Genomic DNA, 288,358 nt, shown 5'->3' with positions numbered 1-288,358 from the left:
TATGCAAATCCTTTCTCGTGCTATCACTTTCGGAACTCCGATAAACGAGATAAGTCGGAGATCCCGTCGATGAAATGTAGATCAGCTGGCAGATGCACGACGGACGGCTAAATTACGGACAGATCGATTACAAGTTCCTGGTTGTTACGTGCACGTAATCCACCTCCAGTTAGTCGTTAATTCGCCGATATCTCCTCGGGCTCTTCCTTCCACGCGATGGATCTGGATTCTGGCTGAGAAGCGCCGTCCCAACTTGCCTCGTAACTACTCAAGCAATTTTAGCTGGGAAACTCTGATAGTGAAAATATTTTCAAATAAAAATCATTTGAACGTGAAAAACTTAATTTGGGGATCTTGATAAAACCTTCAGGCAATAACTATATTCGCAGCGTTTTCGCCTCTTAAATTGGAAACATTTTTTAATTGTTATTAAACAATTAAAATTACGTGCTTAACTACCTTTTTTAATATTGAAATAGGTCAGTAGATTCAATGTAAGTCATACTTCTTTTAATATTCGATTCTACGGTGTAACATTCAAAACATAAGAGAATCATGTTTAACCTTTATTTTCTTCATATTTATTAAAAACGAAATAAAGATCTAATAAATCTAAACTTTTTAACTATTTTACCTTTTCAATCTTTGCAAATTTATAAAATATAAACATTAAATATCGAACAATATTTTTGTTTAACGATCTCGACTATTGTTTCCTCTAAGAAAAGATCAACATAGAATATTCTAAAGTTCGTATAATCATGAGGAATAATAATGTTTTCTTGTAAGCGAATTATTTCAATCAACCGGGTGTATAAATGTCATCGATATCACGCGAGACATAATTGCCCGACGTCTGGAGACGCGATCATGTCCCCTCCGTAATGTATTCACCGCTCCGTCCGCGAGCAAGAAACTTTCTTGCGCACACGCTCATTCGATTTAATTCGATCGTGACTTTACCGGATGCTTCGAGGGTCCTTTAATGATCCTTAACGACGCTGCCTACTGTACGCAAGTGCTGTCGACAGTTCAAGTAACTCACACTTGCCCGGTTAGCACCGTTCATTGTCTGCGGATTACATTTTTCCCTTTGCGATACGCCGCCGTGACGGAGATTAACGCGCGATTCGCGTTAGATAGCGTCTTTCAGAAACTGAAAAACGCTCGTCGATTCTTGTCAGACTGTACCAAGAAGCCATTAATTTCAAGCAACGAGACTGCGACTTTCATGCGTTCCTTCTTTCGGCGATTACGAAATTACTTGAAATTTGAGGATTCATTGTAAGGGAGTATTAGAGAACTCATTGCAAAATTTCAGATGAATTTTTTTCGTTTTCTGCGTGTTAGTGGATCACAATACAATAGTAGGACTACGTAATAGGGTTGACCGATGCGAATCGGATTAGTTCAGATTTAACAGCGAAAAACTAATAATTAAAACTGCGAATGAAAATTTGTTCAATTTTGTTATTACCGCACATTGAGCTTCAACATCAGTAAAAAAATTTTGAAAACTAAAAATCTTCATTTTACAAGTAAAAAAACTGAAAAGTGAAAATTATCAGATTCGCCCCAAATTCCTACTTACATTAGAACTTTGGTTAATCATTTTTTTATCGCCCATGAGAAACTGTTATTGAACCGAACTAAAATTTCATTTCATATATTGAAGTTCTATGTTCTAGTGAACAAAGACACTATTTCTAAAAATAGTCTCCACCTCTTATTTCAAAACTCATGGAACAAGTATTAATTAAAAAACATAGATGAAAAGCTACATACAAGATCCAAATATTTTTGTAATCTCTGGAACTTTAGAACATTTACCTTTAATAAGAAAATTAATATTTCCATCGACAATGAAGTAAAAAAACGAAAAATACTTGTTTTCAGGGGCTCTTTGGTGATGTACGACAGCGCTAGCTGTTCGTACGCAGGTGCGCTCGAGTTAAAGGGAGCCTCCGGAGCCGGAGCCGCGGCCGCGGCCGCAGGTGTTACCGCGGCCGGCGTCAAGCAGGAAAACTGGCCGTACCGCGGTCTAACCTGCGGTAGCACCTTTCAGAGGCTCAAGGAAAGCGTCGACAAGGCGAAACAGGCTCTGGCCGATCGCGGAGGCTACCTTTCCGGAGCTTTCTCGCCCCCACCACGTGCCAATCCATCCGCCATTTCGCCAACCGCCTCCATCACAGGTGGGTAATTTTATATTTTACATATCCGCATGAATCTTTAGCAATTTTGTCGTTTAACTGCGTCACCGTATGATCTATCTTTTGATTTGATTCTTAAGGATTACTTTATTATCTAATAATTTAATTATTAATTTACTGCCTTTTTGAGACTGAAAAGTCATACATAACCTTGCAAGTGACCAAGGTTTTAAATTATTTTCAATGATTTTATTTCACCTTTGAAACTAGAATAGAAAGGTGTGAAATAGTAAGAAAATATTTATATTTGTAATGTAATTATGAAAGAAAAAGATATTGTTGAGATGAATGTAGTCTTTGACCAAGGCGCAAAAATTTACTTATATAAAAGAGTGTGTTTAAATACATAAGCATAAAACAGAAGTTACCTTAAGGATACATGGTAATTACAGTGGGAAATTAACGAAAATGGCACTTTAAAGTACCATTATCAGGCACAAGATGTTCAGAATGAAAATATATAATGTGTACACTGTTCAAGGTTTCAAACAGCATTTCACTCGAAAATCAGCACTGATTATTCTTCACGTTACCAGCATTTAATTCAGTTTGCGTGCGACGAACGTAACGTTGTTGTAATTATTATAAACGCGGAATACCCGCAGCCCGATAATTACAGGCCAATTCGAAACCCGTTCCCTCGGTTAACGGAGGACGTTCCATGAACGAGCCTCGACGCTCCTGTCGATACGTCGATGAAATTGCGATAATCAGAGCCTGCCTGAAATAATGATCCGCGAACCGTGCACGATCACGAGACCCTATTTTTTCCTCGACATTCTTGCGTTGCCAATCAAAGATATAATTCTTTTCAACAAAATTGAAAGGTCACAATTAGAAACTTTTAATCAACACTGCGGCAATCTTTAGGAAATCTAAACATTTGAAATATTATCGAAAAATAGGAACGTATGAAATAGTAATATGATGATAGTAACAATATTAACATGGAATAGTAACAATAGTAACATAAAATAATAAGTTTAACATAAATAATAAGCAAATCTTATGCCTTTATCAAATTTGAAAGTATGTTCGGGGAAAATAGAATTAAATGGAACTAAATGGAAGAAGATTAAATAAAATAAATAAAATATAATAACCGTTAAAAGATTAAGATACCGGAAGAAAATTGAAACAATGTTTTGTTTTTTCAATAACCTAATTACTTGTTGTGTGACGCTACGAGATTCCGCAGACAGAAAGTGAAACGTTAAAGAGGTGAAGCGCGACGTTACGGAGGGTAGAAGGTAGTAGTTGAATATCGCTGTGGAAAAGAATGATTTCTTTTTTCCTGGTGGCAGGGCAGCAAGCTGCCGTTGGACACGCATCGAAGTCGGACAAGTTAACCTGGCCAGAACGACGTTTCCGATGGTAACAGTGGGTGTCACGCGAACACGCGTGGAAAAGCACACGCGACTCGATTACGCGCAAGCTCGTGTCGGCCTGGAATGGTACAGAGCCCAGCTAGAGATAAACTTCTGTTCTAATGATTATTCAAATTGAAACTTTTATCTGATTCTCTTGCAGCTTTCTCCTTGCGTTTTATTTTGAAGCGTGATTGATGTATACGAAGTGTTCTGGAAAAAGGAAGGAACCTAGATACTTTATTTTTAACGCTGGATCTAGTAAAAAATTGAAGTCACTAATTTATATTATATAAATTGGAAGTGCATATTTGTCGATATTTTGATTGATTTGTGTCTTAATTGTATTTTACTGTGGTAAGATCTGTTTTACAATGACTGAATTACAATTTTTGTTTGCAGTGTTAATATTTTTAATTCTGTTCACTATTCGAAATTATTAGAAATAAACAAAAAGTTTAATAGTAATTTTAAATAATTTTACGCAATTTAATAGTAAATAAAGTAATCACTAGAACGTGTATCTTTATTTTATCTATTTTTTTCATATAATATTATATTGTTTAAAGGTCTACATTTTTTATGTACTTTTTGTTTTGTTTTCGATACGTAGAAGTAAACATGTGTTCATGAAAGGATTCATGTGACTCAAATCGACCGCAATCGAAAGGTTAACACGATTGACCGACACAATTGCCCTAAGTCACTCCTTTTCTCACGGCTTTAACGAATTCAGGGATCTAATCAAACGTTTCCATCTTGACGTTTCTCGTGATCGCACGTAGCAATTTTAGCACTTTTCTCACGTTGTTGCTTATTACCTGAACGTGGCTCGATCGTGTCACGGCAAATAAGCTTGACATTACAAAAAGTATCTCAACAGAACTATAAGTGTTCTACCCGTGACTTAGATTTGGCTCATTATAAACTAATTTAGCCAGGAACAGTGTTACACGATAAAAACGTTTATGTAAATTAAATTACATTCGAGTTAATCGCTTTTCCCATATCTTGAGTCCCTAAACGTTCTATACTACTCAGGAAATAATGACGTTGACATCTTAATATTTTATAATTCTTACGATTCTAAATTATTTTTAGTTTTCAGCTTTTTCAAATTAATCAACAAGCTGAATGATAGAATTTATCCTCACAAAATCAATAAACATTCACGTTCTTTTTAACCATTTATCAGCTTCCAGTTTTATAAAAATTTCAAGGTGTAGATTTCCAGGAAACAGCAGTAAAAATAACTGTCTCCATTGATATAAATAATCTTTAACTCTTAAACAAACTTCTCTCAAAGGACAAATCAATCCCAATATTTTTGACTACCTTTTATTATCACATTAACAACAAACTACCCCTTCATTATTTGTATATTTATACATACACCCTTAAAAAAATAACAAGCTACCTTTTTCTAAAGCAACAATCTCGAAAAACAAACCACGAAAGTGATACTCAAAACTAAATTCACCCCAAAAAGAAAAATTCAAAAAATATCTAAAAAACATCACCAACAAAAAAAAACACCCTATCCTCTTACTCTCACTATTCCTCCTCCAAAAAATAAATCAACCTCTAAGAAGAGTCCCAAAAATGTCTAAATCCCTTTCGAAGAATCTCTTTTCAACCCGGAGGTTGCCCAGGCGCAGCACCAGTGGATTCTAAGATGCATGCCATCGACCGGCCTCGATAAAACGGGAAGAGAAGGGAAAAGAGGAAGAGCGAATCGCGGGCAGGGGTGAGGAAAATCTCGGGGCGCGATAATTTGTCAGCCGGTGCCGGCCGCGATACCGGGCGGCCTGACTGTTGCTCTTCGTTGTCGCCGATTTCCGATTGTTTTTTTAAAACGGCGCTCGCCGGGGACATTAATTACCCGGCCGGTGTAAATCACGTTATCTGCCGCCCACGCCCCCGGCGCGGCTCGGCGCGGCGCGATGGCCGGGAGCAACGTTGCGCGAGGGTTGCACCGCTGCCAACCGAGCAAAACGGTCGTCGACTGCTTTCCACGACCACACCAATATCCTGCTCGTTCCTCGGAAATTTATCGGCCACGGGCTCTCTGCGAACCTTTCCGCACCACGCTCTACGGGTTTCCGTCTTTTTGACGATCTTAAAGGAAGGAGAATGATTTTCGTATTTCGAGGAAATAATATTTAGTAATTGCTTTCGATTCATATTCGTATGCAAATTATGTTGATGCTGTATGATCTGTTTTGGTTTAGTTAGATTTGGACGTGACTGTTATTAAAGTTGTTTTTGGTTTATGTTGCTTTGGTTATGTTTGTTAATGGCTTGGTATTTGAAGAAATGGTTTTTGATTAAGGTTGCGCTTACTGTTGTATAATATCTTGTTGTTGCATATGAATAAGATGGTAGAAATATAATTATATTCCTCGTAGTTGATGAAACAGTTCTTTCGATTGTTAAATCTGATAAAAAGTGTCAAAATGCAAATCGCGATAAACTAAACACCTACGCTACACTGAAGCTTTTAAAATTGAATAAAACCCAAAGTACAGCAAAAATGAACAAAATTTCATTTTAGTTTCTCATTTCGCAAAACCTTTATCGAAGAAAATAACAGTTCACATAATTACTGCTTGTTCAAATTCCTTTCTAAAAATCTAAATTCATACACTCCGGCAACCGTCACACATGAACATAGCACGAATCTAATACCCGAAAATATCCTACCCGTCGAAAATACGAAAAACTTCTTAATTAAAAAGACGAAAAGCAAGACGTCCTTCCCTTTCGCCACCTCGTCAGCAAAGAAGAGAAAAAATATTAATCGATCGCGAGATTATCACGGGGTCTCGGGGTAACGCGGAGGCGTCTTGGGTAGCCGAAAACTTTTTTTCACCGGGGAAGGTTAGGGGTAGGACTGGGGCTGTATGGTGAATCGTCTGTCCTCGTGCAAGATGGTGGGTCGATGATGGCGGCGTAGTCGCGAAAATGTTGGATGACAAGGGAGGAGGAGCGGTTAGGGGTTAGCCGGGAACGTATCCATGACGACCGACCGCCCCGCGAATCGCCACCCTCGGAGAATCCCGGATGCACCCCTCGGCATCCCAGCATCCCTCCTGACGGCGGCTCTCTACCCTCTGCAACCCTCAACGGCTTGAGGCTCGGCTCTATCTGACCCTGCACGCGGCCCTCCGCATGCTTCACGCTCGGCTACTTTGATTTTAGTCTGCGATCGTTCCGTGGCAATGATCTACAGGGTGTTCCGTTTAGAAGGTTCAGAGTGGTTTTTTTTAACACCAATCATACCGACACTTTTCGCATCAGAACCAGTCAAATAACTGGATACAAAATAAACTTAAAGAAAGTAGATGATAAATGTTTTTTAGTGGACACAAACGAAAGGAAAGAGGCAAATTGGAGAACTGATTAAGCACGCAAGATAGGAATTGATAGAAAGTTCGATGAATAATGGAAATCGCGGAATTTTAAATCCGGTCTTTTGACCCGTTCTCGGTACGGTTAATGTTAAAAAAGTATGATCATTTTAACTGAGTTCTTATTGACTTCTGAATTATTGAATCGTTGACATTTCTGTGTTGAAAAAGTGTACATTTGTTTGTGTGTATTGAGTGAGCACGTGTTATGAAATACCCTATAGAGTATCGTTGCGCTTTCTTATTTTACGCTTTCTCCTCGCTCAATTATTTTCATTTTATGTGAATACATTTCGTGGCAGTGTTCTACAGGGCGTTTCATTTGTAAAGATGAAAATTGAAGATTTAACGATATACAAAAGTGGGATTTGATTATGTTCTTACTAGAAGTATGGACACTTCTGTAGTAAAAAAAAATGTATAATTATTTATGTATTTTGAAAGAGACCGCATGTTATGAAACAGCCTATAGAATATCGTTATATTTCTTCGTTCCTCGTTGAGAATTCATATCTATCGGAATTAGAATCGGTATTCAATGTTTATATATATATTCCCTACATGGCCACGTTAAAAAGCACTTCTCCCTCGATCCACGTGCCCTTTATCAATTTAATGCAGACATTCGAAGGCGAAAACATAGAAATTCCATCGATTGGACATTGAAGCACGCCGCAAATAACCGTAGAAAAGTAGTTTCCCGTTAAGCGGATTCGTTTCGTGCTCGATCGGTCCATTATAACATGTCGGATATTGTGTCAGTGTGTCCGAAGGCGGTGCATGTATTTAATGTTCGCCGGTCGAGCACCATCCCGCCTTGTTTGCGCTGGTAATTGATGTTTGACAAAATGAGGTGACGCGCATGCCGGCGACGCGCTGTTTGCCCGGCCGCAAACGGCCGCGGGTTAGCCCTTTTAAGGCTTGCAGGACTTAACGCCGCTCGCTGTTCGATCGCTCCACGCTTGACTGAACTAGGACTGAAACCATGGGACACTTATATAGAGTGGTACAAAATTAAGAGACATTTAATTAAGATCAACACTGGCGTGATTTCAAATATACATTAAAACATACATCATGATATTGGTGCAGATATAACAATAAAAAAAGTATTTCAATTTGCAAGTATTTTTGTGGAGGATATACAGGTCATTTCGAGATTTCAGATTATAATATGAAATTTTTCGTATATAAGTCTTATTAAATGAAAGATTCTTTCTTGCATTGAGAGATTATTCTTATGTGGAATTATGTGAATATTTTAACGTAATAAATATACAGACTGTTTAAAAGTTGAAGTTCTATGCAGAACTACCTAATAACGTCCCAAAACGACGGTATACGATTTGTTGTATTTTTAAAATTAGAAGACCTTAGCACATTATATACTTTTTTATAAAAAATGTGCAGAAGAATATCAGTAAACATATATGCTAAAAGGAGACAATAGAGAAATATAATAACCGCAGAAACAATTACGGTCTTCGGTATTATGTCCATCGATGGTTGCGCGACACTTGACACGGGGCAAGGAAGACGAGTCTTCCGGCGACAGGGAACAACCGGGCAATTAAAGCTCAGAAAAGTATCGCTGCTGACACTTTCGTGCCCTCGACCGGAAAACGTCAGAACGCCTACACTTTATGTGACCGAGGGTAATGTTACCTCTCATCTGTCTAATTGCACGGAATGGGGTACCACCCGGGACAAACGATGCAGCATAAAAGAGAGGCCCGCCTCTCGCACCCTTTACACCAATTTCACCTACACACAGCGTGGGTGGAAAGATGCACAGGATGCAGCGTGTCCGTATTGTACATGCCGAAAAGTGGAGCAGTATTCCATGCGTCGTTAATACTCGCTAGATATCGAACCGTTATAAAACTTTCTGACAGAAACAACTGTCTGTGCTACTCGTTTCCTGAGTTTAATAAAAGACATAATCAAATATTTCTTGCATATTTATTACTGTTCTAACATCGATTATCAAAAAATATAGATAACTTTATAAGAAATTAAATAAGTCGATTTGGTAATATCTAAACTAAAATACAACCGAGTCGAAATCTTGATGAATCAACCAACTTATTTTATACAAATAAACTGCTCGTTCAATCGCTACAATCGACCATAAATTGTTTTTTTGTTTTCCTCTAACTTTCTTAAAACATAACCTGTACTCTTCTAGATTCTGATCAAACAATTATTAAATACTACTATGTATCAATTTCACACCCAGCAATATGTACCAAAAAATACAAAATGATTAATACGAATAGTAGGTTCAGCGTCACTCGCTCGCAAAGATTTGCCCCTTAGGTCGCGCAGTTTTCATCCGTGAAGGGAGGACCCGACAGTGACCAAGACGCGTTGATAATTGCCGGTATCGGTTAACCCGGGGTGACGGGGACTTGGGGGTAGTGGTTACGGGGTCTCGAGCAGCCCTTGCCGATCCCCGGCTGGTTCGGCCGTTCCCCTGACGGTGTGATCCCTTTTCGCCCTTCATCCGGGGAACCTTTGCGCGCCCCTTCGTTTCCGGCACCGGCAACTACGGCTGGTTCGACCCTCATTCCCAGCCTCAAGGGGTGACTAAGGTTCAGAGGATCGTAACTGTCTTCTCGGCCCTCGAGGAGGAAAAAAATGGAAAGAATACATTAAAGAAAATTCGGGGACGCTGGCGTGTCCGCATGACCCCGGACATCCGTCGAGGCTCACCCTTGAGGAGGGAATCTCCGAGTAACAACTCCTTACGCGGATTATCGAATTTTTGTCGGCGAATCGCTGTGAATATTCTTTCAATGATACAGACAGTGCGAAATATTTGGCGATTGGTTTAAACTTGTGTTAATCCTTTAAAGACTCACTGAATTTCAAAAACAGATAGAAAGAAATACCTGAACTTATATTAAATAATATTGTTCTTTTTAAACTACTATATAATAATTCTATATAATAATTTCTTTCCCCGAAATGTTAAATCAATTTTCAAGTTTGTAGTGAAATGCGCGTAATATGATTCATATAAAATTGGGGCGGAAAATATTAGCAATAACCAATGACATACACAATCCATCAAGTATAATTAATATCGAATCAATTCGTATGATGTCCAAACTGTATCTAATTTCAAAATTTCAACCACAACTACCCCCTGTAATTTTAATAATCCTAAAACAAAGATCTCTTCAACGGTCCCTTCAATTACCAGATAACTTCATTATCAAAATTCTCGCATTAAAAAATACTACACCAACGAAAACATCAATCTTCCAGCACAAGAAACGATTCAAACCCCTTCAAACTCCACTCAAACTTCCAATCGCCAAAGTAAACATCTCCCGAATCTTCTCACTAATTCACATTACATTCCATCCCGGAATCCCATCACCAAGTCACCAAACAGAAAAACCCGAGCAATTAAGAGATGCCCCGGCTAGAGGTCTCGAATAAGCCGATGATCGATCGCGTTCTCTCTGGCTGCCGTTCAGCTCGATCGCGCTCGAGCGAGTCTCAGGCACCGCACCCCCGTTTCGGGGGTGGTTTCTGTCTTTTAGTTCTCCTGCGGCTCGTTGCAAGGCCCCGTGACTAATCATGATAGTTCCGCCCGGGAACGCCGGGGACACACGACTCTCGGTTCCGTTTCCGGCGCGTGCTGCTCCACCCCGTGCACCCTCATCCCCCTGCCAACCCCCTGCGGCTCGCAGGCCACCCTCCCGCGCAATTATTGCGCTTTGCAACAAAGACCGGTGGCGCGGGATCGAAGGGGCCGCGTCGCTGGTACCGTTGCCGCCTTATCTTCCTGATACATCTTCCTCTTCGCCGGTCCGTTCATTCTCGCTCCTTTTCCTCCCCCGCGTCACCACCGCTACTCCTTTTCTTCTCCCGTCAGGCCGTCTAGGTACACCGTGCCACCTTAGCTTTTACCGCCATTTTCTCATCGTAGTGGATGCTTTCTCTAGATTTTTCTCTTTTTGTTTCCTCTTTTGTGATTCCTCCGAGTCATTGTGCTCGTTCGAAGCAGAGGTTCTCGCTTGGATGTACGGTTCTCTATGGCCTTAAGGTTTACTCAGCAGTATTGAAGGTTTTTTTTAAATATGTTATAGCAGAGTACATTTGCATAATGTTCATCCGTTGCTATTTCTGTGTATATGAACTTTTAAATTTCTTCTTTTGTGGAACGTTATTCATATTAGATAGAAACTGCAATCTAAGGTGTATCGACCGCACGATTTCGAACAGACAGTTTCGGTTTGAGAAATTTTACGTTTCCTGGGTGAAGTATTGATTGTTTCTTGCTTCGTCTTCAACGGTTTATGGTTCTTGAAGAGAGTTTCTGTTTATAGCTTGTTCGCTGGAGGAAAACGGGCGAACTAGTTGATGGCGCTGTTTAATGCATCCTCCTCGAGCGTTCGGTCTTCTTGTTGCATGTTTCTTATGCCTGTACAATCTTCCGAAGATGTAAATCCCCTAACTGAAACCTCTGCAACTCCAGTCAATACGACAACCTCGTTAACATATTGAAAAATCTTCGAAATCGAACTTACTTCTTGTCAAAGCTCACTAAAACTAGCTACCACTAACGCAGTACTTCAATTTCAAACGTCGTCAGAAACAATTCCACTGATCCTCTAGATTTACCATGCATCCTAAATGCAACAATTCACCCCGGGACACACAAACATTGAGATAGAGAGAGACAGAGAGTCGGTAGACTGTCATCGGCCGGTCGAGCGACCGTCCACCAATCTTCCGAATTTCCTTGAATCATATATCTCCGTGGCTTATCCAAAGGGATCCCCGAGTTTTACACGTGTCCCGCGTGACCGGCCGCTTATGCAACGGCGATCGTACGTGCCACGGCTGGCCGGTCGTTCGGCCAACCCTTGCGAATCATTATTCATCCTCGCGCGACCTGTGGCCCACCCAGCCCCGACGTCGTGAAATAACCTCGTTAAGCCGCTAACTCGCCACGGTTGTGTGCGGGCCGCCGGGCTACGGTAAAAATAGCTAGGAAAGGAGGAAAAAAGAGATCGAGGGTGGCGGCGACGCTGGTGGATGGAAAGGGCGAGGAAAAGGAGAACGAACGCGCACACGTGACGCGATGGAAGCTCGAGCGAGAACGTTAGCCTGTTCCTGGCCCGTTGTTACAGTGAATCTTGTATTTTATTGGATGAGGGTAGAAGTTGGTTCTTAAATTCACTTTTGGAGGTTCTTAGCAGAAATTGTGTTAGTGCAAAAGATTTTGAATAGACTTTCTTGGATTGACATGTTTGTTAATAGATATCTTTTATGCATTATTTTTTATGATTACGATCCTTGTGTTTTTTTTAAACGAACGTCGATCAGCTCTTTTCTGGGGAGACTTTTTACTTAAAAGTTACGTCAGTGTGGCTTGTAGTTTTATCTACTGAAATTGAGTAAATTGTTGAGGGTTAATGATCGACGTCTAAGGATTCCTTAGTAATCTTTCGCCAGTAATAAGAATTAGATTTTGAACCGATGAATTATTTTGCATATTTCTGTATATATATCTTCTATATATAATCTTTAACATATTGTAAAGATTTTTTATTGGGATTATTATTTGAAGACAGTGGAGTATATTTTATAATATTCTAAATATGTGAATGATTTAATATGTTCAAATAATTATTTACTTTCTATATACTTGTGCTGTACTTATATCTCCGTAATATAGAAATAACAATTTACTTTGTAGGTTACTTAAATTTTTTACAGTCGGCTCAGCTTAAAAAACAATGTTGTTTAGTTATTTGCGATTGCTACAACTGATATTTATGGCTTTACCTTGTCAGAGTAATAAAAGTGAACTGTTAACGATGATCGGTTAAGAAGATCACTTAAGGGTAGCTACCCTCATGGCTCCGGCCCTTTATGCGCCGGCATTTCTCGGCGAAGTGGTTCAGATCAATACCGAGACCGACGACCAGCTACTAACTACCCCTAAATTCGAAGAATCTTCGGCTAGATGGCAGTATCTTCCGAAATCATCCCCTGTTTTAGTCACCTCATGCCACGACAGATGTCTCAGTATTCGTAGCCATCCTTGCTAGTTTCTGCGACACTAAACCCGGTGTTCAATTCGCACATCTATTTCTCTCGATGATCGTATAGTGATTTTAAGATTATTGTCAAGGTTGTTAATACAGTGAGAAAGGATTTAACAAATACTTCTCTCAAAGTTTCCACGATGTACATCCAAGAATGTTATAGTTAACGAATACAATAATACAATGGGAAAAAAATATTAATATAAAATTTATATACGAAAAGTTAAGAAGTTTATTTAGAATGTGTTTTTTTTAAATCAAAAACAGAAGAAAAAAGAGAGTTACTATTACAAAAACTTATTTATTGATTACAAAGATTGAACAAGAAATATAACGCAACCAGATACCAACATTCACTACGAAATGCAAATATCTTTGTCATGTACTACCAACACAAAAATATTCCATTCCAGTATTCAACATACAATAAAACCAAAAGTTACCCTCAAAATCAAAAACGAATTAAAGTGAATTCTCCGATAGCTAAAGATCATTCTTAAAATATTCCCGTAAAACCACCATTATCCTCAAAATTTCACCTTGTCTTCAGAACACCGCATTAACTTACACAGTTACAAAAACCATAGTTGCAATAAGATCAAAAAGGTGTTTCCTACTAATATTTCACAAGACACATCGTGTACAGCGTGGCGTGTCGTTTGAATAGGGCCATTAAGAATCATAGAGGGCCCAAAAAGAGGAATATTTGTCAACGACAAATTACCCGACCGATTAACGGCGAAAAACGTCTGTCACTTATCGAGAAAACGGATCCGCGAGGGGTTTGGGGGTGGGTGGCACCCTCGCAGCGATGATTCTGCAGAAGCCGAATCCTCTCCCCGAGGAGCGCGCCGCGGGAGATCGTCATGGGGGAAAGTCATTAGCCAGTTAATCATGCGTTATCGTGTGTGCTTAATGTTCCGTCGACGGAGGAGTGAGCGTCGGGGGTGGAAAAGGGAGGCTGCCCCTTTTTCAGGGTTTCCTTGGCTCCCAGTCAATATTGTCGGCGTGCATCGCACCGTGAGCAACAGATCACCGCCGCGCCGACCTCAACCCTCCTCTCGACCGTCATCCATCGAATCCTCGACGGGAATCGAGATGATAGTGTTATTTTCTTGTCGAACAGGGGACCCCGACAAGGACTGCTTTATTATTCTTAGAGGATTCTTGTGTTGCAGCGAGCGGTCGGTTGAACAATTATTTTAATAGTCGTTTGGTCATTTGAATGCTTGAAACTAGGAATGTAGACTATCTTAGTAATATTAGTAATCCTTCTAGTGTTGTTTCGTGCAAGTTTATTACTTCACTAACCTTTTTAGTTATGGCGGGACTAGCTGCGAAACTATACCTCAGTATGGCAAGGTTTGACGCGGTTTGTATATCATAAATGTAATATCATTATAATTTCAGACTGATAGAATTTTCCACTGTGCAATCATGTTAAATTAAACTATAATGTACACAACTATTGATGACAGAGAAAGAATTGTGCCGCTATAGTGACATAAGTATGGAAGAATCATTTTTATCTTAATGAAAATAAATCGTATATTCCTTATAGAAATTAACTGACTATAAAAATGAATATTCGCAAACTGAAAGCAATATTTCCCTTCAATTAAATTTAAATGTTCGTATTAACCCTTCGCGATTTTTTGCTCAAGAAATTTGCGTCAATATTATTTAAAACAACTGTAGGTTAATACAATGTTTTATTAATCTATTTCAGAACATAATGTTAGGAATATTTTGTAGCAAACATCTGTAGAATACGTAGGTATTAGACGTTGATCACAAAGGGTTAAATTCGGTATAAAATGTTCACCACGATTCCGACTCGATATGTAATAAGCCAGAAGGTTATCTATACCTCTAATTTACATGAAAGAAGTGCAGCCAATACGAAGTTGCCGAAAGAAAAGGGCATCGAGACCTGGCTAATGGTATTACGTTCCCCCCTGATCGGTTCACGGAATACGTAACCGAGCACGTAAATACAGGGAACCGGCATCGCCGTGTTCCAGAGTATACAAAATCTTGCCACTTAAGTACCTCTGTCACGAACGGAAGCAAACGATCTTCCGCGCCAAATGATAGCGGCGAGGAACTTTGGCTGGTTCCAATGTTTCGGACCGTAACAACATTTACAATGCGGGAGACGATTTTCCAAAGATTTCGATCCTCCTATTTAAGATTTAATTCGGCTACTATGTGTACGTGTAAGTGTATCGAAATACCGTTCCGTTGCCAAACACGAGGCAAAAAGAACTAGTTCGAATATGGGTTACCATTTCATTTCTTTCTGTTGAACGGAATGATTGTCGGAACGTTATGGCAACAAAGAAAATAGATTTTCTTGTTTCTGTTTTGTTTCTTTTGGCAGCATAGAATAATTTTGTTGTACTTTAATCGTGAGGAAGAAAAGAATAAACTTTATCTTGAGGAAACTGTTACTTATGTAGGATTTTATTCGTTAATACCAACATAATTCAAATTAGCTTATTCTCTGTTTAACTGAAAGTTTGAGCATTTGAATTTAAATTTGAATATACATTCTTTTACATTTTTGTACTTACACCCGCGTTCTATTCAAATTTCAATCCAAATATAAGTTCTTTTAAAATGTTTCTACTTAACTCGAACACTCCAAATTTAAACACATGTCATTTAATTTTCTTCAACTTCTAAATCTTTCGCAATTTCTCTATTTTAATACAAACATAAATAATAGCACGCCAGCAACTTTAATAAATCAATTTCATCACACTTCTATACATTTAAATCTAATTATAAATCACAATGTCCCATTAATTCCCTTCAAATTTCCTTTCGCATATAGCTTAAAAAACATCTCAGGCCATTTTTCTCAACAATAACGCATATTAGAATTTTTTCTGCGCCAAAAAAATGTCCCCTAATAAGACCATTTTCCTATGTATGAAGGTCGACCCGCATTAGCACCTTTCTCTCTATCAAAAAAAAGGGGGGAAAGGGGAGAAGCGAGAAAACGAGCGGTCTCGCCATTTTTTTCCGAAGGCAGTGTCACCCTGCTGGAACATCGCCTCATTGTTTTCGCGCGGCGCTCGCGAAAATGGCCCGGAATTAACGCGTAACAAGCTACGAAACACCCTATTCACGGGTACAGGCAAAGAACTGCGACTTCGTGGAGTCGCACCGCCCGGTGATTAATTTCCCTCAACGATGGCGGTGGTGGAGAAGGGATGAGGGACGGGGGTGCAACTAATTATCGCGCCTTTTATTGCTGCCGGCTAGCAAATGTCCTCCCCAAGAGCCACTCGATAAGGAAACGACGAAATTGCCGGTCGTAGCTTATACATAAGTCATGAGAGAACTTTCGACAATTCCAAAAATTTGGAACATTATCGATGTCATTTCGTTTCTTCGCTATGGTAACGGCCGTAACGCGAACTTTAATCTCATTGAAAGTACGTAGTATGACTCTGTATTAAACAATAGAAAAATTACTTTATAAAATGAGTACAAAATTGTTTGATTGTAAGAGTATATAAGACTCGTACAAATGTATTTATGATTACGATTTCTATTGGCTTTCGTAATAGTACGTGCCCTAATCGGAGAATTTATTAGTTGAGTTCCTAAAGAAATCAATTTTAGTAATTATAAAATGAACTATAATACAAATCATTCTGATACGCAATATAAAGAAAGTCGCCAACCCTCTTTTCTTACACTTCATTAATATTCCATAGAGAAAATATCGTATCCCATAGGCTAATCCACCAACAAAGGTCCTCATTAAAATAAACTCACAGCATTGAACGAAATATTCAATCCTTCCAATCCCAGTCATCTATGTACAACTGCATAACGAATCGGTCCAACCAAATGACTCCAAAAAACAACAATACAAGGAAGAAAAGAAACCAAAAATCCAAAACTACAATACATAATTTCGGTCCCTCTCACCTACGAATGCCAAATTCATGTTAACCAAACGATTAAAAAACGAAACCAAGGAAAATAAAAAGGAAACAAGAAAACCTTCCAAGACTCTAGAAAAAACGGCTTTAAAGCCGCCCCGGTCCTCGAACGAGTCGAAAGGGAACACCTGACACGGAGACGGGCCACTATCTGGGTCTCTTAAAGAAAAGGTGTACCGGTTGCCGTTCGACTGCCACAGTTCAGCAGCTTCCGGTGGGCAGCCGGAACGGGTGTTACGTCGAAGCGGGGTGCTGCCGGTGGTCGATCGATCCTCCAGGGCTCGCCTTCCAGAGGAGAGTCGCGAGAGCGCGACCGTCCTCCTCCTCTTCGTCGTCGTCGTCGTCGTCGTCGTCGCCGTCGTTCCGACAACCCGCGGTCCCCTGGCCTTCCCAGCTCCCAGCTCGGACTGAATACCACTGATTGTCCTTCGCTTTCTCGCTCTATCGCCCTCTTTTCCCTTTCCTTCGCGCGATCCGCCGTCTCGGTTCCGCTCGCGCGAAAAAGCTTCGGCTCTTCTCTCTACCACCAGTAAACCACCCAACACACACACACACACACACACACATACATACGCACACATACACGTACACTCAGAGTTCTCGACTGGCACTCCAACAACCCGAAACCCACCCCCGGGGTGGCACCCTATCCTCTACCGGTGCCGTGCTACTCCTACCCACTCCACGATAATGATGGCAATCAGACCCTCAGAAAGGATTTCAGGAAATTCTCTCGCCTTTTTGTCGGCAGCCAGGACGGAGGCGGACGCCACAAACACCGGTCGTCCTCCTCCGTCCCTCCTGACGGCTGTTATAGTCGACGACGACGACGTCGACGTCGACGCTCGTTCCGCTTTCCGTTTTCTGCCGCTATCGCTGCGGGATCCTGATGCATTTGTGTCGCTTTTTTGATCGGTTCTTGGGGGTTCTCTGATGATTGGGTGTCTTGTTTCGGGTGCCACTGGATGATGGGGGATTCGAGAGGGAGATTTTCATTTTTACTTGCTTAAGTGAATTTCTGCGTATGTCGAACTTTATTTTTTTCATAGATTAACTTCTTTCGTTTGCATCTAGTGTAGTAATGTTATCACTTAATGAGGGGAATCGAAGAAATTTATGAAGCTAAGGCTTAGTGTTAAAGGTTAAATTAAACATAAATCGGAATGAAATTAAATATAATCAAGCAACTTAAGGTAACTACAAGGATTCGCGAATTTTAATGAAATCCTTGAAAATTTTGATAAACGTACAGCTATCTATCACTGATACATAATGGTTGGATATGATATACTAGCCAAGGAAATGTTTGATGTACAGACGAATTTCTCCTTGAAACTCGTGCACGTAATAGAAATTCGATTATGGGTCGAGATAGCCATCTGCATTTGAGGGCTAATTCACGAAATAATCGGTGTCCGGTCGATCGAGTGGGAAAGAGGCCCGAGGAAAATCTTGGTCGGCTGGTCGAGGTCAGGGTTCCCTTTCAAGGAGTCGGTGAATGAGCGCTGCGTGAGCCGGGGACGTTCATTTCCTCGTGACATTACACCGTGTCACCGGTAACAGCCGCCGCGATTACTTCCTCGCTTTCGGCCCCCGTGGAACACGGAATACCGCGGGTCACTGTCGAAAGAATAAACGGGCGCGCGCCGTGGCGATCACTTTGGATAATCCGTTTCGCAGAGTCCCGCGAACTTCGTTTCCCTAAACGAATGAGGAGAATCATAAAGTAAGACTGGATAGATCAAAATCCTCAAAACAAGATGTACACGAGAATTTCCCTAAAAACCAAGGATTAACAGTTAGGAACCTTGTATCAAATTTTATAATATCCATTGTAAGTTAATTATGAACTACCGAGTCATTGTGAGTAAGAAAATCTAACCCTTTCAGTGTTACTGTTCAAAAGAAAGTTACTAATCTCCGTTCCGATATAGAACAATCATCGAGTAATTTAGTAACTATTTTTACTAATTCATTTATTAACACTGAAGAAACATAAAAATTCTCCTTATAAGCTGGAAAAATAAGTTAATATATTTTCATTTAACTAATGGCAAATCTACTTCTAACACTATAAAGCATAAACCATTCGATTTTCTAAACAATCCTATCAATTAAAATGCATCGCAACAGGCAGCCCGGATACACGTTCACCCTTGTGAACGCAGCTTTAAGGCTCGCGGCGGAGTCTCGTGGTTCGCAATCAGTCTCTCTAAGGTTAAGGCGGTCCCCGTTCGAGCACGGAACGTTGCGGGATGCGTTCACGGTGTCCGCTCGACCCTGTCTGCGTGCGCCACAGTGTCCGCTTCTTCATCCGTGTCTCATATACACGTATCCCTGTATACGTGCATCCACATATACGCGTGTGTTGGTACGCGGGGGCAATGTGACGGGCACCAGTGTATGATGTGGCCTCGGCTCGACTCGATTCGCGTGGCGGTGGCTGATCGATGCGTCGCCATGACGACGCTTCCGCCGCCAGTCATCCAGCTACCTCCACCCCCAACCCCTTACCGCCGCGGCACCCGCCATTCCGACCACCCACACCACCTAACCTAGCGCTCATCGTCGTTTGTTACCATCACCGAGTCCCTCTTTCTCTATCTGGATGATAGTCACCTATGATTCTCCGGTGGTGACGAGATCTTTCTCCGTCAGATGGATCGCGATCCGTGATCCCACCGAGCGTCAAACGTTATCCAAGGCCATCTTCGGAATGGCACGGGGTGCAAGGCTGGTAGCGGGGTGGGTTCTTAGGCGACAGAAGGGATGGGAGTCTAAATGAGAAGGGTGTTTAGACTTCGTTTCATTTGAAGAGATAAAGTTGTTGATGGTTTGTTTGGTGCTTAAGGGAGTGGTTTCTAATTAACGCCTTTTGGTGTAATAGGAACACTGATACAAGAAGTGGTAGGTTTAATTTGGACTATGCTATCTGCGCATTTTTTGCACATCATTGAACCACCTTTGATACCTTACGATTTCTTGTCAGATGCGTGGTGGGTATTTCGAATGAAATTTTTATTAACCCTAAAGTTTTAACTTTAAATGGATGATTGCTACCCATCATTTAGTAATTTTATTTAATAACGTTTAGCTCTACCTTTGTAACTACTACTTATAAAAAATTATACAAATGGAGGACATCGTTGAAATGTAGATCTTCGTTATTTCATTAATAGATTATAATAAATTTGTGTTATTATCGTTTTCGCGTTGCAGTAAGAGTATGCTGCTTCCACACTAAATTTCGTCGCATAAGTTACACCCGTTGGGAATTCCTGAACGTATTTTGCACGTATACTGGCCTCCTGTCTGCACAGGAACAGGGCTGGTATAATTTCGAGGATGTACGAGGGTGTCTACAAGGGAATATGAATTCAGCATATGCATATCCCTATTCCGAACATCCAGCTATACAGTTATACAGGGGGTACTTTGCAACACATTTAGGGCAAAATCGTAGAATGAAACATGAAACGAATTAACAGAGAATTACTGTTAACAAATATTGTTGTGTCTTTAAGTCAATCCAAAATTACGAATTAGAATTTCCATCCACCTATCGAAGCTTAAGTACAAAAAGTAATAATCAAAACTATGAAAAAATTTCTAAAGAAGATTGCATAGAATCTTAGACCGAAAACAATAAAGAAACGTTAATAGAATCTCAGATTAGATCGTCATCATCCATTCAGTTCACATTGATTTCTTTGGATTTTGTTTGACATAAGAAAAAAAGGATGATATAGTATTCGTTCATGAATCTCACTCTTCGTGAACTTACCCCGAATCGGTTCAATTCTTATTTCACATCCGGCGATTTAAGTGTCCAGTGGCTTACGAACGCCAGTGTACGGTTGATCGATGGACTCATCGTCAAGTTCGGCTCGTCGTCGCTCGTTTTACGGGTCACAGGTAACTAGCCAGCGCGTACCGGGCCGGCGAGTCACCTCCAAATGGTGATTGAATGTAAAATCCGCGAGTATGTCATTTAGATTATGAAGCAGATATGAAACGGTGATCGGCATATGCAACGCGTGCAACGGGATCGATACTAGTAATTTCTACATAGTCACCCGCCCTGCCCACCCTCCGTCCCTCTTCAGCAATTCAACCCCCCCCCCTCACCTACCCCCTTGCTACTGGCAAAGGGTTCTACTATTATTATCATCGCGCGATGAATAACAAGGTTAAATCGGGTTTATTGGGAGATTAGTGCCCATTTGAAAAATCAGTGCTCCTAAGTTGAATCATATAAGGTTCTAATTATTAGCACTAAAAAATAGATAAAAACAAAACGGGTATCGAATTTTATTGTTTCTCATATTTTAAACCATATTAGAATACTTCGGTAAACAATGGTCTTTTTATCTGAGTGCAAGGTTAATATAAATCTCCATCAATTTCCACAGCTTTTGTTTCTGAACTCAATTACTCAAGCAATGAAATACTTCACACATATCAAAGGTAATCGAGCTAGACAAAGATTATCTCAGTTAAATCAAGAAAAAGGAAACCAATCTGAAATCGAACTCCTAATCCCACCCAAAGCCACCATCCTGCTAAACCACCACAGAGGATTAACCAATGGTATCACCTGCCCGCGGCCACCTAATCGAATCGATCATTCTTACAACAAAACCCACCACCCTCATACCGCGTTACTAGACATTCATCAATCGGCGAGCAATACTCCGCCGTTATCGGTCCACGCATTCGTTATTTCTCTCGCAGAAACGAAAATCTGGCCGCCACGCCGCACCGCGGGAGTGCCAAACGCGGGCGTCCCGCTCGCGGGCCACGCGATGTAAATAATCGTTTATTGATTAACTGTTTGACTGCGCAAGTCGAGTTAACTATGGCTAATCTCTGATTTGTAACGCCTCCCGCCGGCTCTTCCACCGTGCGGCTACCGACGGCGAGGGGCATGCGGGACGAAGCGGCTGGAACGGGGGTGAGAGTTGCGCCGGAATCGTGCAGGGGTGGCAGACTCGAGGCTGATGCGACGTTGTGTCGGCGGGGGGAATGGTGGAATGCTGCTGGATAGATAGAGAAAGAGGGATGAGCCGAGAGAAAGGGAAACAGTGGTAGAGGAACAGGGAGAAAGATGAGCAGAGAGGAAGAGAAGAAGAGAGAGAGAGAGGGATGCTAGCGAAACGAGGGTTGAGAGGGACGAGAGATGCTGGAGGGCTCCGACCACCCCCGTCGGCACGTAGTTTTCGCCCCCGTGCAACCCTCCTAGCGCTAACACGGAATTAATATCTCGCGAGTTAGCGCCCCCCTTTCACCCCCGTCACCCCTCGGTCCTCGTCCCCCTCGACGGCACCGAAACGGAAATGAGCGCGCGGATGCCTCTGCTCTCTCGGTTCTCCGCTCTCCTATCGTCTTCTCCACCCTCTGCCAGTTCCTCTATCCTCTTCTCCGACTTCTCCTGTTCCTCTCCTCATTCTAACCTCTCGCTCTTCACGGTTTTACCGTGATTTCTCGGATCGTCTCTGTTTCCATCGTTTTCGCTCGATGCTCCTTGTTTTTGAGAACATTCCCTAGGCACACAGCGGTGTGAGTTTATATTCTGTGTCCGGGACCCTCATGTACCACTGGTGCAATCGTTATTTTTCTGGCAGGTAGACAGGCGACCGGCTCACAGAATCTGCGGGTTGAGACACCGGTAACTTGGTACGGAGCAGGTGTAATAGGTAATTGCGGGATCGAGGATTTGAGGAGGAATGTAGTTCGAGAGGAGATTGAGTTTGAGAGAATGGCGTCTTGAAGTTTGCGTGTTTCGGGGGTTGATGGTGATTGCGGATTTTGGGGATTGTGGAGTTTTTGGTAGAGAGTGGAGTGTAAAATTTTGGAAAATCGGTAGAGAGCAAATTATTAGTAATAAATTTTGTTTAGATTTTCCTGGAATGTTTTCTTATTGAAACGTTTGGAGCTTGTTGTATCTACATATGTTAGGTTATATTCAAAGAAATGTTAAACAATCACCAAGCTACAAATTATTGCACATTCGTAACCCATAAAGTATTAAAATCAATAAAATGTAATTCAGTAATACATTATTAATAATGTATTATTAGTAATTTGCTTTTAATTTTATATTATTATTTCATAATAACATGCCATTACTGTATTCTAATTATTAAGTGTAATGCTATATAGATCAGTATCATCTATTTGCAGAATGTCACCGATCTACCAAAGCTCTGAATACAGGAAACAATATTGTATACAATTTCCGTTAGTTGAAAATTCCCCAACGAAAACGAAAATTCGCGATAAACATCCGCGGTCTAGTTACCAACAGTCCGCCATCTCGAATTTCCCGAGGCTGTTCCCGCGTCCCAGATACGGCGGGGCCGCGCAAAAATCTCGGATTGTCATGGCTCCTCGGACCGAGCAACCTTCTTCTCTGGAAAACAATGCGCGCGCGAAAAGCACTCGCGTTTCCGTCCCCATTATTCATTTATCCTCGCCTCATTGAACGTGTCTCGCGTTCCGCGTCCTCGTATTTTCGTTTCTTGCCGTCCATTTACCTGGGGTCGGGGACAAAATTCTTAGCTATTCCTCTTCCGATCTATCTGCCGCCGTTTTCTCTTCTCCCTAGTATTTCTTTATTGATATCCCAGTCTTGAGAAAATTCGGAAACCTGCTTGGCGAAGCTCTCATATTAACACATTGACTTTCACGAAAAACTTCAGGGCTTTATATATCACTTATTCTTTTGTAGCAAAAGTAAAAGAGAACAATTATTAATTATTTGGTACCACAATTCTTAGGTTACACTATTGTCCAGTTATTTACGCTATTAAACATTTTTATTCGACATCAGTTATCTTATAAATTATAATTGTTTACAAGTAATTTGGAAGCCCTGGTCATCGGTGACTAGTCAATGTGTTAAGCTTTTATATTAAGCGGAACATTATAGAAAAATCATAAATGGTGAAGAGAAATAAAGTTGTAATTATTACAAAAATATTGTTATTTAAACTTAGTTGTTCCGTTACAGGTTCGTTTAAACGAAATTTTATTGTAATCCTGTATTAACAGCTTTTAAACGCAGCAATTAATTGGTCAGGCCAGGAACAGATTCTTGCCTCTTTTTGTTCTCATTTATAGATTATCATTTTCTTTTTTCTGGTGTTTTTTATCTCGTATTTAGAGTTTCTAGAAGAGCTGAGAACTAGCTGGTAAGGACAAACCACACATTTCTATTAAAATAACCTTTTAATCCCAGTCTAAACTGACACGTTCTAACAGTTAATCCACTGATAACAGGACTCAAAATTCAAGTCCAGAGACAACCTATGAACAAACATTGTTCTGTCTTTTGTTTTCCGCTATAATGAGAAACTGTCAACAGTCGATATATGTAAACTGTCTACAGACAATATCTATCAGCCTGGACTAGGCTTTAGCAACCGCTTCCAGCGGCTCCAATCGACCAGTTAAAACTAGTACCAGAATACTGCCTCCTTGTCTCCTCATCTATCCACCGACATTTTCTTCTTTCTATCATTTTTGTCGGTCGATATCCAACTTTCTAAGAGACCCAAAAATTGGCTTGGTGAGACGAACCGCGCGTTTCCATCGGAATAATCTCTTAGCGGTCGCTTCCGAGGGCAACAACCGACCGGATAGGACCGGATGTCCTGTTGGCAGGAACAAAAGCTCGAAGTTGTTCGGTCCAGCGCGACTGGAGATATGCAAATCCGCGCGTAATTAGGCTGGATATATGAAGCGTGCAACGAACGAGAGGAGCGCAGACTTCGGGGGCTGCGAGCCGGCTACCCCCCGAAGGGGGGTGGTTTCGGGCCGACTCTCCTTTGTTTGAGCCAACGTCTGCGTTCTTCCATGACGTAATTAATGGGGTTTCGGTACCGCCGCTGCGCGCCCCGGCTCTTACGGAACTTCCGGCCGCGACGATCCGGCCGGGATCTCTCGTTCGAATAAAAAATGACGATTAAATCCAGCCCCCCTTCCATGCCCCGTTAGGTATTTATCTGTTTTTCTTTTCTGTCCTTCTTCCTTTCGGTATTGTAGACGACCCGCGGACTCCGAGCGAATATTTTTTCTGTTGTTTTTGCTTTATTATGAAACGGGAATGAGCGTGTTTGGAATAATTTCAGTGCGGATGCTTATGGAAATTAATAATTTTGAAAAGTAATCTACGAAGAATAGGATTATGCATATTTCGTTCTTTGTATTGGCTTCAATGTTCCCTGTATTAAAATTTTATTATGTTGTTTGCCTTCGTTTGGAAATTATTGTCTATGGGAAGTGATACAATTGCAAGATCGAGATCTCTGAACTTTCGATACAAAGAATGTGACTTTTCTTTTAAATTTGTCAGGAATTTTTTTATCATTTTACTACAAATGGTTAGAAGTAGCTTTTGGTTGGAAAGCTAAAAATATACTAATACTAAAGATTTAACATCCATAAACATTTCAATTGTCTACATCAGAGGTAATAAAAGAAATAGAATTTTGAATTGAGAAGTAGGACTTTCGTGGTGTCCCTCCATGAATTTTGAAGAGGGTGCGTCGGTAGCCGTCATTATCTCGTTCAAGCAGTGCGGGATTCAATCGGAACAGGGGGTTTCTGTAAACGTAAACGTTCAGCTTTGTGTCAGTGCCGGTTGCAGGTCGACAAACATGCCACCGGTACGCGCTTACGGATGCTCGCGACTTTAAAATGCTGTGCAAAGATACTCGAGAAAAGGTTTCATAAATTCAAACGCGTGCCTCGACGTCGCCCTACCCCCGAACCTGACAGAACGTCTAGGAAAATCCCAACGGAATAAAATAGATTATATGTAAAATTCGGTGACTCTTCTACATCTAATGTATCTCATATACTGGTCATCTTAGACACTAGATTATAAAATCCGAAACAATCGTTGTTACACAAAGATGATACAAAACAGAAATCAAAAATATTAAACAGATATTTTTAATATCCAATCAAACCTATACATCTTTGATATATCAATGACGAAACAGTGCATATTTGTGCACTTACGTAGTGCGGTCCATAAGTTCGTGACCTAAGATATTTCCGTCACAAATTTTACCGAATGTTCATTATGTCAAGGAACTTCTACATCTTATTAATATACATACGTAGTTTAGTTGCGATGCGAACATCAGTTTCCGAGCAACAGACGAAAAAGCAAGTGCAAGTTGACGAGGTGAGGAAAGAAATGGAAAAACTTGAACATCGTGCGGTAATTAAATTTTTAACTATAGAAGGATTAACGCCAAACCAGATCAAGGAAAGGATAGATAATGTTCATGGCGACTCTGCACCGTCGTATAGTATGATCAAAAATTGGTCGAAGTTATTTCGTTGCGGAAGAGGGTCAATCGAAGATGACCCACGCAGTAGTCGACCGGTCAGCGAGGTCACACTAGAAAGCGTGAAGTTAGTGGAGCAAATGGTTCTGAGTGATCGTCGATTAAAGACGAAGGAAATCGCAACGCTTTCCAAAACAACTGTTCTTCGTATCCTTCATGACTATCTAGGAATGTCAAAAATTAGCCGCGGTGTGCGGCTGCTGCACGATAAAGCACCAGTCCACGTTGTTGCCCTAACAAAAGCTATCGTTCGCAAATTACGCTTCACTGAAATAAACCATCCACCGTACAATCCAAATTTAGCTCCTAGCGATTATTTTTTATTTTCAAAATTAAAAGCGGATCTCAGAGGAGGGAAATTTGGCACCGATGAAGAGGTGAAGGAAGTCGTGAACGAACATTTTAGAAACAAAACTTCAGAGTACTTGTACAGTGGTATAGATGCAATTATCCAAAGGTGTAAAAAATGTATTGAAATAAAGGGTGACTATATTGAGAAATAAGATAAGTGTTTTTCTTTACCAATCTTTTCTTCTATGTTAGGTCTCGAAATTATGGACCGCACTACGTACATTTGAAAATTTCCCAAATCCAAAATGAACATTGGCATATTATCTTTACACGTTGAATACCGTGGGAGTCACCGGTGACCCCCAACCAAAGCGAATTACTATGGTTCACTCAATTAAACAAGGATCATTTGAAAACATTTCTATATTATAAATAATGCTACCTAACGCGGTGACATTCAGCTAGACGAACGTGCAATAACGATAATGCAATGTAATCAAATGATTCAATATTTGATTTTTTCCATTCCATGTATTTGCTCTATGAAATCATACGGCACTCAACGTGTTAATAATTCACCAACAAAGAAAAATCCCCAATTAATCTATACCTTTCACTCCAGAACGCATCAAGTAATACTAATAAAATAGTATTCAATTTGGACCCTAAATGTTACTCAATTAACACTTCATTTTTGTATCCTTCACTTAAGAACTTCCTCACGAATCCGACTCGATATCGTCTACACCAAGGGGTTAATCGACTACCCCAAAGTCAACCGCATCCCACGAAAAAGGCAGAACAGGTACCCCCTGAAATCAGGCCGCAGCACCGTGAACGAAAGCCATTTCCGTGACCCTTATCTAGCGGCTCTCCCGATCCGATTCGGTTTCACTCGGGGCGTGCCGCGTATCTGACATCGGATTCAGCATATTGTACAAATTGAATGCGAAGAATTATCTGCCGGTGGGTATCTATCATCGCTAGCGTTTAGCCATCAGCCCTCCCCCCTTTAGCCATCCCCCACCACCTAGCACCCCAGCGAAACGTAACGAACGTGACACGCTTCTTATCATGTTACGGGGCCCGGAGAGAAGAACTTCGAATGGTGCAGGGGTGCGCGTTTCGTGGCAGTCGGCAGCGGACGGAAGCGGAGCTGAACAGGGCGAGGGGCAGGGTTGAGGGGTGGGTGGTGGTAACTGGCTACCCCCGTCGTCGTTCCGTTCGCCGCCTCGTAGCTATGCGTCTCCCAGTACAATAGCCGGCCCTGTCATGTTTCATGCCGTACAATGATACTCTCTCATCGCCCCAGCGGCCGATACCGAGGGCTGCGCAGCCTGGCGACCGAAGGCAGCCTCGCTCTACCGCGCTATCTCAAGATAATGCACGGGAAATCCCCACAGCGCACACTGCCCGGAGAACCCGAAGTGACCTCCAAGATGATTGCCTGCCACTTTTTTGTTCGGATTTTGTATTGGGGCGTGGAAATCGATGATAAAGTAGTGCAATATGTTATGTTTATTAAGGCACAATAGGAACGCGGAAGGAGATTGATTAGAAAGGCGAAGTTTCGAAGTAAAATTTAAGTTTAATTATGGGGAATTGATTAGTCCAAGTTTATTATAAAATTGTAGCTTATAAGTAATTATTAAAATTACCACGAGCGGCTAAAACCAACACCACTGATATATGTATCCAAATTTTAGAACAAAATTACTAAGCGGAAGCATCGACCTTTGACTCAAGCATAGCTCTTTGTTCAACTGACTCTTGTCAGTATTAAGCAACCATCTGTAGGATTGAAAAAAGAAGGAAGGGGGGGGGGGGGGGGGGAGAACGAAAGAAACTATAATATTAAAAATGAAAATGTTCATAAAAACTTGTTTTAATTTCGAACAAAATAATAGGGAAATATTGCATAGCATGCCCTAGACAATCTATCTAAAATTAACAACATATTCCTTCGTCCACTGCCTCTAAATTAATTTTGCGACAACAAGAAAGATTTCCGAGGATAATGCACGGAGAATCCCAGCACTCTGCTATTCAGCAACCCTGTCACCGGCTTCCCGAAGTGACCCCGAGGAGTCCCGACGATTGCGCTCAGGATGGCACTCGTATAGTCGCAACGGCCGCTATTGGGGTAATCGGGCTCCCCGGACAGGCGAAGAGGGAGAGAAAGACGCTCGGTCTTTCCCCGGGTGGTGAACGTGTAACGGGGTTTATCGTCGCGAGGTATGGGAGCTATTTTACGGACGACGCCACGGTAAAATTTTCAGCGCTGAAGTGGCGGGGTGTGCGGAGATTCACTGGGAAGTGAGTTATTTGGGGTTGATTAGGAGGATAATCGGTCTCATCGTATCTTTCCTGCATTGAATTGTAGTTAGTGATTATACATTTGATTTATTTACATTTAATGGCGGTTTAATGCACAATAATTTAACGTATTGTTGATTAATTATGAGTATACCCTTGTTTCCTTATGCGTCAAGTAATTATTAGAGTAATTTTTATAATTACGAGTAAATAGTGTTTTCGCAATCTCTTTTTTACTTTCGATAAATGATTTGCAAATAAAAATTTGTTCGTTCCTTAACAGACCGATGAAGTTTTTACACGAAAAGAGTCGCGTAACAACCGGAAACGTGCTAATATATTCATTATTCAAATTCTCTGTGACGATGTATGATACATACTGGCCTGGTCAATACAGGTCGCGCACGCCACCCTCCACCTCCCTTGCCGAAGCACGCCACTATCTCAATAACAAAGGGCCTCTGCAATCAAGCAGCCTATTCCAAAATGAAAGTTATAGTGATGGAAAAAAGGTAATCGCATCGTGTGAAAGTTGTACATTATTCCGTCATTTTTTATCTGATTCCCGCCATACTAATTTTTCCAAGTACGTACAACTTATTTGTAATCGTCGCGTTTCGATTTCAGTCGTCCCATTAAATAACAGTTCAATATTGAAATTAACGTAGCAAAAGAAAGGTACAACTTGACTACAGATTTTACTCATTTCTATTACAAAAACTCATTTTGTAAGAGATGAATCTCGGATTCGCTGGTATTGCTATGAAGTAGAATCAGTGAATCCTAAACAGATACTCGCTATATATCTCCAGTATACTTCTATAATTCAAATAAAACGAAACACCTCTCACATATTTTCCAAGAATTTTCTAAAATTACACACATAGAACATCCACAAAACCAATCAAACATTTTACCACCAAAATCTGAAAGCATTCAGAAACTAAAGTTACAACAGAAGCGTCAAACCCATGAACAATTCAAACAACCCTCAAACCCAATAATACCTCCAACAAAATCGATAGACACTAAGTTCCAAAGATCCTAATCCTCAATCTCAAACCTCAGACAACACATTACGTAAGATCTTCGCGATCCAAATCAGTCGTGTTGATCGTTATCGTCCAGAATCGGAATCCCAGAAACCGAATCTCTCCCTTGAACCCTGCCCCCGCTGTCGCGGCAATAAATCCCGAACCCCATGAGCCCTGAAATCGACTCCCAGCCGAAGGATGATCCCGCGCATCCGGGCCCGCGGAGCGAAGGTACGCGCGACGTGTGCCGCGAGAAGCAAAACGAAAGCGAGAATTGCGCTACGAGGGGCAGGAGGGGGATGACGGAACGAGGAAGAGGGGTGCAACCCCCTCTGAGCGTACTTCAATCCCCGATCGTGCACGCGGCGGACACTCGAGAGCGATCGCGCGTTAAATGCGCCGCCGGCCGTACGCGGTCGCGTGGCGCGCGCGTGTCCTTCCTCTCTCTCGAATTCAGGGGGTTCCCCGTTCGAAAGGTTGCCCGAGAGGTGAACATGGCGGCCACAGCGCAAGGACGGCCTGGCTACGTGTGACGTGGTTCAATGGAAGTTAAGGTGTGAAAATATCGATGTTCTTCTTGTTTTATGTAGGCACGCCTGTGCTCTTCGCGATGAGTCCAACTCCAGTTAGAATATTTTGTTGACTTGATAATTTGCTGACTGTTGGGCATTTTTGAAATGATTGGAAATCTTTTGTATAGATAGATGCATTGAGGAGTGACTTTCTAAGTAGTGCAGAATAAATTCTATGAGTGCAACTTTAGATTGGAATACTTGATGCGATTAGTATAGCAACATTTGTTTTTAAAGGGTCAATTTTGAATAGATACAACTTTCATAGTTCGACCGTTATGTCGTTTGGGTGACAGCTTTTTGTATAGATTTGAAGATTCATTTTCTGGGCGATGTATCGAGTAAAAGAAAGTTTATTCTATCTGTGATATTGCGAAGGCTGCAAAGAAGCTATTGTTAAATTTAAATGTAGAGTGTTTGTAAAGACGCTTCTATTATATAAGTTGCAGTAAGTAAAGTAATGTTAATTGTAATGATATTAAAATGACTCTGAAAATACTTATTCTGTGTAATAAACTGTACAGTATTAATTATAATGAACCATATAATTAACTATTATAATAAACTAGCAAGTATTTAATATCTAATATTTAATGTTTAATATTCAATAATAGTACTTTTATTTGCAAAAGGGGCAGTATAGATTTCTAATCACCGGGTCGCTTTATTACCCTAGTTCGCCTCTGTCCGAACGCGTGTGCGCGCAACACAGCTCGGTCACGAGGACCGGAACGACACGGTTCCGATTCTAACGCGATGTGTGTTGCATGGTCTTACCTATGTTGCTGGAGTCCTGGGGTTCTAAAAGCGAGTTAGGGGGTCTAAATGGCTAATGGGGGGGGGGCTAAGTGTATGGGTTAGGTAGTTGGCCATTTGACGCCGTCGACGGCTGTCGATGACGGGGCAGGATACAGAAGTAGATTAACTTTTCACCTGGAACTTTTTTGTAAGGTGCTACTTAAGAATTATGTATATAAAAAATGGTACTCACTCATTTTGTTGATATTAGTATACATGTTATGGATATCAACATTCTGGATACTTCCGTTTATACCTTTAATAACAATACTTGATATCAAATATTGTATTATTATTAACAAAAGCTGAAAAAATGTCAATAATTTTATAAATAAACTGCAACTATTTTAATATCAAAGTCATAACAATTATATAGCTGAATTATAGTTTCAATTGCAACAGATGTCCTGTCGAACATTAAATTTATTAATAGTACCGAATTACTTTTAACTGAATAATAAAGAGAACAAAATACACGAAGAAAAAATAATGCAAAATTAACTGGTTTAATTTTCAGACAGTAAAAATGTTAAACCATTTTTTGTTTTTTTCAAACTAACCAAAGAGAAGGAATGCAATAGATTAAAAGAGATCAAACATTTAGAAAGTTTCCACGATATAAACTCGCCCGCTACGATAACAGTTATCATGGCATTGAGCGTAAACCGTGGAGGTTTAGATTGAAAATTCTGACGTGATAAATGCGGCCGATACGAGAAGTCGCGCGCGAGGCGAGTACCATTTTCCAAGGAAGGTGTCCCAGGGCTCACACCCTTCGACTAGAAAATATTTATCATGATTTCGCCGTGGGTGTCCCGATAGCGTGAATCACGGTTATAAACCCTTTAATGGCCGCTGACGACGTATGCGTATGCGTTAGCCACTTTCAGCCTTCGACGTTCGTCGATCGCGTTAACTTAGGGGAAGCTATAATTTAGTTACAATAATAATGCTATTAATAATCAATATAGTAGTAATTGTATCTACTTAATATTATTAATATTTAATTGATCATCATTATTTGTAATTGATGATAATTGTAGATAGTATAATAAACTATTCATTAAATAGATCAATAATATAGATTATTTGACTTTACTTAACGATAGCTGTTTGATAGAAAGTATCAAGTATATAATAAAAGTACTCGAAAGAAAGAAAAATTTCAAGAAAAAAGAAAGATATAATATAAAGCAAAAAAGAATTATACAGAGATACAAAAATATAAATAAAGCTCACATTAAAATAAAAAGAAAAATAGATAAACAAATATCATCTATTAAAATCAAAAAAAGAAAGAAAAAGTGAGAATAATTCTTCTAAAGCATATAACAGAAGATCAATAAAAAATGTAACCGAAGTTTGCAATACATAAAGTTATGAAGCAATTGTGAGTCGACGAGCTAGAATCGACACTGGAAAACAAGAAACGTATAAAAATAAACTTATTTAAATACTGATGAATGGTGCTGGACAGCCGAGTGCTCGATATTTCACGTATTTCACGTGGCCTTTCCATTTTATCGGGAGAAGGGTCGAGCCAGAATAACGCAACAGAAGAGGAGAGCAGCACGCCGAACGAGTTAGATTGACGTAACCAGCACGGTCACGACTGATATTCTTTGCCCGGCTCCTCCGGTTGTACAGGATATCCTGGTGGCGTGAATCACGAACATAAGCGGCAAACGAGAGTTATCGATACCGCCGTTGTGCGCGCCGCACTTGCCGCCAACTTTATCGTTCTATGCTCTTAATCGCTGTTTCGATGTTTTCGCTTTATTTAATTTATTTATTTATTCGATGCAACGGTAGTTTTCGGCTGTTGCAGCTGTTTCGTTACAGTTTATAAAAATACATTATTCGGTTAACGCAGATTACAGTCAGAGAAATAGACATCTCTTTCGTAGCTTAATGACAGTTGAATATTTAATAGCTTTCATTATTTTTAGGTTTACTCTTTAAAACGGATTTTTTTAATCAGTTAAGAATCTACAAATAGTATGGTCTCTGTATCGAATGATACTAAACAATTTCAATACAGAAGAAAAGGGTAATCTTTGTTACTTCAGATCTATTTCTGAAAAAGAAGAATTTATCAAGCAATCGAGCCATGAAACGCAAAAAAGACTTTTTCTATTTTATGTACATCATTCCAATGTATGAACATTGCAAACAGCGACTACGCTTAACAATTTTCATGAGAACAGGCAAATGCAAGAACATTCGTTATTCATTTCCCATTTCCTCCCCGCAGCGAAGAACAAACCGAAACAAATTCGTCGGTCGTGGAATCATGTTTTCGTCACTAACAAACACATCCGCGGAAACCATTTGTTGCAGGGACATGGACGCGTACGATTATCGCGGCAAAAAACACACCGAAACGATCGTAATTACCGATCGCAATATTGGAAGTCGGTGGCATGGCGGCAGAAGGGGCGCACCGGTGATATTTAACCGACGGCGGAATTACGTTTTAATTTGCCGCATTGGCCACCGATCAACACCGGCTCCAGATTTCCCCTGTCAATGAATATCATTTAATGGCCGCGGTATTTTCGGACCCGAGCAAATTATAATAATTATTACGGCCGCGCGGCGACCGCGTGCGTTCGCGTTACGGAGAATTACGCGATGACCCGGTTATTAACGCGATTTGCATTTCGTTGCAATTACTCGGCCGGCCTCTGCCCGCCCGCCACTCCCCTCTTCGCGAACGATGTGCAGCGTCCGGCCGGTTTATTTCCAATAAAATCTGCTTTGTCCCGCGAAAACATGGGCCTGTCTTAATTAATTGATTGTACAATCGTGCGGCACCGGGAACGGCGAAGAAAGTTTACGGCACGGTTGTTTACGCGAACGAAACCGCGTTGCGCTCGGATGTTGTATGGAATAGTAGATTGTAACGCAAAAATTCCATTTTCAATGATTCTTTCAGGGTGAAGTTTGGACATTACGATTTTATAGTATTACATTAAAATATTATTTTATTTAGTATTTTATGAATTAAAATAGTGGGTTGTAGCGTGTTTTTTGAAGTTATTGTGAGATGTTATTTTCAATATTACTGTATTGTAGGATTATATTAAAGTAAGTTATACTTACTACGTTTTGTGTATATTAGTTGTATTCACGGCCTGCGAGTTATGAGAAGTGATTCTACTAAGATGGTCCTTTAAGCTGTAAATTGTAAGAGAGAATAGATTATTAATCTTGATTAATTTTGATTGAGAGAGAATACTTTATTGTTTTTCATAATATTGGTTGCTGTTTTGATGAGTATGTTTGTTTAAATATGTCGTTTATTTATTTTGTTCTGTAAAAATTAGAAAATTTATTCTAGAAGAGGTTTACTGTAACCTTCTCGAGTTCAAGCATAAAAAAAGAATCATATTTTCTGATACTAAAGAGGAAGAAATTTGGAACAGGACCAAAATAAAATATGTATCTGGAAGACTGTCTGTCGTAAAAAAGTATGAAAACATTTTTACGAATTAAAATACGTAATGAAATTCTTTCAAAATTCCATCCTGTCATTAAATTGAACACAGAGAACTTGACCAGTTCCACTTGCTCAACAAGAGAATCACAAAGAATAATAGAAGAATTTCAGCCTGCTACATCCAAAATTCTCCAGAAACAATGCAACTCTTAACTCATCAATCCGAAGATTCCCTCACAAAGAAAAGACAAGTAGCACTCGACAGCAGAAAGCCTTGTCTATTCCAAAAGAATAATGGAAACACCTCAGTCGTATCCTAAATTCCACAGAAACAACGAAACTCTCAAACCGCCAAGAAATCGCCTTGGAAAGAGCAGAAACAGTAAGAAGAAAAAGCAAATAAACATTCTAAGGAAAAGATAACCAACAGCTAGAAAGTGCCCCCGAAGAATAACGGAAACACCTTAGCCTGCTCCATCCAAAATTCCTCAGAAACAACGAAACTCTCGAGCCATCAACCCCAAGACTCCTCGAAAAGAAAAGAAGCCAGAAAACCAAAGAAACAAACATTCCAAAGCAAAAGATAAGTAACGCCCAGCAAGAAAGTACCCCGTCCATTCCCGAAGAATAATGGAAACACCTTGGCCCGTCACAGCCGAAATTCCCTGACCATTCTCTCTAAATGGGCGCCGTTACCACAGAGGGTTTGTTCCGGAAGGGAACCGGTGGCACGTCGTTACCGGGGCAAACTACGTCGTCGACAACGCCGGTCGGTAAGTGCAGTAGGTCCGGTAGGTCGGTGGCCAGCCACCTAGCAACCTGCCGTTCGCGCGTGCACTCCTATATACACACCTATCCGTCCCTCGAGGGCCTCTCTCATCGACTCACCCCTCATCCTCCGACTCCTCTCTCACCCCCGTTGAACCTGGTGCGTCCAGGGCGCAAGCGTTTAACCGCCCCCTCCAATCGTGTGGGTGGCAAAAGCGGATCCTCTTTGCTCCGCCCACTTTGGGCCACAGTTCCAGCGAACCAACCCCCCAGCGGGCAGCTTCCAGCTATGGTAGCGACGCGTGGGGCGGGAACAGAGGGTGTCCTATGCGTAACAACCCCCGGGGGCTAGGATCCGCGGCAGTGTCACTCAGAGCGGGTCGCCAAGATGATCGGCTGCCTTGCCGCGGCATCGGCCACGTATCGCAGCAGATCAGCAGCAACGAACGCGATCATCCGCCGTGCCGAGACCGTCGCCGAGGAACCACGATTGTCCCGTTCGTCGACCGACACGTTAGCGCGACCGTGAAACAGGTTGTTCGTTGATCCATCAATTCAGGGCTGATATGTCCTGGCCGTTCACGCGGTTTACTCACCTGCCGACGATACGGACCACGTTCATCGTACCTTGAACGCGAACGCTCGTCGCGACAGGGCCGTCCAGGGGACGCTATCCCGTGTAGGCTGCTGCCGGGTGACCAGCAGCCGCCGCCACGCGGGACCAACGGACCGCGCGATGCTCGACCTAAAGAGCAGCGGGACCACCGCCGCGGAACTGCCACGAACCACCGCGTTCACCAATCTATCGATGCTGTTCGCCGGTACGTTCGATTTACGCCGATACCCAGTGTACAGGAAAGGATGCTTTTCAAATGTTCCTCTGAAGGAATCATCCTGGACGCTTCGGCGACTACGTGGTGACTGCGTGGATTGTTGAATCGTGCGCGTTGGTTTTTGTTGATTGTACAGTAGTGCTCGGTTGAGTTCTGGTATAATGTGCACGGTTAAATTCGCAGGATTCATGAGCATTCTTTTTTTTCCGACGCCCAGTGCTTCGAGATTAATGATACGGTATGGTAGAGGACGAGGAAAGCTAGCGAGATTTTTGGAGGAAATGAGACACTGCGAGAGTTGTTAATTGGGTGCTGAACTTAATCCTGCTGCGGGGTTTAGCTTATCTGTATATCTGATGTGTTGTTGAAAAAGTCGAGACATCGTGGTCTAGTAACGGTTTTTTATATTATTTTTAAATTCAGTATGATCTTTGGCAAAATAAGAAACCGCTGAAATCTGCACAGGTTAAAAAAATAATATGATGGTAAGAGGATAAGCTGAATTATCCGACTGAGTCTTTATCTGAATAAAGACCAGAGTTAAGTTAACACGGGCACTACTGTAGTTTCTTTTTTGGTGAAATGGAAGCAGTTTAGAAATTAGAAAGACTAGTGCAGGACTGGTTTAGGTGTAGAAGATCTCAAGAGGGAATTGTTGTTGTTGGAGGGAAGGGTTGTTTTCTTCATGAAAGGATGCAGGAGAACTTGCATAGATAGAAAATGGATCTATGGAGGCTTGTTTGATGTTTGTAGGTCTTTTTTGTGTTATAGTCGTGGTTATTTGTATTGGATGTGATTTGGTTTGAAATATTTTTATTTTCATTTGGCATGTAGTTTGGTTAAGCTGTTTTATTCTTCATTTATGTGAGTCTCGTGTTTTAATTTCAATTTACCTTGTGTACTTAACGACAAGGGGATAATGAAATGGTAAACCCAGCGGGACCATAAAAAGAGGATTAGGTCTAAGGAAAGGTGCCATAACAGTAGAGAAGGAACACATTGGTCAGCCTCTTTTTAAATCTGTTTCTTTCTGAGACAGGTTTTATACGTTTTCAACTATTTTCTTCGTAATTAAATTAATAATAAATAATCTATTTAATTAATTAATTTCTATAAATCAGTGCTCCTACGATAAATTCTCATGGTTTATCCGTTAGTAATCTGTATTAGATATATTTATTAAAATTAAATGTATACTATTTTTATTAGAAAATATTTATTTTACTATAAATAGAATGGAAGTTTTGAAAGCTCCGCTGACCACTGTGTTAAACTTAACATTTTTCTATATCACTAGTTCTACGTATACGATCGGTTTTTTACAATAAATGCAATTACCAACTTGTAAATTTACAAGTATGACACATTAATTTGTATAAAACCTTACAAGGAATTAGAATCTGTGAAAACATTCGACTTGTACGTTTACAGTACTTGTCGTGTACTTCTAGTGTCGTGTACTAGCTGCCTACATTCTTGTAAAGGGAGTAAAACCACTCTTAAGTCTTTTGAAATCTCTTCAGAAATGTAATAAAAATAGAAAAGAAAGTATTATTATTAGGTTGGCGACTAAATTTGCGACTTGCATGTTTCTTAAACATAATTATTTCTTGAAGTTACACGATTAGCAGTGTTCATTTTTTAATCAAAACGTGCATGGATTGGCACGTTTCAACGTTCTCAACTTTACAGTAACGGTCTGCAGCTAACAAGCGGTAATCGCTTAAACCATCATCTGAACTATACAGTAAGCGAATTAGACGTCCTATTTCAGAATAATTTTCATTGGAGTAAACTGATTTTTTCTACATTTCACCTAAACATAATCAGATTAAAACTTACATATCAGCACCACAACAATTTCCAACCATATCCCTCTAATCACTGCCCTTATCCTCCAACTAATAACAGAGAAAAAACCCGAAAAAGCAAAAATTCACGAATTCAGTTGCCAACCTGATAGAATCATAAACATGCTTCTTACCAGCAATCTCCAACACGGATTTTCGATTCCATATAATCTAAAAGATAAATGTACAAATAAATCATTCCTGGATTCACTAGCGTATGGTTAAACGATTGAAGCAATGTAATGAAAGAACGATGACCACTCAACTAATAAGAGATGAACAAAAATCACCAAAAGCAAAAGGTGTCAAATCCAGTTGTCAGCCTAATAGAAACCCAAATTTGCTTCTTACCGGTGATCTCCGACGCGGATTTCCGATTCCACGGAATCTGGGAAACAGATATAAAAGTAGATAATTCGTGGGTCGGCTAGCGATTGAAGCGGAGCATTCGAGGAACGTGAAATTCGAGGCGTCCATTAATGGACTCGGCACGTCCAGATCAAAGGGTGCCAGGGAAAGGCGAAAGGTCAGGAAAGCCGGGTTCTACGCGCCTAAAGTCGTTGTTTGCACAGAAAGACGGAGGAGTTTCTGCGGCAGCATGACGTACTGCCGCGCATATGTACACAGCAGGGCCGACCCTCGTGCCAATAACTGCCAAATGAAAATATATCTGTCTGCAAACAGAGCCGGCGGCTGCGAAGCCAGCGCCCACGGAACCGCGTGAACCGGTGTCGGGGCTTGCCGATTTTGTTGTCCAATCGGTGCAAACTTTCTAGGCTATTGTCAGGAGTATCGGGTTCTTACGTAAATAAGGTCGTTTGCGCGGGGTATAAACGTGTTTGAAGAATTTAGACGCGAATACGCTGAACTATGATCGGCGAAAAGCGTTTCATACAAGGTTAACCCTTGACGGTTGGCCATTTTCTATTAACTCTTTGCGGACGAGACTGTCTTAACTCTTTGCACTCGAGGGCTTCAAAACGAAGTCATTTCAAATTTGTTATTGCAAACTGCAAAAATTTGTCATTAAATATATTATAATATTTATATCTATAATCGATGAAAAACAGTAAAATACATCTATGACTTTCCTTTTCATGCGCGTATCATTTATTTATATATTAATATGCTTTTTCTATTAAAACTGCTTCGAGTTGCTGGTAATGTCAGTAAAAAAGAGCTTCGAGAGCAAGGGGTCAAACTTCTAACATTTCTTTTCGTAAAAGACTGAATTATGCATCGAAGTCTTAAATAATAAAAGAAAAACAACCACATGTCAGCCTGTCGTTAAGTGAATAATTCAAGTATTCAGTTGCAGTTTTCGGTTTTAGATATCGAAGCGTCATTATGGTGACATTCGATCGCAAAGGGTTAATTAACACTAGAACTACCGTAGCCTTTAAAAGTGATGGATTTTACTTTCCTTATTTTGCAATGATTGATATTTTTAAAGTCTAAAAAAATCTTTATAAGAATTGTATGTCAATTGTAATAAATGCTCGGTGGTTTTAGTGCTAAATGTGTTGAATGTTGCGCGATTTCACAGGGCAAAATGATAAAAATATAATATCGAATAGTTTAATTGAACTGTATTATTGTTGTTGCATGTTTATCTTATCGAATGTCACCGCATTATTTTTATTTGTAATGTAGAAATGTTTTGAAATAATCAACGTTCAATTGAGTGAATTATTGTAATTCAATTTGATTGGCATTCCACGTGTTAATTCTTGGATGACACGTAGAAATGATATTTTTTGTTTTATTTTTTATATTATGTAAGTATTATCTTTTTTTATTATGGTAACGTGTTTGTAAAGAAAAGAGTTTAAAACGAGAGCTTTGAGTGTTCCTTACTGTCTAGGTGAATTAATTAAGTGCTTGATAATACTACATAGCAACGTAACATTCCCTCGTGGCAATAAAAGATTAAAGAAAATCTGAACGAATATATTGAAGCGCTTAACTGAAAGTAACTGGTCGATAAAAATAATTATTGGAGTTGTTTAGATTATTTACTATAATTTGAAATCTTTCAACATCGAATTCTATTAAACCGAAAAGAATTAATATTTTTGTAAAGATATTAATCGTCAACTGAATCCAAATCCATAAAATTGTTTTAGCAACAGTGACAAAAATATTGTTGCAAAATCTTGTTGAGCAATTTGATAGAAAGTAACACGAGAAAAATATTCTATTCGAAGTTGAAACACGTCGGACACGCGAGTAGCACGACGCAGAGTGTGTTCGAACTGACTTTTTAATGAGCCTTTGATAAACTGTGGTACTCGTCGAGCCAAGTACGTCAGTATCCCCTCTTAGGGATCAGTGGCTAATAGTTTTCAGGATATTAACAATTAAAGTTGTACTGCACTTGCTGCATTCTTGATCATGAGCTCACGATTCCCATTAGGCGGAGTTAAACACGAATATATTTCATTCTTTGAGTATTTTATTGTGACACATAATCAAATTAATCCTGCGATTTAAGTAGACTGCGGATTTTGTGAAAAATTCCTTATGGTAGTCGTTCTGTTCTTGAGAACACTTCCTTGTGTTTTAAAGTTTAAAAATGTTATAATTAGGCACATTCTATAATCTAATGTTTTTGAACCTACGAGTTGAGTAAGAATTTCGAGCTTATTAAATTTAAGAGTTTTTTATGTTTTCATATTATTTGGAACGTATTTGAAATTACTTTCTATTCGATGTCATTTTTTGAAAAATAATTTTAGGAAATTAAGAATAAGACAAACGTTTTAATTCTACACATGAGCATAAAACACAGATTTTATATTTTCAAATCAAAAGTTCTTAAGTCTAAATTTTCCATCTTACTTTTTGCATAAAATGGATTGTTTTTAGAATCTCTACTAAGTTTTGTTTATTAATCCTTTCTGTGAATATTACACGCAACTAAAGAGCATTATGCTTCTTTTTCAAGTTCCATTAGTTTATTTCCAATGTAAGAACAAAGAAATCACAGTCTGTTCATTAACTATTGCGATAATTTGAACTTTTAACCTTAAACAAAGTTCGACTGAAGGCCATCATTTTTGAACTTTTACTAAGGGTTTCGTGTCCTGAAGAATCGAAATTACGAGAACTATCGAGCACGGTGGCGCAAAGGGCAGATTTATTCGCTGGGGGAAAAGTTTAACCGTGCAGTCCGCTCTAAATTATATTTTGAAGCCACATCACGCAGACCCGGTGTCATTAAGGTGTCGTAAAGATTTTCCCGGAGGATTGTTTTTCAACCTGCCGTCCGGGACCGGCCGATCAGATATATTTTATGACCACTTGCGATTCCTGGAACTGATTAACTTGCAATTGCAAACGGTATACGTCTTCTAACAACGTGACCTAAAAAAAAAAAAATAAAGGAAGAAGGAAAGAAGGGGAGAAAAAAAATGAGAAGAGATGTGTAATCTTCGCATGTGAGGTATGACGAAGTAGGCATAACACGTGCTTTGTACTTCGCGTGTTCGATCAATGGCGATTTTCTGCCATTTTGTTGTCGTTGCGGTCTTCTTCCTTGATTGGCGGGAAATTTGAATTACAGAAAGAATTTTTTTATGAATTAATTGGAAATCAAAGCAACTAACTCCATTTTTAGGTCTTTTCAAATTTGAATTAGAATTAAAATAATCATTAAACGTTTTAACGTAACATAGCCAATTTGTTATTACTTACCTTAGAAAATGAATAATTCATGTGTTATACGAATGTTGTGTCGATTAACTCAGTAACATTTGAATCGATTCGACATAATGCAATCCGAAGTGTCATGAGTCACACGGAAATCGTTGAAAACTGAATAAAATGTTCGATTGTTTCAACGACACGTCGCCGAATATGAAACGAACAATTTTTATTTACTTGAATGTCGTCGCTTTTTATTACAGATGCCAGCAGCTCGTACAAAGGAGGCTGGAGCCACGCCACGTCGCCGGCTCCTGGACAGGGTAAGTTCCGTCATCTTTTGTTACGTCATGAAAACTCCGTTATTATATTTATGATATAGTATCTTAGGTGTAATGCACATTTCATCGATATTTAATATCTCGAAATCAATCCCAGAAATGTGTAAATACACAAAGTTCTTTATCACCTCAGAATAGTGTGATAATTTTTTACTATCATCTGAAAGTAATTCACTATATCCCTCGATGTGATACAAGGAATTAGAACGTATAATATATAGAACCAGTAGAAGCTAAAACATCCACGTGATAAGAATACTATTCAAACAGCCGAAATTCTTCCCTTACAGTCGACTGTCCAATAACACTTCATCTATAAAACAACATAATATTGCCCAAATGTAAAGAGAACATTAATAGACCTTTTAACACAATAAACCAGTAAAAATATCTCAATTCTGCACCTACAATAATGAGAAAGAAAAACAACATTTTTTACGTTAGTAGAATCCTCCTGTTAATTGTCAAAATCCTAAAACTCGTTCCAAAACTGACGCCGGTCACGCCACCGCGCTCGACTCGATAACTTGAGAAAATAGAGGAGAAAAGGAAAAGAGTAGCGGGTGGTTCTCGTCGGGATTTTCCTTCCGCGTCTCGTTCTCGATTCGCCGCGTGTTACCTAAAGGGCTAAAGGGGGTGGGTGGCGGTGGGCGTCGTTGGTCGCAAGTTCACGCGTCGCAACTCCGGGGCGCTCGAATGGGACCCGGCCTCTTTGTGTGCATCCTCAGCACGAACGTGTACGTGCGTTCACTAGGGTGTCGGTGTATGCATGTGTACGTGTAGAGTGTGCGCGCGTATGTGTGTGTGGGTGGGCGTCCCGGCGCTTTGTGGCGCGTTGAACCGCGGCCCCTTTGTCGTCGGCAGAGCAAGCCCCGGGGGCTGTGTAGAGACGCTTGGCCGCGCGGCAACACCGAACCGCCCGCCGCCGCGACCCCACCCTGCGGAAAGGACGCGGACGCGGACGCGCACAATCATCTCGCGGAGATCAGAGGAGAGACCCAGCCGCCCGCAGGCAGGTTGTTATAAACGGCTCCTGGCCTCGATCGAGACGGTCTCGCGGGTTTGCACCCCCCCCCCCCCTAGGTGATCATGGATCACCTAGCAAAGGGCGAATTAACGTGACGATCTCGTCGCCTCTGGGACTGATCATGATGGTTTTGAGGATGGTGGGTTCTTTGGGAGAGGTATATTGTATTTTGGGAGTTTGAAAGTGATTATATTGTTTAGGTGTTCGGATTTTTTGGGTGGCGATTGAGTTTTGAGATTGGCTTCAAGTGGCGATTTTGAAGTTAGTTGATTCTTGGAGAAAGGGTTTTGTGGGTTTGTAAATGTAAAAATTATTTTAATTGAAGTGTGAATATTAGTCTTTTAAAGATTTTGCAGCAAACAATCCCTTTAAGGAAGAGATTTATAGGTTTGCAAATATGAAATTCGTTTTCTTTTAAGACGTTTGAACATTATCGATATAACGTTTGTGATATATTATTAAAAAAGAATAATACGAAATAAAGAATAAGGGAGACAACAAAGTTCATTAATAATTAAAAAAGATACTAAAAATAAGAGGTACTGAACTATATTATTGCCTTTTTTCTTTTCTTAAATAAATTGTACGTAGATCAAAAAGCGATTAGAAATTTTTGTACGGTAGTATAACTTCCTTTTAATACGTGTGTTTATTAAGTGCCTCTATTATATCGGGTGCCATCCCCACAGAGAAGGTTAACACGTACTGACACAATCATTTCGCAGAGATCACAGCCCCGCCCTGAGGGTAGCTTGATGTAAACGGCTTGCGGTTTCGATGCCTCGTTAGATTACAATCGCCGCGGATCGACTATCAAAGAGGGTACCGACGGCACTGTTCAAGTGTACACGTTCCAGTATTTTCGAATCAAATTTCCGGAACAGAATGTTGCTGAAATTTTTACCGTGATACACGAAAACAAATTTTCCTGCTCAGGGTTCACGCGAATCTTTCGTTTCACCCTTTGAGTGTAATTAAAGTAACGATTTAAATATATTGATAAATATGCAAAAAATATGTTTTCTAATCCAAATCCAGGAACAACTTATATTGTTACTAATAATTTGCATATTTGCAGATAAGTTTATAAAAAAAATTCATTTCGTTTCTCTCATTTAACGTATTAATACTTTATGTATATAAAATTAACTTATTCACGGTAAGTTGCCAAAATTTAACTATAAACATTAAACAAGACAGAAAACTTTCAGTGAAAAAAAAAACAAAATTTAATCTTAGTTGATAGCGAGAAAAGGAATTTCTCACAGTTAAATTCCGTTGCAAAAAATTAAATATATATGTTGGAAATACGAATGGTAGTTGAAAGGGGAATAAAAATATCGTTTCACAGACGTTGTTCAAGGAAAATCATTATCTCGTTATTGCACGCTCTGCTCTCACCGCAAATTCAAATACATAGTGTTTGATCTGAGCTGAGCCGTGTCTCTGACTTATCGTTAGTTTACAGTTTGCGGGATAACACAAAAGGGAGCCGGTCGCTGTCACGAAGTTCATGAAATTACAGGGGGTGGGTGAGTGAGACGCGTGTTGTCCCCCGAGGCGCTTTGCGGCTCTCCCGCGCCGTGAAATTGAAATTACAAACTGCTCGAACGCTGCTCGGGCCGCTGAATTAATTCTCTCGTACCTGTGGACCAGTCACAGTTCGTAATTGCTATAAATATCGTTTGAAATTGGACTCGGTGAAACTCTGAACATGATTTAGCTCTTCAAAAACAATGTCTGTGCATGGTATTGGTTTTCATACGTTTCTGCAATTATCATTTGTTCCATATCTTCTTAGACTTGAAGATAGTCATGAAAATGATAAAAAGGTCTAAATTATTTGTAGTCTATGGTAACATTTGTAACAGGGTACGAAATAACAAATAACACTAGAATATAGAGTGTGATTTTTCACCAAAAAATAATTGAAAATAAAAACTGAAACATTGTTGATTTAATTGATGCATTTATTCAATTTTCGTTGAAAATTGAACGTATACTCGTCCACGAATATCTCAACTTTAAATCAAATTAATTGACTTGGTCCGTTTCCGATTTTTTTGAGTCAATCTCTATGGGAATTCAGGAAACATTGGAGAGATAGTACCGCGAGCGCGCCTCCGCGGGAGGCCATTTTGCGATGTTCCGTACGGTTGATTCGTGTACTTCGAAACAAGACCGAATTCACGGTATCGAGCAAACGAGCGAGGCGAGACCAATCCTTCTCCCGATACGCCAGCGTTACTGTCACAATGGGGACAATGACAAACCGACGTTCGGCCCGACTATGAATTAACACGTTCGGGATGTATCTGCTGCCCGGTAATTCGAGCACGGCCATTAATGTTGTTCGCGTGTCCGCCCCGACCGAAACCTGCCGCAGCTTTTGGACAACTGCGATCTCGAACGCTTTGTTCTCGTCTTTGTTCACGCGACGCTGCAAAAACTTGGATAGAAACGAGAACTGATCGAATACTTTCGGTGTTCTTGGTCGTAACTTTAGTTTTAATTGCGCAGTCAAAATGAAACCGATGAATTTAGCATATTTTAATGATACTCCTAAAAGAAAAGGTAAAGATTAACCCTTTGCACTTAAAAGTTTTTCGTTAGCAATATTCAGTGTTTCCGGACGAGATAACTTCACTTAGTAAGAAATCATACCTCAATTAAGAAACAAAGTATTTCAGTAATTTTACAAATCGATGCGTTATACAAACCTTAATATTATATATTAAACCTAACAATTGCCCTATATCAAATTACTAATGATAATTAAGAGTCACCTCTCGAGTGCAAAGGGTTAAATTAAAAAAATTAAATTAAATCTCTTAAACATTGGTAAAACTTATAGTTAACAACTATCACAAAAAAAAATTTTAAAAACTCTTACTAACAGCTGCAAACGGAAGTTCGAACTGTGCCAATATTTCCATTTAAACAGCTTGATTTACAATGTATTCACCCGTGAACGATTTCTCAACCCACCCCCGGACCATAAATCCGACATATTCCATTTTCAAGATCCTCCCTGAAGTTTCCCGAATAAATTTTCATTCGCCGAACGCCGCTACAAGGGCCAGTTCCGTGAAGTGGTCTATCGACCCCCGTTTTCAACGACTCTGCCCAGTGGCCAGGAAAAGCGACTCTAAGACAACTGGTAGAACAATAAAAGTACTCTTCCTCCCTCTTTTCACGTCCGGCCGCGGGTCCGCCTCGCGTGACTTCCTGACCCGAGTCGACCGACCCCCAACCTCGCCCCCTCCCGCAACCCTCGTGCTATGTCTGAGGGCGACCCTAACTTCCCTATGATAATTACGTGCTCCGGCACGGCGCGTGCCTTGGCAGTTTGCTCACGCGTCCCGATCACGTATACGCCGTGACTATCATACACCTCGACACCGTAGGTAATGACCCACACACACTTGAGGATATACAGGGTGAAATGAACTTTCGAAAATAAAATAATGTACAATCTTACGGACCTGGATACCGTAATTAATCGGAGAATCGGCATTGCGAAGGACTGAAAGGGTTAGAAGCTGAAATGGGTTTAACCCTTTGCCCTATGATTTCTTTCCAAATTGCGCTCAGTATAGATACTTAATTGTTCACAATTCATTAGAGAAAGAGAATTGTTTCGTATGTTATACCATGTAATAGTTGTGCATAAATATCTCGAAAACACGAATCTAATAGATATATACAAGAAGATTGCTCAATTTTTTAAATGCATTTAAAAATTGTTGAAATCCGCGAAGAAATAATTTTTTGGCTAGTAAATTCAACATTTTACTCAAATAATTCCGTCTAATCGAGGTGTCGGGACGAATAAAATAAAATGGCCGGCGCGGAATGGTTTACGCGGAACTGGATCTCGCAGCAAAGGAGGAAGGAGTTTCGTGTCGGTACTTAATTGAACCGAGGCCCGATAAGCATTGCCCGCGGCCGTATCGAAGCGGTTTTCGCGATTCCGTGCTAAAGGAAATCCTTGGCGCGTTAAGATTTCCAGTAGCGACAAGAATCCTTTTCTCCCCTCCTCCACTCTGCAGGTACGTGTGTCGCGTTCACGCTATACGATAATTAGGAAACGATTAATTTTCCTCCGCGTAACACGTCGTTACAAACGGGATTTGCTACAGCTGTTTCTTATCTGACGAACAAAGGCATATTGCTTCGAGCACGAACCACGTGAGGTCCGTTGCTGCGCCGAAGCTGCCCGCGAAAATTAATTGCAAATCGCCTCGTGGATTTCTTCTATTATTAGCAAATGGTTTTTGGTTCGATTTGAGTTCCTTTTGTAAGAGAAAATGGACGGAAACGTGATTTGTGTACTCAAAGCTAACTACAATCCAAAATTGCAAATGAATAATTTAATTATTCGACTAACGAGAAATTTGGTTTTTTTCTTTTAGTATTTAAGAATTCGATATATAATTCAGTTCTTTATGAAAAGAAATATTAAAAGTTTAGAACAGTCTCATCCGCAAAGAGTTAATAGAAAATTGTCAACAGATAAAGGTTAAAATGGTAATAAAATTATAAATCATAATGGCCACCATTAACATACTCGTTACCAGTGTTACATACCTGTGATAGGTTTAACTTTATGTCTCATTATAAAAAAATCAAATTAATTTTGCACGAACTCAAATTTGAAGCTGCAATGAAATGATAGTCATGACTAGTCAACCATTCCTTGTTACAATTTTTAAGTATTTCATGGGTGTTCATGTTTTCTGTTATTGTGATAACTTCTGTTACTTTTAGTTTATTATACCTAACTCAGTATCGCGACCCATTTTTTAGATAACCCAGCCTGGTAACGAGACCTGCTTAACACCAGATTTCATTTAAATCCTGGAAATGAAAGGTTTAAACATACGCAATTAGTATATGTAAACATGCAATTGCATCAATCAAAATCAACGTAAACATTTACCAAGCAACGTTTATAAAATTCAATGCGCGTCGAATCGACGCTTTCCGTAACATTAACACATTGACGACCGAGAATAAGATTTCTCGTTTCCATATGACATACTTTGGTGATCGGAAACGAGTTTTCCTGTTTTAGAGTGTGTGATGTGCATGATTTCCCGATTGTTTTCAGATAACGAAAATCTTTTGCTTTCGACCATTACCAATCTTACTTACTTATCTCTAAACAAAAAGGGTTCCTTCAAATATATATTAACATTAAAGCTACTGAGTAATCAAACTAACTTTTTAAAATTTTCCTATAGAAATGTTAGAGTACATCTATTGAGACTCCTATTAACACATTGAGCGCTGGCCCCGCAATAATGCGGATTTCTGGATTTCCATTTCTGGATATGACGAATATGCAATTAAAATGTACTATTTTACGAAAATGTATAATGTTTTGAATATTTTTTCTAGCTACTCATTGATCAGATACAAGCGAATGAAGCCGGCGTTTGGGCTAAGTGGCCGATACGTTGCCGGCGCGCAGACTTTAAATGTCTCTTAAGTCGCCGGCGCTCAATGTTATCTTTTTAATAATTGTAAAATGAAAAAATCAAGAATGACTCGTGTTGACCTGTTTGGTAGTTCTAGCATTAATTTAAAAATATTATCGCAGTTTTATTACGCGCCTGCAAAAATAATTCTGTATGTCTAATATCGCCAATCCCATGGAAAATTTGAGCAAAGCATCAGCACTTGGCAACATGTTAAAAATGCCTCCGGAATACGTTAAAAATTGAAGAAAAGAGCATTCCGTTACAAATGAAACAGAATGGGTGTATCCGCGTCAACGGCCGAGCAACGTCGGTTAATATCGTCGGGCGAAAGAAAATAATCCCGGCCGACAAGTTTATCAAACGGTCGAACCCCGGTCTCAGATTAAGTAGCATGCCGCTCGTGTACCCATTGATAGACGTTCAACGACGCACGGTTAAAGTGGAAACGCAATCCGTGCACACCCCAACAAGGAATCAGTGATGAATACGGGCCGATATAGTCGAGGGGTGGGCGGAGAGGGTGGGGACTGCCGGCGATGCGTGAACGTGTCACGCATAGGCCGCCACGTGGCCCTGTATGTACTACCGAAAGACATAATACGGAGCTGCGACAACCGACTTCCCGGGGAAACGTGTCCTCGACGACCCCAGCCAATATGCTACGGACGTTTTTCCCTTTCCTTCCGCGGAGCAGCCCATTCTACGCGACGCTGCCTGTATCGGTCAGAGGAATAATATTGCGGGAAAGATACATTGCCACCCCCGGGGGCACACGTATACAGCTACTTTCGCCGAATCAACTCTTCGACTAAAGGTCGGATCGAAATCCGGATGTCGTTGTGAAACAATCTGACAGGAAGTAGTAGACACTTCTTTTTTGGGGTGATTTATTGTTAACTCTTTGTTGGATGATTTTGTTTTTGGATTTGATTGTTAGACTTGCTTGGGTATGTTAGGAGGAGTGAAAAGTATGATTGTTTAGGAAATTCATGAATAATTTTCTTAATTATTATTGTAATTGTTTATTAGTCATAGTGTTCCTATTGGTGAAATTACGAGGGTACGTGATTCGCCTAGTCCGATTAACGGAAGAAGTAACTATTATTTCTCAACAGTATCGATAAAGGAAAAAAACGCGTTTCTTTTTAAAATATTCTTCCAATCTTTCGTAAGCCGCATATTAACAAATATCTTTTTAAAACACGAGTTTCTCAGTGACACATCGAAGCAACCGAACATTATTTAATATATAAAATACAAAACACACAAACTTAAATCAAAAGCTATGCAAATTCTTAACATCTCAATTCCTGTTTCACTAAAAAAATTTCTTTCACCTGCACCACAACACGCAAAAGCATTAAAAAACGCAACCCATTCATCCCCGTTCAAAAACAGATTCGATAATTCATTGGAATTAATCGTTATCCTTCCGAAATGCACAATACTCGTGAAACGAACCGGTTCCCAGCGTTCGACGTGAACAATGGTGCAGTCCAAGGAAGCCGTTGCATCGATGAAAATCGAAGGAGGTCATAATTCAATCGGCGGCATTGTTTACCGGCGAAAAGAGGAATCGTCCGCGCGCACCCCATTTTTATTGCCGCGAACCCGCCGGTCACGCGTCGTTTCCCGCTGACTTGTTGCCCACGATCCGTGTCCCCCAGCGCTCTTGGGGGATGGGATTTCGTGGCCGTCGAGACTGTTGCCAGAATCCTCCCCCTCCCACAGCCCTTCGTCGCCGGATCCGCTTGGTTTTCCGCGTTTCCTGCACGCCCCCGCGACCACTGCGTCCGTCGGTCGCCGAAAAACCAGTGGCTCCGTGACATTGTTGCCGCGAAACCGAATATACTATCTTTGGCTCTTTACGATCTCTATTATCTCGCGGGATGAAAGAATCTTTCGATCGAGCGGATGGCGAGCCGAAAGTCACAGCGGGATAGATCCAATCGGTCGAGTTAACCAATGAATAATTTTCGTGATTTTTGTTCGTTTGTCATTTTGTAGAGTTTTGGATAAATGTTTGTGAAAATGCAGCAAACCCTGATAAAACCGATGCTTTTGTAGTATTCTGTGGAAGTTTTAGGTGTATTGCGAAAGCTTTAAATGGAGTTGAATGGATTTTATTAGAAGATTATTGTTTGATTGAGTTTCTGCTTGAGAAGGTAGAAAAGATATTTGAAATGATGTTCCGGATTATGAAATATTCTATGAAGAAGATTAAAAAATATTTATACTAAATAAATAAATAAAATAAAACGATCTTTATCTATTATTAATGATTTTAATAAAATTCTAAATAATCTATTGTATGCAATTACTATTTTACGGATAGTCAATTGTGCAATGAATATTAAAAATAAGTTCCGTCAAGACGTGACGAAATTTTACTAAACCTCCTATTATTTCTAAACGGGAGTGTACATTCTAGGATGTGAAATGGTTGAAAAATCTTCAAGAACAAGGAAGCGAACTACGGAAGAAAATCAATACCCAGTTACACCGGACGTAGAAACGCGAGGGTTAAATCCCGCGATTAAAATTGGTAGATGTCTACCGCTGAAGTGTACCAACTAGAAAATCACTCTCACGCGGAGACGTGACGCAAAGGATCTCGGCCGGGGGTGGGAATGCACGACGGCACGCAACTCGCTCTTTAAACTCGCGAGCCGCGTAATCGCCTGGCGCGTTACGCCGCGATCTTTTCCCGGTAGAACCGCGATTAATCATAATTAAGTGATCGTGGTTACGTGTCGCGTCGCAGAATAGTTCTGCGTAGTCTACCGACTGACGTGGATGCAATTAAAACGTGTGTCTTCACTGGAATCAACTGAGGAATTAACGAAATCGTTAGAATTCGAATACTTGTTTTCAAAAAGATTCGTCCTTTTGAAAAAAGCTTTTTCTGCTACTAGTTTTTCTATTTGCTAGTTAGTAGTAAAAATGGTGACTGCAAAAATTCAAATTTGCATGGGTCTCAAACGAAAACCCCAAAAAGAGTAACCAGCAATCAAGACTGTCCCCTTTGCGGTCGAGTGTCACTGTAGCAGTAACTCCAAGCTTTGATATATGAAATCCAAAGCTGCAAATGAATAAATTTAATTATTCGACAAACGGGAGACTGTTACCTATTTACGCGATCTCTTCCTTTCCTAGTGTTCAGGACTTTCATGCATAATTCGATCTTTCATGGAAAGAGTTTTTAGAAGTTTGAAAAATTCTCGACCGCGAGGCGTTCAATGATTTCGAATCTTGTCTCTTGATCTTTCATAAAAAAAAATCTTGCTCTTGAATGAGTTAATCGAGGTTCCACTGCATCACCGAACGAGCGAATGGAATAATTCAATCACAAGGGCACGCGGGTCGAAGCGATCGGGCCTAATCGGGGTCTGAAATAACGAGGCAGAAATGACCGGCACCCGCCGGTCTTTATTTACCGGCCGGCAATAAGTCAATTCGTCGCTCCGCGGTTCGGCCTTAAGTGGCGGTATCACTGACTCATATGCGCTACGTGCGCGAGCGGCATCGTCTAGACGGCCGTGCCTGTTTCGGGCATAAATCACGGCGCGCGCCGCGCAATAATGAGCCGGGAGGGCCGCGGTAGCACGCGACCCTTTAAACCCGCGTGGACGAGGTGAAACGACGAGTGCTTTCGCGAGGTGGTAGGGATTAGCATGCTTGCACGGCGTGTACAATCCGCACTTGATACTCAAAGCGCGAGTACCCCGCAGCAATCCTTCAGGGAACCCGCTTTGACGCCGCGCGAGAAGCTTCTCTTTGATTTCCATCTTTTCACGCGTGCCGCGAAACTGAGTTTCTTTTCCCTTGACGACTTTCGTCGCCGAGCCGCTCGCTGGAATGGGAAGAGAAGTTTCAACGCTGCGCTGATGGATATTCGGTGTTTGAACTATGATTCGGGGGTGGAACTGATTCATTGGTTTGTTGGTAGCAGATAACATTATAAAGAAAAAGATTAGCTTGCAGTGATGTACAGTTTGATTGAATAGTTTGAGTATGTTGCCTGTTTATAATATTATAGTAGGTGGAGTGTTTTAAGGTTCATTGATTGAGCTTGGTCTTGAGGTTCAGAGATAAGACTCCCTAGATTCTATTGCGCTCATGTCTGTCCTTAAACTCAATGGAGATCCACGATCTTGGACATAAATCTCTTAGACTTGTCTCAAGCTTAGTACTCGCTAAAGGACTTTGGACTTCTATATTCCACTATTAGACTTATCCTCAGTCCTGGCAATAAAAAGCTGTAAAAATGATCGACCAATTTCTAATGACAATTGAATCAAATCTATAAAAAACTTCATAACCTTCTTCGCAACAAGATCTGTATCCTCTTGCGGTAAAATAACGAGTCTAGCTCGTCATTATTTTTTCATGCCAAACCGTACAGTGATGAGCTACTCGCCATGTGACTAATGTTACAGGTAACATGTTTTCACATACACAAAATTTGTGCAGTTCCTAATTGAGAATAAATTGGCCTAATATTTAATAGTACCTTACTAAATTAAGCGTAAACATCTGTACATAATCTACTTTTAATTAACGAAATCTGTGAATTATAAAATAAAACATGCTTTCTTTATTAAAAATAAAATCCTTCTTTCATGCAAAATTTTTCATGATTAAATCTTACCGCGAAGGGTTAAGTATTCTAAATTATTAGCTTCGTAGAAAAGCTACAAGCTTCCGCAACTACGAAAACCAAGGAACATACTTAACTACCTCTAGCAGTGGACTACCAGATCGCTGCAAAATCGCGTGTCCCATCCGTCGGAACGAAACACCGCGAACCGAACCGCGCATTTGGAAGTTGCCCAAAAGTTTCAGCCCGAGTCGCGGAAGCGCGAGAAACTCGGGCCCTACCCATCGCCTCACCGCCCCTTTGTCGAACCCCGTCGCGCACGGCATTGTACTCAGCTTGGAACGGCCAAAGAGTGCAGCAGCTTGGAATGGCGGGTCCTTTGATCCAGCCACCCCCGCTCTCGGCCGCGGAGGAAACTGCGCGCTGCCTAACGGGATTACCCCGCCCCCGAGTAATTGCTCGTGAATGCGCAGATATACGATGTGACAATGGGAACACGTCGATTCGAGGTGACGCGACGTCTGACGTATGTACCCCGTGTGTATCTATCCGTTCGCGAAGAGGAAGGAGAGAGAGAGAGAGAGAGAGAGGAAGATCCTTGATGCTCACCCGGTGACCTTCAGAACTTCGCTGCGACAGAGACTCGTCCTGGCGGAGGATCGCTTCTGAATATGATTACGGCCACGATTATAGTCGACCGAGCGGAAAGCACTCGCGGAAAATGGAACGTCTATGAGGATGATAGATAGGACTGAGGTATGGAAAGGAATTGCCTGGGAATTCCGATGCTCCGATTGCTGATCGGATTTCTTGTGTTTGGTTGTTGGGGTTAGAATACGTGTATATGATACGTGTGACTTTGCAGAATGCAGGGAAACGCGAGTTTTGAGATTGGTAGTATTGTTGTTTAATATTAGATCTACCGAGCAATTAAAGTGATTTTTCTATAATGTCTTAGAAAAATGGAAAGTTTCTCAAGATTTGAAGCGCCTGATACTCTGATATGTTCATACAAATACACAGATCTGCTTTATAATTTTTCACAATATCATCTTCACAGTTTTGATAATTGTGAAATAAGAAATTCTAGATGGTTCATTTTGAAATTAGTTTCAGTGTTAAGTGTGTGTACGACAGTTGAAGAAAATGGAAAATAGATATAAAATGAAGATCATAGGGTTCATATGTAATTAATGAAGGACTATCAAAATCATTTCAATGAACTTATCAGTATTAATATTAGTATCAATATTAGCCAATATTCCAGTATCTCATATTTAACTATTAATCACCTACAAATTATTACAGAAGCTAACTTTCGCTGATGATTCAAATGGGTCAAATAAATTTCTCCATTATTACATTTTCCGCGAGTCCCAGCGTGTAAAAAATAAATATTTGCACTGTCGTTGACGTGTTTCTGTGATGTTTCGAAGAACGACGCTATTCTTACAATACAATTGCGACTGGACATCGGAGTTCGCCTTCTAAACATGAAACGAACGAAAGACGTGTAGTCGCAGCCCCGCGGCTACGCTGATTGCGGACAAAGACCCCACGACCCGGACCCGAGGCGTTCTCTCGCCCTCATCCGAGGACGCCCTGCGTCCCAATCAGAGACGAAATCAAATTGTTTAACACAGCGGACACCAACTGCTATTTAGAGGTGGCATCTGCCTCGCACAATACGGGACCGGGATGCCTGGGATGCCTGCGGAGCGACCGGCAGCGAAAGAAACACGGACTCCATTTATTTACGTAATTGGGCCACCGCGAAAGGCTCGAAAATAAAATTTCCTTTTAACTATCCACTTCGGTGACTTGTTTTTGTGGATTGCTTTCTATGTTGATACGATAGTTTCAAATTGTATAACTCTTGTATTAAGGTGTTATAATTGTATAACATTTTGTTGACCGGTATTTTTGGTCGAAAATTATTCCCTTAAATTGCAATATACACATGTACTTTATTTACATATATGTTGAAAGGATTGAAACAATTTAATCTAGCAGATGCAATCTATAACGCTTTTATAAATACCTATAGTACCTTTAGATAAAAATCAGTAAAGCAAAATATAACTTAATTTGTGAACGATTCTAAACTCGTGACCAATCAGCAAGGTGTTAGTATTATGACCTTGGTATAAAATAACTTTCATTTATTTTAGCTGATAAATACGAAATACCTGTTTCTGCTGTCCTCATTTGTGTACGTTAATTTTATATTTCTTTTCTTAGCTATTTGTTTGTGATTTTCGGAGAATTTGATCAAAATAGAATTCGGCATTAAGTGAATGACAATCGTAATAGATAAGCAAAATGAGTCAACCGGGAATAATCACGAAGAAACTTGCGCAGCAAGAGATTAAACACCTCAACGCAAGGAAACATGAATATGCCACATATTCATAATGAAAAATACAAGAATTAACCAATTCCGTCAATCTTCTCAGCCCCGGATCTCAATATCCTTTCAATTTCAAAGCAATTACAGTTGTTTTCTTTCCCGACGATAGATCGAAAGACCACGGTCAAGCGATACCGGTCGTTAGATCGCGACAGACGGGATTTCCCGTAACGAGAGCGTGTAACGAGGCGAAATTAAGAGGCATTGTACCTTAAACAGATTGCACAGCGCACGAACGTGACCGGCGGACAGCGTTTTCCCCGCACGTATACGCAAGAGGAAGATTCGGTTTTGGCCGTGCCCAGCCGGACCCTGATAAGGCGGAGGAGACCGAAACGAGACGCTGCGCCGTCGGAACGGGAAAACGGGGGAGAGAAAACGTATACGGAGCACTCAACCCTGTGTTTGCCTACACGGAAATCCTCTCTAACGGATTCTAACGCTCGACCGAGCTTCGCGCTTTTTCATCTTCGATCGGCCGACGATTTTCCCTTGTTACGCTACGAACGGAGTCGAACATTCCACGTCCACCGTCTTGAATTTCTTTTATCGGGGATTCTTCTTTATCTTTTTTCAGATTATTTTCGGTTATTTCGCAAGGGGGTTTCGTTGTGTATTGAATCTATGCGAATTTTTTTCTTTTTTATTTCACTACATTACATCTGCAACTAACCATGGAGCTAATCAGCAAGTCGAATGAATTAAAGTCTATCCGAATGAATGTACTGAATATTTATGAATATGTAATGAATTTTTTGATTGTTCTGAATGTATTATTACTTTTCGATAAGGGTGCCTGGGTTTATTTTGATTTAAATTTATCAAAGTATTTTGTTTAACTTAACATCTTTTTACAAATAGATCCCGGTAATTATCAGTTGATTGGATTGGATTTAGTGAAAATATATAGAGAAGAATTGATGAAGAATTGAAGCTTGGCCTTCGATGATTAATCCGTTTATTTAGAACTTTTTTCAAAGTATGCTCAATGGAGATAATTTTATCGTTGACGTTTGAAATGGGAATTCTGTGTTAATTTTTAACTATTTTCTAAAGCATTTAATTGTTTAAATAATTTACTTCCAATCTATAATTTGCCATTTGAAAACATACAAATCATATTTTGAATTTTTCATTTAATAAATAGATTTTTGTTTGGTAGCAAATAGAATGTAGAAGGTTAAATGATCTTCAAAATGGCCGCTCCGAAACTGATTTTCGACGAGCATGGTCCTACCGTGTTTGCTCGGCGGTGCAAATTAACGCGCCGCGAGCGGTCAATTAAAGCGGAGACGCTTTGATATGCGAGCGAAACGGTAATGGATAGTTTAGCGAACAGCGTTTGAATTGTGGAAACAGAATTTTACGGGGCTTGGCCAAATTAAACGATGTATTCGATGATGGAACGAATCGAAATCAACTTTCAAAGTTAGCCACAAACATGTGTAGTGCCGATTAGTAATGACGATATCTGTATAAAGGAGCATGTACTTATTACAATGATTATTAATCACCGATTAATCGCTGATTAATTTTACAAAACGAAAAGTAGAAAATGTTAATGAAATCATATACATAAAGAACTATGTTCAGATTTTAAAAATTAAAAAGAATTCAAAAACTAAAGTTAGTGACATTTAATCTGTGATATATTCAAATAAACAATTCGTAGTCTAATCGTAAGGAAATAAAGAAAATGTTATCTTAGTTAAAACCTTTGTCGGTTTTAAAATAAAATGAAATGAAGAAAAAAGTATGCAACATAATTAAGCTTCGACTATTCTGTTTCAGGATACGGAAGCAGCCTATCCAAATCAGCACTGGACACGCACACCCACCTCAGGCAGCCTGGTATGTAGTAGGTAGATATTCTTGAGAAGTTAAAGCTCTTCACTTTTTTCGTCTATCGCGAGGAGAAAGCAAATATAACCGATAGCTTGAAACAATTTGTAATCTGAATTTGTACATTAAAATTGTATATCTCAATAATAATATTTTCAATAATATTCTTCAATAATAATTTTAATTAATACCTCAATAATAATAACAACGATAATAGTAACCCAAAAATGAATTGAATGATATTATAATGCCTCAACAATAAAATATACGTAACGACCACTCATGTAAACCAAATCGAATGTAAGTACAATTGGGAGATGGCTTGATATTTAGCGAAACAGCAGAGCGGCCAAAGGTGTCTTTCTTTTGTTTATAGTTTGACAGTTTTGATCGGTTACGTGCAACCGTGTTGATAAATAGCAAATTAGTGATCGAAAATATCAGGAATTAAGAAATAAAACCAATAGAAAATTGAGTAAGAAAAAATGAAAACTGATTAATCAATCAAATTCCTCAGCCTAGCTATAAAGTGATCTAGCAGTACATATTTAATGGAAAAAATATGTTACTGTAAATTAACCCTTTGTATTCGAAAGTTTTTCACTAGAAACATTCGACATTTTTCAATGAGATATAAACGACAGTCTTTGAAACTAACTAAAGATAAAACGTACATAAATTAAAAAACAAAGCTGTTTTATTTCGATATTTCACATATCGATGTATTATACAAAGCATAATATAACACATCAAATTACAATTATTCTGTCTCAAATCTGGTGGTGACTAAGAGTCACCTCTCGAGCGCGAGGGGTTAATCAAATAATAATAGAAAAATTTAATAAAAGAGAAAGAAGAAACGATTCTCTAATGTCCAACAATCAGTTCCCGCGAATAAGAATCAAATATTCCACGCACGCGTCGCTAACGCGTTAATTGTCGCGCCATTAGGAGGATAATGAAGGGTATACAAGGGCACAAAGAAAAAAAAATGATGACGCGCTATAGAGCGGCGAGCAGTGACGCGTGAGCCAATCGACGGCGATTTTGCCAAAGCAATTGCACGGAATGACCTTCACGATTATTACGTTCGTCACTAATCACGCGAGAGCGGACCCCTCGACTTTTCACCGGCACGCCCAAAAATTATCCTCCCCCCACGGTCGATCGATAGCTTTAAATAAGTGGCTCTACGTGTCGGTCCCCGTCATTACCAACATTAAAAAATTAAATCGTGAAGTCCATAGATTAATTCGACCCAGCTACCTGGCGTGGTGCAGTGAATAAAACGGAAAACTTTTCGACGATGCTGTACCCGTGTTTCCATCATTTTGTAATGGCACCCTAAATATTAGGTCGTAAATTCAAGGCCATTGTTCTTATCAAATATCAGATTAAGGTTTCAAGAATTGAAAATAACTTCTTTACATAAAATCATTTTATTCGTGTTGATTACCTGATTGATTTAGAAAACTAATGACAACAAACGAACAAACGTATGGCGTTTAAACTTACGACATACAGAATTCTGATACAAATTATTTTTTAACCTCTTGCTCTACGTTCTATTTCTTAACTACGATCGATACAACTACTTTATCCTTAAGAATTTATTATGAAAAGAAAACATTTTGATGCTTATTCTATGCCTACGTTTACGCCGAAGGTTAACGATTAATAATAGCAAAGTATTATTTAATTTACATTTAAAACAAATAAGTAACACTTAGGTTTCTCAAGTTCAGTTTCAAATTCTCGTCAAGAGTCTGAGTTGATGTTGTAAATCAATGAAACTTCCATTTCATATGAAAAATTCTTATTGTATCTTTACAGTACAACAATTTATATTAAAACACATGTTTCACAAAATCATTGACAGAAAGAATAAACATTTATTCAACTTCGCTTTCCTCGAATAAAACCAACAAATTGAATTCATATAAAGATTCCTAATTATTCATAATAATTGACAAATTTTTCGCACAAGATAATTCCCCAATATCTACCTAAACATAGTACATTTTCATTCTCTCCAAAACGATCGAATGAATCGACTTATTCCCTCGATCCTCGACTAACCGAAAACCTAGACTCTCAGCTAGAGTTCCCAGAAAATAAAACCAAAGACTACGTATATCGTCGCGCCATGCAAATCGTGGTGAATTACTGGCATGATCGTTCCAAGACGTAGATAGAACAGAACACGAATGAGATTTTCGGTGAAGGAGGTCAACGAAAGTTTCCCGTTTTCTTCTTAGTGGCCAGCAGCGAAATGAAATCCGCTAGTCCGAACAACGGGACGAGCATTCTCTCCCGATCGTTCCGGTTCCCTCGTTCCCCGCAGATAAATGGACGGACCGCGCCCCTTCCCATTATTAACTTGTAAGTGAATTACCGTTCGATCGAAAGGCGATCGGTCCGCCACGCGTTTTCGGGGGATTCATCGGGCGAAACGACCTTTGAGGTCCGGCGATTCACTGGCTGCCCCTTGACCCCCGTCCCAACCCCCTAATAATCGGGGAAATGTATTTTTACGAGGACGTCTTGAGTTATCCGAGGTTAAAATTGTCCCCTATAGATACTTCGACTTCCCGTTTCCGCCGACGTCTTTCCTCGCGGATGCTAGCGCCTATTTCCGGTCAAGTTTCATTCCATTTACATGTAAAGGCGATGCAGGCATCGCTGCGAGCGGCAGATTTAAGCATTTTGCAGATTTTGTTTGAAAGCAACGTTCATCATGAAACTTTGGAAGACTCGAACTCATCGCTTGTAGCGATACCTGCAAGCAGGGATTGAAAAAGTTCGGAAAATGACTGTTTAAAACTGTCATATATCGGTTCTGAGTGAAATAGAGAATCCAAATAAGGTCATAACTGTTGTTCGGTATATCGGTGTCGATTTCGGATTTTCAGAAATATATCAGTTCTATATCCGTCATTCTTCGGTTCTATATTTCGGTCCTACATTTCTTTCAGAATCGAATAGTAACATTTATAGTATCAAGTTGTCTGCAAGTTTCAACGTGTATGGAGGCCTTTAGACAAGTATGGAATATGTATTCCTTGAATTTTATTTTTTTCTAAGTAAAAGTATTTGGAAGAGTGGTAAGAAGAATTCTCGGGAACTTCTTGGTTTTTCTATCGTCACATGGCATACAAGTGTACATAATTATTAAAGTTCAGTTGAAGATCGATACTTGGTTAATCACCTAACTATGAAATTGTACAAAAATACATGATTTGGAATAGAAAAAGTTTCGTCAAAGATTGCGTATATAAACTTGAAAACCAGAAAACGCTGAAAAATTTCCGTGATTCGGAATAGAAATAAATCAGCTTCGTCAAAGGTAGCGTATTTAAAATTAAAAATGAAAGAACACTGTCGAAAATTTCGTTCTGATCGAGCTCGCGTCGTCTGGAGTTGCACCGATGCCAACTCAACCCTTGTACAAGGTATTCTATAATCTAGAACAGTCGCGGTTGAAACGCCGAATCCGTCGGTGGTGTGTGTTTCGTTTCGCAAGCAACGGCCCGGCACTCTCGGAAGACATTCGTGCACGCCCTTTGAACCACTCCGTCGTTTCGTTCCTTCCAATTGGAATTATTATGATCCAAACGAACTCTATTCTATTGTAGGGTTGCGATTATATCCTTTTGTACGACTGTAGGGCACTCCAGGGCTGAGCAGTAGCGAAACGACGGTGATGACGCATTGTAAGGCTTTTAAAGGGCGATACAGGGAGGACTGGGAAACAACCGTGTAATGGATAGGTATATGCTCGTCAGGGAGGGGAAACGCGTAAAATAGAAAGAAAAGGAAGAGAAACAAAGAGCGGCGGGAGAGAAACAGAGAGAGAGAATTATATTCGACTCGAGCCAAGGAATAAAAATTTACGTCAACTCGTTTCTCGTTCTTTTTTCTCCGTTTTTTTTTTTGTTCGTGCTTCTCCTGTTTCTCGTTCGTTCCTCTCTTTCTACGCGAAAAATCCGCGTTCCCTTTTCATTTTCCTCGCTCATCACTCACACGAGACACGAGCCGTTTCGTGCCTCTGACATCATTTAATCTTTGAGCAATCTCTAAAGGGAAATAAGAACGAAGCTAAACATAAATTGCTACCGCCGACCGAAAATAAGAAGTTTCTTAAAGATTCCGAGCGATTTTTACGGCGATTGGTCTACATTAACGATTTAGGTGTGTTTCCTATTCGCATCTTTGTATTAGAGATTATTCTAATATGTAGACTATGAAGTTTTACGCGAAATTTATATTTTGTGGGAGGGAATCGAGAAAGTAAGACGAAACAGAGTTTTATTTGCTTTATTAGTGGTTATGATGATTTAAAGATAAGATAAAAAGTTGGAAGAGACTATTCATTAACTGTGCGATATATTCATAGAAAGAGTGAAAGAATAATCGAAGGAAGAAAATTTAACCCTTTGCATCTTGAAATATACTTGGTAAATTCTTATTTTTTACTTACAAATTCCAATATATTAAATACGAACACGTTAAATAGTTATTAAACTTTATACTTCATAAACTTGATTTATTGTAGTCTAAATTAAATCGAATCAAGTTAACCTCTTGCTCTACGATATCGTGTCAAACTCGTGACGAAGATTTCAAATAGAGTTTAACAAATATAAATCTCACTTAATTCTTTCAGGTTCGAATTGAATATTTTTTTCTATTATTAGAAATCCTCAAGTAAATGTAAACGTAGAACAAGCGTGAAGTTTGTTTCTTTTTCTAATGAATTATGAATATTAAAATAATTCTGTTAAGCGTAGTTGTGAAAGAAATCATAGTGATTAAGGGGTTAAACAAGAAAATTTATATATATTTGAAGAGATAATAATATTTTCACGGGAAACTGCACTTTAAAATATATATTCAGGAATCGAAGGGTTGAATAGAAGATTTACAATATAATATGGGAATGTTGATCGAGATCGATTTTCTGATGATTTTCTAGATCCATACCAAATGTTCGGAGCGACGAGCAGTCGCCTCGCCAGCTCCGGTTCAGGTCAGATACAGCTTTGGCAGTTTTTGCTCGAACTGCTCTCGGACTCGAGTAACGCAGCGTGCATCACGTGGGAAGGAACCAACGGGGAGTTCAAGTTGACTGACCCCGACGAGGTGGCGAGACGCTGGGGCGAAAGGAAGTCCAAGCCTAACATGAATTATGACAAATTGTCCAGGGCTTTGAGGTGAGTGACGCGAATCTGTCAGCCTTGAACCCTACCACAGTGCTTCATCCGATTGCTTACACAATGAAAGCGTACAATTTCTTAACTACATTACAACTACCAAATTTCAAATTTATATTTCTCGAATGTTATTTTTATTAAAATTTCTACACGCAATCGTCTAAACAATAATGATTACTAAAATTCTCAGCTGTTAACGCTAGAACTATCAAACCTCTCAAAACGATCCATTCCAGGTTTCCTCCTTACCAATCATTAAAAAGACGTACCTTTTACAAGAACAAAATAAATTTAACACTGTTTCGCAAAAGAAAAGAATAGAAATTAGACAATCCGACAGTTCCAGCGTTTGGTTTAAAAAGGCCATTAAATGATCATCGAGTAAGTAGATCTCAATATTCGATACCCGAGTAACATTCCAGAAGTACCTGCCCTAAAACCTCAGAAACTAAAAAAAAAGGAGAAACAAGGGGCGACAGGAAAAAAACAGGAAGGCGAGAGGAGAAATCCATCAAACGCCAACATTTAATGGATAAACGTCCGTATCGAAGATCCGGAGGGAAAGTAAATTCGTTCGACTGCCAACCGAGGAAGAGAGAGAAAGAGAGAACGAGAGGATAGAGGGGTGGCAACGACGGCGACCAGAGGGGGTGGGCGAGGGAGAGAGAAATTTCAATCACCGACAGTCAGACCGACGGCAGACGCGGCTATTATTTTTCGATCAGATCGACTGATTATATTACGTGGCTGCTCGCTCCTCGACTCTCCTTCTACCCTGTCCCCCTCTCCACCCTGCTGCCAGCCCTCTCACCCTGCGGCAGAACCAATCCCAGTCGAAAACGCGGTGCAGTAGTCGCGCGAAGTTTTTCCGTGAACGGGCGGTCGGGGGGGAGGCCTCGTATAACTCCAGGACGAAAAAACTCGGCGCGTTTCCGTCGTGGCGGAAGCGGCGTCGTTATCGACGCTGGCAAATAGAATTTATTAAATAAGACTCACCCCCATACCCGGACGCGGCCGCTTTTACGGCTCCGCGGCCATTTCGCGCGGCCGCCTTCGTAAATCGCGACTTTTATGGCGGGACACGTCCGCGGCTCGGTCTGGCTCGATCGTATCTCACGCGGAACCAGAAAGCGGGGATGACGGGGCGGTGAACGACGAAAAAAAGAAAGAAATGGTGATGGGTGGGGAATAAGGAAAGTCCAGGGGGAGGGTTTGTTCCACTGGTTCGAGTACGGGAACGAAACGAGACCTTTATCGCCGACGGATCGCCACGGCACAGTTTCCCTCCCCCGAGTCCTGCGAGACTCTCTCTCTCTCTCTCTCTCTCTCTCTCTCTCTCTCTCTCTCTCTCTCTCTCTCTCTCTCTCTCTCTCTCTCTCTCTCTCTCTCTCTCTCTCTCTCTCTCTCTCTCACACACACACACACACACACACACACGCACGCACGCGCGCGCGCGCGCGCGCGCGCGCGCACACGCACACTCTCGCGATCTGGAGTAGAAATATGACCGGCGAACGCTCGATGAAGCTTTTTATTCCTCGCGTTTCCGAGTAGGAAGCCTGAGGAAATCGATGGTAACTCGGATTTTCTGACCCTTTTTAAACCCGGAGTATTTTCCGAGAAAGTTCGCGGAGCAAGATAATGGGGCGGATCGTGGCATCTATTGAACAGATTGGGGATAGGATTGTGTTCTTTGTTTGTTGGCGATCGCGGTGTCTGCTCGGCGGGTTTGGAAGTTTGTGGAACGTCTTTGTTATTTTGGAATGAGACTTCTTTTCGGTTCGAAATTGACTGAGAATGGAGAATCGATTGGGTTCCGTAGAAACCTAGTAACCTTCGGAACAACAACGATTTAGTTGAACAGAGTTTGAGTCTTGTAGTTTTGTGATATTTTGTGTGAACTTGTGAACTCGTTGAAGCAACTCTCGCGTTATGTAATTGTTAAAGGTACTATAGTTCAAAATCCTCTGATTCGCGCTATTTACTATTAAAGAAGCTATTATGAAATAAATATAATTATTATTTTAATTTATAATTATTATTTTAATAGTTATTTTTTTAGAAAGCTGAAGCCTTCCAACTTGTATTCAATTCCAGATCATTTAATAACATTCACTGATCAATCCAATTTCTCCACAAAACCTTCTATATTTCATAAAACACTGTATATATTACAATATCCCTTATAAATCGAACAACTTGCAAAGAATCAAGAAAAGAACCCAAATTCAAAACATCCAACCAACCTAACTTCACATTTCACACCTAAAAGACCCCAAGGCAGTCGAGGCATTCGCAAGAAGAAAGAGGATGATCCTCTCTGATTGCAGGTACTACTATGACAAGAACATCATGACGAAGGTGCACGGGAAGAGGTACGCGTACAAGTTTGACTTCCAGGGATTGGCAGCGGCGACGCAGCCAGCGGCGGCGGACCCAGCCGCGTACAAATACCAGAGCGAGCTGTTCATGTCTGGTTACGGTCATGCGAAGCTGAACCTGATGCCGCCGCCAGCCGCCTCCGTGTCGGTCTCCGTCCCGGGCGGGCTGTTCCAGTCAGCGTCCAGCTACTGGTCGACGAGCCCCGGCGCGAACCTGTACGCGGGTCACCACACGGCCTCCGGTCATGTGCCGCCCCATCTGGGCACCTACCCCCACTACGCATGACCCACCGCCGAGCACTGGGGCGCCCTGGGTACGCCGCGTTAACGAGTTTCTTACCGAGAGAATTAAGAGGGCCTGTTCGGGGACCACCCGACCGGTCCGACGTGTACCGTCGGCCTGCGTTTATACCGTCTCCGCGTCGTTCGTTTAACGCCGGCGACTACCAACGATGAAAGAACTATGGTACGCAGCTTGGATGGACATTTTCCTCTTTTCTTTCTTAACATATTTACCAACGCACAAAAATTTTTAGCGTTTTGTATGATATAGCTTATTCTTTCGTGACAAGAGGTATTGGAATGATATTTGAAATAATTATTCGGAATTTGGTATCATCGTTTTACGTTACGGTGTTGTTTAGTTACTTAGGTAATTGAATGTTTTGATTTGACATCGGTCTACATTTTGTTATCAGTTTCAAGTAATTTGGAAGCTCATCGGCGATGCTAGGTGTACAGAAGTTTGATTTAAAAGGATCGTAAACAAATTTTATAGTTCTCCCATTACTTTTTAATTGTTTGGGGTATAGAGTTTTAAAATGAAGGAAACGAGGAGGAAATACAAAAATGTCGTTTAGAAGGAATATTATAACGTGGGTTTCCTTCATCTATTTTTACTTTCTAGGGCTGCTATCGAACAATCGACTTTCTTTCTTATTGCCTTTTTTTATTTATATGAACAACGGAGATGTGTAAGTGCTTCCAGTTATTCATTTACTACGTCTTTTATAATATACATTTTCTGTTTCGTTTAAATGCCAAGTCATTTTCTATCGTTGTTCAATCAGAGAAATCGAAGAGAATAATTGTATAAGAACGAGGGATCTATTCAATTCAATTCGCATGACTCAAATATTACTTCATGAACGTAAATTCGTGACTCGGAATTATTGAATGAACATAGTCAAAAAGCAGACGGATTGGAGAATGTATCTTCGATCATTGTTCAATGAAAATAACGTACACTCATGAAATTTACGATCACGCGTGGAGACTGTACCGGAAACATCCTTGTTCACGGCCGACGGTGCGCTCGAATTATTGTAAGAACGTTGTACATACAATATAATGGATTACGTAAGTGCAGGGTCGCACGTTCGCAGGTAAATTCTCGACAATCGATTTATTCTTGGTTCGAGACTAATAATAGGATTAAGTTCGTATCGTAGAATTTAAAATTCTTTAGTTTCATTTTTAGTTTGTTTCGCAATCTTATGGAAAATTTAATACCTTTTTCGAATTTTTTAATTTCGTTATCTTATAAATTTTATCTAAGATTGTGGAGCCTACAATGCATAATAAATGAACAATTGATTTTATTCGTTCCTTTGAAGTAACAAGATTACCAAATCTTCGAAGTTCGCAATACTGAATTATAAACTCCAGGATAAATCGTGTGCCGAGAATGATCCTGTCCAAGGGAACGTCGTCCTGTGCGGGAATAACAAACCGGCGGCTTCCGTAAAGCAACGCCGGCATTTCCGACTGGATGGAATCGAGCATGCACATTTTACGTGTCAACTAATCGATGAACGAACAAAAAGGTATCGAAGGTGTCCATTCAGAATCAATTCGTGATAGACTCGATTCGAAGGACTAGATGATGCTTTCGCGACTGGTGTTTCATCCCCGAAATCAGCAAGAAAATATGAAAAATTGGTATATTAATTGAATCACCTTATTTACTGAACATGAGAGCAATTTTCAATATTATTTCGTTACATGTACAAACAACGTGTTCATAATATGTACAAATGTGGAAAACAAACGTTTATCTTTCTGACATAAATTTGATTTGATTCATTTTACAAATATTAGAGGTTCCAAATTTTAAAGTAACAATATTTTCTTTAAACAAAGTGAAAATTTAAGTTTAAAATACCAATATAATTGATCAATTTGAAAAAAGGTAATACAACAACGGTCACGGAAAGCGTTGAAAACAAGACACAGCGATGCCACGACACCTCCGTCATCGATGAAATGTGCGCCATGTTCGATTCGGGCCAAGAGTAATGCGTGTATTATAAACTCTTTTAACTTATTTGTTACATAACGATGTATAGATAGAGGAACCGCATATCACCGTTCGTAAACAAAGAAAAAAAACGAAGAAAAAAGAAAAGGAAAACGAAAGAGAGAAAAAATCATCGCGAGGCATGCTTCTCGAGGTTGGCGCACGTTCAAGGGACGCGCGCTCGCATTGGTACCCTATTTTTTATTTCGGGAAGGGAGGGAGAGGTTTCTTCTACGACCCTTGTGACTTGTAACACTCTGACCAACCGGACAAGTATGATTTTACAACGAATTTTCGAGATTTAGTGGTTCGGTCGTAGCAACCTGACTCAATTACCAGCGACCAACGAAATTTTTACCATTATTGGGTGGTCCACGGACCAGTGAACGCTTTTCGTTTCGGATTAGCGACGGTCGAAGTATCCTTCACGACTTTTCTTTTCGTTAATACTAAAAACTAACCGTTCGTTAATAAAAATCGAAATTTATATATTTCTTACTGTATTTTAATTAGTTGCTTAGAATTTTGGATATTTATACAGTTTATGAAGTTTTATGAGAGGACAAAGAATTGTTTAGAATGGTTCAATAAAACAACTGCAATTAGAAGCATAATTCGAAGGATTTGGAGGCATTAAATGTTCCTATAAGTTCATGCCATAGTAGTTTTATGTATATTATGTTTTTAAGTTGACTCTCATTATGAATAAACAAATCAGAGTACAACGCCGCTGTAGTAGCAAGTGGTCCCAGAAAAGAGTTTCTTCATCAATGTTTAGTACTGACAAGATTCACTTAAATTATGATTTAAAGATTGACGAGTACGAATTTGTGGGAGAACTTATTACTAATAGCGAAAAAAGCGCTTGGCAAGTGGAGTAGAGCCTTCCGTATCCAAACTAATAAAAACATGTAAGCATTCGTCTCAGAAATCCAGTAATTAAAATTTGCATATATGAATATCCTTTTTATACTTTGAGATATTGCAACCCTTCTTCAATCTATCTACAAAAATACAGTGTACCCATGAACAACTAATACACTTCTCACGATAAAACAAAGGAAAATCACACCTCTATAAATTCCAGAAATGGCAGTGTATCACCATATTAATCTGTCCCGCGATTTTCGAAAGTAGCCTTTCCAATAAAAAAGATCATTTACACGATTCAGAAAAAAATACCTTGTAAATGTAGATGTAGTAGACTTTCTAAAACTTCTATGAATTTATTATTGAAAAATAAAATAAGTTAATAAAACAGCATTACTTGCTGAGAAACGCTACATTTGCAGTTTATAGAATCTTCGATTATCAAAGTTTTCGCGCACTTTCGGATACGGGAGGCTATGCGACTTCCTCTACCCGGGAGAATCGACCGATCGCCTATCCGAACGCGAAACCTGTATCACATCAATCGAAATTCCAAAAGTACAACATCGAGTCATATCAAAAGCCGAGCGTAAGATCCCCGTAGCCGCGTTCTCACCGTCGTTCATCGTCGATCAGCCGCGAGTGATGCGGTCGCTCTATCTATGTGGGAAGAAACGGTGGGACAGGGTCACCAGGAGATGCCGGACGGCCAGGAAATCCCCGTCCACCGGGCCAGCCGAATGGCGACCCAGCCCGCCGCGCGAAAAGGTGTACCTCTGTCGAAGAAGCGTAACTCCTTAAGTCGTATACTGTATCATACCATTCGTAAGACCCCCAAAAAAGCATCCCTAGAATTACTCTAACGATTAGCGTAACAGGCCCGTCGGGCGTTCCCCGGAATCATCCACCGACGGACGTTCGACCGGGAATGGCGGAACCGGCGGTGGTCGTTTATAAACGATATTCTGGAGGATTTTGAGAATTGATCGAAAAATATTTGAATAATTGAGAACATTTTTTGGAGAGGTTATCAGGATGCTCGCTAACTCTTTTACGCAGATTGACCACTTGCTTCAATATTTCATTTGTGGTTTTCCGAAGATACTTTGTTCTTAATGATTAGGTAGAAGAATGTGAAATTCTATGTTTACTGCAGACTTATGTTTATTTTAACTACTAATAAGTTAATTAGAAAAAGATAATGTTTCATTTCGGTTAAAAAAAGACGGACAATATCTAGATCTAAACTCAGTTTGGAAGCTTTATGAATCTGAATCGATACTAGAAGGCAAGGGGTTAAAATGATGTTTTGTTGGACACATTTGTAAATGATCAATAGAGCATCTTGTGTCTGTAAACTACAAACAACAGGCGATGGACTACAACAGCGGTGGTTAAAGGGTTAACGAGATGTCAAGTTAAAAAGAAACTTGAACGACCTTCATTTAGAAGAAGGAAGGCAGCGTCGATCAAAATATTTTCAAACCGAGCAGTGTATCTATGATATGCAGCCGTTCGAAATACCAGTTCAACGCGCGGCCAGGCCAACGCCGAGCGAAGCTAAGCCCGTCCGAGCCTCATTTTCCAAGCTGGTTTCGTGGAGCGTCGAGGGGCTCTAATGTAGATAGGGTGTTTTCATGTGTAGCGTAGGCGTGTAGAGGACATAGTCATAGCGCGAGAATGTATTAACGTGTGCGCGATCGAACGAGATCGATAATCTGTGCGCGTGAATGCAAAATGGTACGTGTGTGTCGTGTGGTGCGCGTGTGAGCACGAACGGGCGTGATTTTCGAAACCTGTACGAGAATGATAATAATAATAAAGATGATGATGACGATGACAATGACGGATGAGTGGTACGAGAGAACGAGATCGAGAGAGCGAGCGAGCGAGCGAGAGAAAGAGAGAGAGAGAAAGAGCGGACGACGGGTTGTTTGGCACTAGTATAGACCGCGTTAGGCTAGGTAGATAAGCGACCCCTTCGAATCGGTGAAGAGGAGTTTCGGTCGGAGGTCGGGAAGACTGTGCCGACAACCGCCATCATCGCAGAGAAACCGGGGGGAAAGGAATGGAAAAAAAAGAAAAGAAACGATACGGAAAGGATCAAGGGACGCGTGGACGTTGAAGGGACACAGCAGTCGGTCGGGCGAGTAGGGGTGCGGGGGAAGGGGCGCTGTTGTTGTTCTTGTTGTCGTGCGCTTGTATTAAAGTCGCCATGTTCTAATTAAACGTGCCGACGGGGTTGTATCAGTCGTCGGCAAAATCAATGTGGCTCCTCTCTGTGTATCTCTCTGGTGTCTGTGGCACCGTCTGCACACGGAGAGATTGCGTAACACGCTGGTCCTCGCTAACGCGCGCGCGCGACCGCTCGAGCTTTGTGCGGGGAAGTCACTCCGCGGAGGAAGAGGTGAAAGTCTGGTGAAATACCTGGTTCCCCGTCGCCCGCCGCAGCAGCGTAAACGAAACCCAGAAAAATAGGAAACAAAGGGGAAAGGAGCGGCAACGACAAAGGGATGCCGCCTACGGGACGAGGATGAGGGACTCCTCTGGAGGGGTTGGAATAGAGGAAAGGGGAAAAAAGTGCACAGGTGGTGGGACGCAGGGTAGAGCGAGAGGGAGACGTAGGAAAAATAAGCAACACACGGGTAGGTCAGCCTCGGTTGTCGGCGGTTGGCGAATTGGTCGGGTTGCCATGGAGAACGCCGAGGTATTCCCTGGATTCGGGCCCGCCCCAACGGGAAACCCCCATTCGGGAAATTCGTGGCGTCGCCGAAGCCGACGCGGTGCCGAAGGTTTAGCCCGGCTCGGCTAATCGATTCTGCTACCAATCAGCGCTCGCGCCGTTCCTCCTCGTCCTCCACCAAGGCTGTTCACCCCCTTCATTCCCTCTGCCTCTCCCACGTTCGACCCGACTTCCTAGCCCTCTTCGACTACCTTCCATCCCCTAGTTCACCCCCCGTTCCCGTTACCTTGTCTCCACCTACACGTGTCCTTCGCCGCTACCACTTAGCTACCAGGCCAACCGGCCGACTGATCCTCTCCGTGTGTACGATTATTACCACCGGATAGTAGTCTAGGTCTTGATCATCAGAGGCGAGCGGGGCGAGTGGCACCCGCCAATTGACGCTTTAACCTCCTTCTCGGTGTTTCATTGGGGAAAGTAAAATCGTGCGGCTCATGGACAACGGAGGATAAGGAAGCCTTTTTTTTCGATGATAGTCGGCGGTAATTAGAAAAGATTGCCACCATACCCGACATCGTTTCGTTTTTTCTTCGCTTGTTACATAGACACTGGAAGATCTCATTCAGGAACAATATTTCGAGCCCTTGAGGTACGCTTTTTTAAATCATTATTATTCTTTAATGGAATCTGGGCGAGATATCAGGGAAGATTGCAAATGGAAAGAGGTGACTGAAGTAATCATAGATGTGGCTTGAAATTTAATTTGTTTATTTTTTCACCGTAATTTATGAAAAAATTGTACTTCTTTTCTTTTAATAAGCTTTTCTTTAATAAACATTTCAGGGCTAAATGTTTGGGAAATAGTGTTCAAGGAAAGAATACATCATGGAGGACATGTTTGATCTTCCGGTCACGTGGGCAATGGAGTATCGCTTACTTCAAAATATTCACCTCGATAAGTTATTAATTTTCTGTTTATATTAATTTAATTTTTTGTTTTAGTAATTCGGATTACATAAAACAATAATATTTATAAATAATTGTAATATAAACATAATTTAAAAAAACAATGGAACTTGTACATTGTGAATAATGGCTACTCCTAAAAGTTCTTGAGTTCTACGAGTATGTATTAATGGACAAACTTTACCTTGAGTATATGTTTTTGCTGGCACAAACGGTACATAAATCAATTTATGAAATTATCTACCATAAGAATGAAATATTTTTTCATACTTCAATAGATAAATAATTTAATATCAAGAATTCTTTCCTAATTTAATTATTCTAGTACCGCCATCTTTTAACTGTGTATACAATTACTAAGATTATTGGAAGTCAAGAATCCATATTTATTTTCAGCATTCAAGTATTTGAAATATATTGAATACAAATGCAGATATACGTATCGCTGCTTATTAATAGGTCATAATTATTTAAGTAACAATTTAGATGTAATTGAGAAAATGAATGTACGTACCAAAGTTCAATGTCGTACAACAATCACTCATAGACTAGGTTTTTCATTCGCCGCGAAAATTTAATAAATGTTTTCAATTTCATATCGATAACTGCTTCAGAAATAATACACCTTTAATATAAATTTTAAATTAGTTAAACAAAATAAAATGATAGAAACAATATCAAATTTAGTAAAAAACACTTACATGACAGCACTTGTGCGTATGTTTCAAAATTTCCAAAAATGATAACCAAGATAGCGGTACTGTCTAGTCTTTTAAGTCAAACATATAAACACAAAATATTCCTAGGTATACGGCACTGAAAGTTTTGCACTAAACATTAGACATTTCTTTCTCAAGTGTTAGCATGTATGAAAAATAATGTTTAACTTTCAAATGTGTCTAATAGAAAATTTTCCATTGTGGAAAAACACGAAATATCGTTAGCTCGTATTAAAGATTTAAATTTGAATTACATTCCAATGACTTTGAGAACGTTTTATAGCTGGGATAAAAATATATATGCCAGTTCTAGAGAGACGATTAACGATTAATAATCTGCGTCTCAAGTCCTCGATAAACAGCATCACTTATTAGTGTGGGTTACAAGGAAAGTAACATATCATTCGGAGTGAAAGGAAAATTACGCACTTCTAAGGAATCTTCGACAAATTTTCAATCAACAAATCAAACACAATGAGTTCAAAACATTTGTCTATCGGTAAGATCTTATCCTTATGAAATTCGAAATTAATGTTAATACAGAATAATCGTAATAAAACTGTCTTTCAGGATCTGTTGCTCCACCTACAATACCTGGAAAAATACGGTTATATAGCATGCGATTTTGTCCGTACGCACAAAGAATTCATTTAGTACTTGATGCGAAACAGATACCGTATGTAATTTAATCTAAAAATCAAACTCCAATTATGTTCCTTTCATTATATGTAAAAGTAAATCCTTAATGCACGTTTCATATTTATTTTAGCTTGTATGACTAATTACTAATCATATTTATTTTCCATATTATATAAATAAATATTATATTTCAATTTTATATCATATAATCACAGGTATGATGTTGTTTATATTAATTTGACAAATAAACCTGATTGGTTACTGGAAAAAAGTCCTTATGGTAAAGTTCCTTGTATAGAATTAGATGGAGGGGAAACATTATACGAGAGTCTTATAATTGCTGAATATTTGGATGAAGCATATCCACAAAATAAACTTTATCCACGTGATCCTCTAGCAAAAGCTAAGGATAAATTATTGATTGACAAATTCAATTCTGTTATAAGTATTATATATAAAGTACATATATATTAATACATATATATTAATGTTTGTATCATTTTTCATAACATATAATAAAAATTCATTTATTTTAGTTGTATTTGAATACAAGTGTAGGATGTGACGTCTTTGAGGAGGCACTAGCTGGTCTAGAACGGTTTGAAAAAGAACTTGCAAAGAGAGGAACAGCTTTCTATGGTGGAAATTCTCCTGGAATGTTGGATTTCATGATTTGGCCATGGTGGGAAAGGTCAGATATGATTAGAGTTTTACGTGGAGAACAATATGTTATACCTCAAGATCGTTTCAAAAGACTGGTATGTTTTATTTCAATAGACTGGTATAAAGTTGCTATGTATAAATAATACATAATTACAAACACATTTATTTACAATTTCAGTTGGAATGGAGATCTGCTATGAAAGAAAATGCAGCAGTAAAAAATAGTTACTTAGATACTGAAGTGCATGCTAAATACATGCAAAGTCGCCTTGCTGGAACACCGCAATATGATTTAGTTACTGCTTAATTTAATAATATCAATACTTGTATTAGGAATACACAATATTGTATTCAAAGAAAAACAGTAACTATAATGTTGGTAATAGTCTAATAGGTAACATTCATTTATTTACAGAAATGTTCTTTACAAGACTAACATAAAGAATGCATTTTTTTCTTTATCTTTAATGCAATTACTATTATGCTTTATAATAAAAAGACTATACTTATATGAAAAATGAAAAAAATATATTATTTTCATTATAAAAAATTATATTGTTACTTAATGAAATATAGCACCGTGTTACTCAGCTGTAAATCTAATATATAAAACTGTTCCATTAAATCTAAGACATTAAATTCTAATAAATGTTTGCAAAATGTAATTAATAAAAGTGTTGCATCATTAATTTTCTTCCTTTTCAAGCCAAACCTTCAAAACTATAATAAAGTGCAATATAATTATTAAATAACTATAATTGCATAGTGACAGATATTACATAAAAAATGTTTGATCCAAAAGAATGCCAAACCCTATTCTTATAGACTCCTTTGTTTTTATGGCAGTCAATGAGCATAGAATTATTAATACATATTTATATTACTTATTTAATAAAATTTTAATATTATACACATTAATACAAAATTTCTAGAAATATGCAGTAAAAAATTATAATTTTCCATAAATCATTAAATATAATCCATAAAGTAAAAAACATGCAAAAACCATGCTCGCTGCTACCATGTAAGTCTTTCTGTTCTGCTTTCTTAAGCTTAACAATTTTTCTTCATTCCTCTTAAGTACCTCCTTAACTTCTTCAAGCTCAGTCTCTAGCCGTTCACGATTTTCCATTGTCAACAATTTTGTTTTCAATCTGTTTTCAAGTATATGAACCCTATGCAAAGAATCTTGCAAAGCATCCTCCACTTTTTGCATCTGAAGCATATGAAATTAATGCGGTGAAAACAATAAAGAAAGGTTAAGATCATTTATATGTCGGATAAAAAAACGGTTAAAATACAATTTTTATATGTACCTTCCTCATAATTGATTCTGCTTCCATATCTATTTCTGAGTATTTCGACATCTTTTTGTTACATTAAATAAAAAAATCTAATAACATTTCAAATAAACGCATTGACGTTTCACAGTGTCAAATACATGTGTCTTCTTGAGCGGTGGCAAATACAAAATGGCGATCCAAACTTCATATGTAAAGATAACAAATATTTAATACCCCTTTCCTTTAATGGATGCACATTTCATTCTTGCATTAGGAGAATGAAATAAAACATTATTTATTCACTATTACATTTAATTGTTGAACAAACGAATGTTAACAATATAATTTCCCAATTATAATTTAGTCTTGATAACAACTACTGAGAAAAGGATTATCAACGGGAAGTTTCTATTAATTGACATAAACATTTTTTGTTAATATCAAATTTAATTTCAATAAGATTTTAATTTTATGAATTATATTATGGTTTTACAAAATTACATTTGTCATAAAATTATATGTATAATAAATTCAATACTTTTTTTGATAGAATTCATAACATAAAGTTAAAACGTTTCACAATTATACATATAAACGATAAGGTTTAACAATATATATATATACATCTTAGAGTAAATGTTGATTTAATCGTGCTATCGGTAAGCATACAGTGGAAAAATGACGTAAATACAAGGATTAGAGATTAAAAGTGCGAATGAATTGTATAAGTACTACTTAAAAAATGATTTAATTTTTAGTGCACGTCATATTATACATAGAACAGAAGTCTTTTTTTGCCGTTTCATTCGTCATCTCATACATACATGTATTTATAGTAGTTTCTGTTAACTTAAATAAAATTACTTCACTTTCTCACTTATGTTACTTTCTCTTTCACATATAGATAAAATTAAATCTGAAATCAAAAATATAGTGTAATTTAGGAAAAAGTAATATATCCATTACATAAATAGTACAGTACGTTTTAATTACCTGCAAAGTGACTGTGGTAAAGACGAAATGATAGGTCCGTAACCTTGCGAATTATCATACAATTCGAATAATGGTGCGGCGACTAGTTTATAATTTTTTGGTACTGCGAATAAAGCTGAAAGAAATTTATATTGCTAATCAATAAATTTGTTATTAAAGGAAAATATTTTCAAATGTAATAATTACCTTTTTCTTGTAACTGAACGAGGAACAACTTTTTATGTTCCTTTGGTTTGGTGATATGTGGTGGTATATAAGGATACTGAGGTGGTTCAAAGTTAGGTCTCCACCAGTTCCCAATGGTATCTTCTATTACCCATTCTTGTTTGACTCCATCTTGACGTCCGAATGTCTAAAAAATAATTAAAAATTAAAGTATATATTACCTTTATTATGTTACACTTCATAAATGTCTGATATACGCGTTTAAAATACATCCTTCTTCGTTCAGTCCACTAAGAACATGGTTACACAATTTTATTATATATTTAAAATATCTGCATAATATTATTCAGTTTGTTAACATTTAACCTCATTAACGATTCCCTAATATGTTCCTGTTACTTTTGTATATCAGTAATATAAGCTAAAAGTATTTTCTAAAATACTTTCAACTTTTTTTGCTTACAGATACCTAATTGAATGAAACAGCTGTTGTACATAAATGCGTTATTTTAATAAGAAACTTGTGAAATGCATAAAAACTTGAGAACTACCTATTGATAACACAAGGAAGTCATAGTCGTGCATGTTTCAATTAATAACGTATCACCAAGAATTTTTAGAACTATGTATAATTCCTTACAATTTTTCCTTTCATTATTCTTTTCACGGATCACAACAAAAAGTTAATAACAATTTGTACAATACAGTCTTCTTGATATAATATTACAATCTTCGTGGTTTGCGTCATTTACGTTTGGACTAACACCTACAACGAGCGAAATAAGAACAATGTTCTTAGCTAACCATGATTCTTATATAAAGTAATAAGTTACAATTTTTTTATGACTACGAACATTGAAGTGTCCGGGCATGCAGCACACTAAAGTATAAATCCTAATGTAATAAATTAAAAAGTCCCTATTTTGAGCTACAGGCCCGGTTACATAAGTTCTACAAACATTTTTAGGATTGGTATAGTAGGTTGATAAACAGTGTTACAATCTAACATATCAAAATGCCACTCCTAGCTACCTCGTAAGGTAGCATTAGGCGTCGTGCTAACTGTTACCTCTGTAAGGAGCCGTTTTAGGCCCTCTACCTCGTCTTCTCCTGCATTTAGTTCTCCACCAGGTCTAAAAAAAAAAGGAAATAAAAAAATTATCATATACCAATAAAGGTTCAAAGAATACTATACTTGAAAGAATAATACAACTTACAACTTGAAGAATGTTGTTCCTAATTGTAGAAGGAGGACGTGTGGTAATCCGTGTTCGTGTACCAGTAAGACTCCTTCTACACTGCGCCTCATTCCAATTTTGTCAAATTCATCTCTCATGCGCTGAAACCTTACTGGTACAGATGGATCTTTCTCGAAGAGTGGCTCTTTTGTTCCAAATGTATAGTTTGTCAAAGGATATCTATGATAAATGAGTTGTATTTTTGTGTTAGGTTCTTATATGTTTAACATAATCCTTCAGTAACTAAATCCAGTTTCTTCAACACTATTTCACAAGCAGTAATACAATATATAATCATAAAGATTGTGGAGATACTCACAATGCATTGGATATTTTGAGCATGTAACTTTCTCCCCAGTAACTTTATACAAACTTCCATATTTGATATAAAAAGGAAAATATTATTTCTCATGCAAGCAAGAAGAACAATATACAAATTCATAGTATAAAAACAATTGCTTTTATCTGACAATTTTCACATGTAAAAATGTGTATACATTAAATAAAAAACACATAATAAAATTGTAAACAGGTATTGATAAAACATTTACCCGTAAGATTTACAAAGCTTGTATATAAATACAATGTTCAACAAGGTTCAACAAAGTATCATATAACAAGTGAAACGGAACATCATTTTAAATAATTGAAAAGTTTAATATAGAAACCACATACAATGTGGTTACTTAACAGTATAGTACAAAATATCAATTGAAACTGATATATACACATTAGTGTAGTACTTATAGTATTACATGTTACATTAGCCATAAGCTTGTTTAACCAAACATGTTTATATCATTTCCTTTTAAAGTACTTAATACTTATGTTTATATTGCTATTATATTATAGTTTAATCATTTTTTTTCCACACATGTAATGTGATAATAAAACACAATACATTTTGCATACTCTATATCAATAGTAAATTCTGATATTTTTATTGCTACGCAATCATAAATATTTGCATGCCAAAATGTAAATACTTTGTTAATTTTCTTATATCTATATTGTTGATTCATTACACCACACAAATTAAGAAAATATTTTGTAATGTTTTCATAGGTACATAGTGTATCGGTTACATTCTTCAATTGCATATATGAAACATTACAAATGTCGCATGAATACAGGATGTAAATCCCAAAGTGTGATGTATATCTTTTTATATCAAGTCTTCATATCAGCTTTAAAACGATCAATTTCCATTTCATAAAAAATTGGTTAAAACCTTTTCTGACAATTATGTGTATGTTTTCTTAGATTTAAAAATAAGACACAATTATGAACTATCTAGCATGAGACAAATACATCCACAATAGTGTAAATACAAAATATTTCATATTGGAAGTTTCATTTTACATGATCTATGAATAGCCAATTTATGAATAAAAAAAATACAAACAGTTTTAATTAGAAGAATTACAGGTTGCATAATTCTTAGAACGCAACAATGTGACTTGCATAATTATTTTGTACATTTCTCGTTTTACATGGGCATGAAAGTAATTTATATCGTACAAGTAAAAGTAATGAACAGTGATAATTTAAGTACATACGCATTACAAAATAACAGTCACTGTTTAACAGCTATTACGATGATTATGAGAAATAACAAAAAGTATTTTGCACGCAAATATACATTCAATGTATAAAAGTGGCCAATGTGCTTAATACACAGTGGCTATTGCTTTCATAAATTCATTAATACTGAGTACGTACAAATGTAACGTTATAATAGAAATTAAATTTTCTTTAGATTCTTAATAATCAGAACTTAGTATAGTTCAAATATAACATACTCCATATAAATGGAGCACAGAGGGTATAATTTTTACCTATATTTGGAAATTTTAAGCAAACGTTAATGGTTTTTATTCAACAAATGGTATACATATATATTTATATATATGTATATATGAGAATATGAACATATACATTAATCGAAATATTCAAACAATAAAACAGTTGGTTATGTCGTATTATGGCGCGTGAAGATAAATCATTAAATCGAATTATTATTGTAGAAATTCGATTCAGATGGTGCTTAAAATTTCCATAGTTACTTAACAAAAAGGTGAACAGCCGTCTCATGGTTGTACCATGTAAGATGCATTGAAAGGTGTTAGGAACATAAGTTTAATTGCTAGCGTCTCTTAACCGGCCATAGTTGTGTTCTACAGGAGAGGCAGTCAAAACATTAACTCTAAAAAATAATGTAATTAAATCACATATTGATTATCACTTACAAATTAACTGTCCTGTTGATAGTTACAGACTGGTTCTGTACCACTTTCCCTTCGAACGAACTATTACTTGCTCTCCTCGGCCATCCACTTCCTTTAACTTGAGTTGTTGCCATCGCCATTTTTCTCTTCGTTACGCTCAGCAAACTCAACGATCCAACGTCTGCCCGCGCAACCGAACAACTTCCTACCTTCCTATACTACGACACTGTTTGCGAACTACACAGTGTTGCCAGATGGTAGACGATATAGTATAATACACACTACCAACAGTGACAATACACGCCATCTACAGATGACGCTCTATTCCCTAATTGTAAATTCTTAAAATTAGTGGAAATTGTCGTACAGTGTAAAAAACTTATTTATTATAGATTTGTACAAAAAAGTATTTAGAAAGCCATATTTTCTATCTACAATAAACCTATATAAACCTATATAAGGCTTGTACTAATATTATAAATATAAATTTTGTAATTCTTATAAACATTGTAAATTGCCCTTAATTTAATTGATATTATTTAATTATAACTGATAGTTTAAACATTTTCTGTTATATTTATTGATATGAAAAAATAAATATATGTTTTAGTTTAACACATTTTGTTTAACTAAATGATAATTATAACCATAATTATAATGAAACTTTAAAAACAAATTATATTTTACTATTGAACACTACTGTTTACATTTTACACAATTCATAAAAGGAACAATCTATAAATAATTTGTATTGTAAGCTTATAGCCTCTTTGTAATTTGGTTTCACGAATATTGGCAACAGTGAATAAACGCTGTGCGGGGTTTCCATAACCGAACGCACGGACAACGACAGCCATTCCGGGATACGCTTAGAAGAGAAAGCGTTTGGCGTTCTTTGGAAAAGAAAATTTCTTTTTACCGCGTTATAATTTGTTTACAACGTCTATAGTCAACATTCTTCTTATGAGATCTGCTGGGTTTACATAGTAAGTTCGGTAAGTTAAATATTTTGGTTTGTTTCTCAAATATTTCCACTCAACATTATAATGTCTCTCGAAAATGGCGAACTGGGTAATACAACGTAGAACGGAGTCGTTTCCTACTCTTCAGATTTTACCGACCTCGAAGTATAATATTTATTGTAAATAAAGTTTCGTAGATCATGTATACTTTTAAAGTTTTTTTTTTGTTTTCAACACATTTTTCATGTTTCAAAAGTATTGATAGATCGATACAGTTTTATTGTATATATCAGAACGCTCCGTGAGTCATTAGCCTTTACTGTATTGATTATCAACATTGTGAAATGAAATGTAAATATTAACGTTATTGTTCACGTTGTTTTTATGAAATATTATTGCTTTTTATTCATTAAACATTAAGAATTAAAATATAAGAAACATTTATCAGATAACATTCATCGTTATCACATAATTAATTCACTTTTAATTTGATATTATTTCTGTTTCTATTAAAATATCGTATTTACAATATATATTAAACAAATAATATAGATTTAATTTGTTGAACAAAAATTTAAAGCCGCATACATACAAAGCAATATAATTCTATGATTTAGATTAAATTATACTTCATTAAACTTTAATTAAATTGATGCTTAATGTTTTTTTTTATAGTTACAGTTTGCTATTGTTAATAAGAGGTTTTAGGTATAGTGTGGCAAAAATGGTGTGTGTTGCAGGATCTTAGGCAACTCAGTGTGTGTAGGTGTCAAGATCAGGCATCAACAATCATCAGTGGACTTTTGTACAATGACATGGTGCAGTTGACTCCTTTTCTGCTTCTCCATTTTATTGTCCTTTGCTGATGGACTGTTTGCTGCTTGGTCGTCTTTATTCTCGTCAACTTCTTATCTTTCATCGTACGTTTTAACTGAGGGTGAAGAAGGAAGAAATTTCTCGAGTGTCTAAAGCCGAAGGTAATACTTCATAAGTAATGTAATAAAACTTAGCTCATAATTCTGGAGGGAAGTGTTGTGATTTTACTGCAGGCTGATTTAGTTCTTCATTATATTGAAATGATGTTCCAAAGTGATCATCGAAGTCTAAGAACCGTCTCATATTTACATTTCATGCAAAATATCACATTTTTTTCATTATCTGTTCACATTATCAGGGACTGGTAAGTAATTAATAAAATTGCGCCAACAGGAATAATAAAGAAAATGGAAATGATATATAACATAGAAATGAAGAACATTCTTCATATTTTGCATGATTGTCTATTATGTTCTTCATTCTCTAGTATTAATCTTGAGTATACCCTGACAACGTAAACTTACCTTAACACGAGTGAAAACTAAATAACTTTTGCGAGATACGCATATCATAAAATTTAACAGTAGTGAATATCAGAATTCATATTTAAAAAGTAAGAGTTACTTTAAAGTATGACATTCTTCATGTAAACCTTCAAATCTTTACGTATCAATTAAAAATTTAATATTATTGTAGAAGATCATAATCATGGATTCTGCTTATGATTACATAAGAGATTATGTTCTAAGTATGTATTTGATATCTTCAAAATGTACCATAATCTGATTGTTTGTGTTGAACCTTTATTTTATGGTAAACAATACAACATGATCATACATTTAGAAGTCGTTTAGAATGCAGCAACTATGATTATTTGATTCATTTATTATGCACAAAATGAAGGTAAGTTTATTTATAGTCAAAGGAACTTTGTACAATTGAAAGATACAAATATTTTGCAAAGTTCAAACCATTATGAAACCATCTACTTCTTGTCTTTAAAAAATGACTTGGTTCTATAAATTAGAACATTTGTTAGGATATTAAAGCCATTTATAATAGTCCAGAGTCAGATAAAATCCGTTATTAGTTTATATTTATTAAATAAACCGAATTATTGATTGATCTTATTCTGTTATTAAGTATAAATTGATAAAAAGAGATAGTTAAAAGATACAAACTAAAAGAAACCAGCTAGTGTAGATGTAGTCTGTGGTTTTTGTTGGGCGTTCGGGTAAACAAGTTAAGAGCATTTAAAAAAAGAACTGAGGAATATTAAAGTGAGATATCTGCAGTCTCACAACTCTTCTTTGAGGTCCTTGAGAGCTGGGAGTCATCGCCTTCTCAATCGAGTGCCTTTCTGTTGCATGTTCTACGTGGACACAGTGGTCATCGAATAACTCAACAAAGTTCTCTGAACGCTCTATTCTTCCTGTTGCATACAGTGCACTAACTTGCAGAGTGCAATTACTTTTCCTTCCGTTTCCATGCGATAAGTCTAACGATACTAAAACGGTATAAAACATCAAAAACCATTGGTGCATTAATCTCGCGCATAAATCTCTATAAATGAAAGTTACTCTATTCGTCTGCTTATCTTAAAACAGTTAAACAAATTAATCATAAACCGACAAAAATATCTAAATACTATTTTGAATTTTTAAATGACAAAACATAAAGCATGCGTAAATACTTATCCTGAGATAATGTACTCAGGCTCCTGTTTCTAGTCACGTTACACGGTACCATGTCTTATATAACCATTTCCTTACATTACAAGAAGTGTTGAGATTGGTGCTGAACGACGGGGAAAACGAATGGATTGAACGTACATATGGACAACTGCAATCTATCAGTTACCTTCTGTCTACACAGTGTACACCCTGTTACGTACTTCCGCCATCGCACTCATCTATGCGGTCTCTGTCGGTGCATATCGGATTGATCGTGCAACACCAAGCGTTACCGCTATCGCTATATCTGGGAGTGGATATGATAACACGTTTCCATCTAATCATTTAATACTTCCTAGCCACGTACTTCTATCGACCAAGAACAAAGCCCCGAACGGACCCTTTGATAGGATCAAGTCCACGTGTTCGCGTCACTGTAAGCGGAAAGATGATTAAATTATAGCTAGACCAAAAGTCAATTGGTTGCCCAAGCTCGCTAAGAAACTCTTTAAAACTCCCCACCAAATTGTCGTTCGTCAACTTCTCAAAGGATGTCGCATAGAATTTGAACAATGTAGTGTATACTGCTAACGATTGCCGGAGGTAGAGGAGCGGAAACGAAATGTTTTCCAGTCGAAAATGGAAGTGGCAGCCCTATCAGTTGCTCAGTGCAAGCGGAGGTTTCTGAAACCGCTTTTCAGTCGTTCGAAACTTCTTTTGCTTTGCTGGTCCACGGAACGATACGCACGTTTCGTCACGGGAATCATCGAATCTGTTGTAGTCGACAACTGTGTCTCGCTGAAAACACCGGTTCGAAGACAAATTCAGTAGAAGATTGACGACTTGACTGCGGATGTTTTCCATTTGAATTGACAATTTTAAAATTATTTTAGAAAAACACAAGTCTAACAACTAATGTCGTTACCGTGAAAATACCATGAAAAACGTCTCGAATTCCATTTAAATGTATGACTCCATTGCGTAAAAATAATTGAATGCATACAATGCGCAATTAGCTAATGATCATTTCATGACTCCTGTGTATTCTTTGTCTCATCTTTGAAAACGACAAGTTCCGGGCTGATAATCAATATGAATCAATAATGTCTATTAGACATTGAAATATTAACACGTTCACGATCCGCAATCTATAACTACAGTAGTGCCTCGTTAACTGTCATGATAACCACCTTATTGATCACGTGGTTGCTTCCTACTGGCCAGGGTCAATTCTTACGCAGGCGATCGATTTGCAGTGGTGCTCGCTTACTGGTCGCATTTTGTCCTCATTATTATGTAGCAACATAAATCTGTTAAACATAAAACCTTAACAATTCTCACTAGCCTTCACTCAATGGCCAGAGCTGAATAAAAGAAATGAAACTATCAATAAGAAGGTTACAAACCAGCGACAAATAAGCGGGCACTGCTGTAGTCCTAAATTTTAAATCGAACGTAAAGAATTCTCTCTAAATCAACGAACAAATCGAGAACGGGGACCCATCTCCACGCTGGTTCAACGAACATTTTCCATGCTTCGCACTTGAGCATCCACCTGCCCCGGTAAATTGCTGCTGACCGGCCAGAAACAGGCGACAGTTAGCGAGGCGCTCGTGTTGATCCATGCCGTTCGTAACACACACCGTTCACGCGGAAACTGCACGAATTATTCGCGTGACTGACACCACGAGCCGTGATCAGCGCAATTCCGTCTTTGTTTTCTGAAGCAACGCAACGTTAGCCTCGGAAACGCTTTCAGGTCAACCGTACTGCCGACCATTGACTCGAATTCGTGGGTCAGCGGAATGTGAACGTGTTAAGAAAGGTGAGTGCAAAAGAAGTTTGGAACCCCAAGACTGTTTTGCGTATAGGAAAACAAAGGGAGAGAGTGAGCGAGCGAACGGGAGAAAGAATCTGTGAGCGTGTGCGAAAGAAAGATGACTATCGTGCAATGCGTCTCGGTCATCCAGAATGTTTGACCAGCCGCGGGTTCGGATCGGCCGCATAAAAGCCTGCCGATCAGAACCAATCGCCGCGTCCTCTTGTTCTTGCCTCTTTTGCGCTTGAGCTGAATGCGGCCGGCTATCTTTGGAATAATTTTTGGAAACAACGCGTCGACCACCACCTTTCATCCCCACTCCACCTCCCCTTTGCTTCGGTTAATCCGAAAAAGATGCGGAAAAATCTTGTATCTGAAGCTGGACCTTGCGCCATAAGGTCAAGGCGTTTGGAACCAATGATGCCCCGATATATATGCGTGTGTGTATACACATGGAATTCGAACGCGCGGACGCTGAAAAAGAGCTCCACCGTAGCCGGCAGTAAACCCTTTCGAAAGAAGAGAAACTTTAAGGAATTTGGATAGTTCGCGAACGAGCTGGTTGCTTGGATGTCGCTAGTTCGAGCATGTATGATGACTCTGCGATCCTAGTAGTCCCTTGGCTTCACGATCACCGCCGTGCCTCCTCAAAAGGGGACACGAGCGGTTGATCTCGATCGTAAACGCGCTTCGAGTTGGTCAGCTCTAATTTAGGCGCTAGTGCTGTTGGTGGTCACCTCTCGCCACCCTTTTTTTGCTCTCCGCTGCTACCCCAAACCCTCGACTAAACGTACTTGCTCTCGGCCTCGCTTCGATTTCACCAGTGCTGAGGAAGATATTTCATGTTCCGTGGCTTTCGGGAGGAATTTGGATACTGTTTATTTAATTTGATTTTTCTTTTATCATTTTACTGGAAGCTTAAACGGTCTTTTGGAAAATTAGGAAATATAGCTACGAGTCCAAAGATGGTTGCTGAGAGCGCTTGTCGTTAACAAAGTGATGCGAATTGTAAATATTTATTTTGGAAGAACATAATCAGAGGTATTTGTTATTTCGACGGAGAGATGTGCAAATAATTAGACCGTGTTTCCGAGATTGGACAATCCTTCCACGGTTTAAGAGATGGAAAACAAGTCAACGATCTTTAGGCTTAATTGATTAATTGAACGTGTACGCTCTATTAAAAACATTTATGATTTATCGCGAGGATTGTAAATCCTTGTATTTGGAAATATTCTATTTAAATAGGAGGCTGAATAAACAGGAGAACAATGTATTAGGCGAAAGTTCAGCTAAATAGGATATTTTCCTTTTTATTGCATTTAGGTTGATATTAATGAACAACTATGCATATAGTAAATAGTTCTTATTTTTTATTTTTTCGCGCATTAAATATACGTTCTACACATTTTATAAAAATCAATCATTTGAAAAATATGCCTACAATATTACATTGGTTTTTGTATATAAAAGAATCATTCGTTCTTACGGCTGATAATTGAACCTAGTGATATTGGATTAAATGAATGGTATTCGAATGAATATTAATTTATTCGCTAGGTGATAAACAGTCGCGTTAGGAAGAATTTCTATTTTGTTATACAATTCTGATAATACGTGCGCGCCCCAACCCTTTCGGAGTGTCGATCCACCCGGCTACATCCTGGACGCACCGCTTGGAACCTGAGGAAAACGGACTTACGTATCGTCCCGGCAATATCGCCGTCGTGGTTTTGTCAGTGGGACCGGAAATTACGTTTCGATCGAGTGGCGTTCGCAATAATCCGCCTTCTCGAGTCTCGAAATGTTTTTGTCGGTGGACTGTTGATTATGACTATGTGAAATCGCATCGTTACTTATTGATCTATAAAATAGGATGTGGAATTTTTAAATTTTCAGTTTTCGATTCATTAGGATCAAAAGTTACTATTATACTATTATTAACCGTTTAAGTTCCACGTGTCTTTGCTGTTTTCCCGTCCAAAGGCGCCAAGGAGCGCTTTTTCGTTTGTCTTATCCCCTCTCCAAAAGTGCCAAGCGGCGCGATAGCGCTTGTCTTATTCTCTGATTAATGATATTTGCATCCAAATGTTCGACTGAAATTAAAATTCGTTCTTTTACCAGCTGCCTCATTCTTTTACTTTTACCTAAAATGGAATGGTAACCGTAAAGTCGCGCATTGACGGAAACCGAGCGTGTCGCGGTTATCGGCTTCGCAGCCTAGAGCGCTGGCATTGTTCGAGCGACACAGAAGAAGCGCAAAATCGCTCCTTGGCACTCAAACGGTTAATATTATTATGAATATTAATATACTATTATTTGTATCATAATATTAGGATCAAAAAAGTTTCATCTCAATTTGCGTGAAAGTGCATTGGGAACTTTAAACATCCTCGCATACGATGGAATATATTTAATTGGAACCGTTTAGTTCACAAGTATCGGGAAAATTCATTACTTTCGTAGGTAACGTCCACTTCATAATACTCGAATATCATAATTCACTCGGAACGCTTTATCCTATCGTTTATCAGTGTTCAGCGTGTCGATAATACATATTTACTTTCGTTCTAAAGGGGTTACACTATGTTCGCGACATCAAATTCTTTTTTTTTTACTTTGATGAAGCGTCTTTACTCTTAAAATTGTTTATTTTTGCAATAATGGCTACTAATATCGTATCTAAAACTTCTTAGGATATTAAATTGGCTCAAAGTTTATTATAGAAAACGAAGCGTGTAATGTTTCTGCCTTTATAAATTTAAAGGTATTACATGAATGAGTCCAAATAAAAATTCATGCGAAGTGAACAAAGTGCATCGTGCACAGTATAAAAAAATGAATACATAAAATTTTAAACCTGTTTCTTATAATACTTTTTTATTCCAATATGAACCATCACTGAAAAACCGTTTAATTTTAATGAAGTTCTTATGGTATGATCTATGGTTCATCTTTTGTTTTTAATTGGCTCTAAAGATACTAAAAAACAACCGGTAACCAAACGCAACAATTATTTTCAATTTTATCAACCTTAATAAAATCCTCATATTTTCATGATTACCTATATATCACGTGATACTTTCAAAACTAACTCCCCAGATTTGCGAATACCGCGTGTCAAGCAAATCAGGCGCAATAAACATAAATTTTCGCCTCAGAAAAAAGAAGAATCACTTCTGTAAACCACGCAGGAAGCCCTATTACATAAAGAAACTCGCGTAAATACCGCACGTCTCGATCGATCCAAGGTCCCGCAACCTTTTAACACATTCGCAGTCGATGACGTAATAATACGCGTCTGAATAAATACCAAATAGACATTGTTGACGCACCACTACACTTTTTCCTGTTTCTCCTCTAATGGATATCTCAAACATTGACAGTTTTAACCTTACCCTCGGTTAGACCGCTGCCGAAATGAATTTCTTTCGGATTCAAGTCTCAAGCAGCCTGACCGACTTCCATTTTCATTTAATTAACGCGAACGTCGCGAAGTTCAGCCGTGAAGTATTGAATTTTATAAAATTATACTCATTAACGGCCACGAATTCGTTGATCAATGATGAACCATCGCACAGCGGAAGTCGCATGATTCGAGCGTGCGTTTCGTAAGAACGGAGGCCGTCGTTATCGTCGGCCAGAATCCTGCTCGCGATTGGATTGATTTACATTCGAAGAGGCGGGCTAACAATGGCGGTTTTATTGATAGCGATCGTCGCAACGTGGGAGGACGATGATCTGTGCGCTCGGCGAGATAGCCTGCGAGGTTACACGGGCGACAAGTTGCTAGTCTCGCCCCGCGAGGATCTGACACAAGAGACATCCGGATAATGAGCGGTCTTTCCGTGGAAGAATTTCATTTTGACCTGCGCACGCGATTCGATTCGTCTTTTTCTTCAAGTCAACGAATATTCTTGTGAATTTTTCAGAAATTACTGCACAAAACAGACATACCGATATTAGAACGATTATCGAATAGATAAACGCTGCGATAGATTGTGAAATTATTGAAAGTTTCGAATAAACATACCCTAAGGATAACTCAAATTTAACGAATCGTAGTTACGGTAGTAGGAGGCAACAACTGGTACGCTCGTTTCTTTATGAGAAATCGTTGATACTATAGGCTTATGAATTTTTTAACCATGCATTGAGGTTAGCGCGTTTGGGAATTAAATTTGCATGAATGTATTTATACCTCATGGATTAGGTAAATGAGAAGTTTCTTTTGTTTCGAAGTGTAGTCAACGGTTACCTGGAAATTCTCTTTTATTGCTTCGAATGATCTAGGTATAGCAATGTTTAAGACATTTTTTGTATCGATTGTTTTATTCGGTTGAGGAATCGATAATTTTTTCAGTGTAAAATCTGTTTCGCCTCTTTGTTTCCTATGAAGCTCAAAGATCCATGATTCGTTTAAAATCTGTCCGACGTGAATGGATCCGGCATATTTCGACTCATCGAAATAATTTACGAAATTCGCGTGATTTTACGACGGTTTTAATAGACGGACGAGAAGTTATAGTGCTGGTGTCGGCACGTTTGTTTTATTAAGCGATAAAGTTCATGGATTTATTGCCGTTAGATCAATGGAAGAATTCGGGGGATTGCGTTGAAATAATAAATAGTTATGCATGCTGTAGCTAGCCGTACCTGCTGACGGTATGAATTTTTGATCGATCATGGCGGCCGACTCGTTTTCGAGGGGAACAATTCACATCGAAAACGTGTGTAGTCTCATTAATCATTGGAAACCAGACGTTCTCGACGATTATGTTCCTGTCTGGTGATGTCTGGGTCGGCTAAGACCCTTGAGCATCAATCTTTCCGCATATAGTTTCTTTGATACACGTCGATCAATTTTTATACCTGATATAAACGATTGTCAACTGCAGTTAGGAAATGAATGAAGTTTCTTAAAAATTGAGTCAATGTGGACCCATGCGCCGCTGTTTTATTGATCATTATCGATATAGTGTTGAAAGCTGAAATTGTTCCATAAGAGTTTCAAACTTTTTATTTTACAATTACTGAAATTATGGAGGTATTTCTCTAGATAATAAATAAATTACTTTTATAATTTCTGCGAGAAATTTAATAAGCTGGTAATTTCAACCACTTGATGGCTTCAATAGTGAAAGGCTATTACATAAAACTTTCTTTTAACAATAATTTCATTAAATGCAACAATCTTAAACATGCCATTGATCACGATTAAACCAATAAACGATAATTGTTAATCGATAGATGATAAAGAAAATTCTTACAAATAGAATTTTTACTCGTCCATCCGACGTGTATCGACTAATCACCACCATCCAACCGGTTCGTCTTTTTAATTGCTCACATTAGAGCCGATTTGACGATAAGGAGAATTCTTAAAAATAGAATTTTTTCTCATCCGTCGTATCGACTTATTACCACCATCTAACCGCTCCGCCCTCTTAATTGCTTACATTAGAGCTGATTTGAGGATAAAGTCCTGCGGGATATCGTTGCGTCAGCGACGACCAGACACGCATCGCGAAGTATCTAGAAACAATTACACGATCGAGGTCGCGTTTACCGCGATTTACGCCGACAAGCATCTTTGTCGGAACGATCCTTTGGTTTCCGGTACGAATTACTCGTAACTGGGACGGCGTGCACCGCTTCGGGCCACGTCGGACCTGGAAATCTGTATGCGGTGCAATAAAAATCCACGCGCGAACGTTGCTAAGCCTGAAATACTGGTAAAACAATGCCGCGGTGGTAAATACGGCGCAGAGAACAAGCCTGGCCTCGTTACCGCTATTTCTGGAGGAAGTTGCTAAACGCCCAACGCGTCGGAGGCGTCCTTGAAACGCGAACAACGCGAGAGAAACTGAATAGAGAGCTGAAATTGTAGAAACGTCTGACGTGAATAAATAATATAAAATATTAATTCGAAGGCTCAATAAAATATAATCGAAAAGAATTCGCAGTTTGTTTGGTTCACCGTCTTTAGAGGATGTTTCTCGAAACTAAAATGGATATGTCGTTCAGGTGTAGAGGATGTGGAGTTTCAAATATAAAGGGTAGAAAAAATGAATGTTTGGTAGAAAGTGAAATAAAATGCTATAATAATGAGTATAATTTGAAAACGAATGTTCAAAAGAGCGGGCTTACTTAATAGTAAAGCAGTTAATTGGAGATGCTAATAATATAAGTGTTAATAGTATATAGTTTCGGGAAGACACTGTTATTCGGAAAATTGAACGATTGTCCGAAAAGGGTCGTTAGCGTACGACCAGTTCAATCATAAGTATGTAAGGAAATAGTATATAATAATATATACGTGAATATATAATAATTAACAATATAATATAGTATATTTATGCATTTTAAAGTAAATAAAGAAATGAAAACAGTACGATAAATGGCTTTTCTTCTTTATGGACCCCGATCCGAATCAATTCGGCTCAAGTTTTAAAACACTCTGGACCAGCGGAGATTTCCTCGATCCCCGGTGTTAATACGAATCGTTCGGCTCGGTTGCAGATCCCGTCGAGTAATCGTCGACAATGAGCGTCATAATCAGACTACAAAACTTGGCATGGTCCGCCAATGCGCTGGACATTCGCCAATTTTTCAGAGGGCTGAGCATACCAGAAGGAGGTGTCCACATCGTCGGCGGCGAGCTGGGTGACGCGTTCATAGCGTTCAGGTAATCAAACGAATCTACTAATAGTCGGCTGGGTCCGTACGCAAAACTACTATCGCGCCCCCTTTTCGCGTCGCTTCTCCGAAACCGCGCGTCCCGGCAATTTTCTTGCCCCATGTTCGATCGTTAAACGCGGATGGGAGACGTTCGGATCCCTTCTGCGCGGTTCGTTGCTCCATATCGTGGCGCAACAAGTGGTTATTCCTTTGATGTCGCGTTTGTATTGCTGAATCGCATTTCATTCGCGGAGAGCTCGCGCATCTTTATTATTTTAGGCAAACTTAATAATCGCAAAAGTAGAACGAAAACATAATAAATTTTAGAGGAATTGATTTTTCAAGATTTTTTAAAAGCACATAAACTTAGAATTCGAGTAGTCTTCATTTGCTGTGGTGTCTTGGGGGCTTTCCAACATTTTATTTACATTTTAGGGTAAATCAGTATCTGTACTGTGAAGCTATTCATTTATGAGATATTTGGTTGTTCGAATATCTAAGCTTTCCGAATGAATAAAATTTGTTTATCGAACGCCTTCAGTTTTAAACTATGACGCGCAAGTTAACGATTTTGGATACAATAACTGAACAGTGAGCCAAGAAACAGAAGCAGGAACTTGGATCCACCGTCACGCACTTAGCATCGTGTCTTGTATTCAACGTTGTTCCGCATACGAAGCGTTCCGCGGTAGTTAGCTTCCTGGAAGTCATGATTTTCCCATAATCACAACTGCGCGGAGTAATTTGTAGTCGCGAGGGCAACCGCGGGGTCATCGTCGAAGTTTTTAGCACCCAGCACAGGAATAACTCTGGCGAGAATCGTCTTCTCTCAGATCCTCTATCGAATAGCTAAATAATCTGACCCGGGAATCCTTGAAAAATCTGCAGATCCGATAGAATACTAACATACAATCTCTCACTCTTTTCAAACATTGTTCTTGCGTTTTATCTAACATAATTTTTAAATAAAGAAAAACAAATAGTACTCAAGCATCAGAAACCATACTTAAGCTATTTCGAGTTTCCCATGTCTAATTCCTCTGCAAATTGCAGTACCGACGAGGATGCCCGGCAGGCGATGATGCACGATGGCGGTAAGATCAAGGAAATGAAGATCAAGCTGCTATTGAGTTCTCGCACAGAGATGCAGAAGGTGATCGAGGCCGCGAGGCAGCAAACCCTAAGCCTACAGTCGTTCATGCAGACGGCGCCAGTTGCTGTGGCGCCGGTAGTGCCGAAACCCGGATCTCCGAGTGACAGAAGAGAAAAGGACAAAGACAACGATAGTGAATCGAGTAAGGACCGCAAGGACAGACGGGATAGGTCACGGTCGCGGGACAGATCACGGTCTCGGGACCGAGACAGGGATCGAGATAGGCGTGACAGAGATAGGGGTAGGGACCGTAGGCGTCGGGACAGGAGCAGATCGCGGGATAGAGAGCGGGATAGGCGGGACAGGCGTCGTAGACGCGACAGGTCGAGATCTAGGGACCGCACGCGATCCAGGGACAGAGATACGAAGCGCAATTCTACGGGAGAACGTCGCAAAGAAACAAATGACGATGACAATAACGACGTAGTGTGCGTAGGACAATTTCACAAAGACAAGCCAGTGACCGGTGCGAAGAAGTCGCTAGAAAATGGTATCTGGGAAGTCCCACCACAGACGCAGATGCAGGCGGCCATGTTGGCGCCTGGTATTTTAGGTGCTGGGGTCGCGGCTCTGGCACAAGATGGCGAGACGCGTGCTATGAGCTTCAGCAGCTCAGTGATCGGTCAACAATCGATGCTCCAACAGAATCAATTCTCGATGAATGGGATAAACGGGGTGAGCAGTCTAATGCAGTCGCACGTTCAGACCCTAAGTCACACGGTTGGCATGAACTCGATCGCGACGAACATTGGCAGCTCCAGTTTGCCTAGCCTAACCAGCGGTGTGACTACGCTTAATCGCACCAAGGAATCGTGGAGTCAGGGCGAGCAAGGCAGACTGGACCAAACCAGGTTTCCGGGCAGAACCGGACAATTCGGCACGGAGATTTACAGCGCGAACGGATCCATGAACTATCGGCCTGGGATCAGACCAAACAATCCGTTCTTAAGCAAGGTGCAGGAACTGGAGGGTCGTCGCAACCCACACGCGTTCCAGGCGAACAACGCTCAATACGGTTTCGATAACGAGAGACAGAGCAGCGGTCGCGGCTCGAACAATAGCTCCTCAAGATTCTCTGGAGAGAGCAAGAGTAGTAGTGGAAGCAGCGGTAGCGGCCATTGCGTAGAGGTACGCAATATGCCACTAAGCGCTACGTACAACGACGTGCGTCACGCTTTCCAAGGTATCTACATTAGGAAAGACGGTTTGAAGCTAATCAACGATAATCATGGGAACCGCGTCGGCATCGCGTACGTGAAGTTCAGCAAGGCTGAGGGCAAAGAACTAGCCCTCAGCACATCTAGATACGTTCGCGGGTCTGAGGTTGAGATACTCCATCTCGATGAAAGTTTATTTGACAAAGCAGTGGACTCGTACTCGCCGGAGAAGGATAGGGAGGACGGCATCGACGACGTAAGATCTTCCGCGTGCATCGTCTTGACCGATCTGCCATCCTTCACCAAGGAGATGGACATCGCGAAACTCTTTCATGACTGGAAGATCAACGACTTGTTCATCACCAGCACCAAGGAGACCGGCAACGTGCAGGCATACGTGCAGTTCGCTAGAATAGAGGATGCAAAAGCCTCGGTGAACACGCCCTTAAAGATTGGTAACAAGCCGGTCACAGCAACCGCTATCACGGAGGAGAAGTTTGCACAGGCGAAGCGTGATCACGAACAGAACAGCATGAGTCAGACCGCTGGCTCCGACTGTGTGATCATGCGCGGATTGCCCTTTCAGACCATCGATCGCGACATCCTCGATTTCTTTTCGGACATCGGCATCGTGCCCCATCGAATACACATGTTGCTAAACCAAAGCGGCAAACCGGCCGGTGAGTGTTTCTGCGAGTTCGACACAACCGACGAAGCACTTCGGGCCACCGCGAAAAACGGCTTACCTTTTGGTAAAAACGTACCGACCATAGAGTTAGTGCCCCGAGCGAAGATGCTGGAAACTCTTGGCATGGTCGACCCGCAGATTATGGAGACCCAACAACAGCATTTCCCGCCTCTTCAGGAACAACGACCACGCTTCGCTGGACCTATAAATCATCTGCCACGTTTCGGTAACACAGGTTTCGGACCTAGATGTCCTCCAGGTCTGATGGGTATACCGAGACACTTACTCGGTAGACATCCAGGTTCTATGGACTATGTTGAGGGTTTTGGTAAACCTGGCTGCGTACTGTCGTTGGAGAACGTTCCCTTTAAGGCAGACATCAACGAAATCATTGAATTCTTCGGTGACTTTGATGTGAAAAGGGAGAATGTGATTAGACGGTATAACGAGAGGGGAATGCCCACAGGGGATGCGAGGGTTGCGTTCGCATCGCCCAGCGAAGCACAGAGGGCACTTAGGGACCTAAAACACTGCAAGATGAGAGACCGCACTATATACATGAAGCTCGCGTGAGCAACCGATACAGACACAACTGAATCGCTTCCGAGGAAACACCGGACCAGCCGAGATACCGAAACAACGTGGCTGGAAAAGTGACTGATACACATCGATTATTTTATTACGGGAACAATATAAGAACGTTATAGTTCATCGAGCTGCAAGTTGAGGGATTTAGTACGTTTCGAGAAGAAAGGCAATCCCTCGTTGACAATGATGCTTGCACGACAAGACGCGTAACTCGATATATTTTTCTTCATTTCTTTTCTATTACTTTTTTATTTTTTTTTCCATTCTATAAAGTATGCTTCCCATAAATTAGCCGACTACTTACCTACAAGCTAAAACTTGTAACGAAAGAACGCAAAATAATGATAGAGAATGATATTAGTGTAAGATTCGATTCCGCGGTTTTTTCGAAAGGGATGAAGTGGAGTGAGCGGACAATTTCCTTTACTCCTGTGCAATTATAGTTTATAAGTAATCGGTTAACTTGTGAGAGGTGTATTGTAAACAGAGATCGCTTGTTTTCTCAAGACAATTTTGATTTCCCGGTCACTGATCTATTCTTATAGGCTGGACGATAAATTGAATTTGGGATTGATTCGGAACGAGCTTCTCGTGAAGCGTAATCACAGGTACCATTTTGCACTCGAGTTCGTTTCGATTTTGAACTCGAAGGTACCTTTGACCCTTGATTTTTTTTTATCACAGTTTAGGGTATATTTCAACAATAATGTTTATTTTTTCGTATCACGTGGCAATCGGAATAACTCTATGTTTTATCCCATCGATCATGAACTGAGTACGTTGTAATTATTCCCTCGTGTTCGTTAACTGATGCACGCGCAACACGAGCCGTTCTTTTCTACCGTAGATTTTCGTTCTAACACGTGACGCTCATTTGTTTCTTCATTCACGAGTTTTGCAATAAAAAGTACAATAAAACGCTCGTTGGATATCATTTTCGAGCGCTTTCACATCACTGACTCGATCGCAGGTAAAAACTTCAGCTGTTGTGCTCGTTTTCCGACATTTTCGCTAGAATATTGGCGTCTCGACAAGATGGCCGCGCTCACGAAACCATATCATGAAAGTGTTCAGCGTGTCGTTGTTTGAACATGGACGAAATATTACGGGTGTACATAGAAGAACAAAATCAACGAGTACCGACAGCAAAATTTCATCTGCGCTCGACTCGAAACAGCTCATTGGATGCGAAGATCGGCGGTAGAAAATTAAATACGGTGGGCGACAAGGGTGACGACACAGTCGCCATGTTTTCTACCAACAGTTATATATGTACATTACATATATCGCATCGGATCGATTTGTATATAGGTAATATGTATAGATAAAGACAAGTAACTATAGGCGATTATTGAATACAATACACTCCACGTTAAGTGTAAAATAATATTTATACGGTGAGTGTACGAATGGACTCCTAGGTGTACTTATTTGTTCATTTTACCGTAAGTTTCTGTTTAGCATAAGCACTTGAAGACTACAATAAATTTATATTTACATCGATCATTGAGTTATCCAGTTATTTCGTTATTTCCACGTGGCCTATTTTACAAACCGATGAAGTTACTTTTCATTTTATTCAAATTTATTTATTTTACATTTGTAATTAGAGATCTTTAACGATATTTGACTTTTTTTTTCTGCATATTGAAGAAGTGTAACTTTGCTTATTCATGTTTTTGAAATTATCTAGTAACCGCACTTCATATTTTATTTATACCATCAGTGTTTTGCTTCTATCTTGAGAAAACATGCAATGATGGAGAAGTTTAGAGTGCGATGAAAACTATTTTAAATTATGTTTCAACATTCGAAGATCCCTGAGTCCTACTTGCATGAAACTTGTATCAAGTCCTATGATTCTGACCTTGTCTATATTTGGTTTGACGTCGCCTGTATTCGGTCCCATGGGTCTGACCTCATCTATATCGTGTCCCACGAGTCTAAGGTCGTCTCTATTACGTCCCCTGGGTCTACAGTAGCTTGTATCGCGTTTTACGACACTGAAAGTCATTTGTAATGAGTCCCACAGATCTGAAGTCATCTACATTGTTTCCTATGACTGTAATATCCTCTATACGAAGTCCAGTGTACTCAGATCCAATACGCTTCTGTATAGCTCCATCTTTTTATTTCAAGCCTCATTAGTCGTTGGATTGTCCATTGTAAAAAGACATTGAAAAAGCATTTCCTTCCATTAGAGTATATTGTTTACATTAGACCTCTTTAAAAATAACTAAACAACACGTAATAATTAGATCTTCATAAAAACTAAATTGTCGCAAAATGATGCGTTTCATTAAAAAAATTGAAGTAATTTTCTTTTATTCGAGTGTATTATATTCCTTTTAAATGCATTATTAATTAAAATTAAGTGGAAGAAGATAATTATCGTGAGCTTCGTTATATAATAATCGTCAAAAGGATTAAATCGTGAGGCAGGATAAGTGAAAATTATGTCGCGGTTTAAATTGGCCCAATCCCGGCGCAATGTAATTCCATATCCGGCGTACGGTGGTCAAATTGAAGTCAAAATTATGCAAATGATCCGCGGCATTCCTTGAACTGGTTATTAGTGTCGCGTAACCCGTCAGGCGGGTTCTGTCGATTGCCGCAACGGTTAGATTGATCGCGGTTTTATTACCTGTCCAGATTTACATACAATAAATCTTCCGTGGAATTTAATCGAACCGCGACGAGCGCGATGGGAACGGAATCACGAATAAATTTGGTTACTCGTAATCCAAATTACTGTTCTCCTGTAGCAGCTTCCTGGCTCTTAGAGACAGGACCGTTCAGTTTGAATTACAGATCAGTCTGTGTCGCGAATACCATTTTTTATTCCCTGGATAGTTTCTTTTCGTCAGGGTTTTAATTGTCAATGGATTGTGGATTTTTATGCATCTATGGGAAATTTGGAAATGCTAATTGCAGGATACACGTGATTCGAAAAAATATATGAAGTATCCAAGACGAAATGATTTTTTCAGTGTTCATTGGGAAAAACAATTTTCCACTATAATTTGGTTTTTCTAATTATGTTCTTAACAATTTGAATTTGTATATTGATCTGCGATTTTTATAAATAATTGTTAATGGGATACTAACAAAATCCATAATATAATTTATTAATAAAGGATTTTCATCGTTGATCAAGCTTTAAATATGTAGATATTGAACCAATTTTGAAATAGCTCCGGCATTTCATCTCGCCCCATCGATAGCGCAAGGAATTTAGGAAATTCTAAACCCGCCGTCTAGTTATCTGCATTTCATCATCTGTCATTAAAGAACAGGTACACGATCACCGCACCGGTCCAAACGACAAAGTTGGATCTGGACCAGTGCATCGATCTGTCAGTTTCCTGGAAGTGACGAATGCAACAGAATTTACGTAGTGACTCGGTGCCAAGAATCTGTCTCAATGCAGACGGCGCCATCAGGAATCCTCGTGATATTTGATAAATACTCAAAGCTGTCTATTCTCATTCCTGTTCGTTTGGAATACTGAATCACAATTCCATTGAGTTTTAATTGTTGACCAGATATCATTAAAAGCTTAATAGTAATTTTTTACCTTCAAAAATATTGAAAAATCAAAGGGATTACGAGAGTAATGGGACGTACGGTCACCATTAACATCTTTTTGTAAAACTTACATAAAAATAAAAAAAGTGTTTGATTTATTAATCTATTATAACAAACTACGAAATATTTAAAAAAACTGCTAAAGTTGAAAATATTCCTTTCAACATTAAACTCAATGATGCACATATGTATCTAAAGTTTCAAAGCTATCGAAGATTAACCCCTTGCCCTACAATATCGTGTCAGACACGTGGTGAAGATTTTAAACAAAATTTAGCAAACATAAACATTACTCAACTCTTTCGAATCCAAATTAAATATTATTCTTCTGCTATGATTTATCATACTTTAGAGCAAACGTAGATATAGAATATGCCTACAATTTTTCTCCTTTCCCAATAAATTATTAATGATAAAATAATTGTATCGATCATGGTTATAATATAAATCATAAGGCAGGGGATTAACTTAATAACAAATTGATCAGGATGAGTAAAGAATTAAGAATTAAAACCTTGATTTTTTAAAGATATCTTATAAAAAAAGAATTTACATCTAATTTCTTATCTTCTGTTCCGTAATAGAAACTCTGTCAGCGTTTGATTGATATTCACTAAAAAGAGAGTAGAAAATGACACAACTTTCCTCGGGATCTGATAAAGTCTGTGTATCGTGCAATACGACAGGGCAGATCAAAGATATGAATCAAGCAAAGGAGCTTAAAGATGACAGGCCTCTGTCTTCATTACGTGGTCATTTTTTTCGCCGGTCGCCCGACTCGTTAACGACGTTGCCGCGTTCCTCGTGCCCACGAGTCGATCTTACTCGGTACAGACCGCGAAATCTCTCGCGCGAGGGAGTTACAACGATCCTAGGCGCGGACAACGGCTACAGAAATAGCCAGTGACTCAATATTTAGGCAGCACTGATTTGCCACAGTACATTTAGCGCGGGCATCCTCACGTGGGATCAAACCCACCTCCTCGCGATCGAAAATCGATAGCCCGTCGCTGGATCGATTTGGCTCCGAAGATCATTGGACCGTTGAACTCGAGGATAACGAAATAAAATCCAGAAATTATTAGGAATGAAAACGTGCATTAATTATTTTACTACTTTCCTAATCACCATACTTCTAACACTTATTTTATTGTGTCCTGAGATTTTGATATTAAGATATTTTCTAATGTAATACTCGAATATTAATTTAAACATTAATAGAAATATTAATTAGAATTCAGTAGTTCAGTACTTTAGAAATTTTATTGAGCTCTTCATTTTAATTAGGATCTGATACAATCCTTTTTAGACATTTTAAACTGATTTCAGTTTCTGTATAACTATATGGCACGTATAAATGTATATTTATATTTGTTTGTTGTTTATTTAATATTTAATTTGTAGCATTTTGTTTCCATTTGTAGCAAGTTTCCTTTGTTACACTACCGAAACACACGTTAAAAAACTTTGTATAATTGCTTTTGTTTGTTAATTGTAATTGTTAAAGATTTAAAATTTCAGCTGACAGGATAATTGCTAGATTGATAGTAATGTTATTTAGTGTTTTACTACCGTGTCTTCTGCGCAGTTCTACTAGCTTCCGCGGCAAACCCATGCAACGCGACCGCGGCGTCGACGGAATAATGATGGACGTCGAATGACCGTTACGTAAATGGCACTTATCGTGTCCTTTGTAGGACGGTCACGGTAAATTGTCCTGATACACACCCGACACGTGGATCGATACTGCCGCGATTAATAATTGGCTTGTTTCCTATTACCTTGTCATAGGTAATAGGATCAGATCGTTGATGATTTCACAGGCAAATAGAATGTCGGACGTTTTATTTACTTTAAATAATTTTCAAACTACTATAACATTTTGATAATTATTGTACGATAAAAACGACTTTGAAAGATATTCCAAAAAAATGCAACCATCACTAAATTAATTTCTATCAATCATATGTTCCACGTATATTTAAGCTTCTACTAAAAATTTTAGAATATTCTTCGCTCTTCAAACTTGTCTTACTATATCATATTATCGTTCAAAAACATAAATGGCTCACCAATTATAATTCCTTCTATCAAATATAATTAACCGCCATTTCACTATAAAAACCAAAAAAAGAACAAAATAATATATGTTCAACGAAACGTCCATTGGCTAACATTTACTTTAAGACTTTTACGTATCGATGCGCCACAGGTGCTCTAATACGCGTGATACGAATGGTGATCGACAGCCAATTTTCTCGGCAAGCAAACAGAGCCGAAGAAGCAGTCCTTAGCTCAATAGCTAGGGTTCAGCCGTTTAAACGGAACAAAGAGGCCGACGCGAAATCATCCCGCGGTACGGGCGCCGGGAATATCGGGATCAATTAAATCGCGTTCGATCCTTCACCCGCGAAACGATCGCTCATGATCGACGATCACCGGGCCTGAAGCTGTTCCATTACCGCCATGGTTTCCATCACGATTGCACCGTCCGCAGAGGAAGCCATTAACCTTGTTCGATTTACCTTCGCCGCAGGAAGCCTAAATTTAGCATTTCCGAAACGCGTTCCCATTGTTCCATCGTGTTTACATTTCCCTTCAGCGAATCGGACCGTGTCTCGATTCGGTTTGTTGCCGACTGGATCATCTGAATCGTGACCTCGCGAGTTCACGCGCGGCGTTTGTCGTTTGCAAAATTATGACGGAAGTCTCTTTTGTTGTTCGGACACGTCCTGTGTGTTATTATTTTTCATATGCACGAGGTCTTCCTTGCATAATTAACGAGCTCTTTGTCGTCGCGGCGAGAATTGACGCCATTTTTCGGGGAGTTGAATCAATCGCTGACAATTTTTGTGCGAGTTTTCTGATAGTTCTTGATTCTTATTGAACTATGGTAAATAACAGATGTGATATTGATAGGTAATGGGGGGATTATGAATTGAGAAAATTATTGAAGCTTTATTATTTACGTGCTATTAGGTGTTGTTTGTGTGATATTTGTATTATGTTGTCATTACCTATATACTAGTATTATTCAGAGTAAATATTACAATCGTATTATGAAGATTCAAAGTACTTTTCATAATTTTACTTTCTTTAAGTATATTCACCTTTATCTTAAAGAAGAATAATCTTTAGCTCTTATCTATTTAAACTGTGCAAGTATAACCGGATGTTCGATCAGAAAGTGAAGTGATTTCATTTTCAAGAGACTCATCCTTGAAGATGTAAAATAGCTTTAAGCCTCTCTTTTCAAGGATTAAATCGCGCTCGTGCATCAACACGTAAACAGATTTACCCCATTAATCCATTGTTCTAGTTTAGATGTCGAATACAAGCTTGATTTTAATGGGGACGACTAAATGTTGCGGGAGGAAAACCGGCTCTTCTAGCGTTGCCAGTAATCCTATCCCTTCCCCGCGAGCGTAAAACAAGGCTTATGGTATTCTTCGAGAATTAATGGGATGCTCGGTACCCGCGACGTCTGAATCTCTTGGGGTTCTATTAATAGCGTCGGTTCCATGGATTAAACCGTGATCAGAGATACATAAGCGGCAAAAGTGAATCTTGTGTGCGGTCCCGTACGCGAAAACCGTATGAGCTCATTTGTTGACTTTGATTCAACCGTCTAAGTTGGACTTTTAGTTACACTTGTTCTCCGAAAATGCGTATAAACGTAGATTGAGCTGACAGCACATTTGCATACTTAATTGTTTGTCAATTTTACTTCAACATTGTTCTATTCTATTTTGTATCTGCTTTGTATTTGATACTTCAAACATTCACTGTAATCATTCATAATTTTCCAATTCATTCGATGTAACTTTAGTTCAAAAAATTTTAAAAACTGAAGGAAGATCAATTAAAAACACTGAACATTGGATTATATCAACACAGTTGTTTTTTGGTATAGCGTAAGGCATACTTTCTAGCTCTCTGGTTACATGTGAATTAAAGTTTATTGGAAATATGATTTACATTGTGATACCTCAAAGTCAGAGATTTTAGAAACCTAAATATCTATGTTTCTTGGAATATGTTTACATATTTTAGCCAACTTCGCAAAAGAACATCCAAATCTCAACATTTTAGTTAAACCTTCACCATTACGCGTTCTGTCATTAATTTTCTCTATATCGTTACCACAAAATCATTAAAAAATCGTGCGAAAACAAGGAACAACACGTGTCAAGCTTAATTCGCGATTAGTCATGATTTAATCGCGTTGAACGAAGAAGACTCACAGGACACAAGCGATCTGCGTGATTCACTTGCGCAGATAAGTCACCGTGCATAATAAAAATGTTACTTCACATTTGAAAATATCATGTACATAAGTCCGTCGACGTGATACTCTTCTCCCTCCTCCGATGATTAATTTTGTACACACGTGATCCATCGTCGACCTTCATCCTACATCCGAGGCCTCTTTTTCTCATCGCGACGTATATGGCGCGCACATGGTGGACGTCTTGCATTCGAACTGTGAATCTCATGCTCCGAGCTCAAAAGTCAAAGTAAACAAACGCGAAAATTACGTCTGCCAAGCGGTTTCGCGATCCGACCATGTTAAACGGGTTAAACTGTTCAGCTCGAGCGAACGGCGAAATAGCAAAAAATTCATTTCGCAGAAGAGACGTTTCTATTTTTGTTTCGCTGCGACGATCTCCGATTTTAATTAACCCGCTCCTTTCAATAAATTTGTGGGCGAGTTTCTGTCGTCCTAAATTTGTTTACCTAAACATGAACCCGTATGAAAATCATCAGGTTTTTTATTGGACACGATGTTATTGGGGACGGAATTTAGTTCAGTACGAGAATTTCAGTTATTGATCATATATTCATATATTAATAATAATATCGCTTATTAACTCTCATTTCCTTAACAACGTCATCAACGTCATCAGAGAATTAAAAAAGGAATAATGTTAACTTACAGAAAATTGTGTACAGTTGATATGAATTAACTTATAAATAACTAAAAATCCGAAATTTAAATTGCATGACCTAATATCTGTAAAATACTGACAATCGTCCTCTTCAAATTCGAGTTCACCTGAAAATAACACTTTTATTTTCTGAAACATTTTTCTATTTTGTATATTTTGCTCTATAAAATCGTGCAGCATTCAACGTGATAAAATATAAATTTATATAAACTTCGAAACGAACGACTAAAATTTCGAATCTACTTTCGAGTTATTCCATTTAATCTCCAATTATTGTGACAAAGATCATTTTCTTTAACGAACGCGAACCGTGCGCCAAGCAAGCAAGATAACAAAGAAATTCTTCGTTGTTCTCCTTTCTCGGATGAAATTCCACGTCGGGTACGGGCGCTGATCGTAAAACAACGCTGGGCCGATCGAGTTCTTTTCGTCGTTTGTGCACCCGCGGTGAAACGGGTCGATGAGCGTCGCGTGAAAGGCAAATCACAAATCGGTGTGTCTAGTTTCTACGGTCCCATAAACGAATTCTTGCGCAATGCGAGACAATAGCCGTGCCCGTGAACGGCGAACTTGATTGAATTATGTTGATTCCGGTGAAAACCGTATTGTTTCGACTGACGTTCGATGATTATTCGGTCATCGATCACAGCCGCCGCTAAATTAACCCTTAACCTAGTATCGGCCAATGAACTCATTTTCAAATTGAAAGTTCTTAACCTCTTGCCCTATGATTTATTTCTTAACTATGATTGATACAACTACTTCATCGTTAGTATTGTATTAAAGAAAGAAACAATTTTGATGCTTATTTTATGTCTAAGTTTACTCCATCTCCCAAAACTTAACGATTAATAATAGAAAAGTAATATTTAATATATATTAAAAAGAAATAATTTTTTAAAAATGCTGTCAGTGTTTTCAGTATATTTGTTGAATTGATTTAAGTTATGGGAGATCGTGGAATTTTAAAATTTTAGTAGGCTATGCGTATTGCAAACAAAATGTTAATTACCTTATTTGCTTTAACGGTCTTATTCAATTTGTTCGGTTTATTAAACTGATTAAGGAAATAGCGATAAATCACACAGGAAATCCAATTTTCTTTGAAACTATATGCCGTGGATGTTCGGTCGATTTCCTCGTTTAAAAATGCGCGTAAATTAATGAATTTACTCCAGTCGGGGCTCCCCGTCGTGAAAGTGCACACCTCGGGGCGCTTCACGAACATTCTCGGAAATAAAGGCTGACTTATCGGTAGATTTTGAAACGAACAGACCGTGATCAACCGAAGAAAGGAAAAAGAAAGGAAAGAGGATTCTGATGATTGATTACGAAAATGTGGATTTTATACATGTATACACAAAAATAAATACGTAGAACGTAAAACGGAGAAATAATTACGATAATTTAAGAATATTGTTCATTTGTTTTCTACAAATTAAAATTCTTATGACGATAAATCTTCTACTTAACCTCCGTGTTTATCATCCAAATAAAAATGAATAATAATGTAATTAAAGGCTATGATGGCTAAAATTTCATTCACCACGATTGTTTTAATATTAAAATTATTCTATATTAATACAAGTGTCATTTTAATGTAAATTTATTTTAATATTAAAGAACGTAACGGTAACACTAATTTTTTTAGCATTTATTTGAGTAATTGCTTATGGTAATGTTATAAAAAATATCGATCCTCTGACGTGCTTCACTGTAAATGTATCTATAGCATTAACCTGGTTTCCTTTGGTGGTGGGTTGTAAGGGTTAAATTACTTTAGAAAATTTTGACTTTGCATAAAGATCCACGATCTACTGATCACGCTATCACAACGATATCATGGAGGTATGATGTAGGTCAGCGTCGATTATCGTTGCATCGTCAGCGAGAGGAATCTCTCGTGATGGATTCGTGTGGATCACGTAAAGGGGACGATGGGAAGAGGATAGGCTGACCGATCGAAATGGAAAGGTGGGAGGAGGTGGAACCAGTGTGTGACCATAAGCGACTTTGAGAGAGAAATGTCTGCTAGCGATGGAATCAGATGCGCCGAGTTTCCTAATCAATTATCTTCCTGACAGATTTAATCTTCACTCACAGAGAAGTTACGAACAGGCTACAAGTACAATATCCTCAGCTTTATAGATTATTTTCTAGAAAGTTGTATGAAAGTTCCATTTCCTGTAGGAATAAATATAATAACTGAAATGAAATACTATATTCAGTTTTATCGAATTCTGTATTGTAGAATTATCTAGTAAATATTATTAAAATTTGTATTTTATTTTGAGAAACTTTTATATGCTACAGAAGCATTAAGATTCATTGTATTGTGAGTTTTGAGTTTGCCGATTAATGATTTCCGATTACATTCCCTACTTATTACAGAAAAAATTAAGAACTTTAGATATTTTAATCACTTGTACAAAGTTCATTATTCTTATCTAGTAGTTCATGACACTTTTGCTATAATAGAAGTGAAATAGGATTTGTTATCAATTGGTAACTTCATTGATTTACTAGCAAATAAATTGTTATCAACATTCTATATAACTTAAGGAATTAGTGATTGAAAAGTTCTTGTAAATTGATTATCTTATAAGGAATAAATGCCTCACGGTTTGGTACCATTTACAAGACACTCGAACCCATCGCTAGCGTTCACCATTCTGCCCGACGAAAGAAGGTGAAATGGTCCCGCATAATTGATTATGCATCGATGCACACGCGGTTTCCCCTTCTACGACAATGGAAGATTGGTCGAATACTATTCCGAGAACGGCGTCCACGTGTATTTACGCAGCAGTTACTGCAACTTTCTATGTTAACCTACCTTAATTAGTCTATCATTCACAAAAACAACAAAGGCAATATAGTCTGATCCACAAAATCAGAAAGAATATGAGCAATGTTTTGTATTAAAATTGAAACATAAATAGAATTCCATTATTCACATTAAAATGATTCTAAACAAAAAGTTTGGAAAAGGCATTAAGCGTTCAAGTAGTTGAGCCAAAGAACTAAGGGATTCAATTTCAAGAAAAGATTCAACGAGAAGATATTGATAAGTACAAAAAGAATTCGCAACTTTCGAGGCGTCTTCTTCCAAATTTCGTCGGCCAATTATCTAATTCATCGTCGGCTTCATTACGATCGAGGAATTGCGCAATGGGTTGTGCCATCGATGAAAATCCCTCTCCGTCCGCGTTATCTGCTCGGTGTGATAACTGGCCGATTATAGTTTGCATGTGTCCTTTTCCTATGCCGTGGAAACCAGTAAATCTTGTACGTGCCACATCGTCTCCCGTTTCGCTTTCTGCACGTGTGCACGGTTTCGCGATTAATTCTATCGCTGCCGCCTATTAATTCCGCTGACACAGAAAAATTAGTATCTCCAGTCGATAAGGCGATTCTACTTCTTCCATCTTTGCAATTACGCAACCGGCGCCCCCATAATTGAATTCGAAACGCTAGAAACAACAGATAAGGGAATACAATGAGAGAGCTGACGACAGAGACGTCTGTGCAAGAATAATAATGACCGACTCCTCGATACCGCGGAAATAATAGATCGCTTCTATTGTACCATTTAACTCTCCTGTGGTCTCCAAACGAGCGTTGGGTTCGCGATTCTCAGTAGTACAGGGAAATGCTAATATTGGATTAATTGTCGCTAAAAACAGAATAAAGTACAAGTAAAAACTGAATTATAACAGAAGTAAAAAAATGGTGAATTATTTCTGGCATTTAACTTTTCCTGGTTTCCCAACAAGTTCTGTATTTACAATCTTTCGAACATTCAATTATATAATCCATACAAAACCATAAAAACCAGAATAAAATAAGAACGAAGAAATAGAATTAGAATAAAAGTAGAAAAATGGAAGACAATTTTCGTCGTTTATCTCTTACATAATCTTCGAATAAATTTATATTAGTCGATGCTAAAAATAGAGCGAAAATGAAAATAAAAATAGAATTGAAATAAAAGTAAGGAATTGACTTGTAAGATCAATGTACACAGGAATTTTTTCAAATTTTTTTCCGTCATGTATCTAGTTTATTTTTCCTCAAAGCGTAATCGTGTCAATAAATTTTATCTTCAAGAATGCGCATGTAAGTGTCAGCGTTCTAATCGCGACCACGTTCGGTGACCGACGACCCAGTATGTTAATACTTTCTCTTTCCTTAAGTATTCTTTTGTTCCTATACACCTGTATTGTTCGTCGGAGACACAGCTGGGCCTCGACAATGCGATAACAGGTCACGAAGGTAATGGCCCCGTTTTTTCCTCTCGCTCCTACCTACGTTTTCCTCCATACCGTTCAATGAATAGAACCAGGCATCTATGAAATTTTTTCTCAGACAGGTTCTAACAGCGTTCCTACGTTAACCGGTCGTCCTCCTCATAAATAAACATAATGATCGAACGATCGTCCGTCGATCGTCGAGACCAGCGTTTGTATTGTACAAAAATTGTACACGTGTGAATGAATCGAATATAACAATGATAATAATGATAATGATCATATATCTCATTATAGATCACGTAGAAAAAAGTTCGAGATCACTGGAAAAAAACAATTGAAAAAGTAGAATAATAAAGAAAGAAAATAATAAGGAAAAGGAAAATAATAAAGGAAATTTAATATAATAATAATAGTAGTTATAACAATCGCGTTTGTTATTACAAGCAATATAAGAAGCACTGAAAAGAATAAAAGCCAAAAGAAAAGTGGAGATAGAGTTACATATACAGGAAAGAAGAATGATGAAAAATGAATGAGGAACTCAGAGAAAAAGGGGAAAGTACTTATATTGCAGGGGTGTAAGAAGGTTGATTGTCAGCATAATAGCTGCTTTTAAGCTTGATCTATTGTAAGCCCACGCCTATTCTTAACGCAGAAACGTGTACTAAAATCCGTGGTCTACTTATGACGGTTCGAATAATCGTAATATAATCCTACATTTACGCAGAACTTCTGAAAAGAATATTAAATGCATTACTAAATAATTTATCATCAGCTTCTCGAATGAATAAACCAAAGAAAGAACAATAAATTGTTCTTTTCATTACGCTTTTTAAAAAGTAATTTTAAGGAAAGAGAAATAGAACGAGTGATCTAGTTAATAATTATTTCCCCTTGTCGCGCGATGAGAATAATATCAAGCAGAACCAACTTTAAATACACAGCCATCGATGCAGAACCCCGGATTTGTATGCAAATCTTCAATTTTAAACCCCAATTCGTAACAAAGAAAATTAGACATAATTTAATTTCTCGCGTTAGGGGTTGCGTCGCGCGCATACCACATACGTATACAGTGTTGAACTTCATCTCGCTGGATTCTGCGAGTTAGGAAGTGCAGCGAGTGTATGAATAATCCGCATTCCAGTTATTATGTCCTGTATCCTACGTGCATCCGAAACGTCGCGTGGAATCACGTGAATCGCAGAAAACGTGACTCGGTGCGCGACGTCAACATCAATCATAAACATCCGCTCGATTATATACCTAGTAGTACACGATCGCCGATTACGCTGCACGTTGCCGTATAACGCCGCGTTCAGATATGCTACCGCGACCTTTGGCGGTAGGTCATGGTGCACGAGTGTCAACGACGTTTCCACGTTTCACCCTTTGTCGTCGTATTTCTACTCCCGAATAAAGCTGCTTTACCTTTCTGGTTTTATGAAACCTGATATTTGTGCAAAATAAAATTCTGTTACTATACTTTCGTCTAAAGTTTCGGGAAAAGTACTAAACTCAATTTATTATATATAACCGCGCATTATTATATATACTGTTACTACTGTCCATTCTGTGGAAATTAATTTTCGGCGCACAAAATTAATATAACGGCAAATGATTATCGTAATCATTGTCAAATTGTCTAGCTGGGTGCATGATTACAAAATCTTTTTAATTAAACACTAACTGCTTGGTATTGTAAATTAACATGTTAAAAAGTACGAGACTGATAAGTCACGTTAGCAATGAATAGTTTGGTTCGCATCGTGAAACTTGATGATAATGATTACACTGCAAATTTTTATGCAAAATCAGATTTGAATTCCAACTCACTGAAATTCAAACTTGGATTGCGGATTTTTATGCATTTATAGGACATTTGTAAGTGGAACTTTGCATAGAATGCCTATATCTAATAAGAAAAAAAAATATACAGTTTAAATTTAAGTTTGAATTTAACAATTCATAACGATTCTTCTTCAGCAGCTTTCAGTAGGCCCGCTATAAACGCTTCAAAGAAAAATAGTTCACCGTCTCTGTAATCGACACACAGCTCTCTTACCTTTCATCGCAACTCCGCTATAAACGTACCCTAAGTAACAAATCATAGTAGTAGAGCGAGGTGCGGTAGTAAGTCTGGATGCGGCCTAACAGTGTCATCAGTAATCGCCGGCGCGCGGCTGTGGTCCTTGATTACAGATCGGTTAGGTATATACTGTTAGGTGTGTATGCACTCGCGGATCCGTGGCGTTTGGCGCCGGTGCCTGGCGCTCGTTGAACCCGCACGCGTCTCCGCGCGTCCATTCTACGCTGCGCGCGAATTGCAACCGGCATCTAGATAATGCATATGCAAGCTGAGAGCCTACTCGAATTTCATAGGAAAACGTTCACGAAGAACGTGAGTACACGGTAAACACTGCGTCAACGTCGGGTATTGATTTTACTCAATTAACCTATGTGTCACCTTATTAGCGGTGTGCGGCTACACCGAAACAATCGTCCGAACGAATTAGTGTTCGGAGTTAGCGAGATTTGATCTTGCGATTGTTGGAAAAAACGATGAAGTGGTAAATGTCGTTGATTCGCGGTGGAATCTTCGTTGTGTGAATTGCGAATAAAAATCTTTTCGCTGTGAAAATTGCGACGAAGAAAAAAAGACAAGAAATTCTTTTGGTGTAGAAGTTAGAAATAGGCATTGACGTAAGCTCCTAGTTGAGAAGTAGAGGGCATAAACTCATTATCTTTGTAATATGATAATTTTATTATAAAATAACATTTTTATTATTTTTCAAGGATTATACAGTTGTATTTCAATTCATTCAATTATTGTCTACATAAGTATTTATAAATTTCAATAATGAAACAGCCTTGTAACTACTTTTAAACTATTACAATATGTAGTTTCAAAAAATCGGAGACTTCAAAAGTTTTTCATTGAAAAATACTAAATATATTATAAACTGATATAAAAATCTCTCAAAATCCACCATTATAAATCAAAGCAATGATTGTGGGAAAGTATTAAGCGGACAGAATGATAGCTTTAAACGTATCTATCAAGAAGAACGAATTCAAAGTGGTCGATGCGCCGTTCCATGTTCAGACGCGTCGTCGTAGTGTCCTTCTACTTGACACTATCATGGCCGCTGTCTTTCATTGGTCCCGGGGTCGCTGTTTTTTCGACGCTGGCAATTCCAAGGAAACTGTCCGCGCACAATTGGCCGCTTTGTATCTGTCCACTTCGTCATTTTTTGCGGTTGACGGTCGGATGCAACGCGTTCCACAGGACACCGTGTATGTTGGCTCTCTCGTGTTTGTTGGACCACGTCGCCGATACTGTGTCCTTCCTTCCCTTAGCCGCTACGCGGGAATCCGGCTGGCTACGAGACATCCGTAGCAATGGTGGCCCTTGGACGGGAAGCCCTTCAAATTTTGACACCGGAGGATTGGTGCTTGTTACCGGAGATCCGCTCGTGTTCAACCGGGAAAGCGTTGGCTTCCCTAGGGATAAAGGGATTTAAGCTGCCATGGTGAAACGTTACTTAAAACACAAAACAGAAGCTTTTCTCTTCTATTAGTTTACAATTTTTTTCTATTAGACGTGCGTAGAATATCTCTTTTTCAAAGTCTAGTACAATGTTTCTATGATGTTTCTATTTCTTTAATATTGAATATTGTACGTGCTTTCTATTCTATCGTTGTGTTCTTTTGCTAGGAGCCCGCGTCATCGAGTTATTAATTTCAAAAGGAAATTTAAGATGAATTCTTTAAGAGCTCTTGAAACTTTAAGACTCGTTAAGAGGCCTTGCCCTTTTATTTCACGTAAAATTGAAAATCCGATAAGCGGGCTGCGGAACTTTGCAGACTCGCAAGGAACAAGAATTTTTAAAGAATTTTAAACTGTCAGATTTCATGCAACCTACCGCGGTTTCGTCTTATTTCGAATTTACCGAGGTTGTTGGAGAAATTAAGAATTATATTTTGCAGATTCCACTGATGATTGCCTCGCGTTACGGTGGAGAATAATAAAGAACGGATTGTGTAAAACCGAACTTCAACGCTTTCATTGTGAGCTTGAGAAAAAATACTCATAAATATTTACCATATTTTAATTACTGTTAAAGCTTCAGTGTTTATTGAGTCGTTTACCTTCGAGGCTGCGGAACGCATTAGACTTCAATCCTTCGGTTGTTTGCCGGATAAAATTGAAATTATCGAAACAATAATCATTAAGATTAATCCCGTCAAGGTTATTTACTCACGTATTTGACTTCAATTTAACTTAATGGAATTTAATTTAATTTAATTCCGCAATCATTCTCCTCCTTTATTTCCTTAAATTAAAAAAAGTAAAATCTATCTAAACACAATTAACTCTTTAGACAACATTTTTTCAAACCGAAAAGAAAGCCCACGTAAATCAAGGAACAAAGCTATCTCCTCCCAACATAGCACATATCGATGCACTACACAAACCTCAACATCAACTATCAAACTTTATAATTTTCCATCGAATCAATGGCTGCCCGAGAATCGTCTTTCAACAGCAAATGTTTAAAAACTCCCCGTCAACTACAAACAATAAATCAATTCCACTCAAAGCAATCACAAAAAACGTGTTTGGAAACAACCATTGACAAAGTTTCTAATTATTCCAGAACGCACGGTATTTCCATTCGAACTCTCTGACCCGGAGTCCCGAGTCGACCGGGTTAAAAATATACCCATCGAATAATGCCCATTCCCGGTCAAGCGTGCTCAGTCCACGTGCTGCATAAATAAACAAACAAACAAACAAACCGAAACAGAAAAGAGAAAGAAAGGCAAAAAGGAAAAAGAGGAAAAGAAAGGAAGACAAGTTTACTCGCTCGTACGCGCGATCGGGTCACAAGAGGGGGCGTAGAACTCGCGGAACAAACCGTGGCCGCCGGGGGACCGTAACGTAGAGGAAGATGGCGGAAAGGGGCGACGGAGCGTCCGCTCGTGGAACGCTGCGGTGCAAGTGAGAGGGAGAAAGGGAACGAGTGGCTCGCGAGGAAAAGCTTTCGTATATATGTACTCCCGGACGACGACGGTGCGTGCTCGCTCGGTCTCCAGGGTTCGCGGCGTGTGGAGCGGCGCGCGGAGGAACAGCTCCAGTAGTAGCCGAGCAGCCGCGTCGAGACGAGACGTGAATGCAGCGGCGGCGTCCTTCCCTCGACTCTTCTCTCAGTTCGCCGCCGTTGCTCCGTCCGCGGACTTGATTTCACACGAACACCTACGGGACCGCAAAAGAAACCAAGAGAACGCGCTCGGGAAGAAAAATAAAAAGGAAAGTACACGAAACCCGAGGTCACCGGTCTAGCATCTTTGGAGCACTGAAGAATGTCGACGAATCTCAGAGATTTGATAAACATTGCTTGCTAGTCTTCGTTGAAAAGAGGATTTCGGAAAGAAAGATCTTTTTTTAGATTGGAATTTTTGGTTGGTAGAGGTTTGAATTCGTTTGACGTAAGGCCCGAAGGATAACAGTAAGGACTCTAGCTGAAGGTGAAAGTAGAGTGGCGCACGGGCCGCGCAGTGGTTCCTCGGCTCGATGACGAGAAACACGTGCCAGCAGCGATCGGCGTGAACGGTTTCGATACAAGAGGAACAATCGATCTGTGAGGATGAGAGGATCGGTGATAGTCGTTGTTTGCTGCGCTGCCCTGATGGTCCTGGCGGCCGAGACAGCGGAGCACCAGAGGCTCAACGCCAGGATGGAATGCCCCCACAAGTGCATGTGCTTCGTGAACACGGTGCGGTGCATGTTTCAGAAGCTGAACCGGGTACCACGGGTACCGACCAACACGACAGTGCTGTAAGTGCCAGGGACGATTCTATTCTCTTTCGTCTTGGTTGTTCTTGTTGTTTCTTGATAGAGATGGGGACGAATTCAATATGCAGTTGTGGGTATTTGAGTCAAGTTCAATATGTGAGATTTATTCTGTGTTTTAAATATTACTTGAATGTAAAGATGTCTGAAACGCATTCCAATTAGAAATTAGTAATTAATGTTTAAGTCAAGTTCAATATATGAGACGCATTTTGTGATTTGTATACTATTTGAATGCACAAATGTTTCAGTAAGTGCATTGCAACTGGAAATGAAAACGAGTTCGATAAGTAGTAATGAATATTTAAGTCAAGTTCAATATCTAAGACTCATTTTGTGTTTTGAGTACTATTTGAATGCACAAATGTTTCAGTGAGTAGATTTGTAATCTATTCATTTCGTATAAACTAGTTTTACACGCTATTCCAAAGCAAACGCGTTTTACTAACTATACCTGTAATGTATTTATTTTGCAAAACTTGAGTAATTTGATGTTGGGAAAGTTGGAAGCTTTTGTAAATGGTACTCGTATTGCACTTCATAAAATGATTACAATTATTTTATTGATTATGCTGGTAACTGTTTAGGACAATATTTCATAATATGTTATATTATATTTATTATAATATTTATATTAATATTTCGTAATGTTTTATTTTAATAAAGCAAAGTACTCATAAAACTTTCGAACATATTTGAGTGTACACGAAAATGTTTTTTTCCTGAAAGTACTTATGATACACTTAGAACTATCGCGTTTAGGTTCAAGTATACTTGGGAATATTTCTGTCTGCGTTTCTATTCGTGTATGTTTTCTGAACGATTTATAGAGGATTTGAGATCAACGACTAAAGATCCTACTTGCAAGGTACTCCATCCCATCCCTACTCTTTGATCCCCAAGTGATCTCGCTGCTTAGAATAATTTACGATAGAACGTAATTTGTTGGTATTAACGCTCTGACTGTCGTATCACTCGAATTCAGGTGCCATCATTCTTAACTCAGATTTTGAGAATTAATTTCCATGAAGAAGTCTATCTAATGAACTAAATTTCGTTGAGTCTATAATATGTAAGAAGATTAAGAGAACAATTGCTATAAAAAATCAAAATCCTTTAGTTCCTGCTTTATTAAGAAAATTACTTCAATTTTATGGAATTTTTATAAGCGCTGACTTGTTAGTTGATATCTTGACGCGTCAAGCGCTGTCGTATAGACAAAATATGTTCTGACAAATTGTTACCGAATTTTGTCACTATTTTAAAGTTATTTTAAACTATTAATTTATTTCATTTCAAATGTCGCGTCTTCAGTAACTGCCCACTTTGTCTATAACCAATAGAATTGATTTGTATTAAAGCAAATATATTTAGTCGAATTTTATCAAATATATCGTTTCATGTCATGGAATGGTTCAACAATTTATTTATTTTTTCAACGTTTTATAGACTTTAAAATTGATTTTATTTTCTACAATTTATTTCTAACTTTGTTAATTTATTCAGCACAACCGTATATATAGTTAATTCTATTTATTCATGTCTATTCTAGTCATGAAAGATCTACATACAATTACATTTAAAAAAAGACTATCAATTTTTGACATTTTATAAAAATTGTTCACTGTTTAGTGAAAATAAGCCAAATTAAAAAAAATAAAATTTCGACCAGTCACACGATTCATCGAATAGTACTCTTTGTCTGCCTTCTTGATTGCTGTATCTACTTTAAGTGCACCTATATGTATAGCTTTAAGGTCAGTTTATTTGGGAATCGGTTAATCGAATTTCTTTCGCTGACTAGAAGATTCCTTACTAAATTTCTCTTTAAGAGTAGAACTACCGAGTAACTAATATGATTAATATGCTCTTATACAACCTTTATAAGACCTCAATTTTTAAATTTCTGCTGATATTCGAACCATTACACAAGTAAAACTATTTTACAAATAATTTCATATATTTAACGCTTTGATTTCATTAATTCTCAAATAAAGAAAATTGAAACCAATCATTTTGACTAGTCCGATAGTTTACCGTTAACAGTGTTAAATTTTAACCTGTTTCGCTAGAAATTAATTTACAAATTTGTCAAAGATTTGCACAAAGAATTTTAATTTTACCTATTTCACGTAGATATGTACACTAATTTTATTTACTAATAATTTTCTGTAAAATGATACATTTCAAAACAATCTAGCACGTGTTATGCAACACGACTATCAATGTATATAAGACGTCATCAACAATTTTGGAACAAGAACATCTCGACATGCGTGGTACGTCTTTCCAGGGCAAGAGGTTAACCCTAACCGGTTTTACATTTGATTTAAAATTCTACGTTCTCTTTCGTAACTTTATATTAATTTCTATATTGTCTGATTAATCAGATTTTTAATTTTTGTCTTCTTTTTTATTTTATTCACAAAGAAACATTTGTCATCGAATTTGTTTACCTTTATTTTACAGGTATAGTTATTTAACTGGTTATTGTAGGAACAGTTACATACAAACTGCCGATGCAATTAGTGTTAATCCTCTATAGACCTGTGTGACTTTGAAGTCTCTAAATGTTGTTGATTGATTTCATTCTGCATAGCATAGTGGTGAATACAATAAAGTAATCAGTTCATTGAAACTTTTATGCGCTCAGACATGAAAGTTGAACATCATATAATTTCAAAATTACAAGGTATTATTCGTTTTAATACAATTATTAAGACTATCGAATACATTGTTCACTTGTCTTTACAGGTTTATATTTTTTAATTTATATTTACACGTTGATATTTCTTAATTTCATACTACACACATTTGTTTACAGTCAAGAAAAGAATTCGGCTTATAGAGGGTTAAACTTCCCTAAAAAGTTCCAGAAGGCTTTTCGTCCGATATAACACGTTCCAATGCGGATGGGTCTTCCCGGCAGCCTTAAAGAAATTGGGACCGGTGTAATCAGAAAATTTACGGTGCGGGTCGTGGGTCGCGGGTATTTCCAGTGCGGAATGCACGTGGGAAGTGTGGAATTGAATCGGCGGCGCACCGTTGTCCAGTAGATGCGGGGGACACACCAACGCCGCTGCTTTCTTTCCCGCGGTTTACCGTGATCGAGTCGATTTTTCTTTCAGTTTTAGAAACGGCAGCGGCGCAGTGTGCTGCTGCGAAAATCTACGGTCGGATCGAATCGAATGGCGGTCCCTCTACCCTTTCCCCTTTATTGCCCGGGTGAAATTGAAGAAGATGCGAGGCAAACGCGCACCTTTCTCCCCGAAATATATTATTCTGCATTAAGATCGCGATTCCCGAGAAAGACCGCGATGAATCGGATCAATTTTTCTTCGCGCGCGTCTATGACGAAATAGAAACACCGCAACAACGACGATTGCATGGTAAAGGCTATTTTCAACCCCGCGAAGCACGAATACATCTATAACGCAGTGTTTGTGCCTCGTGAAAGCAAATCACTTGCCTTCGTTTATTCGTGTTTCCTCGGCATCGGAATTTTTACGCGCGGTACATTTGTGATGTTAATGAGTGGAATTTGCAATTGCTAATTTATACGAGAGATGAACATTCTTTAGACGATTGGTAACGTGGGATATAGTTCTGCATTGCTGAGTCCTTGCGAATGTTATCCTTGTTATGGAATGTTTCTATATAAGTATCATTGTATTTATATTATGTCATATTTGATAAGAATAATAACAATAGTAATAATAATTGCTTAAAAACTTAATTTCGAATGTTTATATTTTAGTGCATTTTCTATCGTTGCTAAGTCCTTGCGATATTGTTATTCTTGTTATGGAATATTTATCTATAGATATTATAGTATTCATATTATGTCAGCACCATATTTGATAATAATAATAACAACAGCAATAATCATTGTCTAAAGACTCAATTTCGAATGTTTATATTTAACTGCATTTTCTATTGTGTTAAAGCCTTTTACTCTTCATTAATAACAGCAATACATAATTTTGAAGTTTACATTTTTCTTTGTTGCGAGCTAACTCCCTCAATCCCTAAGATAAACAGCGACAAAACAGATCCCTCTGTCTGACAACGTTATAAAAACACAGAGCGCCGTTGAAACACGAATTTCCAACTCAACTGTTAATCCCGTCATCTCCTCGGCAGTCCATAAAAAACGCGAAATCAGCGTAATCGCGTGCCATAAAATAACAATAACATCAAGTACGAACACGATCCTTGAGAATAACGCGAAATGCTCTCATTCGATGGGTAAGAGGCCGCGGCGTGAATCAACGGAGTTCGCGTAGATTCTTAATCCGACAAAATTTCCAACGACGCTGCCGAACCGGTGGGCAAGAACAGAGGAAAGACGAAAAACAGGGAAAAAGAACGGGAAAGAAGAGAGAATCAAGTCGAGGAATCGGGTTACGTTCTCTTAAAGTGCACCACCTAATGGCCTTGTGCTCTTTGTGTACACTGGTTAAATAGTCTACAACTTCACATTATGATCTGTTGAACCGTGTCCTCTCGCGCGCTTCGCCGAGCAATGTTCCAACGGTTCGTTTTCACCAGCGATCAACGAAATCCGCTTCGAATTTCCTCTACGTTTGGTTTTCTTCAGAACTCCGAGAAACGGGAGAAACTGAGGACGTCAACTTTACGCGAAAACTCTCATAAATAGGCTTCATTTATTCAAACTGGAAGAACTTTTGTATTTTTCTTGTACGTACGTTGAGTACGCTAATGAAACTTTGTTTTTTAACAGTAGAACACGGCTTTTTAACGGTGCATTTATTCGAGTTGATATGTAATCCTTATAAAGGTTATAACAATACATTTTTTTCACGGTAGTTCTAGCGTTAAACTAGATGGGTATTTGAAAGTGCAATATTGCACAGAATGCACAGGACATGAAAGAAATAAAAAAACGTGCAAAGTATAGTACTTTTTGTAATATTCGTTCAGAAAAATCATTTTCTAACGTAATTTTATATTCCTAATTTTACAAATTTGAATCTGCATAAACATTCGTGGTCTAATAATAAACACACATTACTTCTTAAAATGAAAAAATCATTACATTGTAATAACAAAAAGTACTGATCTCTAACTCCTATAATTTCATGATAAAAGTTCGTACGATATTCAGTCTGGTCTCGTTAAAAATGGTTCAGCCTCCATTTTCACCTCTCATAAGCTATTTTCTCGCAAAACGTTTCTAACTTGCATAACAGGAGAAAAAGTAAACATTTTTTTATTTCTAGAGTTCTGCGTACGCTTGCCGCTCAAAACGTTAGGTAGAGTAGAGAATATCGTCCTGTCCCGGTTTTACCGCTATTCCTGCGCGCGCGAGCGGGCAGGCGCGGTGTACACGCGTCAGAATAAATTTTACTGTACCGAGCAAGGTGTTTTCGGATACAGTTGAAAATAGGAATGAGCCTCGACTATATATAAAGGCACGTCGCCGTGGCCGCGAATGAATCTTCGCCGGAAACAACAATGGCGGATCGCGGCTATATGCTAATCCTCGGACACGCGCACGTGACCGCGAAGCGATCGGATCGCGTCATTGTTTTCTTTCGCGACGAGAAATTCATTTTCTGGTATATAGTAATCAATCACCATAATTAACACGTTGACCGTCACGGTGGTCACCGATGATCGGAGCGTCCAAATAAGTTGAAAACAATTACAAGAAGAAAATTGATGTCGAATTAAAATGTGTAGTAACTTGAGTAACTAAATAATAGTATAACTTAATAAACTATGATGCCAAACCATTAATAACTAATTCGAATAACACTTTTCTCTGTTATGATAGATAAGTAATGTTATACGAAACGCTCTAAATTCTTGTAGCGGTTAACGTGTTAAAAATTCAAATTTCGAAGTTAAAATAATTGATTCTTCACATAATTTCATTAACCTAAAACCCGTTGATTTAATTTATGTAATTTCGTTAAATTTTGTTACTTTTTGTTTTGTAGAGTTGAGCACTTTAAATATTGGATTGTCAAGTATATTAGTAGTATTGATTGTTTATTCAAATATTCTTCTATTTGAAAGTAACTTTAAAGCAGGATCACGTGACTTTAACTAAGTATTGAAAGTTAGTAGTTTAAAATGGTGTTAACACTATCTCTGTTAAATAATTGATAACCGATGCCCTTTTAATGGAAGTATGTAGAATATAAACATTTATAATTTACGATACGAGTAAACAAGAATATATCCTAAATAAACATATTTTCACATTACGAATCAATAAAGGTTCGGCTATACACTTCGAAGGAGAAGTGAATAATTCTGTTTTATGGGTGAAGAAACGATAACGCTGTATCTAAGAGCCACGTATGAGCACACGTCGCGACATTTTATCGCTGCTGTCACCCTCAATCGGGTTAAGGACTTTGTTTAAATATTTGTCTTCGATCGGTTTCGCGCCGTCCATCTGTCAAAATATTTATAAAAAAAAGAGAGAAATGAATGACTAACGCTGTCTTCAGAATTGACATCTGCGTTTCCTGTCTCGCGCATCTATCCAACCGAATAATAACTAATCGAATAGTTGAACGCTAATTGTAGGAACACCGACTGCTCAATGACAATTAAATCTCATTTGAAAGGGGGAGGACGATAAACCGTTTGTATTAAGAGATGACTCAGAGACGAGCGTGCGCGTTCTAATATTCGTACCCGGCTGCGCGCGCGCCCGCGCGTAATGGAAAGAAATCGTTATTAAATAAGTCATTACTTTCCGATCCACCGTTCAGACGAGGAACTTCCGTCTTTCGATTTAATCTCATTTAAGCCAGTCACATTTATTTTATATTAGACAGTACTGAGTTTCGTACGAGTAAGCGGTGTCATGACCCGAATTCTTAATTCAGATATATTGGATGTACAAAATGAAATTATATGAACTTGTCATGATAATTAAGTTAAATTAAATCTGACTGCTGATGTGGAAAATGAAACGTTATAATCTAAATGAAATTGATGTAATATTATGAATATTAACAATGATTAAAAAAAGATTAACATTTATATTAACACCGCCATGAAAAATATCAGCGTTTTATGTATCACTTATTCTTTCTACATTAATGATAGAAAGGAAGAATTATTAATTATTTGGTATCATAATTCTTACGTTACACTATTGTCTTGTTATTTAAATTACTGAACATTATTATTTAATAGTAGTTATTTTATAAGTTATAATTATTGTATTGTAATTTGAAAGCTCAGGTCATCGGTGACTGCTGTGGCAGTCAACGTGTTAGTAATTATCCAAATTTATTTTTCAAGATGTCTAATTAATTCTCCTTTACAATACTACTGAACGATTCAATAATTACTAATAGTAATTCATAAATTTTCATAATTCGTCCGACGCTTATCTTCAAAGAGATCGAAAGAACATTCTGACTGTTTTACTACTTTCTCCATATTTCCAAAAAAATTGAAGATTAATTTGAAAATTGCAGCTCGCACACTTGTCCGACAGATCCCGATAAACCTAATCCAATGTCAGCGTCATGAAAACAGCTCAGAATGAGTAACGACCGCTCCGTCTCCATCGATTCGTCGTAACCTCACACACGTTACGATCTTCCGGTTTCCACAGCAGTTAAATTTCGTTCCGAGGCAATAAATCGTTCGCATTAAGGAACGACCGAGGAAAAAGTCGGTCGTGTTATTAAACTTTTCCGGTTCTTTCTCCACGATAAATCAACCTGTTAGTTTGCATTCCACCAGTTTCTACTTTAACGCGAATTCACCGGTATTCTGGAGTTTTGCCATGTTATTAGTCTAAGCTGGACTTAAACGACATTTAATCGTTTTTTACGGTCATTAAGGCAATAGGACGGGTTAATATTTACTTAAGTTAATTATTTGAGTAGCATCGGACGACGATCAACTACAAAAATTATCCCGTTAGAATTAAACGACTTTGTTAATCGCAGTTTGATAATTGAAAGAATGAATAAACGAATGTCGAACTTTCTAATAGATACTAATATTATTCATACTGAAATGAAATATATCGAAGTTGATAGTAAAATATCGGAGTTACAAAGTTTAAAGGCATTTATAACAGAAATGCGGATGTGGGCGACCAAGAAACCTCAGCACCCAACATTCCATGTAAAGATACTCCTGAATTATGTATATACTAACAGATGACGAATTATGACATCATCGAAACCACGAATTTTTCACATTTTCAAAATCCTCCTTTCATTTCGAATCAGCTTTCTCTGTTCAAATTCAATTTCCCCACTCTTAAATCTCACAAAAACGATGCCAAATACGGAAAAAATTCTTCAGCCATTTTAAAAGTTAAATATTACAGTCAACGAATTTTTTAACAAACGTTTCAAATAGTAATAAACTTTCAACAGTTCATATTAATAACAAATAATCTTCGAAGTATCGTCATTTACTTGACGTGACCCAGAGGCGTTCTCCATGAGCGATGCATTAAACTCTCCAGAAACTCGAATCATTTCTTTAGGCACGGCAAACGACTTTCACTCTATCATCTCCGGTCAAGACTCTTCGCTTTAATGAATTCACGTTCGCCCCCCTCGCCCTCCGGTGGAAAAGACACGGAGGGTACTCGCGACCACAATGTGTGTCCGATCGATGCGCAATTCAATCTCTTCGAGTTAATGAAAACATTCAGCCCTGTAACGAACAATAATTTTATTCATGCCCCATGGTTTAGGCTCCGATGCCGCCTCCGCCGCCGACATCGCCGCGGCGTTTCTTCGCGTCCGCCATTGAAATTACCCGAGGCGGCAAGAGCCGGCTCCTTCGCTCCGATTTTTACGGGGAAGCTTCAAGCGCCCTTTGTTCGCCATTAATTGTAAACAAAGAGGACGAAGCTGCCCGAGCTAGAAGGCGGGCCTGGCGTCAAGAAAATGAATTTTTCAAGGAACAACTTGATCCAGATACGCTAACGATATTACTCGGTGGCTGTCTGATCCCGTGATAAACGCTCGAAGTCTGGTGTACGACGTTGAAAGCGGAAATTTCGTTGAAACGTGGAATTCGAAGCGGAAGAAGTAAGAAACTTTTGAAGAGATAGGTGTAATTGAAATTACATTAAAATTACTACACTGAAACTTGAATCATTTTTATAAGGAGATGAATATGAACCGTTTGAAATATTTAGTACTACTGGCACAAAATTATTTTTAGGAGATAATAATAATATAAGATATTTTTAAATTAAAATTCCCGCTCTAATGATTTCTGAATATTTTATGTACTCGTTTTGAATCAGCCTATATGTTCGACCTATGCGATCGAGATCAATAAGACGGAAGGAACAATGTAAATTATGGCTGAAAATGTTTCATGAATATCAGCCAGTATTCGATTAGTAAACTTTCACTAGCGGATAGCGCGGATTATTTATGCCCAATTATTGGCATAATTTTCATCATCCACTTAACGCCGACAGCACCGCGATCGATACGATTAAAGGTTGTCGGCGCGAATACAGATGGCCACGGATATTATTAAGGCGAGTAATGATAAATGTGTACTAGGCAAACCCCGATTTGTCTTGGAATTAAGTCGCGGTTGGCTTTAATACGAGGAGAAGTCAATATGGCAGTTGGCACGTCATGATCGGATGCGAATGCATATTCTGCGAGCTATTTAATAATATAACTATTTTCCATAGTGAAAAAATATAAGTACCAATAAATCAAATGAAAAACGATCATTAAAGTAGTGATCAAATAATACTAATCAAAGATTAAAATAAATAATAATTAAATGAAAGGTTGCTCAATTAGGAGTTACACATTTTAAATCGTTTCAACGATGAATAAATTCTGGATTTTTTACCGACCGTTGTAACTATATGTTTTTGTGTAGTAAAAATGTAGTAGAAAATTACAAGTATTGGGTATCACCTGTAATTTGGGGTTCGGAAATTTTACAAAATGATAGTGCGATCAGCGTTCGGTTCGATCGACGACCAGATATGTGCTTTCTGTGGGCATACTGACCCCGATATCGAGTATCCTTAATATGTTGCTACAGTGTTATTGAATAAATACATATTTGCTAAATCACCGATAGCCCTACGTGATAAAATACCTCGATCGATCTTTCAGCAATCAACCAAGGGGTATTTACATATTGTGCAAATCGTGTCGAATGTTAGGCAAGCATCACCATATGTAAGATTACACTATTCGTACTGAGGTGAATTGATAAAATATTGCATAATAATGAATCAACTGGAATTAGCAGGTTAATAAATTAATTATTTAAACAGTATATAAATTAGTACTACATTTTCTGCATTTATTAAAGAATGTTTACTCTAATATGTTTATTATTTAACAATACCTAATACGCAACATCGAAAACCTTTCTACTTAAAAGATCTTATATTGGAGTATTATATTTTATTGATAGTTAAGTGTTACATAACTTCCAGTGGTTATTTTCCAATAGAAAATATTAGTCACGTGAGTTATGGTTGAATTCAAAAGGGAACTCAATTATTTTCAGTATTTACTAGAGAATTAAATTTTAAAGGAATAATAATTTCATGTTTGACACTTTACTATAAAAGCAGTAAAATATGAATTCTTGTTATAAGTAGTGAAATCTAAGTTGTTAATAAAAGTGGGCATTGCTTGTCGAACGTCCGATAGGGTACATTGTATATCACGATCTTCTCCGTAAGATGTTGTCATATCAAACACTGAAGATATTTATGGTTCTCCAGCAGCCACTGAACAAGTTATCGGAGCAATATACATAGTATTAATAGGTCAGGCTATAAGTGAACCCACATCTGTTGGAACGTTAAGTCACTGAACTTCATGAGTAACCGAATAAAACTGTTTTCGATCGAAAATACCTCTATTGTTATCGATTCCTGGAATTTCGTGAGAAATTATGGGTAACATTCTCTCGAAGAGAATCAAAAATATGGAATCGAGTATCGTAACTTCTTTTTAAATACTCCGTAACTGAAAACAAAATTTATTGATAAATTATATTAAAATAATTTAAGAAGAAACAGTAAAAAATGTGTACTAATATAAAAGTACATGCACGTTTTAGTATATAATAGCGGACTTATAACAATTCATAACAGAAATGACATAATAAAATTTTAATATTTAGTATACATTCTTTTACCATAATAGTTATGTAAGCAATAGTTATAGTCGCCGGCATGTATATATATACCTGGGGCGAATTGCTGAAGCGATGCAAATATTACGTATCATTAATATGTATTTACCCACCAGCGCGTCTGGACGCGCGATCGCCGCCCGGTTTGGTGAAAGGGATTTCTTCTTCTGCTCGCATTTTCTGAAGATTCCTTGGCAAATTTTACGCCGTATTTTATATTGCATAATATTGTGGGTGCATAGACATGTTAATATCAGAACGATTCAAAGGTCTCTGTAGTCACAATAGTCAGGAATATTAAAGTACGCGTAGAAAATAATACAGACTTCTCTTAGTCCACCTTACACCTTTGTGTCCTCGATTTAAATTCTAGTACCATAACTACCTTCCTTTTTCCATATATGTTGAGTACACATTTAAATATTGAATACGTGCATTTACATATATCTTTCATTTGTTAGAACGTAAATGTGTATTCCCGATAACATAAAAAATTATGCTGAAAATGAAAATAATTCTATTCGTCTTAAAGACTAAAAAAGTCAAAATTTGTAACTAAATTTGACAAATGGACTCAACGGGCCTTACACTTAAATACTTAGTTTTAAGAGATCTTGATGCCAAGCTGGAAGGATCTCTGGTCCTAAATATCCCTAGACTGAGTACTCGAATGTATATAGAAGGGAGCTAAGTTACTGGATTCAATTAAGTCAATGCTTAAATCTTTTAATCTAAGCCCGTATAGTAAATCCACTAGCCCTACCACCTTGATTCGTATTCTGTCAAATGATTGTCCCTTAGTCTCAGACTGACACGAGCAAAGTCTCTCCCGCTCGGATGTACACGACTCGACTTCCTCTGTATTAAGCGGAGGGCATTCAAACGATCAAATCACGAATAACCTCGATACCATTATCACCAGCTACCAACTATATCAGAACAGCGCCGAATGTGTTACAATTCGCTTCAGAACCCGCCTGCAAACAGTGCTTTCCCGTTCCCGAACTGTCATCGGAGCACAATTGATTCGATCCGGCGCGGCGCGGAACGAGTGCAATAACAGAATCGCAACGAGACCGTTGACGGGAGCCGGTTTCGACTTTATTCAAAAGGTCGCTGATGCGGACGTTTGTTCAGCGTTAGTCACGACGAGAAATAGATTTTCAGACGCGTGTGCCCGTTAAGAAACAATGATACAGACGGAGAGCCAGCCCCGGGGCCCCCATTACACGCTCCGCCGCAGCAAAGATCGGAGTCATAAAGCGCAAAGCTCTTAATTAACGATTTTACTCGACTCGTTGCACATTACCTCCTCCCTCTAAATTGCCGGGTGAGTTCTCGGTTCGACGCGCCGGTATTTTAACCTCTTTATCGCCACGGCTGATCTTCCAGTGGCTCGTTTTGTCGAGCCCGGGCAGAACGGGACAAGAAGGGGCGGGGACCCGAGCTGAAATTTCGCGCTTCTCGAGACGTGGAATTGAAATAACGGATGATCTTCGTGAAAAGAGGAGGCTCTGCAAAGCTAAATCCAAGCGGGCACAAACTGAAGAAATAATAAAACAAACTTGATGATGCGCACCTCACTCGAAGCTGCCGTTAAAAATTTCAACCAAATTAAGTGCATCTTCTCGGAATATGATCCTTCCGATTCCCGATTTCCGGATGAACGTACTTTTTTGGAATTTTATTTAAAGGCGTTAGAAATGATTGTCATAAACCAGCACCGATGATACTGATACGATAATAGGGATTCTAAGAGCCAGTTGCTAAGAACAGCCATTTTGAATGTTTCGTCTGAAACATGTCACGGTCTGAATCTTTCTAATTAGAATATAAAAGATTGTTAAGAAAGTGTAGATAACATTACATTTGTAACAGCGTATGGAAGGACTTTAATATAACCCGACCAATTAGCTTCTAACATAGCAGTTAACATTGCGCAACCTAATTCTTCTGTCACCCATTCCAGTGATCTACGTTTCAACAACATCGCGGAACTCCGGCCAGGTTCCTTTCACGGTTTGTCCGAGCTGCACACGCTCCTGTTGAACGACAACCGCATCAGACACCTCTCAGCGAGGACATTCGAGGGTGCACCGAATCTGAGGATCCTTTATCTCTACAAGAACCACCTGGAGCGCATATCGTCCAGCGCGTTTGCTGGCCTACCGAAACTGGAGCAACTGTATCTGCACTACAACCACCTTAAAGAGATCAAGAAGGGCACGTTCAATGATCTGCCGTCCCTGGAACGATTGTTCCTTCATAGCAACATGCTCCATCATCTGCCCGCCGATGCGTTCCAAAATGTCGGCCCGATGACGAGGCTTCGTCTGGACAGCAACGCGTTAGTCTGTGACTGCAATCTTGTCTGGTTGGTACAGCGGCTGCAGAACAAGCCCTCGGAAATGGCGGCGATATGCCAGTCTCCGGTCGAGATGAAGGGACGTTCCCTGACGGCGATGTCACCCGATGATTTCCATTGCAGTTGAGTAACGTAACGAACTGTCGAGACGTTGACGACCATGTTACCACGCTTATCGCACTTATATTATACAAATTTAATGGAGTAAAACCAAGTACGAATTAGATGACTAGTAGGATAGCTTTACTGGAAATTAAAATCTTTCTAAACTTTATTGAAGATTTGCTTTATCTCTTGAAATGTTGGCTGCCGGGAACTATCGTATTATTCGAAGAACATAGTAGTAATATTTCAGAAAAGCAAAATAACCGATGTTCCTTTTTCATTTCCAGCCAAACCGCGCATCATGCACGGGCCCGAAGACGTCGAGGTTAGGCTCGGCGGTAAAATGACTTTCACCTGCGAGGTGATAGGGGACCCGACACCGGAGATCAAATGGATGCGTGACTCGAACGAGGTGGCGGTTGATGGTGACCGCTACGTGATGCAGGAGGATGGCTCTCTAGTGATATCGGACGTGACCGAGCAGGACACTGGAGAGTACGAATGTATAGCTAGAAGCGAGATGGGTCTAACAAAGTCGCGGAAGGCTAGAGCAGTGATCACTGTCTCGCCGTCGTTGAGGTTCACCGAGCTGCCGGAGTCACAGACCGTGGCTGTCGGCACGGACGTTTCCTTCACCTGCAGAGTGGAAGGTATACCAGCACCTAGAGTCCAATGGTGGCGAAACGGTCAGCAGCTGAGCGTAGGTGGTCGAGTCGCATTCGAAGAGAATGGTGACGTGTTGCGCGTGTTCGCGGTCAAGGAGTCCGATGCGGCCAGGTACGTGTGCCGCGCGAGGAACACGAACGGATATGCGGAGACCAGCGCCGACTTGAGGGTCGTCGATTCGGCCTACGGTCCACCCAGACTGACCTACGAGCCACGGGATATGGAGGTGGAACCTGGCGCCATTATCGAAGTCCCCTGCAGGGTGGAGGGTGTCCCAAAACCGGTGATACAGTGGAAGAAAGATGGAACCGCCGTTGAAGGGAACAGGGTACGAATATCCAGAGGTGGAAGCTTGTACCTTTATAATGTTACCTCGGCGGACGCTGGCAGGTGAATTTATTCGACGTCATTTTGTTCCCTTGTCCTTTGAATCCTTGATTTTTGCCAGATACCTGGTATAACAATCAGTTTTGCCATCAGATACGAGTGTTCAGCGGTGAACGAATACGGCCGCGCAACCGCCCAAGCCCTGGTCCAGATCCGTCAGCCGGAAAGGACGGACGGTTTGGTTATAAGGGCGTTCAAGGATGCGAAAGCGGAGATCGATCGCGCGATCAACAACACATTGACGAATCTCTTCAGTGGCAATGCAGCAGGACCTCGCGCCAACCCGTTCCGGCTTGCGCGGTTTCCTGATGCCGTGGGCCGCGCCGCTGCTAGACCGGCTGAAATCTTTGAACGGACACTAGTTAACATCAGACGTATGATCAATGCGGGCATGGCTGCGAATACGACTAACGAATACCGATATGAGGAGTTTTTAACACCTGAACAGGTTTGTTATTTTTTCAAGAGAACTTTTTTATTTTTCTCTGATTCTGTCAACTTTCTTTCCACATATAGATCTTAGAATCCCATCAGTGGTAGATTAAGGAGTCCCCTAGATCCTAGCTGTCCTCTGGAGTGAAAGATTTCCATTTTCCTTGATATTTGCATAGTATACTATAAATCATTTCTGAATTATCATCAGTAATTACCTCCAGCAATTCTCAATTAATCAAATGTTCATGTTATTGCTGAGTCAATTGACGATCAACTTTATTTTCATCCCTTAGGTGAAAGAGATCGAAAGACTATCCGGTTGCACGGGCCATAGGCACCGTCAAAATTGTACGAACATGTGCTTCCACAACAGATACCGCAGCATAGACGGCAGCTGCAACAACCTACGGTATCCTACCTGGGGTTCATCTTACACCGGATTCCGCAGGGTTCTCCAACCTATTTACGAGAATGGCTTCTCGACGCCAGTCGGCTGGGAAAAGGGTCGCCGATACTACGGGTATCCAAAACCATCGGCACGTCTTATTTCGACCACACTAGTGTCAACGCATAATGTCACTTCAGACGACAGAATCACCCACATGGTGATGCAATGGGGTCAATTCTTGGACCATGATCTCGATCATTCCCTGCCGTCAGTATCAAGTGAATCCTGGGATGGTATCGACTGCAAGAAATCCTGCGACAACGCCGCGCCATGCTTTCCAATGGAAGTTCCTCATGGTGATCCTCGAATAACAAACCGAAGATGTATCGACTTCATTAGGACCAGCGCCGTCTGCGGTTCAGGGATGACGAGTATTCTGTGGGGAAGTTTCTCCCCCAGAGAACAGTTGAATCAACTCACTAGCTACCTTGATGCCTCCCAAGTATACGGTTATGACAACGACTTGGCCAAAGATCTACGAGATCTCACCACAGATCATGGTCTGTTACGAGAAGGACCCACCAGACCCGGCCACAAACCTCTGTTACCGTACGCGTCCGGTCAATTCGTCGATTGTAGGAGGAATCCGCTGGAGAGCTCGATCAACTGTTTCGTTGCCGGGGACATTCGAGCCAACGAGCAAGTTGGCTTGTTGGCCATGCACACGATATGGCTGAGGGAGCACAACCGCATTGCGCGCAGCCTTCGCGAGATGAATCCACATTGGAACGGAGAAAAACTTTATCAAGAAGCCAGGAAGATCGTTGGCGCCGAGATGCAGCATATTACCTATCAGCAATGGATGCCTCACGTGTTCGGTGGTACCGCTGACGATGTTATAGGCCACTACCGTGGTTACGATCCGAATCTAGATGCAAGTGTATCAAATGTGTTCGCCACTGCAGCTCTGAGGTTTGGTCACACCCTTATCCAGCCGCGGTTGGAACGATTAAACGAATCATTCCAGTCGATACCTCAAGGACCCCTTCTATTGCGGGACGCCTTCTTCGCACCGTGGAGAGTGGTGGAAGAGGGTGGGGTAGATCCTTTGATGAGAGGCATGTTCGCTACCGCAGCTAAATTGAAACTACCTGAGGAAAATCTGAACTCAGAACTGACGGAGCAACTGTTCCGTACAGCTCACGCAGTCGCGCTGGATCTTGCTGCGATGAATATCCAACGTGGCAGGGATCATGCTTTGCCAGGGTACTTGGAATGGCGACGATTTTGCAATATGTCTTACGTGGAGACCTTTGAGGATCTGGCTGGCGAAATACGTAGCGCTAAAGTCAGGCAGAAGTTGAGAGAACTGTATGGCCATCCGGGAAACATAGACGTCTGGGTGGGTGGTGTCCTTGAGGATCAATTGCCTAACGCGAAAGTAGGACCTCTGTTCCAATGTCTTTTACTGGAACAGTTTAAGCGTTCCAGGAACGGCGATAGATTCTGGTACGAGAACCCGACCGTGTTCAAACCAGAACAACTGGCGCAAATCAAGCAGACGAGCCTGGCTAAGATCTTGTGCGATAACGGTGATAACATCAATCGAATACAGCCGAATGTGTTCCTCTTGCCGGAGGCTGACAATGGATTCGTCTCCTGCGACGAGCTGCCGTACATTGACCTGAGGGTTTGGTCCGATTGTTGCGATGGATGCGAAGATCATAGTAACACGATTTCACGTTTCCGGCGAGCAGCGGCTAAGTATTTGCCCCCGCTCAATGATTTGGCGAATGATTTGGTCAAGCGGGATCCTGGCGAGAAAATCGAGTTTTTGGAACGGACGCTCAATGAGACTGAGCTGGAATCTAGAAGACTTATGGAGCTAGCCAAATCTCTATCTCATAAAATGGAAGAATTGAGGTCCCTTTTAGAAAATGTGAAAAAACGAGTAGCAAAATAAGACAATAAATCAAGATTGTCTTGGTAGATCATAAATATTAATCCACTGCTGTTCACTTAGCTAGACGCGCTTGTATCTTATTAACTCCGTATGTTTTTTAATGTACATACATTGTGAATTTTAGACGCTACATCATAGTTTAAAGAGTGATTCTTTGTCGTTCTTTACTGTATTTACCATTTAAATGGAATTTTGGATAAGTTGTTAGACCCTTGAATAATGAAAACCAGTCTTGAACCTCGAAGAACTCCATGCTGCTTTAATAATATTATCTAAACATATGTCAGCTTCAATTTATGTAAAATTATTTATATGAATAATGTAATTGTGACACGCACCTTCAATACGTGATTTAAATTCTATATTATAGAAAGAACAGAATAAGAATGTAACTTTCTATATCTATTTCTTTTTAATTGTTTTTTATACAATAATATTAATATAATAATATAATAATATTTCACTGCATTTCAGTAGTGATGACAAGTATTTAGGCATTAGCTTAACAACATCTCGTTTATACAAACATATCATTATGCAACTCTCTACCTTACACAAAATAGTTGCTATTATAAGAAATAATTGCTTAATGTATTCTATACTTAGCAATGAATATTGAATTTCTTTTTTCCGGAAATTTGTAATCTATATGTTACTTAATATGTACAGTTTTGACGTTATTCATTTTTATGTCACCAGCAATTGCATTTCTCATAATTCTGTGCCATCAAACATTGTAGAATGTATTATAATCATTTATAATATATATTTTATATAGTAAAAGAAATGTTTTTAGTCATAATGTGTTCATTTATTATTGACTAGAGAACATAATAATGCATTAAAACATAAATTGTATACATTTCAATAACTTTATATAAAATGCATATACATTATAAACTGCTTCAGAATATTTAGATGTTACATATACTATCACCCAAAATCTAAAATATTTTAAGCACCAATTCCTAGCGGTATATATTACATACTTCTACATTTCTTGTGTATTTCAAAAACCAATAAATTTTGTGTGTCGCCCATGAGCGATAATATCCTTTCCATCATTCTTCGTAAGATCCACTGCAAGAAAAGCTAATCGTTTTCCTGCACGTATAGTTCTAGCATCAACTGTTACCATTTCACCAGGAAGTGCAGGTTTCATGAACCTATATACAAACTCTTATTAGACACATTTTTTTATTACTTTCCCAAAAACAGAAAAAATTACATACGTAACATTCAGATCTACTGAGACTCCTGGTGGACTATCTTTGTAAGTCATCAAAGCATAAGTAGAAATACAATCAACAACCGTGCTTGTAAAACCTCCATGCATTGTACCAGCCTCATTTAAATGTTCTTCAGATACAACAAATTTTACTTTACAGTTACCATCTCCTGCTGAGACTACCTGAAGCTTTTTAAAGAAATAAAGGACATGTTATATAAAATTTAATTTAGAATAAGAAATACAACATTTTTCAACATTCACATAATAATAATTAATATAAAACTACATTCAACAAAAAAATAGAATCTATTAAAATTATACCTGTCTTAGACATCGATTAAAATGAGGTGATTCCCTTATTTTATCAAAAATTGTTTTAACAAGTTCTGTGCCGCGTGTCATAGTCGCAACTGTTCTAAATTTTTCCGTTCAATAAATACTAGCGGAATTGTGCTCTTTATATTCCTATTTTACTTGCTAATATTATCCGTCACATTATAGAGTTACCAGTCTTGATACCGAACGTAACCTATATAAAACATGTACATAAATTAGCACATTAGGGAATTTTCACTATCAGTTTATGAATTTATAAGAACTTCTATGCAACAATTTTAATAATTTTTAATAAAATATCTTCATATAAAATCTAAATTGTAAAGAATTGAAATATTATGATCAAATACATTTTACTTCTATTTATGGAAATATTACCACTAGTTTCTATCAAATAAATTAATTGTAAGTAAACAATAAATAATAATATAAACAACTCTATTTTCTTTTAATAAATAATTTTATTTTTCAACTTTTTCCATTCTTACTTTTAATTAAAAATATTTTATAAATAATTATAAATTATATATATATTACATTATACGTATTAAAATTCCTAATATGAGAAATTTAAACATGTTTAACAGGTAATCCTTGGTTATTTAACAAATGATCTTTGGGATCCTTAAGATATTTAGGTCCATCCCCAACTTGTGTATAAATAATATATTTAAAACATCCTGGTGCATGCTGCTGAATGTTCATCTTATTTAATAAATTCTGAAACATATTAGGAAATAATAATTTATAGGTATAATTATTTTATTGTATGAAATGTATAGAAACTGAAAATTTTACTTGTGAGGGTTTAACTGTTTCAATTGGCAATCCTTTTTTATATTCAACTAAGTTATCTTGCAGTGGTGGAAAGAAATGATCTATTACACCCATAACTGTTGGTACATCTTTTTCTAAAAGATATAAAGTAGTATTTGGTCCTGCATCATACGTATATGCAACCTAAAATAAAACAAATTTTAACATGTGTAGTTTATAAATTTCTTGAAGAAAACCGTATCATTGTCATTATTACCTTTATTTCATTAACAGCATTATTGTAAGAATGAATCAAATCAACAACAGCATGTGAAATATCATTCATATAGATGCATGGTGGATATGTATCTAAAGCTGTCGCATGCATTTGATTAGAATCTTTCATTGAAAGTTCAGCAAAAGTTTTAAAATCCTTTTTAATTATTGCCTGTTGCATTTTATCTGCTACTATTGGTACAATGTGTTTTACCCTATATTTCAATAGTTCTGATGTCTCCATACTTCTTTTCATTCCAATTGCACTAGAAACTTTTTTCTGTGCATCATTTAGCTATAAAAAAAATATTCAAATATAACTAATATAAAATTTCAAATAACATTTTAATATACTACATACAACTAATATTATGATCCTCATTTCTGGCCAATAAGAGGCAGGTGCAATTTGCTTTGCTATACTATCTGTTCCATTTGGATCAGATCCCATGTGCCATCTCACAAAACCTCCTAGAACACTACGACATGCTGATCCAGAACCAACACGAGCAATTGAGCTAATATCACCCTAGAATATATTACATCCAAATAAAGAGATAATCAGTATTATGTATCATATAGTATACAAATTTATACTTTATTTATAATACCTCAACTTCATACAACTTAGCTAAAGCTGCTACAAGACAAGCATAACCAGCTGCACTAGAAGCTAAACCAGCTGCAGTTGGAAAATTATTCTCTGAAGAAATATGAACTTTCCATTGTCCTAATTTATTAGAAGGTCCTGCACGTTTTCTAACTGAAACAGTATGCTGTGTTCTTATCTGAGAAAATTTTAAAAACTTTAATATATTAATAGTTAATTACTTTCTGTTAAACAGTTTTGCAATCTGGGGCTTCTGATATCTTCTTCCCTACAAAATTATGAAATTAAAATAATGTAGCATACCAAATACTTATAAGTGATATTATTAAAACCTACTTTCCATTCAGCCAGATACAATCCTCTTTGAAACGTGGACTAGCCATGACAGTAGTTTTTGCACATAACTAAAAGTAGTATTAAATATGAATAAATTTTGATCATATTCAATATATTTTAAAATAGTTATATTATATACAGTTATATCCATACTTGATCTGTATCTAAAGTGGCACTTATAGAATCATTTGCTGGTAATATTAATGTTTCATCTCTTTTGCCCCCTGCAAATAAGGAATTGTAAATTTTAATATATACATTCTTTCATTCGTGAGCTTATTTGAATGATACCTAAAAATATCTATTTAAATGTAAAACGGTACGAGACAGCGCGCACATAAACTTGCTTATAATACTTTTAAATGTATTTTATTCGGAACATAGAGTTGTCGTGATAAGAAAACACGTTTTTGTTCTAAAACTTCAAAGTTCACAATGGTATCCGTTCTACTGAGAAATGTCGCATTTATTCGAATTGAAATTTCAAACTCTAATGTGGCGCGCATTCGAAAAATGTATTATAATTATAATAATTATTATATGCATTAATTCTTCTGACTAAATATACAGAATATAAACTAAAATTCTTGTATCTTCATTTGATGACGTTTCAGTTCAAATCAACGGATGTACAACAAACTTATTTATATAAATGCTTCTTAAAAATACGCTTCAACTCATTAAAAGATTACAACAAATAAAGTTTATAACTACGTTGCAAATATTAAGAAAAACTAAGAAAATAGTACTTACAATATTTTACAACAGCAATATTAACAGGTGCAACACAAGTAACGGTACTCATGATTAAAAGTTCCACTTAACTCTTACGTGTATACCGTTGAAGAACGTTTTTCTAAGTGGCGCGCAGCATTTATATTGAAAACAGCATTAACTACTCGTTGACTAGATTGTCACCCTCTTAAAGAAAATCTACTTAATTTACTTCTTAAATAACATTCAAAATTTCCACTTTTGGAAGTTTAACACACGTTACACCTATGTGCTACTCATGCATTACGTTTCAAGTTTACTATGATGTATAAACTTCTTCATTTTTTATCAATATTTTTCTAATAATTTTTGTTACTCTTAACAATTATAAAAAAAGGATCTTTTTAATATATTGTTTCTACTCCTGTAGAGTAATTACAGCATATTACAAGAAACTGTAATATATTTCAACCTCAAATCACATTTAAATATAATTAAAGTTTAAATTTCCCTCCACTGAGTTATCTACTAAGATCGCCAGAATATAAACTCTGTCGAGCAGGCCACGACAGTTGACCGAACACCAACCAATCAGTTATATTGTTCATGTATAATTGAAATCAATAGAAATTTTCATTTTTATCGACAGATACAGTGATAGAGTTGACCGTGTTTCTGGTAGGTGTCGCTGTTTGGATGAACGCATTCCCGCTCAGTGCTGGATGGATTCACACATACCAGCGGATTTTCAGTGTGATGCCGGTTCTGTTGACGGAGGGGGTGATTTGCACGGTCCCCGGAGGGCTGTACGTACCACGGTCGTGCATGGCGTGCACGGTGCTTCTCTGAAGCGCGCGCTCCTTCCTCGCGGTCGCACGGCAGGAACGACGCACGCAAAAGAACGGTGAAGAAAATAATGTTGGTGTTGTGCGGTAGCGTCCGCGAGCCTCCGGAACCGTAAAGGAACAGACGGAAAGGATCTGTGTGGAACAGAGTTAAGGGAACATGGTGTGCTCATGGTGTCGCGTTCGTTCGACGTTATTAAAAGACGATGCACGAAGTTAGTGGCGCGATTTGTAGAGCCTAGTGGCCGCATCCCTTCCTTATTATCTCGCGCGTGCTTGCATCGCAGGACTCGTACATATACGTTCCCTTTCTCCGAGTTGGATTAAACGTGCGCGGGTGTCGCACGACTAGATCTCCTTGTTCTCGCGAATAGAACTGACCCGCGAAAAGAAAGAGGACCAAAGGAGACGTGAAGTAAATAGAAAGAGAGGGAAGGAAAACGAGAAAGAAGAGACCGATGGAGCCGGTCACACGTATGTCCGTGAAGATCAAGTGGTCGGGTACCGTCGAATAATCTGGCGACGTAAAGGTGCCTCCCGTGGGACGTCTGGTAGGTTACGGTGACCGAGTCACTCTGTCATCTGTTTCCAAGAAGGGATAGAGAGAGAGAGAGAGAGAGAGAAAGAGAGAGAGAGAGAGAGAGAGCGCGCGAGCGAGAAAGAAAGAGAAAGAGAAAGAGAGGGGAGTCGGCGGTTACTGTGTGTAGAGAGTGTATAGGATCGCGCTATGGGGCGTCAGTGTGGTTGGTCCTTCACCAACGGCGGAACCTGAATGTGTGCATATTTCTCCTGGCTGACTGGCCTGCCTTCCACCGTTAAGCTGCGTTCACAAAGAGAGCCGATTTTCGGGCAAGGACCGCGGCTCGGTCGCTATTGCCAGGACCACGAATCGGACCGGTTAATGAGGACCGTTCGGCGTCGATCGTCCAATCGGCTAGCAGGTGAGATCTTTTATTCTTGTTATATATTTATGTTAGTTTTTTAAATGCACATCAGGAGTAAAAATCGACATAAAACATTCACTTTTTTATATTGGATTGTGTACAAACAGTTACTGTTTACTGCTTCTTTACTTTCGTATTTCAGAATTGTTTTTTTTTTTTAATTAACATAGTAATACCCTTTCTAATCTTTTTATAAAATACAAGCACGTTCTATTAAAAAAGAAAATGTGGTAATTCCAGTGTTGTAGAAGTTGCGGTTATAAATGTGATTAAGCTCCTGCCTCGGATTCGATTTTCTCAAATGATATTTCTCGAAAATAAAAGCTCGGCGAAGCGAACTTCCCACTTATATTTTCAACTTCCTTTCATGAAGGGAATACTTCCCTCCAAGTTGCATCGCCTATTTCGGGACGACTTGTACCACGCTGCGTGTTAATTTCTATGGAGCTCGTTAGCTGTATATTGTTTTATTTTTCAGTGTGACGGGAAAAACGAAGTAAGACGATATCTTTAATCGCGGTATAAGTTGACAAGTAAAATATAGAAAAGCGAGGGTAACATTGCAATGTAGAGTAGTGATAGATTGAATCAATTAGTTTAAGGTTAGATACGTCACCGATTCGTTCGCTCGTATTCATTGATTTCAAAATCTTGGTCAGCATAATACGTGTCGATCGTAGTTTCTTTCAAACTAAATTTCATCTATTTTTTGTAAGCGTCGGAGATACTGGTTTTATTACGAACAGACAGATCGTTTTTCTTGAATAATTTAAACCGGCGTTAGAGAGCTTATACTTTTGCATTACATAGTCGGCGGTAGACTTCGTCCCACCGGGAAAATATTTCCCGCTCGTTTTCCACGCACGAGTCGCTGTTCCGTGTTGTTTCCTTTCCGTTGGTTTTGTTCTCGATCATCGTGTTCCTCTGCAAACCGTAGACTGAGTACAGTGCGCCGTGAATCGCGAGAACCTGACGCATATATTTCTCACTGAAATTAACGTTTAATGCGAAAGTAGCGAGATACATGCTCACAGCCCGTAAAACCGCGTTCGACAGCACGTGGGGCGGCTAAACGAGGTCCTTCACTTTGACTCAGTTTCCGATGGGTCTGCTCGACGGATCGTGAGCGGCCATGTTTATAAACACCAACCGTTCACCATTGAACCATAAAATATTTGCGCCAAATTTATGAATTCCACGAACAAAATGATTTTAGAGAAGGTATACCGTTTCTATTTTATAGATTATTCACGGAATATTCTGTAGAGTTAATGACGCTGTTCACTGTGAACCAAGAGAAACTTTCGTTGCAACGATATCCTGAAAATGAAAATATTCTTGGTTATAGATTAGTTTAGCCTGTTGAGAATCTTTGGCGGCACGTTGTGCTCGCAAAATTATGACGTGTTCATTCACTTTAAAGATCATTCAAACACGTTCAAATGTTCATACTGTTTACTTAAAAATCCTAGCATAGACTTTACATTTAGTACCACATAACTGTCAAACTTAAAAATTTAACTCCTTTATCAAAATTAGAACTTTCAAGAACTGTACACGTAGAAAAGAATAGAATCTCTGATTTGTATCCGTTTTTTTTTTTCTTTAAAAGAGAAATTACAAATTTGTGATTATTAAAGTACAATTTATGATTCAACATTAAAATAAATCTGAAATTACACAATATATGAGTATAAGTGCATAGAAACAAGTATAAGTGAATACTCTCCCATGAAAAGAGGGTTCTGATTCCTCGTGTAATACAATTTTCATTAAGATCAGGCTGACAGGATGTCGATGCACACCCGCCGACTAGAAAGACGCCCCCGCTCTCGTCTACCATTTGTCCACCATCTTGAAAATCTAATTCGAAACGTATTGAATCCGATTGGCCGCATCAGAAAAAAGACTGGGGATTATACGAGAGATCGCGTTTAAAGCACGTTTCCTCCACGGATTCTATTCACGATGGATGTTGCATTACAAAACAGATCGGGCGCACGTCGGGAATGAGTATGCGCCGCGCGTTCGTCGTTCTATAGCCGTTGCCGCGATAGCTGGTCGCGGTCGTGCCGCTTCGCAGGCACGTCCGTGCGTCTTTGTTCGCGGTCCGCGCGCGCTCTTGTGAACGCCGCTTGATTCAGGTGTGCCCGTACAAAGATGCATCCTCCGGCGGTACTTGAACTCTGCGCACATAAGATGCGGCCGCAAGACTGTCTCCTTAACAATTAGCTTTTTCGAACTACCTTAATATGACATTTTCCGTCCTTGAACCTTCCACAACCTGAAAGTACCTTAACACGTTCGCTACCAGTATCACATATTTGTGACGGCGTCTATCCTATATTTTATATAAAGAAAATTAAATTAATCCTATAGATACAGTTAGTTAAAGTTATAAGCTGCGAAATTACATTTAGGGATTCAATGACTCGTTTTAGCTTTATTTGTTTCAATAGTTTGTTTAGAAGATTTATTGAATTTAATAAAACATTATAATCGAGAGGATCGCTACTGACGCAATCGCTGGTAGCGAACGTGTTAAGGTCTCATTACCGCGTTACGCTGCTGAGCGATTTTTGTATTATACGAAGAATATAATAGTGGTACAGTGTGTATAATTACTTGTTTGTATTACTGTATTGTTATATATTGTACGCAGTGTATATATTTTATAATGTTTAAATACTGAGTGTGGGCTATAGGACAGCAAAAATAATTTGATCTAACGATTCTCTAGAGGAATTTGAGTTTCAGTGTTTCATACCTGAAATTTTTGAACTTTTTAAATCGAACATACAAATTCAAGAAAATATTAAATATTAATATAATGGAAAAATGAAGAACATTGAAAAGTAAAAATTAACTGTGATCTGAGGATGCTGTGCTGCCCAGCGGTGGCAGACACGGCAGTCAATGCATGTAATAATGTTGTGGAACAGATAAGCTTGGATTTCCTTCACTTAAATTTCAGTTCATTAAATACATTTGTGCTGCGTTCGCGAATTCTAACGTTAAAACACTTTTGAAATTTGTATATATGGATATATTTCCTCTATATTTTTCTTTTAATTATCACCTTATTAAGAGGATGAATAATGAAGAATCATTTCCGTGTTTATCACGAAATTTTCCGGAATTTATTTATGGATGGCAACAAATGTTTCACGAATGAAACGGTGAGATTATTGAATGTAAATTATGTTCACACCGCAGATTAATTCAGACTTCCTGAACAGCAGCGGATGGGAGCAAGACAAATGGCCGAATAGAAACGTTTGTGCGGCTGGTATCGATAAAGCTCGGTCAATGCTTTTTAGGGGACGGCTTAGTCACGTTTTCTTCCGCGAAATATGACTTTCTATTCGCGGATAACTGTCGGAAACTGTTTGCCGGACCTTTTTCCTCGCATCGCCGGTCTCACAGTGATTCCGTACCGTTAAAACGGATGTAATAAAACTTCTTCCTATTCCAACGATTCTTATCTCCCGATGATAGACGAATCAGTGCTGTTTACCTTCTCTTTTTTTCCACTTTTCGTGGAACTGTCTTTGGGAAAGCGAGATTTACGAGCGTCATTATATTTGTTCGAGTCATTGAGAGTTCATAGAAAAAAAAGGTATTCTCTGACAAAGAACTCGTGACTTGCGTCGGAAATGACCTTGTTTCAGAAATAAAAGGTAATTTTAAAGTAAAAAGGAATGAGAACTTTGGTAAATTTTAAGTTATCACCTAAATTGATATGTTGATCCTATGCATCAAAAATATTTAATCAGAATTTTATTAAAATTTATATTTACTCGTAAAAGGCACCCTACGAGAAAGAAATTTTCATTGACGTAGATATTAATTTTTTATAATATATAATGAAGCAGAATTTATACATTTGATAATAATTTATATAATTATACTTGATTGTGTTAAGTAAAGAAAATATTAAAAAATGTCTGCAACATAAATCGATGAAGGGAGCAGTGTGTTCCGAGTGACCTCACCGGTAGAGGATCAAAAGATTAACTTCCTATGCGTTCGTCGTTTCTGCATCGTTTACCGCCTGGGCATTGTATTTAATGTAATAAAATGGCATCATCAATTAGCTCTTTCATGAGTCGCGAATCCAGTCCGACGGCAATAATAAACGTAAATCCCGGCCCTGCGGCCAATAAATGACCACAGGAAAGATACGTAGATAAGGTGGCAGCTGTCGCGTGAAACAAAATCGCCTGGACGGCTTTAAGCTGGTTCCAGGCTTCTTACAACATGGGGAACATGAATCTCGTTCAGTGTTTGCGAGATGCAGGTTAATAAATTATTCAAAGTTTCACAGATTAATCAAAACTTAGCTTGCCAACTTAGGGTATAATTAGGTTTATATATTCTGCCTCTTCAGAGTTACTATTCCCATTTGAATTGTTCACTTTAGGGTACCAGAGTTGCCTGAGTGGATTAAGATGAGTCTAAATTTGTTTAAATACGTACAACATTGAATTCGTTCAGAGATTAAACAAACATTAAGTTCCCTTGTTTAGAGTATAGTCTGATTCAAATATTTTGTTCGTTCAAAGTCATTATCGTTCATTTTAGGATAATAAAACCATATAAATGAATTTATAACAAATACTCATTACAATATAGGAACACTTTCACACTCAACAAAATTCGAATTAAAGGAATCATTTTTCATATAGGCTTCAAACAATATAGCAACAAGTGTGAGCTCACCTTAAGGCGGCCCACGAATTCGTTTACGAACGGACCCAACGAACCGAGTCGCATGAATACTAGTTCTGGAATCGAATCCGTGCCAGTATAAGGTTGCCAGACCTTGCTATACCTTTCTTTCCCTCCTCCAACCCATGACCCCACCGGTCTTGCCTCTTTTCCGTCGCGTCACCGACTCTTCCGGTTCCTATTCATACACCACGTGTGCTCGAAAAAGAAGAAGCTCGTCGACGCAGTGCACGCGTAATCAATTCGGAAGCCCGCAAACGAAATTCCATTTCGCGGAACGAGACTCCGCTCCGAAGATTGAATCTTCAAGGTTGTTGACCTTAACCTTGATCTTAACGCGCTCTCGCCCCGCCGCGCACCATAAGAACCTGCTGATCGCTCCGATGACGTTCTTTATTCGGTATCCCTTTACGATCTTGCAAGGTGGACTCTATTTTAAATGAAATCCCGCGACCTTGGTTTATTTATAAACTCGTTATCTATCAATTTTTTTGCCGATTACGGGGCAAGTTCTACTTTAAATAGAACAGACGTCCTTGGAACTGACCTCGAAGTGATCGTCCAGGCCTCGGTATTAATTTTCAATAACCCTGCAGACCAGTCCCTAAGTATCTTAAAACGACACGCTTCTTCGTCTATATTTAGTTGTACACTGCGCACCGAATCACCATCCCGTGCACGAATCTAGCTTTCGTTAAACCTAGCGAAGGACACTAGAACTCGAATTCGAGTTCCATTATTCTCCGGATTCCAGCATATCGAATCCCTTTCGTGTTCTCGTACTTGTAAATGACTTATGTGTTGTCGTTCTCTCAAACGAGTTCACCTTTTATTGTTATTACCGACGTTTATCGTTACGGCGCCTACAAAATGGACCCGTGCCCGTTCGGCAAAGGTTGAAACCCGCGCGACTCGTTTACCCGATCGATGATATTTCCGAAACGGGCCGCGAGTCGTTAAGATTCCCGACGCGGCCGCTCGAGGAACGTATTACTTTTGCTTTTCGTTTATTTTTCGCCGTCGTACTCGTCGCAGTCGCTTCAATTCCATCGCACGTGCCCAGCCGACGTAATTGACTGATGAGGCGTCGCGAGGACCGAGCGTAATTTCGTTTCACGCGCGGAGTAATGAAATTAACCATCGCGATAACATCTTTGCGAGGGCTGTACGAGCGACACGTGAGACTCCTTCACCCTGCTGGGCCTTTCATCCCCCTCACGGTCTTTTGTTTCTTGATTCGGCCCCTCTTCCATATCCTACGCCACTCGTCAAACCCTACAACGTCGTGGTTTCTTGGTATCCATGGTGGTCATCGTTCGATATTTAAAATTCGGTTCCTGATGATCGTATGTAAGTTACTCGATCTTGGTGGATTCAGGCGAAAGGATAGCTCGGTTATTTGAATAATGGTTTGCTGATGGAATGACAGAAGTTTCTTAATTTTAGATATTAAATTTAATGGAATTTATCATTTTCAACATTAACTTCAATATAATGAAAATGTATACAATTTATAATACTATATTTACTATAAAAATTGTGCAATATTCGAAATTGAATTCATATTGAAACTATCATCCGTTTTCCACTTCGTGAAGACAAAGATGGCCGCCGCTACCGCCGCTTATAATCCCAAAGAATGGACGTTTATCTTGGCTTAAATTGTGCTGTTCGATATGCAACAAGAAAAACGTATGTTCAAATGAAATCGTTGGTTTAATGGTCTTTATAGGCTCGTTACGATCAAGCTGGTGTATAACGCAAAAAAGCTCGAGCGGATGGTGAGTCCATCGGTGATTTCGTAGTTTCATACCCATCACCCGGTATTTCTTGCTGGGTGGAGAAGAACCTGTCGATCGTAGACAGGTTGGGATACTAGTCGGTGTAAGTCTGACAAAAGAAGATTCCGTTCTTCGGTTCAAGGCGCTTTTCTTCTTCCTCCGGTTGTCCAGCATTGAAGACTGTCTTTGTCGAACGGAGAAAAGAAAGGAGAAACCTAATCGATTGAAACCTTTAAACAGAGCGACAGAAGACAGTACAAGTGGAAAGAAGAAATCAACATCAACTTTATTTGCAATGTTCTCATCGATGTTACGCTCCTTTAATCGCATCATTTTTTCGGAAACAATGAAATAATCAGTGTTTCAGAGAACAATAGGAAGTTAAACCGAAACAATAGAAGGTTAAAGGAAGCATTAACTCTAGGATCGAATTAAATTCCACTGAAATCCATAGAAATATATCTAATCTATATATCAATCTATTCTATACATTGATATATGCAATAGAAGGAATTAAGAGAAACATCAAGGACAAACATAAAAAGCGAATGGTAATTTGTTACACTTGCGCAATCATAAAAAGTACGAAAGCACGAGAAGAAAAGAAAACTTCGGCCTAAGGCAGTGAAAGATTAAACGTCTGTAACAGTTAACACCAGAATTACAATGTGGTTCAAAAAGACCTATTCCTGATTCCTTCTTTTCTAATTACTGAAAAGGTGCAGATACTTCTTTGACAAATTACTAAAGAAGCTGATTCAATAATACTTACACTAAAACGTAAGTCAACTAAAATCTTATAGTTTCTATAAAGAAAATTTCAAAAATCAGTTAAGTGTTCGGTAATGTTAAGAACTAGCCCCCCCCAAGACAATCTCCAAACCTTACCCCCTCGATTTCATCTCCCAAGAACATCTCTCCGCCAGGGAATCCTAATAAACGCAACGAGGATTATTGGAACGCGATCGAGGTAGCCTGACGCAGCCACCTCGCGGCTGATTCCCATGAATGAGACCCGTCTCCGATGAAAGGTAGTGGAGGGTACGGAGGGAGCGTTGCATCGAACGTCCACAGGAAATCGGTACTTATTCTCGGCCTCGATGCTATCTTCGGCTTGGCCAGCCTTTTTGTTCCGTTGTGTGCACCTTCGGGGGCTACGGTGGATCAGAAAACGTCAGGCCGTGCGTCAGCAACGTTGTGCCGAGCCCGTATAGGTCGCAACCGACCTTGAACGCGCCGGTACCACTTGCAAAGAGAGCACGTGTTCGCCGTCGATCGCTGCCCGCGGATTCCAGCCTTCGTCGCTGGTTCTCCGTCCCGACCTTAAATAGGGATCGGTACTACTTCCAGAGAACGGGCGCGCAACGATAACGCTGGAGAAGATACCGCGAGATTATACGCTCAGCGGGCAGCGAGGATTCAGCCGCCGCTTGATACTGAACAGCTTGACCTGTGAAAAGCGTGTACCAGTCGCTGGCCTAAGTACTGGTAACAAGAAATCTGGATCTTCTCGTTTTGAACTGAGTTGGATTACGAGCGATGCTAAGATGGGGATGGAAGCAGGTGGTAGCTTTTCAGTTTGGTTGAGCACTGGTTAGAGGACTAAGAGATTCTTGATACCCTTTTTTCAATCTTTGAAAAATGACCGTTTTGTCATGTAGTGGAATTTCCATTTTATGTAGGATTTAAGAAGTTTCCATCGGATGTTCTGGATGCTGTAATATTTATTCTCCAGTTTTTCAACTTTGTCTTCAGTCGATCAAGGATTTGTGGTTTACGAATACAATTTTTCTACGGATCATGTTTCAAAGAAGAAAACCATGATAATTTCCAATCATCGGACGATTCCTTATCTAATTAAAATCACTTGTGAACAAAGGATCGTTACGGAGGTGGCGATCGACGGAAATAGGTGAAGCGTACGGCGGTGTGCCTGCCGCGCGAGCAACAACCTCTGGAAATTAGCTCTCCTTTTTTACAACACTCAAAACGTCGAACGGCTACGGGGCGTGGGAACAATGGGGGAACACCTAGCGAGAACGATGGGGTTCCGAAACTTAATTTTAGACGTCGTATGGTCGGACGGGGTGGTAAAACGCAAGAACAGTGTGAGGGGGGAGTTAGGCTGTCGCATAGCGTGCGTTGATGGAAAGTTGCCACCCGGTCGGTACAGAAAGATGAGAGATCCTTCGTATTGATTAACTGTTGTGTGAAAATTGCAGTTGAAAATGCATGTGGCAAGAAGCGTGCCTCCTTCTACTCTGACGTATTAAATTTGATGTGGGCGAACGATTTTTTGTCAACGTTGCGAATTTTTGTTGTACCATTTGAATATGTATATTTGAAATTGTAGTGTCATTTGAATATCTGTATTTGAAATTATAATATCGTTTCCATATTTATATTTGAAATTACAATATCATTTGAATATCTATATTTGAAAGTCCAGTATCATTACAATAATATAACCAAATTGCATTCTATATAATCAAATAAAAAAATTGTATCATTTCAAAATCTGTAGGTTTTAAATTATAATATTATTTGAATATCTATATTTGAAATTGGAGTACCATTTCAATATATATATATATATATATATTTCATACTGCAGTGAAATGATACAACAAAAAATCGCAGCGCATTCCTGTCAGGTGTTTTCCTGCCATCGACGCGCCATAGGTGTTCCGTTTGTTTTGGCTGAAAGTTTTACGAGGGATTTACGCTAATGCACCGTCTAATGTTTCAGCGAGACTGGACGAGCACAATCGGATGAAGCTGGGCCAAGCATGCCCTCTAAGAAGCAATACAATCTCGTACACAATGACGAGTACGACACGAGGATACCGCTGCACAGCGAGGAGGCGTTCCACCGTGGGATTGTCTTCCACGCCAAGGTAATCCGCCCTAAACGCTCGATGGCTCTCCCATAGGAAGGTAATCAGCCACGATGATGATACGGGGAAGGTTATGTTTCGCTTTCCTTTTCGAATCACTCGGTCGATCACCGTACCGGCGAGATGCACATCGTTACCTCGTTAATGTCGCGCTTTGGCGAGTCTAATAACGAAATCATTTCTATTTTAACTATTTACATAATGGGCTGATTTTTGAGGAAACAAATTTATTATGATTGAAAAAGATAAATGAGAATGAAAGAGATCTTATTTATATAGGTACATACGTATTATATGGATCACTTCTGTTTCGTAACTGAAGGTCGCGCTGGTCGGTCATTTAGGTTACGTCTGGATTAATATTTATTTAATATTATAATGTATTAATACTCTTTTATTATTCTCATTATTATTACTATTATTATAAATATTTTATTTCTTAAAAACAAAGGTAGTCGGTATAATACATAAGTACTCTTATTTGTGACTATCCTATTAGAGGATAGTTTCTGTTTAATTAGGGTTTAATAGTGGGCTGACATGTATGTTTTCAACTTCATGTGTTTGCGACGATTATGCGCAACGTTTGCAAGGTAAAGTTGTATTTTTCTGTCGAGTGGAATTATTTTGAAGTGTGTATTACAGTTTTGATGTCATTAACACGTTTCGTGCCGTACCGTTTTCTTAAGATTTCCCGTTCAAGCCGTGTGGAGCGTATACGACCCACACTTTTACAATTAAATAAAATTAAATAAACGCAGTACACATGGTATTAAGATACCTATACTTGACTCTACAATAAATATTTAAAAAGTTTTTCGTTTTTCAATGAGAATACCAAATGGCTTGAACAGAAATTTCAGCGTGGGGCGCAGACGCTTCACGCGGCACGGGACGTGTTAAGGTTATTTTAGTATTTATTAAATGTCTTTTACATTATGTTAGGTAGAACACATTAGACTGTATGAGTTCTGTACACTACATAGTTTTGAATAGTGGCATTTGATGACATAATGATATGATACCCTGTGTAAGATAGTTTTGGGGTTAGTCTGTGACGAGTATCTTGTTCTTTTTATTTGAGTGTATCTTTTCGTCATTCATTCAGATAGAGCGAGTCACATAAGATTAGAATCTAAAATATTTTTGTTTAGATACTACAAAATTGACAAGGAAGAAGCATTGACTTCCAAAGATCCAATACTATGACGAGAAGAACTATTAATATTACATTTAGAAACAATATATTTTCGTTAGTATAATGTCGTCGCCAATAAAAGGACAAACTAATTTATGTAAACATGTTGACCTTTGAACGACCTCCAAACCCATTTCATTCAACCTAAATGTAAATATAATATCACTAATATTAAAGGTTAAAACGTGTGTCCGTCATCAATTTCGGTGAAGTAACACGATATCGTGCAGGTCATCTAAAGGTCATATGAAGGTCAACATACGACACAGTGAGGAATTTGTCTTTTCGTTATCAAGAATACTTGAGTAACGATAACACATCGTTCCATTTAAGAAAATCTGAATAATCTTCGTCAGAGTGAAAAAGCTACTAGAAAATTATTAAAAATAAAGTTATTAAAATTATGAGATAAAAGGTTAATCTTGAGGAAACAATTTTCCTTGACTTAATGTTTTTTCTCAATTAAAAAAGAAAATGGTACTTTCTTAATATTGTGTTTAATCAGGTGACAAACCCTGGTTGTACGCCCTCTCCTTTGCTTTTGCATTCATATCTCTCCTTGATCGTTTTGTCCGCGATCCTGAATGAAATTCCGCGGTTACTCACCGGTTTACTAATTTTTGCCTCGAAAGGTAATCCGACGAATCCAAGTGCGACTGTTGCCTCTCAAGAAAACAAAGACCTGGGCCTGGACACGCGCGAACAATCTTCCGTTTCATGTCTCTCTTCTGGGAAAACGTGTTACTGTTTCTAAAGCCTGATCAACCGGTGTCGGAGGAACGTAATTTGCGAAAGACCCCTTCCCAAGCAACAACAATGATGGCGTTACAAACTCGGTACAATTATTCGAGTCATTCATTTGCCAAAGCGATTAACCCTGTGCACTCGAAAATGCTTTCACTGTAAGTATTCATCGATTTCTGATGAAATACTGATACTTACAATTAAGAGAGAAATAATACGAGAACTAAGAGACAGAACTATTTTATTTCAATATTTCATATGTTACTACATTACATAAAATTTAATAATATTGAGTATCGATATATATAATTTCACTGCACTCAATCAAATGATGACTATGAATGCAAAAATTCTTAAGTTCGAAAGATTAATTCCTGAAAACGTTACAGTAAGAAAATTTGATAAAATTACATCCATAAAAATCTAGTCAACGTTTGATCTAAAATTTGAAAGCAGATGAGGTTAGTCACTCTGATTTATCAAGAACTCATTTCGTGATACGATGAAACCTGAAAAGAGAATGCTAATTATAATGTCGGCGTTTAAAGAAACCTTCGGTTTACATTCGAGGATGGTAGTACAGAAAACAAAGGGGATCGTAGGTTCGACGTTTGGTTATTCATCAAACGTTCAGCGGGATTCGCGTTGGGTTCATCAAGGCTAAGATCGTTAATTATTCCGATGATTTTCCTTGATACTCTGCCAGGCACCGATGGAAAACCATTGAACAGTAAGGTTACATTTGAACTAACTCGGACGCAACAATCGCGTTCGGTTTCGTAGGTGTGCGTGGTTTCTGAATGTTTTTTTCAGCGACGTTATTTATTGTCCGGTTAAACTTGTTGGGTCCACTTTCGTGAAACGTTTCGCTGCAATTTATTGCACAATTCGGGCTCACCGAATGGCCGCATAAAATCGCGAACGTTTCTGGGAATCGGAAATGTGTATCACCGCGCAGCGCGGAAGCGGTTGATACGTTTGCTTGAAAGCGTTCGTGTATTGATAGAAGGTGGTTCACGGAATCGAGACGAGATAGTCCCGTTTTTACTATTAGAAGCGTTGGTTTTAATGTCGCGACCAAACAAGTAGCCTTTTGAAACGGTTTCCCTGGTACCGTTTGTCGTACGAATTCCTAGACAAATTGTTTCTTGTTATTGACCGATTCAGGATGTTTGAATCACCCTGTACATAATTATCAACACTTCTGACTCATAAAACATTAGAAACTTACATTGACCTTAGCGATTTTCATCCAAACAAATTTCTATCGAAATAATTCATTTACCTTTGCCAATTCTTTGAATCACCTTGTAAATGTACAAGTGCACAATGGTGCAACAAGACAGGTACAATCTTCCGGGATATCTGTTTGGTTTTCTAAGTACTTTCCCAATTGAAATCTGGATTAATATAACAATAGAAATGGACCTCTAACTTTGAATCACCCTGTACATCAGCATCGACAATTTTGTCTTTCGGATCATTAAATATTTATTTTGAACTCGATAACCTCAATTTCATTAAATTTCCTTGGAAATCACTAATATCTTTTTACTCATATGAATCGCGCAGAAGCCAATGCGGCTAAGACAATGTTTTGATATTTTCTGACTTTTGTACATTTTAATGGAATAAATAATATTCTTCGTAGTTATTAAGGGATTTACGCGTTTCTTCGTTTTTCCTAGGTCAGAAAGCCCTTCCTTTTATAACTTTTGAATATGTTGTATAATAACTTCAGAAGCCATTACATTAATTTTCTCAATTTTCGTTTTCTGGACATAACCCCATTGGCTTCTGGGCGACTCATATCAGTGGTCCTCTATTTAATTTAATCAACCTGTACGTCACTGAGAAGTTAGGAGGAACAGTGGCAGTACAATCGATGAACGCGTGACGACGCAACGATGGCGACAACGGGAGCCGGGATATTTTCGTTCGAAGCCGGCGCGCCGTGGCGTCATCGTTGCACGTGTTTATTTCAACGGTGCTCGTTTCTCGGAAAGGTTAAAGCTTTTGTGCCTGACGCCGTCTAAGCTCGTAAAGCGGTCACTTCGCGAGCAAACGGCGGTCGCGCTCGCCTATTCACCGGAGACGCTTCTAGGTCTTCTGACCGCGCTCTTCCGCGTCTTCCTAGAGGATTATTCTCACATACATTTATACTTCTCATTCGATTTCACTTGACATTAAAGCACCGAAGCGTTGACTAATTATTTCAGCTAATACGTCTCGGTTAATTGCACTGGCAAGTGAAGCGACGAGGTCAGAAGTGAATCAATACTTTCTTTTTTTAATTGAGCTGCCGGTGAAACTTTGAATAATTATTTTTTTTACGATCTACGGAAATATTAATGAAAATTGAATCTTTGGTTATACAAATTTCTTCTGAATTAAGATAATTGAGAAGACACGTCTTACGGTTTACGGAAGTATGATAATGCTTTGATCTGAATGTTTTGAAAGAAAATAAATAAATTATAGTCTTTGTACTTGAAAGAATATTTGGAATTTGAGTAGCAGAAAACCGGATGCTTTGTCAAATCGTGAGATATCAGTTTTCTCGGTAATTCCGTGAAGAATTGAATTCAATGCAACTGAACCCCTGTTCCAGTTCGCGTTCGAAATTTTTCAGCCTACCGAAGTCACAATAATTTTAGCTAGTATAATTCTCTTGGCAGCGGCTACGCGTCGACGTCGCTTTTCTTTCGAGCGGTTCAAGTGTGCCCGGAAACCATACGTGTCCCTATGTATTTTTGTACTCGCAATGCGAACCGAAATTTCGTTTCGCAGCTTCCGAACAATTCACAATCAACGATCTCCTCTTTTTCGAATCCATATGAAAATTAGAGAGAGAAAACAACAGAAAATTCGAGGATACATAAATTTCTTTGCTGCGTGACTTTTATGCATACTCCGAGGAATTTACGCTCTTTTCGAAACCACAATAAGAAAAAGATAATAAGAAAAAAAACAAAATAATAAAATAAAAGAAAGGAATAATAAAATAAAAGAAAATTAGACGTGTAATAGTAAATATTTGATTAGCGGTAAAAGGTCGCGCCGGAACTCGAGACGAACTTTTCACGAGCCATAAGTGAAACAACTATTTCTTTCGTGGACGTAAGTACATACTTATACACCTGATCGCGCGCACGCGCGTAACGTGTGTATTATAATAGTTTCATGCGAGAACCAACCTGATGGAGAAGCTTCAACACGATTCCCGCGCGTCCTGTTCAAACTTTGTGCGCGACGAGGCTTTATTATCGATCGCGAATCACCTACGGAAACTCGATCGTCCGGTTTTACTCTTCTGGACCTTTCGGTCGGAGTTGGACAAAATAGAAACCTATTACAAGTTACCGATGATGATTTAAATGTAACAGTTGATTCGATAATACATTATTTTTTACAATCTTCGGTTGTTGGTAATCAACGACTGAATGAAATTTTAATTAATAATTACTAGACTGCGGATGTTTATGCCAATCCATACTATTTTATAGAATATAAATAAACTAATGGGACCTGGATAGGAATTTATGTCTTGATTAGGTGATTCCAAGAATATATTTTTTATTTTGCGTAATTTGCATACAACGTATGTTTTGTATAATCCATATTTGTTGCATATCGTGTATATTTGTTGCATTAATTTTGTACAAAGTCAAGGCTCATTTATTTCCAGATTGTGAAATCTTTGAATGACCAAATGTAGTATATATTAAGACAGCCCAAGAAGTTATAAAAAATTAAGATCTTATTGTCGATTTAGCATTTATTGAAGCTAATCTTTCCACTTTGCCAGTTACTGTAACGAAATTAGAATCGAATCCCTTTCGCGATAGTCTAACTTCGTTTCTGTGGCAATGAGACAATGTGTTGATCTTTAGTGGGGAACGCGGAAGACTTGCGTTGCACCTAATGAATGGTGGATGGCGAGTCGTTAACGAATTCGAGCTCTTTTACGCTAAGAGTGAAAGGAAACTTACTCATTTCTTCGATAGAACTTCATAACAATGCAGTTTTTATTTATTCACAATCGTAAATATTTTTATAAATACTATATAAAGTACATCTATAAAATTTATATGAGAAATTATTTTGACTAATTATGCAGTTGTAGAAAATTCTTTGATAAATTATATATACCAATAGTTTTTATTTTAATAATTGAAATTTTGACAAATAAAATTGAAGTTCAATATACATTTTTATTTAAACTATAATATTTCTAACAAAATTGTTAAGAATTGAGGATTAAAATGTATAACACATTTTTAGGTATTATTTTGAACTTGGATATAATGGTTTTGCTTATGTCTGTACAAATGAATACGAATAAATAAATAAAAAATGTATGCAATTTTCTTGTATAATATAATCGTTGAAGTTCTTATCGTTTTCCGAACAATTCATTTTATCTGGAAAAACCAGAGCTGTTGTTCCATATAAATTTTGAACATTATTTTCCATAGAATTTTTAATTACTAATCTGTAAAATGCATACTTCGCAACGTGAATATACTATCTAACAATTATCCTCGCCTTCGAGCTCGAAAAGTTAGCAATTTCCCGTTTATTTTAATTATGCACCGGAATAATGAACGTACTAAAAAGTACACAAGTTAAACAACTCTTTCCATCATCCACGAAAAACGTAAATATTGTCTGAATACTTACCTATCGATGATTGCACATTTCACATTTAAATTACAAAATTATGACAGTCAATTAACCTAACATAATCCTTCACAGAAAATATTCTACTCAGGATAGTGTTAGTTGCCCAGGTCTCACCACGTGGAGGTTGCTGCTAGTGGAAAACCAGAGAGGTGGATAGAAATTGAATTCCATCGACCTCCTTTTCTAATTCTAAATCTTATTACTAACACATTTTTTTTTATCACACTTATTCTTATAATACTCCCACAGTGGCTATTTTCTTTCTTACGTCTGAAATGAAATGTCCCACAGCGGACGATCGACGTCTTCTTTCGCAGACTTAAGTCTAACTTAGGTTTCTTAACGGATACCTTAAATTATACAATCATCGCAGTAAAGGGAGTTAATCAAGGAAGAAGTCGTTGATTCGAGTATGAGACGAATTAGAGAAGAAGTCTCTGATTCAACAAGAACAAAATGAGGGGGTACAAGCTAAATTCTAACTTAGTTTAGCCTTATAAGACAAACTATACATTGGTCGCAGTATGCTGAGCAATTATTGGGCCAAGAAGCAAAGGGAGTGAATCGAGGAAGAAGTCCTTAATTCGATCATGAGATAAATTAGAGAAGAAGTCTTTGATTAAAAAAAGGCAAAATCAGGGTGACGCAAAGTAAACCGCGATCAGACCAGTCAGAACCACAGTGCCAAGTTACGATGCTCCCTCATCTATGGATCAGAGGATGATCATCACCGGCATCAGCGTTCCCCTATTAACTTCTCAACACCCTGCCCTCAAGAGAGGAGCGCGGACGGATTACAAAGAAGTAAGATCTCCGTGACAATTACGGCCTTGATGGGCACAGGACAACCATGTCTCCCTTCCCACGGGATTGTACCGGTAACATGGTACTGATCCAGATCTTTCGAGTCGGTCACATCGAGTTACGACCACGACAGAACTGACTGATGTGACACACAACCCGATTCATTTGCATACGTGCGAAATGTCGCATCCCAGTGTTACTATAATATATAAAGAGATACTGCCGCATTAATTTTACTATGATTTGCATTTTTAAACTTGTGCTTTTTAAGCAGAATTTTAAAGGAACTGATTATACGTTTCTCAGAAGATTAAAGTTATTATTTTAAGCCGGAATAGATAAAATAAAAATTTATTTATCATTGTATTGTTTGGAAGTAATTTTAAAACTGAAACTATAATTTTCTCAAAAAGTTCAATTTTTTCTGATCAATATAAAGTAAAAAGTAACCGTATGTGATTAATATCGTTTGACATAAAAAATATTGTTGAAAGTTCTAAGTGCCGGGGCGTAAAATATCTTCGATAAATGGTACAAACGAAATAAAAGTACCATATAGGAAAAAGTATAAATGTGTCCCTATCAGATTCTGAAATGTAGAAGGGACATTTTCAGTGTAAAAATTAATTTGATCAGATAAACGAGACAATCTGACTGTTGAAAATATAGAAAAATTATTGTTACATACTGTGATGCAAATTACAAATAGTGATAAGCATTATACAACTATTCTATTGTATATCATGTCATACTATATTCGGCCAGTGCACTCGTTACTAATACAATTCATAATTATTCAAAATGACATTTTTGAATAAACTTTATTTATAATTCACATATTTCTTGCATATATGTTGTATAAATTATGCATGAAGTTTCCATATCTTTTGCATGTTTGGACATAAAGAATTTACATAAACTTCCGCAGTCTAATAATTACATACAGTTCCTACAATCCTTAACTCCTTACAGAGTACAGTAACATTTTGCAAAGTAATCAAAACCTGCATCAAAGGACACTAATTTATACAACAAATTCTTAAATACTTGAAAAGAATAAACACTAATCTCTCATTGCTTGAATAATTTAATCATTTATTTGTAACTTTCTATTCTAAATATGAAAATCTCGTATCATCAACATGACAACATTCGTTTACAAAGGGTTAATGCTACGTATCAACCCTCTGCAATCCAACACAATAATGGCAACTTCAAACACCGAATATCTAAAATCAGAAGCAAACACTTAGATTCTACTATTTAAATTCCATTGCATAATTCAGTTCGTGGAAAGAGTCTCCAGAAGTACAAAAAATCGTTACGTCCACAAAGGGTTAAATTACATCTTGTCCAACGCTGCTCTTGGTACCCGTCGTGTCCAGCGTGTCTGACGGTGCGTTTCACGCGTGGGAGATCCACCACGTGTGCGGCGAGTCGGTCGAACACGTGGCCGGGTCATCGTTTCAATGGGGAAATTCTAAATACGGCTCGCGGCGGTGCTCAATATTCGCACGGCGCGCGCGATCCATTTGTTTTCGTTGCCCCGCGCTCGTATATAGACTGGTTTCCCCCTAGCATTTGATTATTTTCCTTTCGCTTTTCGCCTCGGCTCTTTTTTTCCTTCCCTCTTTTTCTTCTTTTCGCTTCCTTCTAATTTCAAGTCTATCACGCGTCTTTTTTCAGGGGCTTTAATCTTCCGCGCGACGGAAATAGTTTCTTAGAAACATGGCGTACGAGCGAGCTGTTCCCTTAAGTTTTCTGGTCGCCTGGAAACGGGTGCACGCGGCTGGAGGTAAACGTGTGTTGTAAACATGACACAGTGGGAAAGCATACTTGACGAACATAGCCGAGCCACGGTTGCTGTGGTAGTTCTTTTTCTTTGGTTTGAGGATTCTGCGGTGGTTTGAACTGTTTTTCGACTTTGATCTCTGTTGTCAGTGTGGGTGTAGATAATGTGTAGTCTGGTGTTGAGTGTGTAGAATTTGCCTACCCGATATTGTTGCGCTAATACCTGAATACTGAGTTGTAAAAGGTGTCAAGTACTCGGTTGTTAGTTTTTGAGACTGAGTAATTGAGTTATGGACTTTTAAACACTAGAACTATGTACCGATCGAAATGACTGGTTTTATTTTTCTTAATTTGTAATTATTGATATACAATATATCAGTATACAGTATTTCACCGATTTGAAACGATTTCACCGGTAAATCATTCACTCGAAGTGAAGCGGCGTCGTTGCATTAGCGAACCTATTTCCGGTTAGCTGCCTGCGATCACTCGCAACGTTCGAATCTTCGACGTATGCCAGTCAAAGATCAGTTTTGGCATCCGCAACCGCGGATGAGATCGCTCGCTCGCGGCTGCGTTTCGGCTACATTTTTGGCTCACTATGCACACCTGTGTGATCAAAATGTAGCAAGTTTGAAAAGAAAAGAAAATTCCTAACATTTCATTTTCTGTTTTTTCCTCTTTTTTTTAAAGAAGAAAAGAAACTGACAACGAGAGATTTTAATACTTCTCAAATGTTCTCAAATAAATGATTAAATTCAAATGAATTCTTAAACTTACCATGTTAAACAGTAATTGAATTAACTAACGTTAATGCTGCTTCCAAATTAAAATTAACTCATTTTAACCCTCTGTGATTTAATTTAATTCCAATATCTACTTCAACAATTTTCACTGTAACTTTTCATAACATCATAATTAAGTCCTTCCTATATAACATGTCAGACTCATAGTAAAAATTTTAAACAAAATTTAACCAGCGTAGATATTACTCAACTCTTTTGAATTCAAATTAAATATTATTTTTCTATTATCAATAATTACACTTTAGAGAAAGCAAATACATAGAATATGCATAGAATTTTTCTCTTTTTTCAATAAATTATTTATTCTAAAGTAGTTGTATCAGTCACAGTCGAGAAAGATATAATAGGGCAAGGCGTTAATTATCACTTTAGTGCTTCTCAAATATTCCAAAATAAACGATTAAACCATATTAATCTATAATTGATTGAACTCGACAATGACAAACCAACAACACACTTTATACCGAGTTAAACTACAGACAATTCATTTAACAGAATCCATCAAACTTCAAAGACCCGAAACCATCGAAAATCCCTCTATTTCCGATCAACCCATCCCCAGACCAAAAAAGTCGCTCTAAAAGAATTCCACGATGATTGACAGCGCGTAAGGCTCACCGCCGCGAATCACTGTGATAAATCGCTGAAGCAATTAAGAAAATTACTCCGCGGCCGGGCAATACTGGGGAGAAGATGACTCACAGTCCCCGCCGCCGGCCGGCCGCCTATGCAAACGAACCAGCGAGAGAAACCACCCTTTTAATCCTCTTTTTCCCCGTAGTTCATCGGCTCTATGGAGGTTCCTCGACCGACCAGCCGAGTGGAGATCGTGGCGGCGATGCGAAGAATCCGCGTGAGTTCGCATAATCTCTAATTAACCGTGCTCGGGTGGGGAAACTGTGGGGAAAGAAAGAACCGGGGTCCTGGTTACCGGCGGTTAATATCGTTAACGTCGATCTCGTTTTGTCTCCAGTACGAGTTCAAGGCCAAAGGGATCAAAAAGAAGAAAGTGACGCTCGAGGTATCGGTGGACGGGCTGAAAGTCACTCTTCGGAAGAAGAAGGTAAAGCATCCAGCATGCCACAGCGTGCACGCACGGTCGTCTCTGTCCCTTGTCTGAAATTAGAGTTTCAGCTCCTCGCGTAGTCGCGGCAATTGCTCAGGAATTTGCCCCCGTGTCCGTCACCGTGACACGTTCGCTGCAATTCCTTTCGGATTTGTCATCCACGGATGAGCGCCGTACGCGGTCACTAACGAGTATATCCAGCACGCGTTTCGATGGATAGATTCTTTTTATTTCGCGTGAATGCGATCGTTCATTCGCGAGTGGAATGCCGGGATTCAGCGTTCGGTATTTCAGACACGCATAGAAAGTATTAAATATCGATGCAGGAATTTTCACTGCGGATGATTTAGTAGCTAAATTGAATACCGTTTTGTCGTTCCGAATGACTTTGAATTGCGTCGGAGAAATAATAATACAGATAATAAAACAAATATTTTGTTAATATTCAGAGTTCTCCGACATTATAAATTATTTTGAACGTTTCTAGCAAAGATTATCGAGTTATAGATTCTGAAGAAGTGTTTATTATCAATTATTTGACGTTTACTAATGTCATTCTTATTCAACACATTCTACACGTTCCGTCTTGGTATACACGTGTAGCGCAAAATAGTTTGGATATCCGCCATAAGTGTGATTTCTACATCTTCGATGTACACGGTGTTCGGATATTCTATTCGCATGCATGCCAGGCCGGTCGGAAAATTTTATGAAAGAACGTTCGTAACCGAACCTCGTGGAAGATGTCTCTTTCTCATTCGGAATTAAATGAAATTGTTGCCCGCGGCTCGACGACAGAGAGAAACCACCAGCGCACCTTGTACGTTTCATAAATATGAACGAGAGCCAATCGTTCGAAAAGTAATGCCGCGCACGGGGAACGTCTCTCAGTTACAGAAGATTTATTTTATCGTCAACAAATAATGCTCGGCGCTTGTCCGCTAATTGCTCCCCATAAAATCTGCGATACGTTATTCAGCCATTACGCCGTGGAGCGGACGAGTTGGATCGCACTAATGACTCGTTATTTTGCCCTCTGTTCCATGCAGAAGAAGCAGCAACAGTGGATGGACGAGAATAAGATATACCTGATGCACCATCCCATATACAGGTAAGGCGATCGAGCGAGTTCGCGGATCGAGGGGAACGATCTTTCCCGAGGTTTTTGCGAGAGCAGGACAGGTCGCGGGCCAGTCACGAGCCAGCACTCACGCGGAGCCGCGGCGTTCACACGTAATTGACTACCCAATCGATCAAATTTAGATGACACAATCTAAAATTTTATTTAACCTGTTAAATGCAGAATTCAGTTTGCAAAATCTCTCGTTTTGCACGCAATAAAATCAAAGAATGAAGCATGTACTCATCAAACGCAGGACGAATGCGCCTAGGATATATTTTCATGACTAAGCAAAACAAAGAAGAATTGCATGTTTATCTGAAAAAATAAATAATTCATCGTTGAAAGAATTAGTATCATTTCAGGTTTTAATTTTAGCCATAAACTATTCCTTTAAATTTCAATGCACCTTATATATGCTTTGATTGAAACAATTTAATGTAATAGATACGATCTACAGCGCTTTTATAAAGACCTACATATATTACCTTCAGATAAAAATCAATAAAGCGAAGTATAACTTGATTCGTAAACGGTTGGGATCGTGGAAATACGAGTTAACTCAAGATCGGTTAACAAGGTGTTGAAAGTAATAGATATGATAGATTATAGTTTTTTTTATTGGATTCAGTGATATTTTTGTTACTTCTAATTTGTCAACCGTCGCGTTGAGACCTAGATCTGTTCAATCTATATTTTCAAAGGTTTCTTTCAATTTCTTAGCTTCTTGTATTCAATTTCAATTAGCGTTTTACGTTAGATTTAAAAAATTGGTATATAATTGAATACGTGAAATATTGATAAATAAACATTTCCATTCGTTCGATCTTAACCTTTCATTCTTTGCAATTATTATATATGAAAATTATATAACTGTATCTTGAAAATGATCTCTCGATTAGACAAGCGGATTTTGTAATTTTCAAGCGGATACGCGCTATTAGTTGGTGGTTCTCATATAGAAAGAAACAAAAATTTAAAATTTTTTTGCGTGCGCGCGTAGACACTACTTCGTAGTAATCGTTCATGGATCCGGTGATTCCTCGCTCATGGGTCCAATAAAGAAGTCTATGGAGGAATATATTGCCAATATTGATATCGGTGGTCGCTGGGCGCACGGGAACCATTAAATCATGTCACTTTCGTCGTGATCCGTCGATTTCCATCATGGTCGTCGCTTTCGCCATTGGGAAGGTCCGACATAACCTCCAATTTAACGACCTTCTCTCCCTACTATTCGCGAGCGGGTTGGTTTTAATGAAAATAGAGCGAAAACTCGACCGATGATAAATGGTCACAAGTACATATTCCTCTTCGATGTATAAAATCTTTATGGGTTCAAGGCGTATAAGGATTTTCATAAAATCGTAAAATATGAGGTTTACTGAAAATTAATGCGATTTCAATTTATTTCTGATACGACGAAACCGATCGCTGCGGGTAGAGCGCACCGTTTTTTTACTGGATTTCTGTTGCTCTCGAAGTTTACCCGGTAAAAATGTGAATTTGCATGAAATTCCATCGTTGTCGCATTACATCATTCTATATACAGGGTGGCTCGCCGGTTCGTGAATAGTTAACATGTCCATTTGGACGAACCACGCGTAAAATGTTTATATTAAAATCGAATGAAATTAGAAACTTATAATTATAGGTATAATTTTTTAATTATACGCAGTTTGTATATATACATAGAGTGTCCAAAAAAATGACGATAAATGCAAATAAAAAAACAGAAAACAGAATAAAATTTAACAGAATGAAGAATGAAAATTCTTATTCAATATATATATCCACTAAACTTAAATACGAATATCTAATCTAACGTTAGTGTTATTAATTAACATATTCGTAATATATTAACGGAAACCCAAGATAAACAATTTTCACCTTTAACTTTGAATACGCGATCAACCGTGCGAGCTACCACGGAATAAAATATTTATCAAAGACACAGTGCCATTTTGAAAATGACAATTTATTTGCGCGTGCGATCAGTCTCCTTGCCAGGAAACGAGACGCAATGGGCCACTTCCTGCGAGCTGCTTTGTGCGAGCCGGTTAGCTCCCCGCGAATAATCCGAAAATATCGCGGCAGCCCTCGTTCGCGCGTTTGATCGCCGCGTTAACTCGATCCGTGGCGCACGCGGAACGTCAACGGATATCGCTTAGGACTTAACACGGTTATACACAGTGGCCAGTTCTAATGGTATCGGCATGTTTATCACAATCGTTGAGATGTGCCAGTTTCAACCGTGTCGGTGATTTATAATCCTCGCGCGCGATTCTTCTCCGCATCTCGGAAGAAAATAGTTGCTTTCATGGCGGTTCGCCCGAAGAGATCATCAACATCGCGATATCACGATTCATAGAATCGAGAAAAATGTGTAGGCGTTAAATTCGCTCTAGGAAAGCTTAGGTAACGTGTATGATGTTTTTCTACATATTTCAAGGAAATTGTTGTTTCCGTTGTTGCAGGATATTCTACGTCTCCCACGATAGCCACGATTTGAAAATTTTTAGCTACATTGCTCGCGACGGTAGCAGCAACACGTTTAAATGCAACGTCTTCAAATCTAGCAAGAAGGTAAGTGCTCTGATTTTTGTATGTTATGAAATCATCAAATTTCGGAGGACAAGTACTGAAATATTTGAAAAATATTGTATTGTACTTATATAAAGGAAAGTGTATAAAATTACTCTGCTTTTCGATTTATTGATAAGGGAAATTAATTTGATGAAGGTGATCATCAGTGTAAAATTTAATATTCTTGATTGCAGTAGCATAAAACAACTGTTGCAAGCCTGCCCATGAAACAATTTTGACAAAGAAAGGTCAATCTCGACCGGAAACGAAATAAAAAGCAGATCGCACTCGCAGTGCTTTAATTTTCTTTTCGTCACGGTTCTGCGTGGTCATTAAGCCGTAATATTGTGTCGCGCACGTGCGTGCACTGCAATAATTCACGCAACACAGCCTGTCTTCTGGCATTTTATCAACTCTCGCTATTGTAACCCTATAAATAACCACGTGTCCCTTTCTCCTTTCCTCCGCCCGTATACCTTTTACTTATTTTTGCATCTATGCAGTTTTCTGTCACAATGGCGGACCCTTCTCTGTGTTTTCTTGTGTGCATTCTTCATGTAACGCACTCACTTGAGAAATTCGTTGGCTAACCGTTTTCGGTAATTGTTTCTAAACCCTGAACGCAGTTTTAGTCTTTCATCGATGCGTATTTTTCCGTTGATTTTTATCTGTTCCTCTTTTATTTTGCTACTGGTTTATTAGATAGTAGATTTAGTATAGTATCAAAGAATCAGCTCTCATATAGACGTACAGCATTAATTTTCCGTGCGCACTACATTTTTTCTGTTAATTCTCTTTATCAAGTGTTCCTTTTTCTTATACAAGCAGTATTAACGATATTTCGAATAACTTTTCTTGTTTAATAAATAGTAACAGAAAATAAAAGTACATCATTGGTGTTCTTCTGTAGTTTCGACATTCCTGAAAATCGATCAATATAATCAGTCGATATAGTAATTGTTCTAGTGTTAAATGGATACATGGTACTACTTTTTTATGTTTCGAATAGATACACATTGTTAGTGGTGGTTCTAGTTTCAAAAAACCAAAATATTTAGCAGAGAAACGCAAGTCGTGTAGTGTCAGCAATGGCGGCCATGTTGTGCCACCGGCAGGAGGCTGTGAAAATAGCCCGTAAAGCCCGACACCTTCGCACGGGGATGGAACCGAACGCGGACCAGCGAAGAGAAAAGTATCGCCTCCGTGTTCGAGCTATCGACGGATCGGTGAACACGGTATTCTGTTTTAAAACACAAAAGAGATTCATTCGTTGAAAATACAATGTTACAAAACATAGACTTTGCAAGAATTTTGTTGCAGAATTCTCGAGACTCTTTTCATGAGTTTGATTGTGTCTTTACTTGTGAAATGTAACCCTTCTTTCAATTGAGCTGCAAAAAAAAGAGACGTCTTATTTTAAATTGTATGTAGGGTGGTTCTCTTAATTAGGGGAAGTTGAATTTTTTCGAATGACTTGAATAGAATATTTACAGCATACCAGGGAATATTTTTTCATTCCTCGCGTGTTGTTTAAGCATTCGATGCTTTTCAACGAGAAACTACATTTTAACATAACAAGATAAAACGTGCTAAATGAAAAGAACGAAACAACACCGTTGGTCACACGAATAATGACTGTTAATAGAGAAATATCATTTCATGTGTAAACTTGTATATTCCCTAATAATTAGCACCTGTATAAACAACACTAGTTCGGTGATTAGAAATCTCAAACTATTCTGAGAATTTAAGAAATCACCGATCGCAGTGGCCTCCGTGGCGCAATCGGCTAGCGCGTTCGGCTGTTAACCGAAAGGTTGGTGGTTCGAGCCCACCCGGGGGCGAATATATTTTTGCCGAAATTTTTCCAAAACGACGCTCCACAAAAATAACGCCCAACGGTTCGAGGAACCCACATATTTTTGCAACTGGAACTTCGTGATATTCGTTGATTAAAAAATTTTTGAAAAATAAATTCGCCCCCGGGTGGGCTCGAACCACCAACCTTTCGGTTAACAGCCGAACGCGCTAGCCGATTGCGCCACGGAGGCTTCTGCGGACCTCAGACTTCTTAAACAGCTGAATCTCCAGCAAGACATTTACTCTCGCGCCGCATAATTTATGTATCGCAGTAAAGTGTCCGTAAACACAGGTGTACAATTTCGAATTCTCATTCGTAGCACTCTCTGTAAATCAAATTCCATAGAATCTTTTCTTGCGCCCATAAGATATATACAGTTATGGAAAAAGAAAAGGAGAAACGTACATGTACTTTACAAATTTTAACAAGATTCATATTAACCTGTTCGAGACGAATCACACACCAGGTATGTGATCGAGTACCCAGCCAAAATGACCTATTACACACCGCGTGTGTAATGATCATGAATTTTTATTATCAGTTAGTATTGAAAAATTAGCTTACTTAGTAAAGTTAGTATTTAATAAACGAGTAAGTTAGTAGTACAAATTGATTATCAGTAAAAATTAGAACTTGTACTGGTTTCAAGCCAAGACCCTATAAAAAGTAACCCACAATTAGGATCGTTGGGATTGAAAAAAATGAACAGTAATGGTGAAAGTGGTCATTTTTAGTTTTGGCTCCTGGAGACGATTTTTAAAAATATCCTAGTCTAGAATAGATCAAAGTACGTCATACTATATAATTTTTTCTTGTTTGAAATGTATCTTTCAATTCATTTTGACCGTTCTTAACCTCTTGCCCTACGATATTGTGTTAGACTGATGGCAAAGACTTCAAACAGAATTTAGCAAACATAAATGGCACTTAATTCTTCCAAGTCCAAATTGAATATTATCTTTCTATTACTAATTGTAATGCTTAATTGAGATAGTTCTGACGAACGCAGTTGCGGAAGAAATCTTAGTACAAAGGGTTAAGATTCAACTGATCAAACACTTTTTTCACACGTTTCCTAGTTTCTCCTTGTGTTTTCGCGAAAAAATTACGATCGCGGGGTGTTCGGTGTCTCGCCAACGCATACTGGGGTATTTGACCCGAAAAACTGAAAAATATTACGATCGCCATGATTTTTCAAGCATTTTCATAGTCTGAGAAAAAAATGTTTCTACCAGAAGTTAATCAGTATTTAAATGTCTACAAATTTTAATTTAAAAATTTCGAAAACAACATTTATTTTACAAAAAATCAGGGCTACCTTGATTTCTTAAACATTAAGATATATTTTTAACTTTATACTGTTATACCTGTGGTTAATACGAATTCGACTTATAATATTATGGCCTTGGGCTTATAAATAGCATTAAAATAGTTTTTCCGCTTTTCGGGTCAAATACCTTACTGCGTAAAGATTTGTCAAAAGAGTATTTACGCGCTGTAGAGTAACAGGAATCCCGTTCGTCCTTTCGGCGCGAAATTTATCCGCGAACCGATGAGTTAATGGGCCGGCGATCTCTCATTCTTCGTTTCCTCGACCCAAGAATTCCCCTTTCGCAGACTGATGGCGACTGGGAACGATAAAACGAGAACACGACATTACGAATTTATATTTCGGAACGGCCGGCCGCTTTATCGTGGTCATTCCGAAGCGGAACGCGGACAACGAAAGATTCGTACGAGTGCCTTATCGCGAATATTGATCCTCATACAGGCTCTTGTTCCTTTTCTCGTTGAAAGTGTTGAGCAATCTGAGAAATTAGCAAGGCTATCGAGAAACATCACAGATCTTGACTTTGCGATGGCAGACCTGTTTCAATTTGTAAAGGGAGTTTTAAGAAATATGGGTATGGCTGCTATAACTTTGAATAATGAATGTGAAGTTCTTTGTGACTTCTGATTGTCATGTCACTCTTATATATTCCTGCGTAGACAGTGTAATTGTGAAAACATTGTTTTCTTTTTGTTTAATACGTTTATTTGTGTGATGATTTCTGTGATTTTACATTATGATGTTAGTACTTATATGCCTTTTAAATATGTCTGTGTAAGTAATAACATTGAGAATTTCATTTTCCCTTTTTACAATCACAAATATGTTTTCTATTGTGACTGTTTTTCTGATTTTATATTGTGATTCGATAAATTGTTCTTTTTTTAATTATATCGAGATTAAACGATGAAACGTCTTAGAATATTTCTGTCGCAATTCCTTTGTGATTGTAGTAGAATGTGCAGAAAACATTCTTCTTTGTGACATCAGAGACAACTTGAATAAATTTTCCAAATCTCCAGTTGAAAATTTTGTTCGTCCCAAAATGATCTTGTACACAGGTTGGGTCGTTTATATTCATCACTGTATCCCATTACTGGTAACAGTCCACGTTCGCTCCGATTTGACGCGGTTGTGCGTCACGTGTTGTCAAAGCGTTAATTTTAACTTATACAGTCAGTTTACGGGAGATGGGTAATAAGCCGCATTTAAAAATATTTTGTGTAGCAACAATTCTCGTCCAGGCGACCGTAGATCATGGAGCGTCGTCGAGCGCTCTGCTCGCGCATATTTGCCTCTTAAAATATTTTGAGTTACGATGGTGTGCATTTTGAATCGATGGTTCTTATTTTCAGTATATTTTTCTTGTTACAATTTCCTAAAAGATGTGACTTCATTCGTCGTATCTCTGAATTTTATTACATTGGACAAATTGTTTCGTCTGAACTATATTCCATCACTATAACTCATCACATGATTAATGGGCATCACAGTAAAAATATGTTGAAACTGTGAATTCAGTACCTGATTTTGTCATCTCGAATATATCGTATCAAATATATACACAAGTGTTCGTAATTTATCATAAATATTAGTCTTATGACATCAAATTATGATATTTAAAAATTCGCAATGTATTCAGGATTTTGAAAAATTTATAAGCTTTATAGTGACCCGTTCTACTGACAAGTAGTCATTTTTGTAACTTTCAATTGTAATTGCACGCGTTTGTACATGTTTCAATAATTTTAGAAGCTATTGAAATTTTCAAGATCATATTTTATATGAAAAGTATGCTGATTTTTTAAATGTCATAAGTGTATAATTAGTTTAAAATTACCGTGTGTACAATAAGTATGTAGGTAATTTTTGTTCGACTGGCAAACACGATTTTCGAAATTTCTTCCACTGACTTTTAAAAAAAAATTCTTTTTACGACCTCAGACTGCTGTCACGCCACTCTTCCGTCGACATTTACAGATCAGAACGTATTTCGAATTTTCCTTTTTTTTAAGGCGTCGTTTGTCATCTCGTTTCCAAAAATATACGATTGGAAATTTGCATTCCTCGGAATACACGTTTACGATTCGTGTTTAAAGATTGATCAAGTATGTACGTTTAGGTTTTCACGGGATTGTACACTTTTCGGTTGTGTAGCGTCGAAGGTGTACATCAAAGAAAATTCGCGGCTGTTGTAATTTGTCGTTCGATAAACAAACGTCGATGCTTCGAGCTACCGAAGTGATTCGGCTTTCAACTCGAAACACGTCTGTGCTAAAAATAAATAATTCTGAGAACGAATTAAGCTTTACCCACGGGACTTACTTGCCGGAAGCTTTCTTATCCTTTTGTCGAGTGTATAAACTTTGTTCAAAGTAATATCACCCGGTGCGAACTTGTCGTCGGACATCAAATAAATTACTTCGACGATTTAGGGGAATTGGATTTATATTCGAACGAGAGGTAGCGTTAACTGAGCAGTTGAATTTTAGAAGAGGGAAGGTTAGAATGTACGATTTGAAAGAAAATAATACATGATTCTATAATAATCTGTGAAAAATTGCATTGCAATCGAATATTCTGGTTACTTGTATTTTCTATTAGATAAGTGCAAGACATATTCGAAAATCTCTCATTTTAACATTCAACTTGCTAAATGTTCAAACCTACAAACATTTAAATTTGTTTAATTAAAGATTTTCAAATATTCAAGTATACAAACTTTTTAATTTGTAAGTATTCAAATATTCAAACGTTCAAACTTTTAAGTTCTGTAGAACATACACGTTGTATACATGCACAGAAATTTGATAAAAACTAACCACTATTTTTATGTAAATGTGTCGATCTTTTAACAGTTGAATATTTAAAATTTAGCCATGTATGCACACGTTCATAATTGACTCTATAGAGTCCATCTTTCTTCCTACCCCTTCTGTCGGCAGTTCGTTTCGTGTTGTAACAAGAGCAGCCGGTCGAGAGCTCAAAGTACCCGGCACAACAAGCTGAGCTTTCAGAACGCGGAAAGCGACGCCTGAAATTTCGTTCCTCGCGTTCCGCCGCTCCCATTTGAAGTATTCTTCACCGGGACGAGCGCCGGTAATTCGGTCGAGGGATTCTTCCGGCGTGCTCTCGTGTCTTACTCGTTCTTGCGCGCTTGGATCGTGACGCGACTCGAAACTGCTGCAGCGAATCACCCCAGTTATCTCTTTTTCTCCGTTTTCTTTCATCCCCTAACTGCGTTCAACGACATTTCGTACATCGTTCCTTCTGCTTCTTTCGAAAGTGTTCAAACACTTCGATTACTCCAACCACGGTTATCCATTGTTACCTAGTATTTTAGATTTTTTATTTTTTTTGGCTTCTCTTTTACCCCCTACCCACATCCAACAATGTATTTACTTCCAAGGAGCTGAAACACTTCTACTACTTCAGCTGTGTTTATTGTCATCTAGATTCCACCATGTTTCACCGGACATGAACGTTTTAAAATATTTCCACCCTTTCCAGCTACATCCTTTTTCTTATTCTATCCACAGAGCATACACCCAGAAGTCTGCTACAAATCCAAATGCCCTTATTTTGTAAAAATTCCACTGGAACTCACAAAACGAAAAACTCGCAAAATCAATATATCGTCCATCTCATGAAAGATTAAACTCATCGAAAAAATAATCTCTAGAAACATTAGGACCCACCATGTAGCACAAACATATACATCAAATTCTAAAAAAAATTTCAAAATCAAATTCATTCTTTTTCAACCGTCCACCTTTTTAGCTACCTACATCATAAATTCCATAAAAGAACTAGCGGATATCCAAATAAGTACTCCCAAGCGTCACGATCGATGATCGACGGAAAGGAGGTTCACCGGGCTGCCATTGAGTCGGCCCGAAAGCAGGAATATTAAATGCGCTTATAAATAAACCGTAGGAAAAATCCGGACAGTCGGCGATGCGGGAGCGTGCGGCGTGGCACGCCGCGCTTCTGTTCCGACTTCACCGCCGGCGCCTCTGCTATCGCTGCCGTGGCAGAGCATCCGCACAGGGACCGCACGCGCTCCGCTTTAGTTCTCCTCCACCTGTCCGCCGCGTCGAAATACTCGACGTTTTCGAGTATTTCGAGAACACGCGGTGGTTGTGTCCACCTCGACCGCGGCGGCGCCTCCGCGTTTCTCTCCGTCGTCCCGCGTTCCCCTTCAGTGATCGTCTTTTTTCGTTCATCCCCTAACGTGCTGAACCGTCAGCTTAAAGAGGCAAGAAAAAACCAAACCAGAGACACCAAAGAGTTCATTAAGAATTTCTCCGAGTACCGAGGAATCTAAAGAAACTGTCTTTAGATCAAAGGAAAAAACAGACTCTGGCTTTTAAGTTGAAGATCGAAGCCCTTAGACACCGGAGATCGAACTTCGAGGAAGCAATTTCGAGGACAAGATCAGCTCTCGAAGTTCCCTGCTGGTCTGGCTCGTCAGGCTGGAGAACGGGAGCAGAGGAGCTGCAGGGTGGAGATTGCTGATAATTCGAGGCCGGCGATGCCAGGAAAATTGAGAGATACGAGGAGAGGGAGGTGGATCGGAGTTTGAGGCTGCCGGAGGTAGTCACGTGGCTCGTTAGAAGGATCGCGCGGCTCGACGGTGGTTCAGAGAAATCGGGAAACAGGTTGTTCGGAAAAAGTGGTCGGGGTAGCGACCGGTTCGAGGACGCGATGAACGCGAACGTGGTGGACGGTTGTGAGCGTGTGCTCGCGGAAATTTGCCGGGGAGGATCTAGAACCGTGTAATTCCGAAACTAATTGGTTCCCCGATGATCGCCGGGGAAATTGCGGTGGATGCGAGTCAACGGGCTGATACAGTGTTAAAACGAAGTCAATTCGAAAGAGGTAATAACAGTCGAGTGAGGAAGTACACGGATAAAAAACTAGTTTGAAGAAAAATAGTGAAGCTTCTATTTCTCGGGCAATATTTCTTACCGAGCGAGAAAAACGAGAGATTCATCGGCCAATTGGTTACCCACGAGATCGTTTTCGCGAGGACTGTAAAGGTGACGGATGAGAAATGTTAATACCGAGTGATCGATGCGAACAGGACTCCGGTGTCGAAACGAATTTGTCAGCGGCCTTTAGCAGATCTCGTTTCGATCAGGTCTTTCTTTTTGCTTGGCGCTCTTATCTCGGCTACCGTCGTCACCTCGTTTCTTTTGAAAATGTGCATCTAGCTGGCGAATTCTTTGAGAAAATTAATTTTTCATATTTACTTTTGTAATTCCTTCTGTGATTCGTGTTCTGATTGAAACGATATTCTCTTGAAATCTGTTCGGAGCATACTTTTTCACCGGTAGACTGTGAAGCTTAGTTGTAACAGTCTCCCGTGGGGTGTGTAATGAAATCAACGTAAGACGAGTATACACGCCGCGTTGAAATAAGAAACTAATGCAAAATCGACAAGAATCACATGTTTACTCGAAGAAATAAATCATTGTTGAGAAAATTATTTTGGGTTTTAAGATGACGAATATATTTGTCGAGAACGGTTAACTGATTAACGGAATCAGTGAGCAGATCGATTTCGTTCTGATGAAATTTGGGAATTTTGGATTCGCGACTGGTACCGATTATGTGAATCGAGATCGAATCGAACAACGGCGTGGCATCCGAATCGTTTGACTAATTTTCGAGACGAATATTCGCGTGGCGGCTGGGGGTGCAACACGCGTGCAACTTCGGTGGAACGGTTCGGGTCGGTTCCCCGCGATTCCGTTTCCGTTGCTGCCTAGCTGAAATAATACGCCGCTCGAAATACGGTGGTGGATCACCGACGCGGATGACGCAACCAATATTTTGAAAGCCACTCGTGCTGTGCGCTTTGCCGAACGTTCGCGCAAAATTCAAGCCGTTACGGCCGTATACCGGGTGTGCGCGATGTAAGTAACACCATCTACACCGACTTATAGAACTTTGTTTCTTCCTTCGTTTCTCGAACTGGATTCATCGAGTCAGTTTATTTAGGAATGGGATGCTTAACGTGTTAACCGTGAGTGACGAGTTAATTCGTCATTAGGAAAGCGCTACGAGCATTAAGAATTAGTGTGTCTTTGGAAAAGACTTCGCTGTAGGTAAAACGAGTTAATTCATCACCGAATGACGGATAATGAATAAGACGAGTTAACTCTTCGTTGAGAGGTATATATTACTGTGATGATTTTAACGAGTTAATTGCATACTAATAAACGTGTCTGTAGTGGAAGATGTTACGTTGATTACAGTAATATTTACTAATGACGAGTTAATTCGTCACTGCGGAAACAGTAATTAAGACAAATCGACTTGTTATGAACATTCAATACGTTTGAGAATTACACAAGTGACGTTTGTTCTAGATTTAATAAATTCTAGTTCTTATTTTACAATTAACATTCCTTCGAGGAATTTATGTTCTATTCCCGTACAGTATTTCTCAATTGTTGCTATACCATTTTTTTCCGAAGATTTGCCCTATTTTCTTCACAAAATATTTTCTTTCGGATTTACAAGCTCTATGTATTGTTACAATTAATATTCTTCTGGCTTATGTTCTGTTTCTATATAGTAGATTCTTAAATGTTCATTAAATCGTAATTTGAAGTTAGGGCTGCGGCCCACGAAGTGTTTTGCGAAAGGAATTCGTCGTCGATCGGTAGAAATGAGAGGGCGAACGTGCGCTCGTTCACACGGACAACGTATGTGTGTTCGATCGCGTACGCTCGACGCGAAGTACGCGCGTTAACGCATCGTGTGTACTTAATCACAGACGAGCGTGTTCATTCGTGTTACGTACGCTCGTCTAATCAAAGCGGCGTGTACCACCCCCATCGTTATCACTAATGACCGTCGTCTTGGGTCAAGTTCGACATTCATTATAAACGACGAAGGCTTCGTTGGCACGAGATCGAAACCAACACGCGTTCCGATCACAATTCCTTTGACCCGCCCTTTTCTTTTTCATAGAATAATTATTATAATCATTGCTTAATGCAATTCTTCATCTATAATAATAATTACCTATTAACTATTTCATATTCTTAGTGATTCTTTTGCTTTTTGGAATTATAGATAACAGTATTCTATTTTTTAAATTATTTAAATTATTAATTAGAATATAAGGACACTTGTTTAAAGGCCATTATTTATAGACCATCAATCTTCTAAACGGTACTAAGCATTTAAAGCAATCTGGAATTGAGATATTTGAATTGTACTTATGTATCATTTTATTCGAATCGAATTGAACGTTCAAAATGGTGTTTAATGTCGACAGATTCGTTTATGTTCCTTTTTTACGACGCGATCCTGTATATTGGTAAATCGAGTGCATCCCCAGCGATTCTATTTCGCGGAAAAAGATCACGAGGAACTGCTGAGCAACTAGCAACGCGGCCAAAGATCACTGTCGAAGAAAGGAACGATGGTCCGGGACCCTGAAGCTTATTGAAATGTAACGATCTATCCATCGGACAAATAAACGGCCGTCGGTGGCGTCCGATCCGGTTGTTTGCCAATGGGAATTATCTTGGCGTCGCGAATCCGATTTCTTTCTGCGGATCCCCTTCGGGCTTGCACTCCGTCCTCACCTCATGTAAAAATACACAGCCGCTGACGAAATATGTTTACGATCGGTGATTTATATCCGCCAGGTCAGCGACGCGATCGCATTCTCCGTTGCGAGTCTCGTATTTAATTTTTTTCAAAACGACTCTTAGCGGAGAACAAAAATTGGAAAAGTTTTACTGATTTATCAACTGTTTGTTTGTTGAAAATTGATTGGGAGTTTAGACTTGGATTAATTGCTCTGTTTTTAAAAATAAAGTTGACCTCTTTCTATTGAGAGCTAAAGTTCTCAATTTAAAAATTGAAAATTGAGGTTATACGTATCGATTGTATGTATATTAACCTGAATTCAACAAATAATCTTCGAATTTTAGAGCCGTGCGTTTTCACTAATACATTTCTGGAAACTAAGGACGATTGTAGATTCCGGGGATCGCTCGTTAGATTTGAGAACAAAGGTTAACATCCGTCGGAGAGTGTTTGGTTCTTTGTTCTAAAATTGAATTATTATTGTAGAAGGTTATTAGTTAGTAATACCGGCGATCGGTAATTAATTGATTTTACCGTTACCGTGTGCATCGGTGAACCATGCGGGATTTAACGATCGAGATCATCTTGCCAAAGGAGTTCTGCCATTAAAATATGATTTAACCCGTAAAGTAAAATGGCGGACTGATCTGTATACTTTGAAACAAACCGCGGGGAATACTACCGATAATAAATCGCGGCTTCTGTTGCTCTAGCCGAGTGTTGTTTCAGAAAATAAACTATCCTTTATATCAACGGCTAGAAGACTTGGGTAACAATCACTCCGAAACAGTGATCGTTCCACGACCCTGTCGGTCCTCGCGCCATACCTACTCGATTCGACAAAGATTTACCCGTGTTAGGGATTACCACGTTCACTGCTGTTGGCCCTGATCGCTATTGCTCTACTTTATCTTTACCTTATCCATTAAATTACGACAAACAAACAGATGTATCTTTTATGATATTGTAACACAGAAATGCATCATTTCTGCCATTATAATTCTTAGCGAATGTCAGAGCCTCAGATCTAACTTGTTGCTAATTCATTTTCATTTTAACGTATTCTATCGTGATTTAAATATCTCAATTATAATGCTTGCTTATCTATTTTAATTAATTACATTTAATCATAATTTAATTATTCGAATAACAAAAGACCAATCTGTGCTGTTCCTTTTGTTTAGTATTTCAGTATTCGATACGTATCTTAGCTTCTTTACGTTGAAGTTTCTTAATTTTTTTAAAAATCTTCAAAAAGTTAGTACACTCTTCCACATAAATAAAAGGTTGCTATATCACGCTGTAGATAATGAACGTTTTTTAATGGATAGATAACAAATGTCGTATAAATCTAAGAGCAACTCGTATCGGCATCTGGCATCCATATTCTGTTTCACATCGACAGCGGGCGTGTTGATTCTTGGACGGCGCGGAAAGATGCCCGCGAATAAACGATTCGCGGTTGTTGCGCGACGATAGTCGAGCCGTGAAACGACAACGCAGCTCTGCGCCGCGCCGGCTTCTAAACCGGGCAAGATTTATCGGGTAGTTTGCCAGTTCGGGTCCACCGGCCGGCTGTTTATAATTGGACTCGACCGGGAAACACTGCACGCATGAATATCGATTCTTTGAAACCGCGTCTCCGCTGCTTCAGTTACTTTAAGCCTTGACTCTTCTTCCTTCGCACATGAATTTACATTTTTCTTTTTTAAAACTTTAGAGAAGTTTGTAGTTCAATCGATCCTTTTCCAAATCGCTGGATACGCTCCACCCTGTTTGATTGATGATACTTTTCCTCGGATAAGCGACATTGCTTTCTCCATCTTCGGTCAGATTTTTAAACAGCTTTCTAGTAACAGTTCTTCTGAATTGTTTGATAATTTTTCCATCTGATACAATACATTGTCCTCATTCGATAAATTTTCAATATTGTAATAATTGTTTTAGGAGCTAAAAACCTCCCTAGGAACTTCTAAACAATTCTCCTTCAAAGTGCCAAAGAAACAATTCGATACTATTAACAACAATAACAAAACACAATAAAGTGCACAAATAGAGCCCATACTCGGTCCAATCAATCGCAGCGTAGCACGAGATAAGAGCGAGCGGATCATTCGCGACGCGCTAGTTCGGACACAGTGATCCCCCAAAAAATGCCTTCGTTATGACGTCGGCGCACCGCAGCCCGCAGTGAGAGGAAAAAAGGGAGTAGCTCCGATAAATCCGATTCGCGAGAAGACAACTCGCCTCGGTCAGCGATGCTGAAGAATTCGACGACGAGGCAGCAGCAGCAGCAGCAGCATGGTGACGGGGGTGGCGGCAACGCAGAGGTTCCTTCGTCCGGGAACTCTGGACCCGGTAGCCCAACCATAATCGACCAGAAGCCGAGGAAGAAGCTATCCTTTAAAGAGCCCGAAATCCTGAACTACCTGAGATCGAAGAAGCCGTTCGCGAAGCCGAAACCAAAAGCGAAATCAAAACCGCCGCCCCTGCAGCTGCTGGCCCAACGGGGCCCGAACGACTTTAGCTTTGATGAGAACCCCTTCGAGGAGGAGAACGATGACCTCGAGGAGCTCGAGGTAAAATCGGTGCGCTGTGTGTGCGCGCGAGACTCGCGAGAGCCGCGGGGATCGTTTATGGGGTAAGGTGTCACCTATGTGGTCTCAGCTGTGACACCGACGGCGACGATCACGCGGATTCATGGGAAATGTAAACCGGGGGACACGAGATCCGCGGTTCTCCCCGCGCCGCAGTAAATTACGCGGATTGCGCGGCGTTTGATCCTGCGACTTTGTGCGTGCGCGTGGGCCGGGCGAAGTAAGGGAAATGTCAGATACCGGAAAACGTTCGTGCGGCTTTTTAAATACAATTCCAACGGAGTACGTGTTTTTGTTAGATAATTTTATTTTATTTGATACCAACAGCGTAAACCATTTGTTGGTAATAACAATTTAATCCATTGAACTAACGAAATACTGATTGAAAATAACGTTCCAATTGGATGATACATTCAATGTTTTTTTATTTTGTTTTTGAAATAGGAGGTCATTTTTTATGTTAAATATTTTTCTCTCTTTGATACTCTTAATGTTAGAACCACCAAGCCTTTGGTATGATTGATATGTAATTTTTATAAAAATTGTAGCAACTTTTTTCAGTTTCTTTGTATACTCGTTATAGCATTGCAGTAGAATTGTTTTGTATTTTTAACGCTTTTCAGACATCAGTAATTTCGAGATATGAAAATTGAAACTCGTCACTTTGGTAAGTGCGGTGGTTCTAGTATTAAATCACCTCTGATGTGATGTATTGTGAATGAATCAGTGGGGAACGGTTTTATTGGACTAACGCGTGACAATATTTTATTGAGCGATTTTTAGAATTGGAATGTTAGTAATATTAGTATTTCTTATTGAATTTTCAATAAGAACATTCGTACTCAATCTGAGATTTCGAAACTAAAAGAATTAAATTGGTGGTGATTGAGGACAAACTAGGAAAACAATTATAGTTCAAAGGGTTAATATTACATCTTTAATAAGTGTTAATTTCAATATTTAAGACTATCTTCATAGCATGTGCTGCATCAACCAATTTTGTTTGAAATCGTGAGATCAGAAACATTGGAATAGTCGAAGCTCTAACGGGCCGAATGTTTCAAATAAAATCGTGAAATGTTTGAAAACTTGAAACTTCACATTCTCCAAACGCCTCGGTGCGCGAATGTGTAAACGCCGCCGAAGCTAGCTTGTTTGAATATTTCCGATGGAAACGGTTCGTCTTGAAATTTGATGATTTCACGTAATATTACCTTGCATCTTAGTATGTACGTATTATACAGGGTGTTCCGAAAATAAGGAAGAAACCGAAGAATTTCTATATCTCTCGTACAAAACTAAAATCTCTTACATTATCCCTGGCGATACGCGAGTCGGTTCTGACCTTTCTCAAAGGTTTCACATAATATCTCAATTTCCAATTCAATTATTATACCCACTAAACACACCAAAACACATTTCAAAAAACAACCACAAATAAAAGTCTGAAAAGACCCAGGCATCTCTGCAATACTTATTTTACTCAGAACCCATTGGAATTCTTAGTAAATCATAGGAGAACCCACAAAAATTTATATTTTGCCTAAGTCTCACCTCTTTATTTGGGGAGCACCCTGTACATACGGATCACGAATATTGCATTTATTAGCGGGTCCGATTGAAAAAAAAAGTTGGATTTCGTTAGAGCCAAGCGATGAGGGTGGTCAGGACGGTAGGACAGGCGTTCGAGGTGTGCCATAAATTAAGTATAAACAACGCGACGGAGGACCGCGACAGAGGAGAGAAGGAGAGGGAAAGGGACCACGGGGAGAATCACCGTGACGTTTACGAGGACCAAGACGAAATACCGAACGAGCAGTCGCAGCCGTCGCCGTCTTCTGTGCACAAAGGTTTTTAATATCCCGACTTCTGTTCAACCATAAAGAAGGCCGTTTCTTCGGCCGTTAACCCACCCCTAACATTCCTCCGGCTACATATACTGTTTACGATCGATTCTAACACGCTGTTCAACAGCTGATGCACGTCGGATCGAAAACTCTCATACTTTTACGTCACGCGATCGCGGTACGATCCCGCGCGCTTAATCAAACAACTGATTTTAGATATATCGCTGTTAGGGGACCCGGAGGACTCCGTGCCGGAAAAGACGGCCGTACCTTGTCTTCTCAGGTCGCACGAGGTCCCAGCTACCACAGCGTCTACCTCGCCCGTTAGACAATCGCCATCGGTAAGTTAAGTGGACAACGTAAAATTACTAAAGAAGCTATAGCGATAAAGGTAAGGGGAACTTACTGGGGAAGTACTGAAGTTACTAGAAGACATTGTCTTTAAAGTATTCGAAAGAGTTTTCGTTTTGATAATGCCTTCTGCAACTGATATAAAGGGAACTGATAGGAAATTATGGAGTACAATTGTTTCATTTCAATATTTTCTGTATTATTTTATCATACAATATTTGATATTTAATATAGAATTATTTAATTTCGTTGCGTCAAACTGAACAGCGACTACCAGTTCAGTTTTCTGATTCTCCGTTTTTCTTCTTTTTTTTCCTTCTCCATTTACTTAAGGCTTCTGATGTTCTCGTGTTCGTAAATTCCTTTTTAATCGTTTTCGAAGGGCACGGTAACCTCCGACTGCGGAGGATTACTTGTTGGGGGCGAATTAACCGCTCTGAAGCACGAGATCCAACTGCTGCGCGAACGGTTGGAGCAACAGAGCCAACAAACCAGAGCCGCCGTTGCCCATGCGCGATTGCTCCAGGATCAGCTTGCAGCTGAAACAGCAGCCCGTGTCGAAGCTCAAGTAAGTGACACTTGACACTCGTTTAATGGATTTTCGATATCGTCTACTGTGAGCGTGATATCTACACAGTGCTCGGAATCTTCGAGTGAACCTTATCTTAACGTATTGTCCATCATTTAATAGTCTTTTGAAACCATTAATTAACAACCAAGAAGATACTTTACAGATCTTTAAGTAGCAATGACACTCGTAATCACGAATCAGCAAATTTTCTATGATCAAATCTTATTTAAAATTATTATTTAAAGAAAAACAAAGCTACCGAAACTTGTCTACCACCTTAATTCCATTATTGCGAGTTAAAGGTGCATCAGCGTTTAAAGCAAATGATTTGCGTATAAGTATGGTAAATATTCCTAGTATTTCAATAGCAAATAGATGCAACTAAGTACTACTAGTCATTGGGGATGCAGATTGTTAACGAATAATTTGAACAGAAATGATACATCATATTGTCTCATCAATTTTTCACCATTGTTTCTTCCATTAGGCAAGAACACATCAGTTGTTGGTGCAAAACAAAGAGTTATTGGAGCACATAGGCGCGCTGGTCGGCCACCTTCGGGAACAGGAGCGTATCTCCAGCGGTCACGTCACCTCGCAATCGCAGATGCCCGGTACAACGACGATACAACAAACAACCACGGTTCCTGACTTGTCGAACCTCGGCCAGGTAACGCTCTATCGAATACCCTGACACAAGTGTTCGACAGCCAGCAAGAAGCCGTGTGCGCGTGTTCGCGAACGTTGCATCTCGATTAACGTTTAACACTGTGTATTTTGTTTTTGTACTGTCCTACTTTTCATTTCCATTTTCTGTTTTTTTTTTATACCGTAACGCCTTTTGTACCGACGCCTTTTTTTATATTAATAAATCGATTTACACACACACACACCCTTCTCTTTTTTCTTTCTGTCTCGCACCCTGTCACCGAACCACCGCAGAAACGGTTGAAGGATTGCGGTAGCGACAGCAGTATATACACGCATTTTACACTGTTTTGTTTGTTTGATCAACTCTTGTGCACTGCTTTGAAAACTGATGGATAAACTTTGTGATGTAAAAAGTGTAATATTCATTCAACCCTCTCGTAATACGGTTTTCGTGTAGCACGACCTGTCAACTTGGATAACTCTCATGTAGCATGAACGTTTCTATCACACTGCTTCGTTTGTAATCAACGGGGATTCCCTGTGACCAACTCCGTTGATGAGAATTGTACTAACTCTGAGATCATGGTTTCGATATAACGTATAACGAATTAACCCATTCGAGGTCAGTAACTTTTCGAAGGTTGGTCTTCAGGCGTAAACATTGTTCTTTTTGCATAATAAGAATCAATGACCATTAATTACACATCAGGTGTGTGGTTGGTTTTAAATGAGTTAACTGTGTTACAGGAGGGTTCATTGTGTTGTCTTGATCTCTTGAATATCCAACTAATAATTATTTGTTGAACGGTGCGCAGGGGTTGTCGTGAGATTTTGAATGTTTCCTGTGCCGAGCGTATTGTTTTGCCGGAGTGTGATCTTTGTCTGTGCTGGATGATCCGCGGCGTTGCATTGTTCCGTTCTCAGGTAAAGCCCCGACTAAACGTGTGCTCAAGAATTGCTAATCCGACTGATGTTCTAGTTACTTTGCACGTGGGTAGACTCACACAGATAATCCGGATCGTTTTGAACAGAATTGCTTTCGCGAAGATTACATGAAAAAGAATCCACGTCTTCCAGTCTTGGCTCTACTTAACGTGGGGAAAAGGTTTGCCCGAATCGCATTACCCGAGATGTTCGGTTGTATCATCAGTACGCTGCGTTTTTTTCTTGAAATAAATTTTTTATACGGTTTCAAATTTTAAATTTTGAGCAATTTCAGTTCGAGTTCATAAAGGGGGATGAAATGACAGTAGGAATAATTGTCTGTGACAATAAAGTTCTCTCAACAATAAAAAATCTCATAATACAATTTTGTGGAGAGAGACAGGAACTCACTGATAAAAATTTTATTTTGAGAAAGAAAAATGTGGAGGGCTTATAATACAATCAGATACGGTTAAACTGAATTTAGATGGCAAGCAGCCTTTGAAACGCGAGAAAAGTCAACCGCTTATGCGCGACACGTTTCGCCCCTAAGTTGGCCGACAGGAAGATAGCAATTTAATGCTGGCATTAAAGCTGAATCGCTAATCCAATAATCGTGCTAAGCGCCGGTGTGACGCTATTATGTAACAGGTCTTCGCACGGGACTTTGGACTTTGTGCCACCAACAAATGCTAGGTAACGTTCTTAACTATGAATCTTCACTATACCTTCCCCGTAATTGGAAACCTAAGGTTCCAAGTACTTGAAACATTCCTCTTCATAATTTGAAATCCTTTCTTTTAAAAAATAAGAATTAATGTTATTATATACAATATATTGCAATTGATATTATATATTATGCATCTTTCTTTTGTATTAAATGCCACTTTGTAACATTGCTTGTATAGAGTAAAAGTATATCCATTCAGAACAATATTCTAATATTGTATTTTATGATCAGTGCCAACGGACAGGAGGACAAAGCTCACCCTGGGAATTGGACCCACCGTCTCCCTACTGTTCTTATCCACCGGAGTCTTTGTACTCCGGAAATCTGAATACACTAGGGATTCAAGCCAACAGTAGCACAACTGATCAACTGCAGTTTCAAACGCAGCTGTTAGAGAGATTGCATAACATAAGTCCATATCAGCCACAAAGGTCACCATACAATACACCATCTCCATATGCAATGGGTGCTAGTCTTCTTCTACCTCCCAACAGTAGACCGTCTGTGAGTGAACTAACTTTGTTTCTGACACAGAATATTTCACATCTCTAGTTACAGAAGAGAATGTGTAATAGTATTTCTGAATGTTTTAAGATTGATGAACACTTAGTATAGGGGATCATTCATACAACTAGGAAATGTTAATTAACTTATCATTTGTATTTATTTTTTCGTTTGTTACTTTTTCATCTGTGTTAGAAATTTTCTAGTTATTTGGCAAGATAACAATGAGGTATTCAGTATTACCGCACAATATGCATATATTACTTATTGCAACAATTTTTAAAATTTACAGAACTCAGCTCAGCTATCTCCATGCTCCATGTCTCTACGAGTCTCTCAACCAAATAGCTTCTCATCGTCGCCAATAATGACACACAAGCCAGATAATTATGGAATGAATCTGGAGACTCAAGAATCAAAGTCAACGTTCATAAAACCGTTGCCCTGTACCGGCGACAGGACTGCTGTCCATTTAGCCCAGGAATTATTGAGTAAACAGGATCGACTCAATGTGCATGATGAAATACCACCAATCGTGCTGGATCCTCCGCCTCAGGGTAAACGTTCAGATACTGCGGACAAGCAGACATCGGCAAAAGAGAACTCAATTAATCAATCAACGAATAATAAGAACCCTCAGAACCAGAGGAACCTGGCAACCATATTAAGGACACCTGGACCACCACCATCGCGCACTACCAGCGCACGTTTACCCTCCAGAAGTGACCTAATGTCTGAAGTGCAAAGGACCACCTGGGCACGACACACGACTAAGTGAAGAACTCTTTTCCAAAAATAGCCCTTAATCGGTTAACCTCTTAAGGGTCAGTCTCGGGTATCAGTCTAGCATGGATAATTTTTAATTTTGGAAAAAACTTGAATTTCAATTATAAAAAATTCACTGATTTTAAATTGAAACAGAAATCAAGCCTTAAGAGGTTAAAGAAAATATCTACATATCATTTCTCGGGTAGAACAATGTAGAGAGAAACTTTTTTCTTAGAATTTTGAGAGATTTTCTGAAGTTCTTTTTTTTCTGGACCAATACACTTTCTGAATTTATCATGTTGAAGTTATTGCACAATTCCAATGACTTTGCATCACAAATAATCGAATTTGGATTACTAGCAGTGGTGCTTATAATATTGAAGTTTGGAAGATTAGGAAACTTCATTCTCGAGTAACTTGGATGGATTTTAACTGACAATGAGTGTTTATGAAATTTATATTAAACTAATATTAAATTCTTATCTGTTGTTCTACCTGAGTGCGTATATTATTAAAAGTTAGAACTGGTTAATATAATTATTGTGCATAAACACAGTACGGTGTTTATATTAGGATTTGGAATGTTAGTTTTTGATATAGCAGGGGAAATATTGATTTCAAAGTTTCATTTATAATTGTTTCTTTATTCTCTAACGTTTCCATTGGTATGCGTTTTACAATGACGCCCATCGCGCAGCATTTACAGCAATCCTACAGTTACCATAGACTTTATTTAGTTTGTGAAACAGAAAAATAGAAAATTATTGATTAAAGAACCACGAACAAGACTGGGAAAAGAAAACCGATGTTAATAGAACGGTAAAACGCAAATATAACGCGAACTAGTGATTTCTTTACACTGTCAAAGTCTGTGCCAAAGTGTGTAGGGTTCCGGGGAAAATTTATTTTCAACTAGAGTGAATGAAAACGTTTGTGATCAACGTATGGTAATTGAATGTACATACGTGAATCGTCATTCTTGTACATATTTTGCTAAATGTCAAGCGTTTTACATAAGACACATTATGTCGAGAAATGAAAAAATACACTGGATTTAGATTAATATCTCTCTAGGACACAAACACATTGTATTTACAAAAAAAATGCACTTTTGTAACATACATAATTTCAACGTGGCACTTAAAGATTCATTGGGTATAGTCTTGTTATTTGACGCAAAATATGAAATGGTCCGTTGAGTCCACAGTGCCCAACTAAAATCATGATAAATACAGATCTTCCTTGCGTAATACATTTGAATGATAATTAAGGAATGTGAATTGAGATTTTGAAGAAATAAATGCAAATGAGTACGGCAAATTCTTCAACATGGAAAACCTTAAAGCTGTCAATATAGAATGAAAGTTCATTGGAACACAATGGCCAATTAATAAAATTGATCTGTCAACATTTCTACCAACGTGTTTCATTGACTGTGCTAGCTACACCTATTCCCCCGTCCTCCCTACAAATATTCATTTCATTTGACTCGTACTACGTCCGCCATGTCAGTGGCGTGCAGCCGAATGCGTGCTGCTGTCTTTTATGATCCATAAGGTAATCATGTTGCGAGCTTCATTATTCTGAAAGAGCTTGTAAGTTTACTACCGCGACCAGTGTATCACGAGACCGCGAAAAGAGCAGAACAATAGAGCTTTCAAGCTTCGAAACCTTCAGTCCTTTCATTTTTCGAATTGCAAATACATAATAACCAACTTCAATTGTAAAATTATTCGAATTTTAAAATCCTAGAAACGAACGATCGATACGTAATTATTCAAGAAATAAGTTTAAGAATAATATTTCCAAGAATTCCTGATGAATGCTGTATAAGGTAGAAATGAAAGAAAGTAATTTCCGTTGCAATTTCCGGTAACGTTGGCTACCTTTCGGTAGGCAAATTACAGACCGAAATTTGTTCTTTTATTCTATTAAACTAATTACTCGAAAAGTCGCTACGGGAAGTGATAAAAAATGGATAAAGGAAAGAAGGACGATTTAAAAACAGCGGAAGGACAGTTAACGGAAAGATCGGGTGGAATTTTAAGATCGAACAGCGTACCGCGGTCTCGATCGAGAGCAACGTCTCCGTTGATATCACCGCAACAGGTAATTATTAGTCTACAATTTTCTATTACTAATAGTATCAGATTGGCATAAGGAAATAATTAAATAGAAATTTTATTTCCTCGTATATAAGTTTAATGATTCTTAAATAAAAGGAACTTAATTAACCAATAGTCGAGGAAGATGTTAATTCGTGATTAGATTTCATGTCTTAGTAAATTTTCAATTTTTTACTTGTTCAATCAATAATTGTGCTTTTTTACATCATGTTATTTACGTTTTAATTGATGGCTCTGCATTTGTTTAATCAGTAAATGTAACGAAACAGAAGCTTGTCATCGCGTGAGCACTAAGAGCTGTTATCACGTTCGAGTGATATTAGATAATTTATTAATGAGCAGCTAGACTTCGTCTGTTTGCCATTAATTTGCAGACTAAATGGGAAAAACGAGTATCTGATCAGTGGGGTCACGTTTTTTCTGATAAATGTGCTTTAATCACTGGTCACGTGTGTAAAGTTGGTCACGTTACAAATACGTTCGCAATCAGGTAAATTTCATGTCAATGTTTTTAATATGTCCTTGACACAAATGACTTTCTCGGAGACCTACTTATATGATAAAAATTACCATTTAAAAATGCACAATTTGTATTATGAATTTTTAGCTGAGTCTCAATAATTTATAAGATATTCAATAAAATAACAAATCGAAGATTATATTATAATTGTTAAATGCTATATTATTTTGAAATATTCATATTTTCCCTAATAGAAATAACTTTAACGCATAGAATATTATCAAATAGAAGTATTTGTTCTTAGGTGAATATGTCATGTTCAAAAATTAATTTGAGAAAATATCTTTTTTAGACGGACATTCATCAAGTTTATACATGGTGCAACATGGGAATAAATGATAATCGTTGAATTTCGTGACTTCGCAGTCAAACGAATTTCAAGTGCTCATAGGATTGACTGTGCACGAGTAACAGGGTTGGGGGTGATTTTGGGGAGCCCATGGAACTCGCGTGTAACACGACGCCAGTTTCCGAGTGAAATGATTACGCAGGAAGCTAAGGGTGGGGTCGCATGAGAAATGCGAGGTGTACTTAAATACACGGTCATGATGGCGCGTCCGAACGTGTCGTAGAACTCGTTAAGGCGCGGCCGATCCTGAAATCCTGGATCATCTGCCTTGTTGTCCTTAATCCTTTCACTGGATTCTTAATGAACTACAGTACTCTTTTATTTGAAATTTGCACAATATTATACTTCATCAAATATTCACCTGTACCATTTAAAATTGTATACTTTCAACAATAACATCATACCAGTAAACAAGAATACGGTATCAATAAACAATAATTCAAATTAATTAAGATTATAAATTTCATATTTTCTTATGCAAATGATAAAACTATATTTATTGAAACCTCAATTAATTCATACTTTAATTTTTATATATTTAAATCAATTTATTTAATGATTCCTCACAAAAGCACAGTTTCAGTAAAAGGAGAAGATTCCATTAAATTTAACTTATCTAATACTCCCAGTGAATCTTTCATTTTACTTGAATTCACCCGAATCTGGTGATCATTAATTTTATCGAGCAAATCACAAGAAACCTCGGCATCGCCACTGCTCGGACGAAATTAAAACATCGTTACAACGCCTCGTTTGTTTCCCAGGCTGGACAGTATCGGTGTAACCCTCCATCGTAAAGCAAACCATCTCTATTTACGCGTGATGTACAGCCTTTCGTGATTTCAAAGATTTGTAGCAGTCACCGGGAACCCGTGTCCCCGATATCGAGTGGACACGGGCATTATGGCCGACTTACGGACTCCGATACAGGCGCGGTTCCCTCAGGGGATGACCGGTCCTCTGCTATTGACGCCACGGCAGTTCCTTCGAATCCATCGACGCTGATTCACCTGTGACCTTTTCCAATTTTCACGAATCGTTCCGTCACACGACTAAGTACTACTTTCCGGAATTTTATTAGAAGCTTGAAACGTGTCCCTAAATCTCCCACGCTCCGCTTTTCTTGAACTTTCAAGTGACTATTTGTGAGCCGATTCTTGACACGTGTTTTCAACACATTCGCAGCTGTGGGCGTAATATTACGTCGTTTCATAAGTTCCTCAGTGATCACAGCTGACTTTTGCTGATTTGAAACTATGTTTGTTGATGATGTAAGAAGAATATGGTTAGAAGTTTTTAACGGAAGAGTCTTATAATTTGTACTTTTCTTTGAATGACAGAAATTTTTGGTGATTAGTTTTAAGGGAGCAGAGAAATTTATCTAGTTCAAGGAAGTTAGAGCTGCTGTGAAATTTGGTATAAGTTTGTTAGAGTTATTGCAGAAGATTATTGATAAGAACGTCTGTTACTTGATTCGGATAACACAGTGGTGAGTCACCTCAATACATTTTTTTTGTTAAATTCTTTAATGTATCCTTTGATCTGCTACACAGATGATTTTAGTACCTAGTTATATAGCTACACTTTGTAAGTTTAAATGAAAGCGAATCAATAAACAAAAAGATTGGATAAAAACAATTATGATCGCATATCGAAACAATAGTGTCCATATGTGTACACAAACCATTAAGTTTTAATAACAAACTAAAATTAAAAGATTCTTTCACAAGAAATTACCCCTGGTGGGACTCGAACCCACAATCCCCGGTTTAGGAGACCGATGCCTTATCCATTAGGCCACAGGGGCTGTTATTAAACATTCTTTAACTTCTCGGAAAGAAATACAAAAACCTTTTTGTCCATAAAACAGTAGAATAATTTTGCAGATAAGTAAAGAATCTTTAATGTTATTTCATTATCTATAAAGAAATTAAAGAAAGGCTCAGTATTTACTTGGACGTTATGAAAAGTCGATTAGATTCATAAAATCTTCTTCAAACTTTTTTTAATCTTAATTAAATTTGATAAATATGAATATTAATTATTCCCTTTAATCAAATTAGCATAGCTGTAAGACCTTATAGGTATTTGTAATAAATTTAATCTTATATCGCACATTGAATATTTTTCTGTTTGAGTATCATTAACGATGAAGCGACTTCCGTGAATTTAGACACGAAACAAATTATAAGGGAGAGGGTTAAATGAAAGACTCCGTAACAAGGTGGAGAGAATCGCGTTTCTCGAATCCAGTTCAGCCTTATCGTTTGCCACCCAATCTCATAGGCAGCAGCTATCTAGGCCTAGCCACTCCACGTGGCGTGACGATGGATGATCTACGAGCGAAATTCATGCAACTAATTGCTAACTTTTCCCCGGCTATGTAGGTGGAACCTTCATCCCCACAACCGTCGGTCGACCGAGTGTCAGTTACGTTCGCCGTCGCTGACGACAACGACGGCGACGAAAAACAGGGGGAAACTGCCGGAAAACCGAAGCTAAAGGAGAAAGTGGATCATTCGGGAGTCAGCGACATGCAGAGGATATCCATAGCTGGTTCGTGAAAATAAGGACAAGCCAAAAAAGTTTGGCCGATTTTATTTTTGTCTCCTTATCACTGTGATCTTTTAAAAAAATTTGTTCGAGGTTTATAATAGCCTTTGATGCAAATATGTTAAGCTAGAACTATCGAGCACTTAAACTGACTTTTGAAAATTTCATTATAAAAACTACAAACGTGGATTTATTAAGATTTGAATTGGTTTAAACTTCAGCTTAGGTATTACTTAATCAGCTTCTTTAGTAATTTCTCAAAGAGATACTCGTACCTTTTGAGTAAACGCAACAGAAAATATCAAGGAATGAGTCATTCTGACCTATTTGGTAGTTCTAGTGCTAAGGGGATTTCTTTTATAGTATTTTTTTGACACTCAAGAGTGAAAGTATCGTTTAAATAGTAAAATTCAGTGGTCAGATCGGGTATTGTAAAATATACTGTTGTATATTAGTCAATTTTTAAATTATATCATTGAAAAAGGTTTTATTATTTCTGTAGTATTACTAGACATTTTTATTTATAAAAATGTAGATAATTCTGGAATATTGAAGATGATGGTTGAAAACGTTGATAATTTTAGTACATCGAAAATGCTTTTCAGAGGAAGAAGGTGATGAGGATGATTACTCCGCGTCAGCGTGCGCGATCATGCAGCGTCGAAGCTCTAGCCGACGGCAAAGTAGGCGGAAACGACGTCCGTCGTCACCTTTCAGCGTTGAAGCGGAAGCTACTCTCCGCCGGAGATCCTCCGTTTACACTATCAGTTCTGGAGAGTCGGTGATTCGTTCTGAAATATTTTCATACTACTTTGTCGAGTTGAAAATATACAATATATGATCAAACGACACATTATACTTTTTGTTTTGTTTAAAAAATTTAATGAACAAGATTGTTTAGTTTTTCAAATGAAAGACAAATTAACTTCATACACGTTGCTTTTTAAAATCAGAATACGTGGCGAAATGTTTGAAGAATATCAATGGCATTCTTTATTTTTTACGTTTATATATAACATTTTTGTGAGATACTGAGAAGCGACAATGCTTGTTCACAGTACTGCTGTTTCAATAGAGGAAAGCGGCAGCCAAGAGCAGATATTCGAGAAACTGAAGATGCACAAGGAAGTGTTGAGCGGCGTTAAACAACAACCATGGCCACTCCGTCGCAAGATCAAGCTTGTGAGACAAGCGAAGTCGTATGTTCGAAGGCACGAAGGTGTTCTTCAGGAACGCCTTGCCCAAACGAGAAGCACTAAAGACGCCATCGCGCGTATTTCGCTTTTCACGACAAAGATAACAACTGTAATTGTTAAATTTTTGATATGTTAACATTACAACTACTGTACTCATAAAAATGACGGGTTTTACTTTTCTTATTTTGCAATTAGTGATATTTTTGAAGTATTGAAAATAAATAATTTCGCTTGAATATTACAACAAAGGTGTGAAGAAATCGAGAAAGATGTATTGTTATAAGTTTTAGAAAGATTACTTACAATTCTGCCTAGTGAAAACGAAATATTCTTTTGTTGTTGCGTTGATAGAAATGGCAATACTTCCGAAGAGAATTGGTCAATCTTCAAACATGGCTAATCCCCTGGGAACTTCGGATCAAAGAGATCGAGTCGCATTTTGGCTCCGCGGTTGCTTCCTACTTCACTTTCCTCCGATGGTTGTTTTGGATCAATCTCGTCATGTGTGTCATCATTACTGCCTTCGTAGCGATCCCAGAGGTAGAGGAAATTGAACAAGTTAGAAAATCACGTTTACTTGTAAATAAAATTGCAATCTTTAATCAAAAGTTTCATTCCAAGATGGTAGTTCAAACATTTTTGTTTACCAGCTTCAGGGAACTTTTTAATTATTTTAAAAGTGAAATGTATCACAGTTTAATGGAAATCCAAACTTCAATAGAATCTTCTATGATTAGATTATCTAATCTTTTATTAACAAACTTCAATGTACATTCTTCAAAACATTTAAAAAATTTTCATTTATCACTAAATGAATTTCAAATTGTCTGAAATGAAAATGGACAAAGAAATTATTTCATTGTACCTTTTTTCTATGAACTACCTACACTATGAACGAATAAGATTCACAGTTTAGTAAATACTTAACAAAATCCAGGAAGATTCATTTTTTTTGCGACAGGTGCTCACCGCGGATCCAGCCGCCGCAGGTGAACGGAAGATCATGCTCAAAGACGAGAAAATTAAATCGAAACATCTGCTAACACTGTGGGAGTTCGAGGGGATTTTGAAGTATTCTCCGTTCTTTTATGGTTGGTACACCAATCAAGACTCGAAGAGCGGATACAGGCTGCCACTCGCTTATTTCGTCACCAATTTGGTCATCTATGTCTACAGTTTCGTCGCCATATTGCGCAAGTAAGCAACAGTAAACAGTCTAACACCAAAGAGACTTCGCTTTCTCTTTCGTTATAACAAAAATGAAATGAATAACGAATATAAGTAGCACAAACATGCAATTAGTTTAAACTAGTAATTTTTAACGTCTATACGCTATCTTCTGAAACCATTCAAATCTTTTTAAATTAAATATAACAGTATATATAAACAGAAAATTGTTAGTAATATCAATGGTGTGTTTCAGAATGGCAAAGAATTCGAGATTGAGCAAGCTCACCGAGAAAGAGGACGAATGCATTTTCTCGTGGAAATTGTTCACAGGGTGGGATTTTATGATCGGCAATCCGGAAACCGCGCATAATCGGATGGCCAGCATCGTCCTTGGATTCAAGGAAGCCTTGCTCGAGGAAGCTGAGAAGGAAAAAGACGAAAGAAAGTAAATTCATCTTTTAGTCCTATTGCTATGTTTCCTATTCTGCGGCTGCCATTTTGTTACCTTCTGTTTATTTAAACAATATCTTTTTATTTAATATCTTAATATCTTGTGCTATATTTACGTATTCAATTTTCCAAAACCAATTGTTTCTCAAAATATAATAACTAAGGAAAGTGTTCATTTTGAAACGACAGTACTTCAGTAGATTTAATTATTACTAGGTTGTGTGCGAAAAGGTACATATGAATGTTTTAAATATTATTGTACTGTAGTATTTTAATAATACGAATATTAAAATTGGATATTTAATGTAAATACTTTCCATATTTACGTATATTGTAATCGTCAATTATTTTTTAGTTGGAAAGTTATATCGATGAGAATCTTCGTGAACATTTCCGTGATATCGTTACTGGCACTATCAGCGTATGCAGTAGTAAAAGTAGTCGCGCGGAGTGCTCAGGAGTTCGAGCAGAACGACTGGTGGAGGCAGAACGAAATTACAGTGGTAATGTCCCTAATCACGTACTTATTTCCGATGTTCTTTGAGATATTGGGCCTGATGGAAAGCTATCATCCGAGGAAACAGTTACGCCTGCAACTAGCACGGTGAGTCAGCCAAAGAGCGTTCCTCTAATTAGTTTAATTAATCAAACCTTAAATTATAAATCGTAAATCAAGAAAATTCAAATTCACTTATAACCAGAATTTCCTTATTAATACTAAATAGATGAAATCTTTCGTACGTTACAGAATAATGCTACTTAATTTATTGAATCTCTATTCACTGATAATTGCGCTGTTTGAAAAAATCGACTCAATGGTACGTGGAATTATATATGTACATTGCTTTCTCTATACAATTCTTCTTAAGCTTTAAGAATCTTCTGACATTGCAGAAGCAAGACCTACGAGATCTGCAACCAACGATCACAAATTGTTCATACAAACCCATCGAGTGCAATAATCAGATCACGAAGTCGCCACACTTCGCTGCGTTAGCATCCCTGAGTTTAATACTAGCAGGCAACGTCACTAGTCTACAACACCAAAATGAAACAAGTAAGTTTCATTACCTCTAATTTATCTCGTTTTCATAGCAAAACTTTTGGAACTATTAAGATTTGTTTTGCAAAGGAAAAATTCTAAATATTTGTGCACTCGTATATTTTTATTTTCTTGGATAATCCCTCTATTTTAAATACTTTCAATTACCAATTATTACACACTAATTATTAAATAACTCCTTGAAATTATGTTGTTCGTTAACACAGCATTGCCAGAAAATTCAATGATGCCCAAAGGTTTCTACCTGAACCCTATACTCGACGACAAGTCGCTCGAAGAGATCTACAATGTCGGCGATTATACTTACTCGGATTATATGTACGATATCGACGGGGGAGACTCAAAAACTGTCGAGCATAATGAGACGTTATCTTCGATAGAGAACATTTTTCAGGAAGACAATTTCACATCGGAAATTACTAATACAAACAAAACCACGGACGTTACTCCGATTCTTGTCGATAAAGATTTCATTGGTACACATTCTATCGACTTGATCGGCGACACTAACGATACGATGTTCAACGTGTCAATGCCTTACGACGAAGCCAGTGATTCAACTGTGAATATAAATTATACAACAGTCACGGATGAGGATTTGATTACTATTTCTTCGTCTGAGGACACTGCTGCAGAGACTCAAGCGACTGATGAGTACTCTATTCCTAACATACTACAAACTGATACCGAATCGTCGGTCACGACTACTTTTATCGAAGAGTCTAATGAATACTCGACGGAACAGGTGACAAGCATTTCCGGCAATAGTGATTCTTCAGTCAACTCAATGAACGAGCATGTGATTCCTCTCAAACAAGACTACGATGTTAGATGTTTCGAGCAAATTTGCACGACGACCACGCAGGACACAAGTGAGAAGAAGTGATTCGGCGAACGCTGAATTTCTGTCGGTTAATTTTGTTTTAATATTTTCATACATAGAAATATTAGTAGAAGTTGAATTCTGTTATTTAAATCGACAGACTTGTTGCGCTCGCTTGGAATTTTAAAGAATCGAAAGGTAATGTCTTGCGAGTGACGTGTTTTCGTTGCAGTTGCCTCGTCGAAGGTGTTGGACCTGAAAACACGAAAAAAGCTGCGTCGTTTGTGCTGGGAGACGATGTTCGGTCAGGAACTGGCAAAGTTGACAGTCATGGATTTGGTAAACTAAATTTGAATGTATTTTTGAGAAATTACATAACTGGTTCTTTTGTTAATTGTCATTTTCTATCAAGTGTACATTAAATGGAACGAAGAAACTTTGCTACAAATTTAACACAATGATAATTAAAAAACTCATGAAATCTAATAAAAGAGATTGTATTTAAAATTTTGTTAAATATTCAAAACAAGTCATTTATCTTTCCTACATTGCTTGTAAATAATTTATTCATAAATTGTTTGACATGTAAAGAAATTTTTCAAGTATGATACAATTTTAAAAAGTTTCAATTCACATGAAGATCCACGCTTTAGGTGCTGATCATAGTGAGTACGCTCAGTATAGACTTCTTCCGGGCAGTTTTCGTTCGTTACATGAACAGCTTCTGGTGCTGGGACCTCGAAAAACAGTTTCCTCAATACGGGGACTTTAAAATAGCGGAGAACATACTTCATTTGGTCAACAACCAGGGGATGATCTGGATGGGAATGTTCTTCAGTCCGGGCTTAACTGCACTGAATCTTCTGAAACTCGGTATTGTCATGTATCTGCGATCCTGGGCGGTTCTTACATGCAACGTGCCACATGAAGTGATCTTTCGCGCCTCCAGGTAATTAACAGATAATTTCTTATAACTTTTAGGAGACTGGCAGTGTTAAAAATTACAAAAAGGGAAATAAAATAAAATTAAGTGAAGAATAAACTAAGGTTTAGAGGACATTAAGAAGAGTTACTAATCGTCGTTAAATTTAATTAGCTATTATTCAACTTAATATGAAAAATAATATTTATAAACGGAAATATTGAATTTTAATTTAAAATATTATATAGGATATTTATAAATATCATTCTATGCAAAATATTGCACAGAAACTTTATATAAAGCGATTGTGTAGATATTTTTTAAAATGTAAATATATTTATTTTTTACAGGTCCAACAATTTTTACTTTGCTCTGTTGTTAACGATGCTTTTCCTGTGCGTACTGCCGGTCGGTTACGCGATCGTTTGGGTGGAGCCATCTTGGCACTGCGGCCCGTTTTCTGGTTACAAGAAGATCTACCATTTGGCAACCAAACAACTCACGAACTCTCTTCCGGAACCTATACAAAGGTAATTTTCAGCTCTAATCGTCCAACTGTAATGTTTTGGTAAAAAGAGATTTTACAAGATTTCATATTGTAGATGTCTGGATTACATCGCTTCACCGGGCATCGTGATCCCACTGATCGTTTTAATGACTCTAATCATTTATTACATGGTGTCTCTTACCGGATCCTTGAGAGAAGTCAATGATGATTTGAAGGTGATACAGCAGCATCAAGACTGTGTTCATATTTCGTATTGCAATTTTTTACAATTATTTGTGTCCAATGACTCAAAAAAATATTCTTACTGTTTATAAAATTGTTCTGATTATTCTTCAAGCAAAAGATTTAATATTTTGAAACAGTAAACATGAATGTAATGGTGAGTAATGGCGAGTCAAAATTAAATCGTAAACAATTTTTATTAAATATCAAAAATATTAAAAGATATAAAAATGATTATTTTTCAATATAAAACATTATTGAAGTTGAAAGAAACGGAAGCTTTCCTCAAATTGAAATGTTTACCTTCGTGAGGCTCCAACGTTGTGTTTCAGTTACAATTGCGCCACGAGCGAACAGAAGAGCGACGCAAACTGTTCAAAATCGTAAAAAAAAGGGAGGAGCTTGTCGACGCGCCGTTCCTAAAATGGAAAAAGATGTTGCCGGCCTTGTCTAAACGATCGACGAGGACCAAAGCACCCAAAGGTCTTTGAATAACGGAATCGAAATTAACGTAGTTTCGAATGTTTATGCTAATTGAGATTCCTATAGGGTATCTCTAATGAATCTAAAAATACACCAACGTTCGCAGTATATTTGTAAATATCAACATCGAATTTTGGAACTTTCGTGTGGCTTATAGCTGAACCGGAGGAAACTACTGTACCGATTGAGAACTCGGTTGAACTGCACGGGAGGAATCGGTCCTCATCGGAACTGGCAGAGCTAACGGACGTTGAAGAGGATATCTTATTCCATGATCAAGTATGCGCTCAACATTCCTTGGAAAACAATTACAAAGAGAAAGGACCAATTAGGGCGCGTACCGGGTAATTATTTTTCTTCAATGGAAAAGTGAAATACCGATATTTTATTAATATTGATATTTCGATTATTACACAGAGTACAAACCAAAAAATTTATTAAAATATTCATAGTCGTTATTAACCAATTTTTAACACGCTAGTAAATGATTAAAAAAATGAAACAATCTAAGTAACACGAAAATAAGTGTTTTCATCTGCTATATATCTATATTAAACAGAGTAATAACAAGGATTCTACACGACTCCTGGGAATCTCAATCCAGCGACTGCGCGGTGATACCGGAAATCCGGATAAACGAAGCCGAGGGGAGATCGGAGAGTCATCGCTCGATTTCTGTGGAGAATCACGATCCTAGTCGTGCGAAATAAACGCATTAAAAGAAAATAGGAAAAAGAAAAGAAAAAGGCTCAAAGTTTGTTTTCCTCCATCCTCGTGGTTTTAATACTGACATGATTGATTCTTTCTTCATCCGCGTCACATTCCATTTCACGTTGCATAGTCGCGGTTCGTCGATTGAAAAATCTTAAAAACTAGCGCTTCTTACAGATTTTCTATATTGAGGTATAAAATCGAAGACACGTTCTCTCATTGAGTGCCGCGAAACGTTAGAAAAAATTTTCACGCTTGTCATGTGGACGTACACTCGCAAGACGGGCCTTGCGTCTTTGGAAAATCGTTTTTGTTAGATTTGGGATTTTCCGCTAAAATTTAAGAAATTGAAATTTATTTCTCAAATTTTAAGAGAAAAATTCAGGAGCCGATTCTCCTCTCGATTCGCAAAGTCGAAAGGCCCTTTAATTACAACTAAAATACTGACGACCCACGTGGAAATTAATTGCACGCGGAGTGACCCGTTGTCCGTTCAATTATTATTTTCTACCAGTTTCTCGTATTTTTTTTCGTCGCGATGAATAATCGAAACTCAATGCTAATGAATCATTACAGAAAACGATCGTCTCATCTTAGAAAATCGATGACAGTGCTCGGATCGAATAGTTTCCCGATGCGAAAACGAATTTTTACTTAAATAATACAGAATTCAACGATACGCATGCTTAGAAACTTATACACTCATCACGTTAACGGAACATCCAAAAAAACGTGTCACGGGAAGTGTTACAAAAAAGTTAGCGATTACATAAGCCTTAAAAACTCAACTGCGCTCCGTCGTTAAATGCAATTACGATCGATAATTCTATCGACACGTGTATCAACTAATTAGTTATTATAGCATGCGTTGTTTATATTACAATAAATATTTAGAACACATTTCGACAATTAATTCCTATTACTTTCTGGCGTGTTTATACAAAAAGTTTAATAATATCCACGCTCCCCTTTGTGCTGCCATTTTTACAAAACACAGTCGTCACTTTAATCCACAAACTCTACTTATGAATCGGGACTAGTTCGCGCGCGCTTCCACTTCCGGCCGCTGCCCTAGATCCTAAGTTCTAGCTTAAGCTCATCGCTCTTGTTTTTTGACACGCAATTTTCATGAGAAATGATATCAGGACCAGAACTGTGCAAAGCAGACACTTTCTAATTGATTCCACCGTTAGATCAAAAACGCTGTTTTCTAAAACGCTGACAATGATCTTGGACCAAACGCCATTTGGTCGATTTAGATTCGTCGCGGTTAGTATCCTCGCTGTGTCGTCACTTTCAAATGTACTCGGAAAACAAGCACTTGCGCAACGCTTTTATAACGTTACGGTCGTCTGCAGCTGCACAGAGAGACTATCTTGACACAAATGTAGCGCGCAAGGTTGAGCAATAATTTTGACCACCTGGCATGTCCCTATTATTTTTAGAGATACGAGGAAATTTTGTATGAATTATATAGAAGCTATAAAATTCTAAGGTTTAGTGTTTTTTTTACAGAGATTTCAAGGTGATTTCTAATTTTCAAAAGACATATTGTAACTCTTTGTCTTTGCTAAGATAGCAAACATTTAATCGAGTTTGATATCCTATAATATGAAATCATTTGACATTAAATGAAACAATCGCGGAACTGATGAAGTCTACTTATGACGTAACAAGTTTCACATTACAGATTATTCAAATCATCTAAATAGTTATTATCCTATGAAGGATAAAAGGTCATTACGTTATTTAACGGTAGATTTATGAACACGTGTTATGCACCGTGTCATATTATTCTCAGAAAAATAGATATACCATAGACAGGTTAAAATTAGGAATTCAAAATGAGGAAATGAAACAGCATGCGTAATTCAATCAGAGCAAATAATTACTCATATCATTATCGATCAAAATTAACATAAACTGTCAGAAAGTAATTATATTAAATCTAAAAGTCTGCAAATCAACGAGTTCCAGAAATGACCTTGGAATTTCCTGGAAACCTTCAATCACAAAGAATATAATCACTGGAATGTTGTACTTTATTATTTTTGCCAATAAAAACATGATATACCTCTAAAAATAGTGGAGACATTCCAAATAGTCAGACTTATTATTCACTCTGTACAACAGTCTCATTTATCTCTGAACAACGAAAGAAGTCCATGATCTTCTTCGACCTACTGTGAAAGCCGTTTACCAACAGCACTGATTTCAGAATCGAGTTAGATTGTCCCATCGTCTATTGTCAACGACGAATATCGAAGATAAGAGGTGTGTCTTTCCGTTTCAGACGGGTTTCGTCATCGTTCGTTCAAGTTCGGGTTGTATATCGGCCGGCTATTGAGGTAGTTAGTGGCGACATTGGGATTGGTCCGAACCTGCATGTACTTCGGCCGCTTGTTCCTGGTACTCCAGTGAAGGTACGTGTACCAGCCGGCAACAAAAGTGCCGAGCGCATTGCAGGTACACGAGAATATCAGCAGAATGGTCAAAATGCTTTCCACTTCTGGACAGTTTAGGTCCATGTACCTGACCGCTGACTCGGTGGAGTTTGTTACGTCCACACGAGGTCTGCAAACGCAGGTGGCGTTCAACACGCGCGCTGGGTTGCACTCCAGCCCCATGAGACGCGCCAGGTGCATCGCTGAAAAGACGCAGGCCACGGCGCAGGTAGCTGTCGCTAGGGTCGCGAGGAACACGCTGATCACCTGTCCGGAGGAACAAAGAAGATCTGAATAAAATATTATTATATTTACTAATGAATAACATATTGGTAGGTAAACAATGAGAGGAGATTAATTTTATTTGAAATTATGAGAGTAATTTTGAAAGTAACGCATTGTTTGATCGGTTAATTTTGAAAATGGTACTTTTAGAACGTTTGTAATTTGGACCTCCATATCTTCAATTTTTTGCTTCAATTTTAAGATTGAAACAACCAATTATAGAAGTGTGATCATATTTCGTTTACCTTAGTAGACGAAAGGCAGAAACCAGGACTCATTCCTGGATATTCCTTCTTGAAACAACACAGCAGACAAATTCCGAAGCTTCCCGAGAGTAACAGCTGCAAGAGGAACAGTGGAAGTGAGAGACAACTGCCATTTAACGATTTTCTAGGAAGGCGAAGAGAGAAGTGCAACGCTTACCGGCATGCCGCTCCAGTAAGGATTATCAGCGACAGGCAGATGAGGCGCCCAAAGTAGTAACCATAGCGAGAGTGCTGTGATCGCGATACCGAGGATCGTTTGTAGTGCCGCCAAACATCGTCCTAACCGCCAGTGATACACCAACGGTGGTAAGAACTTTTGTGGTCCTAAATGACGAATAATTTCGACCGTTAAAAATATTCTTTGATTATCTTCTATTGTTATTAATATTATATATGACGTATTCAAAGGATTCTCAGTTAGAGACCTTTCAAGATCAAAGATCCCAAGTCAGAGATCTCTGGAGTCGAACAACCTAAGTTTGAAATCTCTAGAGTCCCAGAATCTAAGTTACAGGTTTCTAGAGCCCAACAACCTATATTAGGAGTCCACCAAATTCAAGGGTCTAAATATAATTCCCTCAAACCTAAATGATTCCTCATTCATTAAATCCTCAAATTTTCAATTTCTCAATGCAACAAAGTAGTAACCTTGTACATATACTATTTTACTACATGAATCAATTACTGTCTCTCAAGCTCAAATCAAATCAACTCTAATCCAAAGCAACATTCAACAAATGTGAATTAGTCTAACATCAAAGTAAACAACTTCTGAACTCCGCTCCTTCCTCGACAATCCACTTTACTGTGAAAATTCTAATAATCCCGCGATCCCCGTAAATCACCTAGATCGCTGTATCTATTGACCGACGCGACGGAGCAGCGGATCAACGATGCCATAAATTATACACGGCGGGCATGGAATCCATGTTCCGACATGCCCGACAATACATCGACATTTTCACCGAGCAGGCGTGCGTCTTTTTACACCGTCCCGTGTATGATGCTATCTCAGCGTGTTCCCCGCGGTTTGCGACACACATTTTCCCATAGGCGAGTCGAACGATTAACGGTCGATACGCGGACGGATTCCGAGAAACGAATGTAGGGCCGAAAGAAAGGAGAGTTCCCGAACGGAACACGCGGCCTCGCTGTCCCTCCATACAAGGTGTCTTAACCGGACGATCGAACGTCGTGCCGTCCTTGCCATATCGAACACCGCCAGGAAACTCGCCCACTGGGGTCGTTTGCACAAGATCTGCAACGGTTGTTCCTCGACGCACCGCGAAGAGAGGAAGGAAAAAAATATGAAAAAATGTGTAACGTCCATGACGTGTGCTCGCCCACTGTCGCTGCGCTGAGAGCGCAGTAAGATCGACTCGCACCGAACTTCATTGGACACCGATAACGCGCGATTGGTTTGCCGATTCGTTATACAAATTTTTGAAAGAAGAATGATGCTTTTGGTCTACATATATTGTCTACAATTTGGTCTACAAATCTACAAATATTGTAGATCCTTAACATCCTACATATTAACAAGCTGTTGATGGATACTAGAAGATTCTCAATGTAATGTATCGAAATGTTCAATTATTAGAATGTTAGATGAAATATGACTTATTGATTCATGATTATAATTGCTATTGTTATTGAAAATTTTATTCAGAAATCTTAGATATTAATTGCTAATCTTAGAAGATTGAGACTCTAAAAACTAAAGTAGAGTTTTTAAGAAAAAGGTATTCAATTAGAGAAATTTATGAAAATATTATTTTTCGATGATAAGGATCTACCAGAAATATATACTTCTTTCTTATTTAAATTGAAATTCTGAATGTTCCAGTCAAAATACAAAGAAATGTTACACTGCGGTCGCGTCTGTAAGCTCGAGTTTCCCTCAGCGCACCAATTCAGCGCGAGTTCACACGAGTTCCGAGAAGGACGCTGGGAAAGGTCGACCTGTAGGGGAAATAATCCTCAGAAATGATTCCTTGTGGCTTAAGATTGTAGCCAAGAAGTTGCCAGAGATCCGTCTCGTCGAGAGGGTATAATGATCGCTATGATCTCGCCACGTGGTGAATAGCGTGTCTTCGTAAATCCTCTTTCGCTGGCCAATGGATAATGATCCAACGAAACTCGCGGGAGGTTGTAAGCTCGAAAATTATGATTCCAGTAAAACTTCGTAGGAAGTTTACAAAAAACAATATTCTTTACTCCACGAACGTTCACTTTAAAGGGATGAAATTGGTTGTTGAAGCTGCGAGGTTTTCTGTAAGAGAACACGCGAAGACAAGAGAGGAAACCAGCTCGGAGACTTCAATGACTGCACAAGCGAGAACTCTTCGTTCGTTACTGCGACGTTCGATCAGATAAATTCTGCATTAACATGCAATAACGTACCTGTTCATTTTCAAACAAAAACATTTAATATGCTATGTCCAGCTTATAATATTTATTCAAAACAAATTCATTCGATTCATTTAAATCAAACATTTTGTCCTGCTACTTCTTTCGTTCAGCAACTACTGTTTAAAATGAATTGATAACAAAACGGACAGAAAAAATTATTATTCACGGACATAGTAATAACTTCGAAACAAGGGATGAAAGAACCGTGATAAACTATATCGAATAATTGATTTTAAACTACATCTATAAATGTTTCTTCTATATTTTATTTCCTTTTCATCAAGTTTTCTCTACAATAAATTAAATACGAAACTATAATTACAAAATAAATAATAATAATAATAAGAAATAGTAAAGGGTAACACGAAAAAGGGGGATGAAAAACGCGCAGAAACTCCGTTACGCTCGTGTCCCAACAATTTGCAGCGAGAATATCGTTATTGTTACATTACTGCGGATAGAATTTCGAATTTCAATGGTTCCATTGTGCGCCGCGGCGGGAAGCTGCAGTCTGAAGGTTGAGGGTTCGCAGAATGCACGCGGTGAGGTGCAAAGCGCTCCCTTTTGAAGAGAATTCTTTCACTTTCGCGGGATATTACCCAACAGGGACGGCATATTAACGACCGAAGATCGTCGGCCGTCGACCGCGAAGGAAATATGAAGTTTACGACGTGGCGGGAACGTCGTCGCATTCTCGTTGCGGTCCTGTAATCGATACGAGTCTCGTTTGAGCGAGGGTAGCATACTAAATGAGCTCTAACTGTACCGAGACTAGACGGAAGAATGGGGATGGAGAAGAATTGATCTATTCGCGCATCTCGACTTGTATAACGATATGGATCTAAGAACGGGTTCAGCTCTGTGACTCTCAAAGGGTGAAATTCATCGAGCCCGCGGAATCTTGGAATGGAAATATTTTTCTTCCACTGGGGAGTCATGAAAATATTTCTTGAACGTATAGCATGATGAATAATTCTTTTTCACTTTTAATTCAATTAATTCCTTCGATAGGAATTTGTGCTGATGGAATAAGTTTATTGTTTAGAATAAAGTAATTTTATTTTCCGTTAACTAATAAATAGAATAAAGTTTTTTGTTTATCAATGAATTTATCATGAACATCAATTATAAGAGATCGAGACGGAAGAAATATTTGAAATTAAACTAGCCGCCCGTTTTATGAAGTAAATATTCGTAAATGAAGTTATTGAACGTATAGAAGATAGTAAGTTAAATATTAGCAATGTAGAATAATAATAAACGTTTTTAGAATACATCTTTGTAATGGAACTCAGTACATTAGCATCGAGCTAATTTTTCTTCCACGTGGTAAATTTTGGTTCGAATATATCCCAGCTCGTCGGTTTCTATTTCCAGACGAATCGACAGACTACACACAGAAAAAATAAACCGGACTGCGAAGGCGGGTATCGATAAAACGTTGTGCCACAAAAAATAGTTGAATGAAGAGATTATATTTGGAAAATAACGAAATGTCTGGCGATATTTTGTATTTTCTCTTGTAATGTGAAGATTGAAGGCTGTTCAGAAAATTAATATCAACAATTTCATATCATATGAACCCAAATATTTTACTTAAACATAAAGGATAAATCAGTTTAGAATGATTTCTTTTTAAAGGATACTTTTGTGCAAACAAGAAAAAAGGAATACTTTGGTAACACCGAACCAACTGCTGTTCTAAAGTAATTCTTAAGCCTTGAGTTTCGAGCGAGCTCGTCACGCTAAGTTAGCTCTATATAACGGAGACTAGGCTTGGTACATATTCTATGTTGTAGTCACATTGCACGTTTCACGGATTCATAATTAATTTACCGATTTTCGCGCATTGTTACCTTACAAAGATTCCAGAGATGTGAAACAAAATTTCCACACAATTCAATGCAATTCTACATTATTTTACAGCTTATTACAGCTTATAAATGATACATATCATTCTACTACATTCGGTAAATTACAAAATGCAAAAGAATTCTTAAGTATCCGCAATTTACTTGCGAATGAGATCGAAAGTTCGAGTTAACGAATATTTAAGATAGAATAAAATTGTTTGAACTGGAAATGTATTTTCAGCTGTGTTAAAGACTTAATAATAAGGCAAATAAATGTATCCTCGGTGAAATTGGAAAGAAGAAAAAAAGTTTAGAAGACCAGGATTCTGTGTAAACATCCATTTGATTGTAATTCAACGATCGTTGGTTTCGAAATCCAGTCACTGGATCTGTCTCGAGTGAAGGGTGAACGCACAGCCTCGACATCCGAGGCGGCAAAGGATTTTCAAGGGATCGGAAGTATTATAGTGGGCGACAGCAATTCTCTACAATGCGGTTGCACAATTACCGTGTTTCTTCTTACGCAAGCCGCGCGCTCCGTCATTATTCATGTATCGAGGCCAGCGAATAATAAAAACGTACCACCCAGCACGTTTCCACATTTGGTTTACGCGGGTCGCCACTATTCACCGTTGATTTTCGGTAAAATTTTTGCTCCAGTAATAGATAAAAGATAAGGGTGACGTATCAAATTCGAATATTAGAATAATTAGAATAATTACAAAACCGTGCTGCTTTTATGAGTTACAACGTTTCATGAATTATTTATAACAATTTAGAAGATCTGAACAGGAAGAACTAGAAACAGAATTAAATTTTGGACTTCTAAAGTCTACCTTGTGCGTTACTAAAAAATTTTAAATATGTTTCTAGGATATGTTAACATTTTTTTAATTCGAAATTGAAATTCAATGTGAAAGTTTGAAGTGTTGGATTTAAGTGAAATGTTTTACTTGAAAGGTTAATAATTTTGAATTGAATCTGCAGTATTTTAAAATTGATACTATATGGTATTTTTCAAAATTTATATTTGATTTCTTCTGTGAAAGCTGATACGTCAGAATTTAAATAAAAAATTACGCTTCGTGTTCCAAGGCAAAACGAGAAACTTCTCGCGAAATTGGCGTGACGATGCTGTTTACAACGCTGCTACCTTTTGAAAGCGAACATGATTCCAGTGTAATAATTAGTTACATAAACTTGTTACTCACTGTAATTACACAAGAATCATAATAGTTATTTCGGAATTTCGCATTTTTCTCGACTATCAGTATTAAAAAATCAGCGAAAAATTAAAATGTCTAAACAAGCGAAAATACTTCATTTTAATTGACGAGAAATCTGCTTATTGAAAGAAGTGATTGTGTATAATTTTCTTTTCTGCTATGTCGCTTTTTACTATTCATTTTCGGTTATGTAGAATGCACCCGGACATTTTCATTGAAAAAATATTTCTCGCGATATTCGATTAATTTTAATAACCAAAACTTTCGGTTAACCGAAAATGAAATAATTTCAATTAATTAGAATCTTGTTGAAAAGTGGATTCGAAAGAATCGTGGTCGAAAAAGCTCACACGATATATTTCCGGCTTGTTACTTCCGGTGTTCAGAGAGAACCATGTATAACCACTTTAAAGCGAGAACGGTGACCAGCCAACCAAGAAGCATGCAACTCTTGCAGCTATGAGTACCTGGCTTCTGTGAGACGATTTTAAACGTAGATCTAGCAGGTTTGTGGAAATAAATTCTCCAGGTACATTTTTAATCAGCTAAAAGAATTGAATATTGGTAACGTAGTGTTCATTATTCAAGATATTATTCACTGTCATTAACGCTGGAGCTACCGAGCATTTAAAATAATCAATATGTAATCCCTATAAAAATGTGTAACAATAGATTATTTTCAGTTTCTTTAGATACTTGTTATATAGAATTCAGCTGAAACTATTTATTTTCAAAATCATTTCGAATATTCAATTGTTTTAAGATATCAAGAATTGCGAAACAAGAAAACCGAAACCAATCATTTTGACTGATACGGTAGTTTTAGTGTTAATGTCATTAATGTTTCATTGCTATACTTGCATTGCTATACTCGCAACTAATTATTAATGACATTGAAATTCCAGTTTATTACAGGATTTCCTTACATTTATCATGATTCAGATGCATCAGTGTATCCGTTGCTCATTTCTTCGCATTTAGTCATCAACATGTTGTAGTAACTTACGATCAAGCCTCGTTTGAATCATCGCAACGAATACAATGTGTTTCACGGAAGTATATCGTTTAAAAAATCGACTTTATCCCCAATTTCATTTACATGCTTCGTTACTTTTAATTATATATTTAATTGGCTATTTATAAATTATATTTGTTACACCAATAATTGGTAAAATAAGTAGTAATTGTCCAGTTACTTCCAACCCAAGTAATTAAACAAATTAAGCCAGATAAGAAAGAATGAAGGTAACGAAAAACCATACGACCAAAATGGAACTAACCAAACGTCAATGTAGAAATTAGAATTACGTGTACGCTTCTGCGAAACTGTTCTCGAAGGGATTAAGGAAAACACAAGATTTCTCTCGACTTCCAATAAATCCGATGTCACCGTTTTATCGTGAAACGGTGTCAAGCTTTGTCGCCGCGGTCGCACTGTGAAACCGCGAAACGGAGCATCGCCGACGCGACGCAGCGAAGTAATGGCGACGCGATCATTGAGCAGAACTCGAGAAAAATTGACCCGTTCTGGGCCGGCGGCATTCCGACGAACTCTGATTACTCGCCGCGGACACCTGCCACCGATGCACTTTTAGTCTGTCCTTGGAGAGAAAGTCAACGTTTCCAGCTATCGGTTTGATCGATCAATTTCGGCCGAACTATTTAAACGATCAAAACTTCGTTCGACGTACAAAGTGTATTTTGCATAATGTTATTAAATGCACAATCATTTCTCTTTTAACAAGAGAGATTTTACGGTTTATCTCGCATTTGAATGGCATGTACAAGCTAGTTATTTTTTATGGACGTAATTTCTTATCTAACTTTTACGAGATAAATTAGGATGATAAAAAACTGCTTCCTTGCAAGGAGAACACGTGAAAAGGATTATAACAATGAGGTACCAACAGAAGATAGCAATGAATTCCGAATGTTTCAGGAATTTCTAATTTTATTGGTATTAGGATGCAGAAAAAATTGCTTTCACAGAGCAAAAAATTTTCTATATACTACTAAAAATAGAAAAATAATACTATTACTATTCATTGATATTGCGTTGCCTTGTATTTCAGACTTTTAAAAAATAATACTATTAATTTTTATTAATACGTGTTTCCTTGTATGTTAGACATTTATATGTTAGTTAAACAAGAATCAAAGAATTGTTTAGCCTACAAATTTGTCACACGAAAGGATTATATTTTTCTTGTGCAACCTTCCATTTTTTCAAGTTAAAAATTATTCAAATGATTACAGTCGGTTCCGTATTTGGAAACGATCAGAGAAAAAACAAAATACTCAAAGAGATCAAGAAAGCAGGAACGCGCGAGAACGTGCCTCGTTGAAATTCGATTTCGAAACGCGCTCCTCGAATCGGAATCTTTCCGATCGAAGTTATGTTATTGAATTCCATGGAAACAGAGAAGAAAAAAATATTCGCTCCGAACAAAACTGTTCGCATAGTCATTCGTCGACGATGAATTATTAATGCCCTGACTCGGTGGCAATCCGTTTTCCTGTTCTCGCGAATGTTTATTGCACCGTGAAAGGCCGCGCTGTGACATTCGAGCTTCGGTGACGTACACCGTTCCGATCTCTGATTTCGTTAATCAACAAGCGTTGCGTCCGCATTACCCAACGCGAAGAGACAAAAAAATAAAAAGAAATTCCACGATCGCAGTGGAATCGGACGCCGCGCGGATAAACAATGTTTTTTCAAAGTCATTTCCAGTTCGAGAAACTTGTCCGGTCGTGGTTGTACAAGCGACCGAGACGATTGGTGAATCACTGCAAATGGAACTAGGGTGTTAATCACTTTCGACTTTATGTTTCTTTTTCGGTTATTACTCGTCGCTTTGATACCGAGTTACATCGGTTTCAATGAAATAAATGTCACATTTACGTAACTAAATAGTGAACTGTTTATCAAGACACGTGCCACACTATCATCTAAGAGTAGTAATATACATTTTCTTAAATGAATTGAAATGCAAATGAATGTTTGGAATTATACGCAGTTGTAGTTTGCACGACTGACTAGAGAATTGGTAAAACCATGAGCATAATACTATGTAAGCTACAATAATATTAATTTTCTTTTCGTAATTTGTGAAAAGAATTTTTTAAGCATTCTTTTACATACGAGTTCTTTTTACGTTGAAACGTAGTTTGCAGACAGGAAGCTCGTTAAAGTAAGGAAGTTTGCTTTCTCGGCATGGAAACCAGACAGCAGTTCGGAGAAACCTTCACAGAAACTTTCGGAGAACAGTTTTTGGAGTACATAATCCAGTTCTAATGCTGTCAATAAAAGTTTCTTGGTTCGGGTTAATCCAGGGTCTTTCGTTTACCTGAAGTTGGTCAACGAAATAGCTTACAATGCTGATTATAAGATCTGTCGTAAGAAACTTGAGATACCCGTGTCGCAATGATTCGATTACCAATCAATACCATCGCCATTAAATACTTCTATATTATTCAACAATTAATTCTAAATATCTATGTTCAATATAATATAATATAATATAATTACTTATTTAATATATTATAACAACGAAAATGTTAAAATTCGTGTTTTAACAAAAATTTACAGTCAATCGTGCATTACACAATTTTCAAATTTTATTTTTGACATTTCTTAATTTAACGATCGAACTAATATTATTTATATACAACAGTATTATTATTGTTGATATTAATACCGTATTAAAATGATTCTAGTATAGTATTAATAATAATTAACTATATAACAATACTATTACTCTTATTATTATAATATTACGCTCTAAAATTTGAAAAATTTTCAGATCTTTTCTTTCTTGACACCCTGTACATAGCGTAAGAAGCATACGAAATACTTTTGTCCACCACCGCACGCGCAATGAACGCGGGAATAAAAGAAATTCATTTACTCACGCTGACCGCTCCGATGCAACACGATCATCCTGCTGTGCCTGAGGGAATTCCTCGTCGGTGTATGCCGGCCGGCAATCTGCGAAGCTGCCAAATTCACGGGAACCGTGGTTGACAGACAATTGGCCATCGACGGCGCCCGACCGAGCTCTTTGTCCTTCTCTGGCCGATAAATCCTGCCAATGTTTCCCGTCGACACCGCACCTGTTCACCAGAGAACAGTTGAACGATTGTCATTAATAGAATTCGCTGGTAAAATCGCTACTAATAACAGACAACAATAGAAGCTGGTTGATTTCAGTTATTGGCTGGCAATGAAATGGATTTTACAGTTTCTAACCTTGTAGTAGAGTGAAGTTTATCTCATTTTGAGTTTTATAATATTCTTTTCCTATATTTTTGAGTAACTATTTCATATACCTTTGAAAAAAGATTCATTTCAAAATAGTTGAAAGTATTATAATATTGGGAATATTTGGAAGGAAAATAGTGAATTGTTTATTAGTGAAGATTATTCAAAATATATTATTCAATTGTTATGTTATTTTATTATTATGTTATGTTATTATGTTATCGCTTAAGGATTATTTGTTAGTAAAAATATTCTAAAGTAAAGAAACTAATGTAAGAATTGATTGAACGATGGTGTTAAGTTTGAGCGATGGTATGCCATGCTTAGAAAGCGCGCGAAATTTTCTGCGTGCAGAGATATTCGCGGGAATTGAACAGGGTGCCCACAAACAAAATGAAATTCGAGAAAGTCCGCTAGAACGCCTCTAACTCTGGTACAACGACGACCGAATTTCACTCGCGACCGTTCTATTTTCAGCCAGACAACTTTCCTAGGATAGTACAGTGCCACCTCCAATTTTGTCCCGCGCTGACAATGATACTGTTTTCATTTGATCAATGGAACCAGCCGATTTAAAGAAAAATAAGATATTACCTTTAAATCATCTTCTATCAAAAATGAATTTATGTATTTCCATAAAAATTGTTCTGTATCAAAAATAAACTTGTGAACGTTGATTTTAAATGATGTCGCGTTGGAAATGAAGTCAAGGAACGGGGAGTGGTTTGTAATCTAAAATGGTATAATAAACAATAGACTAACTTAAAACAAGGTTTTTATTTTAGATGAAAAATATTTTGATATTTTTAAAGAGTGTATGAAAAAAGTATTACCTGTCACTTTCACGCTATGGATTTTCGAGACATTGCCAGCACTAACCGCGCTGCTGACTCTGTTGTTATTGTTATTGTTGTTGTTGGTTGCAGCCATCGACGTGTCGATATTGTTGTCACGAACCTGATTCAAATTGTCGGCGCTCAGAGCGGATGTCACGCAAGGTGCCACCATCGGCACGTCCTGCACAGAGGCACAGAAAAACGCATCCATGGCTTTAAAAGGATCACATAGTATTGTTACGTAGTATGTTACGCTATTACATAGTATTGTTATAAATTAGCTGTAAACAGTTGATTTTATAACATCGTAACGTCAACAAGGAATATGCGTTAAAAGATTTCGTTGCCTTGAAAAATAATTTATTTGATATATTTTCAATTATTATATTTCATATATTAGTTTCAATAATTTATTTCACTTATTATTGCAATATAATAGATTCACTGTGCTGATTCTTATAATATTCTATAAAAATTTAATCAAGAGTAGATACACTTTCTTACGCTGTATGTTCACTACGCTTTCTTAAGCTCTCGAAATTTATGAAGCAATTAATATCGTAGCCATTACAGGGCCGACACAATTTTATGCAACTTGTTTCACTGCATATCTATACAGGAACAAAAAGAAATTTTAACGAAGCACTTTCGTTTGAACACCGATTTATATAGTCACACGTAACGATCACGGTCACTATTCGAACAATGCAAGGACGAACTTCTTGCACAGCCATGTAGTATATTCAAGAATGACCAAAATACTTTCAATTTGCAATTTTAACAATTACAATTTATAAATATGGAAAGAAATTATCATATTGACATTGGGCTATTGTCTCGAGGTAAAAAATATCCAGTACACTGTATCAGGGAAGAATACGAAATGAATACGTAATTAATACGAAATTAATCAAGAAATTAATCAATGCGTAAGAAATTGGACAAAGATAAAAATATCTTCAGTTTATTATTAATGATAAAAATGTTTTTAATTTATAATCGTAATTATTGTAAGTAATACTACAAATGAATTATTATATAGAAATCGAAGAAACCTTGTTCTAGTTAATCGTACCTCCAAGGAGCGTATATTGGCACGCTGTTCCAACACGTGATCGGTTCGCAACGCCGACTTATTGACAAGACACGAACGTAAACAGTAACACGTGGCACGTAGTAATAAGCGTTCACCTTAAAATTGTCATAAAAGCTAACAGGACGGCTCCTTGGCGCGTACTGAATCTCCTCCTCCGGTTGCATCGTGCTACCACCGTACATCGTCGTGCTTAAGGGCTGCGCGCGCACCTCTCCCGGCATCCTGCGTTTCTTCCTTCTTCTCCACTTCCGGCGATCGCGGTGTCGCGAGGTGACCGCGGACAAATACTTTTTGCGTTTAAGTCAAGGTCGTCATCTATCTGTCAACATTGAATTTTTTTCATTTTTTAAAAATATTTTACAATACGTTAACCCTTGTATCATTCTATTGAAATCATAGTACAGGTATTTAGTCTTAGATACATTCTTAATTAGTCATTTATCGCTGCAACTAATTCATTTCATCATTATTTGATTTTTCATTTATATTTCGAGATTCATTCTCATGTTTCATTTATTGGAATTATTTAAATCATTTAAATCATTACATTTCGAAGTATCTAATCTACCAAATAAATAGCTTCAAAACCACACCAAAGCAATTTCTTCCTGAATCGTCAGCTACATTTCTACACGTACAGAGTGTCCCGTTTCAATTTCTCCAAAACAAACACAACTTTCAACGAACGGTACAGAACACCAAGATCGTCAGATAACATTTACATTCAATAACCTCGCAATGTCCTTAAACAACTCATCCAAAATCAACACAAAATTTCAAACACCTGTAATTTTCCAATCGCAATTTCCTAGAAAAACAAGTTACAAAGGAAAAACTCCTATTTCATATATTTTTCTCGTTTTTCCCAGGGAGCCATCTTAACCAGATTCATTGTCAGTATGTCTCCCCACCAAACCTGAAAGTTTGAAATGAGACACCCCGTATAAGAATGGTAGCCAAGCTTTCTCAGTGCTCATACTTATGTACCTGGTTTCCCGCGTCAGCTCGTATCAAGATTTCGTCTCGCGACTGCCAGAGAAACTACGGTTGCTCTTCGATCGCAAATCTTCAACTTCCCGGAAGCACACCTGCGAACTTCTCGCGGGCCCCGGTGACTCACGGACCACCCCGCACTCCCCGAAACGTGCGTGACTTCGTGACGGCGGGGAAATTTCCTGTTAATCTCTAGCGACGTGTCGTAAGTCACGCGTCGGATTCTCCGTCACTCTGAGAGCAAGGAAACACTCGTGTGGATCCTTGTTCCTCGATTTCTCCGGTGTCCCGTCCACGTGGCGAGTCACGTGCCGACGTCATCCGTCACCCCGTAAACCACTGAAAAATACAGCGGAATCGTCAACGTGGGAGTACGCGCATCGTTTTCCGATGAAACCGATTTGTACCGATTACACAATTTCGCACGAAATTGACAGTGTTTAGGGTGGCGATTCCAGGTTTCTGACGGAGCTCTTCAGTTGATTTGATGTGGTTATGGGGTGCGGATAAGGGAAACGCGTCGGGTTTTGAATTTTTTAAGAAAATAGTGGTAATCAATTATAGCTGTTGCTGTATTGGTGGTGCATCGATCATTTCGAGGGAAATTAAGATTGATGTGTTCGAAGTTTGAAATTAGGGGTTTATGCTTATTTTGATATATCGTGGAGTTGATGTAGAAGAAATGTGTCTAGAATTGTTTGAGAAAGTAGTATAACGCAGCAGTGATGTATTATACGAAACTAGAATTTATATGGTGCAGAAGACAAAAGATAATTTTGATTTTTAATTTAACCCTCCATAGAGCCATGTAACTTTGCAGTCATACGTCAATATATTGGCTTCTTGTTTATTTATTTCATTTTGCATAGCAACGTGGCGAGTAAAATTAAATAATTAATTAACTTAATCTTCTATACTCTCAGGAATGAAAGTTCAACATTATTGGAATTTCAAAATTACAAGGCATATTCGTTTTAATACAATTATTATATATTTAATACAATTATTGAATATATTGTTAATTTCTTTTTACAGGTTGATATCTGTTTATTTTATACTACATACGTTTTTTTATAGTTACGAACAAAAATTTGGCCTATTTGAGAGTTAATTATTCTGACTACAAAGTGTTTTATCCTGTAAACTCTTTTCTAATAGAAGTTCCTAAAAATCGGATCGACATGGACTCAGCTATCGCTAATTGAATGTCTAGCATTCACATTCTCCAATACTACCTCAATAGGTACCTGCTGCGTACAAACCCGAATTCGCTGCTTCAGCTACCTATATCTGGTATGCAGAGTCACGTTTCGCAATAATTTCAGAAAGCGAGCGGAAAACGAACTGAACGCGCGGACAGGAAGTTACTCGGGGAATCGAGTTCGCTTTTACGAGTTCCTGGCTCGTAGAAAGTATTGTCAGTTGGCGCGGCGCTCTTGAATTCGTAACGATGAAAGCAATTCAGCGAATGTAAACACGGGAAAAAGGAGCGAAACCAAGGCGGAAGTGACTAATGTGTCGCGGTATATTAATTTATCCGGTAACACGGTTAACTTTTTTATCAACAGGATGCTATTCGATAACGCTTGCCCGTGAATTCTCATGGAGACCGTGCATTCTGCTTTACAACGCAGATAATACTTCCGCCTTTCGTTTCGTTCAAGCGTATTTCCATAATCGTAAACATACGCTCTGGATCGTAACGATTTCGCGTAAAATCAAGCGCGCGCATAAAAATCACGCCGATGATTAAATGTCAATGGTGCAGGTTACGCAAAGCCCAAGGGAATGCGGCCCCTTAACTCTTACAAGAAATTACCGAGCGGTCATTACAAGTCGTTAGCGCTGGTACGTTAAACATTAATGCTGGAAACGACAGTAATTAGCGTATTAAACTAACAGGGTTTCGAAAACACACGAATTAGTCAATTTTTAGCGAATATCAATTTTTACTTTGACACGCGTAAATTAAAACGTGAATAACCATGATAAATAATATAAATGTTTTCTTTTTAAACAGTTATAAATCACTGTCACTATCAACACTAAAACTACCGTACCCGTCAAAATGACGAGTCTTAATTCTCTTATTTTGCAATTATTGATGTCGGAAAAGTATTCTCTATCCAAAGTGATCTTGAAAATAAATAATTTCACTTAAATATCATAACGAATATCTGAAGAAATCGAAAAAATCGAAATTGTTACAGTCTTTATAAGGATTACATATCAATCTCAGTAAATGCTCGGTAGTTCTAGTATTAATAAAAAACAAAAGAGTGTAATAGCTGTCATTCCGGGTCGGTAGTTGTAGGGGAAAGAACCACTGAGAAGCATTAGTCCAACGATTCATCCCTGCGTTTCATTTCGATTTCGGGACAATTGTAATTAGAATTTTGCAAATACGACGCGGAGAGTTCAGTAAACCCTCTGTCATGGTGACATGACTGTGAGCGCCGCATAAAGAGGCTTAATAGAGAAATGACTTATTTCCAGCCGTAACCCGAACACCGTCCCGACCATAGGTAGGTCACCATCATTGTGTTTAGAGCCACGACGCGCCACGGTTTCATTACGTTTGCGTGCCGTGTTGCGCAACACCGCCGGGGGTATTAACATCGGATCCCGCGTCGTGAAAGTAAAGCCTCGCTCATAGCCGGCGAACGCAACGTCCGCAGAAAAATGAGATCGACGTACATACGTATGTAAATACGTACAGTCTTGCTACTCTGATCGATCGATAAAAAAATCCCGTGACATAACAGGTCCGTAATGTATTACCCACTCTGACGTTACAAGAAAAAATCTCACTAGATAACTTTCACTGAAATCGTTCCTCTGGTATATACTTTATAATATGGCGCCAGGCGGAATCACACAAAATTTTTAATTGATTTTAATAAATGATTCTATGGTTCACGATGATAGAAAGAAAATGACATTTTGCGTTTAAATTATGAATATATGACGAATCTTTTTTACTAGCGAATTATTAAGGACGATGGAATAAATCAAAGACATTTGAAAATTACCCTATAAAAAGTAATGTACATTTGAATATTCTAGGTAATTGGTTTGCACACTTATCCATTCAACGGTTTCATGGAAATGTTCCGGTTAGCTCGCGAACCGTTGCGCTATCTTTCTTTAATTACCGTAACAGTTATGTTAGGGCCTTCTATTTGCATTTTTGGTCTGCACTATTCTTTTTTGGCGACATTGTGCATCAGTTATTTATAAAGAAACTTGTAACGCGTCTATTTACATGCACGAGCAGAGACTTTGAAGACGGTTCGTGTAGTTACACAATAATGTAATTTTTAATTCCAGTTTACTTTTACTTACGTTTACTGTAGGACGAATGAAAATATAGCAACATAAATATTGTTTAATATAGGATCGTAAACTATGAAATTTCGATGAAATGCAAAAGTACAAATCTTGGAAAACTCAGCTGTGAATTTCACATTAGTTGGTTCACCTCAAAACAAAAGAACTAAGAATGAGGCTAGACTTGAGCGAAGACACTATCGTTGTTTTCACTTATTCGTCTACCACTCGCGTAATGTTAATGTTAAACATGCAATTATTGCAACGTTGTCTGCACGTACTGGCGCGTAAAAGAAAGATAAGATACAACAGTAAACATGTAACTTTCTTGCAAGTAGAAACTATAGTTAACATGAAAAAGTACACCTTTTACAATGTTCCATGTTACAAGTAATTTAATTTATTATTGTTTACTTGTCATTTCACAGTAACTTCGTATCACTTCTTCCCAAACGTATCGCTCACACGTTTTAGTAAATTCTAGAAATTATTTATCACAATAATGACATTCATTACAAATTATGCAGAAACTGGTGTTGACGTGGCACATCATTTGCTCGGTCACGAGGCACGGAACGAACTGTTTTCATTCGGTTACTCCAAATCGCGTTTGCCAAGACCAAGACTTGCCAACTATGAGACTGACCAGAAATTCATAAAGTTACATAATCAACCGAAAAGAAATACACCATTTTTCATCGTAAAATACCGGGATGAACCAGCATAGTTACGAACCACCGGAAAAACGCTCGTGACCACGAAACAATAACAAATTAATTGCTGCCCGGTTGTTGATGAATGCGCAAAAGGGCGCGAGTTCCGTTTACGGCATCACAGGCGTACCGCGTCAATTGTTAAATAAACCTGTTTGTACATACTCGAGACGCGGCAGAAAGCACGCAATCGATTTTGTGCGACGATAATCGGTGATATAGGCTCGAATTGCGATCGTACGCGTCGTTACGTTAAACAAGTGGGGCAACTTGTTAGCCCCCGTAACGTAATTGCATTAACATACGTGAAGGGGCGGGCCGACTGCACCAGATCACCGAACCGTTTTATTAGTTTCATTTTTATCGGGCCGAACTGTTTATGCGTCCATTTCGTTAAAAACCATAATCCTATTAACACGCGGACATCTCGTTCGTGCTATATTCTTGTCGATAATCGTTATTTACTGTATCACCTTTGGAACGAAATGGTTAATAGACTGTGTAATCACGAGAAAATTTGGAAAAAGTATCGTTCCTTTAAATGTTAATTTATTCCACATCTTTAATTTTATTAATGCTTTTGTTGTTTAATCGTTATTTAGTAATAGCAAACTGTTTTGTGTTGGGAAGTAGAAGATTTATTAATGTATAAGCTTGTATATTTATAATTTTTACTCAAAAGGGCGGAGTCTGACATTTTGTTGATTATAAATAAGATGGCTGCCGATGGTAAACCGGTTTATTTGAATACATGGACTTTTTTAGAGTATAAATGGGTTCTTTCGAATACTTAGTACGTAAATTGTATAATATTATAATTGGAAATGTTTATATAGTGTGAAATCTTTGAAGAAAGCGGTGTCCGCCATTTTAGCGAACGCAAAGATGGCCACGCGCCGACGCGTGCTAATTAAAATCGCATTACTCAATTATAATATGTATCGTCATAAAAAATGGATTCGGAGATCCTGTTAAAGAATATTCTATCGCGTGCAGTAACGCGAATTTGATTTAGCAACAGCGCTCATAGAAATTCAACGGGTCGCTCGTATAATTGCTACGTGTGTAGACATACTTCGCGACTCGAATGGAACGATACGATCGAAGCAATATCGAAATTTGCATTTTTAATCAGCGAAAAAGAAAAGACTGTAATTATTTACATCCTGTCACAATAAATCACAATCAGACCGTGAAACGTATTGCGATAAAAACATTAGAAAATAAGCGGTTCAAACATTCTCCAATCCATTTTTAATAAAACAAACGAAACGGTTCGATCATGCGATTATCGTTTGGTACCGTTACGTCTGCCACTTATTTCGTTTTATTTTACTTGCAATGGCACTAATAATTTTTCAATAAAGTATGATTTTTTTTATAATTATCTTTCTACTATGATTTATTTTATTTGTCCCATTTCGCAAGGAGGTAACCAGCACTTAATTCACTCTAGAACGTTTACCTTGATGGTATCATACTTTCTGGTAAATTCCTGAATTATTATTATTGTTCTTGTTGTATCGATTTGCTAGCATTCAATTCACTATTTTTCATTGTAAACACAAACAGAAGAAACGTTCTTTTAATGTTTCACGTTTCTCACGTAATTCGTCGACTTTATACGGCTCGCACAAGCAAAATGCGGAAACGTGGGCAAATAATTCAAAGCATTCCGGACACTTCATAGCAGTTCTCATTGTCCGCCATGAGTAAGGTTCGGCACGCGCGACCTGCGGTTGTTCTAATTAAATTCTCCAGTTACAATGCGTTCCCAGGGTTCACGATCGCGCGAGAGCGAGAACGTTATCGAACGTCTAGGAGCGGTACAGCCGTGGTCAGAAGCTTATTATGAGATTCGTCAAATCCATTCATGCCTTTCATTCGAAATCAGCTACGGACGGGGCCCCTTTGAACGACCCTGACAACCAATCAAAAGAATATGTCGTTCCTTTACACCCAGATGACTTGACGTTTTATTCGTCGCGATTGATCGGATTTAGTTCATATTTTTTATGTTCCATAATCAATGCAACAAATTATATTTCACAATTTAATCAAATATTAAACCGAAAAAATTAATGTAAGTAAACGAAAGCATTCGTTTAGTCGTTCTAAACAAAAAATTTCCATTTCATTCAGAATTACTCGTCAAATTTTAATGTAGTAAAATTTTTATCTAATAATACTATTTTTTAGTTTACAAAGCAGTTTAGTTAAGAAACGCGAATATTGTTTTGAAACGAGACGCACGGAGTTAATCGCCTACTAACTAAACGCAACAACGTGTCAGCATTAGCACACAAGCTAAATGTATTTTTGATGACACTGTACCGCAGCCGGCTTAACGTGTGTGTGAAAAATGTTTGTATCTGATAAATGCTGCTCGACATACTAAACGATCTGCTCGAAACAGTCAAACAAACAGTCTCCGTTAAAATTAGAACGAAATGAAACGTGAATACCTGTAGGACCTTCGATGATAATCGACGACGGAGAGATCCGTCGACGCGCAAGATATCACCAGCTTGATCGATTCCCACGAAGTTATCGAGGTCACGCAAGTAGTCGACGGTTCAAGTGAAAATACTGAAACGAACTCACTGAGCACGTAACTCTTTCGAGGGATCTTCAAACTCTTCGTGGCTCTTCCACGAAACAGAAACGCAAGAAACAATTACCGACTCGATCTGTTCCCCGTAATCGAATTATTGCTGAGCATTCGTTACCCAGAAAACTAGAAATTAATCGTCCATAAATGTTAATTGGAAACAGACACGTGGAACGGAGCCGGCTACCGCGGCGGATGCAGTGAAAATCGATCGAAGTTGCTGTTCGATTAACTTCTTCAAAATAAGTCCAGTATAGAACCGAAGACTATATTTAAATCCCAATCAACAAATACCACCACTAATAACAAATTAAAAACCAGTTTCAAAAATCTCGTTAATATTCTTTGTATCTTGCAATTCGTTCAAAATTCTTGCACAAAGATCATCAAAGAAAGTACTGGTAACTTAAAGTAAACTGTTGTTGATGCAGTGCCACGATGGCAGACGAACTCCAATGATTTTTGGACTTCCAAGATTCCATTAATGAACTCATCAACATAGATGTGTTCGACGATCTTCAACGATTATTATCTTCATAGATGAACAAACACTACATTTTTGGTATGACGATAAATGAAATCTTTGATTTTTAGTGGATTGTTGAATATTTCGTAGAGTTTCAAAGGAAACGTTCACGACTACTGACGCGGATCTCCTACGAGCGATTTGCAGAAGAATAAACAACGCAACGTTGCTCCGCTGGTGTCGCGGTGACAACTGAGGTCTCCGGTTTCGCGCGTCTCTAGAGACTCCCGGTAGACCCCACCAAAGTGTTCACCAAAGTCGTGGCACCAGGTGTCAGAGGGCCACCACGACTCGACGTGTCCTGGCCGCAGGTGACTGGGCACGCGAGGAATGCTTCTGCGAAACGAGCCAACCGATCATTCCAGGCTCATTTTTCGACTCGACCCGGGCGTATTGTTTACTAGGCCACCGCTGGGCGACGGAAACGACTGGGCTTTAATTTATTCCTGCTTAATGTTCGCGGGAAATGGGAAAAAAGTGTCGGTGCTCCGCGCACAAGCGAGACAGCCGCGTATGGAATAAACGAAATTTGAATAATCTTATAGTTGTTCTTCGGACGCAACTCTCTCTTGTTGAATGTTGGAAAAAGTACGCATGACAAATGGTTTTTTCGTCAATGACGTTACATGGTATTGAGTTCTTGGATTTCTGAAACAGAGAATTTAAGCTTTTCTTCGAGTTTACAATTATTGTTAGTATTCTTAGTGGAATTCTTTTATTGTTACACATTATCTTGACAAAAAGAATTTGAAAAATAGATTCTTGAGAACTGTGTAAGTTGAATACTGTTAATGATAATGTACAGTTGCATGTATTTTATTTTCATTTCACCAACTTTTAAACTTTTCGCGATCGAACGATTTTTACATGTCTGAGCACCACTGTCCCCTTACTTTCACGTCATCCGGTGTTTCAGAAGGAGACTCGATGAAGGAAGTTGTCATAGCGAGAAAAAGGGTGAAAGAAAGAGGGGAATCGGTCATGCCCACCGGTCAGCACGGCGGCGTTTACCTTGAGCGATTTCTTGCCGGCTTATTACGTCCTTTTTCCACCTGATTTTTGTTTCCTGTTTGAACGATGATCATGGTGCCTCTCTGACATTACAGATTATTTCTATCTCCGACGCTAAGGAAAGAAAAGCCGGAATATGACCACCGGATACTTCAAAGATATCTAGGAATAAGAAAAAACAACGACATTCAAGATCAATCGCATCAGGGAAGCGCCGAGTTTTTCATTTTCAGTTGTATACTGTGTAAAACACTTGCGTGATTAATAGTTGTTTCTTTTGACATTATTCTAACACCTTCGTTCTCTTAATGAGATCCATTGTTTGTATCCCACAATCTGCGGCATTTTGATTGGACGAAAGATTGAAATGCTATTCCGAAGTCATGGAGAATTACTCGTTGGCACACTTACGTGATACATTGTGAAATTCAATATTTGTTGCTGGGAAAATGAATTCAGCAGTAGAAACAGTCATTTTTTATTGTATCCGAGTTTTACTGCTAAACCTTCACATAATTATCCACCTACATTTTTATATTCGCATACTTATATTTTTGTTTTTACATGAATTAATAGATGTGAACATGTAAGTACATGGAACATCCTGTATTCATGCTGCACTGCAATCAAGACGCAATAAATCAGATCCGTAGCCTAGATATTACAATTAGAAGATTAATATTTTACTCGGCGCTGACAAATCTCTGTTTCTCTTCCTACCAATAGGAGAATGTGGAGTGTTTCACTTTCGCTCCTTCCGTTCCTCGTGGCAATCGCAACCACCCACTCGGCGCGGTTCATTCATCCAGTAATCATTTCCTCCGCCGTTAATGAGGCGCACCACCTACGATGCGCTCGACGCAAATTACATTTCTTTCGTACGGGGACCGTGCACGATCGATGCGGACCAACGCATAAATAATTTCAAATGAGCGAATTTAATATTAAGTGAACCAGACGAGCGCTGATTCGAAAATTACTAAATAATGTAATTTATGCATTCATGAAAATTACGTATAGGCAGAGTACTACATTATAATTAAACTTGTAGGAAGAATTAATTAATTGATTATATGAAACGATTATAAACATCCGGTTTGTATTGATTAAAATACTTATATACTATGCATTCAATTATTATTATTATTTTTTGTTTCTTGGGAATTTTTTGCTAATGCGGCACATGATATTACACTAAAGTTTAGAATTTGTTGCTTAAAGTAAGATCGTAATGATTGAAAATTATTTACAAAATTGACATCAGAAATCACTATATTTAGTTTACTCGATGTTTGAAACAATTTCTCACCCGGTTCGTCCCGGAGTCTATTCCCATCCACGTTGTTAACGTTCGTCCGAGGGGGAAACGCCGCCAGGTTCGCGAATACCTGAGAATGAAACCGGTCTCTCGAAATCGCCTAAGCCGAGAGCACAAAAGAACGTCGGTTGGAAGCAAATAATTTCATTTTCAGCGTAGATAATGTAGTCGGGCGTCTTGCTCTTCCTTTTCTCCTTTGTTTAGCCTTATACGGTGATACGCCTGTGCGTTTGCGGCACACGCTTATACAGCGACGAACAAAACAAAAGTGCCCGGGCATTTTGCATATTACACGGAAAGTTTAACATCATGATTAAATTTCGCCGAATCACGTGACAAAGACTGCAGATGCAAATAATACACTGTCGAAGAATCTTTGATTGTTTGTCCGAACATTATTGAGCTCAGATGATTTAATTTTCTTAGTGATCTAACTATCTTGTATTTCTCAGTAAATACAAAACACTTATACCTATCAATCGTTTTTCTACGATTTTATAAACCAATTAAAATAAACGTTATGAACTAATTTGTTCCTTCACGATGAAATGTACCGTTTAATAAAGATTAATGATGCATTTGTTTACAACTTTATCGCTTATAAGTACGTCACTTGACATTTCAATTGTACATAAATGTTAACAGTGTGATAATGACACTGATTAAATATTATAAAAAGGTAACACGAGCGAAACGCGTGGATTTTTCCGTAGAACAACCGTAACCTACGGCATCGCAGCCATAGATAATAGGATTTGTTATGTGTGCATAATTAAGCTAAAAAACGCAACTCCACTTCAACCGATAATTCCACGGATCTTCGACGATTACGTCAATTTACGCGCGAAGCGTACGAAGAAATAATCTCGTTACCGTCTTTTGCTGATTTATCATACTGCAAAACTAAACGTATGACGTTAATGATTCTTTCGCTCATTTGAACTTTTGTTCCTTGAATGCTCGCTTAAACCGATAACTTTTACCAATGAATATTCTGGTCTGATTAATATTCCGTAGTTTAGTAAAAAACGAACCATAGCGGTTCTTAATTAGCGTTATCTCGGTATCCCTAATCGAGGCTGCTCGTATCCTTGAAGATCTTCCGCAGAATACACATAAGGATGTTTCTAGCGTTACGCATGAATCCACAAGTAAGCACGGTAGAAAACAGCTTTATCTCTCGCTATGAATTTATAATACCAGTTTCAGTGCAATTTTAATCGCAAGATAAAAAGTACTTGTAAATATCAATGTATATTCGAAGCCCGATCTGGATTAGAGCAAGCTAAAATGAACTGGAACGAACGAAAATTGCATTAGAGAACTGGTTGAAAATAAATATGTATATAAAAAGAATGTCTGTTTATAGACGAACATAAATAACAGGTTAACTCACATTCCCCGTTTATCGTGTGAACAGTAAGCTCGTATTTACCGATGACGCTGGTTAAATTCAAAATGGCGGTCAGCTACGCGCGTGCAGTCCGGTTTTCAATTTCTAAGTCCCGCGAATCAATGCGCTGGCATGCCCCGCTCCCAAACGTGACATCAACATTACAATGAGACACGCGATGAGTTAGCGTTTAGGAATCCAGGAGAGATAAAACAGGACTTCACATGCAACGGCGGGGGGTTAATGCATCCCTTCAGCCCTTCGTGCTTTATCTACAAGTACCCAGGAACGTTAATGGTCCCCGGTGGATTCGAAATAGCAGCGATGGAAAAAAATGCACACGCGCACATGCATGCTCTTGGAATAAAGGGAAAAACCGGAGCAACGATACAGTAGAATAATTAAGCGTCCTGGTTGTTTCCACTCTTCCTGTTTCTTTTTTTTTATCTTTCAATTTCAGTTCCCTATTCGAACGAGAAACTAATTCTTCTGGTATTCCATGAGTGTAATTGTAAATCGAATTGGAGGAGGTTAATGTAGACTTTTTAATGAACCTGTGACAGACATGCTTTATGGCTCCTTGTTTCGTGACTGGATTGATTGACTATTGATCATTAATGAAATACATATAGGAAGATGACAGTTTGCTTGCTAAATGTGACGTAAGGAATGAAACAAACTTTACATGTATATCTATTGGCATTCAGTCATGTCAGTATGAAATATGACTACCCTTGTGTGAAACAAATATTTTTAGCGTTGATTATTGATAACTGATTAAAAGTCTTTCAAAATATTGGCGTATCGTAATTGAAATAGAAAAGCATCATGTACCATTTCGCCATAGTTGATGTCATGCGTTTACAGAAATAGCTTTATAATACCTCTTGAAGATTAAAGCAACGTCGAAGGTTTCCGCGAACGATTGAATCGGTACAAAATGCAGACGAATCGAACCGCGCCCAATGGTCGAACAATGAGCATACGGGTCGAGGAAGGGGCGCATTCCTTCTATACACGGCACAGACGCATCGTGAATGCCTGGCGAACGCACTTCGGTCCGTTCCACCTATGGAATACCGGCGTGGAACGCTCGTTGAACCGTAGACACTAATTTGCCACGCTAATGAACCTCGAGGAAATGTCGGACGTTTCTTTTCACGACTCCTCTTCGGTGGTACGGTACAACACGACACGCACGGAATCGATAACATTCGTTATCACGCGTGTTGGGAAAATTGTATTTACCGGTTACTACAAGAAGCCACTGGTATGACCCTTGGTTACAATATATTATATGTAGACTATGTCCTATACGTTAATCTAACAAATCTCTGCTGGATTCGAATCTATAAAGATCCTAACAAACGTCATCTGAAAGAATAAGAAGGACCTTGCAAAAATAGAATCTTGTTAGAACAAATTAGGAATTTATTATGCAGTAAAATACAAGTTAAGTAATGAGTTTATTTTGATTCAGTATTGCACTATATGGTACAGTTTCCTTTTCTTTTCTAAGTAAATGTAGCCACCTACATTATTATAGTAGCATCAGATTTTTACTACTGTTGTGAAATCAGTACTTATTTTTAATGTTACGTGCTTAATTGTTTCAATGGTATCTCGCACGTAGAACAATTAAAACGTTTGATTACAAATTTAGGTATTCTTATCTACTAGCGTGCACACTTCCTCGGCTACTAATGGCGGCGATTCCTACATACGAATTCCAATCTTTACGGAGATCTGTAGAGAGCGGAACAACGCATTGTGCGCATTTACTACTTATGGGTCTTGTTTCTCACATTAAAACATTTTACTCAACTTATTTGGCGCTAATGAGCTAAACACCAAAGTAGTAAGCAATTTTAAGATCGTGATAGAGGACAAAAGGGAGATTATGTTTGTGAGAATTTTACTTTCCTTGTGCGTCCATTAAAGTATAAAAGTGAAACAAGGATGTTTATCTCTTTTTAAAGAGCTAACTGAAATTAATTTTATTACAAAAAATGTACATTTTGAAATTGAACTTCCTGAGCTTCGAAATTGGACACTCGTGTAGTATCATCGTCAACTATACATGTTCCTGTATTCAGTAAATTGTCCGTTTCTAAGAAGATTAAATCAAGAATTTTCAGAATTAATTTCGCCATGTTTTGATCTCTTTTTCCTTTTGTGAAATTTATTAACACGATAAATACATTCTTTTTAATAAATACTACACTGATTGCTAAATGAAATACGCAATGAGTATTTTGTTCTAAAGAAATTTGAAAAACATGCGAGCATACATAATGAGAAACTTTCAGCGGTTTAATGAACTACTGTCTACCTCTATCGAGTCTTTAGTAAATGAAATACCATCGTTCGATAATCTGCATATCAACACAATATCACCAACGAGATATAGAATAGACTGGATAACAGACTTAAGATACATACAAACGTTGCAGCTTATAGGAATTTCAGTTTACGTCTACAGAAGTCTTGAGACTCTCGAAGGGCTACACAAAAAATCCCATAAGTTGCCACGTTTAGTACATGTTGTAAGTCTGTGGTTCAATATTTTTTATTGTAATTCCTATCACTTATAGCGCTGTCATGCAAAACCCGCTTAAGTCGATATGACAGGGCGTGACACAAAAATAATAAGGGATTCTTGTAACCCCGAGAGCGTGTGACAAAATTTTACATTGCATGTTATGTTTATCCTATACCTCGTCTGTGGTACCTACTTACAGTCTGTAAACATCTTAAGTCTGTACTGGACAACTAATGTAAATTTTTGTGACACGGCCGTGACAGGATTACGTGACCATCTTACCATTTCGCATCACTTGCAACCTTACCAACAGAGTACAATTAAATACAAATAAATAAATAGAAAACGTGTTCTTTATTTTCTTGCTTCAACATTAAATTTTGCGGATCATCGGACATGAAATCCCATAAGATGTCTAGTCCATCCTATTTTTCGTCGGTGACTTCCTTCATATAAACTGGAAAATCGATTAATCGATAATCGAAAGTCGAAAATAAATTATTCAAAAGCAGACAATCGAGTAATCGAAAATCGAAATTCGAATGTATCCAGTGACAGTACATCCAAACATTCTTTATGTATCTAAAGTATGTACTACAGGAGACAATACAACAAAAACTATATAGACAAAAAAGTCGTTTTCAATATTGTGAACAGTAAAAAACATAATGTCATCGCATCTCGCAAGTTCAAATATGAATATACAAAGATTTATTAAAAAATAAATATTTCATTTTATATTAATATAATATACAAAGCTTCTATTCGCAAATTATAAATGTCATTTCTTAACATTTGCTGTTTCACTACAAAAATATTGTTGTTCAAGTAAATATACATAAATATGTATTAAATAGTAATCCGATAATATAAAATTAATATTTTACAAATTCGCAGTGAACGCAATGCATCGTAGGTGGCACCAGTTCACCGAAGTGTTTATAACGACGCGGAAACATGTGTGGTCGAGCGGCTTGGTGAGTAATCATGTCACGTAATTTTAGTAATTAATTCATGACACGCAAACCTTCTAAAGAATACTCGTAAATTATTTCATAGTTCTTTGAATCCTGACACTGTGAGCCGAGCTTGCGATTACAAGGATGGCACCGGCAAACGACGCACTACGCCTTGGACGAAAAGCGACGTCAAATACGTACCGTCATACAATATTGGCCCTAAAGATGTTTTACCTTGTCTCGTCGCTGGCTCACATTTCGGACAAGATGACGAGAGAGTACTTTGCGCTATGATGTGGAGTATGATACCACCCTGGCACGAGGTCAGTGTATACAAACAAGGTTAGACCAAACTCATCTTTGGTGGGGATACGCTCACGTGGTCACAATTAAATCGTCAACAGAAAGCATTCGCGAATTGTAAACACTACGAACGCTTATCGTATCGCACCACGCGATAACAATACGTTTATGACCTGAATTTTTATGCCTCTTATTAATCCCTTAAGAATTCCTTTGTATTTAAATAAATTTTACATTGATAAAAATAAAATAAAATTATAATAAAATATTAGGTACATGACTACTAAATTCGGATTTGCAAAGTTAATATATAATGGAAACACATATTTTAATTCTAATATTTAAATTTCTTAGGGTGATTATAGGAAACATTCTTTATCAACGCATAATGCACGCCTGGAGAATCTTAAAAGTTCTACACTATATGCTCCACCACTTCGTAAGGGACAAAGATGTATCATAGTTTGCGAAGGTTACTATGAATGGAAAGCTGGTAAAACTAAGAAAGAATCTAAACAACCATTTTACATTTGTGCTGCTCAAAAAAAAGGAATTAAAGCAGATGATCCTTTAACATGGAAGAATGAATGGTCAGAAGAAAGTGGTTGGCAAGGTTTTAAGGTATTAAAAATGGCAGGAATATATAACAAGTTCAAAACTGGAGAGGTACATTTTACATTTCAAGTATCCCTATTTTGTAAGCTCTTATATAGAGGGGCTAACAATATTATGTTTCAGGGTAAAGTAATATATAGTTGTACGATAGTTACAACAGAATCTAATAATGTCTTCTCAGCAATACACAATCGTATGCCTGTATTTTTAAAAACAGAAGATGACGTACATGTAAGCAATGAATTTAGTTATCATGAGCAGAATGTGTATTTTAAAAAAAATTATGTTTAAATAAACAGTGTTCTTGCACAGACATTATTTATAACATTTCTGTATTTTGCTGGATCGTTTCAGACTTGGCTAAATGAGGACCTCTCTGTAGTTGAAGCAGTTAACATGTTAAGCAAATTAACATTGACAGAGGGTGATTTAAGCTGGTACCCTGTCTCAACTCTTGTAAACAATGTTTCAAATAAAAGTGAAAATTGTAGGAAGGAGATAAAACCTGTGTACGTATATATTTCTATAGCACCATGCAATTAATGTTTCTCTGGAATTATGAACTGTTAATCCTGTGAAGTGACATACCAGACTATTGATTTACTAATTCTATTATGCACAGAGAAGAGAAAAAAAGTAACCCTAACACTTTTATGACTTCTTGGTTGAAGAAGGGGACAGTGGAATCAGCTAAGAGAAAAAGTACAAATACCGATGATGACCACAGCAACGAAAGTCCAAAAAGTATCAAAAAGCCACCGAAAATTACAAAAAATTAATTTTCGTATTGCTACAGAAAACTATAAGCTCAAATACCAACTACCTCGATGGTTTAATATTTCAGTATTTAGGTTATTGAATTTTTTAATATATTTTTGTATTAACGTATAATTTATTCGTAATTCCTTTTTAGTAAGGTAAGAAATAAATACCATTCCAATGTAGTTCTCAGTATTACAGTAAAAAAGTGTCTACTGTCCTCCATATACCTTAAAATTAACTTTATTTTTACCATACGAAAAGTTGGGGATTAATTAATATAAAGTATCAACAAAATTATTAATCAAATTGATCCAAAATTGAAACACCTAAAGAAAACCTAAAACCGTTTCATTATGGACAAAATAACAAGACAATTAAAAGAACGTATCATTCGCTTCGCAATATGAATCAATATACGATTAAAAAACCATAATTAAGCAAATTATTTCATTATCAAGGTGATCACTTTAAATCAGAGTATTTTATTTGGCGCTCGCGTGCGCGCATGCGCATAGTCCACGAACACCTATACAGTATGGCGGCGATCGTCGACCAGATCTCACTCGGCGGTAAAGGAGACGAAGAAAGAGAAAGAAGGGAGGGAAAGAAACTCTGGTTACCCGAAGATGTCAGCACGTTGACTCGTGTTTCGCGGTGGCAGCGGCGGTGAACGGAATCGGTGGTGGCTCGGTACTATTCGCGCGAGTGGGTGCAGTGTGTACGGCAAAGAACGAAGGTGTACACGTACGTGCGTACCGAGAGAGCCTATCTGTGGTGGTTGCGCGTTTTCGTCTCTCGTGCCGCGGGGGCTGCCCTTCGCGAGAATCCGCGTCACGCATGGCACTGCTCCGTGCCTGAGACGCCTTTTTCCCGGAGACAGAGAGAGCGAGATCGCGCGCGACCGGGGCCCAGCCTCTTCGCGTGCCTCGTCTCGTTTTGCCGTTTTCGAGCACCGGAGAGACCGAGTCGCGAACGAGCCGACAGAATGACCAGCCAAGGGACGCGCGATCAAGGGATCAGCAACGTAGAGACCGAGTACCAGGAGATCAACTCGAAGGCAGCCTGGCCGATCCTCTATCAGGTAAAGGGATCGTCCATCCACCCGTCCCGTCTCGTCCCGTCCCTTCCTCCCTTTCTTTTTCCTTTCCTTCCTTTCTTCTTTTTTCTTCCGCTTTTTGCGTCTTTCCTTCCGGTCACCGCGAGAAAGAAACTGACCGTCCCTGTCGTTGATGTGTCAGCCTGTTCCACGCGAACACGCGACTACGTCGAATTGTTTTTCGCTGACACGGCTCGCCAGTCAGCCTGTCGTGTACAATGAAGAAATCTTTGCCTCCGCTCGTCGTCTCGCCGTTCCTGTCGCCAAATTGAATTTCTATCGTGAACGTTTGCACGCACGGTGCACGTCCCTCGTTGAGTACCGACAGATTCTTGATAATGAATTTCATGTCTATGAGAGCAATACGCGACACGCGTGTCAAACGTTTATTTATCGGGATCGAATTTATTTGCCGCTGGTGGCATGTTCGCGGTTACTCGAGATTCGTTTCGTGTTCCTCGACCGGCGGCGTGTTCGATTAATTTATGCTCTGCAAATGGATTTGATTTACCACACGACGATGCGATTCGATATGATAGATAACGAGCCAGAAATCAGCGAGCGTGTTTATTTCTTTATCGCACTCGCACGCTCCCTTTCTTGGATGTATTTGTTACAATGCCTGAATTGTTTTAAATCATCGGTTTAAATCGTACCGTGTTCGCGGAACGTGGTTTTCAGGGAAAAATGTTAAACGCGGTATTTTGTGTGTGTGGGATGTGTGTATGTGTACGTGTGTGAGTGTGTGTGAACCTATTGTCAAGGATGAATGTTGTGGTTTAAAGTGTGGATTCCGAGTATTCGTCCTAGTAGAAAGTATTCAATCAAAATCATGGATATGGAAAATAGAAAATTTTATATGTTAAGGAAATACACTGTACTAATTAGTGATATTTTTTCAAAGTACTAATTACGTGATAAATGTTTTTCCTTCTGAAATTAATAGAAAGTATTATTTTACTCAATTTTATATGAAAATTATAATATATTATATAATATGGCAAAGTATTGCATTACATTTAATATTGTAAACATAAGTAACAGCAATGAAATTGTTAATGAGTTTTCTCAATGTACATGGATACAATATTGCCTTCATTCAGTATTCAATTTTCTTATGTTGTATTTTGTAAAGAAACAAACTTTTACCGTTAATGAACACAATTTCTACATCCATTTCTCATTGAAAATGTACACATTATTTGTTTAGTGAATGTTGAGTGTAAGTTTCTATTTATATTCAAGCATCTTGTTGAACAGTTATCCAAGACAATTGAAGAAATTAAATTTTTTTTTTGTACAGCATATTCGTAATGAATGCAGCAACTTCACATACACATGCAACGAATCTAAAAAACCTCAAAACAAAAATTTGAACCGTTATAGAGATGTTGCTCCATATGACCATAGTAGAATTGTTCTTAAAAGAGGGGCAAGTGATTATATCAATGCCAACCTTATACAGGTAAATATTATATGAAAATAATTTTAATTTACAAGACTGGAATGACAAGTGAATTATCATTACAGGTAGATCGTGCCCACAGACAATACATTCTTACTCAAGGACCATTAGAAAATACTGCAGGTCACTTCTGGTTGATGGTATGGGAGCAAGCCTCTAAAGCAGTGTTAATGTTAAATAAAATAATTGAAAAGAATCAAGTTAAATGTTATCAGTATTGGCCACTTGGTGATTCATTGGATGATACTATGACGTTTTTGGATGTTGGTATAAAAGTAGAATATGTCAGCAAAACAGAATCATCGGATTACACAACTAGAATATTAAAGTATGAGAACCTAGTAATTCAATTTTAGTATCTGTAATTATGTATGTAATGTAGACTACTAAAAGCTTACTATTTATGTTCCATATAGATTAACAGATTTGGAATCAAAAGAAAGTAGGGAAATACTACACTTTCATTATACTACTTGGCCAGATTTTGGTGTACCACAAAGTCCAACAGCCTTTCTTCATTTTCTGGCAGATGTTAGGCAATCAGGAGCATTAGATCAAAATGTTGGACCCCCAGTTGTACATTGTTCTGCGGGCATTGGAAGGTCGGGAACATTTTGTTTAGTTGATACATGTCTTGTTTTGGTAAGTATTACTATTATTAAATAAAATATTTATGAAAACTTAGAAAAAAGGAGTTGCTCTTCATCTGATTATAGATTGAAGAAAATGGTTTGAATTCTGTAAATGTTAGAGATGTGTTGATCGAAATGAGAAGATCCAGAATGGGTTTAATTCAAACGCCAGATCAATTAAGATTTTCTTATGCTGCTATAATTGAAGGAGCAAAACAATTGCCATCCAATAACGTGGTAACTAATACCAATTCACAGTGGTGCAGTGTTATTGGTTTCTTCAAATACTTAATTTTTAACAAGTCAGCAGTTCTTTTCCATTGATTTCTATGTTATACACATATTATGGAAAATACGTTACACCTTTAACATATTAAATCTGATAAGACTGTACTACTGTGATATAATATATTTTTTGACTTTCACTAATATATTTAAATTTTACAGAATGTTGATAATGAGATAGTCACAAATCATTATGATGTAGTTAATAATATTAGTCATTCTTCGATTGAAGAAGAAGATGAACCGCCTCCTTTGCCACCTCCAAGAGGTGAATCGTTAACACGTAGTATGATGGCAGACTTAACTTCAAATGCAACGACAAAGAACGGTAAGAACGATTAATCCATAATAAATAGAAAGTGTGTAGCTGTAAGTAACTTGTTCCATATATAATGATAGATGAATTAGGTGGACCTCCTGATAAACCGCTACCCAGAGAGCCGCCGACTCAAACGGAAACATCTACAAGTTCATCACCACCAAACTCTACAGCGATCGCAAATAATTTACATGAAAATAGTTCAGATAGTATTTCAGTGCCTAATGAAATTACTAGCGACGGTGAAAACTCTTTGCAAACATGTAGTCCTCCGTCCAGTCCAGATGTGTAAGTTATTGGGGTTATGTCTCAAGTACCTTAAAATTGTCATTCTTTAATGGTATTTGTTTTGTTTTTAATAGGAAAAACGAAGTACGCCAACGTCATAAAGAAAAGAAGGAACGTTTGGCAGCATACGTACGGGAAATCAAGCGTCGACAAAAGGAGACAGAAGAATGGCAAAAGCTCAAGAGGTCATTATTTAAGCCCCTTTCAATAGGCATAGGTGCCGCAATTGTTGGTGGGGGTATTCTAGCAATCTGTGGCTACTTGTACATGCGTGGTTAGGATTGAATTGTTTCCATGTCGCGCGTGTACATAGAATCTTTTGAGCTGTCAGTGATACTAGGTGATTCGCACGTTCAAGAATAGTTACTTTCACCACGAGATATTTAACATTATTTGCACATGTCATTGCTTGTCGTCGTGAGAAAGGAATTAATCAGGGAGAAGCATTTGGTATTATACGATTGAAGGAATCTATATAGTCGTCCGAAAACGTACTATCGGTAACAAATAATTAATAATAGATTCAGAGATATGAGTTATCAAAGAAATGTTCAGAAAGAAAAAGTAACTTATTCTAAGGAAGTGCGTTTGTAAAGGATGTTGTTTTACGACAAAGATGCTAACGAAGAAAAGATAGAAAGGTCGATGATGAAAGAAGAAGGGGGAGATCTTCAATTTGTATTTTTATATTGTGATTTACTCAATGAGTACGTAGAATATTAGACGGTATACATTCTTTTGAAGATTTTTCATTAGGTTCCCTTGAAAGTCGAAGTTCTTGAAGTGAGTAGATTATTTCGTATTCGTGTTTCCATTTATGATGAAGGAATAGGAGGTGCATTGAATCAAACTTTTCGTTCGCGTTATAAATCGAAAATGAGTCTCCTTATTATTTGCACCAGGTGCTTTAAAAGGAAAATGAAAACCTACGTAAAGGACTAAAAGAAGCGATGAGTCAATGCCTTCTTACTCATACATCGTAATAACCGTAGGCTTTCATATACACGATACACGTTATACAAAGTGGGTGCACGACGTTCCAACCAGCAAACATTATTATTTACTTTCTAATACAAAAGCATAAACAAGTATTACTCCACCACTTTTAGATTTAGTTCTTTTTATTTAACTAATTTCTTTACAAACAATATTTAAAGTTTAATTAATACTTCGAAAACAAATGAGCGGAGTCTCTTTAATTTAAACAAGGTTTTCAAATAAAATAGTCCTATTGTCAGTAATTATTCAAATTATTTGCTTAAAATTTAAAAGCACCGAATCACTTCACTAGACTCTTATGAATATATTCGTGATAGACATAGAGGAATGTTAACAATTTTAATTATAGTATACACTGTGAATGTTTTAAATAACTTGCCCGACAAAGTAGAACCCATTCTTCTATCGAGTATCTACAAAGAAGAAAAATTTATACTAGAATTAGCATAAGCCATACCTGTGACATACCATGGCCCATTCTTTACGTGGGAAGCTGTTTATTTAGAATTATCGCGATTTTATTTGACACTTGTTCCTGGGGCTATGAGTAAAGAGGTATAAACTTTTAACTTTCTCTCTTCCTTAAAGGAATGCAGACCATCAAGGTATTCTGTTAACTGGCAACTTGTGCCTTCGATTGTGTACTTGGTAATGTTTCATAGAATTTCATACAATGCTCATAAGATCGAGAATACGAGTGATTTTATATGGAATAATAGGAGAAACTTTTTTTTTACACAAAAAAACACATATTTGGTATACAGAGGAAGGTTAGTAACGAATTTTATTACAACAATTAATGTCAACAGAAAACAACAAAAACGTTCCAACTGATGAGCTTGCATGGTGCTCATTACGCAGTCTTCGCGAAACTTATGCATATTAATTATTCGTTTTCACTTAATAACGAAGCAGTGGACAAAGTGGGTGCCAAACAAATTATAAACTAACAAAAGTTTTGTATAATGCATAAGTAGACATGCGTGCATTCAATACCTCTATGGTCTTATTCAGTTCCTGGCATTGTTTCATACTGACACTTTAGATATCAAACTGACATCAAATGATTATCAAGAGTAGCAGCAACTGATTTTCAAAAACTAGTTATTATGATGATTCGTAGGAACTCCCTCGCAAACATGCAATCAAGAGTTCAGAGAATTATTAAAACGATAATTCTACTGGATTAATTAGAAAGCTCTTGGTAACATTCAGCGGAGTCTGATGCCATCCGAATACTCTATAAGGAATGTGTGAAAACAAATCCAGAAACTAATTGAATCAAGCAAAACACATTGGAAGCATCTTTTTCATGAGATCGCCGGTTAGCGAGCTTTTATACACTTTTAATCCCTTTTTAAAGCATTTTTCTACACAAATAACTTGGAAACACCTCACCTTTGCGCTAGATAAAGATAGAGAAAGGCGTTGAAAGAATCATTTCTTCTAAAGTACGATTTCCGACCGATTTGCTCAACGGGATAGTAAAGTCCTTGGGCATCGCAAAAAGACTGAATACGTCTAATTGCTTCTAAAGGAGACGAAGTTAACGAAGAAAAAAAATGAAACAAGTACGTGTTAAGCCTGTACTCTTAAGCTGAGCTTTTATGTAAATCACAGTTACTAAGCTCGCGTAGAGAAATATTTACTTGTCGGATCGTGTTCCAAAACGAAACAGAAACAAAGTGGCGAAGGACGAGGGGGTATGTAGTTCGCGCGTCACGACTTTCCTCGCGTTGAAAGCACGTCGCGGACGAAGTGTATTTTGTACTTTTGTACGTTGCTAGCTCTAGGTTGGAATACGATCTTTGCAAAACAAACAAACGAAAAAAAAGTGAAAAGAAAAGAAGGAAACAGCATAAAAGAAGAAAAAGAATGAAAACGAGATTCTCGGGTACGTCTGTTATCACAGCGCACCAATCGAATGTTACTTTACAGATACCATGTTCCATTGAAAATCAATGTTAACGTATGTTCGAAGTTAATACAGTATTCTGTCGTCGGTACCGTCTTAAATGTGTGTGCACCATTATCTCGTTACCTGATTTTCTGCCTAGAGCGTGATTATACGATTAGGAGAGTGCGATCGGAGCAGCCGCATCTCACAGACTTTTAACGCGACGAACAATTAGCGAGGTGGAGGGTGCCAGAACCGAGAACGTACGCGCGTGCAAGCCTTCACTCAGAACGACTCGGTCGAGCGAAAGAGATTAACGTTTCTAGTGATTAGAAGAAATTTAATATTTTTTAGAAGTTTGATTTTATTCAGGATATTAGCATCACCAGAATAGACGTTTAAAACTCTGGAATAAGATTGGAAGCTTTTGAGTGTGAGTGATTCTTTGTATCACTGTACAATAGATGTGCCCTTAATATTTAATTCAATAGGTGTAATTAAACAAGTCTTAGCTTTTAGATTACAGGATACTGCTATGGGAGCTGTAGAAACATTCAAAGTTAGTGTCTTTGTGTTTTCAGTCTTCACAAGAAATTACGTTAACACGTATTGGCATAAGGTGTTGATGAACCATGTTAATGAAAACTAATGGTTTCTTAACTTTCAAAACACTAGGAATGCTTCTAGATCCCGGTATCTAAAAAAAAAAAACTTCACGTAGCATCATAATCCAGCATTCGATAAATACCGACCATATTTATAGGATGTTAGATCGACGTTTCAGATTTCTATATATATGATATCTCCTAGCCAGTCTTCAAGTTCCTCATGTAGTAATCTTCGTTATAAGACAATCCTCAAGATCCGAAGGTGTATACTTATTAAAAAAGAAGTTTAAACAATATCGATCAAGCGACAAGCACGTTTCTCGAAAGGACATCGCTCACATCTAGAAGCTTCTAAAAAACCTAAAGAACCTAACTGATGTTGACGAGTCAATTAACAAACAGAATTAATTTAAAACTACTCCTTCGCTGCTTTCCTCTGAAACGACCAATCGTGACGAAAGCGTGGCACGCGTTTATCCCTGTAAATCTCGTGTTTCTGGTGTTGTTCGCGCGTATGCTGCAAGCAAAATGGGGTGAACGTTACACGACACGGTCAACCCGGCCCCTCCGGTTGTCGATCGCGGAAAGCTTTCGGGACAGTGCGAATGAGAGGGAGAGACAGGGTGACCGAGTGCGAAAGGTGAAAGAATCCACGAAAGACACGGTGCTAATTGAAAGTTCCAAAAGAAAAAAGAAAAACCGATATAATGCTCTTGGAAGCGCGTGCACACGCTGCCGAGAGATGGTGAAAAAGAGTGTTTGTGTGTAAGAGAGAGAGCGAGAGCATGAAAGTACAGAATGAACGTAAAAAGGATGTGAGAATAAAAGAAGACGAAAAGAAACCTAGCAGTATCGATCGTAAGATTTCAAAGAAACCAAATGTACGACGGAAACGATGAATCGGACATCGCATTGAATTGAGCGGCGACCACATGATTAAAATTATTCCCCTCGGAAATCGAACGATCGAATTTGAAGACCAAAAAAAAAAAAGAAAAGATATGACGAAGATGGGAGGCTTTTGTACACGCACTTTCTGTTTTTTCTTTGTTCCGTTCGCCACGCCTGATAAAATACTGACCGTCGTGTACAATAGACGTTAAACGTTTTTAAGCTACATACGAAACCGCAGAGACATAGTTAAGTGCCTACACGTACGAAAGCAAACAAAAAAAAAAGGAAAAGGAAAAAAGCTAAAAGAGAGAAAGGGAAAAAGGGAACCACAGTGAAAATTATGACCGTTAGTAGCATTAACGATTACTATACTGTAATTATATATATACTATAACGCAACCCCTCGACCTTGTGGAAGAGCGTAGCCATCGAGCAAGTGAATCCTCCATTATCCGACAATATATAAATAGATAATCGTTCCAGTAAATCTATTATCGCCTGATTGCCAAGACCGTATCGGACCACGAGGTTCGCAACGGATTCGGGCGGGACTTCCGGTGACGGTCGATGTTTGCTCCGCCTGTTAACAAGGCCATCGGCGACCAGTCTGACTGCTGTAACGGAAGCGAGGCTGCGTTTCCGAGAGACGCTAAAAGGACATTGTAGTTTAGTAGAACGAAAAGACTGATCGAAGCCGAGGACACGGAGCACATATTGTGGACGTGCCCGCGGACACGTTTCGTTGACACAAGAGATTGAATAATAATTTTGATACGATAATATTTAGGGAATCTTTTAAAAAATTAAGTTCTACTATGCATACAAGGGAGACTCCTTAAAGGAACTTTATGAGAAGGTGTATTTAATAACGAATATGCTGGGTGATCGATAAATTGAGGTAAAAATTGAACTCGTTGAATGGTAAATTGTAGAATACACAGGCGATTAGGAGATACGGAACAGTTGTGATAAATTATTATTACACGTTTATATGAATTCTATGACGATGCATGGATAGAGTTTGCGAGTCGATCAGATTTCCTTTGATGATTTCGTTAAATTCTTGTTAGACTCAAATTGGCTATCGAAATAAACGTTTTGAATGTTTTCATTTACTCTTTAAATACAATTTCATCCTCACCGTGCTACGCGTTCATTTTCTGCCTACAGTTTTGAAGTCTCCCGTATATTTTCTACTTGTACATTTAATACTGTGGGGTGCGGATAAATATCGAGCAACGTTAAAGAGGAATGATCCCGATAAAATGGTCCTCGTGATTCGATCGACAGCTTGGCAATCGAAATTAAATTTAAGGATTGAGTTGCACTCGTGGAACAAAAATAAAGGCACGGAGAAAGGAAAACCACAGTGAGACTGTGCGAAGAATCGAGGGGGATGTCCATAATCGACTCGTCCTCGAGAGACTAAACAAAATAGGCAAAATGGTAGAAAGTTACTTCTCCCTGATGCCTGTTGCATCCTGCGACTCGACGTTAACTATACTTACGATGTATCGTTGTAGAAACTATATCGAGTGGTATTTTAATGTAAAAGTGACAGCGAGCGAGTGAGAGAGAGAGAGTGAGAGCGAGAGAAAGAAAGAGAGTGATTGGAATACTGATAACAATTAGAGAGAACTGAAAGAGGGGTGAAAGAAGTGAAATGAGAAACGAAATTTCTCAATAAGGAAAACCGTTGGTAAAATTCAGAAACAAAATCAAGAAACAAAAAGGGTCCCGAGAAAAGGATAAATTTTCTTAGAAAATGTCCGAAATCGAGAAGGATAGAAAAGCAATTGGATAAAGTCACACTTCGCTTCTTTACACGCACCCACGGAAGAGAATCGAAACGAGCAACTCGTTTAGCATGACGGAGGGCTTGCATGCAATAAAATGTTCGGGACGATGGAAACGAGAACACGAACAAATTGAAACAATAAGAAACGGAGAGGCGCGGACCCGTCATGGCGCTCTCACGACGCGTATTCTTTTTTTACTCCCATGTAGAGAAAGAGACTCGTAGACGAGGTGTCCCCCCATTGCATATTAGATCGATCAATACAGGAAAGGATTTTTTCGTACTTTCCAACTTTTTTTATTCCACCACCACCACCACACCACTACCACCACCACCACCACCACCACCACCACCACCACCACCACCACCACCACCGTCTTCTTAATTAACACGACTGGACGACGGGTTTCGGGACGGAAATGGAAGATTCATAGATTGGAATATTTTTGATATGGTTTCTCTTTTATTAAATAAGTTTTCATTTGAGTACAAATTTAAGAACTATGTTAAACCTTAATTTAACTACAAGCAACATTGTAATATTTTGAAAATTAGGGGAAGCTTTTGAAGTCTGTTGTATGATTGAGTAGTTTGGAAAATATTATGTCATTTTTCCAATCATTGTTTCCTTTTAATCGATTGTAAACTTGAAGCTCGTCGATCAGCTCCAGACCCCCAGTGTTTACCTAACAATCCCTTCGGGAAGATCGGTATGAGTTTGATCAACGATCCATCCCCTAGCAAGGAAACTTTGATAACCTGAACTTTACTTTTTGATGTTTCACAGCTTTCTGAACGACCTCCATAAGATTATCAGACAGTTTGTGGATTTTTATCTATTTTCTGTTTCGGTTTCTTTGAATTTTTTCGGAAATTTGTTTACAAATTTCAGCATTCTTTTTACGAAACATTAAACAATCTTTTTCCATTTTGTACAGTTTTCATTTACATCTATGTCTAAAATGGATGAAACAAGAATATAAGAATAGACAAAATTCAATATTCAAAATATTCCCATTTGAAAGATTGTATCTCGTTTGATTTTAAAAGCAATATTAAGCTTTGAAGAATTTTCTGGTTATCAAAGTTCCCTTGCGTCGACTAACATTCAACCGAAGACTGTCTCGTCTCTTAACAGTTTTCGTCTACCGAAACTAACCGTCTGTCTTGTGCTTTTGTTAATTCTCGTACTTGTCTTCCCTGCAGCCTCGAAATGCCCTCAATCTGGTGATTTCTTTCAGATCTAAAAGCGATACTACCGAAACCAGCGAAACCGCTCACGAGGAGGCCGAGCCTGCGATCTAAATATCCTAAAGAACGAACCGAGATCGCGATTTAAGTGCCCTGAAAACAAAAAGACAGACACACGCATGCGCATTTTGTTACACACACAATGAACACACGCAGACACAGATTTACACAGACAGAGCCGATCATTATTTTCGAGAGAGGGTTTTTTTACACGAGCTAACGAAGCTATTTATTCAAGACACCAATGAACAAATGCATAACTGGAGGAAATAAATCGATTTGTTTGGTACAACGAGGCTTGATATTCGACAATTTTCTCGATCCTCCAGCTACGACGATTTTCCCGATCTCTTCGATCTTCATCCCTCTTGTCTTCCGTACAGAGTGAGTAACAATTGATTTCTAAAGTGACATGCTATTTATTGACTTCAGCAAATATTGTTTTGTTATGAAATAAAACGAATAATAAAAATTCCCTTATTGTTACGTCACACAGATCCGAGTCCGCGATCATACGAAACAACGTACGCCATTCCGTGATTCTTTACACAAAGCTGTGTCCTCTTAGGTTATTTAACATAATTTGAAATGAAGAAAAAATTTCTTTCACCTGTGATCCATTAATATTTGGTGTTTACAGAGCATTTAAAATTGACGATTCCAAATCCACTTTTAAAATTGATTTGAAGTGTTTGTCCAACTGAAATTAATACCGTTTATTTCGTCATAGTGAAATCTACGTACGGGGTGGCCTGAAAGTTTCGTCGCGGTACTTATTTTTCATTTGACTATGAATGAAACTTACAGTAAACGTAGATTCTGAATTTTTCTGAAATGTTTAGTTTAATTGGAATTTTTGTTTTGTTAAACTACGACCACAGCTTTACACACTTATGATACAAAAACTGTATTTGACTTTTGAATTTGTCTTGTTATGGCGAGGAATTAAACATTTTTGTAAAAAACTCTTCGCACACTAGTTTTGTTTTTAAATGATTTCGCATATCCTTAAAGGGAGCTGTCGTTGAAGTCAATAAGTAACAAGCTATTTTGAGAGACAATTGTTTACTCACCCTATACGTGCAAAAAAAAAATTACACCGGAGTCCTTGAATCAATTCGGTGACCTGTAAATGAAATTTTGTCGATTAAATTATGGACGATCGTCGGTAAAATGAGGTCATGATGATCTGCGAAATGACGTAATGCATTTTCAAATTTCTGTCACTGATTATAACAGTCGCGCAAAAATTTGTATGGTGAAAATTTAGTTATATTCTGCACTTTTCCAATTTTTTTGAAATTTATCAACAAAATTTATATACTGTTTTGTTACGAAAGACAAGGAGAAATGAGTTTCGAAAAAAATTAATTTTATTTTTAAAAAACAATTTTCCATTGTAATATGACATCTCTCGTCCTTCAACTTTTTCTCACGAGTTCTCAACAGAAGTATGTTTTCACGTTTGAATATACTCTTTTTCTCGTGCATTTCATATAATATATTTAAGATTGTCAGCGTCTCCGCGAATACGAATAAAATGGCTTCCCCCTGTTAATTACATAGCTGAGTCACTCAAACGTTCCAGTACTGAAATAACTCTCTCGTTTCCAATATTATAAGAAATATTGCAAGAGGCAATTTGTTTTGTTCGCCGTCATGTGTCGAGAAATAATTTCTTTCAAATAAATGTTATGGTCCTTAAGAAACTGAGATTACTTGGTGAACCTTTGTAACTTGTCATCACAGGAAAATATGAGATACTCTTCAAGTAGTGTGACGTGTCATTTTCTTTCGAAAAAAGACACGCTACATAACAATAAATTCTTTTTTAAACCACTTAAAAGATTCGTTTTTTTCTGATACTCGGAATGAAAAAATGATTTTCAATTAATTGTACTGTGAAAATGAAAAGAAATCGAATTTTGTGGAATAGATAAATGTACAACTAACAATAGGAAGGTGCAACTGCGTGCAAAAGCGTTTCCAACTCTACGATCAGAGGACACACTGACCGCAGCGGTCATCGGCGAATGACTTTTAAAGCTGCGTGTTTTCCAGCTGCACACTCGGGCATATACGCGTGACTTGGAGAACCATATAAATAAACAGTTTTCAAGGGAAAAATCGTTCAGATGCGCACTTTTAGAGTGTTGCGTAATTTCCCCCGATTCTGCGTACTTGTGAACGCGGCGGTGAATCATCCATCACCGAATACACCGGAAGTCATGCCGGTGGCTGAAAAACTGAACGCAGTAACAGGATCGTCGGATTCTTAGTAAATCCGCTGTAAATTTGTAAAGATCCACATTTCTTTAGATGAATATACAAAAACTGAAATTAAATAATTCGTTAAACGACTCAGAATTCTTAATCTAAACGAAAAGTTATGCAACCGAATGAAACTACTTAGTTCAAACGTATGCTAGAACAGAACTCTGTACACAGTCTTTTATTAAAAATGATTGCCTAATTTCCGCTCCTCCTTTAAAGAAAAATTAATAAATTTTAGTACTTTTAAACTTATAGATGAATTCCATCATTCAATGTTCAATTCAGTTCTAAAAAAAATTAAAGAAGAATATTCAGGTGATCAGCTTCTTTGGGCATATTTCTAAAATCTTTGGATCTATGGATAAGTTAGAATTTTCAATGTTGCTGTTCTATCGGTCAACTATGAAGGCTGAAAACAGAAAATATTTACATGCTAGATACAAAAATTCTAACGAAACATCAATGCAAGACTTTCGTTCGACCCTGTCCAACACGTGAATTGCGCACAAACAGTTTCACAATGCCAAATTGCCGCCATATTTTGTATTCTCGTTTAGCGGGGCTGACGCTTCGTTTGCGGACTGCGTCAGCCCCTGTCGATGGCTTCGGGACTCATCCTTGCGGCCGCGGAAACAAGTGCAACGTGGGAATGATACACATTGCTCGAGACCGCATCGAGCTCTCGGGTTTACCAGGTCACTTATCACCTGGCCCAATACGTCACTGTACCATTAGCGTGCTCCCGTTTGACGTCATTGTTTCGTATAAATACTCGAAGAATGCAGCCCAGGGGCATAAACTCGCCACAGATCAGTCCCAACGGATCTACCACCCGCGAAACACTTGAGACTCGTTATCTTACTCTTCAGAGAGTTACTTAGATACTCGTATCGCCTTGCTCATATTTCACGAGAGCCTACTGAGAACTTCACAGAGTTTGAAGTAGCAAGAACCATTCTTTGGACTTCAGCAGAAGAACACCTACATCTACAAAACAAAATGGTAAGATTTGAATAAAGTTACTTCGAAAAGTATTGATCCTGCTTCTGAGAAACTTTGGTTACCTAGAAATCTTAATTGTCTTTCAATTTTGTTGATTGGCTTTGTAAAAATAATCTAATCATATCTGCTTTGCAATATAATATACAAGTTAACGTAAATCATTTTTAACTTAGCGTATTACATCAAAAAAGAATATTTCAAATGATAAAAATACAGAACAATAAAATTTACCAAACAATTAATTTCTTTCTAGAATGCCATCGTGATTTTCTTCTTGGCACTCGCTGGCTGCAGCGTTGCGCTTCCGATCAGGCCATCGAACGATCTTGGGCTTCTTATAGGAGTCCCAGTTTTAATCGAAGATCCAAACACGTCGCAAGGGAAACAGGAAGACGGATCAACCCCGATAGTTTACGGACTTCTCTTAAGCAAACTGGTGGAAACCGACGATAACGTTGACGGTGGACCAATCAAGAAACGCAGCGTAGATGAAAATGCCGCAGCTGATGATCTCGAGACCGCAGCTGGAACGTACGCCCTCCGACCTCTGTTCGTCTACAGGCAACAGTTGGCGTACAGGGAACGCGTCCGAGAAGCAATCCGGCGCGGTAACCGATTCTGATCCGTCAACGACATCGTCGTTGACAATATCGTTGACAACTTCGCAAGAAAATACTTGGAAAGTGATTTGGAAACCAAAGAAACCACCGACCTATCTGCACTTCCACCGCGGCCATCATCTACTCTTTTAGAGAATCTCGATGATTCAGTTTCTGTAAATTTGTCAATTCTCGTCGAGACTCTCAAGAATTTCGAGAGACTTTCTAAGGAGCTTTTAAAGAAGCTTCGTGGATTTTGAAGAAACTCCTGAAGAGTTTCGAAGCACTTGCTTAAAGAAGAGTATTCTTTGAGAAAACGCTAGGATAATATTGCGAAGCATCTAGTGTTCGAGGTTCTTTATCAAAGGAGGAAGAATTTAAGGTCGTTAAATGCTTCGACTTCTCTTGTTCCTGTTACCAACGTTCTCCGTTGATAACGTTTAGAAGACGGAGTACCTTAGAAGCTTATAGTTTGCTCGGTCGAAGAACGCACAATGGCCACCGATACTCGTCAAGAAGTATTGTTCAAGATGGAAGAAGGCCACGCCACTTAGTAAGCCCGTTAGCGAACGAGCATCAATATCTGAGCTGCTAATTCGACGAGCAACAACAGAAGGAGACCTCGTGTATAGTTGACAATAGTAAGTTGCCTCTTCGAGGCAACAGACCACCAAGACAGGGTGCGAAACATTGTACAGCATTTTCTACTCGACAAACTATCTAATTCCTATTATTAATTCAAAACTTGTGTGAATGAGAGAGACTTGTGTGCAAGAATTACCGCGATCAAATAGTTATTAAGTATCTACGTAGACTAAGTGTTTCTTTTATATTTAAGATAGATAAAAAAGCTACCAACCAAAGCAACTTTTGCGGCGCAGCGTCACGTATTTAATGTAACGTATAGTCAATTAACATGGTTACCGTTAATTCCCCTCGAGAACCGACGAAAAACAAGTTTGTGATACGACATATTTTTTTAGCGTTTGTCTAACCGAATAAATTTCTTATGAAAAAATGTTAACCAATTTCTGTTCTCCTTTTCAATACCTTTATTAAAAACAATTCAATTTTATTCAAGATTAATATTATTATCCTGGGAACACGGGAATTCGAATGAAATTCCGTGGGGCGTGGTAGTTGTCTTCGCTTGACCAATACCTTCTTTCCAAAAATGGCTGCTGATGGTACCAACCATCGTACATCGTTCTCCGTTCCGCTCCATCAAAAGTTTCATCAGAATTCAGGTTCCTCTCCTGGCGAAGATCTGTTGAATCCTCCTTAAATTCCTGATCCGCCAAAGTTTCATCGAAGCTTGAATCTTCAGGCTCGATCACCGGGTCATCCACTTCTTGGTCCGCTATTTTGCTTTCTAGAAACTCATTCGTTCGCCTAACGCGTGGGATGGGTAGTGAACCTAGATCTATTATCAACGGTTTTTTGTGATTTCCTTCGTCCCCGTTGCTTCCGGCATCCGTAGTTTGATTTAATTCAACTGTTTCATCGGTAGACAGTATGATCGAAGTATCATCCGTAGGTGATTCTACTACCAAAGATTCACGCTTGTAGAAGATCGGAATGTCCAAAGGATTCACTTCGTTCATAGGATCAGAAGATCCTCTTGAAGAGACTTCAGATAGAGAATTGCTCTTGTCAATCGTTTCTTTAATATTTTTCGTTGTTGCATTAGTTGTAACGTTCGCGTTTGCATCTGACAATACAAATTCCATCATGGCGGAGCGTAACAATGGCGCTGGACTCGTTCGATCGTTGATGTCCCTGCATTCGACCAGCTCTGCGGATTTCAACAGCAGGATCGAGCTAAGGAAAAGAACAAAATCCATCTTGCTCGATTTACTCTGATCGGTCACGATACGTGGCAAGTTCGGGTGTCTAGGCGGAACTAAGACACAAGGAAGCGGCGCTCCCACTTTTATAGCTGCCTGTATCGAAGTACTTGCTAAATCGATTGCTAAACATTGCGACATTGTTAACGACATACTAAACGTAACCTACTCGTTTCGGAAGATCTACAATGATCTAGAACAATTCTTGTACGCGTTTGTTAGATACGCTGATGACATCATGTTTCAGTGTAAAAGTTTTTTCTCAGACGAATTGGAAGTAGGATATCGTGAGTGGAATTGTTCTAAATTCTGAGATGCTAAGTTTGTTTAATGTTTAACTTGAATCACATTTTACTACATTGTTTCGTCGACTTAAGTCTGGAATCGTCAATCAGTTCCACGGCATTCGCAAGCATTAGTCCTAACATTAAATCCATTTTCTTCGGTTATATAAGTAAATATGAAATAAATTCTTTCTATATCTACAGGGTTTTAAATGTTTGTTTGCTTAAACAAAATCATTCGATTCAGAATGAAGATATTTTTATTAAAATTTGTCTCAACACTAGCTTAATAATCAAGGCCGGGTCTGCAGCCTTCGATACACAATTTCACGGTCATTATCATAAAAAGGACACAACAAGCAATAAATTGAAACGCAGGTAACAGGTTCAAGGTGTGTCGTCCAAAGTTATGTACCGCAAGGCTGATACTCACGTCTGTTAGCAGGACATCGATAATTCTTTCGGTACCTGGTATAAAACACGAACAGACCGTTATCACTGGCCAGACACGAAAAGACGTTTGACGGAGATTCAGCAAAAGGAACGGAGAACCAAGAAGAGGCTTTGACTGTGATCACCGGTGGCCGAAGGGATGGAACGCAAAATGGTACCGGGGTATGGCATATCGAGCGCTGTTACGCGATACTCACAATAAATCGCGTGAACAGTAGCTAACGTCATTAATTATTACTTGAGAATATATTGTTCAATGCGCAATAGATGAAAAAGAGTTAAAGTAGGGGAGAAATCTCTAAAGTTTCTTGGAAAAATTAATATTCTAAAAAAACGCAAATCATCGGCGTCTATTGTCTAAGTAGTGATTTTACAATTTTGTAAAATATTGTTAAAACAGGCCACTATACACTCGAGAATTTTTGCTCGTTTTATCGGATGACTCACTATTGCGTGACAGCGCTCGGATATTCGTAACAGAATTCATTTCAACAACATTCCACTTATTATATTCGTATTTTTATCGTGATATCCATGTTTTTACGATTGAAATAATTTATTTACTGTGCCAACAATTTTATAATTCAAAACGAGATACGTGTTTTCAGTTTGGAATGTTACAAATTGTTCTCTGCGCGATCTTGATACTTCACGGAGACGTTTCATTAGCGAAACCATTGGACCCTGAAGACTTGGAAGGCCTACTGCCACCGACGCCACAAGATAAGAACGAAACTATTGCCGCGATCGTTCAGGATCCGGTCGTCCAGGACGCAGTGCAACAAACAGCCAGTAACAGCTCGTTGAATGGACTCGTCGTTAAACGAAAAGTTTACATTTTACCAGCTAACGATCCAAACAAGGTTCGTATAAGTACACGATGCACACATGGTATAGTGACGGGCATCGTGTATTTTACATGTAGACATCATGCAATAAATATTACGTTAGAATAGGCATGTTTTCTATTCGAAATTATCAAAATTCTTTAATATACTATAAACTTATTAAGATTAGGTATAACTATTTCTTACTACATTTAAATCGAAACTATTGTTCACATTAATAAAATCTGTAGTCTAATTAACATATGCTAAAAAAAAGGACATATGATTCACTGATTTTGTGCATTTCAATATGATATGTACTCTGTTTCTAACGAAAGTCCGAAATCGTTGCAATGTATTTGCATGTTCGCTCGAAACGAATGAACTAAAATTAAAGTTATTTGAATTACTTGAATTAATCAAAATGTGTGAATCTGTTTCAGATACTCTCAGCTCGGGAGCATATTTTGGTAGTCCCAACCGAGAATTTGGAAGATGTTCGAAAAAATATCACGGAAGCGAAACAGGCAGAGGTTGAATCCTCTTCGATGGACAGCCAGTTATTGGTTGAAAGCGACACGGATGACTACATGCCTCAGGTAGAAGATAATAATTCAATAGGTTCGATCGTTTCAGATACTTATCTATGCTAGTTCACGACACAACGTAATGGCCTGATTACGTAACGAAATGTATGAAAATTATAGTAACGATATGCTTTTGCATTGTCATACGTCGATCGTATAATTTCAATACGTTCTACCGTTCTTTGATTACTGATATTCAATGACTTTAATATAATCATGGATAACATCAAATTAAGCCAATTCAGTTAAATTAAATTAAACTAAGTAATCTGTTATGTTTTCGTGAAAATTTCACAAAATTACTTCGAATCTCTATTCTTTAACTCTTTCACTTACGTCCTATGAATAAAAAATTTACACGAAACTATTATAGTACTAAAGCTTAAACAATCAAAGAAACACTTTAGAACCTCCATTTTTTAAGTAAAATAACATTTCGTCTATCACTGTTGAACCGAGTGACAACTGTTCACGTAACAAAATAAGTAATTACACTGGTTGTCTAATTACACTCGATTTTGGTTTTCAGAGTGATGCGATCTTCGATTCCCAAGAAAACGAAAATGCGGCGGACCTGTCCCCATCGTCGATCCCGGAAGCGAACGTAGAACAGATACCGGTAAACAAGAATCAGAAAATCGACACCAAATTCTTGGAAGACAAACTAAGCCAATACACACCGGCTCCGGATGACGAGTCAAAGAAGATGGCTGTCCCCATTGTGGCGGTCATCGACCCGTCTACCGCTGACAAGGGCAAGGTGAACGCTCCGATAGTGGCGATCCTGCCAAATCAGTTGTCTAGCAACACCTTAAACAACCACGTGCAATTCTTGGCGGAAAATAGCGACAAGATCCAGAATAAAGCGCAGAGTTTCGTCGATCAATCATCGTTGACCGTTAATCCTGATTATTGGAAGAGTTCGACGACCGCGTCGGAGGTAAACCCAAGTCTCGTTTACAATGAGATTTTATAAAACCAAACTTAATATCGACAGATTTTTATATAACGAATTTCTTTGCGTTGGAGATGTTCCGTTATTTATGGCAGTCACAAGTTTGAAGCAAAAAGAGAACAAGAGATAAATAGATTATTTCATGATCGTGTTATCATACTGCTGCTAATCGGTTCAACAGTTAAAAACGGTTGTGTGTATTGAACTTCAAATAGCAGAACAGGTAGAAGGTTAATGAGCTCCACATTGTTTTTTGAATCAATTGCACCTGTATGTTGATTTGCATGGTTAGTAACAGTTTTACTTACGTAGCGCCAATTAATCAAATCGAGTTTTTGTGTACAAATTGTTAATGAATTTAGTCAGTAATACTTTTCTTGATAATTAGTCAACACTGTTCTCTCATACACGATTTAAACTATTCTTTATTAGTGTATTTTCCGCGTCTTCCGTTTATGCTTCACACTTTTTCAATAACAATTCAACAGAAATTTTTTGTAGAAATTAGTAGAAACTCTTAATAGAGACTAGTAGAATTTGAATGTACATACAAGGTAGTTCTAATAAAGTACAAGTAGCAAAGCAGTCGCGTCTTTTCTTTCACGTTCCTTCATCCGACGAAGAAGTCACTAACAAAATGGCGACGGTATCGACTAAAAGAACGATATATAAAGCCAATAATTTAAAAAAATATATTGTTTTCAGATCACAATCGTCCCATCGACGCAGGAGGCAATGCAAGTGTCATTGTTACCGGAAGGATCTTCAAATTTGGTGAACGAAGAAGTTTTCTTGACGCCTGTCGCGGTCCCGCGATGGGGCATCGTCGCGCCATTTTTTCCGAATCACGGCGAATATCCGCGTGACACGGAGGACATGGACGTCGCCGAGGATATAATCTTCAGGCCGTTGTTTAGGTATCGGCAGGAGACCCAAGGAAGATCTAGTAACCGAAGATACGGCTACAGGTCTCCTAGTTACAATTACTACCCCAGACGTGGTTCTTATTACGGATCCTACGATGATTATTAAAAATTCGAAATGAGAATTTTTAGAATGGAAGTTTTTGGATAATCGCGTTTTTTTTTAATACTGTAAGTGTATTGTACGCAATAAGGTTCAGCAGTGTCCGGTTTAACCCTAATTCGTCAGAAAAGATGGAAATTTTATTATTTGTATAATATTAATATTTATTACTTGCATATCATGGAAGAAGAATATTTTGTTCCATTTTTCTAGAATGAGTCAAGGTTACTAGGACTTCCCGGATCTTATTACATAAATATAACGTTTGTAACTGTGTTTAAGAAAGTGTTTCCTTATTAAATTCCTTTTTAATTCTCCTTTATTATATATTTATTATAAATTGATCAATAGACTGCAGATTTTATACGTTTACTGTTTATGCGAAACAAAATAAATTGAATGTTGGAGAAAGTAACTTCTTTTCATTACTTATTCTCTGGGATTTTACCAATATAAAACACGAACTAACACAATTCATTTATCAATTGCACAGGGGATACATATTAAATTTAAACCGCTCCTCAATATTATCATAAGAAGAGTGTAATAAATCACTCTAATTGGCGCATTCGACATTTTTTAAAGAAACTAAAGAAACATGATTGCTCGACAACTTCCGGCTAACTGTCTCAAAAAAGGAACAAACTTTACATTCCCCGAGAACTCACCGGTGACCGATAGCATTACAAATATTCCTTTCATACGTTATTGCTTCTCCAATAAATCATCATTAATGTATTCGACCTTAATCAGAAAAGAAATACGGTTCAAGAGTTTCCTGTAATTCCGCGGCCATGCCTATTCCTGTTTTTACCGGCTAGACGCGCGGAGATTGATGTCGCTACGCAGGAATTTTAGAATCGCGATAGAATAGAAAAATTCCATCAACAGAGAAGGAGAAGAAGAAGAAGAAGACTTTTTCGCGAATTCCAGCCTGCGTGTCCGACCTAGACCCACATAATCGTCGCGGCGATCGATCGGTTGTCGGATATAACTGAGGAAGATTAACGATGTTTGCGCTCGTTAAACCGCGTTCGACGAACGATCGTGGAGCCAGTTATTCCGCGAACGTATTCCGTGACGGGCATCGTAAGCCTCAATTAACGCGACATCGTTAACACCCCGAAGCGGAATCGGTTAGTCACTCATTTATTCATCTATTCATTCATTGTTCGCCAATGATGTTCTATAGGGCCGACGAAAAGGTACGACGCACACGCGAACGATATTCGACGCGTTTAACGACCGCTGAACGGGTGTTTAACACCTGCGTGACGTGTCCGGTGACTTTCTCGTCGAAAATGCGAGGGAGATTCCGTGAACCCGACATCTACGAAAATGATCTCGCTGAAACGAGAACGATCAGTCGTTAGAACTGATTTAATTAACTGATTAAATAGAGTTAATTTTTTTAACAGGAAGCATAGGCAAGGTAAACATGGATCTAGTTTGGTAATTGGGATGAAATAGAATCTTACGAATTCTTTACGAAATTCTTACGAGTTTATTAAGAACCTACCTGGCATTAAAAATGAATCGAATATATATTTTAAATGTTATTACTCGGCTAAAAGGAAATTAAATAAAATATTAAATAAAAGGCAATGAAAGACTCTCGATACGAAGTCGTCGAGCTGCGAAAGATGTATCCAAGATAAAAATAACCAAAGGTGTTCTTCATTCGTCGAACAGTATCTTCGTATAAATATTTAGAAGAACTGACGATGTAACATTATATATTCTGAACAAGAAGGAAATAAATCGTACGAAATTACAAACGGTACCGCTATCGGGCGTAGCTGAATCATAAGCGGCAGGTGACGCCGCCGTTCACCGAGGAATCCACAACGGCCGGGGTAGCTGAGAAGCTTCCACCGTGGCCAGGTTTCGAAGAAGAAAAGGAGCAATTCGAAGCGTCCTTTCTTTCCGTTCCTTGGGAGGAGGTGTATTCGCGAAGGTGACTCATTTTGGTTCAACCGGGATGTATCGCGCGCCGCGTTCCCACTCTACGAGGAAATCTGCATACCGGCCGCAGCTTTAATCGCGTTCCTCGGGATCATAAACGCTGCAACGTATATAACCGATGCTCGGCGAATCTGTTCGGCCAATCGTGATCTAAGTCTCGACCAGAACGGAAAACCACTGCGAACACAGCCACTGAAACGTCAGCCGCCATGTGGACCGCACTCTTGGTGAGTGTTACTTTCGTTTCGAAGGGGTGAAACCGGACCAGCCATTTTTACGCTGGAGAGAATTTTCGGATTTAAAGTGATATTTTTAAAAATTTTGTAAAGCGATATTGTAATCAACTCGTGAATGTTAATGTGAATGAATATTTACTTGTACTAAGAAATTAAAAGTTATAAACATTGAAGTTGAACCAAGTTCAATTGGAAATGTAAAGGAAATGTAAATTTGTATTTGTTTAACGAAGCTTGGAAGATTTTTCTGAGACTCAATATTTGCTTTTATTTCTGATGTCAGAAAATTATCAAGAAAAATCGGAGTTTTCTTTAACATTTCAGATAAATTATATTCATTTATTATCTATATTAAATGTGTTTATTGTTTATTGAAATAAATTATATTATTATATTTGTTTTTTAGATATTACAGTACATACGCTCCAAAATCGTAATGTTATGTATGGGATGAAACGAGGCGAATCGGATCAGAAAAACTAATACTTAAAACTTAAAATCAATTCGTTAAATTGAATTGTATGAATCCTTGAATTCATTCGTCTTTATTAGTCTTCATCCCTCTTTTAATAGTGTCCTTCTTTGGCCTAGTCTGTAACTTCTTTTATTGTTTTTCAAAAAGTATTATTTTATTCCAAATTCCAACTATGTATTTTAGACTAACCATGAATTCGTTATTACCGCGCGCGTTCGTGTCGATTCTAACACAATTGAAGATGTATTGGATTAAATGCAGAAAAGGTGTATGAAGTAATACGGATAGTCAGCATGCCCATTTCTATAACAACGTAACAAATACGGCCAATATTCTTATTTTTATCCGATTCACTTCTGCGTACCCTATCTCAGAAGGTCCACTATATGGGTCAAGGAAATAGCTTCTCAATAGACGCGAGAAATTAGATACCCGTATTATTGACGTTTCTCGAACAATCGCGATGAAATTTAAGTAATTAAATACCGATAAATTGTTCTTCCTTTTCTACTAATTAAAGAACGCCACGGGAAGTCCCTAAGTTGTATTCGATAACGATTACTACTATCTCGAAACCGCGACCCTTCCTGTTTCTTACTCCTGGCTACTACTTCTTTTATGAAGTTTACACTCGAATATCAAAATTAATTTTCAGTTACTGTTTTTAATCTCGTCGTTCGATATCGGCGCAACGAGGAAACCGTTGCAAACGGAGACTTCCGTTGCTCAATCGGATTCTTCCGACTCGAGTCTTGAGAGCGTAGAGCATGGAGCGCGACTCCCAAGAAAATTCCGCGGCAACAGCCGTACCAGGCGACTGCACATCGAAAATCAAACTACTGGATTCGATGGGAAAGTGGAGAAGATTAATATCAATTCCGAGGAGGATCTTGCTAAAATTCGAGCGTACGCATTAAGGAACACGAAACTGAGGAATAACGGTCACATTCGAACGATGCCACAGATGAATACCGAGGGGGACACTGAATTCGGGCCAAGAGTCGCTCGAGCGGTGAGTCAAAATTCCAAATATCATGCAGTTAAAAGTAAAGTAAAGTGTTATCGTAGCCTTTAATGTAATAAAAATTCAATAAAAATATTTAACTAAATTTAATGAAATTCAGCAAAATAAAATATTTAATCGAATTTAATAAATTTTAATAAAGATATTAAATTTAATTTTATACAATTTAATGAAAATTATTTTAGTATTTAATTTAGAAGAAATTAAAATAATTTCTTTCGTATGTTTGGTTCCAACAACTTTTGATTATATCACGCGCACAAATGAGATTTCGAAGATATTAAATGCAGCTAATATGGAAAACAGACTTCGTTGGAACAACCGTATTCAAGCATTTAAAAAGTTTCGCAATAATCCGAGCAAGCGAAAATTTTTCAATCGCAGATCGAGGCGTACGGCAAATCTAAAGAGCACCTCGAGACCAACGGGGAAATCGAAGAGTGGAGAGATCAAGCACTCATCACGAGACACCCGGAACGAAGAGGTGTGGGACTCAGAGTAACGAGATCGATTGAGACAGGGCAGCCGGAAGTATCGGCGAAGAACACGGAGGACTTAGAGGCTCAGGACGCGAAGGTATTCAGACCACTGTTCGTTTACAGGCAACAATTGGCGAAGAGGCAAAATCGCGGCGACAGGTTTATGATTACTAAATATCCGTACCTTGCTGCTCCCCGTCTGCCAGGCTACTGAAAACCTTTCACCCGATGACGCATGCGTCTTTAATTGCATGTAATGATCGTCAAAAATCCTTTAGATGTCGACGAGGAACGATTTAACGATGCGACAATTCCTCTTTGTGCCGTAACCAATTCCCAAATCGATTATCGTGGCAATTAAGCCACCGATTTTTATGCGAATTCTCGTTTTCTCTCTTCTTTATTCATCGTTTCCCTCGAATTGATAGAAACAAAAACTTAGATTACCAAAGACGACAGAAATTCGCGAACATAAAAATAAGGTTTTAAATATTTATGTTTGCTTCCTCTTGAATTCAAGGCTAAAGCTTTCCGTTTGTCTTCGACATTTTGCGCCATTTTTGTCAATTACAAGTATAAAAATTTGTGTGCAGTTCAAATAAGGAGTAACTGACGATCAATCGCAACGACCGATACCAAAAAGTATTTTAGAGTTACTTAGGAGGTGATTGTGTCCCGAATTTATAGTTTTCGAGAGTATTCAGAGGAAGCAAAATGTGCACACTTTGATTAACAATTAAATTTGCATTGCTTCGTTTATTGGAAATTTAGGAAATTTAGATTTATGAAAGTGAATAAAAGTTACCAAATTGTGAATAATGAAAGTGTGGACACATTTTTGTTAATGCAAGTGATTAACAGTCGGTCACAAAAATCTTCAGACACGCTATAAATAAGAAATATTATGAAAGGTTTTATTTATAAGAGCTTTTATAACACATTTTGGCAGATAATGTACTCAGGTCTTTAATTTGTTTCAATTAGTTAAAAGTATGAAGATTGATGCATTTAGGACTTTCATGACCGACTATAGCTCGATCAGTACTTAATATACTGAATAGAATAAATAGTATGTAAGTGAGAAATAAATGTTTTATGTGAACGAGGATTGAATATTTTTTTCTATTATATGTTATTATATATATATATTAAGTGTAAGATCAATTTTGAATATAAATTTCGTTGAACTTATTTTTTTAGACACCCGATGCACGGCATAATAAAACAAAAACAGGTAAAAAATAAGTCAGACGATGTGTCAGAGAGTCTCATGCTCTACAAACTTTCAATGAAACATACTGACGTTATGATATTCCTTGATAACCTTTAATCGTCCGATGTCAATCACATCTTGTCACGAAACATCCCTAAAATTTCTTGTTTTTCACTACTATGCCGTATAACCGGAGTGACAAAAATAAAATAGCTTCACCGTTAACCATTGTCGACAAAATAGACAACACCAGTGCTGTCAAGATGACCGACACAAGTGAAATTAACGAAAAACCAAACAGGTAATTAGTTCTTCCGATGTGAAAACGGATAATTAAAATGAGAATTCGACTTATTTAACCGATTTCGAAGATACGATTCTACGTTTTCAAATGAACGAAATTGAATGTAATTAAAACGAGTATAAGTATATACAGGGTGTCATGTAACTGGTGGTAGAACCGGATAGGGGCCGATTCTATGTTAAAAAGTAAGTCGAAAATATACAATAAAATTCTGTCATATGAGGCGTTGTTTTCGAGAAAATTGTTTTCGAGAACATGTCTCATCATTGGATCTTACTGTAGATCATTGTCCAGATTGAAGTTTATGTTGACACCTTGTATAATTAGTTTACCGAACCACAATCAAAATTTACGTGAGTAGATTATGTTATTTAAAAAATGTTCACAACGAATCAGAAAAATAATGAAGTAATAAAAAATGGTTTTATTTTAAAGAATTCTATACATTTATGTACATTAGTAATTCTGTTCATTCATTATTTGAATGAAAATTTGCTTGCGTCTGTTTCGAGATCGCTAACAATGCACACAATTTCGTTCTTAGATCCAGTAAAACGTTGTCGCTGTTCAACACAGCGTCAGTGTGCCTATTAAATGTGTTGGACATTTTGCTTCTGATCATCATCACGCCGTACAGCGTTTATCGATACGCTTCCGCGGATGATCACATGAAAATTATCCTACGCACTATCATGGAAGTGAGTTCTGTCGTGTCGAAGTTAAAACGTTAGTTTACAATTCATTGTTTTCAATTAACGGATCGTTGTATAATTTATGAAACAGGTCACGCTAGAATTGTTAATGTGGACTGTTTTCGCCGGCGTGTCCATATTGATGACTATATTCTTGCTCGAGGACAAAGAAAAAAGCGACACAAAGGAAATGGTTATTCTTGAAATTTGTTGAAGCAGCGAAACGGAAACGGAAAATAGAACGACGAAAAAGTTAAAGTCCCGCAAGAATTTAAAAAAAAATCAATCAATTGTCAATTTTTTAGAGAGTGTTCTTTGTAACGTAAAGTGGAATTGTCTTTTGATAAAGTAGAATTTTTCACAGAATTTCTCCTAAAGATATACCTTAATTTTTATTATCTGACTGCGGGCTTGCAGTTGCGGATATTAAAATGATTATATATTGTTTCGAAGATAACGGATTTAATAGTATTTAGTTTACGTATTCCTCTTTTGAGGAGGTGATTTTCACGTCATAAATTTGAAAGTTATTTTCAACGGAATGCAAAGGTGAAAGTTTACCGGTACTTAACGTGCTGGAGCATTTCGGAAATGCCAAGGTAACGGAAAATTCGGGAAAATCGCATTCTTATCGCCTGTGTTCGGCATATATAAGAATCTATCCAATGCCCTAGTGTTTATTCGAAACAGAAGTTCCTATAAGCATGCAGTGGTTAAAGACACTCTTCCTTCTCGTAAGTTCTAATTTGAATAAATTTATTTTAATTAATTATATACATCAACGAATAATTTGAATAACATTTTACTTAATGTATTACAACTAAAATATAATTAAATATTTAAGCTTTCGATATAGTCAAACGAAAAATTATTTTGAGACCATTCAATAGTACACTGGAAAAAGTAATAATAGTAACTGTAATAGTAGCAATGTTTCTTAGATCAGCCTGCCAGTGGCGTTGTCGCGAGGCTACATCATCAAGCCGTCAAACGATCTCACCGTTGACAAGAGATTTCTCAACGATGTGCACACAGTGGTCCACAATTTAACAGAATCCACCATGTTGAAGGAGAAAGCTGTGGTCGAGTCTGCGTCCGCCATTGGTACGACAAAATTCAACATGTTGAAGAGCATCAACAAAGCCAGTGACCATGAAATCGTAAACACGCTAATCAACGTAAAATTGGCTCTGCTGGAAGCCCTCAAAGCAGCGAAGATCGAATTTATCAAAACTTTTGCGAATAAGGGGATGCTTTTGTTCGAGCAAATACCGGCTAAATATTTCGCTGATCTAATGGAGTCGCCGTTCTTCGATTTCGTAATGGACACGGTGATACCGCTTTTACCGGGAGAAGACACCATTGAACAGATTTACACGATAAAAAGATGACTTTCGAACAATTCTTTAACGCAGGGTTTTGTTATTTCTAATCTTTTATTAAATTAATATTTTTCATCGACAAAATGAGCATATAATCTACTTTCAATCTACTGTTTTACGACAGAAAAATACACAGAAGGTGTTTCAAACTCGAATTATACGAGCAATTAAAAAAATTCTGTATTACTTCATGGTATAAGTAGTAATATTTTACATTCTTCGATTTTGCTTGTACATCGAAGCTGTCAAGCATTACTCATCTATCGCTCGATCCAACAGCAACCTGTCGTGTCCGGTTAATCAACATTCTATCGTATTTAATTCTTACATTTAATCGTGCATTCCTGGGAACAAATAAACCCGCGAGTCGGTTCCTTGACTTCATTTGATCTTCAATAAAGGGAACCTAAAGCGTAAAATTGATCAACGGATAAACGGTCGCATAGACATCGACTATACATGTCATTGAATTGTTATGTACATATATTTACACTAATATAATACGCCAACATGGGAACTTCGTATCATTGATTACTGGATAAAATAAAATCTCTATTGTTACATCGTTCCCTGTGAACATACATATTCCACGAACGCATCAACTCCGCAATACATCTTGATCACGAATACCGCGCTTCTAAGTCTGAAAAGACAACTTATAATTGAATTAACTAAAGATTTAGAATCAAGCTATTAAAAGTTAAAAGTGTAACGCAGCCACCAAACAGAAATAAATTAAATTTCCATAAAACGTCCCCGATTTAATAATTTAACTGACCCGCGCAGACCTTCTCCGAGCCGAAGGCGAAGACGATCGGCGACTTCCTGTATAAATTGTAATAAATCACATCTGAACGCACGTTAATCAAACGTTTTCCTTAGTTTTATTCGAAGCTTCTTCCTGAGCGGGCGTTCATTTAGATTCTAGCACTCGTCATTCGACAACGTACGTTTCGCTTCCACGGAAAAGGAATAAGACTTAAGATTTAATATTTAGAAATTGGTATAGACCAACGACGTTCGACAGTATTTACTGATCGAAATTGTTTCTAGGATACCGAGCACACGAAGGAACATCCAGCATAAACGACACCGACGTATTCCATCAGAAAGCGGCAGTCCGCGTTCGATCTCGATCGATACCATTGACGACAAAACCTTGCCCTTTGCGCTTCTTTAACCGTAAGTGAATTACGTCATTGGCCTTGATTATCGAGCGTCCATCAACGTGACAAGTGTTTGCTCCTTGACACGGTGACCGATGCTCCTTGAAACGCGCGTGGTTCCCTCGACGACGCTCTACGGATCACGTTTCGATCGACTGAAAAATCTCTTCGCTTCTAATTACATTTACAAACAGTAATTTTTTGTTTTAAAACTTAGAACAAGAAAAATAAGGATTCTTAAAACGATATATCTAAATGAAGATTTTTGGAATAATAATGAACCGTTTGATTAATTAGCTTTTGTACACATACATTTGAAACGATCGAAGAACAAAGTCGTTGTTAACACGTCAAACACCACGCCAGTCCCTAGGGACCGGCGTTAGACTTTTCGTTCAGGCGCGGCCGGTCCATGCGGACTTTAGGTTCATATTACACGACCGTGTCTGGGCCTGAACGGAACGACAAGCAAGTCGGGCTGGGCACTTAACGTGTTAACATGCTCAGAAGCGTTCATGCGGTAACGATCTAAACGCTATCCTGATGAATCATAATTCGACAACGGTTTTCTTGTATGTATGATTTTCCGGATTGAGCTCGGGACTAGGAAACGCAATGAGACGACTACTATTTCCTCTTTTTTCCTCATTCTAACTGTGAATTCTGGTACAAGACATATATTCGAGAATTGTCGTGGCAAAGTGTAATGGAATAAGTTCGTTCGATCTACATTGTGTTTCGAAGATTAACTACGATAAATTTGTTAACTGATAAGTCCATGCCAATGATAAACAGAATTTGTAATTCTTGTCAAATTCCTGCTTGTCAGAACATGAAGGCAATTGTCGCTCTGATTATGCTGATCTCAGTAGCAGAGGGCAAACACTTCTGGAGAGGTACTTATAATGGACAATGGAGAGGACCGTTCCGTCCACCAGGTCCACCTTTTCAACCACCGCCAGTACAACAATTTCCACCGCCAGGACAACAATTTCCACCGCCAGGACAACAATTTCCACCACCAGGACAACAATTTCCATCGTCTGGACCACCAAACCTGTTACCTGTTGGCGAGCTAGGAAGACCACCCTTCCAAAATTGGAATCAATTTCAACAAACTAATATGGTCGACGTCAGTAAAGCTGAATGGGTTTGCCATAATCCGAAAACAGGCGATATGGTATGTCATACTTCTTCATCACAACATTGAAAGCTTACTGCAGAGAACGTAGTTATTACTTTGTACAAGTGAAATTTAATGATAAGTTCAAGATATACTTATTAAATGTACTACGTCGGTTAAAAAATTTTCATTCATGAAAATTCGTTTACAGATGTTTATTACTAGTGTTGATGGGCAACCGTCTCAAACCGAAGTATGGCCGAATACAAGTGAAGACCCTAATGCTAATGGATATAACAATCAAGGAAATCCTCACAATGGAAATAATAATCAAGGAAATCCTCACAATGGAAATAATAATCAAGGAAATCCTCACAATGGAAATAACAATCAAGGAAATCCTCACAATGGAAATTCCAATACTGTAAACCCTAATAATGAACATAATGTACAACCAACTCTACAACCCAGTACAGATGAACTTTCTCAGCCACATGGAGGAGAAGGTCTTATTGATATTCGGATGGGTGCCGCAAGGTAAATGAAATAAAAGTGGACATATTCAGAAAAACTTGGAGATGACTGTAAAGGACAAAAATAAAAAACTACAATCTTCTGTTCTCAAAATTTTCTTATTAAAAATTGTTTGTACTTCAGTTCTTATAATACATCAACTTGAAATGTGAATCAATAAAATGGAATATATGAATATTTTTCTCTACATAATGATTATATAAACTGTAATTATTTTAAGTTGTATACCTATCATTTTCTTACATATATTCATGAGAAACAATCATGTACTTCAGTAACAATATAACGCAAAAATAAAAATAACAAAAAGAACATATACTCTCGATTAATTTATAGATTAATGAAACTTTTTACAATATAAATTATGAGATTTAAACTGAGATTAATTTTTTATACTTGCGCAATACAGAGTAGCATCAATTAAAAGAAAATATATAAAACAATATTACATGTCAAACTTCGTTATCTTATTTACTCGTTCCTGCAAAAAGAAAAACAAAAAATATTTTTTGTAAATCAAGACAATAACTATTATGTAAATAATAAAAATCTTACCAAAAGCGCAGCATTACAAGTTTTAGATCGTTTACTATGCAACAAAAATCTGGATGCATCTAACTGTACATTAGGATCCTTTTCTATTAAATATTTTAAAGTTTGTTTAAGAACTTCATTAACTGTATCTGCATTCAATGTACGGTTATCGCTCTCTAATGGACAGCTACAAATAAGTACAAAAAATAAACAATATATAAACTAAATTTTTTTGTTCCATTTATGAATGTGTAGGGAAACAACTGGGTTACCTGCCATTATTAAAGTGACCATATCCCTCAATTTGCTTGTCACATATATAGCACATTATTGCTCCACACGAGCAGGTGATTTTATTACAACCATCTTCTTTAAAATATGGTTTAGCACATTTGTAACATTTTCTTACAAGTGCTTCTGTCATTTTTTCTTCCAAAACTAAACGTGCTTTATCAGTTTTTTCTTCATAACATCTTAATGGTACATGGTTTAATTCTTTACACAATCTAAAATTAAAAAATAAAACCTATAATATATGGCTCAAGACTGTAATTAAAATATATTGTAGCTTTTATAGAATCCTATATTGCTAGAAATCAACAATATATTTTTCATATTGAACTTGCCTGCATGATTCTTTCATACATTCAGGATTAAGGCATTTGAAGATTTTATCTTCTGGAGGTGGTATAGATGCGAATGTGCAAAATGGACAAGAAACTAAACCTGGCAATCCAGCAGCCATTACTTCTTGTTCCTGTTTCTTACTAATAAGAATACTAAACTGTGTTGGTGATAATATTCTTTCTAATGTAGAAAGGTTGAATTCTTCATTACATTCTACAAAACATAACATGCGTGTATCTCCTTGTGCTAATTTTATTTTAACACCTTTAATGATACACGAATTACAAAATATATGTCCATCATTACATGTGGAGCATTTAGATGGCATGCATTCATTATCATAACAACACTGACATTCCAGTAGCTCATTATTTTTCTATTAAGCATATAAAGAAATTAAATTTATTTCAACTTATGCATACTTTTTTTTCGTTTATTTCATAAATATGTTACCTTTAATTTCTTGAATTCTCTCATTTTCTCTTCCTCTATCTTATTCATATAATCTTTAATTTGTTGTCTGTATCTTATAAATGCACATTCTTGCAACAAAGGAATATCTTCTGAAAGATTTATTTCCCATGCACCTATAAATGGGCCTGAACATGCATCAGTTTCCAGTTTTTCTAATGCCTGTACAGTTAAACTTAAGTTGAATTCGTAGGCTGTATACTTGAATAGCAAAGTAATCTCCTATAAATTTAAAAAATTGGTTTGAATTTTAAATTCATATACTATAAATAAATTGCTATATTTCAGCGTACCTGCAAATATTTGAAACGAGATTTTATGAATTTGTAAGCATCAACTTTGTACTCACATTTTCTATTTGGATTTTCAAAGTACTGAAATGGATTTGGGAATACTTCTAAAAATTTTTTAACATCAAAATTACTAGTATATTGCTTTTGTTGTTCTGTAATACTTATCCTTTTCAATTTTTCTTCTTTTGTCATATAAGTAGGATTCTTGCATTGGGTTTGTATAAATTCTATTATAGCATTTTCATCACCCTTCAAGCTTTGTACAATTTTTCTCAAATATGTTACATCTGCTTTTGGAAAGATGCTTGACAAATTAGCAACTTGTTTGTTTATATCACAAGTTTGTTGTCTAGAAACACATTTACTTTGCTTTTTGATTGGACATGTTTCTATGTTTTCAAGTATATATTCAATCAAGTTTTGTAACATTTCAGTTGGGACTCTATGTGTTTCCATTTTAAAAAATTTTAAGCATGTGTCTTTAATGAAATCTTCATCGATCTGAGGAAATATAGATTTTAACTCTTTATATATTTGTATATATTCTGAAGACTGATTATCCGTTTCCTGTATATTATATTTCTCCTTTTCTACACTTTCAAATATTTGGGATGAAGACGGATTATTAAACCCAGTAGAACTGGATGGATTAAATCTTTTATCGTCAGTGGATGTTAGTGATGATACTGTAGAATTTTCTGGTACAGCAGTTACTGAAAATTGAGATCTCTCAATACCCAAGTCTGTAGCTAGTTCTTGTAATGATGATTGTGCTGAAAAAATTGAGTTTCTTGGATTATTTGAACTGGTCGCAGATACAGGATCAGTTACTGTTGTTGTTGTCACTTGAATTGAGGTATCATGAGATGAATTAGTATGTAAGTTTTGAGGTATCGTACTAGTTGAAGCAATTTCATATGATGTACTTGCTGATACTGCATCTTTAAGTAAATCTTGAAAACTTTCATCATCTTCTGTTAAATCCACTGTTTCAATATTCAACATATCATTAGAACCTTTAGATATTTTATTAGGTTTCAATAATTTAACTTTCTTAGTTTTAGAATATTTTGCTGCATCATAGGTATTGCAATTTATATTGGGAATATTCAATAGTTTTAACTTATTATTTTTATTAATGTATTGTGAGATATCCTTAGCAGAAACTCTGAATTGTGAATGTAAAAAATATTGACGTGTCTGATTTCTTCCTGGAAAATTGAAATTCTTTACATTCTTGTATAATTTTTGTTTCTTAACATTTTCTATGTAACTTAAATATTGCATATAGTTATCTAATGTTCCCAATTTGATTTGTTTGTCATTTATTACTCTTGCATTTATTGAATTTGGTTGAAATACATTTTTTCCTAATGATATATTTTTATTATTTACAAATTCACTATTTTTACATTTTTTTGGATACATCAACTTGTTTTTATTTTTCGAAATTTTGTACATTTCTGTCCATACTGCTGGAGTTAAAATAGAATTCTTATATGAAGTTACTTGCCTCTCACATGTTTTGTTATTAAGTATTAATTTTGGTGGATGTAATATTCTATTTTGTGTAGATTGACAAACTGTATTAAATTTTGTTAATATTGCTTTTTGTTTTAATTGTGATACACGTTCTTTACCTTGAAAATTATCAGTGTTTTGTACATTTTCTTTATTTAATGAATAATTCTCAATATCATTTAGTATTACAATATCTTCATCTAGATTTTTGTTATAATTAATTTCTTTTTTATTTTGTTCAACATTTTTTGCAAATATCAAAGTATTATCTCTCTTCATCTGGCTACAACCTTTAACAGAATTATCATTCGCAACTTTCATTATGGATATCGGTGTTGATAATAAATCCCAAAGACTAAGCATAACACGATTTTCTGCAAAATTGTGCTTGTTCAGAACTTTATAAATTGTTTCATAAGCAAATTGAGGTAACAAATTATGTATTTGCAATGCTTCTTCCCTTATTTTGGTTTGTATATCAGAATCTTTACTACAGCCTGATATTGAATTACTTTCAAATTCTGCAGTTTTTCTTCTTTGTATACTAGCAGTATTTTCTGAAGAAAAGTTTGTTTGTTCCTGGTAACTTTGTGTAGAGTCTAAATTATTGTTTGGATCATTATTATTTTCTTCAAAGATTTCTATGTCCACTGAAGCACATGGTATAATATGATCATCATCATGCACAATTGTAGCATTAGAAAATTCTATGCCATCAAGTAACCGTTCATAAGACGTTAAAGAATTATTGGAAGAAGATTCTTCAGAAATGACAGAAAAAGAATCATCTGTATCAGAATCATTTGAGTCTATATTGATATATAATTCATTTGAGTTCAATTCTTCTACATCCATATCTTGCTCAATGCCTTTGCATTTTATTGTTTTATAATTGTCACATATTCTGTTAGAAGATCCAGCTATGGCCGTATTATTTTCAAAGTCATAGTCTGTTGTATCAACTGATCCCAAAATCATTTCTGTTACTAATTGAATGTTTTGTCCAATAGTAGAAACATGCTTTCTTATATCTTCAGTATCCATAACTATATTTTCACAAGATTCTGTATTTTCAGAAATAATAATTTGTTACATTATATAAAACATGTTCTTGAATTCTAAATACATGATAAATAAAAATGTAAACAACTATATAAATTTGTTAGAATAAAAATTAATAAATGTAATAAATTGATAAATCTTTAACAACTATCAATATGAAGCTACTTACACGACCTCTATAAAAAAGACATACAAATTAGTCGAAAAAAATAATTCATATTTTTGATTACCTCAAACATTAATATTACAAGAAGTTTTTTATTTCCTATCTTCTTCTCCAACGAATTTGTCTTTAATATTACACAACTTAAAAGAATTACAACGATATGTTAACAGATTCTACACTTTTGTTAAAGTAAAAACAAATGAATATTGCAAATTCTATATCACTAAGACAATGTTAAACAAAATCAAACAAAACAATGTAGTTATTTAAAACTCTGGAACTCCCTTAAAAAAATAGTACGGAATCTACTGAAAATGAACATTACGTAAATAAACATTTTTACACTATCGTATTTTTTATGTCAAAAATATTTTCATCTTAATTCCATGTAACATTCTTAGCAAAACAAAACAAATACATGTTTTTACGCAAGTATTCAATGCTGTACTTCGAGTATACCTATTGCGTATTGCGTGTTTTAAAATTTACTATTAACAGGGCTAACAACAGTCAAAACTCAATATCGATATGCAATCGAGATTTTTTGTTTATGTGGACACACTCTAATTTAATATTTATTTATTTATCTCTAAGTTAAAATTTGGTATTAAGTACCTTCATAGTTAATATATAAGGCATAATTCATTATATTACGTTCTCAATATAATTTAGAAAGAGGAGACTTCACAAAATTTATTGCAATTATTGTGTATTCATTTTAATATTTCATAATTTTAAGCAAGAATTTTTATTTATTGTAACATTTTCATATAACTTAATAAATATTTGTAATTATTGAAACATACAAATAATATAAATATAATTAAAACATACAGACAATAATAATATTATCATATTATTAAATAAATACAATTATTCCTAAAAGAAGTTGGTAGTCAGTAATAGTAGAGGTCGCTGCGATAAAAAAGTAGAAGCATTTAGAATATATTACCATCTGAAACAACATAACCTTAAAGGGTGCCTTGATAACCCGCTGTCGGCGGATGAACTGTCAATTCCGGTGCATTTAGACAGTGTTTCGTATTGTACTGTTCTCCAAAAATTTGGGAAATTCGTGTTGACTAATTAGAGTCCACGAATTTCCAAAGGTCTTCCTATATAAGTAAACTTTCCCAGCAATTTTGAAATAAGTGCATTATTTTTAATGCACGACCGCACCCGTTTTTGAATAGTAACGCGGGGTGATTCATAGAGATAATTCACGATTTGGTGATACAGTTATTCGAACGATATCGTATGTAAATTCATTGAACCGTTCGTGAAAATCAGTGACAAGATGACAGAGGTTCATAACTTAGGTGTTGATGCTATCAGCTGTCACGCTTGGAATAAAGATAGAAATGGTTTGACATTCTCTTATTTGCTCATAAGCTTATCTGGAATGAATAAATAACCTTTCTGTATTTTTTGTAGAGGTAGCTATCTGTCCAAATAATAATGAAATACAAGTTCACAAACGGACATCAAATGGTTGGAAATTACTGCAAAATTTACAAAAGCACGATATGCATGTCATGGCTATTGACTGGGCGCCAAATACTAATCGAATAGTAACATGTTCTGCAGATAAGAATTCATATGTTTGGACACAAGAAGAAGATGGAACATGGAATCGTGTATGGGTAGTTGTAAGAATAAATCGAGCTGCAACATGTGTAAAATGGTCTCCGTTAGGTATATTTACTGTTTATATGAATTTAAATAAAATCTACATTGTAGTTATTTTTTAATCAATTACACTGACTGTTTGTACTTTGTCCTATAGAAAATAAATTTGCTGTTGGATCTGGAGGTAAAGTAATAGCTGTATGTTACTTTGTCTCTGTGAATAATTGGTGGCAATGTAAGCATATAAAGCGTCCATTAAGGTCCACCGTAACTACAGTTGATTGGCATCCAAATAACAAAGTTCTAGTTGCTGGATCTACTGATTATAAAGTTCGTGTGTTCAGTGCATTTATCAGTGATGTAGAAGATGCAACAGGGTCCAGTCCTTGGGGTCAAAGTAATACTTTAGGAACATTACTTGCTGAATTTGAAAACACTCCTAATGGAGGTAAGTTGTATCATATTCTGTTTGCTAGTCTGAATATTGTCTATTTTCGTAAATTATTCTTTTTGCTTGTGTATAGGAGGTTGGATTCATTCTGTCGCATTTAGTCCATGTGGTAATAAGATATGTTGGGTGGCACACAATTCATCTATATGCATTGCTGATGCTACCAAAGGAAATGCAGTTGTACGATTGTATACAGAGCATTTACCATTTTTAAGTTGCATTTGGATGGGGTCCAATTCCATTGTTGCAGCGGTATTGATATTAATGTTTTCAAATTAAATACAATAATATTTAGATTTATGTAGTAATTGCCGTTTATAAAAAATAATATTATTTCTTGCCTAGGGTCATAGTTGTATGCCTATGTTGTATTCCATTGACGACAATGGTCAATTGTATTTTGTATCAAAGTTAGACAACACACAAAAAAAAGAGGCTGCCGGTTTGTCTGCAATGCGTAAATTCCAATCGTTAGATCGTCAAGCGAGAACAGATATAAATGATGATGCCTTGGATAGTATACATCAAAATACAATTAATTGCGTACGCAAAGTATCTGATAATGAATTTAGTACAAGCGGTTTAGACGGTCAGTTAGTAGTGTGGGATCTCAAGGTAAGTTTCAATCATATAACGTAGCGGAAAATGTAATTGCATGAAAAGTGTACAATTAATTTTCCCTTATCTCTATGTTTTTCCTCTAGCTCCTCGAGAATTCCATTGCTGGTCTCAAGATAGCATAAGACAAATTTTTTTTATATCATAAAGATGAATGAAGATATTACATCAAACACAAAGGTGTATAAATGTTAAAACTGAAAAAAATATACAATTTCTCATTACTTCTCGCGGTATTCTCCTTCATAGAAAACGATAGATTACTTCTATTCTTAATTCCAGAGTAAGTGCAATCGTTCGTAATACTATAAGTTAAATATTTCGAAGGAAAGAATGCGTTGATTAGTCTACATTCATGGCCATAAATATAATAAAATAAACTACTACCGAATCATCTCAGGGGACACATGTTAATTTCATTCAAATCGATGTCGAATACCATTTAGCGTCCAAATCTAATGGAATATTCGGTATGGACAAAATACTTTTTCGACGAACTGCAGCGGATAGCTAAAGCGATTTGCTCGAGCTCGCTAATCCATCGTGTTTCGTCTCGGATCACATTTGCGGTATCCGATTCCTGGCTACGACACGTTGCGCCGCAAACGAGCCGCGACGCCTTTCAGACGAGGGGGTTGCATAGCGTCGGGCGTCGCGTCGCTGTACGACGGTTCATCGGTCGACAGAAGTAAAGAGGTTCTCTCGTGCCTAGAAACCACACGGTCGCGTGGATTGGGTGGGGAAGGGTGAGCAGTAGAGGGGGAGGGACGACGGCAGCCAGACAAGTTCAGCGCGGATATCGATTCAGTCTCGCGCAAACCACCCCCATGTGTCGAGCCCGTTGCAGCAGCTCCACCTTTTAGCTTTGTTTTCCGCTCGGTGTCATGACTGACACATAAACAGAGAGAGAGAGAGAGAGGCGCAACCGCGGGTAAATGGTTCAACTGCCGTCGGTTCACAGCGAGCGACGCGACGCGACTTGACTCGACTCGACTTAACTCAACGCGCAGTACAAAACGTTTCACGATCAGGAGATACACCGTAATCCACCATCGGTCGTGAACGGATAAAATTTCCTATTCGCAGATTGCTCGTTTATCGATTACCGCGCGAACCATTTCCGAAGAGGCGTTCCATTGTTCGTACGTTTCGCAGTGAGGTGGTCAAGTTTATTACATAAACCTGGGCCGCGAGGGGAGCGTTGACGACAAGCACGCGTATTCTCAATATTTCGCGAACTGTCTCTGTCGGTGGTCCGCGTAAACCGGGCCGGGCCCCTGATAGTTCCACTCGGACACGCTTCCTCGCATCTTTCACGACTCCACGGTAACTTGTCGATTTAATCGTTCCGAGAGTCATGTCCAGCGATTAAAATAGATCTTTCCAGTGAAACTGTTCCATCATCGATTCGCCGACGTAGAGAGCTGCTCTCGAGGGTTGCGTTTCGTTCCCGTCGCCGCATCTCCGTGCGATATGCGCGCGATAAATTTAGAAGGTTAGCCGATACCGTCGATGAATTACCGATTGAACGCCTGCTCGTGGAACAGCTCGAGCCCGGGTCTGATCAATCGCGTGCCGACACCGAAGAGGCTGTTGTGATTTTTGTCGCGGGATCGGATCGATCCCGTAAACACCGGGAGGAAGAGAGACAAAGAACACGAGGGGAAGGGAAAACGATCGCGTGTAGAACAACCGCGTATTCGTTCGCCTCAACGTTCGCGGTGCGTTCCTTGCGCTTAAATATGTGGCGCTTTAACTACGGCCACGCGGACCTGTGCTCGTCTTGACTACGAATCCTGGGAGAACGACGGGAGTGCGACTTCACTGCTTGAGAAATGTCTTCGATATCAGCGCAGGGGGTCGTCGAAAGAGCCAGCGCCGAGTTAACAAAGAGAATCAACGGTCTGGGTCTCAAAACGTCCAAACACCATGGTCAGTAAATTATTTCATTCATTCACCGCAAACTCGCCGGATTTGCATGAAAGCGTCCAAAAGTCAGAATAATTTCAAATCAACGATGAATCTCGTGCCACAAATTTAATGTTGTTTTGTACTGTACACGTCAGGCGGTGATTCGTTATTTTTTTTTAAACGACGTTGGCTGCACCAGAACTATGTAAATATGCTTTCATCGGCGTACGTTTTATAAGAGCAAGTATTACTTTCGTAAAAAATGTACAATTACTTAACGCGATTCGAACCGAACCTTTTCCCAGCTTCAAAGCAGCTCCGCAGTGATTCTCATCTAACCCTTGCCAAATTTTAGGCAATCTCTGACCTATCCTCGAATGATTGTGAATTAACTTAATTGATTTAATCCACATGTAATTACATTTCCTTGGACGCCTAACTCGTGCCTGACGTTCTTTGCATAGCTCTCGTTCTAACGTAGCTTAATTTTAAGCAACGTACGAGGAAATCAGATTCAACTGACAGGATTGGATTTAACTCGACCAAACGTGCCTCGTGTTTTATCGGAGCTGAATTTATGTCTAACTTTTGGTCAACTGAGCCTAACCTGTTTTTATCCGAACCTAGTCGAACCTAAGTATGACTCTAAACAGACTCAATTCGAAACGGCACCTAACCTACCCCTACACCAAATTCAATCAACGTAAAGTAAATTCGGCTCTGCTTTAGTCAGACATAACCCAAAACCCTAACAGTACTTTGATTCCAACGATGGTTAACCTACCCCCCAATTACAGATTCAATCAATGAAAATTAAACTTAAAGCTACCCTAACCCGGTTCCGCGTTGTGTTTCGTAAAACCCGAAGCGACGCCCGATTCGACTTCGCATAAACTTAATTCTGATCGAACCTGAGCCCAACTCATACTTGGGCGGATCCAATTCGGCCCTGACCCGAGTTTAACAGAACTCATGCATAATCCAGTCCTAACCTAGTTTAACTTAAATTCTCGTCACTCTCTTTCTCCCTTCCTCCTCGTCCTCCGTGTTTGCGTTATCCTCCTTGCCATTAATACAGTGGTTTAAACAACACCTGGGATTTCGATATGCCTTGTTTACCGATCCATTTGAAGCAAACCGTCTGAAATGTCCACTCTACCGTCATTACGCAATCACGATGACGAATTGATTTCTGTGAAACCGTAACCCTATATCCTCATTCCATTTGTATCTTAAATCCTGAATTGTCTGTTTATCTTTCTTTCTATGTTGCACGATGTGTCGCTGCTTTGTGCGTTCGACATTGACGGTCACCGATAACCGGTGCTCACCGTCCAGAAATGTTACTGTCGGACCTCGGTAGCCGATATCAATCAAGCCTTATTTCCTTTACGTTTTATTAGTAAAATCTGACGACGGTCACCGGTGACCGACATCATTCGAACGTAGCCAACACATTAATGGTAGACACTTCATCGTGCTAAACTAGTGGTCAGCATGGTCTTAACAGAAATTTGATTGCCAGCCACTGGTGACCAACATGGATCATTTAAAAGGATCAAAGTTTAACCACCGAACTTTGAACCCTGCATAGATACCTAAAAGTCATAACGTACTTCGTATAAAATGTATAATACACGAATGTATAAGAATGTAAGTTTCTAGGAATCAAGAAGAGTCTCTAGGCATAACCGTCGTGTCGATTATCGCTACGGTATGTAACCGAACCGAGTTACCGTTGTTTGAGAAATTTCAGGTGGCGGTTAAGTGGCTACCGGCTGCCTTCAGTCGCAATCCGAACTGCAATGGAATCGATAGCGTTCGTCCGCGTGCACGTGGAAACGTGGAAACTAGAATGACTCGAAGTATCACCGAGCCCTTCGCCCCCTTCTCCTTCCCGTCAGTCCGTTCCCCGTTCCTATGTACGTGAAATCGCACGATTCGTGTTCGAACCTGACCCAGGACAATCCTTGCTGCCGCCTCGGATCACTCTAGAAAAGTCATTTTTTTTCATTTCTTTTAATGTGTTAGTAATCGGAATGAATATTCTATATGATAATTTGATGATTTATTCGCTATAGCACTAATTGTGGTATGATACAAATTTCTCATTATACGAACCTCTTCAACTAACTATTAACCCCTTGCCCTAAGATTTACTTCCGCTCTTGCACTTGTTAGAAGTACTTACCGTTAATAATTTAGTAGGAAAACAAAAGATTCCATGTTTTCTCTATGCCCAGGTTTACTCTACATCACACAAATTAATAATACGGAAGCTAGTGTTTCATTAGAACTCAAGGAAATTAAATGATATTTACGTTTGTGAAACTATATTTGAAATCCCCATTAGTCTAATGGGATATTATAAGGAAAGAGGTTAAGTGTGGTCAACACACGTCTTCTTCCATTGTGCTTTAATAATGAGTATAATAAGATCTTATTATGATTTCTTAATTCCTCTCGTGTTCTATACTGTTTTCCTTCGTTACTTCTTCGGTGTAGGAGATATTTTAGTTATCATGGTTTGATTTATTATGATCAGGGAGCATCTGTGATTATTCTCAAGATTTAAGATGCTGAATACTTCGGTTTATTCTATTTCAAGATACTCTTACAGTTCTGCGTGTACACCGTCTGCTATTGTTAGAACAGAATTCTACGCGTAAAAACAAATAGAAAATGTAGAATAATACTTCCTGTGCTCGTGTGAGGAGTAATGTTAGAGAATTGAATTTGAATATTTTACAATCCCGCGATTTTCATGCAGAACGGTCTGCCAATGTCTGTTTATCGCTGACCGTTTCTACTTAACGTTCTGCGCGTCGTGTATTATATATAATAACACTGCCCATATTTCCAGAAATTGATACACAATCGAAGCAATTTATGCATGAAGAGTCACCATAGTGACTTATTATTGTTGTTACTGTTAATCCATTTATTCTACCGTTACATCAATTATTCCGTTTCATGTAAGAAAAAAACGGTTGCGAAAAAAGTATTCCATATTTTCAGTTTATACTTTTTCCAAAATGTTAATTTGTTCATGGTTTGCGTAATTATGTCTACTTTAAAGAACAAAAAGCAAACAGTTTTTCGGGCGACCGAATAGAAGCATCATTCGCTTGTTTCTTTAGCGGAGAGGAAGAAAATTATTTTCGAACGGCGATGTACGGCGTGTCAACATCGAAACTAGAAGGGTAATTCCCGAGTTCTCTGCTCGCGGCACTTACCATTGTCGTTGCGCATAATGCTGCACACGATGGGCTCGTATCGGTTTACGGAAACGCGTCAGCAATTTGCAAAGCGGAAACACCCGGTGAATCGACATTTGTCGCGGCACCGCGTCGAGTCTTAAGAAGCCACTATTCTGTGATGATTAAAAAAAACCAACTTCTCCTTTCCGCATTCTTCTGAAGCGGTTTGCTTTCAAAATTGACATCCTGAGAGGATACGATTCGATTCTAAGAATTCGCATAAATACACGCCTTTAAGAGGAACAGCCTGAACTTTTAAATCGGACTGCTTGTAGAAAGCAATCGATCAGTATTACAAAAGTAAAACTGTTTTCGTAATAATTCATAATTTTTGTTTACGTGTATTTCTTTATTTGTCGATTTTTTTAGGAAAAGTTCTTGAAAGTCATGGTTAATATTAAAATTACTGTCAAGATAGAAGTAAATTTGAATCGTATGAAGTTTTTTTTCAAGGTCCTTTTACAACCTTCAAAATGTCCAAAATTTCTGTTGATAAGTTAACATTTTTTGTGTGACTTAGAGAAGCACGTTTCTCTAGACTCGAAGTTACCCTTATTTCCATATCTACACAAACTCACAAACTTATTTTACAAGTGCTCGCCACAGTATCTTTACGATTTCAATAATCGTGAAATAAAAATTCTGCAATGGGTCATTTAGGTTTGTTCGATAGTTCTCCAGCGTTAACACGTTGACTACCGAATCATCGTCCATAAAAGTCCCACAAAATCAAAGTTCATTCAATAAAACAGAAACTTTACAGCTAAGATTTACTGCGGCGATTACTCTTTTAACTTCCCCACGAAAGCAAAGCAATTCATTCAATAAAACAAAAAACTTCGCAATTAAGATTTATCATGGCGATTACTGTTTTAAGCTTCTCCTCGTAGATATCATTTTATCAAATTCATGAACACGAGATTCAGACCCGAGAAGCTATATATAACACATAATGTGTAAATATATATATAAATCAAAATACAAGCATAAACATAAACATAAACATAAACATAAACATAAACATAAACATAAACATGAACATAAACATAAACATAAACATAAACATAAGCATAAGCATAATCACATAACGACCGACATTTTTTAATGAAGACTATTACGAATATCTCAAAAACTAAAAAAATCCGATATTTTTGTAGAAGGAAAAAGATTTCCAAACTACCAATTTTTATAACATATTTGAAAACAATCGAAAATGGCAAGGAGGCTCTTTTTCTAAATAATTACCAAATTAATTTTCAATTCTGGACAAAGAACTGTGTCACCTACATACGACCGACGCAACGGTGAACAACGTTAAAAAGCAAAAGATTCGAACACGCGCCTGCTCGCATTGCTCGACGAGAAACGCTGACGGGGATTTATTTAAATGCGTGAAACGGGCGATCGTCGGTGGCTGGAAGTTCGCCAGCTTGTAGAGGGCCTGATAAAATCGCTCGATGGATCCGGAGAGGACAATTAATCATTCGTTCCGTGTCGTCGCGCTGATTATCGAAGCTCTTTTCCCTTGGTCGCTTCTGCGCTCTCGAAAATGGCCACCGAATGTCATCAGCCGCGCACACTAACCCCCGGTGCTGATACTTTCGGACGTAACTGTTAATTTCGAGCACTCTGTTCGAAGATTTTTAGTGATTCCAAATGTTTCCCTGCGAAATTTTTATTATTTCAAAATACTAAACTATTTAATATTATTTTATTTTATTTTAAAATTCGAAACCAACGAAACCCTCTTTTTATTCGTTGAACATGATATACTTACACCGATTCCGTAATGTTCTCCAGCGAATAATGCACGTTCAAAAATAATCTTTTCAACTTTATCATCTTCAAATATTTTTTTTAATAACAGTATTTAAAATAAGGAAATAAGAGAAGCTGTGTTTCTTATACGATTAATTATTTTTAATAACGTAATACTAGTTTATGAAAATTTGTCACTGCATTCGTTAAAGTTAATTTCGTTTCCCCGAATTTTGGATTTGAGAATTTTGAAGTGAAACATTCAGAATAAGAAAAACCTTGACTTTAACTTCAAATTATTTTAATCATTAAAATTATATATTAGTACCTATACTGCGGTGTTCTCCAACAGATAACGAATAGATTGAATTCCTCATCTTTTCGTTACGAGAAGTTCCGATAGTTTTGCGAATACGAGTTTCTATTATGCATCGTCCTCGAATTTTTCTCTTAATAGTAATATTTAAAAGATGGGCCGCGAGTTATCTCGTTCTGCACACTTGAAACGCTAAAAGACTGGCAACGAGTGTCCTCGTTTTCGGTTCGCGTTGCGGGAAATGCGCGTGGTGTCGGCCTGTAATCGTTAAATATCGCGCGATGTCCGAAGCAAATTACTTTCTCGAGGAACCGCGGGTGTTACGAACTTGCCGCTCAGAAGAACTAGTTGAGCATATCGTATTTAATTGCTCTGTACGGTTTGCTATGCTGTTAACGAATTCTTGAGGATTTTCCGCTGCTTGAATAAATAACACGACCCGTGTAGACGAACATATTTTTCTACCAGTAGTGTGACACGTTTAAAAAATATTTGTAGACGTGACTCCAGTTACGAAATCCATGTTACAAGCATTATGATAGTATTACTCGACTAACAAATTCCCTGGTAAATAAATGAGAGAAAACACGGATGAATCAGCTCGGTTTCTTTTACAAACAGATTAATTCATAGTCAGTAACGCATCGTATATTTTTCTTATTTCCTTCTTCTTCTTTATTTCAATGATTACGTGTTACATAATCGGCTCTGTTACTATTTTCACTACTTGTGATTGTGATGAAAATCGTCGGAAATACAACGAATGATGAATCAAGTCGTTTTCTTCGGTTAACACGTTCATTGATACCATTCTTAGCATTCTCCGTGGTTACTTTAAACCATAGGAGAGCGTTTCCTCTCCGTTGTAATTGAAGGCTCCATATTGCCTAATAAGCTGGCATAATTATCGTTGTCATGAGAATATTGCTGTACGCGCGAGCCACTAAATATAGAAGACCGATTTTTCGAGTACTTCTCGACGTTACACGGGCCGTATTGGCGAGAGCGCGGTTCTAAAGGCGTTTCCGCAAAGGTAAAGCACGAACGGCGAAGATGCAGCAGTTATTCTCGTTTTATTTCCGACCTGTACGTCCTATTTGGCTCCGAGCGCGCGCCTCTATTTCTTGTCCATCTCTTTATCGCGTCGCGGTCATTTTTTCCGTCGATTCTGGACGAACCCAGCCACGCGACCCATTCTCACAGACGTTTCCGATCGCTCGACTCGCTCGACGTTGTTCCGCTTCGACGGAAATCAATTTTCTCAATTATTTTTCATTTAGTTCTTTTGACACCCTGTATACTTTATTCTCCTCGTTGCGCACTGCATCAAATAAAAATAACCGAAATTTAAAGTTTTCCCTGTCTGCTCCTATATTCTTCCGTGGAAAAGTTGGAACGACGAAAATCAATTCTGTTTGAAGTATTTCAAACATTGGAGCGTCATTTTCCTCACCTATTCAACTTCTCTGGATTTGAATCATACAAAGAACGAAACTAACTGGAACCCAAAACAATACGTATCGGTTCCTAAGTAATTGCCACCTAGAGAAACAAAAAACGAAAAAAGTAAAGAAAAAAAGACTCTTCCAGAATGTAACCTTGATTCTCGGAATCATTCAATTCAAAACGATGCATGTAATCAAACATTTCGGATAATCGAACAGTATTATCGACACAATCGAATCTCAATTGTCCAAATCAAGAAACCAAAATGGCTCAAACAAATACACACGTGATTCGAATAATCGAACAGTAAAACGAATGAAACACGATATGTGCAGTGTACAGGATAATTGAAAGCCGCGATAATGAAGGTTTATTATTATGGTACTCATTATTCGTTGTTTGTTATGAGATAATCATGGTACTGTTTACAAACAACTTTTCAAAGGCGAACGTCTGACTTCAGTTACGCCCAGCGAAGTGAAGGAATCACCACCGACGGTGTAAATCGCTTCTGTTCTCAGGTGGGGGCAAGGCCAGCGTCATGGACCGCGTCACGAACGTGTTCTGCGGTAGCGGCGGGGTGGCGTACACGAACCTGCAGAGCGCGAACAACGCGAACGCGACCCCGGAGAAGCCGAGCAGGAGTGTACCTGCTTCGATGAGCAACAGCACGCCGATACGGGGCTGGATCCCAAGGAACCGTTCGAAGAACGTGCCTCTGGCAAGCGGCGGCACTGGCGGCTACGTCAGGCCGGTCACGTGGGAACAGCTGATGCAGGACGATCACTTCCTCAGCAAATTTTTCCTCTACTTCAACGCGATCGAGAGGAGAACTTTGGCTCAGGTGCTGCTCCAACAGAGAGAAAGGGAGACCGATTAACCCATTGCACTATAATTGCTTTGCTAGTTTGTCCTCGGTCAATTTTTCTAGTTCTGAGTATGAAGACTTATTCTTAGGTATGAAGAGATTAGTTGTAGTTGTATGAAGCTTAGGTTTGTAGTAGCGACACGATTGTTCGCGAAGAATGCGTATTGTCAGAGTACGAATGTTTGGCTGAAAAATAATGTTATAAATAGTGTTGTCACGACAGACGTGACCTCATAGTGCAGGGGGTTAATTTGTCCCGTGACCCGGCTGATTCCCGCTCGACCCGCCTATTCTTAGCGATTTCAGATCACAGCTACGCGGATGTCTGATCGGATATTTTGAAAATAAGAGCTACACGGCTAACTGAATGTCACTCAATCTGTTTTGGATGTAGAAGTCTGTGATAGAACCGCCTTTTGCTGCGCTTGGTGCAGGTCTAGGTGTAGCATAAGGTGGTTGCGGAAGAGGAACGGTGTATTTGGTTTTGAAATGCATGAGAAATTCAGTGGAATTGGTAAACATATTAGAGGAAGCTATACTTGTGCATGTCTGATTAGATATTTTAAAAATACGGGTTATAATAGAAAGGGTAAATACTTGTACAACGTGATTCGCGAATCATTGTCATCCGGATGAGGTTGGGAGTCTGAATCAAGGGGTTGGACCGAGCTTGAACATGCAATTGTTGTTTTGCAAGCGTTATCTACGGTTTAATTTATGTTAAAATATTATTTCTTATACATAGTATAATAAATTAAGTTTTCTTTTAATTTTTTTTACTGTTAAGTAGTCTTATATAAAATTGATTTATTTATTTATTTATGTGTAGTATATTACTTTTGATGTATAAATATAATGTTGCACAATATATCAATATTTTACTAACATTTTATTGAAATTATTCCTTGTGCACTGGTCTACGAGAGAATGAATTCGTGTTAACGTCTGTCCGACGGACATCAATATTATAAAAAGGAAGATGAAATTCGTATCGTGTACGATATGAGTTGCAACACGCAATTTAGTGCTGTCTAATTCTACAATATATGCACAGGGTGAGTCGTGGTTTGGCTTGAATCGTCTTGAATAAATAACGAAAGTATGCGACTCGTCACGGGCACGATGCACAATTAGAAATGGAAGGTTCTTGATTACGTCCAGATGACCCGGCTATCTTTGCCTTGCGTAAGTCTCCTTGGGAAGAAGGTAATTCCTCATGTCAGAAATAAATCATAGCAGTGAAGGAGGATTCGTTCCACGGTACGCGATGCGTCGGCGTCGACCACGATTGTTTATGACTCTGTTTATGACTCCGCTTAGCGACACTATGCAATGCTAGAGAAGTATTTGGAGTTTCTAGATAGAGTTCGCTAACGCGAGTCCTCATTATTCATTTATGCAACTTCGACGCTTTATAAAAAGAATCAAATTATATAAAAATTATTTGTTCCTAGTTACATTGATTTTCGTTTGTTTTATTTAAATCATTCAATGGAAAAATAAAAGGTTTATATTATTCCTTACTACCGTATACAAGTACATATGTGCAGAAATGTTAAAAAGAAGATGATTGAATATATTAGTTTTATTTATATTATCTTTATATATCTTAATAGTATATAACGTACAATATAGAAAAATTGACTTGCTAAACGAATTGCAACACATTTTGTTTGTAACTTGATATTTCGGGAGGGTTAATGTTTAGAAAATATCCATTAGAAAATCCAGTTGACACGTAATACTGGAATGGTAACACTTTCTTAAAAAAGTTCTATACTTGAAAAATCGTTTAACAGTTAATGCATATATAAATACTTTGCTTTTATTATCTTAACATGTGGAATCGATTATCCGGAGATGTCTTATATTTTTAGAACCCTCTGTACAGGGAGACCTTAGTCTCTTAATGAGTAGCCAGCTGACGTTTATACTAATTCGTGCTTGCCATAAACTAATTCACGAAACTTTCGATGCAGGAAACATACAAGTTAAAAGAATACAAACTTAAATATACCACTTTCTTCATATTAAAGTATGTTTCTAAAGAAAACTAGAAAAGAGATGACTCATGTCATGAAATTTTATGAAGTTCCTACTTTACCATTCTTCAACGAGGAATTTATAAGATTCGAAAAACAAATATTAATGATCTTCGTGTACATTAACACTAACCGTACCGTGAAAATCGGTCAAATGAATGGTTTTAAAATTTCATTGAAAATTCTGCGTTTTCTTTTGTTTATTTCACTTTAAATCATTTCCTATACTGCCCGATCAATCAGTTTTTCAATTGTTGTCTTTTCTCTTGTTTCTATTTCCGCTAAGAAAACATTATCATCTAACTTATTTAACTGGTCATAATAGGAATAAGTATATACAGAGTGCCGGTACGGTTAGTGTTAACAGAAATGAATAGCATTTCTATTTTATTTCTACAACAAGTTTCCATTCTGTTTTACTCTAATTTTCAGAAAACATAATCCTTGGAAAAGGGAATTCGCATAAGGATCTGCAACGTGATCTGTTTACAGGTATGTACAAGATGGAGGGACATACTGTACGCGCGACCCCGGCTTTGGACTGGGTTGGTACCCGTCGTGAGGTGCCGCGAGGTACGCGCCATGATGCCCAGTTCGCGTACCCGCCTCTACGCTTCCCTGGTCAGAAGAGGGTTTCGTTCGTTGGTCCTTCTGGGCGCCGCGGACGAGGACATACCAGAACTGATCCACGGGTTTCCCCTTGCCCAACGGAACGTTCACTCGTTGTCCTTGAGATGCTGCGCGGTCACCGACAAGGGCCTCGAAGCTCTTTTAGATCATTTGCAAGTGAGCTTTAGAGCTAAGAAATTACACCCCATATAATCTTAATATTAGATAGTTCCATAAGTTCGTGCCACGGTGTGTTAATCCTTTGCACTTAGAAGTTTTTCACTAGAAATATTTGAACAGTTTCTGATGAGATAAAGACGATATTTTGTGAATCTAACTCGAAGAAAAATCACACGTACATTGAGGAACAAAGCTATTGTATTTCATTATTTCTCAAATTGATGCATTATACGAAGTATAATATTAAATATAAAATTATATAGTTTTACTGTATGAAATCAAGTGGTGAGTGAGAGTCACCTCTCGAGTGCAAAGAGTTAATACTTCTTGCGTTACGTTTTGTAATCACAGACCGATACGAGTTAGAACTGCTTCAGTTTAGTCAGTAAAAAGTGTTCGGGAGCGACAGGTCGTGAAGTTATGAAAATTTTATCTTTCATAAAATAATATTTTGTATGATAGAAAAATAAACGGCACTTATGGGACGACCCAATAAGAACTTGTTTTTATCACACGCATAATCATTGAAACTAAAAAAGAAACAAGATAAATGTTCGTGATTTGCAAAGTGAGATGTAAGATACTGAAAATAATGGCGACTCAAATTGTAGAGATTGTTGCTAGATCTGACCCTAACGTAATAATACTGATAATAAGGAATTAAATTGTATAGTGTTCGCTGTGCGCGTTTTGTAAGCGGATTACTCGTGAGAATCTGTTGTTTGACAGACTGATCTGTTACTTAATTTATTAATATTATTACTGATCTATATATTATGCAATGAAATAGCTGTTTTCATTTGCACTATGAAAATCTGTGTTTTCTTAAGTATTTACTCTAGAGTTACTTTTCTTCGCGAAGTTCTTATATTTCAAATGAAACTCGTTACTCTATGAAGTCTCTAACGATCTAGCAGTAATATTTTTATCGTTACTCTTTCGCGTCGCTGAACGAGAAGATCATTAGCACTCGCGAACGAATAGATGGAAGATTTTTCTAACTGTCCTTTTTATTTTTAGGCGTTGTTCGAGCTTGAATTAGCCGGTTGTAACGAGATAACGGAAGCTGGCCTGTGGACCTGCTTGACACCTAGAATAGTGTCGCTCTCCTTGTCGGATTGTATTAACGTGGCCGATGAAGCTGTCAGGGCTGTCGCTCAATTGCTGCCGAGCCTCTACGAGTTCTCGCTGCAAGCTTACCACGTCACCGACGACGCCCTCGGTTACTTTAACTCGAAACAAAGCAGCGCTCTCAGTATTCTGAGGCTCCAATCCTGCTGGGAGCTTACCAATCATGGTGTATATAATATTGGTAAGCTCTGTCAATAATATTGACATAAACGAAAGCTTCCATTCTTTTTTGGTTTTGTAATGAGATTAATTAATTTGCAAGGGTTTCTCAGTTTTTATCCTGTAAGTTTTTCTTCGCTATTTCATTAATATTAATAATAATCTATCTTCATTATACACGCATGTAATCATTGAAACTATAAAAGGAAAAGGATATGAAAAAGAGCAGTATTTATATGATTATAAATATTTAAATAATTTTAATAATTTTAACATTCATATCATGATATCGAATTTATTTTTATTCCAATACGTAATGAATTTTAGTTTTATTATTCTCTGGTTCGAGATATAACGTGGGATTAAGTAGAAATTTGATGAGATCATTGAATGTGCAACTTCTGCAAATATTGATACAATATAATAACACGTTCAAACGTTACGCAAAGAGTCACGGGAATGAAGACAATTGCATCAACGTGTTCCACCGGGATCCAGGTAGAAATACTGTGATGAAGATAGCGTGAAATTAAGTCAGGTGTCACATGCATTCGGTCATTACAAATTTAGAATTAAGGAAGACAGCTTTATTTAGCTTTCTAGCTGTCAGCAATACTTCAGACTCAATTTCCTGGGCATGTGGGTGGTCAATGACCGGTTACCGTTATTTATACAATGAAAAGATTTTCTTGAAATTCGATATACGTAAATACAAATTTGTCTTTAAAACACTGTTCAAGACATAACAGGCTTATAACTAGATTTCGAATTATATCACACTTATATTTTTACAAACTCACTTTTTCTAGTCAAGATTTTATTACGTTAACAGTTGGAACGTTGGCACCAGTCCCTGTCAAAGATCCATAGAATGTAAACCATCTTATTAACAACACGAAAAGTATGTAATTTAATATTGATTATTATTCTTGTTATTCTAATCTTCTTCAACTTATCTGCATCCTATTTTTAGCTTCAGCCCGAAAGATGTGTCAGTCACGCATGACTGGCACAGCATAGTATTCAAATAAAAATAGGAGTCTTATCAAATTTTATTCCATCCCACGTAATTTCTTCGCGAGAGAAATGCATAAAATCCAAAACGCATCCTATAGTCATTAAATTGGATAACCCAGATATCTAAATTAATTTGTTTTTATTTTAAAGGAAACCCATCTAGTTATAGGTTTTTGGCACAGATTTTTGTTAATATCTTTGTATTTGAAATTAAAAAATGATACGAAAAAAATGATGGTTAAGTTAAAATAATAATAGAGAATGCAAATATTACTTAATAATAGTAAGAAGGATCAAAGCTCGATTCCATTTATCTTTTCCAGTGCATTTCTTGCCGAATCTGACAGTGTTGTCGCTGTCAGGGTGCAGCAAAGTGACAGACGACGGTGTTGAGTTGATCGCAGAGAACTTGCCAAGACTTCGTTCCTTAGATCTGAGTTGGTGCTCAAGGATTACTGACGCAGCCTTAGAATATATTGCCTGTGATTTGAATCACTTGGAGGAGCTTACGTTGGACAGGTAAGAACGGATCAAGGGACATCGTTGTACATACTTTGCCATAACCACAAACAACCAACTTGATCAAGAAAATCTATGTTGTCTTTATCCTTTTCTATATGGAAAACAATGTATCTTTTTTGCCAGATTATTAATTCTCTTCCTCCGAATTAATAATCTTCATCTACTCCTGTGTGATTCATCATAGCACAACACTTGTTGCTGTTCAACTTCTTCAAAGTTTAAGAATTTCCGAAACCGCTGCAAATATTCGAGTGATTCTTAGAGAAGATTCTACACGGCTCGAAGAAGGCAATTTTAATCTTCACGATTCAAAATTTTCATTTAACCTTTTAACTAGATATTTTCCGAATGACTCGAGATAAATGCAATTAATACAATGCACACTGGACAACCACACACTTCAATATTGCGTGGTTCGTACTAGTACAATACAAACATTGCGGATTAATGGAGCACGACTATTTATCGAATGGACACGAAAACGAAAAGCTATTAACGTGTTAACTTAGTATTCTCAGTTAAAAGGTTAAAAGCATTAAAAATCTGATAACATAATTCTGTTAATATAGAGAAAGATTATCAAATAACATTTCATGCAATGGTATTGTGAACGAAATTTCTGCCAAGAACACGCGGTTCGTGGGAATCCCGGAAGAGAATTGTGCACGTTCGAATCTAACAACAGGAATGTCCCGTCAGCCTGACAAATCGCTCAGGAAAGGTGGCTTAGTCATAACAGTAGTGCAATCCGCTCGATCGCTTTATTCATAGTCGAATTACCACGCCCGCTAACGAGCATTCTATTTAAGATCGGCCATTACGCAATAAGTGATTCACCTATCGAGCCACCTCGAGACATCTAAGAAGGCAGACTTATAATCTGCTTAGGCGACCGATTGAGTCGCTCGACACGTTGTTATTCGTATTGGAAACCGTCCTGATCAGTCGACATGCCGGCCGTGTGACACATTGTCTTCGGACATCCATGCCAATTTGTCTGGGAGTCAGACGTTAATGAAGCTATGCCCGCGAAACGATTAGCAAACGCGTGACAAGACGAAGATAGGAATTTAAGAGTCCAATTTTCTACGTAGTTCTGCCGAAGCTATCGCTCCTCTTCGAGAAGATGAATTGAGGCCTAAATATTAGAACAGTTGGAAACTGAGAGCATTAGGGAATTAGAGAGATCTTAGAGAAGTGAAGTGGAAATTGAAATGTAGATACTGGGGAATTTAGCATAATTGAAATTGATGATTGGCAGTTGAACATTGTCTCTTGAGGAGAAGCAATTGGTAATTAATTTAGAGAAAAGATATATTGGTATTGAAATATTTGCCAACTGTAAATAACCGAATAAATAAAAAAATCGTTAGGATATACAAAAAACAATAACCATTTCGAAAATTAAGGAATAGTATTTCGAATTCAAACCACAAACAGTCAATTAGCAAATTAAGGAAAAAACATAGCTAAGAATACATAAATAAGTGAATATAGTTTTAAGATTTTTTTTTGTTATCTGCGTAGGTGTGTACACATCACGGACATAGGCGTGGGCTACATCTCCACAATGGGATCACTGAGCGCATTGTTCTTGAGATGGTGCTCGGAACTTAAAGACTTGAGTCTTAAACACTTGTGCAGCATGAAATCCTTACAAGTACTCTCCTTGGCGGGTAAGGCTTGTCCTATATGTTGATCAAAGTTTAAAACTTCGCACAAAAGAAATACAGGACGTGACCGAGGCAACAAGGTGATCCTAGCGTAAAAATAAATCGAAAATATAGAAAAATGTTCTTTTTTCTTTCAAACGAAACTGCGGTTACAAACGAAACAAATGTGAATATTGATCGAACACGTGTGACGTCAAATCAAGCTTGAATAGCCCGTCTGACTAACACTTGCGATTTCTACTTATCACATATTTAACATAAATAGTGTTTCACATTTTGTTATGTAATTCAATTTCTATTTTATGCATTTGGTTAATTTATCTTTTGTTTTAGCGTTTATCTTTTCAGGGTGAAACTTCGAATAAAATTTTAGTGGAAATTGAATTTCGAATAAATTTATCTTTTCAGGTTGCCCATTGCTCACGAGCGGCGAACTGTCTAGGTTGATACAACTCCGACATTTGCACGAGCTCGAACTAACCAACTGTCCAGGAACGTCTCAGGAATTATTCAACTATTTACGTGAACATCTGCCGCGCTGCTTAATCATCGAATAAACCGTTCATGATCGATGAGTGCAGGAAATGCCTCCGAACAGAAATTTCTTTCGCGTGTCGACAACACGCGACGCCGCGATCGAGAACACAGAACGGCGGTGTTTGTGTTCCTTAAAATGAACGAGAATGAACAGGTGAGAGAGATAAGAGGGAGAAGAGAATGTTTCACGTAAAGCAATACTTAGAAAGACAATGGTTAACGATGACTGAAAGGAGCTGCATCCATAAAAAAAATAGAGAAAAGCAATTGACGTCCAAACGCAAACTAAATACCGTGTTTTGTTTCTCTTGTATAACGATCTATAAACGAGAAAAAAGAGAAGAAAACGAGAAAGACAAAAAAAAATTGAGAAACACACTAGCCCTTAAACGTGTAAAGTAACGATGGCGATACTAAATAGCGCATATAGGCATTTTTAATACACCGAAGCTCCTGTATGAATCGCACCCCCTTTTGTTCACGCTAGACTCTTCGATTGTGGCCGGTACACGGTGGACTGAAACATGAAGAAACGCGATAGCGTTGCAAAACCGTTTTCTGGTCCTTTGTTGTGATACGTTAAAACCCTCAAAAGAAACCGATAACGTTGTTGTTCTTAGATGATTTTTTTATTTTTCACCGCTCGAAACTACGTAAGAACTTGAAGACATGTCGTTAGTCTCTTCTGAAAACAATCTTGCACCTAACTACAATAACGAATTTTCAATCAGAAATTACGCGATGAACCCTTTAAAAAATTTGTCGTACTTTTTCGTGTTTTGACCCGCTATGTCGTCACGTTTATATTTTTTCGAAGGATCGAAAGAATACAAAGAAAATGGGATAGAAGAGAACGTGTACAATCGATAAAATCGTTCAGAGTTTCACGCGTCGCTTGATGATAGAGAAAACAAAAAAGAGACAGTTAACCTCAGTAGGTTCTTGTTAAAGAACATAGAAAAAAAGTCCGATGAGACGACACGTCAGACTCAAACAGTTAGAACTTGAAATTTTTATTGTACGTGTACTATTTTACTCCGAATGTGTTTAGACTGTTGTTCATCCTGCTTGTAAGGCCATTCAAAGACAGCAATTCTAAAGCATTAGTCGCGGTGCATGAAGACGATATAAAAAAGAAAGATTAATCGAGCTACCTAGAAAATGAGAGTTTCACCAGCGAAAAGAATAAAAAGCGCAAAAAACATTCCGATGAGTCTTATAACGGAGATTTTTATTTATTTACGAGATACTATTCGCGTGATATTCGACGACACGTGTTGCTGCAGTATAAAACAACCGAATGATCATTGCACATGTATCTATCATCTAGAAATGTTTTAAGTTGTATTTTATCTATGTATATTCCACTGTCATGTAATTAATGTCTCCTAAATTTAAGGCTTACACCTAGCTAAGTTCTCGAATGTTTTTCATTCAATGTAACGATATATCGCAATATAGAAAACATATTTTATGTGTTTAATACTGTTAAACAATTTTGACGGTTACTTAAAGACAAAACAAAAAATATACGAATGTGTCATACTATGCTCCATCAATACGTAATGATGTGAAAGATTTTATGCCACTGTTGCAGTCGAACGACTACAAACTATGCAATGTTCTTTATGTTGAGACTTATACTACCGAATACCTTCTGTGTGATGTTTAGCATGACCTCAAATTTGACCGAACTGAAATTATTTTTGCGTGTTACCACATATTTAGCACACAACGTCTTTGTATATATTGTACAAATAATAATTAATAATTCTGTTACCAATGAAAACTAAATATAAATATATCCGCACAGTCAAAATTCTATCTGAAATCGGGTCGCGCGTGGCGCCAGTCACGAATATAACTTTAAAACGTGATAACATGATGGAATGTGCTGTGAAATAAAAATTTATTGATCCAAATTTATTTTTGCACTATTAGGTATTCTCCCACCATGTAAGTAACCCAAGTCCTGGCTCGTCAATGGCTCCCTACAATAAGACACAGACGATAGTGATAAAATTACTTTAACTGTTTAGGGTTTATACATTTCAATTAATGTTTGAGTAATTATTAATTATACATACCCCCAAAATATATGGAGATATATTTTTAGCTTCTGATTTTTCTGCTGATTCTCCGGATACATTTGGTCCAGTAGGTAAAGCTTCTGTGAAAGTTTCACTTACTACCCTAAATCGTATAATTTCTCCTAAAATATTTGAATTATTATTTTATATCTTACACTTAATATATTCTATACTTATATTGATTAGTTTTAGATACAAATTAATATACCTGCATCCATAAAAAGATCATGTTTTTCACCATCCCCTGTATCATATTCCCATACCCATGCTTGTTCCATTTGATCAAACCTCGATGGATGTTGTAGTTTGTGAGGTGGAATTACAATATCTTCAAAAAATCCTAACGTTACTGCAAAAAGGTATGACTGTTTTTGTTGTCCTTGAAGTGATCTAATCATTCATGTGAGATAGTAAGAAAAACAACAAGTACCATGGACACCATCAACACTACAGCTACGTATCTTCCCTATTAAAATTTCTTCCATAAATGGGCGGAACACAATAAAACGAAATATTACTTTAGTATGAGATGCTCCATCCCCAGGAAAGATATATGATTCCTCAATTTTTGTGATATCATGAAGAGCAATACAAAGACCCACATTGAGATAAACCTAAAATAGACACTTAAAACTTGATCTCAACCTTTATCACAGGTAAAATTATTTAAATCATAGTATCTTTTACCTTATTGGCAAGTTTTCTATTAAGTTCATCAGTAATCGCATCGTTTAATTTCCGTTTAAACTCCCACGGTGGAATCCTAACTGTGTCTTTCAATTCAGCAAGAACAAACATTTTCACGGTATAACCTCATAAAATGTCTTAATGTTTAGATAATAAATAATTGCCGTCATTTAAATTTATTGCAATAACATTCATCCTTTTTTCTTCGGTAAGTATATAGAACTACACTTTTCTTCAATGGGTTTATTTTTCTTAAACCACGCGAATCTCCATGTCGCGGGAATTAAGTAAGACTGCATTTGTGTCAACATAACCATAAATGCACGTGCATTAAGATAACACTGCTAAACGGAAAGTAAAAACAAACTCAAAGTTTCTTTACTGTAATTGCGAGGATATTTGGAACAAAAAGTTTAACAAAAATCTGATATTAAAAGTTTGTAATGTAATTAAGTGAAAGTTATTCGAAAAATCAGTTCTGAAAATTATTTAAGTAAATACCTGCTTGACAGCATGGATATTGTACAATCAATTTTGGAGAATGAAACACAGGAGAAGGATTTACGCAAATCCATCGAAGTGAATAAAGATATAGAAGTTGAAATAGATGCAGGATCTCTTTTAGCATTTGATTACAATACTCTCAACATAAAAGCACTGAAGTAACCTAACCATGTTTTTTATAATGCCAATACACATTAATTTACCTGTAGCTCGTTTGATTAATTATTTATTGTTTTAAAGGTCTGGGCAAGAAAAATATTTAACAAGCTTAACTAGGGATAATGTGCAAATATTAATTAATAAAATTTGGGAACTTCCAATAGAACGTGTAGAAGAAACAATAGTAGCAAAATTACCAAAACCTGAGTATGTATTGCCTCGATCCAGACAAATACCAAAACCTAAACCGTTAACAAAATGGCAACAGTATGCTAAAGAGAAGGGTATCAAGTCTAAAAAGAAAGATAAATCAAAACTTAAGTGGGACACTGAGTTGCAGGTAACATTAATTATAATAGTCAGTTATATTTTTTCTTATAAATGCATATAATAATTTAATATCTTTATAGAAATGGATACCTACATTTGGTTACAAACGTAGTAAAGCTGAGGAACAGAAAGAATGGTTGGTTGAAATTAACGATGATAATAAGGTCATAGAAGATCCATTTGCAGCAGCAAAGGCAGCAAAAGGAGAAAGACAATCAAAGAATGAATTACAAAGATTGCGTAACATTGCTAAAGCAAAGAATATTAAAATTCCACAAGTGGGTCTTCCTACCAAAGAGCATTTCCCTGATTCACAACAATTATCTCAAGCTATTACTGTTGCTCGAACATCAACAGCATCTGTTGGCAAATTCCAAAACAGGTATATTTATTGCAGTATCCGTAATAGAATACACAAATAAGACTTGAAAATTAATGCACATTATTCTCAGGTTACCAAAAGAAAAGGATGCTAAAGGTATTGCAAAACAGGTACCTGGAATGAAACGAAAGGCAGAAAAAGCACCAGAAAATATGCAAGATGAAAAGAGACGCAATAAAGATTTAGCAGAGAACATTCTTAAAAACAACACTAAAGTTTTCCGTGAGGACTTCTCTGTACCAAAGTAAGTTCTTGGGAAATCAACATTTTGATCTAAATATTACAATTTCGACCTGATACGAACATTTTTCATTTGCAGAGTACAACTAGCTAAGCCGAAGGCGAAAAAAGGCAAGAAAGGCGTGAAAGACAGGGGCGCGAAGAAACCAAAAGGAGGAAAAGGGAAGCGAGATATGCGACTTAAAGTGGGGGGTAGAAAACGAAGATGAAATGTTTAAAGGTCCAATCTCGTTGTTTGTTTGCCCCGCCGTAATTACATAAAGTTTTGCCAACAATCAATTGAAATAAATAATAGTAAAAGAACGTTGTATCTGATTTCTTGGGGTGTAAAATAAAATTCAAAGAGTCGATTACCTATCGACATTACCAATTAAGTTTTGTATGAATGGAATTAAATATTCACAGGGGCGTTGCGAGTCGATAAGGCAGGTTGTCCTTTAGCCGGAGAATCAGGGTGACGGGAGAAAGGTGAAAGGTCAAAAGCAGTACGGGATATCGACTCGTGGAAGTCGAGAGGGCGAGGTAACCTGGCCGCGGGTACGAGGGAGGGCAAGTGCGAAAGCGGGTTGCCCTAGAATCTGTAAGGGGTTCCACCCCACGTGTGATTTTATACGTGCCGTGTACGTGTACACGTTCAATGCCATCCGAACGGAACAAGAACGCGTTCGGACACGTTTTCACGATATGCATGCCCGTTGGAAA

General features: G+C 38.0%; 22 protein-coding genes and 3 non-coding genes across 54 annotated transcripts in view; 15 read left to right on the top strand and 10 right to left on the bottom strand.

Annotated features, from left to right (window-relative positions):
- Ets65A (DNA-binding protein D-ETS-3) overlaps positions 1-72,800 on the top strand; it is a 79,977-nt gene extending 7,177 nt beyond the window's left edge. For 2 of the 3 annotated variants that reach the window (XM_076369242.1, XM_076369240.1), the window contains exons 2-7: positions 1,897-2,192; positions 42,195-42,254; positions 57,587-57,646; positions 62,613-62,850; positions 65,181-71,732; positions 71,927-72,800. In XM_076369242.1, coding sequence (XP_076225357.1) covers positions 1,910-2,192; positions 42,195-42,254; positions 57,587-57,646; positions 62,613-62,850; positions 65,181-65,517 — 978 coding nt within the window. In that variant the 5' untranslated portion in view covers positions 1,897-1,909 and the 3' untranslated portion in view covers positions 65,518-71,732; positions 71,927-72,800. The remainder of the gene's footprint in view (positions 1-1,896; positions 2,193-42,194; positions 42,255-57,586; positions 57,647-62,612; positions 62,851-65,180; positions 71,733-71,926) is intronic. The other variant, XM_076369241.1, reaches the window with a different exon arrangement.
- A 147-nt stretch (positions 72,801-72,947) lies between these two features.
- LOC116424254 (pyrimidodiazepine synthase) lies at positions 72,948-74,744 on the top strand. Its single transcript, XM_031970405.2, has 5 exons — positions 72,948-73,267; positions 73,339-73,444; positions 73,623-73,866; positions 73,944-74,165; positions 74,249-74,744. The coding sequence occupies exons 1-5, from the start codon at positions 73,243-73,245 to the stop codon at positions 74,375-74,377; spliced, it is 726 nt and encodes a 241-aa protein (XP_031826265.1). The 5' UTR covers positions 72,948-73,242; the 3' UTR covers positions 74,378-74,744.
- On the bottom strand, positions 74,475-75,556 carry LOC116424255 (uncharacterized). Its single transcript, XM_031970407.2, has 2 exons — positions 75,387-75,556; positions 74,475-75,286 (listed from the first exon to the last, which is right to left on the bottom strand). The coding sequence occupies exons 1-2, from the start codon at positions 75,435-75,437 to the stop codon at positions 75,020-75,022; spliced, it is 318 nt and encodes a 105-aa protein (XP_031826267.1). The 5' UTR covers positions 75,438-75,556; the 3' UTR covers positions 74,475-75,019.
- A 283-nt stretch (positions 75,557-75,839) lies between these two features.
- Cpsf5 (cleavage and polyadenylation specificity factor subunit 5) lies at positions 75,840-80,223 on the bottom strand. The gene is made up of 6 exons (XM_031970202.2): positions 79,999-80,223; positions 77,729-77,929; positions 77,581-77,644; positions 76,533-76,698; positions 76,347-76,461; positions 75,840-76,269 (listed from the first exon to the last, which is right to left on the bottom strand). Exons 1-6 carry the CDS (start codon positions 80,115-80,117, stop codon positions 76,248-76,250), a joined length of 687 nt encoding a protein of 228 aa, XP_031826062.1. The 5' UTR covers positions 80,118-80,223; the 3' UTR covers positions 75,840-76,247.
- Positions 80,224-80,770: 547 nt separating this feature from the next.
- On the top strand, positions 80,771-97,020 carry LOC116424207 (uncharacterized). 2 transcript variants are annotated; one of them, XM_031970300.2, is made up of 4 exons: positions 80,771-80,972; positions 81,680-81,916; positions 91,770-91,935; positions 92,982-97,020. In XM_031970300.2, exons 3-4 carry the CDS (start codon positions 91,793-91,795, stop codon positions 95,497-95,499), a joined length of 2,661 nt encoding a protein of 886 aa, XP_031826160.1. In that variant the 5' UTR covers positions 80,771-80,972; positions 81,680-81,916; positions 91,770-91,792; the 3' UTR covers positions 95,500-97,020. The 2 variants fall into 2 exon arrangements, 1 of the variants encoding a protein (XP_031826160.1); XR_012998896.1 differs by lacking the exons at positions 91,770-91,935; positions 92,982-97,020 and adding an exon at positions 82,452-82,837 and having other exon boundaries at positions 80,779-80,972; positions 81,680-82,368.
- A 16,281-nt stretch (positions 97,021-113,301) lies between these two features.
- On the top strand, positions 113,302-131,874 carry Pxn (Peroxidasin). Its single transcript, XM_031970678.2, has 5 exons — positions 113,302-114,146; positions 127,288-127,805; positions 128,076-128,844; positions 128,935-129,289; positions 129,570-131,874. The coding sequence occupies exons 1-5, from the start codon at positions 113,956-113,958 to the stop codon at positions 131,625-131,627; spliced, it is 3,891 nt and encodes a 1,296-aa protein (XP_031826538.1). The 5' UTR covers positions 113,302-113,955; the 3' UTR covers positions 131,628-131,874.
- A 134-nt stretch (positions 131,875-132,008) lies between these two features.
- LOC116424379 (acyl-coenzyme A thioesterase 13) lies at positions 132,009-133,331 on the bottom strand. Its single transcript, XM_031970690.2, has 3 exons — positions 133,180-133,331; positions 132,860-133,044; positions 132,009-132,793 (listed from the first exon to the last, which is right to left on the bottom strand). Exons 1-3 carry the CDS (start codon positions 133,258-133,260, stop codon positions 132,637-132,639), a joined length of 423 nt encoding a protein of 140 aa, XP_031826550.1. The 5' UTR covers positions 133,261-133,331; the 3' UTR covers positions 132,009-132,636.
- Mvd (mevalonate diphosphate decarboxylase) lies at positions 133,243-136,076 on the bottom strand. 2 transcript variants are annotated; one of them, XM_031970688.2, is made up of 10 exons: positions 135,926-136,076; positions 135,326-135,396; positions 135,173-135,240; positions 135,058-135,104; positions 134,838-134,989; positions 134,588-134,755; positions 134,228-134,521; positions 133,993-134,154; positions 133,732-133,914; positions 133,243-133,387 (listed from the first exon to the last, which is right to left on the bottom strand). In XM_031970688.2, the coding sequence occupies exons 1-9, from the start codon at positions 135,975-135,977 to the stop codon at positions 133,765-133,767; spliced, it is 1,164 nt and encodes a 387-aa protein (XP_031826548.1). In that variant the 5' UTR covers positions 135,978-136,076; the 3' UTR covers positions 133,243-133,387; positions 133,732-133,764. The 2 variants fall into 2 exon arrangements, with proteins under 2 accessions (XP_031826548.1, XP_031826549.1); XM_031970689.2 differs by lacking the exon at positions 135,926-136,076 and adding an exon at positions 135,464-135,625.
- A 540-nt stretch (positions 136,077-136,616) lies between these two features.
- Positions 136,617-183,049, top strand: LOC116424376 (carboxyl-terminal PDZ ligand of neuronal nitric oxide synthase protein). Of its 9 annotated transcripts, none has more exons than XM_076369472.1 (12): positions 136,617-137,672; positions 146,937-147,084; positions 157,895-157,966; positions 158,087-158,176; positions 159,229-159,290; positions 161,777-161,885; positions 176,933-177,137; positions 177,366-177,475; positions 177,868-178,053; positions 178,544-178,726; positions 180,593-180,865; positions 181,158-183,049. In XM_076369472.1, the coding sequence occupies exons 2-12, from the start codon at positions 146,977-146,979 to the stop codon at positions 181,641-181,643; spliced, it is 1,884 nt and encodes a 627-aa protein (XP_076225587.1). In that variant the 5' UTR covers positions 136,617-137,672; positions 146,937-146,976; the 3' UTR covers positions 181,644-183,049. The 9 variants fall into 9 exon arrangements, with proteins under 9 accessions (XP_076225587.1, XP_031826539.2, XP_076225588.1 ...); XM_031970679.2 differs by having other exon boundaries at positions 136,618-137,672; positions 177,351-177,475; XM_076369473.1 differs by lacking the exons at positions 136,617-137,672; positions 146,937-147,084 and adding an exon at positions 156,203-156,311 and having other exon boundaries at positions 177,351-177,475.
- TRNAN-GUU (transfer RNA asparagine (anticodon GUU)) lies at positions 163,656-163,729 on the top strand. Its single transcript has one exon. It is a non-coding gene; the product is annotated as a tRNA-Asn (tRNA).
- TRNAN-GUU (transfer RNA asparagine (anticodon GUU)) lies at positions 163,863-163,936 on the bottom strand. Its single transcript has one exon. It is a non-coding gene; the product is annotated as a tRNA-Asn (tRNA).
- A 3,313-nt stretch (positions 183,050-186,362) lies between the features above and the next one.
- TRNAR-CCU (transfer RNA arginine (anticodon CCU)) lies at positions 186,363-186,435 on the bottom strand. The gene has a single exon. It is a non-coding gene; the product is annotated as a tRNA-Arg (tRNA).
- A 664-nt stretch (positions 186,436-187,099) lies between these two features.
- Positions 187,100-194,740, top strand: LOC116424358 (transmembrane channel-like protein). Its single transcript, XM_076368964.1, has 17 exons — positions 187,100-187,184; positions 187,787-187,958; positions 188,240-188,486; positions 188,729-188,917; positions 189,339-189,574; positions 189,801-189,992; positions 190,353-190,601; positions 190,746-190,815; positions 190,892-191,054; positions 191,267-191,932; positions 192,116-192,222; positions 192,537-192,832; positions 193,156-193,335; positions 193,408-193,528; positions 193,868-194,018; positions 194,176-194,362; positions 194,578-194,740. Exons 1-17 carry the CDS (start codon positions 187,163-187,165, stop codon positions 194,726-194,728), a joined length of 3,399 nt encoding a protein of 1,132 aa, XP_076225079.1. The 5' UTR covers positions 187,100-187,162; the 3' UTR covers positions 194,729-194,740.
- Positions 194,741-194,773: 33 nt separating this feature from the next.
- LOC116424197 (uncharacterized) lies at positions 194,774-217,805 on the bottom strand. 6 transcript variants are annotated; one of them, XM_031970260.2, is made up of 8 exons: positions 216,910-217,805; positions 210,396-210,740; positions 209,504-209,727; positions 208,310-208,493; positions 207,128-207,328; positions 197,882-198,048; positions 197,704-197,799; positions 194,774-197,440 (listed from the first exon to the last, which is right to left on the bottom strand). In XM_031970260.2, exons 3-8 carry the CDS (start codon positions 209,627-209,629, stop codon positions 197,033-197,035), a joined length of 1,182 nt encoding a protein of 393 aa, XP_031826120.1. In that variant the 5' UTR covers positions 209,630-209,727; positions 210,396-210,740; positions 216,910-217,805; the 3' UTR covers positions 194,774-197,032. The 6 variants fall into 6 exon arrangements, with proteins under 6 accessions (XP_031826120.1, XP_076225078.1, XP_031826122.1 ...); XM_076368963.1 differs by having other exon boundaries at positions 209,504-209,723; XM_031970262.2 differs by lacking the exon at positions 216,910-217,805 and adding an exon at positions 214,098-216,872.
- Positions 217,806-224,411: 6,606 nt separating this feature from the next.
- Positions 224,412-227,511, top strand: LOC116424359 (abasic site processing protein HMCES-like). Of its 2 annotated transcripts, none has more exons than XM_076369570.1 (7): positions 224,412-224,432; positions 224,743-224,822; positions 224,905-225,127; positions 225,462-225,773; positions 225,846-225,953; positions 226,077-226,231; positions 226,345-227,511. In XM_076369570.1, exons 2-7 carry the CDS (start codon positions 224,803-224,805, stop codon positions 226,499-226,501), a joined length of 975 nt encoding a protein of 324 aa, XP_076225685.1. In that variant the 5' UTR covers positions 224,412-224,432; positions 224,743-224,802; the 3' UTR covers positions 226,502-227,511. The 2 variants fall into 2 exon arrangements, with proteins under 2 accessions (XP_076225685.1, XP_076225686.1); XM_076369571.1 differs by lacking the exon at positions 224,412-224,432 and adding an exon at positions 224,443-224,673.
- Positions 227,420-238,311, top strand: LOC143174172 (tyrosine-protein phosphatase non-receptor type 2-like). Of its 5 annotated transcripts, XM_076369568.1 has the most exons (9): positions 227,743-227,893; positions 228,884-229,045; positions 229,111-229,373; positions 229,462-229,687; positions 229,762-229,914; positions 230,125-230,290; positions 230,362-230,569; positions 230,644-230,754; positions 238,007-238,311. In XM_076369568.1, the coding sequence occupies exons 3-9, from the start codon at positions 229,183-229,185 to the stop codon at positions 238,068-238,070; spliced, it is 1,119 nt and encodes a 372-aa protein (XP_076225683.1). In that variant the 5' UTR covers positions 227,743-227,893; positions 228,884-229,045; positions 229,111-229,182; the 3' UTR covers positions 238,071-238,311. The 5 variants fall into 5 exon arrangements, with proteins under 5 accessions (XP_076225684.1, XP_031826517.2, XP_076225682.1 ...); XM_076369569.1 differs by lacking the exons at positions 227,743-227,893; positions 238,007-238,311 and adding an exon at positions 227,420-227,565 and having other exon boundaries at positions 229,762-229,911; positions 230,644-237,048; XM_031970657.2 differs by lacking the exons at positions 227,743-227,893; positions 238,007-238,311 and adding an exon at positions 227,420-227,565 and having other exon boundaries at positions 230,644-237,048.
- Positions 238,312-238,465: 154 nt separating this feature from the next.
- LOC116424155 (uncharacterized) lies at positions 238,466-243,789 on the bottom strand. Of its 2 annotated transcripts, none has more exons than XR_004234393.2 (2): positions 239,970-240,159; positions 238,466-239,142 (listed from the first exon to the last, which is right to left on the bottom strand). XR_004234393.2 is itself a non-coding variant. In XM_031970170.2 (2 exons), the coding sequence occupies exons 1-2, from the start codon at positions 243,733-243,735 to the stop codon at positions 239,130-239,132; spliced, it is 696 nt and encodes a 231-aa protein (XP_031826030.1). In that variant the 5' UTR covers positions 243,736-243,789; the 3' UTR covers positions 238,466-239,129. The 2 variants fall into 2 exon arrangements, 1 of the variants encoding a protein (XP_031826030.1); XM_031970170.2 differs by lacking the exon at positions 239,970-240,159 and adding an exon at positions 243,053-243,789.
- A 180-nt stretch (positions 243,790-243,969) lies between these two features.
- LOC116424160 (uncharacterized) lies at positions 243,970-248,242 on the top strand. 2 transcript variants are annotated; one of them, XM_031970185.2, is made up of 7 exons: positions 243,970-244,025; positions 244,308-244,400; positions 244,468-244,637; positions 245,084-245,338; positions 245,746-245,901; positions 246,419-246,829; positions 247,550-248,242. In XM_031970185.2, the coding sequence occupies exons 4-7, from the start codon at positions 245,090-245,092 to the stop codon at positions 247,874-247,876; spliced, it is 1,143 nt and encodes a 380-aa protein (XP_031826045.1). In that variant the 5' UTR covers positions 243,970-244,025; positions 244,308-244,400; positions 244,468-244,637; positions 245,084-245,089; the 3' UTR covers positions 247,877-248,242. The 2 variants fall into 2 exon arrangements, with proteins under 2 accessions (XP_031826045.1, XP_031826044.1); XM_031970184.2 differs by having other exon boundaries at positions 243,994-244,025; positions 244,468-244,629; positions 247,550-248,237.
- A 1,658-nt stretch (positions 248,243-249,900) lies between these two features.
- Positions 249,901-253,155, top strand: LOC116424203 (uncharacterized). The gene is made up of 3 exons (XM_031970281.2): positions 249,901-250,062; positions 251,202-251,558; positions 251,955-253,155. Exons 1-3 carry the CDS (start codon positions 250,045-250,047, stop codon positions 252,261-252,263), a joined length of 684 nt encoding a protein of 227 aa, XP_031826141.1. The 5' UTR covers positions 249,901-250,044; the 3' UTR covers positions 252,264-253,155.
- Positions 253,156-253,441: 286 nt separating this feature from the next.
- On the top strand, positions 253,442-258,640 carry LOC116424360 (uncharacterized). Its single transcript, XM_031970658.2, has 8 exons — positions 253,442-253,563; positions 254,111-254,264; positions 254,350-254,451; positions 255,200-255,589; positions 256,562-256,586; positions 256,694-256,822; positions 257,676-257,986; positions 258,141-258,640. Exons 1-8 carry the CDS (start codon positions 253,442-253,444, stop codon positions 258,468-258,470), a joined length of 1,563 nt encoding a protein of 520 aa, XP_031826518.2. The 3' UTR covers positions 258,471-258,640.
- On the bottom strand, positions 258,540-263,696 carry LOC116424202 (uncharacterized). Its single transcript, XM_031970277.2, has 7 exons — positions 263,202-263,696; positions 260,389-262,973; positions 260,078-260,317; positions 259,624-260,000; positions 259,270-259,503; positions 259,019-259,184; positions 258,540-258,944 (listed from the first exon to the last, which is right to left on the bottom strand). The coding sequence occupies exons 2-7, from the start codon at positions 262,951-262,953 to the stop codon at positions 258,909-258,911; spliced, it is 3,618 nt and encodes a 1,205-aa protein (XP_031826137.1). The 5' UTR covers positions 262,954-262,973; positions 263,202-263,696; the 3' UTR covers positions 258,540-258,908.
- Positions 263,697-264,047: 351 nt separating this feature from the next.
- Arpc1 (Actin-related protein 2/3 complex, subunit 1A) lies at positions 264,048-266,056 on the top strand. The gene is made up of 6 exons (XM_031970769.2): positions 264,048-264,501; positions 264,572-264,832; positions 264,924-265,214; positions 265,291-265,469; positions 265,563-265,832; positions 265,922-266,056. Exons 1-6 carry the CDS (start codon positions 264,435-264,437, stop codon positions 265,958-265,960), a joined length of 1,107 nt encoding a protein of 368 aa, XP_031826629.1. The 5' UTR covers positions 264,048-264,434; the 3' UTR covers positions 265,961-266,056.
- Positions 266,057-266,612: 556 nt separating this feature from the next.
- On the top strand, positions 266,613-285,186 carry LOC116424407 (uncharacterized). 4 transcript variants are annotated; one of them, XM_031970766.2, is made up of 8 exons: positions 266,613-267,161; positions 267,223-267,767; positions 275,048-275,370; positions 277,929-278,222; positions 279,246-279,537; positions 280,856-281,051; positions 282,582-282,730; positions 283,136-285,186. In XM_031970766.2, exons 2-8 carry the CDS (start codon positions 267,671-267,673, stop codon positions 283,282-283,284), a joined length of 1,500 nt encoding a protein of 499 aa, XP_031826626.1. In that variant the 5' UTR covers positions 266,613-267,161; positions 267,223-267,670; the 3' UTR covers positions 283,285-285,186. The 4 variants fall into 4 exon arrangements, with proteins under 4 accessions (XP_031826626.1, XP_031826625.1, XP_031826627.1 ...); XM_031970765.2 differs by having other exon boundaries at positions 267,213-267,767; XM_031970767.2 differs by having other exon boundaries at positions 266,619-266,766.
- Positions 285,155-286,190, bottom strand: Polr3H (RNA polymerase III subunit H). The gene is made up of 5 exons (XM_031970779.2): positions 286,042-286,190; positions 285,785-285,968; positions 285,563-285,703; positions 285,352-285,476; positions 285,155-285,255 (listed from the first exon to the last, which is right to left on the bottom strand). The coding sequence occupies exons 1-5, from the start codon at positions 286,150-286,152 to the stop codon at positions 285,202-285,204; spliced, it is 615 nt and encodes a 204-aa protein (XP_031826639.1). The 5' UTR covers positions 286,153-286,190; the 3' UTR covers positions 285,155-285,201.
- LOC116424410 (ribosome biogenesis regulatory protein homolog) lies at positions 285,869-288,026 on the top strand. Of its 3 annotated transcripts, none has more exons than XM_031970777.2 (6): positions 285,869-286,010; positions 286,554-286,703; positions 286,786-287,044; positions 287,115-287,416; positions 287,487-287,660; positions 287,736-288,026. In XM_031970777.2, the coding sequence occupies exons 2-6, from the start codon at positions 286,555-286,557 to the stop codon at positions 287,863-287,865; spliced, it is 1,014 nt and encodes a 337-aa protein (XP_031826637.1). In that variant the 5' UTR covers positions 285,869-286,010; position 286,554; the 3' UTR covers positions 287,866-288,026. The 3 variants fall into 3 exon arrangements, with proteins under 3 accessions (XP_031826637.1, XP_031826636.1, XP_031826635.1); XM_031970776.2 differs by lacking the exon at positions 285,869-286,010 and adding an exon at positions 286,104-286,249; XM_031970775.2 differs by lacking the exon at positions 285,869-286,010 and having other exon boundaries at positions 286,327-286,703.
- Positions 288,027-288,358: the final 332 nt, after the last annotated feature.

Source organism: Nomia melanderi, chromosome 7 (genome assembly GCF_051020985.1).
Source record: "Nomia melanderi isolate GNS246 chromosome 7, iyNomMela1, whole genome shotgun sequence".
In the NCBI taxonomy this organism is placed as follows: domain Eukaryota; kingdom Metazoa; phylum Arthropoda; class Insecta; order Hymenoptera; family Halictidae; genus Nomia; species Nomia melanderi.
This window is presented reverse-complemented; position numbering and strand designations above follow the sequence as displayed.

Coding starts and splice junctions, on each gene's coding strand:
- LOC116424254 (XM_031970405.2), top strand. CDS start 73,243: ATGAGTTCAAAACATTTGTCTATCG. Junction 73,268..73,338: donor TTCAAAACATTTGTCTATCG/GTAAGATCTTAT, acceptor ACTGTCTTTCAG/GATCTGTTGCTCCACCTACA. Junction 73,445..73,622: donor CTTGATGCGAAACAGATACC/GTATGTAATTTA, acceptor ATATAATCACAG/GTATGATGTTGTTTATATTA.
- LOC116424255 (XM_031970407.2), bottom strand. CDS start 75,437: ATGTCGAAATACTCAGAAATAGATATGGAAGCAGAATCAATTATGAGG. Junction 75,287..75,386: donor CAGAATCAATTATGAGGAAG/GTACATATAAAA, acceptor CATATGCTTCAG/ATGCAAAAAGTGGAGGATGC.
- Cpsf5 (XM_031970202.2), bottom strand. CDS start 80,117: ATGGCGATGGCAACAACTCAAGTTAAAGGAAGTGGATGGCCGAGGAGA. Junction 76,699..77,580: donor TAAAACGGCTCCTTACAGAG/GTAACAGTTAGC, acceptor ATTATTTTTTAG/ACATTCGGACGTCAAGATGG. Junction 76,270..76,346: donor TTACCACAGTCACTTTGCAG/GTAATTAAAACG, acceptor TTTTGATTTCAG/ATTTAATTTTATCTATATGT.
- LOC116424207 (XM_031970300.2), top strand. CDS start 91,793: ATGAGCGTCATAATCAGACTACAAAACTTGGCATGGTCCGCCAATGCG. Junction 91,936..92,981: donor GACGCGTTCATAGCGTTCAG/GTAATCAAACGA, acceptor TGCAAATTGCAG/TACCGACGAGGATGCCCGGC.
- Pxn (XM_031970678.2), top strand. CDS start 113,956: ATGAGAGGATCGGTGATAGTCGTTGTTTGCTGCGCTGCCCTGATGGTC. Junction 127,806..128,075: donor ACCCGATGATTTCCATTGCA/GTTGAGTAACGT, acceptor TTTCATTTCCAG/CCAAACCGCGCATCATGCAC. Junction 128,845..128,934: donor ACCTCGGCGGACGCTGGCAG/GTGAATTTATTC, acceptor TTTTGCCATCAG/ATACGAGTGTTCAGCGGTGA.
- LOC116424379 (XM_031970690.2), bottom strand. CDS start 133,260: ATGACACGCGGCACAGAACTTGTTAAAACAATTTTTGATAAAATAAGG. Junction 133,045..133,179: donor TTAATCGATGTCTAAGACAG/GTATAATTTTAA, acceptor TTCTTTAAAAAG/CTTCAGGTAGTCTCAGCAGG. Junction 132,794..132,859: donor TCAGTAGATCTGAATGTTAC/GTATGTAATTTT, acceptor GTTTGTATATAG/GTTCATGAAACCTGCACTTC.
- Mvd (XM_031970688.2), bottom strand. CDS start 135,977: ATGAGTACCGTTACTTGTGTTGCACCTGTTAATATTGCTGTTGTAAAA. Junction 135,397..135,925: donor TATTGCTGTTGTAAAATATT/GTAAGTACTATT, acceptor CCTTATTTGCAG/GGGGCAAAAGAGATGAAACA. Junction 134,990..135,057: donor GCAAAACTGTTTAACAGAAA/GTAATTAACTAT, acceptor ATACTGTTTCAG/TTAGAAAACGTGCAGGACCT.
- LOC116424376 (XM_031970679.2), top strand. CDS start 146,977: ATGCCCTCTAAGAAGCAATACAATCTCGTACACAATGACGAGTACGAC. Junction 159,291..161,776: donor ATGCACCATCCCATATACAG/GTAAGGCGATCG, acceptor CCGTTGTTGCAG/GATATTCTACGTCTCCCACG. Junction 177,138..177,350: donor GCCGTCTTCTGTGCACAAAG/GTTTTTAATATC, acceptor AACTGATTTTAG/ATATATCGCTGTTAGGGGAC.
- LOC116424358 (XM_076368964.1), top strand. CDS start 187,163: ATGCAGAGGATATCCATAGCTG. Junction 190,602..190,745: donor TTACGCCTGCAACTAGCACG/GTGAGTCAGCCA, acceptor CGTACGTTACAG/AATAATGCTACTTAATTTAT. Junction 192,833..193,155: donor GTGATCTTTCGCGCCTCCAG/GTAATTAACAGA, acceptor TATTTTTTACAG/GTCCAACAATTTTTACTTTG.
- LOC116424197 (XM_031970260.2), bottom strand. CDS start 209,629: ATGCCGGGAGAGGTGCGCGCGCAGCCCTTAAGCACGACGATGTACGGT. Junction 208,494..209,503: donor GCTTTTATGACAATTTTAAG/GTGAACGCTTAT, acceptor GCCTCTGTGCAG/GACGTGCCGATGGTGGCACC. Junction 198,049..207,127: donor GTTGCATCGGAGCGGTCAGC/GTGAGTAAATGA, acceptor TTCGTCATTTAG/GACCACAAAAGTTCTTACCA.
- LOC116424359 (XM_076369570.1), top strand. CDS start 224,803: ATGTGTGGTCGAGCGGCTTG. Junction 225,774..225,845: donor ACAAGTTCAAAACTGGAGAG/GTACATTTTACA, acceptor ATTATGTTTCAG/GGTAAAGTAATATATAGTTG. Junction 226,232..226,344: donor AGGAAGGAGATAAAACCTGT/GTACGTATATAT, acceptor TATTATGCACAG/AGAAGAGAAAAAAAGTAACC.
- LOC143174172 (XM_031970657.2), top strand. CDS start 227,470: ATGACCAGCCAAGGGACGCGCGATCAAGGGATCAGCAACGTAGAGACC. Junction 227,566..228,883: donor CCTGGCCGATCCTCTATCAG/GTAAAGGGATCG, acceptor TTTTTTGTACAG/CATATTCGTAATGAATGCAG. Junction 229,915..230,124: donor AATTGCCATCCAATAACGTG/GTAACTAATACC, acceptor TAAATTTTACAG/AATGTTGATAATGAGATAGT.
- LOC116424155 (XM_031970170.2), bottom strand. CDS start 243,735: ATGGATTTTGTTCTTTTCCTTAGCTCGATCCTGCTGTTGAAATCCGCA.
- LOC116424160 (XM_031970184.2), top strand. Junction 245,902..246,418: donor CGGATGACTACATGCCTCAG/GTAGAAGATAAT, acceptor TTTGGTTTTCAG/AGTGATGCGATCTTCGATTC. Junction 246,830..247,549: donor GTTCGACGACCGCGTCGGAG/GTAAACCCAAGT, acceptor TATTGTTTTCAG/ATCACAATCGTCCCATCGAC.
- LOC116424203 (XM_031970281.2), top strand. Junction 251,559..251,954: donor GGCCAAGAGTCGCTCGAGCG/GTGAGTCAAAAT, acceptor TTTCAATCGCAG/ATCGAGGCGTACGGCAAATC.
- LOC116424360 (XM_031970658.2), top strand. CDS start 253,442: ATGCCGTATAACCGGAGTGACAAAAATAAAATAGCTTCACCGTTAACC. Junction 256,823..257,675: donor CCCTTTGCGCTTCTTTAACC/GTAAGTGAATTA, acceptor TGCTGATCTCAG/TAGCAGAGGGCAAACACTTC. Junction 257,987..258,140: donor ATCCGAAAACAGGCGATATG/GTATGTCATACT, acceptor ATTCGTTTACAG/ATGTTTATTACTAGTGTTGA.
- LOC116424202 (XM_031970277.2), bottom strand. CDS start 262,953: ATGGATACTGAAGATATAAGAAAGCATGTTTCTACTATTGGACAAAAC. Junction 260,001..260,077: donor GAGAATTCAAGAAATTAAAG/GTAACATATTTA, acceptor TATGCTTAATAG/AAAAATAATGAGCTACTGGA. Junction 259,185..259,269: donor GGTCACTTTAATAATGGCAG/GTAACCCAGTTG, acceptor ACTTATTTGTAG/CTGTCCATTAGAGAGCGATA.
- Arpc1 (XM_031970769.2), top strand. CDS start 264,435: ATGACAGAGGTTCATAACTTAGGTGTTGATGCTATCAGCTGTCACGCT. Junction 264,833..264,923: donor TGTAAAATGGTCTCCGTTAG/GTATATTTACTG, acceptor TTTGTCCTATAG/AAAATAAATTTGCTGTTGGA. Junction 265,215..265,290: donor TGAAAACACTCCTAATGGAG/GTAAGTTGTATC, acceptor GCTTGTGTATAG/GAGGTTGGATTCATTCTGTC.
- LOC116424407 (XM_031970766.2), top strand. CDS start 267,671: ATGTCTTCGATATCAGCGCAGGGGGTCGTCGAAAGAGCCAGCGCCGAG. Junction 267,768..275,047: donor CAAAACGTCCAAACACCATG/GTCAGTAAATTA, acceptor TTCTGTTCTCAG/GTGGGGGCAAGGCCAGCGTC. Junction 279,538..280,855: donor TCATGGTGTATATAATATTG/GTAAGCTCTGTC, acceptor TATCTTTTCCAG/TGCATTTCTTGCCGAATCTG.
- Polr3H (XM_031970779.2), bottom strand. CDS start 286,152: ATGTTTGTTCTTGCTGAATTGAAAGACACAGTTAGGATTCCACCGTGG. Junction 285,477..285,562: donor TGATCTTTTTATGGATGCAG/GTATATTAATTT, acceptor CAAATATTTTAG/GAGAAATTATACGATTTAGG. Junction 285,256..285,351: donor TATCTCCATATATTTTGGGG/GTATGTATAATT, acceptor GTCTTATTGTAG/GGAGCCATTGACGAGCCAGG.
- LOC116424410 (XM_031970777.2), top strand. CDS start 286,555: ATGGATATTGTACAATCAATTTTGGAGAATGAAACACAGGAGAAGGAT. Junction 286,704..286,785: donor CTCAACATAAAAGCACTGAA/GTAACCTAACCA, acceptor ATTGTTTTAAAG/GTCTGGGCAAGAAAAATATT. Junction 287,045..287,114: donor AGTGGGACACTGAGTTGCAG/GTAACATTAATT, acceptor ATATCTTTATAG/AAATGGATACCTACATTTGG.